Source organism: Grus americana, chromosome 2 (assembly GCF_028858705.1).
Source record: "Grus americana isolate bGruAme1 chromosome 2, bGruAme1.mat, whole genome shotgun sequence".
NCBI lineage: Eukaryota > Metazoa > Chordata > Aves > Gruiformes > Gruidae > Grus > Grus americana.
The window spans coordinates 112066178-112354535 of record NC_072853.1 but is presented as its reverse complement, the minus strand read 5'-3'; the positions used below and the strand labels follow the sequence as shown (position 1 = coordinate 112354535).

The window sequence follows — 288358 nt, the reverse complement described above, 5'->3', positions numbered from 1 at the left end:
TGTGGTGGGCTGCGGAATAGTCTAAATTTTGATCTGAGTTTCATTCTGGCCTTGAAAGCAAATCCTGTCTAAACCAGGCATGGATCCACACAGACATTTTCTCTTCAGCCCTTTCCCTCCATCATGCTGTGCCTGTCAGCATAATCCCAAACCTTGCCTAAATTAAAACATGACACTGTGCACACAGCTCTCCCCTAGGTAGCAGATGAGAGAAATGTCCTATAGCTTAAGCCACCTTTGGAAAGTCTAAAAGCGTTATACTGATGAAAAAAGGAAGTACCATGCTGAATGACAGTAGAGGCTTTTATTTATTCATTGGTTGGTGGAGATTTTGGTTCAAAAATTCTGTAGGCTCTGAATCTTTGGCACAAGTTTTAAGTCTCTGCTGAATCCATTAAAAGACAAGGCTGTAGCAAAGAGGCACGTCATTCCTTCTTTAGGCATTTAACTCCCATTTACATCAATGGAAATTAGATAATTCACACATCTGGTCCTCCGTCTAACATTTCCAACCGTGTCCTTGGGGTGCTGAACTTAAGACACTAAAAAGGGCATATTTTTAATGCTAAGCAAGCAAGTCACCTTCAGAAGTCTAGGTGCTGTTACAGTGAATAAAATTTGGTACTCCAAAGTGGAGGCACCTAAAGTCCTGAATTATTTTTAATCTATTTTGTATCTTCATTTACTTTTCAGTAAATGCAGGCCAAACTACATGCAGCTTCACTAGCTATATTTGTATCTTCCATCTTTAATTTCAGATTTAGGGTACATTGATAAATATTCCTTTTCTTAACTTTGGGGAAAGTTTCATTTCCTCCACTATGCCTTGATCCATCCTAAATGTCCCTTTTCATATTTGCTATTTCCACTTTTCAAATTTATTATAAAAATACATACGTGCACGTGTGCCCATACACATACATGTACACCCATAATTATTGTTTAGGTGATTACACATAAGGGCTGTGCATTTTACTTGATATGGTAAAAACACACATGCTAAAATACAATTTTATTATGTAGTATTTGTAATGTCCATTTAAGCATCATTCTGATTATGTAATATATGCATTTCAGAATTATGTTTAAATTCAGCACAACTTAAAAGGCAGACAATTACTTTTCTCTAAAGAACATATTCTTCTGTGGGTAGGTAAGACACTTTTAATTTCTCATCACAAATCATTCTTTTGAGTCTCTTGATAGTTTCATTGTTTTTTTGTCTAGAACACTTCCAGGCAGTTAACTGGTTTCAGAAATAAATACAATAATTCAGATGATGTCAAAACCAGCGTGAAGATCCACACACTGATCTTACAAGGCATTAAGTGGCCTGAGTGCAATCCAGAAAACACATTTATCTGTAGGCACACCCTTGTATCGTTTGTGGCCCGTGACTGAAACTCTGAATCCAGCAAAATTAAAGTCAGATCTTCCTTTGAGCTCTGTAATGCCAGGGCTTCACCCTGCCGATCTTTAATCAACGCATTGTGGGCACGTTGCCAGACAGCTTGTAAGAGGGATCTTATCTACAGTGACTTCCTGCTCTGTGACATTACACCCCATGGCAGTGCCCCAGCAGGGATCCTTCTCCTTGAGCGCAAAGTGCGTATTTGGGTCAGGTAGCCTGACTTTATTTTGTATCTTCCTGGACACATATCTAGACATCATCTAGGCAGCTTGCTGGCTTGGCTCTGCCTCAGAAATATGCTCGGTGGCCTTTCTAGGCAGTAACTGTAAGAAGCCACCATGATGCTAAATTAGGACTAGGTATGCTGATCATCTTCTAGGTACTGGCCTTTCCCAGGGACATTTCTTTTTACACAGAAGAGTGGAGACAAAAGGGCCAGGGGTTCCTGGTGGGGACACAGCGAAGGAGAGCAGCTGAACATGGGTGAGTCCTGCGTGAGAGTGTGGAAAACAAGGATGGGCTCATCCTAGCCCTTGCATTCACAGAAGGGGTGACTAAGCCAGGACTTTGCCCTTTTTCAGAAGTCTGATTTTCAATTCCTCTTAAGAGTACCATGTCTGTGGTTCAGACATTCTTCTGCTTAAACTTTGCTCCTTGCTTTCCCATCACGTTGTCCTGGTGAGGGGGCTAAACGGAGAGTGTGGAAATGCTCCCCTGAAGCCCCAGATGAGTTTCCCAGAAGTGTGTGTGAGCCCCAGGCAGCACGGGGGGGGCTGGCTGCCCTGCAGCGTTTCACCTCCCTGGAAAGGGGTTGGAGGAGCTCCGGGGCCACAGGGGGCACAAGGAGAGGCCATTTGCCTCAGAAATGGCTGGGTTGGAAACAGGTGGGAACCCATGGATTGAGCCCACTCACAGCAGACTGGTGACCTTACGTGATGGGACTGAGCCAGGTTGTGACAGATGGTATCCCTGGATCTGAGACTGGGTCCTGGCTCTTACTGTTTAGTTAATTAATTGGGAGGAACATACATATTAACTTGGTAAATTGTGAATACAGTATAAACCCCTCTGATTTTGTAGATAGCTTGAATCCTATGCTGGACTAAAATGACAAGTATAATCTAAATTGCTGGTAGATTTTAGTGTTTTTCTCCTGGCCCTTGTCAGTTGATTCGCAGAAGTAATTCTGGAAGGACACTGCTAGAAGACCTATGAGCTGATGAAGTTTATTGGATAGGCAAGGCTGATGGGATAGACATTCCTGGTGCTAATATGTACCTCAATAGGGTTTATCTCTAGCAAGTCCTCATAGTAAAACTGACTTGGTGGAGTGTATTTTTCCATAGCAAACATTATCCCTGAAGTGACATATCTTACATCAGGTGGGCTGGAAGTCTGATTTCTGAGGCTGCTTCCTGAGATGTTTTACATAGTTAAGAAGGAAGAAGAGACAGAAATACCCACCCTCTACTGACAGTGGCAGACATCCCAGTGCCGCTGGGAGAAATGGGTAGACTGGGTTTGTTGCTGGGCTTTGGGGTGCAGGCTGCCACTTGGGGAAGGGCTGTGCCTGTCAGATGTAAACCAGCATTTTGTGGATCCGCAATGGCACAGGGAACCAGGGACTGCAGGGCAAGGGTGAGCATTGGCCATGAAACCTTTTCTTATAGGCACACCTTCCATGCCAGCAGCTCTCTGGGAGTCAATTGTCCCAGCTAAACCTCCAGAGGAATGTCCTCCTCTTTGGTGAGCTTCCAGATACACACACTTTAAAGTGTTTTTCTATCCCAGCAGTGCAACAAAAGGATCTTCCAGTCTCAGGGCAAGAGCCCCATCCTATTCAGCCAGTTCTTTTGAGATGTGGGTGATGCCTCTGTGCCAAGATAGTCCATTTACCTCCACAGTGGCTTTTTCCAGCAGGTTTCCAGGAATGAGAAGAACAGCTGGAGAAACTGAATGTTATGCTTCATTGGTGGGGGAAATTCTCTGTACTGCAATATTAGTACTCACTGCCTGTTGTGGTCACCAAGCACTGTCATCAAGGAGGTTTCAAGGGGCTGGTAAGGAAGTGGGATGTACTGAAGCTCTCACGCTTGAGCAATTCAAGTCCAGAAGGGTAATGCAGGGAGTATGTTTATCATGTAAACAGTGAACTGTCTGTAAAAAGGGAAGTTTTATGCAGTGATGGGGATGTGGGAAATGAGAAACCACAAATTAATGAGAAACCCTACCGAGGTTAAAGTAATTTACTGATTAATTTCGATTTAACTTCGTTTGGTCAGAGTGGAAGGGAGAGAAGGCATAGCATTGCATGATAAACCTTTTATTGGCATGGGTTTGAGGTTATTCATAAGTGAGACTAACCCACATTAGTACCAATAGCTTATGCTGTACCATTCTACCAGGTATTTTGGATGGCCCACCTGGACAGTTGTTTCAGACAAATTTTTTGAAACTTTATTAGAAATCATCTCTTCTCTATTTACCTGTAAAGCTCCAGTAGGGTTCTCTGGTATTTATTCTTTAGGGGGATTTTGGAGAAATAAATAAGTCACTAAAAATACCACGGTAATGGTATTGTGACTAGAAGCAACCCAACTTTCCAGTCTGATTTTTTGGGACCTTCCAAGTATAGTTACAGATTTGTGTAGAAAAACAGGAATCTCCCCTTTCTATTCTGCCCACGCCTAGCCCTCGAGGTTGTGCAGAAAATGACTTCCCTCCAATATCAGGATTTAATCTGATTGCTCCTTTTTGCCAAGGCAACATTTTTGGGGACTATTTTTCCAATTTGAGGAAAAGCTGAGAATGGTGGGATGGTAGAGGATAGCTTCATTTTTAGGAACAGAGACAAGGCACAATTGTTAAAGGTTGGGTGGTTTTTTTTAGTGAACCTTCTGCAAATGTAGAGTTGATGCAATTTATGACAAAATGCCCATCACTGTATAGATATTAGAATAACAACTTGTAGTCCAGTGCTATTTGAGATGTGGGTGAGGGTATTTTACCAGGATTGGGACAAAGGTAGAAACTTATTTTGCAGTGGAGTTCTCAGTTGTTTATTAAACCTTTGTCTGCCTGGAAAGTGCTCAGAAGGTTAGCTGTGAGACTGGTGGTGGCAGAGAGAACAAGGCTCAGGTCAGTGTCTCAAAAGCACAAAGGTGTATTGGGCTCCAAAGCGTATTGCTTTGTCCTCCACCATATCATACCCCCCACATGTGGGAACACTTCCCACATTTCGGAGCTGGCAGCAGTTTTCAAATTGTTAAAAAAGAAAAAGAAAGAAAAAAGAGGAAACCTGCCACAAAATCATTTCCTTCTTACTTTCCAAATATGAAATTCTCAAATTAAAGTGGCATGTGCTGCAACAAAGGCTATGTTAAATGCTGGATTAGTTACAAGATGAAGATCATTATCTTATGAATCATCTAGCAAGAAATGGGTGCTATATACCAAAGAAGATAAACTAGGAACTTCCCCCCTGCAGTTTCCAATCAGAAACAGCATTGTGCTTTAATTCTGGCAGGTTGCGAGATGCCAGACTTGTCACCACACCAATGCTGTTTTACACTCCTTGTGCAAACTGACCTGCTAATCTGAAAGACCAGCCTTCATTCACTGTATTTTATTAGGAAGTGATTTAGAAAATTGCAAGCTTCACTCCTGAATTTGCCAAGAGAAATTGGTGGTTTTTTCTAGATACCTCAAGATATTTGAACAAACAATTTCAAATATTAGGGGCTAGAATCTCATAAACTATTGGATGTTGCATCTGCATTTGGTACACAATTTCATATAAGCCTACTTCCATCTGCTGTACCTGCCATGTTTTCTCATTTCTTTCTCATCTTGGCCCCTTTTTTGCTCACTATAAGAGCAGGATCTTTAAATAAAAGGTTTCTACTATATCGTCTATATAATTACATAAGCATACAATATTGAGCAATATGGTTCTGAAGCATGACTTGCATGGTCACAGCAGACTTCTGGAAAGATGAACTAGAAAGATTATCTGACAACTGGGTGCTCTAATACAAATTCAAACAGAAGATAAACTTCTGGCTATAGAGGATCTTGATGAGCTCTAGGACGAAGGAGAATTGGGAAAGAAACTTTCTTAGGAACACTTGCCTATCCTACCTTGGTGAGAGGTAGGAATGTTTGCACATGGAGAACAGGAAAAACGGGAAAGTGCAAAAACCAGCAACAGTCTCAACTCTTCCAGTCTTCCGTAGATGAAGAGAATAATAACCACCACACTATTGTAATAAGTGTAGAGTCATGATGACAGAGCACAATTTAACACCAGATTTGGCATACCACAGGCCATTTTAGGGCCTTCTGACTGCACTGTGTTTTAGGCAGCACTAATATGATGCTATAGTATCTATGCTAAGTTGAAAGTTAATCAGGCTGTTTCATCTTCCAAAGGCAAAATCTTCATTTAAATGCTTGGCCTTCAAGATGAGAGCAAGGCTAAGTCTTCACATGTGCTGGTACATTTATATACATATATTTTATCTCTTTATTCTAAAGCTGGCTGGACATGAAGAATTCAGGGCATATTTAACTCACACGTAATTGCCATGCATCCATTGCTTCTAGCATGCAGCTGACTTGCATTTGGCCAGCTCAACACATGGGAAAAAGAAAAGTTGTTTGTTGCATCTGTCCCTTTGGACTTGGCTCAGTTGCTTTTGCTTGTTGCAATGTAAGATAATTTATGCAGTATTATTGTAAAAATGAGGTTGAAAGAAATAAGAAAACTTGGAGTTGCTTCTGGAATTTTGTTCCTTTAGTGTGGTCATGTTACCCTTGTACTTTATGACCAAATTCTTAATTCCTTGAAGTTACGATATCAATATGATCTGAATGTAAATAGTTGATTTATTAACAAGGTAAAAGCATGTGAGAAAGAAACAATATTCCCCTCCAGATTACATCATATGAGAAAAAAATAGCCATTTGGGAAATAATTGTCTCCTACACACAAGAAATAACAGAGGGGAATTTTAAAACTGAAGTGTCTGCACGGATTGAAAGCAAAACTTTTGAAACTATTCAGAACTCTAACAGATGACACATGCCTACAATGTTGACAACGCCTATCAAACTCTACTTCCAAATATTTTTAACTTTCCAGGTGATACAGATGTGTGGCTCTATTTCAGAGCATCAGAGTTCACAGTGTTTCATGTCAAGCAGTACAGTTCTGACTTTCTATATATAAGCCAAGAGAATAATTTCTGGGTGTAAATCCAGCTTAGGTCAAGGTCAGGTCTGAGTTCAAAGACGTCTAAAGTTTCAGTTCAGATTTGTTTACTGTGAAATCTTGCCAGACCTCTATTGTCCATTATGTCCTCTATGTCTTTTAACACAACACTTCAGTGATGGTGATTAATTCACAGAAGCCCACAAGGAGCCTCTTGATCATGTTTTACCACCTAATTGAAAATAAAGTTGAGAGACTTCTTTTCTTCTCATGATGCTGATGGAGAAGTGGTATCCCTGGGACTCATAAAAATGTTCCTCTCTGTACCACATTTTATAACAATAAAACTTCTGATGGAGAATACCCATCTCCACGTTCCATCTCCTCCCCGCTAATGACACCTATTGTGCAATGCTCTCATTATAGTTATTGAGTCTTATTAACCTAAAAGCTCTGATAATCCCTGTATCTAGGCTGAGAAAGAGCTAGATACTTCTCAAGATTTCTGAAAAGAAGTTCAGAAGACAAAAGTGAAACATTTGGATCCATGAAAATATATAATCTTTTTTTCATAAGACGGGACTTTTGTAGGCCCCTTGATAAATGACTGACAGGTCAGCAATGTGATGGCTACAATACTAAAGCCACTCTTCTAGTGATATTTCTACCATTAGGTCAAAGCATCTCAATATTTCACCTGATAACAAACTGGAAGCAAACTCTGTTTCCATTAAGGGCTGTCTCAGAACTGAAAATCCACAGTGCCTGAATCCAGCAGCCCCACTCACCTTCAGCTTTTTGCGTGTGATTCCCTCACTACAGAGTGCTCATGGGTTTTGATTCAATTATCCCCTTGAGATCCACTGTGCAGAAATAGCTGGAGTGGTGCCGTATGGGTGGATGTGTCTTCAGTAGTACCATTCATATGGTAGTTCTCAGCCTGAGTAATCTGTCAGAGTGAGGGCCTTTCGCTCTAGTTCAAATGTTCCTGAAATGCAGAGGGGGTCTGATTTCATGGGTCTAGTAGAGGTTTCTCACAAAAATAGAGGTATTTTCAAGATATCGAGAACCACAAATCCAGCTCCCATTGAATTTCAGTTTCCCTTACAGGTCATTACTGTTTTCACCACTTTATGGCAGCACTGGCCAAAATCAATCTTTTACAACTCCACTTCCTACTCACACTAAAAGAAAAAGGTTGGGGCATTTAATTATAGCTATTTATATTTTCAAAATGAGGAAGACATTCTGAGAAAGAAATTGGTTTTGCAGCCAATTCGGGGACCTTCTGTCTACAAAATCTGCTCTAGACACTTTCCCACCACAACTTTCTTTCCATTATTAGGAACTTACACTACGTTGTATTTAGCTTGGTATTTTGCCAAAAAATGTTCTTTAGGTCTCTATAGTACAAAATCTGACAGAAAGCATAACACAAGGAAAAAAAGGTATTTTTAAGTCCCTACTTTTTTCCATTTTCCCATCAGAAAATTTTTTAAAAAAATATTAGTTATATAAATCCATCTCTGTTCCAGTTTTTGCTCTGGTTATTTATACCCTTTAAATATGATCCATGTAGAGAAGTCCAAAGTTATTAAATCTGTTCAGATAGTCCTTCAATCTAGTCAGGAGCTGAGTGTACCTGGCACAGGCACCAAGTATTTCCGTTTGGTTTCTGAGCTAGAAGTAAGACTTGAAGTAAATGATTTTCTGCTATGATAATGATGATACTACCAGACGTCCTGAGTGGAAAAGGCCAGGGAGGTTCCGATCCTGACTCACGTTCTGATATTGTCTCTTTCTTTTTTACCCTAGGAAAACTCAGCTCAGATTCTGTCTGTGGTTTTCAGTAAGAATAGTGCTTTTCCCTTCTTCCCGCACAATTTTCCAGCCAGATTGACTGAACTACAGAAAGGTCAAATGACTTACTTGGAGGGTAAGCCATGAGTCAGTAGCACAGCTAGCATTGAATAAAATCTTTTCCTGTCTTCCAGTCCAACCACTAGACAACACACAATTGCTTTCATTGACCAGAGAGCTTTAATGAAGTCAGCATTAGCTGTGGTATATGCTAGCATGAGTCTCTGAACAGCGTTAGTATACATTAGTATGAGTCTGTGAAAATCAGTCACCTTCTACGAGCAATTCGTTTGCTATGTGGCAGACAGCTGACCTTGGGTCCCTCTCTTTGCATACCTTGTGTCCTGTCTGTGCATATCGCTATTTGCACACTTAAGTCATGCAGCTGTGCTCCTATCTGCACTGGGAGTTGGTGTGTACAGTTCTATTCAGGGGCTGAACTACAGCCTTCGTTCTCAATCTTTGGGTCCTGGGACCTCCAACAGGATTTCAGCTGCCCTTCCTTTACAGTCAAGAAGAGGGAAAAGGGCCCATTATTCTGTTCTGTAGTAATATGAGATCATGGTTTGGAAAATGTTCAGAAACGCTGGACAAGATAAACTCAACAATCTATTTTGACCTTAGGCTTTACCGATGTTTGGATTTAGCTGACCTATATGCATCTGCACATATTTTGGCAGATAGATGTCTGGAAATTTTGCAGAGTCTGATGGAAGATACTGTAAAAAACCAGAAAATATGGCTGAAAAGGAGCTTGAGCAGGCATCTAATTTATCCTCATCTAAAGCAGGATGGGCTTTATCTACATCATTTCTAGCAGGCGACTCAACTTCTATCCTCTACCTTCCCAGGTAATCTGCGCTATCACTGCACAACTCATATTATTAGGTTAGACATTAAGGGAACCTTTATTGCCCTCCCTCATTGAAATGAGAGTGTGTCACTCATGTATATGATGTAAAGCAATCAAAAATTGAGGTCATGCAATATAGAATGATATGTATTACAAAGTCAATGGTACAGAAGTAAATGTGTCTTCGGCAAGCATTCCCTTTCTCTTATGGTACCTTTTGCAGTACAAAGAGCCTTTCCCTCACACCCCCCACCCCCCACCCCACCCCCCTGCTTTTTACTGAATAATGCCTGGTTCTGCATTTCTCCTAATAAGGCTCCATTTACAAAGATTTTCCAAATGTTATTCTACACAACTGCCTGTGTATGTGAAGAAAAGGTAATAGGAAAAAGAAATAGTTTTCAAATGACACTGAAGATTTGAGTTTTCAAAGCCAGGAAATTAATATTGAATCATCTGACTGAATTTGCTGTGCTGTGCTGCGATGTTTTAGCTCATACGGCACACAAGATAACCACTGTTCAGAGACCCTGCAGTAACTCAGCAAAATAGGCTGAATGGAGGATGGCGTTTCTGCTATAAATCATCAGGTCTATTGTGTATATGTGTAATAGACAGGACTTGTGAAGTAGGGAAATATGGGACTGTTACGGAATACCAAAAGGAACTTTTTAGCATGTTTCTTTTATTGATGACTGGTTGGCAGCTCAAAAAACCCCCCTCTAATATAAAGTCACCATATAAATTAGAAATGGAAAGAGCTACTATTAGATCATCTTTTCCATCCTCCTGTCACTGTGGAATTGTTTCCTACAGTGTGTTCTTGAGTGTTTTGTCCAGTCTTCTCTGAAATAACTTAAGCAACAGGGTTTCCATTGCTTCTCCTTGGAATCCTACCCCACACTGTAGTAGATCTTGTTAATAGGAAATGTTACTCTAAAGCATAAATTTTCCTGCTCTCAGTTTCATCCCATTAATTCCACTTATACTCCCTTCTCTGGTCCTAATCAATTCCTTTGCCTCTTAAGTGTTTATATCCTCCTAAGACTTATGGGGAATTATCATACCCCAGTTAGATATCATTCAGCCAAGATATGTGGAAAGCCCATTCCCTTCATTTTCCTTCAGCCCACATCTAAGCCTTGGATCATTTTTTTCCCTCTCTGAAGTCCCTTCAGTTTGTCATCAAGTCGCCCTCAATGTAAGTTGAAGAGAGTTCTGGTCCCTACACTGCAGCCGAAGACGCGGCGATCGGGTTTCCAGAACACCAGCAAACCCCGACTCACCACAAAGTCAGATGGAGAAGAGTGGCCATGGAGACCACTCAGGAAGAAGAAGAAAATAAAGGAGAGTGGCGATTTGCAGGGCAAGAGCAATGTAAAATGCCCACAAAACTGCATAAGCAGTGGTCCCGGGGGAAGAAGAAGAGCCACAGCAAACCCTTGCAGGAGTGCTGGGAGCTGCGCTGCCCCATGGCAGTGGGGTATGGCACCAATGGCTTACACCCTGGCTGGCAGCCCCGAGTCGTGCTGGTGGGGTAGAAATGCCCCCAAATCACTCTGCGCCCACACCGTGCCGGTGGCGCCAGGCAGGGCCGGCGTCACCACTTTGCCAGCACTGCTAACCATTTCGCAGTGTCCTGCGCCATGACCTCATGAGTGGCAGCAACCTGGGAGAGCGTGTGTTTTGCAGATGGACAAAGCCCACTCTGTGTACAGGTTTTTTCCTTGTGGCTGTAAAATTAAGGAGTGGGAGAGAAACCTGGGCTGTATCAGTCTCCCGGTGGTCCACCCCCTCTGCCCAGCCCTGCAGATTGTCCAAAACGTTGTCATTTTTACCCCAGAAGGCAAGCAGGCCTGGGGTAGATCCAGAACGGATTACAACATAATCCAATTCACAGGGAGGGGTATTTTTGAAAGAGGATTATTTTTTTTTTTCTGGCTGGCTGCCAAAAATAAGTAAATGCTGTAAGTATAATGTAATGTTTTTAGAGGGCATGGTGATGGAAAGAGAAGGCTCGTTTCCATATCCACATTAGAGAGCAGGAGGGGGTAATTTGTTTTTTGCAGTGGTGTGCAAAGCAGTCTGAGGGTATGTAAGGTATAAATGCTGCTATTTCACACTGGAATTTCAAACACAGTATTAGTCTGAAGAAAGCAGTGCTTTATTTCTAATCAGAACAATGTACTATGGGTGTTTGCTCTGCATTTCAGCATCAAAAAGCCTCCGCCTGAACCTTTTATGACCTTCAGAGAGTTTTGCATAATTAGCTTGATTAAAGACACAGCACAGTTTTAGCACCAGGGACCAAAACCCACAAATTACTGAGGATTGCATGTTTTGCAAAATAATACCATTCATGTGATTATTTGTTTTGCTCTAATCATTTTTGAAATATTACTCCATTGCTTCGACTTGAATTGCTGGTTGTAACAGATAGCCAGTTCCCAAATAAAATCTAAGTCTCTACAAAAATGTTTCCATTGCATGAGAAACTGTTATTGGATTTCTCTAATGTCATAGGGCTGAGTTTGATGTTTGTATTAGGGATATGACTGAAAAAGGCTTGTAGTACAAATACTTTTCAGCTATGTATGCTGTCATTTCACTGGGCCTTCCTTAGACTTTGCTTTTACCATTTTGATTTTAGTGTGTTAATCTCAAATTTTCGGCATGGCAAATCCAATAAAAAACAGACCCAAAAGGTATGACAATACGTAGCTAGACTTTTGCATCCAGGTAGCATCAGGTCATGTTACAGAGAGCAGTTTGGGGACTGCTTTCATCAAGGAATCCACGAGATAAATCTGGGGACTTGCAACAGAGGGAAGTACTGCCCTAATGCTCCTTGGACCATGCAGGGTAGAAACTGAGTACACAGCGCATCCCCAAAGCATTGCCAGAAAGGAGATACTTGTCTATTGATATAAATAAAAGGTATCTCTTCGGCAAGGCGACCCACCTACCTCCTACACACTAAAATGGAGACTGCCTAGCGGTTTTCTCTCCACTCACACAAGAGGTAGTAATTTCCCACTGCCTGAGGGTGGTGGAAAGAAAAATGCTCAGAATGTCCCAAGTGTCCCAGGCCCAGACGGAGAACTCTTTTATAGGATCCTCATCCTCTGCCAAACATCATTTTTCCGCACTGCTTTGGTATGGAGTGGCTGTGGAACCCTGCACATCCGCTCGCCTTTTCTAACAGGTTTCCTGACACACTCCCTGTCCCTCAAACAAAGAAAAAAAGGAATCAGGCAAGTGCTGTTGGGTTCACACAGTCTGTGTTCACGTGCCTATGTACTTGTGTATGCCCAAGCCTACATCCTGTTCCTCTGTCTGGTTTCCAGTAGCTTCTAGACTGAAGAAAATGGCCAGCTACATTACAGAGCTTGCAAGGTATTTAAAGTAACCCTGCCCTTGTCCACACTGTACCTACAGCCCTTACGGTCCACTGGCCTGCTGCACAGATTTATGCAACCCTCTGCTGTTAGCACACCCTCATTGCTGCAAAAGATCTCAGCTCAAGACCTTCATGTGTTAAAAGAAATTAAGGAAGTTGCAAAATCTGTTGGTACAATAATAACAGTGGGTGTTCTTACAGAAACCAGTATAAGCTGGTTGAGTGGCACATCTGGGATGGTTTTAAGAAGAAACTTGATTAATACCACAGATGACTGCTATTTAAAGCCACTCGTTTTGATGCGTAGTTTGGGGGAGGTTCAGTTTACCCCTAAGGAAAAAGCAGGAGTTAATACAGACTGTGAGCATACGTGCTCCAGTGGACACTATTGATCACTGGCAATTTAGATTTGATATTTTAAAAGTGGGGAACTTGATTAGAATAAATACGAGGAAATTCCAGTGGAGCAAAAAGTGCAAGGAAAACAGCAGCAAATCCCTCTCCCCCTTAGATCAGAAATTTAACCTGAAGATCAGGTGAGACGATCTCATTTGGAAAGTAAAGTGAAAAAGAAATAAACGGTCAGTTATTATGTGTGGTTAAAGAGGAATCTGCAGCAGCTCACTGTACAGGACTAACAAACAAACAAACAAACCACTTCACTCGAGGAAGGTGACATTTAAATGCGAAATGAACTGGGCCATGACAGTAGATAAAAGTATGACAGGACATGAGGATAAGTCCACAATGATAAATGCTGATTGTTGGATACCACGTATGACAGTTGAATGCCAGTGAAAGAGGATTTTGGAGCAGATAAATACATTTGTGTGTTGGCCCTTTGTTGTTCAAAGATTCCTGTTTCCAACACTCCACTTCCAGGGATGTAAGTTATGGTCAGGGTTGAAGAGTCTTGAGCTGGAGGAACTTGGAGGAAACTCATATTCAGTGAAGTAATGGGATACCAGAGTACTCATCCAAAGGAAGTGAAGTGTGAAATAATAGGTGGGGTACTGGCACAGATATATTTTCTAAGTAATTAGATATAGGTGTTATTAACCAGCACTAGAAGGTCCACACAGTGACTATTTGTAATGGATCAGAGAAAGAAGCTGGAAACCTTTTACTTCAAAAGGGTAAGCTTCACATGCATCCTTGGGAAGGTGAGGAGTGAGCTAGCAATGGAGTGAAGGACCATATTTGCAGTGTGCGGTTTACAAAGGGCCAAGGCCACATAGGCTCTGCTAAGGCAGTTCAGCTCTGCTCTTTGCCAGAGAGACTGATCTGAGTATCTGTGTTCAGAAGTAGGTGAGGATGAGTGGTGAATCCTCCATCGCACGCTGGAAATTTAAACAGCCCTGTGACAATGTCTGTGTCTTTGCAAGTTGGGAGGGGAGGTTCTTCTCTAGGTATAAGAGAGGCTAAGATCAATGCAGCTTTTGGGATGAACAGATTTTAGGCAGCACTCAGTTCAGCATATGGACTAGTTGTGGCACCATATGGAAGGCGATGATATTATAGCAATAGATGTAATGGATCTGATTGTGATCTGGCTTGCACCAGTTCTAAGCAGATGCAACTCCTTCAGCTTTAATGGACTTACCACAGCTTCACACTAAATGAAGTGAAATGAGTTTTGGGTACAATGTATCTACATTAAGCAATGAAAGACTTGAGATTTGTGTGATGTCTTTTTTAACTTCTCTCTTTTTGTTTTAGTTTTCTTTAACTAAAGTGCTAGCATGTTGTGTGGGGAGATATTTTTTATTCTTATTAACAGTTGCCATTCTGTAAGCTGTGCGGGGGTTTGTGCGCAATACAAAGGCATGGTACCGCTCTGGCTGGGGAGCTTTGTGCCAGCTCTTCACTGAGGAACTTCACAGCAGTTTTGGACACATTTTTCCTCATCGGGAGTGGAGGGAAGAAAACAGAGCATGTGTGCACAGCAAAGGCAAACTTTCCAAACCTGGTTAATCTCACCGTACTCTTGCTGTGCAAACCCCGGCTGCTGTAAATGAAATGGAGCTGAGGGAAGCAAAAGCACAAGGAATAGAAGAAAGAAAACAAAGGAGAGAAGCAATGGAGAAGATGGGGAGGTAACAAGCTAGGGAGAGAGCAGTACCGAGCAGCAGGCAGGCCGTGATAGCAGCACTGTTCCTAGAAAAGAAGAAAGCAGAGGGAAATATTTCTTTGCAGATAAAAAAGACCTAGAGATTTGGAGCTGGGCTGCCTTTCCTCTGTGTGAGAATTTGCTTCCTGACAATCCATTTCCCACCACTGGTCATCAGCGTTTCCTGAGAATGGGTGGCTGGAGTCAATGGGCAGATGTTCTTCTAAAAGAGAGCTACCAGCTTGGTTTAATAAGTGTACGCAATTCCCCCTCAGCTTCTGATCAGCACTCAGCTCTTCCCATAGCTGTATAAATTAATATTGAGCAGCAGGTCGCTTGCCCTCGGTGAGCAACCCTGCATTTGGAGGGACAGGGAGGAAAATGGGGGAAGGTGAAAGGGGTAGGGAAAATGGGAAGCAGAAGAGAAGGCCAGGGCTGAAGAAAATAGCAACAAACCCATTCCATGGCCCTCGTCCTCTTCTAGCCTCCTGCTTGGCTGTGGCTGGAGCACATTGGATGTGTAGGCAGCAGTCAGGGCCCAGGAATTTGTATGGGCTTGACATTTGCAGGACTATGCCTTTCCACAGTTGTTAGAGATGCTTTTGTCTTGTCAACATGGGAAACGGCCTGGGTAAGTCCAGGCCTGGGAGGCAGTCACAGATTAGGGAAATTGTCTTTGGAGTTCTCTGTATGGGCCAATGTAAATTTGAAAAGGATAGTATGTTATTGTTTTACTTTTTTTGGCCACAGATAAAAAAAGAAAATATGTTGCAAATAAAAGAGATATCTACTATCAGCTTTGCAGGCTTAAAAGTCTGATGATCTGGATAATAATCAAAGTTTGGGATTTCATTTTCCTATAGGCTGCTTTGATGAAACACGAAGAAAAATTGCCTTTTAAATGTTGTCCTTTGTGCAGAAAGACATTGCTGATTCTTTCACCTGATCTGCTACTTTTGCAATTGCTTGCTGGCTGTCAAGTAGAACTCAATAGAAGACTGCTCTGCGACAGCATGGTGGAGGGGCTGGAAAGGCAGCCTGCAGGATAACAGCATGTGATACCCACCTACCTCCACAACACCTCTCCATGCCATGGTAGTAACTCCACTGAACTGCACTAGTGTGAGACCAGGGCTTCAGCTGCACAGACGAGAAGTTTGAGGAGAGGTGTGATGCGACCACAGACAGCAGAGCAAGATGCACTGTGAGAGCGATTCCTCCACCGCTCCATCTCTTCCTCTTTGCATGCTCAGTCATTCTGCCCAAGTTCTCTGGGCCAGACTCAGGCCAGCCATCGGAAACAGCCCTGCGTCATTTCTCTTTCATGTGTAGCTGTTGGACCACATGACCTGTCAGAAAAGGCAGAAAAAGAGAAACTCAGTGACAGTGCATGAAAAGGGGAAAATGACAGTTGAATGTGTGAAGTCCCCATGGGTCTTGGGGAACTGATGAGGTGGAACTGCAGCACAAGGCACATCATGTGAGTGCATTAGCCATAGTTGCAGTCATTTGGGCTGCCACAGCAGCCGCGCAACGCCAAGGGCCGGGGCACGCACCTCTGCAGCGTTACAGAAGGGAAAATACAGCATTTGTTCTGCTCTTAACTACAGTTGATGTCAATAGAGTCACAATCAACCCATATGAAAGGAAAAGCAGTTTTGTTTTGGTTTTTGAATGTTTTAATCTCTTCTATAGTTCTGTCACCAATAACCTGCCTTTGAATGTAGCAACAATTCCCATTATACTTACCCCAGAGCAATCCTTAATGATATAATTTTTTCTAGTATGTCAGATGTTGCTAGGAAGCTACTCCTCAGTGAGGACTAGCTATGTGGAAGGTTTCTGCTCTTGGAGTTCAGCTGTTTTTAATTACCCACACAGATAAGTGTAGCCATTTATTTTCTTTGAACTGGAAAAGGTTGCTTTTCTATTTTTAACCCCTGAAGACAGCTCAGTAATTCAAATGAAAGTCCTCAGTCCAGAAATAACCTTTTTTTCCTTTTTGCCCTATGAGGACCAAACCCAGTTTCTCCAAGCTTTAACCCATACCTACTCAGTTCGGTTTAGTTATATTCGGGTCAAGTTTCCATAGCTTGGTAATAACCATAGTATCTGAGACTCATCCAGCAGTGCATTGAGCAACAGGGCTCACATTTGTCTTTTAAGAGAGAGTCCTTCTGCAATAACGCTCACACAGAGAGGCACTGCTTAGTAGGATTCTTCACTGAGTAAGATGCTACTCAACATGTATAAGGGTGACAAGATCTGGTCCAAAACAAACATGTATGACCAATTTTCCAAAAGAGCTCAGCATGTTGCCATTAATGTCACAATGGGGAGAGGCTGCGAGCTAAGCACTTAAAAAATCTGGCCCTTGTTTGGATGTGAATGGGGGCTTCAGCTCTTTACAAAATCTGGCTGCAATTGCGGGTGCTGAGTACTTAGGAAGCAGTGGTGGTCTTGCACCAGGGCTGCCATTACTCCCTGATTTACACCCTTGTCAGCCATTGATTTTTCAGTAGAGTTACACCCTTCTGGAATTGGAGCAGCACAGTCAGGCTGCCATCATTTATAAACCACAGAACATATAGATAGCTTATTTCATTATTTTATTTTAAATTTTTTTTAAAGAAAATGTTTTTGAAATATTACCCTGTTGCCTGAATCCGGGCTGCTCCTGACCGCCTGCCAGCTCCCAGATTAAATGTAAGTCATTACGGAATGTTTTCCTCACATGGGAAAGACTGAAGTGGCTCGGTGTTAGTTTTGCCCTCCAACATTAATTCTAATTACCTCAAAATGCAAACATGTTTGAGTTTCCAGCAGATGACATTATTTTCTCTTTGACATCAGACATCAAAGAAAGAAAAATAAACATGGGACAGTGACAGCATTAGGCCTCCAGTCATTTTTCAGACTTTTTTTCATGTTCTGTTCCAGACTGGTTCTTCTTTAAGTCTTGTTTCGGATGTTAGGGAGGGGAAAGGTTTACAGACTCAGAGGCTGATGGAGTCTTTTCCCTTCCAGTTCTCTTTAAATAAGAGGGGGGTGGGGGGAAGGAGAGAAACAGTCTGGTTTAGATCAGGGTTGGAGTCTTGGTTTTTAGAGACGCACACACCCCCCAATATTTGGGTTATTTTCTTAAATTTATTTTTAGCTTTTCTTCTGAACGTTTATGGATGATACTGCTGCATTTAAAAATTGCAGTAATTCAAAGAGAACAGAAATTTGACAAATGTGGGATATTTTGCCTGTGTCTAGCAAACACAAGAGCAGAACCTCAGAATTTTGCAGATGTTTAGTACTTTGAAGACATCATTGTTTGGTCAGGTGTCACTGCTGCTGAAAGCTGATGTTGCCAGGTATTACCTCTACAGAGCACTGACCTTTCAGACATTTCAAGTCCATAGGATTTGAAAATGAACCAACCAAAGGAGCTGCCTCTCCTACTTGTCAGGGTTTGGGATGTACTAGTTGTCACCCCCATGGCTTTCGTGAAGCCGTGGTGCGGGCAGCTCCAGGTGAACCTTCGTCCATCCTGACACAGTGCCAGGACCCTCTCGCCTGCACCCAGAGCCCGCTTCTTCCCAGTTCTGTCCAGGCTCCTGGGGTGACACTGGAGCTCATGCTGGAACCTCTCTCTGCATCTGTAAAATGGAAAGAATACCACTGCTCAAGCTGACAGACACCATGGAGACAAGTAAAGGCTCAATGATGAGAGACCCTGACTGTGCTTTGGTGAGGCAGGCTATAGAAAAGTCTATACAAGAAATCAAATCATGGGAAAAATTACAAAAGTCTCTTCCCAAGGACTGGGACAACAAGGTTATTGCAGGACATGGCTAAGATGCACTGTGCAGGGAAGCTTGGACAACACATCTGTGCTACTTGTTCCTCACTTTCTTGAGCACTCAAACTGACTTATGAGTTTTAAAAAAGGTCAGCTCGTGATGGACACAGCCTACAGGAGCTGGCGTTGTTGCTGTGCAGTGCCCCGGTTCAGCATGCTCCTTTCTTCCCCGATGGAAAAATAGCTCCTTCCACTGCACGAGGCAAGGAGTCATTTTTTATGACACACACTCACCCCCACCCCCCCCACCCCATTTAAAAAAAGTGTAGAAACAGATTCATTTTCAGTTAATAAATAACAATAAATAAATAAATAAATAAGCACTGTGCTCTGCAGTTGTTGCCTGCGGTGTGAGCGCTAGTGTTTTGAAGTGTTCTTGTTGGGATGCCACAAATGTTTGCAATAAAGCTGACTGGCAAAATCTTGGGCCAGAGCCCCTGGGCTGCTCAGCCGGCTTCACACCCATCCTCCCGACCCATTTTCCCTTGCTGTGTGCCCAGGGCAGGCAGCAGATCCCCAGGGGCCCTGCAAGGGCCATTGCCTGGGGTGGCAAGGCCGGTGGGCATCAGCCAGCCCACCTTGGGCTCCCTGGAGCATGTTTATCCTCACACTGAGGCAATTGAGGGTAGTGGAAAGACACACTAAAATAATTTTTGCATCTCCCTTCTGTTACTGCAGCGGACATAGCTGTAGCCTAGAGCCTGACGCTGCCAGACTGAAATTTTTCCAAGAGATTTTATTTTGTCATGCTGTGCAATACCTGGAACTTCACTGTGACACTTCTTCTGCCAGGAAGCATTGTAAGAAGGACCATGGATCCTTTCACAAAAGGTAGAGAGAAAATACATGATTGAGGAACATGCTTTACCTTTCCAAAACCGCCTACAGTGACTCTGGGAGAGGTCTAGCAGGAGACATCCTGAAGGGCTCTTTTGAAAAAGAGAGTACTGAAAACCTGCCCTGCAAAAGTCAGTGTTTCCATTTGGGCACTCAGAAATGAATGTACTTAAAATCGAGCTTTGTATGGAAATTTGAACCAGCCTGAATACTAACATTGGCAACAGCTCTGCATGTTGGTAGAGCGTACCAATCCTCTTTGGGCAGAGTGTATCGTTTGGCGATATGTTTTCAAAATTAGATAACCAAAATATTCTTACAAATGGATTTGATTACTTTCTGTCTGTACAAGACCAGGTTTTGTAAGGGAATAGACAACTGCCTGAGGAGAAATGGTGGTGGAGTACGTGAGTATCCTTTTTCGCACACATCAGTGCATATTTGGTATATGAGGTGGTGCTTACACAGTTTTCCTTTCACTGTTCAGGCAGCCAGTTTTTAAAATATGGCCTGTGGTGTTTCTGTTTCTTTGATGTTTTCAAATGAGATCTAGTTATTTTAGCATGTCCATTATATCTAATTTTCTGCTCAGGCCATCTCAAGGCTTCAGAGGAAATCTGGGTCAGGTTTTATTTTGTCCAAGCTATTTTATCCATCTCTAATTTAAAAGGAAGTTGTATCCTCTGGTAAAATGACGTTCACAACTTCGTATTTGTGATTTGAGAGATGTTCTTGCTTCAGAAATGCACAGTTCTTCGTTTCCAGTTAGCAGAGAGTCTGCTAATGAAGAGCACATGAGTTGTTCTTGTCTCTCCTGGATGCTGAGTGGTGGATAGTAGTCAGAGTTACATGCACACATTTAGAGTCAGCCTGGTGCTTCACCCAAGGTCATAAAATGAGACCAACAATACTGGAACAGGATTGCATCTTCAGTGAAGTCTGAACCAGACACTGCTGGGACTCCACCATGGGAACAAGCCTTACCCAAATCAGTTTGTGCTCAAGCCGTTGCTGTAAATCAGCTGCACGCTTTGCAGGGTGTAGGACAACTGTGTACAGCACAGACTTGCTCATGAGAGGTACCGGGCACCCCCAAACCTTTGCTGGGATCATTGCACGTACAGAGATGCGCAGTAATTCCTCAGGTCAAGTCCTCACTAAATTGTATCTCTAGTGACAACATAAATGTACAAAGCTGTACAAAATTATGTATGCGTGTGATAAGTAGTAATGTGTCCATTAATATTGCGTGACTTGGTGGAAGACGGATTTTTCTAGTGCAGCTTCAGAAGTGCTTAGGACAACAAGATATTCTCTGTGGGAGCCGTCTACTTTCCACGTGGAAAATGCATGATGGGTTTTTGGGTAGGATTGGATATATTTTGCTGCTTTGAATTACTGTCTGGATGAGTCAAGCTATTTTTTGTCATGTTTGATCTCTGCGGTACTGGCGAATGGTTATTTCTGCATGGACGGTGCATTAAAGTTCCTGTTAATGGTCAGGTTCTCTTCAGCTGCAGATATTCATCTTTTTAAATGAAAATAAGTATTTTAAAATAATTCCTCTGTTATCAATACCTATTTGGCAGTTTCACTCTTTGTGAAGCATATGTCTGGATAGGAGTCAGAGCTGGTTTTGGAAGAGATGGCCTATTGCCATACCCCCTTGCTGTTTCTTTAAAATCTGGCTGTAGTGGATCTTTAAGCTTTGTGGAGTTTTTTAGGGGTTTTTTTCTCTCTCTCTGTTTCATGCCCAGCAGTGGTGCTTTATGCATTCACTAAGAATGTCTAGAAATAAAGATCAGGAATTTGGGAAACTGTAAATGTCCTTATCTCTGTTGCTGGTGTAGGTAGAATGAGTACCCGGGAGAAGAATATTGTTTTGTATGAGCTAACAGCTGCCGTTGCTGTAGGTACTGAGTGAGGCTGTGCTGCAGTCATTAATCTTGTACTCCTCCCGTAGCCTTTCACTAATGAGAAATAAAAGCAAGAACATAGCTGTTTGGGGATTAGAAATGGAGACTGTGCCATTCAGGAGGGAAGACCCAAATCCACTACTGATAGTAGCTGAGCATCTTTCCAGATGAAGCTTGGTCTTCTGAGCTAACACCGCTTAACTAGTAGTGTCTCTTGCAGAGAAATAGTGTCTAGGTGCTTGCAGTAGCTGCTGCGTTTTGGACAGGAGGTGACCTTCACATGCATACTCTTATTAACTGGGGGGAGGGTGGGGGGTGTACAAATAACCATCTGTCGTGGTTTAACCTGACAGGTAGCTAAAACAACCACACAGTTGTTCGCTTCCTCTGTCCCCTCCCCAGTGGGATGGAGGACAGAATCAAAAAGAAAAAAGGTAAAACTCGTGGGTTGAGATAAAGACAGTTTAATAGGACAGAAGAGGATGTTAATAATAATAATATACAAAACAAGTGATCCACAGCACAATTGCTCACTACCCAAAGCCAAAGCTCAGCTAATTCCTGAGCCACGCCACCTCCCGGCCAACCCCTAGTTATATACGCAGCATGACATCATATGGTATGGAGTATCCCTTTGGCCAGTTTGGGTTAGCTGTCCTGGCTGTGTCCCCTCCCAGCTTCTTGGGTGCCCCCCACCTTCTCGTTGGCAGGGCAATGTGAGAAGCTGAAAAGTCTTTGACTGCTTGGCCACAACTAAAAAATTAGCGTGTTATCATCCTAAATCCAAAACATAGCATTATGCCAGATGCTAGAAAGAAAATTAACTCTCTCCCTGCCAAATCCAGGACACTATACCTTGCTGAACCTAGCAGCAGCCAGAGCCTGGTCAGAACTGTATGAATGCCAGTAGAGAGCTCCCATCACAAGCTAGTTTATTATCCTGTCCATTATCACCATGCAGCTAGTACACCAAGGAATGATTGCCACACAAAAAAAATCATTATGATTTAGATATTTGCAAACATGATATTTTATACTTGCTTGAAATTTTAAGATCTACTGGAAAGAAAAACATGCCTTCCAAAACCAAAAATATATGAGAAACATGAACAATGTACTCTGTGCTGCTCTGTACTACCAGTATTTGCATAGCAGTCACTTGCTCCTATCTGCCAGAGATTTAGCTGGCAATATATATATAGGGACACCTACAGAAGTTCTCCGTAGCATGTTCAGTTCCAGATTAGCTCTTTGGGAAATGCCATGTAAGAAAGACAACAGGCAGTCAGGATATTCTAGTGATTTACCATGTGCTCTGTGGGAGGAAAGTGAATGCCCCGGATGCCTAGCAAGTCACTGTGTGCACTGTGTGCACTGTGTGCAGTGATACACCATGCAACCAGGCAGCTGTTTCACCCTGAGGTTGTCAGGAGAAACTAGTTAAGGTATGTTGTGGTTCCTAGCCACTGGACCATGTCACATGTCATGTTAGATGCATAGTGCTCCAGTCGTCCTATGTGGCCTCTTGACAGCCCCACTTCATAAAATACCTTTTTCACATGGCTTTCTGAGCACATCTGTGAAATCATGAATGGGCTACAGGAAACACAGACCAACCTAGTGGCCTTCTATGATGGAGTGACTACATCAGTGGACAAGGGAAGCACTACAGATGTCATCTGTCTGGACTTCCGTAAGGCCTTTTGCATGGTCCCCCACAACATCATTCTCTCTAAATTGGAAAGATATGGATTTGATGGATGGACTATTTGGTAGATAAGGAATTGGCTAGATGGTCACATCCAGACAGTAGTGGTCAACAGCTCAATGTCTGGATGGAGGTCAGTAACAAGTGGGTATCCCTCAAGGATCCATACTGGGACAAGTACTGTTTAATATCTTCATCAATAACATAGTGGGATCGAATGCATCCTCAGCAAATTTGCAGATGACACCAAGCCGAGTGGTGCAGTTGACACACCTGAAGGGACAGGATGCCATTCAAAGTGACCTGGACAAGCTGGAGAAGTGACACCATATGAACCTCACAAGGTTCAACATGGTCAAGTGCAAGGTCCTGCACATGAATCAGGGCAACCCCTGGTATCATCAATACAGACTGGGGGATGAAGGGATTGAGAGCAGCCCTGCAGAGAAGGACTTGGGGACCTAACAGTGAGTGTTGGCAGCCCAGAAAGTCAACCGTATCCTGGCCTGCATCAAAAGAAGTGTGACCAGCAGGTTGAGGGAGGTGATTCTGCCCCTCTACTCTGCTCACATGACACCCCACCTGGAAAACTACATCCGGCCCTGGGGTCCCCAGTACAGGAAAGACATGGAGCTGTTGGAGTGGGTCCAGAGGAGGGCCACGAAGCTGATCAGAGGGCTGGAGCACCTCTCCTATGAGGACAGGCTGAGAGAGTTGGGGTTGTTCAGCCTGGAGAAGAGAAGGCTCCGGGGTCACCTTATTGCAGCCTTCCAGTACTTAAAGGGGCCTTATAAGAAAGATGGGGACAGAGTTTTTAGCAGAGCCTGTAGGTATAGGACAAGGGGTAATGGTTTTAAACTAAAAGAGGGTAGATTCAGACTAGATATAAGGAAGAAATTTTTTACAATGAGGGTGGTGAAACACTGGATCAGGTTGCCCATAGAGGTGGTAGATGCCCCATCCCTGGAAACATTCAGACATTTTGTTGTGGGAAGAAGATCTCTGACTGCCCATGTCCAGCTGATCAAATCCTCCTGGATCAGATACTGAGGACATACTGGAAAGGGATGCATGAGCTGTGCTTCTTCCTGGCTGAAAGAAGTCCCTGCAGGATGTGCAGCTGCTTGGTGAGCAAAACAGGGTAGTTTATCCTCCAACTTCTTACGTCACAGCCAAGAGGAAAGCAGCATGGTTAGCAGTTGTGGCAGCTGCTTAACTTCCACCTTTAAATTGGTATTTGGAGTGTAAAGAAGGTGAGGCCAAGGTTTGCTAAATTGGATAAAATAAGGCTTCTACAGCCATGCTATTAGGGGTTCTAATTCCTTTTGATTTCAAATGCTTGTGAAAGTCAGAGCCTACGTCCATATTGTGATACCAAAGCAGTCTGGTTTTCAAATGCAATGAGCCCTAAATAGCCGAGTCGAAACTGAGACCTCTCCGTCAGGCTGTTTATATAAAATATCAACAAAAAGCTTCCTTGGTACGTGTAAGGTTCCTGTTTGTTCGTAGTCCCAGTCCTTCCCGTAGCCTTTTCATGGCATACACATATTCCACCTGCATCTCAGTACAAAGTCTGTGCATGGACTAATGTTTCTAGCGGAGTCCCAACACCCACAGCTTAAAACACTGCTCATCTTTCAAAATGTCATTTAGTAAGAAACGAGAGACATATCGTCCTCTCAATATTACTGGGCTCAACCTTGAACCATGAGAAGAAACCCTTCTATACGTAAATACAAGGATTTGGGCTGAGCCTGAGCAGATGGGATGGAAGAAAAAGAAGGACCCGTCTGTATTTCTGGGACAGTAAAATGGTACCAGTGGGAAGCAGGGCGTACCGACTACCTGGTTGTTGGGAGAGGGGGCAGTGTTTCGCGGCAGAGGCATGTTATAATGAGAAGTTCAAGGAATCCACTGTGATTCAACAGCTAGTTCAATCAAACCAGCTGAAACTGCCTTCAATACCATCCTGGACCAGATTTTTCAGAAGAATTCAGCAGCTTGGTAGCTAAGCCCTTTTGCAAAACATCTTGCCACTTATTGTCACAATAGAAGCTGCTGGATGCTGACCACTTCAGAGAAGCTGGACCAAATGCAAGATGCCAAGCACTTGAAACTCTGGCATTGAGCTCTGTGGAGAATTTGATCCATTATGTGCTGCTCCACTTCAAAGTGGGTAGCAGCTTGTGACAACCGTACAGCATCACAGCAAATGTCACTTTTTGTGCAAACATTTAACCAACAGAAAGCGGCTTTTTAGCATGGTAGTAAATTTCACCCAAATTCCAATTTGCTTTGATTTTTTTTAGAATTTTCACTGAATGGAAAAGAAATACTGGGTTTGGGCCTTTCTGATAAAAATATTTACAAAATTTTTCAGGGTAGCTCGGGGTGCAGGAATGACAGAGGAGAGTAATGTTTCCTCACCAAGTCTTGTTTACTGTTTTCTGATACAACAAAAAGAACATTATTAGGACAAGTTTAAAACCAGAAACAGAGAAGAAACCTATTCTTCTGAGATTTTCTGTTGTTTTCTGCACAGATTCATGTTTTAACTTTGGGAGGAGAGAAAGGACGCACACCTTCTCAAAGGAAAGAGGAAGGCAGTTTAGCACAGACTTAAGAGCTGCAGTTCAACTCTGCAATCTGGGTTCAGACCCATCTCCAGCTTTCAGTGTAATCTTTCTTTGGATATTCTTTTTTTTTTTTTTAAATCAAAACCAGGAATTATACAGCTGTTGAGATAAGAATAATTAAGAACAATGCATTTCCTTTTAAAGCTCCTCAAAGGATAACCTCTAATAAGATGAATTGAGCGTCTCATTCAGGCCACACACAAATGATGGCTCATATTTAGTAACAACATTTTTTGGGGCAAAGATAAGCTAATTTTGCTCAAGAACAGAGGGTGGTCTTTAAGCCTTGCATTTGTCAAAGAAACAAGCACTTTTTTATCTATTGCGTATAATCTTCCACAGCTCAAGAGGAATAATGTAGGGGGAGGGAAATTCAGACAGTGTATTTATGTTGGAGCACAGGCCTGAGCATTTGAACAGAGCATAAAGTTAAAGTGACAATGGGCTAGACTGCAGAAACCTCACGTGCACTCCAGGACTTACATGTGCTGACGCTGTTGCTTCTGTAGGTACTCAGCCTTGCAAATAAGTGCTGGATGATCTGTGACTTGGGTGCAACAGAGCTCACCTGGATTTATAGGGAAACTGAAAATCAGTTTTTCATAGCTATCATCTCTGTTGCATTTCTTAATGCCCTTTACTTTCTATGGAAAAGACTCACTACTGATCTACATGGAGCCTCAGCAACATCATCACAGTGGAAGTGAGCCTGCAGGATGCCGGGACATCCCTGTGGTCCTCTGCCCCCTCCCCAAACCTGCTGGGATCTGTGCCCCGTGGGTCCTTAGCACTGGATGGTCCTGCTCTCGCAGGATCCAGAAAGGCACAGTCAGAAAAGGAATTAGGACTCACGTGGTCCCTCTTGTTCTGAATGCCCTCTAAGAGAGTGGCTCAATTTGCTCTCATGCACACTAGCGTGAGTCCAGAGAAACACAGTGAGGATGCTCCTTTGTGCAGGGTTTGGAGAGCAGAGCACAATCTAGTGCCGGTTCTACATGCTCGTGAAACCGGCCTCGTTTGGAAGAGTTCATGGGGGAAAGCCTTAATATGGCAAAAAGGCAAGACATAGTGCAAAACATGCCACTGACAGGTTCTCCTCCTCCCCTCGAGACATTTCACCTGAAAAAAGAGAAGTACCAGCTGGAGTTATAAATGATTCCAGCTCCTAATTGCCAAATGCTTCCCCTCTCCCCTTTGTATCTGTTACAGATGCATCATCCACATATGAATGTTTCCTGGAATTTGGTTCCAGAGATTTGAGCCTGTGAAGTTTTGAGGCCAGACTTACTCAAATGGAACTCCCAGGGAGCAGAAATTGCTTCTCTGTTTAAATCAAGAGGCTTATCAGGGAATGTTAAATGATTTTTTTACAGCTAAAAGTCAAAAGATCTGACCAATCTTCTCCTTGCTATTTGCTGCATAGCTTTTGAATTAAAAAAAAAAACCCAAACAAAAAACAACCTACCCAAAAAAACCTCTTTCCAGTCCCCCTGGTCCCCCAGACAGCCAAGTTTGTTCCTGTCACCACCCTTCTAATTACTGGAAAGACCCAACTTGGCTAGAGAGATCAATGCAGGATTGTTTTACACCAGCCCAGATATTTTGCCTGCTTAAGCAGAATCTAAAAGAGTAATAGAGCGATCCGTTAGCCAGTCAAAGAGCACTCAGTCAAGCAGTGCTCTGCATTTATCCAGCATTTTTCAGCAGCAACGATTAAGCATTCATTGATTACAAGCATTAATTAGGTCTAATCACGTGCCCGCAAATGAGGTGTTATGAAAACATGAAAATGAGTGCTCTGTTTTAAAATGGACTTTGGTGGTGAAGGAGATGATAGGCATCTCATAGGATTCTCAGGAGCCCCTCATGCACAAAATTCATAAAGACAAGGTACTCATCACCCCCCCCAAGAATCAGGCCCCACTGATCTGTCCCAGGCAGGGCTGTCAAACATTAAAGCCTCTGATTTTGTTTTTTGCTGAACTCCAACCACTGCTCCATATTACCCCATTATAATGAAAGAGAGCGCAACAGGGGAGAACGGGCAAGTGAGCCGGAGGCCTGGCAGCACTGAGATCTATGGCACGGCCACCCCGGCCAAGGACCACACACTGAATGGGCAACTGCCAGGCTCAGGAGTAACTCAAAGCAGTTGTAGAGTTTGCCGGACTCCGTAGTATTACCTGATATGATTTTGCTGTCATTTTTAATCTAAGGGTTGTGGTTTTTTCTTTTTTTCTTTTTTTCTTTTTTTTAAGGCAATTCAATTTATACATATGCCTATACGTGTTTAATAGATTTTAGCTAAAGGCGAGGTCACTCGGGTTGTGCCTTCGGCTGAGTAGTACCTTACAAAAGCTCTGTTAGCAACTGTATACCTGTCTGTGCTTTCTGTACCTACTGGGTTGGTATTTGATGCATACATAGCGCGGCTATAAGACAATGTCTAAATACATAAAGGGCTTTTCTTTCCCAAGCCTGGTCCTGCTTTTCACAACCTCAACCTTCTTGTTTTTCACACTCCTCCATTCCACCCTAATTTCCATTGTTTTATCTCACTCAGCTCTTTCTGTCCCTCCCCTCAGCAGGACACAAAAAAAACCCAACAGGCAAAGCCTTCATTTTGCAATGTTGCAAAATTGGGTGGGTTCGTCGGAAAATATCAAAAAAACAAAAAGGAAACCCAGTCCTTTCTCCCAGCACCCATGGCTTGATTCCAGCACCGAGAGAAGAAAAGACTGCAAGGCTGCATTTGCAAGGGCTGGCATGGACACCTGGCTGCATGGCTGCAGGGCTGCCAAATTGCTCCCAGGGAACAGCATGAATCATGAGTGAAGCCTGGATGCTCTGCACAGCATGCACACGCTTAGCTTTATGCACTTGGACGGTGCCATTCACACCCCTACGCCTACTCTTCCGCTAAAAGTTAATCAAGGGCAAGGAGGTGGGGAGACCCGACGTGGTTGCATGAGTAAAACCAGTAGGCATGTAAATCCCACAGTAGCATGATACAGATCGCATTCTCATCCCAGTCTAGCCTGCTCCACCCTTCCTCCATGGATAGGGGTGGAAAGTAGATGCTCAGACTGACACTTGCTCAAAGGCTGTTCCTGGTGTTCAACGTGGTTTGCACCCAGCGTAATTTACATGCCCAGCTTCTTTTGCATGATGCAGCAACCCTTTCAGCGGGCAGATGGGAAGGCTCATGGCCCTAACGTCACTGGTCCCTGCATATTCAGAAGAGACTACTTAAAAGCATGTTGCTTTGGCCCTGTCTTTTCTCTTGCCAGTGTAAATGGGGAGGAAGGTCAGGGGGCATAGTGCCACTGTAAACCACAACATACAGCCCAGTATGTGGTGGAAAGGCAGTCCCTCAACAGGGGTGATAATGATTACGATGGGGTATATTGCAATTAGGATACCGGAAGCGGAGTCTTTCAGCAGAGAGGGTGCTGCATTAGCTCCAGCATTAAAGTGGTTGCAGTATACGGGAGTAATTTAAGAGGGAAGGGAAATCTGGGCACCAAATGGTATGGCAAAGGACCCTTTAAAGCCTGTGAGCTGTGATGATGTGCGAATGGCAGAGCGCAGATGCTGACATCCTTGTAATACTGCAGGGAGGTCCAAACCAGAATGGCTCCAGATAAACTGCTGACCTCTTCCTCCTGGAGGTGGTCCCTCCTGGACTCATGGGCAAGGCAGTGGGCAAAGCAGATCACGGAAGACCTTGCCAGTGCTGCTGCTATTGCTCAATGGATGAAGTGTTTGGGAAATGCATGCTGTTTCTTGGCACGGCAAGTAGGGTGGCAGCATCTGAGCCTCCGCTTTCTTCTGTCAGTGTTTAATGACTCCACAGGTCTCAGTGGAGTTGCTTCCATGTAAAACTGGCACATCAGCAAGCCAAATCAGGCCTCAACATCTGTAAAGCTGGATAGGTTCACAAGGATTTAATTCCTTCTTAAGTATGTACAAATCACATGGGATGACACTGCCTAATTCCCCGCATTTCTACATAGCACGGTACTGTCACTATTCACTGGGAAAGAATTTCATATTTGCATTTTCCCAAATGCAGTAATACTGACATTTCTCATCTTCTCCTAACACTCAATAGCAATAACTTTTCTCTCTGTCTCTGGAGAAAAAGGCCCATATTTTCCATATTGCATCTTACTGTCTATGAGGGTCCTTGTCCTGGTTCTATATTACCTCTGCAGTAAAGTGGAGAGTAAGTGCATCTAACCATATATATTTAAAAATTAGAAACAAAAGCAAACACAGGTTTTTGCCTATGGCACTCATAAAGCTGCAGGCCAAGCTGAAGTTCTGCCTGCAGATACGTATTGGTAGATGTCACCAAGTAAAAAAGGCACTGGGGAGCAGATCAGCATCCTGCAATGGATGCCTCAGTTACTGACTCCACCACCAGCTCCAAAGCTGGGAGTACTACGTAGCCACCAGGGACCAGGACTTCTTGTCTCAGGTGCAGTACTAATAACCTGGCTTTTCTTTCAAGAGTCACAGTAGTGTCTGCACATGGATCCATGCTGAGAGATGTACCAGCACCACTAAGGGCGGTAGGTCTTGCTCTGAGGGTGCAAGTAGGGTTTTCCCCTTGAAGAGACATAATAAGTTTTAAGTTTTTTACTTAGAAAGGTTTGTGTCCAGGCAGCCTCAGGAAAGAAGGGGATGTGCATGAAGTATGATAGACTTTGTTCTTTACTTAGATGACAGTTTAGCTCAAATGCAAGAATAGAGTCATATTTTAAATGCCCTAGGGTGTCCTTCCAAGTTCCGGTAGAGGCCATGTCCCAGCCGCGAGCTGATGCCTGATGTCCTGCCAGGTACCCCAAAAGTGCCATATGCCCATGCTGAGGCAGCTAGATCTACTTACATAGATTTCACACTGCAAAAGCATTGCCTAGGTGTTGAAGAAACAAGTGGGTTACATGTGGTAGAATCAGATCATTTCAGGGCAGGTACATCTGTGATTTAAGGACCTGACCCTGCTCTATTGGTTTCTCTGTCAGTGCAAGAAACAGTCTCAAAGGCTAGCATTTGTCAATGAAGGGGTGACATTGGTACCCAGAAGAGACTTTCTGTAAAGGTTGTACCACTAGAGGGTGACCAGGAGCTGCACAGGTGTTAACGCATCCACCTGCACTCAAACTCGTCCTGTCCCCTAACCAGGCTTCTCACACCCAGGAGAGCCAGTCTCAGCATTTAACCTGAAGGAAATCTTAAAGTTTCTTCTCAGCTCGGAGACCCCGGTCTGTCAGTGCAGGCAGTGGCAGACTCATCTCCTCCTGTTTGGAAACCTGGTGAGGGGGCGTAGTGCCACGTGGAGGCAGAGGTGCATCAGCAGTGGGGACTGCTGTGCGATGCTGTCCACCCTGTGTAAAGGCTGCATCGCGCCTACAGCACAAAATTCTGTGCAAACATGTTTATGTAAGAAATCACACCTCCAGGCCCGTGTTTGCCACAGAATGCTGGGGCCGTGTTTCATTTCACCCTGGAGCAAAAGGCTGTGCTGGTCTGGAGCGGGGTCATTCCCAACTGTCAAGAGCAGTAGAGGAGGGAAAGTTGGCTGTGGTTTTTGCTCTGGGTCCAGCTGCCAGAGGCTGTGCAGATCCTGTACCATTAAACAAAGCTAAGCTCATGAGCTACACTTGTGTTGCTATTGTCTTTGCTGCTGTTTTTGTTGTTAATACCTTGGCTGCTGCTATTATGTCTGGTGTTTTTAGCGTGGCAGCCAAGAAAACAGCATTAACTGAACAACCTCAAGACAGCAGAGGTTGCCAGGTTGAGAAACCCTCTGATGCTGGGAAGCAAAGCGAGTGTCTCTCCTCACTTCAAGGCTGTGACCTGTGTTGGCTTTGGACCATGGAAACCCACACAGCCCTGTGGCTGAGTGACGACCGTGGTAAGTACAAGTATTAATGGTGGGCGCTTGGGTTTGATTATACTATTTCATAAACCACACCTGCTGAAGGTGAGAGCGTAGGCGTTGGACAAACAGGCTACTTGAAAATACATAGCCGCTAGAACAGGGGAAAAACAGTTGGTGTATTGGGGATTTTTTTTTTATTTGCTCTGAATTATTCGCAATATCAGTGGTTTCCTGTGACATCAAGCTTCTGAACATTGCCTGATTGCCATAAACTGCAGTCCATCCAATTTTCCATTCCCGCCTACGCCCAAGCCACAGCTCATCTGAAAAGCTGCTTCTGCAGAAGATGTGTACCGGCTGGCAGCCGAATAACTGATAGATGGGGGTGACACAGAGGCACCTGGTATGGGCCACTCAGCACTGGCATGGATGGATCCATGTGATTTCTTCCATCAAATTTCAAGAGAAATGATGGTAAAACAGCTAATGAGTCAAAGGGAGGAAGTGAGAGCAGAGGCTAACGAAGAGTGTGTGAAAGAGAGAGCTCTGTGGACTGCTCTGCCTGTGCCAAGAACCGGGGAGAGTTTCTGTCAGCTGGTTGGGAAAGTCGAGCAGCTGGAGAGTAAACTACTGTCTTGCCTGCGTGTCTGTGTGTCCGCAAGCACCACTGCCCTCTTTTGGATGGAATTAGACCTGTGTGTCTGCTTCCTCCACCAGCACAGGCTCCTGTGTTGCCTGGGTACAAGGAAGAGGGACTGCTCCTGCGGCAATGCTGACAGTGATCCTCCCGTGGGGAGAGCTGAGCAGTGGGATGCCCACGCAGGGAGGCTCTGCTCAGCAGGGGTGCTGGTTGACAGCACCATGGCCGTGGCATTACAGATGTGGCACATCAGTCTGCCGGCACGCTCTGAGCCAGCTGTGCCAGGCTCCTCAGGCTCCAGCTCCTTGGCGGAGCCGTGTCACCACAGCCACAGCTCCTTCAGGCAGTGCTTTTCCCCATCTCCAGCACTGCTCTGTCCTGTCATCTGCCGTGCAAGAGGAGCAGAAGAATGGCTGAGCAGTTTTTGGCTCCAGCCTTGCCACAGGCAGGTAATTATTTCAGGTGTCGCATGCTGGTGCCAAGTTCTGCTGAAAACAGTACATCTGAGACCTTCACCATGGAGGCGTCAAACCTCATTACATTGGGGCAAGGCAGACCTTGAGCTGAGCTCTCCTCCTTCATCCAGGTGCTTCGCTGGAGGGCTTCTCTGCAGCTGCAAGCGCTGTTGTTAGCAGAGGCATGGATTCAGGATACGGGTCAACCTACTGGCTCAACATATTTGGTGGCCTGTGTCCAGCAACATTCAGATCTTGGAGGAAATGTGTAGTGGTGCTATTTGTCTCAGACAAGAGAACACATCCCTTTGAGGGCCAGCTCATGCCCCCGGAAGTATCTGATTACACTTAATTCAGCTTCTGCAGCTACGAAATTTTATCATGCCCGGTCACAATCTGACAAAGACCTTACAGTGACCTAGCCATAAAATTTGACTTGATGAGTGACACTTTTTATAAGACCAACTGTTTCATTATGAAACTTTTGAGGTTGGAAAAAAAAAAAATCCCAAACAAGTAAGAACATGCCACTATTAATAAAGCCGTCGTGCATTTTTACATATCCTCCTTGTAGCAATTGTGGCTGCGTGTAAAAGGCAAGCATGCCTTATGATCGTGAGAGAGTGGCTAAAAAGCATGAGTCACACAGTCGAACCTTGTGACTTGGTAGAACTAAGGAGGTCTCCTTAAAGGCAATTTGTGGAAGAATTGGAGAGAAACGCAATTTCTCAAGGTCAGCCAAAGGCTAATGAGCGCTCTTTCATAGTGCGATTGTATTGCCTGAATTTCTGTATTTCAAAGCCAGTCTAACTACTTTATTGCTGAAGCACTGTAACTGAAGAGGCTGTAATAATATCGACGAGTAATCCTGCCAGAATCTGAGATGGTATTCAGCATAATATGAAACATTTTCTCCTTGCCTGGACGAGTACGGAACAAAGAGTTAAACAAATGTGTGGTTCCCCCGAGTACCACTTATCTTTCTTCCCAAAGGGCATGTGTACAGATGCTTTGTAAGTTGGGTTGTCAACAGCTGAGGCTTGTGGCCAGATTCACATGTTCTCCACCTTTTTGCTTGTGAGCTGCAGGAGACTCATCTCCAGAGGGACAGTTTTTCATAACTTAATTAGATTGGCGCCATTCACGCAGCTACAGTTTCAGGTTGGCTCGGCTTTACTTCTGCTCCAGCTCTCTAGTTCAGGGGATTACAGTAGCACTGAAATTGGTTCTGAACTAAACGTTTGGCAACCACCTCGGGTCAAGGAGGCAGTTCGTGTTACTGCTGTTGCTAAATTAGAAATAAATAAATAATCAATGTGCGGCCCTTAATGAGAGACTAAGAATGAGAGACAAAATGTTTTTGCAGCTCTCCACTTGGTGTGTACGTAGGAATACATTGCATTTTTTTCCCATGAATGAACCACTCTAGTCTAGTAAACCACTTTAGTTAAAAGAGAGCAAACTCCAGTTGCATCCTCTTAGCACGGATTTACACCATGCTTATTTCAGTGTAGCTTTAATCAGCTGGGAATCTGGTTGGGCTAACCAAAAATCAGCCAAAGAAGAAGTGTCCCCACTGGAGTTTTCAGTGGTTTAACTGAACCAGTTTAGAAATGGATCGGAGTAAAATCACTGAGATTTTTAGCATGGAGACAAAGCCCTTAGCCTTGACTAGCTATACGCTTCATGTTACTAAACTACAACTCAAAAAAAAAGGAGAGTTACAGCAGTGAGTGTAGACTGGAGGAAAAGAAAGAGCAGGGCCACCTTTCCAAGCTCTATGCTTAAAACAGGCACCTCCTGCCTGTGATGTGCAGATGTTCGCTACAGAGAAAAATCTATGACTATATGGGCTCACTTCCACTCCCTGTGAGCCACGGAGACCCACAGCCCACCTTGCCCCCCAAGCTCCTTGGCATGGCTCATACTGCACGTGGGCCCACTGAGGTTGTCAGGTTTTACCTGGGCAGCTGCTAGCCGGCAAACTGCATGCTTGTGACTTCTTCACCAACTTCAATGATGGATTGCAACCCATCCCTAGCAAGCAGTTTTGAAGAAGCCAGCTGATAAATAGCACTTTAACAGGAGCCAGATGGAATAAATTAAAAGGTATCTGGCAAACCCTCTGTAAAAGAAGAAATGTAGGTGTTTGCAAAGATGAAGAAAAATGACCACTCCTGGTAGAGAGCTAATAAGAGCAAAAAAAAAGTGTCTTTTCATATCACTTCTGAAAGCAAAACAAAACACAGACAAATCTACAGTCCAGATTTTCTTACCTGGATAAAAATAAATTCAGTTAGACCTTGCTCTGTCCAACTCAAGATATTTGGTGCAAAATTCTTCCTGCTACAGTATTCACAAGACTGGGTTTACCTATTTACTGTGGGTAATGATTGCTCTGTAGCTTTCCACTTTCTCTGCGATATAAGCCATTTGTGAGCTGGAAGCAAACTGTGGAAGTCAGTTAGTTGCCTGTCTGTAATACTGAAAAAATACTTTATAAATGGATTCAAGCCTGTGCTTTTTTGTGACCTGTTTTAGGCAAATGCTCTGTTCAGGTTCTGAATTTTTAGGTCATTGCTAGATCTGTGCAAATGGCCACATGCATCATTTGCACCAATGCCTGAATCCTGAACTTAGGAGAGAGCCTGTTGCACTGATTTGTCTGTAGAGGGTAAGGTAGGACATTTGTGTTACCCAAAGACAGGTAAATCACTTACCTGGCACACACCTGGTCTCCCTGGGATCCCTCGGAAATCATGGAGGGGAGAGAGACAGGGAGAGAGATGGGCCCCTCCGGAGGACAATTCAAAGCAGATGCTTAATTTAGGTACACTGAATCATCCCCTGCAGGAATTTTTGTCTTTCTCCATGGACCAGGCAGAGGCTAGAGAGACTGGCCGAGTGACTCAGCTGACCACAGTTGGTAGTGTGAAATGTCTCCCTGCCGAAGCCAATGAAAACATCAAGAAACAGAGCCACCCGCGACCTCTCTAATTTGTTCGCTCTCATTCTTAACACTTGGTGCCAACTCTCATTTGATCTGGTTTGAATTTTCTTCCCTGAGCTGTTGTGATGGCTTTCTCTGCTAGACAGAGCAAGATTTAGTAGGGACTGCTTCTGTCCTTCATGCGGAAATTGAGGTGCCTCTGAATCTTCTTTGTGATGACAGGAATAAACTCCTCTCTGAAAGTCTCTCACTCAGATGCAGTTTTGCCATTTATTGTGTGGGTTTTTGGCAGGTTTTTAACACTCCTTTGGCAGTCATGGCTTGCAGCCGCAGCCAGCACTCCAGGGCCAGAGAGCAAGGCTGCAGTGCCCTGATTCTCCTCCACCCCCCTTTCTCCTTCATCCCACCTCCCGCTCCTGGCCCAGGGCAGAGGGATATCGCCCCGGGGCTTTTCCGCTTACCTACAGCCCAAGCCTCTCCTACAGACTGGTTTTTCTAAACCCGAGCTTTTTGCAGGATGCCTCTGGAGACCACGTTCGCACAGCTCTCAGGCAGAAGACGACACTGATGAATTTTAAGTTATCCATTTCCTAATGGACTGGAAGATAACTTGCCTTCTCATATAAAATAAGTTCCTTGCCACTCCTTTCCAATACAGAAGTAATATGTAACTATTTCAGCCTTTTCTGCATTAAGGTTACCGGTTTTGCAATTTCTATCTACCTTTGCTAGGATTATTTTTTCTTCTTAATGTATTTTTTTTAAACTCCTTGTTCTTCCTAAATACGTTCCCCACTGAAGGACTGTTTCCATCAAGGCCCACAGTTTCCCTCACTGCTTTTCTGCATTTCACAATGTGATCAATATTCTTTACTCTTTTTCTCCCTTCTTTGTTACCTAATTAATTAGTAATTTCCAGTCGCTGCTGAATTTGGGTAAGTTTTTAGCTTAAGCTCCAAGCTTGATTGTGGAGGGTTGACTAACTATTTGATTTTTATTATGCCTCTACAATTTTCATTCAAATTTCTTCTATTTACATTTTTGCATCCTAGCTAATTTGGCTTGTAGTTCTCAGAAACTTGGGGAAACATCTTTGATACAACAGTTAGGTATTTTAATTGCTACTTGACAAACTCCTGCCTTTGCGCGTACAGAATGTAATCGGGCCACAATTAACAGTCCCGACGCAATTAGCCACTTCCAGCTCAGGAATCGATCAGCTGTTATCTGCCTTAACAAGGTCCATAGTAAAGTCATTTCCTTCTGTGTGCAATTGCTGTGTAGGTATTATCTGCTAGCTTTAGAAACTCTAGGCTGTTTCACCACTGGATCAATGGGACCTCACAAATATTTTTCTCAAACTAAAGTCACCTATAACAACCAACACACATTTGTCTTTCCTGTGTAAAAGACAGCTGCTGAAGGAATAAATCAACCTTTTCTTTTCCTTGGCCAAGCAATGTTGAGAGCTCCCCATATTTCCTCTTGGGTTTTCTCTATGAGAGCAGTCACCCAAATTCAAGAACCCCTGCTCTCTGTGAGTCCCCGGAAGGCGATGGCACCCACTACACGTTCCATTCCTGATGAGATTACAACATCCTGTTGTTGGAGGTTTTCCAGCCCAGCCAGGCTAATGCCACTTTCGAATCTCATTTTCCCTCACCAGTTACCCCAACTCCCAGAATTAATACGCAAACAGCTGGAAAAATAGTTCATTCTTTGAGTTCGTTATCAGATTGGCTTGATTCTTTTTTGCCATGCTGAATCTGAGATTCCTCTCTACTTGCCTTGAGCGGCTAATTTAAAAATCAGCCAGAAAGCACAGCCGGGAAAAGCCAAGCTCCTTGGTCTGAGATGTGAGACACCCCACTCTGTCACTGTTGCTTAGGTACTTTTCTTCTTCATCCCCACTTCTGGCATTCCTGCACACTTCTATACGCAGAGGATACCCTTAACACAAATAGTTACAATGCTTTGATTATACAAAAAAGTAAATAGCACGGATGAAACTTTTTGAAGCTTTTCTCCTGGTTTTTTGACTTGCCTAAAGAACCTAAAGAGCTTGGGTGCTGGCTGGCAATAGCTAAGTGGTTTATTAAAGTGTATTTCTGAATGAATAGCTTTGTACATCGAGCTTCTAAGCTGTTACGAAAGTCCCAGCCAGCATCACCTTTCAACATTTTAACATCTTTAAAAATCCAGCCTTACAGACTTGGGGTTTCAGACTAGGCTTCTTCCTAGCATGGTGATGCACATGCTGCCGCTGCCATACACATGATTTAACTAATCCAGCTGTGGAATAAGATTTTGCCTCGCATTTATTTTTTAACAAACTTTTCTAGCCAAATAGGACTTTAACTTAATTGCATGAGTTTATAAGTGAAAGAAAAACACGTACATGTGGGGGTTTTATTTACTAATTTTTAGATCTATGTAGACATTTCAATTGTTATTTGTAGTTTACAATCACAATTGAATTTGTTGTTGATTTTTTCTCTCACAACGAGCTCACAGTTCCCTGCAGTTGTTTCCATGCAAACTATGTTCGATGTGAATATGATAATCCAACTTCAAAACTATCTAGAAAGGGAAACAAGAAACTGCGTGTTTCTGGTGGATCTGGTTCTGTGTAAGCTTCACTGTTCATGTCTCAAAATTGCATGTTTCTAGTGAGGGCTTCATTTTTTGTAAGCAAGTAATGGTTTTTCGAGTCTCTATTTTGCGCACTCAGGTTTATGTATTATAAATAACTTGATTTTTCAGAAGGCATTAACCGTCTAACTTCTTCCACTCGGGTTGCTTTAAAGTGTTTCAAGTTGAGCCCCACAGAGCTGAACCAATCAATAACTATTGGTTGTTCCGTTGTTTGTTTGTTTTTAATCAAGACCCTCATTAGAAGTATGTGAACATTTTTGTTTTCCATTCTTTTTTGAAATGAAGCCAGATATCAAAATCTGGAAGCCTTTTGCAAGATAGAGCTTCCACTCTTTGTGCAGTTCTCTGGTTACTTTATTGTGAGTGCCCAAGATGAAGTCGTGAAAAGAAGAACAAAGTAGGAATGCTAGAAAATTAATTGTGCTTTTCATCATTCTCACGGTGGTTTAGCCATTGGTATGTTATGCCTACAGGTAGTGGATTTATGTGATTTACCTTTAGCCTGGCTTTGGACCCCTTCACCATAGTACCTGGCGAGTGTCTGAGCACCTGGGCTCTTGAATGAATCATCCGCACTGGCTTCGGAAGTAAACCTTCTCAGCGAAATAGCAGCAATATCCGGACCGGCCATCGGTTTCTATTCCGTTCAGCCTCAGCTGATATATTTCATATGTTTTTGTAGCTGAAGCTGGGCCAGGACTTCTCCAGCTTTGACAGGAGGGCTAAATGAGAGCAGGGAATTTTATGTGCCTCTTCCCACAGCATTCCAGTAACCGTGCAGGAAGTCATTGATCAATGGGATTTAGGCAACGTGCACAAGAAAGGTATGTGTGTGGCCCGGTGGCCTTTGCAGCATGTGCTATGACGACACCACCCTCTGATTCAATAAACGGAGGGGTAAGAGACTAGGTGGTAAGCCACACACACCACGTTTATGATGCATCTCTGTAGCCAAGCGAATGCAGTGTGGTCTGTTTTTAAAGCCCGTTCTATAAGGCTGCATGTTTCTTACTAACGCTATGGTTTAGATGTGGTCATAGCAGAGCGATTTTCCTGGAAAATTGCTTAATGCGCTGTCACAAACAGAGGGCAAGTTCCCTGACCCGGTGGCTCATCCTACCCCGGGAACAGGAATAGGATCTGACCTTTGGCAGATCACTTAGATTTGTTTTATTGTCCTCATTTGTACAGCTCCTCTGTGCCATAACGCAGGAGAAGATCTGAAAAGCCATGTCATCTCTTCATCAGGCTGCAATGCATTCAGGCCACGCAGCACAGGGGGAGTAAAAGAGCTGGTGCGCCTGCACGCTTGAGACAGAGCTGTTAGCAGTAATGGTTTTGCAGGGTAGCTTTGCCCCAAATGAAGTCAAATTCATTCGTGGAATAGGTTTACTGACCTTACCGGAGCTGCGTGGGAAGAATATTTATCCTGTTGTCATCTTGGGTATGCTGTGGATATAGACAGCGGGCCAAAAAAAAAAAGGCATTTATCAAATAAATGTATTTAATTTGTTTGTAATTGTTTTAGGGTGTTAAAATTGCCATGGAGAGGTCTTCCAGGCCTCTACCTGCCTACATTGTACCAGGAGCTGTTATACTGCAAAGGAAACCTCACCGCAGCAGTTCGCGTGCCTTAGCACGGGAGGTGACAGTTTGATTTTTCATTTTTCCCGTGCCTCAGTTTCCTCATTCGGCCGCATTATGTGGCTCAGGGTAGGATGCAGCTGTGGCGGGCGGACAGGGAGAAGGTTGGTGTCAGTTCAGCGGCTCTGCCATTGCATGACTCGGAGCATAAACTAATGAAGTAAATCTGTTTTCCTTCTCTTTCTTATCTGTGATTTTCCACATACAGAGGAAATGGAGAGGGGGAGGCAGTGAGAGGTTGTTATCATGCAGCGATGAGACAGTCTGTAGAGGAAAAAGATGCTACTCCTTCAGCGATCCCAAATGTGCTCCCAAATCTCAGAAGAGATGAATATTTCAGCTGAAAGAGTCAGCTATGAAATAATCTTTTCCCTGGACACCGAAATAGTTGTCATTATTGTACAGCATCAACAGTCCATTGAGCTGAATGGGGGCAGCCCGTGCAGAGCTAGTGTTTCAGTCTGTCCACCTGCAGCCCAGTAAATAATGGTGAGGATAGTTTACTGTTACAGAGGGATCGGAATTGCCTGGCTGAATGGTCAGAATCCAAGAAAATGTGTTTTAATTTAGCTAAATGAAAAGTAATACATCTGGGAACAAAGAGTTCAGGCAGTACCTACAGGACAGGAGACTCTGCCTTGGAAAACAGGATTATGGGGTCATTGTGGTAACTACCTCCACAATAGCTGCTGGTTCAATGGGGCTGAGAGGGCTCAGCTGACTCTGGGAACCTAGAAGCAAATAATGGGACTCAGGGATGGTAGAAGCATGGGCAGGACCATCCCCGGGCTGCAGCACCAGGTGGTGGTCTTCACCGGGTGTCCACATTATTAAGAACATGGAAACACAAGGGAGGACTGCTGACATGGCGGCTGGCAAAATAAAAGCCTTTTTGTTATGTAAGGGTTAAAGTGTGCAACCTGGTCACCTTTTCTAAGGCAAGGTTTGTTATGTCTTTGTGACACTTTAATTCAGCTGTGACATGAGACCTTACTTCCTAATGGTGGGTAATGCTTACCAGGCAGGAGATGGTAAAATCACCTGAGGGGGTTACCTTAACAGACATGCCTGAGTCCACCATAGGAGAGAAACTCTTCAGCATGGGTGTGTAAAGTTTGATTGGGATTATCATCTCTGAATTTTCATTCCTGTCCCTTTCTGTCATGGAGGTGGAAAAAAAAAAATTAATAATTGGCATTTCCCTCAATTTGCTCACTGCTGCAGCTCTGCACTGAGACAGTGACAGTGCCCAGCCTTCAGCTTTAAGGTTTTGGGCCACAACAGGCCAGAGACTTTTCTTCTGCAGTACAAAACAGGCATTTCTTCACCTTCTTCTGAAGCATTGGAAATAGATGGGGTAAATGCTTTGGAAGGTGTGAGCTGGTGCAGCGCAGGGGGTTGGACCAGGTGACCTGTAGAGATCCCTTCCAACCCAAACCATTCTGTGTGATTCTGTGACCTCTCTCCCCTTGGGACCTGCCTGTGGTCCTGCCTGTGACTGCCACCTCCCTGAGGACTTGCTGAGCTCAGGGGAGGTCTGCATTGCCCTGCCACGTGGCCTCTGAATCACCCGCCAAAATCACTCGGGCACATTGCATGAGCCAGTTCCTTGCGTTGGTCTCTGCTGGTCTTCGCCTGTGGCACGGAGCAGCTTCACTTCCAGGGGCCTGTGCTGCCTTACTCTAGCTGAAGCCTTCAGGCTCAGCACCGGCACTGCTGACCGGGCTGTGCAGCACGGGAGCTCCTAGCCGTTGGTTGTAACAGGCTTGTCGTCAACCCTGAGAGCTAGGAGCTCAACACATGACTTTGAAGGAAGCATCTAGTCATATCAAACAACAGGTCTAAAAATGTGCTTTTCTCTGCGACTAAAGGACATGAGATCTTAAAATATGCAGAGAGGGATCAAGGCCACATAGGCAATATTCCTGGGACGGAGTCCTACATTATTGCCATTAAGTTGGATCTCATCTACCTCTTCTGGAAGGCAAGGCAGCAGCTGGCTTTCCCAACCTTCCTTAATGACCTTCTTTCCCATCAAGGAGTGCGGAAAGATATTTCATGCTATGGCAGAATTTAAGTTTTTGCAAATTGCTTTGTCCCACCACAACCGCAGGCTGGCCTCACCTACAGAGTTTGTGCTACAACTTGTATTTCAACTTTTCCAGCTTTAGACCTTGGGTTTTGGATCCGTGCTTTAGCAAGAGGAAGGCCAGCTGAGATGAAGAAGTCTGACTCCTGCTCCAGACCTTCCCAAACCGTGGGAGTGCTCCTCTTGTGCAGCTCTGATCCGGGCCCATCTCTAAATATAACCATAATGCAATAAAATTAAAAAAAAAAAAAAAAAGAAAAAAGAAACCAAGAAATAACTGCAACCTTCCATCCAACAGTGGTTGAGTTATTACCGCAGTTACATCACAGCTGAAACAGGTGCAAGGAAATAAGCCTCCCAAAAGTTTCTATTCAGGAGGGAAATGACTGAAGAAAGCAGAGGGAAAGGAGGAAGGCGGAGGTAGGGGTAGGAGCCAGGGGACAGAGCGGAAGTTGTTTCTCTTGGGATGTGGCCAACTTAGTAGCTGTCCAAACCCAGGAGATGTCTTGGATGCTCCTTCTGTTACTGTCTTTGCTTTTTCCATTTTCAGGCTGCCCGCTAGCAGAGAGCGTGGTAACGCCAGTATTGTGTTGCCCTCTGAATGCCCTATTGCCTGGGACCTCCACAGCTTGCTGAACCGCGTTTAGGCCTGATGCAAGCAGACACACATCCTTCCGAGCAGATTTTGTGCAATTTTCAAAGAATCCTTCAAGGACTCATCAGCTCAAGTAATCCTCTCTGCCCCAAAACTATGGGGAAGGGAAGCGATTATGAGAAAGCTCATGTTCCTCCAGCAGCTGCAGTCACTTTGGGTGGGATTCATCTGACTAAACATAGATGTCTCCATCTGAGCTAGTCACGCTAGGCTCCCTTTATGGAGGGGAATATGGGGAAATACAGGCACAGCTATGAGTCATCCCCTCCCCAGGTCAGTGTCTAAAACAGGTCAGGCGAATCTTGCCCATTTCTCTTCTTTGCTTGTAAAAGGAGCTGCAACGAAGAGGCCAAGTCTAAGTCTGTAAAGTTAGATGAAGCCCATCCTTTATCTGGTGTCCAAACCAAATGATTTGATCTGGGACCAAAGGGCCAAGCTACGATGAGGGCATTGCCTGCAAATGCCGAGTAACCACAGCAGAGTGGGGTAAATTGGCTCAGCTGGAGCTTATTTCACTGTGGGACAGGAGGCAAGGAGCGCAATGCTGGAGAGGAAATGGCCTAAGAAAAGTGCCTGTAAAAGGCACCGTGGGATGTCACCCTAGTGCCAAGACTATGTTTGTTTTGAGCCAGAGCAGGTACCTCTGCTTTTCTGTTTGCAGGCTAGAGTTACTGCCTTCCTGACACAACTGCAACTCGCTGTGTGACCATTTACTTCCCCGCTTCCGGCCCCTCATTCCTCCTCACCTCTCCTTTCCAGACTTCAATACAGTGGGGCCATCTTCACATCCCCGTGGAGCATCGGGGTGCTGCTGAGTGCTCGCACCCCAAGGCAGGCCTGGAGCAAAAGACGTTCACCGTCTAGGGCTCTTCCAAGTGCTATGGACACCTGGGCGTCTTCCAGCGGGACACTGGCTGTCTGCGCCCTGTGCTGTAGTTCCTGATGGCTCAACTCTGTCCATGTCTTCTGCCCAGCCGCCTGGCCTAGCGCTGAGCTGCGTGTTGAAAGAGAGGAGCGTTTCCCATGCTACGTGTGTGTCAGGGACACGTGGGGAAAGGAAGTGCAGCAGTTGCCAGAAGCACCAAGTTACTCTATGTTGTTATCTGATGAGAAAAGTAATGAAGTAAAATCGCTTTCAGCATGCCATGAGCCAGCTCCTCTGTCGAGGGATTACTGCTGAAGACTCTCAAGACCTTATGTGCACCCATGACTGTAACCCATGAGTAAGAGCATGAAGTATGCACGCAAGGTAAATAAATGGTTAGAGGGAGCTGCTCCAGCTCAAATTCCTCCCCCTACTTTTCTCTTTTCCTTTCTCACCATTGAGAGACAAACAAAAGCTCAAGTGATGTCATGGGGCAATGCATTTGGCAAGTTTCTTGCTGCTGTGTCCCAGTACACGACAAGCCTGTGTGCTGACGCTGTCTTTGGATTTGCAGAGGTGGCATATGCAGAAATGACAGCCGAGCCCGGCAGTACAAAGCAGGGTGCAGAGGACAGATGAGGCTTTTCAGATCCGCTGCAACTGGTTCTACTCAGTGCTAACCTGAAGCTAACGCATGGGCCAAGTGCCGAATTTCCAACTCCCTGCTGTAGGTCATTGACTGACAGAGAGGGGCTGGGGCTGTAGGGGCCTTTAGTTTCTCTCCCAGGAAAATCAGAAAAGTGAGTTAATTTGCTTACAGACAAACAAACAAAAAAAACCCCATGTGTGTATACGTATGTGTTTGCACATACATGTACTGTAGAAAGACCTAAGGAGTGGAAGTCCTCAGAGACTGATGTGGGGGTTTAGGAGCTCTCCTGAACTCAGGACTTGGGTTCCTCAGCCTCAGCAGCACACTGATGGACAATTTTGTGTTGGGACTTTTCAGAGCTCCCCTTTCTCCAGCTGCTAGGCAGAACTAGGGTTGTGGTGCCTTTAAACCTGACAAATTATTTGTTATCAAGGCAGCTCCTTGCTCTGTGCTTGGATATTTCTGGGAAAGCCAACTGGGAGGTAAGGAGAGGTATGTTCATTAAGTGCCCTCACTTGGAGTTAAAGGGCAAGCACGTTCCTGCTCCTTCACCCTGCTGCAAGAAGCTCACTGGGACGAACAGAATGCTTAAAGGTGCGTGATGAGAAACAGCCTGGTAATTGCATTGCCCCCAGGGTGGGGTGGCTGCGGGTCACAGGTATGGAGGTACAGCCCTGGGTGAATGCCAGTTCTTGTTCCCTCCCTCCGGCCGGCCACTGGCCCCCTCTGGAAAATAACATCTTTGCTCCTCGTTTATTAACTGCCTGCCTGTGGGACTTGTGTGTTCGAGCCGAGCAGCACAATCTGACCTGCCCTGTGTGATCGAAACGAGCTGTCCCAGATAATCACCTCCCTCACCAGAGATGCAAGCGCATGGGGTGGGATACCCAGGGACCCCGCGTGCCTGCGCCCCGTGGCTGGATTGGTACCAATGCCTGTTAATAGAAATGGAGAAAGGGATTAGGAGGGGAGAAAAAATCACAGCTCTTTCCTGACAGTGCTTCGCTCTGCTTGGGCAGAAAGCCTGCCCCGTGCTGCTGGCTCTCTGCAGCGCATCACCCCAGTCAATGTACACCTTTCTTTCTATCTATCATCTATACTAGGATATGGGTTCTTTTGGCTGCAGAGAGCTGAGAGTCAACCCCCCCGCATCTCAGCCCTCTGTGCCACCCAAACGGTGTGTTTGCCTCACTCAGAGGTGACCAGCCCGTACGAATTTGCTTCAAGGTACATCCTCTAGTCCCGTGCTTTCAGCAGCTTGGCTAAGAAGCTTGCAGCTTTCGTGAAGGCAATGAGGGGCAACAGCTGAAACTGTGGATCTGCTTCCTCCACTGAGAAATACATCCAGAAATGTTTCTCTAGTTCAGTCTACTGAAAAAGAGAGCTGGACTGGACCCCATGCAGCTCTGGGCTTGCAGCGCTCCGAGAGCCAAGCAGGCATGTAGGCACTCTCGCTTTAAGAATTGATTTCCTAAGTGAACTGTCAACTCCCGGTGGCTAGAAAAATCTGCAAACAATTTCTAGTCACTGAACAAAGCAAATCTTTGTACTGTGCTGTAATAGTTCATTATTAAATAAAGGCTCCTTTGTTAGTCTATAAGAAATGGTGTGTACTCCGCCGCTCTTCACAATGTGCCTTGGTGTGACTTTGCAATGCATATAAAATCGTATTTCATCTCCCGTGAAAAGATGACATAGTGAGTTATTTTAATTTCAGTAGGAAAAGCACAGGGTAAAGCAAAGCACAGCTCTGATGATTGAACTTTATTATTGATGCATTTGATTCACGATCGTACGAGAGGACCTGGAGACTGGACTTTCTCTCATTTGCAACAGGGTGAATGAGGAACAACATGGGTGAAATTACTAGGGAGGAGAGTGAAGGAAAACTTTAGCAGCTGCAACTCCTACAAGTTGTGTTACTTACTGGGCTGTCTTTTTTACAGTTCCAGGCTTAAATGAGTCAAAACAGGAATCAAAGGGCGTCAGTGTTTTCCTATCCAGAAAAGCAAATGTGTTTCCAGCTCCCTCCCTTCTTTCTTTTGCTCTGCACCCAGTGAGCTCCCGGTAATCTGCCAGTTTTGGCCCTACAGCTGCAGAGCCACATCACCCAGCTCCACGTCTGCCTGTGTCGCATGTTGGTGTCGCTTTGCGGCAGACCCGGCCGCGGCACAGCATGGCAGCTGTAAGCCCTTTGCACGTGTCGGGGGGGCGGGGGGGGATAGACCTCATTTCACGTGTTCCTCATCCACATGGTCCAAAATGTTTCTCCTGTCACCAGTTTTGAAGCATGGGATCCCCCTCACGAGCCCTTAGGCTTCTACTCTACTAAACCCAGTGTTTTCCTTTGTGTTCATTCCAGCACATTTTGTCAGGCTGTGACCTTTTAACCAAACATGTCAGACCGTCATGTAAGCTTGCAGCCCCCCGTAGTTTTTTTCTCTTGCGATGTTTTGCATGGGGTTGGCAATGCGTGAAGAGAGCTGTAGTCTTCCTGCTCCTCCCTTCCCCTGTCAGCCCATCAGGGCCACGTGAAACCCCCAGCGCCAGTGCTTCCCGCTCAGCTGGAAGAGGCGGCAGCCAGGGCCAAAGCGGGCATAGGGCAGATGGTTTCTCCGAGCCCTGCTCACTTTCGTTTTTTGGCTGGGCTGTAAATGGGGCTTTTCCGATAAGCGTTCAGCCCAGCTCAGGCTGAGGCTTCTAACTCCTGTCGTGCGGGTGATTCATATGCCAGCTAATAATAGCAGCTCCCGGCCATGCCAGCACAATAACTGACCATGGAAAACTCCACGGTGCTTTGGGCCGCCGGCCCATCAGCGCTCCCAAGCTGAACAGCCCGCAGCTGGTGGTTTGTCTTCGAGGGCAGCGCTGCGCGGCTCAGCGAGAGGCTGCAAACCGTGCTGCAGGCATTGCTGCGAGTGGTGCCGATCCTCTGGCCGTGAGCCCTCCGGCCGTGAGCCCTCCATCCCAGCAGCAATGCCACCACTGGGCTGGTTTGGGAGCAGGTGGAAAGCAGACTGCTCCTGCTACTTTACATACAGCAGTCAGCTCTGGTAACTGCACTCAGCCTAACTACCACCCCTTGCCCTTCCAGGGCAAAACTGTGGTTTTCCTTATTTGCCATCCCCAAATGCCGTTTGGAGCATCTGCAAGAAGCTGCTGCATGGCTGCCAAATTCCTTTCGGTGGCAGAGCTGCTGCTGGCTCTGCTGCTGCGAGGCAGCGGGAGGTGTGCTGGGGATTCGCTTGTCTGGATGCTCCCAGGAGGAAGGAGTGATTGGCAGGGCAAAATAACACTTGTCTGCACCACTATATCCCTTGCTCCCGTGGGGTTTGCCCTGGCCGATGTCTGACCAGCTAAAAAGGAAGGCAGGAAGGTGGCGGTGGAGGCTGGAGAGGTCTCACCCCCTGGGAATGTGCAGCCGAAGCCTTGCCAGGTGATGGGTCTACGTTTTGGTTGCAGACCAGAAGTGGGGCTGGGGAGGGAGCGAGCGGCGCATCAGTACCCTGCATTACAGCCCCAGTCGGTTAATTAAGCATCTCACTTCACACGGGGACAGCCGTCCTGAGCAGAGCCCACGGAATGGGAGCGGGATGCCCGGGCTGGCGGGGAGCCTGTCGGCAGCCAGGACGGCACCGCACAGTGAGCCAGGACTCCCACGGCGTGGCAGCACTGAACTGCTGATACAGGCTCGGGACCTTCGTCTCAAAGATGGCTCTTTCCCGCTGCTTCGAACGCGTGAGCATCGCTCCGGCCCCGGGGGACAGCACAGAGCTAGGACAGATAGGTCACTGCTGAGCCCTCAGAGGTGAGCGTCAAATAGTGGAAGAGGATTAATTAAAAGCCAGAAAACCAACGTGTGATGGAGCTGAGGAGACGTGTGTGAGACAGAGCGAGACGCGGCAGCGCGGCAAGCAGTACCGCAGCACGAACCAGGCACCCGGCCCCGCTCCCCAGTGGAAGGACGGACACAAAGCAAACCCCTTCCCTCCTGCCATCAAACCCCGCGGCTGCGAGCGGGGCTGCCCACACAAAACCTCCCGCACATGTACCCTGGCCCTTCCCCGCTGACTTTAACTCGCGGCCGGGCTGGCCGGGCTGTGCAGGACGTGCGCTCCTCAGCCGGCACCGCTGCCGTGCCACGGCTCCCCAGCTGCCCGGCGGGGCCCGGCTTCCCAGCAGTCGTGGGGACAGGGCCACGTTGCCGTACCACCCACGCGGCAGCTGGGGGGATTTTCCTCACAGGCAGCTGGCTCATCGTTTCACTTTTGCCATTTGTTTGCCTTTCAGGAAGGTTTTCCTTTCATTCCTGCCCTGACCTAAGCTGGAGCCGGGGTTTTCCAGCCCCAAGAGCGGGGTGGCACAGGGCAGGTCCCTGCCCCAGCTGTGCTACGTGGGGAAGGACCCAAAAGCCAGGAGCCAAGGTCCAGCTATGCCGGCACCAGCAGTGGTGAGGCAGCTGAGGTACTCACCTCCCAAAGGTCTCAGACACGCGTTTTGGAGCCCTCCTGTATTGCAAAAGGCATGAAATGGTCCCTGGGTGGAGGGGAAAGAGCTGGCCCTGGAGGACAGCTGCAACAGCCCTCAGGACATCATACATGGCTGCAGCCTTCAAGGACGGCCCCGATCTGAAACTGGGTTGGCCCTGTTTTTGCTGAATGCATGTGGTGTCTCTTAAATGACTAAATACTATCTTTTTTATTTGTTTTTCTTCCTCTAAATCTGATGTTTTCATTGCAGTGGACCAGCATTTACCAGCAAAAAGACTTTGACCAAACACTTAACGCTCAGCAAACACACCACAGTGACACCAGCAAATCTAAGCAATGCCACTATCTAGAGCACACTGGGAACAGCATTTGGGTTTCTGAGGCTCTTTATTTTTGTTTAGTGCAAGAGTAGCTAGACACAAGCTGACTTTCATGTGCCCATATGTGTCTCTCTTAAAGCAAGGAAATTTGCATCCAAAACTGATGGAAACTGTAAAGTTTTCAGGACAATGGTGACAGAAAACTCATCACCTGGTACAGGAGCAGGGAGAAGAAAGCCTGTCACTCTGCAGCTTGCTTGAAGTAAAATACATTGTTTGAGAACATGCACAAAAAAGGAGGATTGAGTTCAGCAGTGCTCCTATTTAACTGGATAAATCAAAGCCTTTACTACTTGCTTCAGGACAGTAGATTTTTTTTTTGTGATTGGCAGCTCCTCCACAATGAAAAGTCCAAAGAGATTTTGTAATTTCCTGGGCTTTCTGCAAAATGGGGCCTTTTGCACCAGTGCTTCTAAGCGAAGCTTGGCAGAGGGGGTTTGCGCACAAGCTGCTGAAACTACGGGAGCTGCTAAAGGCAGAGCTGAGCCTGCAGCAGGCGACCCCAGACCCCAGCCGTGTTTCAAACAGAAGATGCAAAGGCTGCAATCACAGATCCCAGCCAAAGTGGACATCTCGCCTCTCAAAAGAGGCCCCGGCTTCAGCATCAGCGGAGAGGTTGCTGGGCAGAGGAGGATTCCCTATCGCGTTTTGCTGGCCAAGCTCCAGCCCTCTCTTTCTCTGCTGATGCTCCAGATAAACCGGAGCTGGGCACTTTCCGGCCGCTTGTGCCAAGTAGAGCTCAGGTGAAGAGCTAATTGAAACCCAGGCTGTTTCAGGGCATGAAAGTAAGTGCTATACTGGTTCAAGACTGCACTCCACAGAGCTAAGAAAGGCATTGCTGCCTCCCTAATTGTGTGGCTAGCCTTTGCACAGCTTCAAGCGTTTTCTGTAATTGGGAGAAAACAGCAGCAATCTCCAAGGGACCAGCCAAGGAGAGGAAAAAATAGCATGTAATATTTTTGTTTTTCCCCTACACCACAGCCCAGCCTGGAGAAGAGGAGGAAAGGGCAGGGAGAGGCATCCAAGGCAGGGAAAGGACCGGACACGGGGCAGGTGTAGGAGCTGTGCCACCAGGCTTGTTCACATTGTGCCAGCCTGCGGTGAGGCCACGTGGTGGGCATGGGTTGGGGACGCCGCACTGTGGACTTCAAAGTGACATAAATTCCTTGAATTTAGCAATAAAAGAAACAAGCGTGGCATGGTGTGTCCTCAGTAACAGTGCCCGACGGAGCTGGGTCAGTAGCAGCAGCTTGCCTGCTCCAAGGGTGATGTGAAGAGGAGAGAGCAGCCCTGAAGGGACTGGCCACGCTGCTGCTCCTCATGTGGCTGCAAAGGAGAGCCTGACCTTTACTATTGCTGGGAGGTACCAATCCCCAATCCCCACACGTGCTGCAGCGCACCCTGCCACGTACTGCAGCCATGCGGACCTCCGTCTTCTGCTGCCCCAGCAGGTTACCTCTGTAACCCTCTGGTGAGAGCTCAAGTTCAGCTCCTGCAGCAGGATGATGGGATGGGAATGGGGATGGGGATGCCTCTGCCCATGTTTTCTTTTCTTTGAAGCTTCAGCCCAAATGCAATATTCTGGCAATGCCATGGCCGTGGGTTCCCACAGCCAAACTCAAAGGAGTTTACTGAAATCAATGGAGACCAGATTGGCTGGGGGCTGAAGTGGTCAGCAATGCCAGGAATGAGACATATCTGCCCTTTCCCAGTAACAGCCGTTTAGGCAGATAAAGAATTTGGACAGTGAAAACATTGCCGTGACCCTTTGGCACTGCAGGATGTGCTGTAGGTCTTCAAAGCAAAACTGCCCCAAGGCAAGATAGGCAAATTGAGTTTTTCCTATGGCTTGGGAGGGCTGGCTGCTCATGAAAATAGGAAGTCTTCCAGCAACAAAGGTGCAGCGGGAGCGATGCTCAGGAGTGGGGAGGCACATGTTTCCCAAGGTCTCCCCTCAGGAGATGCTGCCTGGAGCCAAGACCCTTTCCCTGCCCAGCGCTATAGGTGCCTCTGCTTTGGGGTTTTCACCGAGGGTTGTTATAGGAACTTAAGTACTTCTGTGCATCCCGGTCTGAGCAGCTCCAGCTCCCCGTCACAGAGCACTGGGGCTCTGAGGACATTGGAGGATGCTCAGGTACAGCAGGAGTGGGGTCGTTCAGCTCGGCTAATTAGTGCTACTATTTCTGTCTCTGGCCTTTTCTTGGTTTGTATCCATCCATCTGGGGCTCTTTTCAGTCGTTATAGAGCTTTCCGCCCTCTTGATTTTTTTTTTTTTCTCTCCTCCTCTGTCTTCCAGATTTTTGCCACTGTTTCATGTTGCTGTCCAAGTTATTTGTCTTTTCTGTCTTGCTCTGGTCGTGGGAACATTAGTAATGTTTTTGTGTAGAGCAGGGTGGCTTAGAGACCGCCTCGCAGACCTGACAGCCATCCTAGCGCTGCTGGCAAAGGCTGGAGCAGCTCAGCCAGCCCCTGGGAAACGATCCTGTTTATGGTTCATCACCATCTGATCTACCCACGGCTTCTCGCTCCCGCCTGGGCTCAACCGTGCTGCCGCCATGCTCGGCCGTGCCGTGCTGAGCCGGGCGGGGAGATGCAGTCCAGTCCGCTCACTCCCCGCTCTCTTGCCGCAGCCGCCCCGTGTGTGGCTGCGAAGGGAAGCGTGACTCACATGGGCCTCCCACCCATGAGTAACAGTGTTGGTCTATCACGTCTCAGCCAGCCGGGGCAGCTCGGAGGGAGGGCGGCTGCTTCCCTGGCGAGGCATGAAACGGGTCACTCCGTCCCCGGGACACGGGTGAAACCAGGAACCAAGATTGCAAGACATGGCAGCTATAAGCAGCCTCGCATCAGATGCAGGGCTGTACCCCACGAGGGGGGCAGGCAAGGAGGTACACGTGCCGGCAGACACGGGCTGCAGGGATTCCTGTTAAACACCGATGTCAGTTCTTCCTTCTTCCCAGCCAAAACCTGCTCCTTTTTGCCTGGGAAATGCACGAGGCCAGTCTGAAGCCAGCAAGGGAAGATGGGCAGAGATGGTGGGAACACGAGGCGTGGAAACACAAAGCAGTTATGTGCTTCTCGGGGTGGAAAGAGGCCCAGGTTATTAAATAGCAGGCAATTTTAGCATGAGTTATTAATATTAGTTGTTTGTACTGGGAAGTGGTGCCTAGGGGCTCCCATTGCACTAATCATGTAACAAAGCCGTGTTCCTAACACAAATAGCTTGTGTTTCAGCCTGCAGAGAACAAGTTGTCTCCTTCCCATTACCTCCCCTTTGAAAAAACGATTGCACAGTTGAGCCCACAGAAATTGGGAAAGGAAAAAAATGACACTGAGCTGTCCTACGGTGCTGTCGCTTACCCCCAGCCAGCCCGGTAACTCCACCAGCACCTTGGGTCTGCACTGCCCCCGTGGCTCCCCTGCTTCATTCCCAACCGCAGCAGGTCGGGCCTCAGTGTTATTGGCGATTTTTGTGTTGCCCTTGTGTTTGGTTTTTGGGTGTAGTAACGTCACATCACCTGTTCAGGATAGTGGGTGGGCGGTGGGGTGGGTTTTTTTCCTGCCTCGCTGACCCGTGCTGTGTATTTCCATTGTATTTTTCAGGCTGCAAACTGCAGTTCTCAAGTATGTGCCCCTCTGAAGTAAGAAACCAATTTAATGTATTCAATTAATTAATTTACAGCCTTGGCACTAAAGCACAGACTAAAGGTCAACAGCATCCACTAATTTTGGACAATACAAACCATGACTGCCCTGCTATTTCTTGTTTTCCTGAGGACTTGGCATTATTTTATCACATGGAAACACAGGTCCTCCTGCCCCCGGCTGCAGCTTTGCACACACAGCTCTTTGTCATCCCGATCCCAAGTCAGGCTGGAGGCCAGAAGGAATGCCGTGCGGCCCCAGCCCTTCCCATAGCAGTGCTCAGCTCTGCAAATGCTGTGCCTGACCTCATACAGGCTGGCAGCTTCTTCATCTGCACCCTCAACACAGCAACCAACCATGGTGATGAACGGGGCCAGGGTCCCCATGGCATCTCCTGCCCTCTTGATATTCATCCTGATGTAGATCCAGCCGATGGAGGAGATACAACTAAGAAACGAGCATGCATCAGGATGGTTAAAGGTAGTGGCCTGATACCACGGTGCAAGGAGCACAGAGAAGGCTGGCAGTCCAGACGTGTGAGCAGGTGTGCAACGCTACCAACACTTGTTTAGCATGATGCTCTGCGAGCATGTACGTGTGCATGGCTTTACTGTGTTTGTGTTTAAGAGGTGGGAGTCTCTCATGTCCCACTAGACGCAGATGACTGGTAAGGCTTGGAAATGCCATGTTCACCTCTGAGCCCAATGGTCGTGCTCTGTGGTCAGCATGGATCCTGCTACTGACACCCCCAGCCCCACAGGCCCATTCGTTTCCCCACTGCTCCACCGTGCCCTCATCTGAGGTTTGTCCCATCCCCACCCCGACCTCCTGTTGGTGGAGGAAGCCGGGCAGAAGCCACTGTCACCCCTGCAGTGAGCTGATGCTGGAGCACTGCCAGACTCTGGCAGGAGTTTGGGTTGCAGCACATGAGATAAGGCAGCATGGCCACCATGCTCAAGCCCCCTGTCCCACTGCAGGGTCTCCTTCACCCCTACCAGACCACTCCCAGGCCTCTCCTCCTGCCTCACAGGCTTCTCAGCTGGGCATGCCACACCTCTCCCTCCCAAATCTTAATCCCTTAAACTGTGCTAGAATGACAAAAGCTTAATAAGGGCTGAAGAGTGACCACAGAAAAGCAAAACCAACAACAACAAAAAAAGTTACCATGAGCAAAAAAAAAAAAAAGTCAGGTTACCTGCCTTAGCCTTGGAAATGGCTCAACCACTCTCGCCAAAGCAGGGGTAAGACAGATGCTGAGCACTGACAGCTCAACAGAGCGGTCCAGGTCTTGCCGAGGTACAAGGAATTAAACCAACAGGTCTTGAAATGAGAACGGCTTAACATCTTAAAAGTAAGCAGTGCTACAACTTCTTCTATACTGTTTGCCACAACTAACTTGACATCACCCATGACTGCTATACTCAACAGCAACACTCACTAAGTGCGTCCAGCTTTGAAGAAGATTGCATCTAGTTCTTCTGCAGACCCACCAGAGTGGACACCTACAAACTGACCCAGCCAGAGGAGCTTCTCTTCCCCCTTCCCGTGCTTCTTTGTGGGTGGCCGAGCCTTTGCAAGGGACCCTCGGTGAGTGAGGTATGAAAATGCAGCGCCCATACGACAGCCCAGAATCCAGCGCAGCTTGGCTTTGACCTCTGGAACGACTGCTCTTGCAGCAGAGTTAACCAGGTCAGTCTCTCCCTTCCTTTCAAACATTTTATCTGCATGATGCCGCATTTGCATTTATTTCTCCACCCGGCACCCCTCTTTTTCTTTGAAGAGAAGGTAAACACCCTGTTTTGCTTCCCTGACAATTTTTAAAATGTGAATGAAGAGAAGCAATGGGCTGTGAGGCAGAAACAGAAAAGCGAGTGACCAAGAGTGGAAGCGATACATGTGCTGATTGCATCCAGGCTTTCTACCCAAATAAAAAATAACTCCCTCCCCCCAAGGAGATACTTTAAAAGCTGAAAGCTAAGAACTTAAGTACAAAGGCTTTTGTGTTTTTATTGACATTGTAAGAAACATTTTTTTTTTTTTTGCTTTGTTACAAAAGAGCTAAGTGGTTCTGAAAGCAGAAGTACAGTTTATATGTACACAGTGCTACAGACCCTTCAGATCAACCTAAGGCTCGAGAAACATCAGATCATAACTGCAGGTTTATCAAATGAAGACCACTAAGGCCCGTTACAGCCGAACACTATTCCTACCGTACGTAAATGTATTTACACGTTTTCTTTTTTTTTTTTTTAAAAAAAAAGGATTACAAGCTTTATTAAAAAAAACTAAAAAAGAAAGTGGAAAAAAAAAGAACACATTTTTATCTTACACATCTGCAGGACTGACAACAGTAACTGTTCCATAGGAGACATTCCACCAATCCAAGGACAACAACACGTGAATACCAGAGGTTTACAAGACGTTTCAGACACTATTAACAGCGGTATGTGCTATTAGCTGAATGGCGAGTACAGCCTCATCAGAAAAATTTGGCAACACATCTTGGTCCCTCTCTTTTACAGGATCAACACAAAATAAGGCACATACATTGCGAGAATATAAACACTGCTGTTCAGAAGGACAAGCCATTGCGCAACAGGCGTGGGCGAAGCTGATCGGCCATTTCATCAAGGGGCAGGGGGGAAGCAATGACTGGAAGCGAGCGAGCCAGCCAGCATCCTAATGCACGTACCATTTGCGGCCATTCTCCAAGGACAGAATAACATCATCTGCCATGAGGATGTACAAGGCCATCGTACGCACCAGCAAAGCCCCTCTGGGACCCCACTGACTTCTCTACAAAAATACCTTTCCTCCACCCGGGTGTACCTGACGGATGAACTCTCACTGGTGACTCCCACTTCGTGGAAAGTAAAACTGCCTGGAGAAACATGCGTGAGTGAGGTGGATGCGCCCAAGGCCAACAGCAATGGATCTGGAAGATCCCCAACAGAGCCATTAGAAGAAAAAGGGATTTAGACTCAGGCTATGTCCACTGCAATGCTTTAAAAACCAGGGAATTCACAATATTTTCTGCATTGTCTAGTAGTCTAGGGTGAGTGGTGTGCTTCCAAGTGCTATGGCAATGCCAAATGATGCACCAGATGCACAAAAGCAAGCTTTGGCTCTGTAACTGGAAGAGCAGGAGTAGAGGGGTGCCAGTAAAACCATAAGCAATGTTGGTGGGACTTTCCCCAGACTGCCAAGCACTGAGAAGGAAGTTGACAAGTGAAAGCTGGTGCCCAGTCTGACAGTGCCATGCCCAGAGAGTCCAGTCTACCCTACTAAACACAACCAAAACCCAAGACAGCTGGGCTACAATGCATTGATACCCTCACAGGTATCAAAACAGGCTCTTTAGCATAAACCAGAAAAGCACAAGAAGATACGAGAAGCTGAATAGTGGCATATGAACATAAGAGAAGAGGCACATACGCTTAATGGTGAAAATAATAAACGATTCGCACAAACTCGTTGGGGACGTGGTGGAGTCTCTGGTTCTTTGACTCTGCCAAATCAAAATGGGATGCCTTTCTGGAGCATGTGGTTTCGGCCAAGACACACTGTTGGCTCAAGACAGGGGTAAGTGAGTGACGAAGGTTTGTCAAATCCAGGAAGGCAAATTAGCTACTCAAACAGTCCCTTTTAGCCTTGAGCAATGTGACTGGCTCCTTCTAAGCTCTGATGGATCACATCTGTTAATAGCTTCCCAGCTTAAACTGGAGCAGCAAATACAATTATGAACTGGAAAATTGAGTTTAAAAAAATAGTTTTTGTTGGTTTTTTTTTTTTTTAATGTATTGGCTCTATAACAATAAAAGGCTCCTCTCCCAAGCCACCTACTCCCAAGCTGGTCATAAGTCTCCCTGTTGAAATTGTTTATAAACATGTAATTGATGGCTTAATAAACAGCCAGCAATTGGTTACCGAGAACCATCTGAAACACGTCCAGCACAGCCTTCCCTCATGCATACGCTGCCGTTTCTCAGCAGGGGTGTCAGCTGTATCATAGCACTGCAACGTACAGCGCAGACACCAAAGCATCCCTTATCCCCCCGTGACCTGCCCAGCCAGAGGCATCCCTCCTCGCCCCGGCAGCAAGGCAGGGGCACGGGCTGTGTACAGGCAGTGGGTCTCTACAGGGCTGCCTCTGGGCAATGAGGGTGTGATGGGGAGCAGCTTTGCCACGTTGCAACAGCAAACCAACCATTTGCCGTGGTGAGCAGCGCCCGACTCCCCATGCAGGCCAGGGACCACTGCAGGAGGACTGTGACAGCTGGTCATGGGCAGGGAGGTTGGGAGGGGAACCGGCAAAGGGCAACGAGCAGGACGGGGGAATAGACATCCATGTGACAGAGGAAGAAAGAAATGCTTGCTAAAGATACAGACAGGAGCTGGATGATGATAAAAGCTGTAGGATATTTACATTTGTCTTAATTTCTGACATTCCAGCTCACAGTGCAAATCACTTGGTACATGCTGTGATAAACCCAAATACGGCCCCAGCACCGGATTCCTATGATGTTTTCCTACTGATTTACAGCTTCTTCCTCTGATTCTAACAGCTGTTAATAGATCAGTGTTATCAGACAGCTTCACTTAGGTTGTATTCCTACACATTCCTCAAATGCCATGCCCTGAATCAGCTAGTATTTCACCTTTTTTTCTTAAACGTCAGTCTTGTAACTGTTCTCCATCCCAACCTGTTTACCCAGGCGCACTGTGTGTTCAGGGGTGCAGACATGGAGCCCAGCACAGCGAAAAACGTGCTAGAAGAGCCAGTGCTTATGGAGTAAATGCCATTCACCTCTACCAGTGAGTAGCTTCATGATCACAGTGCGTTAGTTCCAATTTTTGCTGGTGTAACTGAGCCTGGGCATTGACCCACTGGTTTGCCTTAAAATGAAATGCATGTTGGTGTCACCAAGTTGAGAAAGGTTGGGTTGGTCTTTTTGAGTTTTGGTTAGTTATGAGACATACTTGCTGTTCTGCTTGTTTCTTTGCTATTTTTAACAGCAGTTTAAAATCTATTAATTTTGTAAAGCCTGGATACAGTGGAAAAACATTTAAGATTATCAGATTGCTTGCAATTGCTTTGATTTATTTGGCTAGTCTGAGAACTGGGCCATTCTTTTTCTACTTGTTTTACATGCCATGACCATGATGCTTTTGAAGCTGTAACTGTGTGTTAAGTCAATGAGCATTTACTCATTTTAAAACATACAACCCATCCACAAAGATGTATGTGCTAAAAGGGATGTACAAGACAGTTGTTGTGGCAAAAGAATTGTTTATGCAAATAAGAACCAGTGGCTCAGCAAATTGTGTCTCAACAATTTGTATTTTTTTTTTAAAAAAGGGAGTCCCCAGTATGGAATACTGCAATTTTGTTATTTCATTGTATGAAATATTCCATAAGACCCTGATCGTCTCTCCACAAATGTGGTATGTAATGAAGGGATTATAGACTATCCAAATCACCAAACAGGCCCATAATTTTACTATCCAGTCATTTAAAAATGAAGGCTGAAAAACAGAATACCAAATACTGCAAAAGATGAGAGTTGGCCCAAGAATAGCTTTCTGGCCTCCTCCTTCCTCTGAAATGGATTAAACATGACACAGTGTCATTATGCAAGGCAGTGACATCTATCTGTGTGTGTGATTACAAAAACCTTAAACATTTGCTTGGGATCAAAGGGCTGATGGTTTTACATTTGTTATTTGCTTGAACTTCCTAATTTCTTGTGCTCCATGACTCTGAAACTACAGCCTAGGGTTACCATGTCTGTGCATTTCTAAACTGGTTGTCCACCTCAGTGCGATGTATCCAATGCATCCATTGAGTATTTTGTCACTGTACACTCACTTCACATTGTGCCTGGTTATTTTGTGCCTATATGTTTAGGGGGGAAAGTTACGACAGTTTTATGAGGTCTAGTTTCTTTTGAGTAACAGAAAATTGCAAAGTCATTTCATCAGACCTTTCTTTAAAAAAAAATCCCAAAACAAAACAAAAACATGCACTTCACACGTTTACATTGGTTTAGAATTAAAAAAAAAAAGAAAAAGGAAGCATACAGACATTCAAAAAGGGGGGGGGGAGAGAGAGAGAGAAAAGAGAGAGAAGGGGGAGGATGGGTGTAGCAATACTGATTCAAAACTGAAATGGAAGACAGTTTCTCCCTAGAACACTTTAGGGTTTTCAGAGTCCTTATTCCATAAAAGGAATATACTTGAAACACATCCCATTTAGGTGAGATGAGATTGCTAAAATACATACACAACTAAAAAATATGAGTCTTTTTTTTCATCTGTTATCTCCTAAGGGTTTGTTTTTATTTTCATTATGTCTATTGCATAACAGCAAGAAACTTGCTTTCTTCTGCAAGTGAGGTCAACAAAGAGCTCATGTCCCCAATAGCCATGTTGGTTGTGCTTACGGGCATAGCTGGGAATGTAAGAGACGCTCGGGGAGTGGTGAGGCGTGAGGAATTGCGGGAGAGATTCTGAATGATACTTGGGCTCAGGGCTCCTGAAATTAAGCTGACATGGTCCCCATCATCTATGATAGCATCAAAATCAATGTGCACACCCTCTAGGCTGTTGCTGTCAATGCTGTCAACTGTGCTCGACACTTGGTTAGCCCCCGGGGAAAGAAGCTCGGATGAGTTTGCAGTCGCAGTCCCCTGCAGCAGGCAGTTAGCTTCTGAACCAAAGAACGAACCTGTTTTCATAGCTTGGTGGCTAAAGCCCGTGGTTTGGTCATATAACTGACCAGAGTAATTCTGCACGTTAGAGCAGAACTGCTGTGATTGACCTTGCATCTCCATCTTAATGGTGTTTACCCTGTACATCTGGTTGCCATCACTTACATGTCCTTGCTGTTGTGCCAGGTTGTTTTTCAACACGTTTTGCCGTCTGTTACCGCTGTAATTAGAGCACGGCTGGTAACTTTTGGTTACCAACAAACCAGAAGGCTGGTTACCAATGGTGTGAGACACCGGTGGACAACTCTGTGGCCCTTGATACAGGCTGCTTCGTGAGGTAGGACTAACCTGCCCTAGCATCATTTGACTGGATTGATTGACTCCCTGGTAATGAACGCCGTCTCCGATCGGTTGGTTTTGCAAATATTCCTGTTCCATCATATTCCTGTTCTGCATCCCATTTGTCATACTGGTGGCCTGATCACTGGATGCCATGGGATGGCCGAAATTTTGCTGGTTCCCAGTCACTGGCACATTGCTGCTTCTCAGCTTCTGCCCTTGAACTGCCACGCCACAAGAATTGTCCATTGCCCCAGACATCATTGCCTGCCTGCCGATGCTTTCGCTGTAAGGCTTATTGGGCTGCACACCGAAAGAATTACCAGCTCCGCTGCCAAGAACCATATTTTGCTGTAAACCATAGGAACCGTTGTTCTCCACCAGGTTCTGATAGTCACTCTGCTGGGCCACGTTGCTTCTCTCCAGATTCTGCTGCTGAACCATCATATTGTTATACAGTCCGAAGGCCCGAGTCTGCTGCACTGCTGAGCGCTGGCCACATTTCAGTTTCGAAGGAGATAAGTCAGAACTTCCTGAGCTTACTTCGTTCCACTGAATGGGCAAATCGCTCTTGTTTGCCTCGGAACCTGCCTGCTGACTGCTTGGTGGAGGGGCTTGGTCAAAGTTGCTGGGGTTGTTGTTTCCTAACACTGAGCTGTGATGCATTTTGTTGCTGTCTAGGACATTGTTCAACAAGTGGTCATACATGCCCTGGTTCTGGGAATTCAGATACTGAACCACGTCATCTGGCAGGAGATCCTCATCATTCAGACTGCCACCCGCTTCCATCGTAGCAGCCTCCAGGGCGACGTTCTCGCTGATGCTCGGAGGACAGGGGGAGCTGAAGCCGCGGAAGACGCCACCCTCAGAACGGGTATAGTTCTGAAGAACAAGGTTGCGCTTTTCCATGGATGGAGGCAAAGCAGGAGGGTTAAAGCTATTAAGACTGTTGAAACGCTGGACTCTAGGGACAGAGAGGTTGTCAGAGGCCATTCTTACCGGATCGCTGGCTCTCCTCGTCCCGTTTCCTAGAGCATCGTGAGACAGAAAATGCCTCCTGCTGTAACCATTTGCCCCACCATCACTGCATCTTCGAGGGGCATTCACTGGAGGCAGTGGAGATACTCCGGACTCCCTGCAGTCACCCAAGAGTGCCATCCTTGTTTTGAGGCTCATCCTCTCCATGTTAGGCAGTGGAGTTGGTGGGGGTCCACCAGTAGCTGCTGCATATTTAGCTTTCAGCCTGTATTGCTGGGCCGGGGTGAGGCTGAGAAGACTTGGCAGGTCATCACACTGGCTCGCTTCACTGGAGCGCCGGGAGGCATCCGTCGAGATGGGGTCATAGGAATCTGCAACACTCACGTTCTGTGGTCTTCCCTCCACCTGGGAGGCGTCGCTGGACCTCCGGCTGGAGAAGCAAGGTGAGATGCCAGAGGACCTGCGGCTGCTCAAGTAGGCTGAACTGATTGTGCTAGTATTGCTGTCCCTCCTGTTCAGCATGTTCAACACAGTGATGTCCGTACTTGAAAGTTCGTTCCTGTTCGGCAGAATAGTCATGGATCCTCCTACGCTGCAGCTGCTGTTTGACTGGGTACCTGGAGGTAAAATTCACAGTTAAACAAATGGGAATCACCCAGAAGCTGGTACAGAAAACACCCAGTAAATAAGTAAGGGGAGTACAGAGGAAGAGCCGGCATCATCACAGCAAATCATAGCAGTGCTCTTTATTGAAAGAAGTAGGGATAAAAACTGTGTCCTTAGGTTAAAAGCTAATTCAGAGACTCAAGGGTAACATTTCAGTGCGAATCCCAGCACAAAATTTATAGGCTATAGCCACAAACTGTCATCAGCTGGTGTAGTCCTCTGGCCTGCAGTGCAGCTATGCTGACTGATGTGCCAGAAAGACACATTCGTAAGGGAGCTTTTTATAGGCAAAATATAATTGAACAAGCATTTGTGTGGAATGGCAAAATATACAAATTGGAGGCTATTCAAGGTCATTTTTAAAACTTCTTGAAATATTCTTGAAATAACTCCTAACAACTGCAAAACATCTTTGCTGGTTTCCTTGTTTTGTTTTGTTTTTAAGTAAACACAATACGTTTCTTAATTTTACATAGTTTCTTTCGATTGACTGGGTTTCAGAAAACCTGGGCTGTCACTGCTGGGTGGGGTGCAGAAACCTACGGGCATGTTGTAGGCAATGCAGAGGCAGAAGAGACGTTCATTTTGGCAAAAACAACTATGGATCTTCAGAGTTCAATCTTGCCCTGCTCCCATTCACGGATACCTGCCCTTTGTAGCAGTACTGTCTGTACGTATGATTACTTGTATGTGTGGAAACAGTTTATTTAAAGGGCAGCCCAACACATCTAAGCAAAGGGTGCCTTGTTAAGGCCTCACCTGAAAGATTTCCATACAATGAACTGGCAGGTATTTATTTCATCTGACTTGCCACAAAATAAGACAGGATTATGTTGATCTTGGGTCCAAACCTTTAACTGTAGGGAATATTTCAAACGTGATACATGGCTCCCCTGCTGGCCTCCCTTCTGTGAAACATGGGACTATCAGACTTCTCTCAGGGTGGGTAGTAGGACTTGTAATGAGGGGATAACCAGAAAGTGATCACTTTATGAACCATTCTCACGCTGCTGAATTTCATAAGCTGCGCTACTCTTTTGCAAGGGTTGCAACATTGAGCTAGCAAGCAATGAACGTTAAGGACAAAAAGTGTTACCACTCCTGTTACGTGTATCTTACCATTTCCTATGAGAGGTGGCAAGGTCGGGGCTTTGGAAGGTGGAACGGGGTTCAGTCTTGGAAGCATTCCATTAACTTGTTTCAACCTTTCTAATTTCACTTGCTCCATCCATTTGGTCCCTGTCATATTCCTCCTGGCCTGTAAGCCAAGTGCTGTGGTGGCTGTGGAAATGGTAGAGTCCATGATTGGGGTTTCATCGATGACACTGAGGTCTCCTACACTACCGCCACCAGTCAGAGTAAGCTCGATCCCATTGTTGGAATAGTTGCTGATGGGGGACTGTTCGCTGCTGCATGTAGACTGACCACCAGGGCTTGGCTGAGATGTCTGTTGGAGTGAAGTAGGAAACAAAAGAACGTGAGGATTAAGAAAACAATGTTAACAAAGAACTTGCAGCAGATGTAGGTCTAAATGGGGCCAAAGAAAACCAAATGTAAAGAGAAGTTTAGCATTAAAGGATGATGGTGATCATTCATTAAGAGGCTTTCTAGAATATTGATTGTAACTGCAATGAATGCTGTTGCAAAACTCAAGGTTAAAATCCACTTTAATATCCTGCTGATATTATACATTATATCTACATAAGACATTTATTTCAGTTATTCCCATAATTGTTTCTATCTATCACTTCATGTCATTTGTAAGCCTGTATGTACGGATGCTCTATTTTGAGTATGCACTGTTCCCAATTGAAACTGCAGGTCAATAAACCCAATCAGAACTCAGCGACATTACGAGGTCTAATTTACACTGCTACGCTTGCAGCAAGCAAGCAAACAAACAAGACTCCAACAACACTGGAATCTGGGTTTTTTTAATTAGACTTGTGGCTAAAGAATGCAAGTATTTTCCAAGCTTAAGGCTCATTGTTACAAGCAGCAGTTGGCCTGAAATGTTGGCACGTAATAAAACAGGAACAAAGCATCAGTGCAAAAATACTGTACCATATTATCAGCATCCTGTGACCCTAGCAGCACGCTCTAACTTATACCATCTCTGCCCTGAATTAAGGCAGCAATGATCTACTGAATCAAATCCTTCATTTCATTAGAATTTAAGAATTTGAATTTAAGAATTTAAATTTAAGAATTTAAGTACATGGTACAGCCTGCTAATCTACGGGGATATAAACCACCGCAATAGCTTCTTCTTTCTTAACAGACAGTGTTCCCTGCCGCTCTAGCAGAATTCTTGCTGTGGGGAAACACAGGCTTGATTTATTTTTTATACTCATAAAGTTCTTGTAAAAGAATGGGAAAATTTCTCTGACAAACTGAAACAGACAGATAGACCGACAGACAAAACAGACAGCAAGACAGACAGAAGTCTCTGGACGTAATATCTTACTGTAGGTTGTATCAGTGTGATCACAAATCTGTGAGGCATGCAGTATCATTTTGCTCCCAAGAACAGTTTCATGTAAGTATTTCACTTTGGGGTTTTTCTTGGTTGTTGTTTGTTGTTTGTTTGGGTTTTTTTTTTCCTGCAGCCTGTGAATTTTTTTGCACATTTAACTGACAAAAGCCAGCTAGAATTTCTGAGGTAGCAGTGACGGCTCTCACTCTTAACATCAGTGAATGAAGACACAGATTCATGGCAATATTGTAGCTTCATATGCCCCTGAGGAGTCCATTAAGATGCAATAACTATTTTATTATTTCTAAGTTGAATGATGATACTTAGAATTTATGAGGCCACACTGAGCACGTTCATTTCCAAACCCTGGCCATGGCATATTTGGTGACAAGAATAGAAACAACTGTTAATATGCAGAAGAGTTCGTGCTTCTGGACAACAGCTCCATGCCATATGGAAGATGAGTATTAATGGTCAGAAGCCTGTTCTTGTAGCCACGTGTCAAGATCACAGTGAGGTAGGTTACAGAAGTAAGAACTGTATTATGAGGAACATACATTTCTAGATGTGCAATACAGAACAAAATGGACGTCTCATCTAGAGGGGAAGGTACAAAGACATTTCCGAAGACATTTCACCAATATGAGCCAGATTTTTCACATGTCAAGTGTTGCAAAATGCTCACAGCACATTACATTTGGGAATGAGTTTGATGGATTGCACGTTACTAAATAAAGGAATGATTGGACAGCAGGCAGAAGGCTAAAATAAAGACATAAATAATGTTGCAATAAGAAAAACAGCAGAAAAGTTAAAATGCCCTCACCTTATTACCCACTGTCCTTAGGAAGTTAGAACAAGACATTTAAGAGCATTAGACAGAAAAGACATTGGATTAGTTAAAAAACAGAAAATATATCTTAATTCATACAAGCAATGAAAAGCAGGAAATACGGAATTGTTTTTAGAAGATATTTTTCAGTGAAAATACTATGTAAGCAATCAGCATTAATACCCCTCTCCTGCAAATTTTATTCATGTTAAAACCATCTATGCTCAACGTGCCTCAATAATGCTACAGATTTACCTAGCTAAGCAGGAGGGGAATGGGGTTTTTTCTCCTGTGTAATCTAAGGTAGTTATCACCAAAGACAGCAGAGGATCTCCTTTAGATTTCAGTGGGAGTTAACTCTGGGCCCCCGGAAGTTTCTGTATTCAGAATTAATACTCCACAGTTTGGGCATAAGCCGTAGGCACAATATAGCAGTAACTCATGTTTCAATGAGTAATCACTTTGAATTGCAGCATGATTAACAATATGAGCAGAATGTGGAGGGCTCATATTTATAGTCCCCAAGGGTTGTGTCCAGATGAGTTGTAGACCCAGATGGAGGATGGAGTGACTGCCTTTGCTTGTTTTAACCCTTGTGGAGACGATATATGGCACATGAAATGCAGGCAAATGAAAGAACAACTTTGTTACTTAAGGTAGCATGTCAAAAATGGAATAAGGTCCTTTCAATGTTCAAGGCTATACTGGTTTAATGCAATACATTAAGGTAATCCATTGAAAAGACCTGCAGAGACTCTTAATTCATCTCAATTTAGTTAAATTTAAATTAGGTTAACTTGGTCAAGTTAAATTAAGTATCAGATTAACTTAAGAGGTCACATCACAATAGAAATCAAATGTTATCAAAAGATCTCCTCCTGCTGTTTGAGAAAGTCAATTTATCCTGCTTCAGTTTGATCCATGACCCGACAACCTCAAGCCCCTAAAATCTGATTGTTTCCCCAAGTTCTCCAAAAATTATCATCATCAATATCATCATTTTAGTCTTTTGGACTTGGGTTTTTTTCACATTCTGGCTTTGAGCCTGCAGGATTCACATTCTCTAACTTTCTTCTGTAAACAGGACAGTGGGAAAAAAAAAGGCCTTTTAAAAAATGAAAGCTGTGATTTTTCTCATAATACACTGATTCCAAAAGATGGAGCTTTAAGAGAAACAATTATTGTGAGAGTTTCCAACACTGCACTTACTGCATATTGCACAGACTAGACGTAATCTTTTTATTTGCTATTTCTTAGGCTTTAAAAACATTTTACAATGTAAACAAAAAAAGAAAACCTCACAAAACCCAACCTTGTGAGCTAGAGATTATGGGCTTGAGCATTTCATAATGGGATTCTTAACTGGTTGCAAGAAGAAAAAGGACAAAGGGAGCAGCACGGTGTTTTGCATACCATTGGTTTTTCTGACTTGACCGCTTTCACTTGGAGGCATTCTTCACGCTTTGAGGTAGTGTTGCTGAGGTCCTTCTGCTCACCAATTGCACCCTGAGTCTGATGGCCTGGTGACCGGGTCTGAGAGTGGCTGCCTGGGTCTCTCGGTGGCGGAGGCCTTGGGTGGATATCTCCCCGCTGCTTCTTGGTGACGTGTGCCTCCGGGCCATGCACGGTCTTCACGTGTTTCCGAAGAGAACTGGGGTCTGTGTAGCGCTTTGTGCAGCCCGGTATCTTGCAAACATATGGTTTCTGCCAAGACAGAAAAAAACACTTAAATTAGATTCAATTCCACGTGGGACTCCTGAAGAGCTCCTTGGAACACAGCTGGTATTACTGTTATACGCTTTCACAGTGAATTTGTTATCTAATTTATGGTCTCTACAGTGACTGCATCTAGTCAAACCTATTAATTAGCCTTGGTTTTGAAGGTGTCCATTAATGCCGCATAGTTTACAAAGAGCAGAGCCTCTCATGATATGAACTGGCACAGTTTTGACTTACCGTAGCAGAAGAGCCAATGGAGCTATGGCAATTTATGAAGACTGTCCTAATTTTCTATCCTGTCCGTTGCCCTCAGCAGTTTGATACCCTGTTTGTAGTATGCCCAGTAACTACTCCTTGACATCCAGAGGCAAACAACCCCCTTCAAAACATGTTGGGACATTTGTTCAGGCAGGATTATCTGAGGAAGCGTTTTTCTCCTGGCTCCTTTAGATCACCAGTATAATATCAAAGCATAGGATACAGTCCTATAAGCATGGTCATGTTGCAGCAATATATGTGCTAGTACTATTAGTGCTACTAGCACAACTAATCACTCTTTTTTTTTAAAACCCATGTCATTTGTCTGTGAATTTCTCTAGTTCACTAAGCAATGTAGAATAAAGTAAATTTACTGTCTTACAATTTAACAAAGACTTTGTTCTTGTATTATGAGAGGATTAGAAAGAAGAGTCGAGCCCTTCCTAAACACTTCAATTGCCTCAGGAAACAAAGTATCATTCACTCACTTTTATTACTGAATTGTTTCCAAGGAACTACTATTTTAAAGTCTTATTTATACTAGCCCTCAAGAAAAGAAGAGACCATCATGCAGAGTTCCTCAAAGGGGTTCTCTGTTTGCTTACACACGGCACTGTGAGGCTTTGACAAACGTAGCTTCTTCATGGCAATCTAAGGCCTGAGCCTGCTTCCACTGACGTCAGCAGGAAAAAAACTCCCATTGACTTGAATATGAGCCAGCAGTGTGCCCAGGTGGCCAAGAAGGCCAACAGCATCCCGGCTTGTATCAGCAATATGTGGCCAGCAGGAGTAGGGAAATGATTGTCCCCCTGTACTCAGCACTGGTGAGGCCGCACCTTGAGTACTGTGTTCAGTTTTGGGCCCCTCACTACAAAGAGGACATTGAAGTGCTGGAGCATGTCCAGAGAAGGGCAACGAAGCTGGTGAAGGGTCTGGAGAACAAGTCTTATGAGGATCGGCTGAAGGAACTGGGGTTGTTCAGCCTGGAGAAAGGGAGGTTGAGGGGAGACCTTGTCCCTCTCTACAGCTCCCTGAAAGGAGGTTGTAGCCAGGTGGTGTTGGTCTCTTCTCCCAAGTAACAAGAGATAGGATGAGAGGAAATGGCCTCAAGTTGTGCCAGAAGAGGTTTAGGTTGGATATTAGGAAAAAATTCTTCACCAAAAGAGTTACCAAGCACCGGAACAGGCTGCCCAGGGAAGTGGTTGAGTCACCATTCCTGGATGTATTTAAAAGATGCGTAGACATGGTGCTTAGGGACATGGTTTAGTGGTTGGACTTGGCAGTGCTAGGTTAATGGTTGGACTTCATGATCTTAAAGGTCTTTTCCAACCAAAACGATTCTATGACTTTATGATTCTATATGGCAACTGCTTTTAAATCTGTCTATAGGTTACCTACTTACAATCAAAATGGCACTGCAAGGAAGCGCTGAATTGGGTCTGCGCTTTCCTCAGTATTCATGGCACTCCATCAGCACACATTGCCTAAGAATATTAGCCTGTTTCATTGTGAAATAATGATGAATGAATGAAATTTTTCATTGCCCTTGCTGCTGCACCTACCAGAAATGATGGGTAGCAGAAAATTTTTCTTGGTGACTTACTGGTAGACATGAAATCCTGATCATAAAACACAGGCAGTACAAGTTATGCTTTTAAGTTTGAGAGGATCTTACTCATCAATCAATCAAATGATTGGTTCAGACAGTGAATGAAAAAAAAGCTCAGTCAGCTATTGGCAAGACTTCAACATTGGTGACAATTCACAAAATTGCTGCTGGTCTTCAGTGCAGTTGTTAGTTGGGCTGCTAAGAGCACGCACTGCAGGGACGGGGCGAACTTGGAGATGTGCAACAGTCTCTGCTTCCCTTGTGACTTGAGATGCTGCAGACCAGGGGACAGGAAGCATCCCAGGAGACTCTGCCCAGCCCTAGTGAATGCCTGCGATAGACCTGACAGACAGCTAGAGAAAGATACAAGCCTTGTGGAAACGGATATAGCTACCATGGTTTCCACACCACACAGTCACCATGCTGGTATGTCCTGCCCTTCAGTACTTCCAGGGTTAAGCTAGAGGTGAAGGAGCATAGGGACAGGTCAAGGAGGAGAGAATGGGCTCCAGGATGCGAGACTGAGATGATGTGCCTCCCTGTGTAACCTGAAATGGGGCAATAAAACAGGGACGAGGCATGAAGATGGTGTGATTCCTGAAAGAGGGGGCAGCAGTAAGAGGAAACGCACAGTAATACAGAGGTGTCACACTGAGAGTTCCAGAGACGGCTGTTACTGCCATAGCATGTTTGCCTGAGAAAGATCAAATTCCCTCCACTGCATCCCTACTCTGTGAGGTCTGTTCAGGATGGAAAGAAAGAGTGAAATAGCCCAGAGAAGAAGGAAAAGGCATAACTCAGAACTTACAGGGCAAACCGTATTTTCCAAACCCTGGAGACTTCTCTATAGCTGTCGGCAGCAGCCAAAAAGGATGCTGCAAGCTGCCGCGGGAGCCGCCAGGTGTCACCACCGACCCAGGCAAGGGGACGCGCTCGGGCTGGACCAGCCCCTCTAGCTCCGGAGGGAAAAACAATCCCAGCTTTTCAGGGAAACCAGGATCTGTCCCTGGTCAACGCGCGTCTTTCCATTAGACTCTCTCCTTCAAACCCCTCTTACACTTACTAAAATGACCCGCAGCCTCTCTAGATCCACAGGACATGGGAATGATGGTGCTGGTGCTGAGGGTTTCTGTGCCTGTCCTCTGTAATAAATTGCCATGACCACATTGGAAGTCTGTTTGATGATGAATTTTATTATTTTTCTGAAGCTGTGCTTTACTTACCTCATTGGAATGAGTCCTGTTTTGGTGCTTGGCCCTGTCGGACGCGTTGGAGAAAGCTTTGTTGCAGCCTTCATGTTCACACACATATGGTTTCTCTCCAGTGTGAGATCTCAAGTGCGTTTTCAAGTTTTCTAGTCTGGAGTAGGCCTTTGTACAACCTTCAAACTGCAGACAAGAAGTAAGTATGGATTAATTTTAATCTTTGGACTTGCAGGAAATGGTAAAAGCTGACCTATAAAAGTTTAGAAACTTTCCAAGCCTTCATAACCTTGCCCAATGTAATTTTGTTCTGATTTGTTGGATTTTAATTTTACCCAGGCAAACGCCATCACAGCTCAAGTTAAAATGCTTCCAGCATTATGTAAATCTTCTCTTACAGGAGAGCGCAGAGTTTGTGTATTTTGTCTAAGACAGAAATCCATTGCCAAGTCATTAGGAGGCTGGTGGCCAGCAGTAATACCCAGCTCTGTAAGAGAAAGTGCTTTTAAATAATTAAGCAAACTGAGCCCTGTTTAATAATGCCTTTTGGGGCTTCTTTGCACTTTAAACTTGAGGAAGTGGGCCAAATTATCCAGCGAATCCCTTCTTCTGAAGCTCTTGTCATCTAGGCGAGCTGGATAAGGAAGCAGACATGCTAGTCTCTTCTCCAACAAATGTCCGACAGACAAGATCAGGGAATGCAGCATCTGCACCGCTCTGTTCCCTGCACAGCCCCAGCTCCCCTGTCCGAGCCTGGAGCTCAGCCGCCTTTACTCACAGTGCATTTGTGTGGCTTTTCCCCTGTATGTCTCCTCATATGGACCACCAGCATATACTGCGCTTTGAATGGTTTCTGCTCCCGGGAACAGTCCAGCCATCGGCACACAAACTCTTTCTTCTCACCGTGTATATGGTCATTGTTTATATGCTGTTGAGGTAGAAGAGAAATTACAGTTTAATAGAAATGTAACATCATCATCAGCCTTACTGAACTTTGAATTGGAACAGCACCAGAGGCTCAGGTGTGAACCAGGATCCTGCGGTACTAAAAGAGTAAAAAGATTGTCTGCACTCCAAAGCGATCACTGGGTTCATATTATAGATCTCACTGGACGTCCGCTAAGGCCCATGAATTTGTTTCTACTGACGTCAACAGGCTTTTGATCATTCCTCAGGGATATGGGTTGTTAAATGGATCCTGGATAATCTCATGCACGGCACCACTTGAATGATTCACATTGAGTAATGCTTTCCCGGACCAGGGAAGCCTTACTTAAATGCCACTCAACACAAACAAGGTTTACAAAATCAGGCCTTTAAAAACACGTGCTCCAACCTGAAAAACCAACAGAACTGCTAAATCCCATTTCCACCACAACTTTTACCTCACTGTATTTTCTTTCAGTAAATGCATTGGGTTAATGTGCATGTTGTGGCAGCAGAACCAAAACCCTACACACTGCAGCAACTAAAAACTCTGAGCACAGAAGCATCCATCAAGCCAGCTTTTGCCATTGCCAAGTACAGCTCTGCCTGAAAGTCTCTGGGAGCGACACCTGCCCCATGCCTGTTGACACACATACATGTCCCTTGCTCTGGTCAGTGTCATCTGCGTGACTGTATCCAGGGACAGGCCGGGACTATCTACCTTTTACTCTTCCAGAAAAGTAGCTTGCTCTGTTTCCTTCAGTAATATCCAGTTCAGCAGAGCATTTAAATATGGATTTAATTCTCACTGATTGTGCTTCTGAGCAGAAATGGGCAGATGAATCAGGGCCACCCTCAAGTTTGGGTTTGGGTTTTTTTTCAAGCTTTAACTGTTTGAATTTTTTACACAGCTTCAGAAAGCAACAAAAGCACCCTACACCTGGACTTTCAAAGGTTTATGAAGGCTGGAATTTCAGCTGGAGCTACCTGACTCCTCATCACGGACTCTTGGAGAAAGCCTGCCTCGGAGACGTCACCATTTCTGTACTTTCTATCACAGCTTGCTAGCTCTGCCACTAGATGGCTGCATTTCTCAGCAAATGCGATTATTTCCATTGAGGTATGAGACAAACTCCTTCCAGAGTTAATAGGGATGAAATCTGTATCTGCTCTGTAAGTAGCTCACAGAAAAAGCCAGCCATACAGAAACTCAGTAGTTCGTACTGGAACACAAAGAAGATAATCCTATCTTTTTTAAAGTCCTGAAAACAATCAGAAAACCAAATAAAATCACTTATGTTCACAATTATGCGGCATCACCATGGCAAACAGATGTGCGCTGCCCATAAAAGATGACTGATCTTTTTCTCTTTCTGAAACTTTATTGCCGTTTCTTAAAAGTTGTGATGGGGTGCAGAGCGCATGAACAGAGCAGATGTGCTGGACAACATACAACACATAATCTGCAGGATTTCATGTTTCCAGTGCAGATCTCTAGTCCATTCGTACAACACAGGCCTGTACCAAAAGTATACAGATGCCCTGCGCTGTGAAATGGCATCGGAAGAGTACAGTGAGGTTAATGTGCACTCTTCTTTCCTGAAAGAGAAAGAAGTAACAGGACCAAACTCAATGCGTTAAAGTAATTCTCGGCCAAGTCTTCCTGTAAACATTACGGACTATGAGTTATTTGGTTAAACCTACACAGTCAAGAGGGAAATGAAAATTGAGTGTGGCACAGGTTTTTCCATTTGATTCAAAAACTTCAAGGCTGGTTCAATCAGTTCACAACAGCACTTCCCTCTACCTCCTGCTGTGTGGACACTCAGGCACCATGGATGCTCCTTCAGAGAAATTCTCCATAGGACACTGTTTCTCTTTGTCCCTGCAAATGAGCTTGCTCCTTGCTCCAGACCTCTAGCCCTTATCAGCGTGAGCATCCTCTAAAACTGGCCTTTCTCATGGGCATAAAACTCCCTTCCTCACTCCCTCCCCAGCCCAGGCTCACTGCAGTGGCTGACAAAGCTTGCCCAGGAGGGTGACTTGATCATTCGCCTCTTTACGTCACTCCACTGGCTCATCTGTCAAGTACCTTGTGATCCCCTTCAGGTCACTGCACTACTGTGCCCCTCCACACTCATCTGCCCTGCTCTCTTATCCTGCCACTCCTTTCCTACTCCCTCTGCTCTTCCTACAATCAAACCTTTCTTTGCACTGTTTTCCCTCATTGCTCTGATGCTCCAAGTGGGCTCTGAGAGATCACCTACAAAGCCACCTCATTCTCATTCAACCCCTCTGAGGGCCCTCATCTTCAGGTAAAGCCTAGAAGAAATGAGCCCATGACATCATCTGCTAATCTGGGTAATTTCTTTAGCTCTCAGATGAGCCGCTCAATTGGTTTTCGGAGAGGGGTGATATTTTAGCAGACCTATAAATGCACCTGAATACTGGAAGGCTGGTCTGGAAGAAGACACTTGCTAGACATTAAATTAGCACAAGTCAGAGGCCAACAGCAGAAACCAGCAGTGCTCTCAGGTAAGGAGATTCACAGCATTTATAATCCTGACCACACAGGGTCAGATTCAAATGCCTTCACATGCTCAAGTTATGATTTGAAAACTGATCAGTCATCTGCTATGGACATGTATGCAGAACTATACGAATACAAAACACGAACTAAATCTGCACTGGGATTTTTTATCGTTATCATTTGGCAGAAACAATGTGCAATATTTACAACGTGTTGAAAGGAAGAGGGAGGTCTCACTGTGTAAACAATGGCAATTAGAAAAGTTCACAAGTTTGTCAACTCTGGCATTCAGGTTCTTTGACTCAGATAATTACCTTTGGATTTTGCATGGTGTTTTTGGCTCCCTGGTCTCTATTATGAGAGGGAATGAATAGTTTTGAGCTTGTAAAACAAAGAACAGTCAGGAATAAGAGTATTATGCAAAGCAGAAGCTTTGGTACAGTACAATAAGGATTTATAGGGTTTCAATTTATAATCTGTTTGTAACCTTATTACACCCATGAAATGTCACATTCCAGGGACTAGATCAGAAGGATTTTTTTTTTCCTTGTGAAATTGAATTTTGATGCAGTTTCAGGATGTGAAAAGGCTTTTCTGTTAATTTTGTAGGCCCAAACCTGCAAGTTTTACTTATGTTGGTAATCCTTATTACAGTAAATAGGCACATGAAAGCCAATGATATTACTCCCTAGCGTCAGGTTTGCTAACATAAGGCTCTGAAGCACCAGCTCTGTATTATTAAGAATTTCTGACCTGAAAAAAAAAAAGCCCCCATTAAAAGCTGGGATTCTACTAGCTATCTCCCATTGCACACAGCTCCCAAAAGCTGCTAAACAGGGGTCATTTGCAGAATACCAGTCACTTTCATGCCACTTCAATGCTCATTACCAAACCTCAGTCTGTGCTGGCTCATTTTCTTTTCTTTAAAAAATGTTGCTATTATCATTTGGCTCCAAAATACCCTAAAATGAACAGAGGGAGCTGACCTAAATACTGTTTTTGCTCTCAGAATGCCCTCGCTTTGAAGGAGGAAGCTCTGAGATGGATTTCAATACCAGAGCAAAAAAAGCCACCAAATTCATTGAAATCAAGGCTGAAGTTGGCCTGTCATCTCTCCTGGGGAAGCGCAAAAAACAGAGGTAACAGGGAGCACAACCTGAAGTGACCTGGAAGCATAAATGCTTACATGGTAAGAAATAGTATTGAAGAAGGGAACACCTTACATCATACATGTTCTCATATAATCAGCACACACCCTATGTGCAACTCCATCTTGTAGGAGATGATGCAAGGTAACACTGGAGGTAGGATCTGCAATAATCTTAGTGTACCATTTCCATCCTCCGCGTGTTTTTTTAGAAGAAAAGAGTATCTGTGCATATCCTAGCTGACTACTTGGTACCCATTAGCTATGCAATACATAAAGGCCAAATGTGCTCTCACAGTAGTCAAACAGCAGGAGGAAAGCCTCTTCATGCCAGTGGAATGAGTTAGAAGCAACAGGAACAAGAATGATTGTCACCTGCAACTGAGACTGCATCTGAAAGCAAAGTGTTATTTGGGGGATAAAGCAGAAAACATTTGGAAAATCTCCTGATTCTGCTTTCTAACCTAGCCACACTGCCCTAGCATACGCTAGGAGAAAACTGGGAAGAGACCATGTTCTATTGGTATAGTGTGTCAAGTTAGTGGCACAGCGGAAGGCATATCACCATTGCCAAAACCTGGTTTAATTTCAATTATATGATAACAGTTTCAGACTTTTATCTTATCACAGTTATTTCCCTATATTTTAAAAATTTAAAGAGTAGGTGCTAAATAACTTCTCACTAAATCTCACTACTGACATCAAGCAGAGGCAGCATTTAAGCCACCTTCTAGCACAAATCTCCCCCTGGACTGTGCTGCCATGGAAAGCCCCTCAAAACAGCAGAGCCGCTGCATTTGCTGTATAGGAGATGACGCATGAATGGCAAAGAGGCATCGCAGTGGAATGGCTAATAAACACAGCTCATCCCGCAGCTGCATGAGGGAGTCGTGGAGCCTACGGGCTGCAGAAAGGACACGTGCAGAGATTGTGTCCGGCAGTAACAGGCTGCATAGCTCTGAGGCTGGTTTGGAAGGGGATTAGCTGTCCCTGACCTGTAAGTCCTGCAGGGAACACTCCTATTTGCATAGGGGATGTAGATTTGCCCTTAAGCCCACATACAGTTAAGAAAGAGGAGCAGGGTTCCTGCTCATCAGGCCCATCCCTTGCTGTGGCAAGCCCTGCTACACATAATCCCAGTCACGAACGGAGCAAGCTTCATCTTCTAAATACATTGGTGATCTGCTCCCTCTGCTCCCAGTGGAATGCTCTTCTAGGAACTCACTCCTCTGCTGGTTAGCAACTAATTTCTAGCTTCGATTTATTCACAGCCAATTTATACTCATTTGTTCTTGTGCCAACACTATCCTTTAGCTTAAACAGCTCTGCGCCCCTGCACGGTGTTTCTTTCCCTCCCTCCCCCACCCCAACAAACTGACAGCACTCTCCTCTTTGCCTTCATTTGCTGGATTAAAGAGCTGGTTCCTTCTGGTCTTCTCTAGGATGACCAAGTCCTCATTCCCCCTCTTACCTTGCTTTGGCTTGAGGTGTGGAAGTCCCTGTGTCTTGCCTGTCATTTTGCTCCCAGGTTCCTCATTGCCACTTTCAGGACTGTGTTAGTCCATCTCTCCTCAGTGCTCCTCTCAGCCCTACTCTTCACTTGCTCTAGTATGACTTCAACCTTCTCAGCCAGAATAGTGTGAAGTACACCAGAGCTCACCAGACTTGGTGTAACAGAATTCAAACTTCTCTGACCTAGCTTAGCTGTAAGTACAGATCTCTCCTTCACTTTGGACTTGAGACCATTACCAAAGCATTCGAGTATCTCACAGCTTGTGAATGTACCCCTCCTAACAACAAACCTTGGGAAATAGTATCTACTGCTATGGCCACAGTAGAATCCAAGATTTAAGGACCAGGAAAGCTAAAGCCTGCATACACAGAAGTATTTAGGTCTCTGATTCCCACTGAAAGTAGTCACTTGTTCATGAATGATGTGCATACTTTTGAGGTTCTTGACCCACACGGCTTCCTGAGGCATCTGAGTGACTGTATAAAGAGCATCAGCATTCAGCAAAGTGACAGGACAGCACTTAAGCAAGTAGCCTTGCCTGCCTGCTCCCCAGGGATGCAATCCACGGCTCATCACTGCTCCTCACTACCATTTTAGGTAGTCAGGCAACTAAGAGATGACATCAGGCAAGCCTCCCTACCATCTCATTAACATCTTGATAAAGATTAACTCCATGATCCACGACAAGATGGACAGACAAAAGCTTTGTAGAGAAGACAGGGTATAAAGGAGGCCCTGGTGAGGCAGGAAATGTCCTGTGACAATAGAAATCCTGTTGTGAGGAGGAAAACCCTGCATCTCCATGGAGGGAAATCTCCAGCAGACTTTTCGGACACTTTCCCATCCCTGCAATCGAGTCTCTCTCTAACCTCTGTGACTCTCTGTTAGAACAATGCATGCATTTTAATTTCCTCTTATCTGTGGGAAAATAGGTATGGGTCCCTTCTGTCCTTTCCCTACTGAAGATCATTTGCAGGCACAACAGGCTAAACAACCACAAGAGACGAATGTCTCCTCCCTGCTGCATAAGTCAAGAGTACGCTTTTGACCTCGTGTCCTTAGGGTGGCATAAGTACTTAAGCCATTTTTAGTTCCTGAGACGGAAGAAGCACTTAAGCTGCTTTAAACCTTTATGGTGGCATAAATGCTTAAGCCGCTTGCAGTTCCTAAAGCCAAGTCAAAGTTATAGCTATACATGAAGAACTCTGCATTTCTGCATAGGCACATGCCTGTGGAGAAGCTCAGATAACTATCATCTCCACTCCTGCTTCCTTTCCTTTGGATGCATTTATTGTTATTCTATTACAGTTCTGGAGGCTGTCTTGCATACTTTATGGAAGATTTAAGAAATGCTGTTGTGACAGATCTCTGCTAACGCTGATTAGCAACACGACAATTTATACAATCCGCTGATCTGGCCCAAAGCAGGTCAGCACCTCGACAGTCTTGACACCTTTGCTGAAATGGAATACCCAGAGTTAAAATCAGCTGGATCTTAAAAGCGCTGCACAGCAATTTCCTCTGTGTATAATGAATGCACTAAATACTCTGTCTGCACACTGCACTCCTCACCCTGCAGTGTTTGATCTTGTCATTCAGTCACAATACTTAATTTTCAAAGTTTTCCACTATCAACAAATGAAGCCCCCCCACTCCCCCTAGATTTGGTCATGATTGTAAACCTAAATGAGGACTAGTGGCATACAACATTTCAGTCATCAGATATTCTGGGGTTACATATGAGAAAGAGGAGTGTGACTTTTTTAACAGTATTAAAAAAAATATGTACCACAAATGTTTATAACTCCCGTGTGACTAAAGAGGTTTTACTCATTAAGAAAAAAAACAAATCACCAAATAAAGAAAGTTTCAGTCAAAAACATGGTTATTTCAGAAAGGACTGAAGTATGTGGAAAATAGGAAATATAACTTATGCTATTTTACAAACAATATATGAACTCTGTGTACATGACTGTTAATACTTAATTGTAAGAAAAAAGAATTAGACCTCAGTCAGCATTTCAGCTGAATGCATGCTTGAAGCTCATTTATTACTGTGCCGGTCTGGATTACCATCTCTGTCCCTTGACAACTGGCAATAGCAGTCAATGAAAAAAGGGAGGGATCAAAATTAGAAGCCCAAGTCAACTGAAAAATAATGATGATTTATAACTTGAGACAGGCCACGGAAGTAGATGGACGGGGATGACAGGCACAGGAGAAGGGCAGCATGGAAACCAATGCTGGAAGAGAGGATGGAAACAGTAAGAAAGGAGGAAAGTGGCAGGAGGGGGTGGGAATCACATCATGTTCTGGCCGCGCTGACACTGCGTGGTTCTGCCCCGTAACAGCTCATCACCTTTTCTTAGCAAGATGTTGCTGTACTTGCAACACCACTGCCTCAGTAGCTCATAAACTGCTTATTCACCTGCCTCGGTCCAAAGGGCTTGGGTTAATCTGGCTGTTTTGACTCCAGTGTCTGAGGGAGCGTTCCCATGGGAAGGTCAGACTGAGTGGAACCTCAGAGATGTTGCAGCAAATGATTGGGACCAACAGCTGTCTTGGGCCAGCACAGCTGCCACTGGAAGAAGACTGGGTTTACAGCCATATTTAAAAATGTATTAAAGATCTGGGGTCAGTGGAATGCATGGAAAGAGACTGTTCTTGTCTCATGGGGCATACGAGTTCGGAAGCAGGGAATGCAAAAAGACCAAGAGCAGTCAATCTAATAATAATTAATGAACATTTGCATTTTGTGGAGTTTACTAGAAGCCTGAGCAGGAGTCATCTTTTTGACCCAAAAGCTGTTTAACCAAGCCATGGTGAATCAAATTATTTTTTTACGTATGGGCTTGGAGAAGTCTTGTTCTCTAAATGTGCAACTGTATTACTAATAAATAGCAATATGCTAATTCAAAGGACACAACCCAGCAAGACTGTTTTCTTCTCACCTCCCCGTTTCAGCTGAAAATATAGGTCTGATTATTTTTTTTTCATCTCTCTGCACTAACAGCAGCAATAAAAGTTCTCAATCCCCAAGTTAAAAAAAAAAGGTGTTTTCTTTCTGCTTCTCCTTTTGTTCTCTTGCAATAAATTCTGTAGTTGTCTTCGTTGCCTATCAATAGGTTAAACATATCCAACTTGTATGTTTAAATGCTAAAGACAGAGAAGTCCCCAAGGATACGTCAATCGTTGGCTCTTGTACAAAGAAAATACTGTATTTTGCTCAGAAGAGCTTTCTGCGGCAATTTAAACACAGTGAGACAGACACAATATCCTGGAGAGAGGAAAACCTGCCTTATTACATTCCTGACCCAAGAGAAAGGATCTGCCCTTAGGACATAAAGAGAATCAGTGGGGGAAAAAAAGAGAAAAGTTATCTAATCCTAAAAATAAAGACAGCGGTTCATAATACAGCATGACCTTCTTTTAATCTCTGATATAGTAGTTATACAGTATGGATATGATATAATACCAACAGGGCAAACACAGCTTGCTCGTCAGGCTAGGAACCGACTCCCTCAGCTTGTATCTATGATTCTAGGCTTTGGACAGCTTTTTGGTAGGCTTTGGGATATTCTGTAAGGGAATGAAACTTAGGGGATATTGCAGGGATTCTTTCCCAATAAGATCACATCTTGTTCTTGTTTCATTTAATATACATATATTCACGTATACAGTACAGTTAAGTCTGTTAGCAGCAAAATGCAGCTCCATCAAGGGCAATGTTTTACAGCTCTCCCTTGATTTCCTGTGTAAGAGCATGCAGCTATAAAGCAATGGGCAGAAATTGCATCTTTATTTCCTAAACCTAAAAATTTAATAAATGACATTCTGCCAGAACATCAACATAAATGTTGTGGACATTAATAATTTCACTTTTACAATGGTAGGAAAGATGCTCTGATGACTCTCAGCTTTGTTTCTTCTCTGATGTTCCCCTCCATAACTGTCTAAAATCAAGTGCCATCTCTTTCCTGAAGGTTGCATTCTTGTATTACTAGCTGAGCTGGGAGGTTAATAAGTAAAGCTGGTATGTTACAGGAATTCTAGCTTTCTTTACTCTTTTTTTTTCCAAATGTATGGAAATAATTTTTCAGTGAGTGTTTCTGTGATAACTGGGCTTTGCCAGTTCCTCCAGCACTGATGCTCTGTATTGCATTTGCCTTTGTTCAAGCAAGGTATCACTGCTTCCATATTTTGTGATGCTACCAAAAAAAGAAAGCTCAACCTCTCTCTGCAACCACCTGAACCTGTGACCTGCCCAAGGACAGGGCTAATTGCATTTGTGTGAGGGACCAGCAGCAGCAAAGTGAAGGAAATGAAAGTGGAAACCACAAACCAGGTGCTCAAGTCAACTGTTCTCAAACGGGGATGTTTTGGTTGTCTCTGCCCTCCAAGGGTATGCTCTGCTCTCCTGAGAACTGCTGAAGCAGGGAAAGATGCAACAGGGTGACCGTGAGGATGACTAAGTTCTTGGGGCACTGGATGAAGTAGCCTGTAGGGAAGAAGTGCCCCCTCACCGCTCCTGAAAGAGTACAAGGGGCCAACTGCAAGCTGACCAGTCCTGGCATTTCTCCCAACCACTTTCTCCTACCTGTCTGCTGTCTGCATTACTTCCCTGCTCTGGCCGCCCTCTCGCTTGCCTCTGCCGCAGTGCACTCCTTGCACAACTCCTGCAGTTTGTATTACATGCTCCACACCACTGCATGGACGCTGGTAAACTCTCCTCCAATTTCCACTCACTCCAGCAGCTTTCTTGGTGCAAACCGTGCATGTTTGGATGCACAGTTTGAGAACTGTGCTGACCATGTAACTGCTACGCTAACAGCAAGAAAGCCTTTTGCTGGAGGGTAATCCCTTTTGGAAAAGGCAACCTCACAGGAAGGACCCTATTACACCTTTCACCTTCACCAAGACTTCAGCAATGCACAGAAATCACTTTAAGAAAAATAATGTTACATATCCATGTTTGGCTTACTTTTGTGTTTTTCATGTTCTTCACATTTAGGTCCCCAAATTACACCTACATTTTACCTGTCTTCTGTGTAAAGGTCACATGAGAAAAATCTGGGGTAATTTTGTGCCTGCAGCATAAACCAAGAGATCGAAGACAGACTAGCAAGGAGAAAAGCAGAGGGAGAAAGAAGCCAGGCAAAGTGTACTCCAGTGATGGAGAATTCAAACTTGGCGCTAAAGGCCAGGGCTGGAAGAAGAGACTGAACAAAGGCCGCTTGCTGAAGGGTTTAAGACCCACTGCTGACTCATGAAACTGTGATGTTGGCCTTTACGATGCAATAGTGACTGAAGGTGGTCCTCTCCCAAATCGTATACCCTAGCCCTGCACTGATGATCGTCAGCCTGTTTGGCCTGCTCTCCTTCCTTCTTTCTCCATCACGCATGCACACAACCTCTCCCTGCAGGCCATCTGAGAGCTGGCTACAGGCAGGAGTGCTACAGCTTGGGATGCAGGAAGGATTCCTGCCTTCAGGAGACAGCTCTACGGCATGACTGCAAGGAGGTGCAATGCCTGTTCCTGCCATAAGCTCACAAGAGAGGCGATCCTCATTGCAAAGAGCTCCACATTCCCTGCAAATCTGTTACACATTCCTCTCTCAACCTAGTCAAAACAGTAGTGTGCAAACAAGGGCAGAGGTTTTCCTACAGTTGGACGGGGAAGAGGGTAAAGACTGGCCCGAAACCAAACATCTGCCCTTCACTAGGTCTGAGATTACCAGTGCATGTTGCCTAGAAAATGCACTGTCTGACACCTTCTAGGAGTGACCGAATATGGAAGGAGAGAAAACCACCTGAGGCTCAACTGCAGAATTTTCTGCTTCATGATCTTTGCATGTAGGGATAAAAATTGATTTTACATGCAACTGCTACAGAATTTCTAGGAAAACCAAATTTAAACCCATTAAAACTCCCCCACAGGCAGTACCCAATGTGAGCAATGGCTGACTTCCACCTTTACAAATCCGAACTCACACACAGCTGTGTACAATCTTTAACAAAAACATACGTGAAAAACAGGCCTTACCTTAAAAAAAACCCCAAAACCCGAACATCCTGACACATAGCACTGCTACAGATGTTAGCGTAACACACTTAAAAGCATATATTCTATTTCTGGATTCTTCTCACTGGCAAAAAAAGACCACAAAAGACTCCTGCCAGCACACTTGAGAAGGAAGTCATCATAAAGAGGCATTACAATAAGGTATTTCATCTTATTTGCAAATAGTATCAAGAATGAAAATACCGTCCTGGTTTTGTAAGAAGCACACACGAGGCAGAAGAACTAAATACTTTGGATGTTTTCCCACATTGCTGCAGAAGACAAAAATCTATAGGCCTCCTTCCTGCCACCATAACTCATCCGACTTCAATGGAAATCAGACCTGGTGTATATATTAAACCTGAAATTAACTATTCTCCCCCCATATTGTTTGGCTTTGATAAATTCCAGCCATTGCTCCTAGATGAGATGCACAGATCTTGATTCTGCTCACTGGTCTGCTTGCACGGGCTCTTGTGGCAGCCCGGAGCCCATTAAATTCGACTGGGTCCAAACGCATGGAGCTCTCTGCAGGAGTGGGGCTTTAGCAGCTCTTATAGTTAGTTATTGAGCTGTGGGTACAAACCATGCTCAAAGTAATAATATTTTCCTTTAAAACAGGACATGTTCACAAGAAAATAAAATGGGAAGAGATTTCTCATCTTCATATTCCACAACATAGACCAGACTGGTGGAGCCAAGAAATAAATGCTCAACAGTAAACACGCCTTGAGCCAAAAAAAAAAGGAAGTAAAAAGGTACCCACCAAAATATCCCAACAACTGTGGTGCACCAAATGAATATATAAAGCCAGAGCTGTTTTATAAAAATTGTATGGTTTTAATGACAAAAATCTGTCAAAATTTACACGGCCTTTCAGTGCATGCGTTTGGAAGTAGACTGCAAGCAGGTTAGTACCAACAGGCTCTTTGAGTTAAAATGTAACCATATATTACAGCAGCTTTATATCATTTTATATTAGCAGAGACAAACCACTTAATCCCATGAGCCAATTTATAAACATATGAAAGGCTATAGCAAGGTAGAAAAGGAAAAACTAAAAAATACTCTTTTAATAAGATTTTCAAGTCTTCCAAACTCACAGACCAATACAATGGGCCATCTATCTAAACAGAAGGATTAGCAAAGTACTTGATCCCCTACAAAAAAGTTAAACCATTGCCTTCTTTTACTGAAAATCCTATGCTCCTAATGAGGCGAAATAGCAAGGTAAAGGTCAGACAATTAAACGGGATCTGCTCTCTGGAGTGTATTAAACATACGGACAGTAACACCAAGTATGTAGACAGGACTTGCTGAACAATATGCACTTCGTTTAGTTCAACCTTGGACCAGATTTTGTAAAACTGTGCACTTTCTTCTGGTTTTAGTACTTTTTAAATGATTACAGCACAGCTAACTTTGATACACTTAAAATGAAAGAAAAGATATTCCCTCAGCAGGATCTTCCTGTGCAAATCAATCAGTAAGTCTTTTTAATTTTTTTAAAGAGAGTCCTATGCTTACCACATGAACACATACAAATTGTCCGGATCATAAAAATACCAGTGCTTTATCTGCAGAAAGAGACTGTTGAATAAAAGGATTTTTTTCAATAAATGCACTTAGTGTCTCCTCATACATAATCTACGAAAGCTGCAGTTCAGATTAGGAGATAATGTCCGATCCACTTCTTAGAATGAAACGCACAGAAAACCCTAAGAAAGTCAGGACTGTAGTGACTTAACAACACACAACACTTTTCACAGAAACAAAGAAAAATGATGGCAGTGATAAGCATTACCAAAATCTTTACTAGATGATGTATACTCTAACATTTGTTTAATCACAGAGGAGATCCTGGTAGAATTAATACAACATTGGTAGGTGACAGAAGCAGTGGTGTGTTGAAGCCATGACATCACGACTGAACTGGGGAAGATATTTCGGGCACTTCCTTCCTAACATCTCTAAGACACATTTCTAACAAGCTTCAGCACGTGCAACAGTTTATTGCTCCTCTGAGACCTCCCTCGGCTTTTTTCCGCTGGACATGCATTTAGAATTTATGTTTCACATCTGCGCTAGGCTTGGTCATCCCAACCACATCCTAGAGCAAAGTCGGGGTTAGCAAAAGCTTGTCACATGTTAGAAGTTAGGCACTCTTGTTGCTCCAGGGAGCAGCAGCAGAGATACCTTCTTTCATCTCTCTCTTGCCACGGGTTAACATTTTCTGTTCTCTCGTATATACCACAGACAGTCTTGTGTTGTAGCTAGACTACAGACTTGTTTGAGCTTTTGGAATGAAAACTGTACAGGATCTCTTAGTAGTACATGAGGGTATCACCTAACGTGCTTAGAAAAGAGCCAAGGCCAATTTCTTTTCTGCCCTGCATTCTGCACACTAACTTTAATTGACTTGCAGTGAACTTCCAGGTGATTCTGGTAACTACAAAACAATCCTAAATAGTCTGGTTTAACTCAAAGATTCATCTGTTCTCCTATATACCATTGTGGCACTATCTGAATGGCCCAGACTTGCGCTGTCGGTCAGCCCCAGAAGTCTGCAGGAGTAAACCAAAGGGCAGTCCTGTATCTCTCTAACTCTCCCTCATCCAGAAACTATCAGAGCTGGAGCCTGGCGCCTACAGAGTGTGATATAAAACACGCTTCTTTGTTCAGGCTTTTTCACTAACCGTAAGTGTCGGAATCCCCTTGGCAATTAATTTCCTGGCTGGTAATCCCTTGGCTCTGATCCACGCGGAGAAAGTGGCAGCACTGGAGGGAGGTGTGCAAGGCACATGCTCCAGCTTTACAAAATGAAGTAGTCTCTTGATTTAAATGACAGTGGCCAAGCCTGAAAACTTCTATTTGCCCCACATAATGAAGTAAGCTACACTCACCGTTAAACACTCTTTAAGCCTAATTTATTGTGGCAAATGGTCAAATACTGCAGGTAGGGTTTTCTTGATTATCTGTGATAAAATTGGAAATGGTTTAGGAACAAGAAAGATATGCAAAAACTACTCCAACGGTAGCAAGATAAAGAAATATACATCGTATGATAATTAGCACTGATAACACTTTAAAGGATAAAGCCTTAATTTTACTAACTTTAAGAAAAATTACACTAACAAAAAAAAAATCACATACCCACAGTGTATTAATTTTCTATATTCTCAGCTCTTGTACAGGGGTACAAAACTCTTTTAGTAATCCTGCCTAGGGCTAGTAACTGGCAAAACAACCTACAGTGCACAGCCCAGAGCTACAGGAATGCCCCTCCCTAGCAGCCAGGCCAGGTGGGCTTGATCAGTCTTGACATATATATTGTTTAAATCTTCTCAGACAAAAGGACAGAGAAGCTGTGTGGGCATAATTCCTATAAGTGGCCAAACTCTGGAAGACATTTTGACTAAGTTTCCTTTAGTTTTAGACGAAGGCTCTCCCAGGAGAAAGAAAGTTGGTACCGTGCTCACATGTGCTGTGAAGAGAACAGTGAGATACTATCTTTTTAATTAACTCAGCCTAAAGTGATGCAGTCTTAACTGAAGCACTCCAATCCTGGATGCCTCAAATTAGGAAGAATTAGAACTAAATAAATACAGAAAACCCAATTGTCCTTCACACTCTGGAATGCTAAAAATACCCTACAAAACCGTATTGGATCTTCCAGGATGCATCCCCTTTCCACATCATCCTGACATGGAGGGCCTATCCATAGGCATACCTTAAACAATGATCATAAATAAAACCAGAGGCAAGGGAAGAACGGAAGGAAAAAAGGACAGTAGTAATTTTAGGTACGAATACTTGTGGAGCAAGCTCTTGCCCTCACTGAAAACACTCTGAGAAAGGTTCCTGAATTCAAGGGGTGTTGCCCTCATCTGGCAGAAATCACTGCAGGGGTAAGGTGCTAACTAGAAGCAAAGCTATGCTGTGCTTCCCTCTGAAAATTTAGTGAGTTCCTACCTGCCACTGTGCTGCTGCTGTTCTTTCTTTTAGTGCTTTCTTGACACATGTAGGAGAGGATAAAAGCCTAATGGGTGCGAGTGTCAGCACAATATAAATTACTGCAAGGAAAAACTTGATGCATGGCTTGGGATCTGAAAGAGGAATGTCCACCATTGTTTGTGATTATGGATCACATCACAATCTAATAGCAATTTTTATTTAATCAATAATTTCCATGCTGAACAGACAGCCCTGTTACAGAGAATCGACAAGCAGGTACTGATAGCGACAAGGCTTGTTATTAATCTTTACCCTGCCAAGATATCAACCAAACTACTGTAAAAAAGCACCACCAAGATGGATTTAGCGTAGATCTTTCTTCTTCCTTCTTTTATTTTCCTTTCTCCTTCTCTTTTTCTCTCTCTCTTTCTTTCTCCCTTCCTTTGCCTTTCCTCTCTTTTTAGCTACACAGCCCCATTACTGTTTTTCCTTTCCAGGTATGTAATGTTTCATACACTTTATATTCTAAGTTTATTTGAAAAACCTGGGGCTTGAATTGCACAAAAAGGCAATTCATATTAAGCAATTTCACAAATCAGTGGGACCTAGCCCAGTGCTCAGTGTTAGCCATTATAGGCTAATAAATCATACTTTCTCTTTGAGATGTCAATCGCCAAAGTGCTTTGTAAAAATGTTGGCATCTGTAATTCAGCGAAGCCTTTTCATCTTGAAATAAGATGCTCCAGACTGATAACAAGAATAATCCTCTCTTGATCAAAAAAAAAATCTGCATTTTACCAATTAAAGCTGCTGCCAGAAGCCAAACGGAGCAGCGCTGAGACTCAACTGTAGTTTATCTCTGCTAAACACAAGGAGGGATACAGTTAGAGCTTTGTTTCATTTTCAGCTTGACTACTTTATCTCATGGAGAACTGCAGCATCTCAGCCCTGCGATACACGTAAGAATGGTATATGCAGACCTCATACCTACAGTGCAAGCCACCAGAGGACCCACTCCTGACAAAACCACCACCCATTCATTTTATAGATTAGGCACCCGACACCTTGAAGAAAAGTCATGCTCACACAAAAGTTTAAGCACTGGAAAACACTAAATTTGTTTCACTACGATTAAAAGGCTCATCTGCTTCTTTTTTTTCTTTCTTTCTATTAAGAGGCTACACAAAAAAAAGAGACTGCAAAAATGAATCCACGCAGCCCAGCCCTCTCAAAACCAAATGCAGAAGCTGCACTCGTGCCTGTATTTAGCTTGCCTGTCCCTGCCTCTGTTCGTGCATGCTGATCTGCCACTTCTGTCTGAGAAAAAGCACTTCCACACGCAATAGCTGGGCCAGCACTCATAGATTTCTATTCTTCCAGGCATCGTGTTTCTATGGGCAAACCTTTTGAGTACAATATGGGCGGCTACAAGGGAGAAGTTGGCACTTGTGACAAAGATATGAAGGTGGGCTGCACTATGGATAAAATCCTCTTCACTGGGAGGCAACAAAAGCAGTGCAGACACGCCACAGCGAGCAGGGGACTCCAGGAGGTTCGAGGTAGATCTTCCCCTGGTTCACCGTAATAACACAGGCTACATAACAGCAAATCACTTAGTCAGCAGTAGCAAGGCAGGAAAAAAGCTTCACAGAAACCGCAGCTCTGTCCAGGCAAATCCGCTTTGTCCTGGCAAAAGCAGCAAGCAGGGAGTTCCCTCTTCTCTCTTCTCCACGATGTGCCTACAAGAGTCAGGAGCCAAAGAGCCAACTCAGTCTGCAGCTTTACTCTTGCCTACTCGTTCGTCACCCAGTCAGCATGGGTTCCCCTAGGACTTGGCTGGCAGCTTCTTATCCTACACTTCTCCCCAAAACTGGAAGTCACCTGTGAAATATCACTAACCTGGAAGAGTCCAGTAGCTGAACTTTCAGGCAAAATAAACATTTCAAATAAGTACGTATATCCACAAACCACCTCACCAGTGCTTTGTGATCAAAAGCATGGCCAGAGGCCAAACCTTGCTCCCTGCCACACACAGCCCTTTCCACTCAAGTGCTCACTTGTTCCAATTTCAGTCTAAATGGCTAGAGTAACTTCTCAGGGCATAGGAGGAACACTGTTCATCCCTACCCACAGCAGTGAGAAAGAAGTGCTATTGAAATGGCATGTCATAGTTTAGCAACCTCTTTCAGGGACACCAATTCAAAGACAATGACTTTGGCAACTCATATGAACAGCAGCCATAGGAGCATCAGACTAACAACAAGTTTTCCTAATGCTGTGAAAGAAATGCTAATTACAGAGGAATTAAAATTAAAAAATGATTACATTTCTCTCTCTAAATCCCCTCTTAATACTTCACAGATTAGGGTGGATTTATTTTTTTGTAAACCTTTCTCTATCAAAAAAGAAATCCCCACTTTTTTTTTTTTTCCCCTCCCCTTCTCCTTTGTGATTCATCAAAAGCCAGACTCTAGGTAGGGGAACTGCCGATGCGCTTGTGCAGAGGAGTGCTTAAGAGGACTTGAGCCAAAGCACAGCTGGCCTTTGGGTCGAGCCCAGAGTGAATGAGATCTCTTCGCAAGGCAGCACCGCTGACTTTTAGCACTGCTGGAAGGCAGAGGGCATCAGGGTGGCTGGCGCTGAACAAGGATGTGCTGGGAAGGCAAACAGGGGCCATGCCAGACCCCGAGGGCTACTGAGGCTACAGAACAGCAGTGAGGTCCGTCTGTGGTTACTTAACCTTAAAACCCGACAGCACTTACATGGTTACCTTTGATGGGGGGTTAAAGACATGCTTCATTTAAACAAGTCTGCGTTGGGTACCCATATGGAAACAAACAGAAAACGAACATGCGCTTAGGGGCATGGATCTGCTCACTAGCTTTCCTATGCCATGTAATGAATTGCTGGCCTATAAATGATGCTACCATTCTGGCACGGTTTAAAACTATGGGCTCAGCAGCCTATAATCCAGCACGATAAGGTGGTGCCATAATCATAACTCAGCCTTTAAACAGACAGCGAGGAGAAGATTTCAAAATCTAAAAACTTCTGGACAGACATTTGTTATGACTACTTGCTATAATCTGTCCTCCCTCTCTCTCCTCCCCCTTGTTCTGTCACAGCTATGAAGATCAAATATAGTGAGGGGATGCACAAACTGGGAAAAAACCTTTCCATGGCACTTGCTTGCCTCTAAAACAGCTCCCTGCCTTCTCCATGTTGTCCCAAGCCCTGGGCTTGTCTCACATGAAGAATGGTTTCTTTTGTCCACAGCGTTGCTTCTCCAAATATGTATTAGGGTCCAGACACCACCGAGTAAAAAATAAAATAAGATGAAATAGAATAAAGCCACCAACAAAACCCCCTTTGCTGTTGTACGTAAAACGTTCTCCTATTGTCAGGAAAAAAATGATTACTATAATGGATTTCATGTTCTTATCTATTCCTTACTCTTTTCAATTTAAAGGAAACATTTCTGAACCTTTCAGGGCAGCGGCTGTCACTGCCACGCACAATGAGCCTGCGAACAGGCTGAAGCTTCTCTGTGTTACTGCACTAGAGCCAAATAAAACTATAATGAAAATGCACTGAAAACTGCCTCTGCAAAGAAGAATTAAAACTTAAATAAATCCCTGCACATATGTGGAGACACATGCAAACTGGGATGTGTAATTACATGGCTTTGGGATTGTGAAGGGACTTGCTTCACATAGCTGGGACTTCACCTGCGTCATGACCAGTTGCAAGACCGCCTCCAGTGCTCAGAGAAAAGAAATCACTAATGCACAGTATAATTTGCCTTTTGGGGCAGCTGTGTGTAATTTCCTCCTTTCAGGCACAGATGCCTACCCACACAGCTGCAAGTAGCACCCTGTCAGCTTTGGCAGCTCAGGGCTCTTTGCTCATGGGGCCGTTTCTCCTCCTGCAAGTGGTGGGCAATGCATGACTCTCGTGGTCATTTACAGTTCTACCACTGCAGCAACTACTTGGGGAAACTGCTCTAATCTGGCTTATTCTCCTATTGCAGTTGGATCTTTTTTTAGAGAAGAGAGGTGCAGCTCTCTCCAGTCCTTACCTACCGCTCTCCTATGGGACAGAAGCTGAGGGAGAAGCCACAGGCCAAGGGCAGCATGGTAGCAGAGGGAATGAGACTTTCAAAAGACTATTGACTTTGAGTGTCCTTACTTTTGGGCATCCAAAATGACCTACTCCAAAGAGGTCTAGTCCTTCAGAGAGCGGTGTGCTCCTCACCTCCGGATCAGACATCTTCTTAAGTGTTTTGAGGTGCACAGCATTGATAAAGGCACCCCACATCACTATAGATGCTGCAAAACCTGAGGCAGGGCAGGCTGTAGACACAGCCCAGGTTTTATGTAGGCCTCCATGGATCGCTGGCCAACTTCTTCCAATCAGGGCTGACTCTTAAGAAACTCAACTCAGGGAACTTCATGTAATGGTTCTTCTGGGTATCCTCAGTGCACTGCAATTACCTTGGGAACATGTGGGTACCTGAGAAACACAAGAAACTTTGCTTTCGGCTCGGGTGCGATAAGGGAGCCTGGTGGAGCATTACAGCAGCTGCCCCAGGGATTGCTGTCAGAGCGCTCCAGTCGCTGAGGCTCTGCAAATAGGCAGGAAGACCTCTGCAAGTGAAATCCTGAATGTAAGCCATTGCTGTCAGTTTAGGGCTTTTTGATCTCATCTAATCACATGTAACAACAATGAGGGAATTTTATTGCTGTACAATTAAGGAGAAAACACTAACAAAAAATAGCTCTACAGTTCTTCAAGCATGTTTTTGAATAAAAAATAATTATCATCAAGGCTACACAGCAAGGGGGATGAGAAATAGGCAGCACTGTGTTTTTCTGATTGCCATTGTATTAATATTTAACAATAACTTCAGTCATTTCCTTGAAGGATAATTTTCTTAAACAAACTTTTATCTTTCGTGTCTAACCCCTTTGCAATATTTTATTCTTAAACTGATTTCTGGGGGAAAAAAAAGACAAACTGCAACAAAAAGCAGATTTATAAAAATATACAATATCTTATTAGCTTCTGGGCGCTCAAGTGCATTTATCACATATTTAAAACAAACTCAAGCTCAGCTAAGCCCAATTATAATATCTCACTGGGCAGAGAAATTAATTAAACAGCTGAATGATAAAGACCCCAGCAGCAAACTGAGGCTTTAAAATAAATACGATCTTTTTTTTTCTTCTTCTTTCTTAAGAAGTGAAAGAAAGAAACCTATAATACACATGTTCAAACAGTAATGTAAGCAATCTTTTCAGGAGTGCAACGCACTCTAAATAAGACTACCTGGCAGGCGAACACAGTGGCGGCTCTAACGCAGCTCTCCAACTTTGTGATTTGCTAATGTGCAACACACGCACCCTTTTTGTACCAAGTTCAAATAACCCTGGGATCCCAGCAGTGCAGCTCAGCGACTGAACCAGAACAAGGGCAGAACTTGTCAGGATTTAAGAGCTTTCAGCAAAACCCTTCAATTGCAGCCGGTACCCTATTCCATAGAAGGATATCAATTATAGATAGTGACTTGCTTTAGCAGGGCAGTCAGTACTGTCAGACGCTAGATAGACAACCATGAAGAATCATGAATCTTTCTATTAACTGTAAGAGAGGGGGGGGGAAAAGGATGGATAGGTGCTATAAATAAGGCAGAGTGTCTGAATGGTTTAACACCTTGCCTTTTGGTGTATGTATCATGAAAATTTAACCATGCTGAATTCTAAGTGGCTCGTATCGCTTGAAAATAAGAGCTCCCGCACCAAAATCACTGCAGTGTCAAACCCTTCTGGGTGGGTCAATAACGATTCTTTTATGTAGCTTTTTAGTTATTTATTCATAGCATCCCAGGTTCTGTTCATAAATTCAGACAGAGAACACTGTCTCTTGGGGCCTAAGAACACTTTCACTAGCGCCCACATTTTAAACTAATAACAAGAGGACTTTGCTACACAAAGCAATGCAGAAAAATGCCATCAAATGCCGACTATTGTGCCCAAAAATCGCAATTTCTGCTCTAAAGCTATATCACATATTCAGACACAGGTGTGTTTGTATTTGCTGTTTCATATATGCTGTATCACCCATATAATGCAGATATTGCTAGAATCTGATTCACTTACTGTTGATTTCAAAGTAAATCAGGTCCCATCATTCCTAAAAAGATAATAAAGCTATCCTCATGTGACACAAAGACCAGAATATACACAAATTCATATTTACCTCTTTTGAAACACATGCATACATGCTTGCGTATACACCCTATACATGATGGGAGTAATGACATCTATAACGTGAACTGTGTGCATTGTGTGTTGTGGAAAAGCTCTTCTGAGCTCTGCTCAACCTGGTGCGACTAAAATTCATGCTGAGGTACCTAACCCTTTAGGAAATGAAACAAACAGCTAGAAACATGCTTCAATCTTTTGCCTAAACACTGCAGTTCCTCTAAAATTCCAGTGCTTTGTGATGCAAGGCTTGGATAACAATCTGTTCTGTGCCATCAGATGTTTTGAGTCTGGTCTCTTACTTTGTATAGCTACAAACAGTAGCTTTATTCCCCTGAAATAAACCCTACATTCATTAAAAGACTTACTGCTAGCCTGCATAGATCCTGAAAATTTAGCCGCCTTCTGCATTCTTTAGATGTACCAGAATGCTTTTTAGGTCTTTTTTCTGAAACTCTGCATTTTAGAAATTTCTCTTCCCAGCTGAACTTCCAAACCCCAAGGAACCAGTTTAGAGAGTTGTACAGGTGAAAGAATACCCTAAATACTTCCAAGTCAAATATACAAATGCATTTTCCCTTCTACTGAATATATGCTACATACCACATACTGAATGAAGTGGGTGACAGAGAAGGGGTTTCTTGCAATCCTTTGTCAATGTCTACATAGCTCACTCTTAGTTTCACTACACAGTTCACTTGACTACCCTTAGTATGGGCAAGCAGGTGTATGTACAAAATACAATGTAGTGCCATATCACATGTAGATATCCACCCTACTTCTGAACACATGACTGTAGCTCTCTGCTCATGCTAATCATCCCTGCTGAGTGTCAGGCAATACAGGGATGCTGACACGTTATCTGGATGAGTCTTGCTTGGGCAATTTAAGCCTTTATTGCCTTTATCTATGCCAGTTGCCCCTGCCTTGGTGATTAGTAGAGTCAACAAAACAGGATGGTTATCTATACTTTTGATGTCCCAGGTGGGAGCCCAGCACCTTACTTCAAACCCCGCTTCAATTTTGGCTGGAGCAACTGAGGCTCTGCTGAGTCTGCCAACAGGCTGGGATCACCCGCAGAGCAGCAGCGTGTGCAGGCAGGAGAGGCAACGTGGAAGAGCTCTGCTGCAAGATTTGAAGGATAGTATCTATTATCCTGCAAAGCCCTGACACTTCTGGGAAGCATAGCATGATCCTAACTACATGCCTACCTGCACACCAGCTAGCTCAGGTACCTCCAGACAGCACCAAATGGCCTCAGAGTGACAGGGTGAAGACCTCATGCCCATATCAGGACCATTCCTCCTCTTGGGTTTGAGCAGCATTTAGCATCACGGGACTCTAGGCTTGATGAGGCCTCCAGCTGCTACTGCAGCGTAAATATTACTGAGTAAAGGATGTACTCACAGCGCCAAGACACATGCTTTCTCTGTGCCTAGTAGATGCGCACACGCCAAGTCAGGAACTCATCCAGTGCAAAGACACTGAGGTAAGCGCAATTATGGCAATTTGTACCTACTTGGATTTACCCATGAAAATTTGGGTAGGAGGCATACACGAGCCACATCAGTGGGGAGATTTTCAAGGGCCAAACTGCTGCTCATGGACTTAACACTTTCTGCTGGAATCACACAGAATCAGGACTGCCCTACTGTGAAGCCCTACCGAGATCTGGACGTCATTTCCCTAGTTGCTGCAGGTATACATCAGATGGCTGTGGCAATCAAGGGCAGACAAAATGTGGGACAGACAGACCGGGATGAAGGGCCAGACTTTCAGACAGAGTTAGATGCCTAAAGCCCTTTGCAATTCTAGATAGAAATAACTTGCTCAAGTCCCCACAGCAGGGCTCTGTCAGAGCAGGAAAAGAAATCACAAACCAGGGCCCCATGAATGAGTCACGCTGATTCTCACAGTGTGATTTGCGCTACTTGAATATGATGGTTGCGATGATGATGATGATGGTTTTATTGTCTTTGGGGTATTGAGTCAGGACTTGCACCTCGTAATCTTAAATACCATCATAACATATCTGAATCCTGAGCCCTGCCAAAAAGAACTCCTTGTATCACAGAAACATTTTAATCTCTCTTTTTTATGTCTAGAGAAACCCAATTCAGATGTTGCCATCATGCAGAAACATAAAAAATACATGTTTTTCAGAGAATTCTGCTGTTGACCCTTATAACACAGTCAGATTCGCAATAAAAATCACACTAGAAAAAACAAATGCATTTAAAAAACCCCAAAACAACCAAACTATCACACTGTCAATTTAATTCACCTTAAACTACAAAACATTAGCTATTAGCTAACAGGTACAGTGGAATTCAATTAAATTTTATGTCTAAAACTTAAAAAAAACCTCTTCTGGTTTTTCATTACTAAGGGCACCTTTATTCTGAATTTCTCTTTTAGTTCATATATTTTGGTGTAAATTATTTATTGTCGTCACTGGGACAATTTCTGAATATTGAGAAAGGTTTGCCAGGCATCATAAAGCCTCGGCCTTACAATTATTAGCAGATACAAAGACTGTGCCTGTGCAGAGTCCCAGATTATTATTAAACCCCAGATTATTATTTTCTTCCCTCTCTGGAATGAAATGGGATATGGAGAAGGCTGAGGTACTCAACAACTTTTTTGCCTCAGTCTTCACCAGCAAGGGCTCTAGCCACACCACCCAAGTCTCAGAAGGCAAAGGCAGGAACTGGGAGAATGCAGAACCGCCCACTGTAGGAGACGATCAGGTTCAAGAATATCTAAGGCACCTGAAGGTGCACAAGTCCACGGGACCTGATGAGATTCATCCGTGGGTCCTGAGGGAACTGGCGGATGAAGTGGCCAGGCTGCTCTCCATCATATTTGAGAAGTCCTGGCAGTCTGGCGAAGTTCCCGCTGACTGGAAAAGGAGAAACATAACCCCCATTTTTAAGAAGGGAAGAAAAGGAAGACCCAGGGAACTACAGGCCGGTCAGTCTCACCTCCGTGCCTGGCAAGATTATGGAGCAGACCCTCCTGGAGACTATGCTCAGGCATATGGAAAACAAGGAGGCGATTGGTGATAGCCAGCACGGCTTCACTAAGGGCAAATTGTGCCTAACAGATTTGTTGGCATTCTATGATGGGGTTACAGCATTGGTGGATAAGTGAAGAGAAACTGACATCATCTGCCTGGACTTGTGCAAGGCATTTGACACTGTCCCACGACCTCCTTGTCTCTAAATTGGAGAGATGTAGATTTGATGGATGGGTGACTCAGTGGATAAGGAATTGGCTGGATGGTCACACGCAAAGAGTTGCAGTCAACGGCTCGATGTCCAAGTTGGAGACCAGTGACGAGTGGCGTTCCTCAGGGGTCGGTATTGGGACCGGCACTCTTTAACATCTTTGTCAGTGACATGGACAGCGGGATCGAGTGCACCCTCAGCAAGTTTGCTGATGACACCAAGCTGTGTGGTACAGTCAACACGCTGGAGGGAAAGGATACCATCCAGAGGGACAAGCTTGCGAACTGGGCCCATGAGAACCTCACAAAGTTCAGCAAGGCCAAATGCAAGGTCCTGCACATGGGTCGGGGCAGTCCCCAGCATAAATACAGGCTGGATGGAGAATGGATTGAGAGCAGCCCTGAGGAGAAGGACTTGGGGGTGTTGGTTGATGAGAAGCTCAATATGAGCCGGCAATGTGCACCTGCAGCCCAGAAAGCCAACTGTGTCCTGGGCTGCATCAAAAGAAGCGTGACCAGCAGGTTAAGAGAGGTGATTCTACCCCTCTACTCGGCTCTAGTGAGACCCCACCTGCAGTACTGTGTCCAGTTCTGGGGCCCCCAACATAAGAAGGACATGGACCTGTTCAACCAAGTGCAGAGGAGGGCCATGAAGATAATCAGAGGGCTGAAGTACCTCTCCTCTGAAGACGGGCTGAGAGAGTTGGGGTTGTTCAGCCTGGAGAAGAGAAGGCTCCGGGGAGACCTTATAGCAGCCTTCCAGTAACTGAAGGGGCCTACAAGAAAGCTGGAGAGGGACTGTTTACAAGGGCATGTAGTGATAGGACAAGGGATAATGACCTTAAGTTGAAAGAAGGTAGATTTAGATTAGATATAAGGAAAAAATTCTTCACTGTGAGGGCAGTGAGACACTGGAACAGGCTGCCCGGAGAAGTTGTGGATGTCCCCTCCCTGGAAGTGTTTAAGGCCAGGTTGGATGGGGCTTTGGGCAACGTGGTCTAGTGGAAGGTGTCCCTGCCCATGACAGGGGGGTTGGAACTAGATGGTCTTTAAGGTCCCTTCCAACCCAAACCATTCTGTGATTCTATGATTATGTCAGTTGGTTTGTTTGCATGGAATCAATTGCAAGACCAACACTTGATCTTTTAAATGTGTCCAAACCTTTGCAGTGGCCGTTCATACAGCATTTCTTCCCAAAAAGACAATATGACACTGAAAAAGTCTCTCCTCACATTTCATCTTGGCCTGTTAAAATGTTAGGGTATTTTTTGTGCAAAATGAGTCCAAAGGATTCTTAAAAAATGTCACATTTTTGTCATTATTTTAGTTTGTGATAGTCTTTCATCTATTATTATTGTTATTGTTACTGTTACTACTACTACCTAATAATAACAAGAAACTGAAAATACATCTTGGTGTATAACTGCAAGAGGCTCTGACACTCCAGGAAGTAAAAAGTGGCATTGCTTTACTAAAGCCATCCTTGCAGCACCAGTTTATGGGTTTGCGTAGTGTTTGGAAATATATGGTGGGGTTTTTTTATTTATTTTGGATGGAAAAGTACATTTTTTAACAAGCTATTTTAGTAGTATTGGCCACATTATGCAATAGATTTTGCATGATCTTCAGGAAAGTTTTAAACAGTTTTCTACAATAAATACGATTCTGACACAGTGATCATTTGCTGAAGATGTTCATCTCTAATCTGTACTAGGAATTCCTTTTTTCCAGAGTATTTAGATATGTTCTATGATGCTCGTAATTAAGAGAGGTACTGCTAGCTAAGGAGGATGGAAATGGATGGGGGAGGGGGGTGTGTTGTACTTGCCAGGTTATATTCTAGATCTTGTTCATTTGTTTTCTAGCTTACAATACTACAAAATAGTAAAAATCATTTCTCTTGGAGAAGTGGCAGAGAGGAAGAAAAAAACAAGGCAGATACAACTAATATTTGGTGTAGCATAAATAAGACCATACAGTTGGCTTTTGCTAAAAAGACTGAAATAACTCAGTCTCCATGTATTTAGCCAAATAATCCACTTCAGTTTACACACAACAGTAAATTGATATCTAAAACCTCCTTAGGGAAGGGGAAGAATTTCCCTTGCCCATTTCTATTGTTACCGTCCCTTTTGGGAGAAAAAAATCAAACTTGGCTAAAGGTTAGTAATAATTCATGTCCAGCTTACTATTACTCAATAACTATCAAAGTCTCTAACTCAAAATAGCGTTTGCTGGCTTACAGGATCAGAGCCATTACAATCTCTATTGAAGACTTTATTGAATTTTACACTAAGCTTTAGCTGACTGAACAGGTCAAGCACTGTGGCTCTGCGTTTTCTTTATTCTCAGAAACTCATAAACCCCTCTCCAGTTTGCAGCGCTGTTAGCTAAGAAACTTGACTCGGCACAGGGTCAGAGAACCCGACCCCCATGAAAAAGGTCACGTAGTTTTAAAACCCAGTTCCTGAATACCATTAACTTACATGCACTAGCTGTTCCTGCGTGTCAAACTCCCGGGAACAGCCTTCCCAGTGGCAGTTTGTCTCGTAGACCACTTCAGGCTCCTGTTTGCTTTCATCTTTGTCCCCTTCCTCTTTCACCAGGGTCATTCCTTCTGGCTGTTCCTGGAGAGAGGAAAAAAACAGGGGTGAGGAGAGGAAAGAGAAAATTCTGAAAACGAGGAGGAAGAAAAGTGAATTACTTCAGCATTAAAAGAAAAATGATGGGGGTGTTGAGAGGGGATCATTTTACTCTCAGTTCACTATGTTACTCTGTTCTACAAAATACAGAAGCCTAAAACAGGCCTGGTAAGCCAGAAGCCATTTGCAGACTACATGTGTAAAATAAATTTGTCCTCCCCAGAAGTACTTACTGCAGAGAATTTCTAAAAATAATAATAATAATAAAAAAAAAATCCCTCAATTAAAAGCAAATCATAAAGGCTTCCCTGTCCCCATATTTAAGCAGCTCTTTATTTGTACACTTGCTCCTTATTATTCAGTGGCACCAGAAGTGAAACAGGCACTATTAATATAGCTGAATTAATTAGAATTTTATTTTAGTACAATGGTTAGACACAAACTGATCACTAATAATCCAAAGAGTGTTTTCATTGTTAATCCAATGACAGTTTTGCACAGAAAAACCTTTCCAAAAGCATACTGGTAATTTTCAGGGTGCTTGTCAGTCTGTTCTTGCTCATAATATGTGCATGGAATGGGTGAACAAGGGAAGAGAGTATTTCATTTTGGTTTTTGACTTTCTGTCTTCAGTTCCTCAAGGTGCCTCATTCTCCCCAGCTTGCTATGGGCTCAGCGTAGGAGTCAGATGTTAGCATAAAAATTTAAGTCAGATTATGCAGTCGCGCTATTTTTCCATTTCAAACCTGCTGAAGGATTTAGACGGACTTCTGCTTTGCTTTCATGGATTCACTCACAAGATCAAGGCTTTGATTCTGATCTCCCCCAAGTCACTGTAAATCAGGAGTCACTCTACTAAAACCAGTGGCATTAACAGGTATAGAGAGTATAGCAAACAAGACTGGAGCCTGACACTGAGGCCTCAATGCAGTACAGTGCTAAGACCTGGTAAAAGGCAATGTGGCATAAGTATTTTTGCTGAACAGAGAACGCATCCTGAATAAAGACGTGAATGTTTTTGGTTTGCTTTTCCATAGCGAACAGAGGGTTGAGCGCTCTCTGACTGATCAGAGGCACCTCTCCATCGGCCTCCTTCCTCTCTACCCTCATTCTGCAACAGACCCTGTACCCCAACAGCCCCTCGCTGCTCATGTTTAACCCTTGGTACCGTGAGCTGAGGCTGCCCGCGTGTGCACGAGATGAAAGGCTTATGACTGTAACCTGACCGCCATACCTGCACGCTTCCTGCACCCGGGCTGGGGAGGTCCTCATCGGGCTTTATCTTGGAGCGCTTGTTGTGCATTGGATCTCCAGTGCTGCTCACTGCAGATTCGCTTGTGGGTTTATTCTGCTGCAGGCAAGGTTGTTGTGGTTTTTTTTTTTCCCCCAAAAGAAGACAAAATTAGACTGTGATAAATATGTAGCTCCAAACAAAAATATGCAGCATCTGCTCAGCAACTTTATTTGGAGAAGCTACACTGTTAATTATATTGGATATGCAATTACATTGTGCTTCAATTACATAGCATTAACTTGTGGAAGAGCTGCATTACTCAACCTTGTAATGGAGCAGGAAGGGAACAGGAAGGAGGGCATTTGGTATAATTCCTTATTACAAACCAATGCTGTTTTTGTCAGGCCAGGGAAGGGTAGGAAGAACTCAATTTTCCACATAACGATGACTTCAGAAAGGCAATTTTGAAAAACAAAATCACTGTGCAGTAGTTTGAATCAACACAAGAAAAAGATGTATTTTTTCACACTCGGAGGAAAGGTTTTGCACTTTACATCTGCACCCAAGATCTCAGCTTTTTTACTACGTTTCCCATTATAATGGTGGATACAAGAAAAAACGAACACTGGTGTGAGACTCTCAGCTGAAAAATCCTAGATGAAGCCCTGGATTCTCCCAAGTCAATAGCAAAACTACTGCTGACATAAACAGGCCAGAATCTTGTTTTTCTCTTGCTGTGCTAGACTGAACACCATTATCTACACTGCAAATGGATCTTGTAGGAATCCTGAGATCTTTTAGAGATATCTGAACTTGCATGGACCCCACAAAAAATCAATATGCTTCCTACAGCAGTATGTCCTGCTTCTACATTTGTAAAAGCTAGCCAGGAGATAAACAGCTCCCAGACTGATAAATAACCTATCCCAGGTCATCTGGAAACAAACAGCACTAGTTAATAACAGGCAAACCGCAAACTGTGATAAACTCCACATTATGGGCCCGATTCACTGCTGCCACATCTCCAGTTTTGAGAACACACCTTGTTTTATTGAAATGATTAATTCAAACTCAGTAAGTCAAATTTTGCACATATCAGAGAAAAAAAACTGCAGACCTCTGCATTATCTTTGAGTTCCTCTGTTGCTCGCAGACTGACTCACTTTGAGTTACTCACACCTGTGTCAGGAGGGCAGAATACGACCCTGTGTATATTACGGTCAGCCTGATTTGGAGGTGAAGCTGCTAATCTTTAAAATGTTAGTGTTTTGATGTGGTTTTCTCCTTTTTCTTACTCCTCACCTCTATTAAGTTCCTGTGTGAGAACCAGGAGAGACAGTTTGGAATGAGAAGCTGCTGCAGCACACTGAAATATTTATGAGGACTAAAAAGCACGCTACCAATCAGGAACCACACATACACTCCTGTGATTTATAATAAAGGGACTGCAAACGCTGTAGCTGCAAGAAAACTGTTATCGAAGGGTCCTTGTGACAGTGGTGATTAATTGCCATCGAGACAATGTCATTTGTTTCATTTATTTCATTTTTAAATTAATGGGGCGCAAAGGTTTCTTTTGCTGTCTCTCACCTGTGTGGACTCAGAAGGTCCAGAGCTGACCTGGACAGGGTTCAGGACACTGGGGATGCCGGGGATAGGTCTCTGGGTAGGAAAAGTTGGAGCAGGATGGATGAGTGGAGGGCTGTGTCCAAAGGCTGAACCTAGGGTTTGCTGACGACTTATAATTTGCTGATGCATTTGCTGGAGGGATACTGGTGTAGGAGGGTATGTGAAACTCAGAGCAGGGCTGAATTTTGGAGAAAACAGAGGGAAGAGGAAGGAAAAAGATGAGGGTCATTACAGTGTGGAACCTTTAAAATATACTTGATATATTTACATTAATTGAAGTCAGGTCCGTCCCTCCCTCCCCCTCGCATCTTTCTTCATGCCCCAAAGGATGATAAATCCTGGTTTTAAATCCAGAGTTGGCCTGGATTTACTAGTGAGTGCAAAAATGATACCATAACAAAACATAACATTTTTTCCTAACATTTACCAGGAAACCACAGAAAGCTGACCGAAATAAAATTCAGAAAAACTGAAATAAAAGACAAGCAGTTCAATAACAGCTATTTATTGCAATAACAAACTTTATATAAAGAAAAAGAATGGGTGCCTGCATGCTTTATAGTACTTTTATTGATAATGCAGTTCCCCTATGTTCGCGTGTATGAAGCAGTTCCTTTAATCTTGGCTCATGCTACGCTCTTTCATATGTCTCTAGATCTTATTACAAGAGGAGAGAAAATCAATTGGTTAAATGTGTTCTGAACACCATGCTTGTCATATCACTCATTTGTTTGCAAAGATGGAAAGCTCAGTTCATCCAGAATGTCACCTAAAGAATTTCCATCAGTGCCGTTTGGTTACAGAAACTGATGGATTAACCTTTCCCCTCTGAAATTGGTGATCAATGAGTTTCAATGTAGAAATATTCCAATGGGAAAGCACTTCTCCTTCTTCCAGTTAAACAACATTAAATGTCTATTAAAGCCCATTATGCATGTTAATACCTGTCATCACTTCATTACTTCACCGTATTTCCCAGACTACAGTGACTTTGGAGGAAATTACACTGCCATCTAAGGACCTATTTTGTGGGTAGTGCCAAAGCATTCTTTGTGTCACACTCGAGAAATAAATGGTGTGGAACTAAATCTTCACACACAGGAATATGAGATTCTCCTGTAAACATTTGCCAATAACATACAATCATATAAGGAAAAAAAAAAAGAAAAAAATGTAGCATTTTTTCCTTAAAATACCACCAACCAACCACAGTTCGAAAGAGTCATACAAATTTAAAACATTAGGTCTTAAAAGAAAGAGGTGCAAGCATAATACCTTTTAAGAAGCGAGGCTTCTTCTAATGTCAAAAGGGTATATTTAATCCAAATTTACAGTCTGGAGTCTTAATTGCTGTTGCTGTTAAGTGCATTAACTGAAAATACTGCGATACAAAAGGAACTAAAATCATTTCAACCATTTTAAGTAATAATTCTACAGAAATTCTGTGTTCATTAATCTGACTATACATTTTGTCTGTTTGACTACAATCCGTAAAGAGACAGCTTCAATGTGATTACATTACTATTATTCCTGGTGAGAACTCTGCATTACAATAGTTTGCCCATTTAGGACAGAATATCATTAAGAATACCCTGGGAGAATTTTACTGGTCTTTGAGGAACTCTCTTTTCATTTTGCATTGTATTCTTTTTAATAAAGGGAAGCAGAAACATAGTGAAAACAGTAATTGTTCACAGCAAGAGTTAGGGAGAAATCAGTAATAATATTCAGTTATTGCAGCTCTATAGTCCCTGCTAGTGTTCCTGTAAGCAACCATGAATGATTACAGCACGACTTAGCTAAGGTAGCCACTATGGATGATTGATAGGACATTAATCAAAAGATGCATATCAGGCTCAGAATTTGTTCACAAGCTTTCTTCTAATAGCTGATTTCATGTTCACTGAGCTCTATGCCAGTTTGTTCAATTTATTCTTCAGTGTACAAGCCATTCATCAAAGAACACAATGATTTAACACCCCTTTTCCTTTTTAGTGAACAAACATTACTAAGTGTATCTACTCTGGTCTGTTCATTAAAAAACATACAATTACAATGTCATACGTGAGGCTAAAACAATGCCTCCTTACTATACCTGGGTATTTTTTGCTTCTATATATACACTGTGAGTTCATCTCCTGTACTTCAAACACTAGACGGCACCATCCTGAAGATGCTATCAAATTCACCAAGATCAACAAATGCAACATACAAACAATTTGGATGAAGTATTTTATTTCTCTGGTTAATGCCTATGACATCTTCACCCACCAGCTGAATCAGTTTAAAAGAAAAAAAAAAAATAAGTGGACTGATTGCATTGGGAGCTCCAAGTACCTAGCACCCTTGGAAATACAGCATGGTTAAATTTTTTTTTTCCTTTCCAGGTGTTTATGCATGTACAACAATACCTAGCTTTGCAAATCCAGGTTCAAGACTTTGGCAACATTCTTCAGATCCCCTACATGGTAAAAAGACAAACTTACGATTCAGTCACAAGACATGACTGACTTAAGACCTCAGCTCAGAGATGTAGATCCTGCCCATCACTGCTCTGTGACTACAGTTACATGAGCACCTACATCTAACATTAATTTTTTAACCTATCCAAAGTAAAAATGCAGCAGATGCCTTCCAAACAGTGCAGGAGGGGGAGGAGGGAACTGCTGTGATCGGAATATATTTTTACCTCAGTAGGAGGCTGTTAAGGTGCCAGTGACTAGAGACTCAGGAAGCTGGATGCTGAAGAGGAATCTCTGGCCTCAAGCAGGAAACAGACTGTAGAAGCCCCAAGACATATATGTACAACCTGCACTTAATACAGCTCACTTATATTTACTGGAGTTTGGCAATATTCTTCACTCAGACCCTCCGAAGATGGAAAAAGACTGCTGTGTCAATGGGGTATTTTTGGTAAGCATCTCTCCTTCACATTCTTTACTCCATTTAGAGCAACACAAAAAGTGATGATACCTCCCCAATGGCAAAATGCCTTTCTAACTAAAGGACAAAAGCAGCTCTGCTTTAACAAATACAGAAGCTAGTTTCTCTGGCCTGCAGTGACACACCTTACACCAGTACAGTGCAAGTGCTTAAACGTTAAATAAGTATATTTGCTATTCTCCTCCCTATGTAAATAAAAATGGCTTCCATCAAAAGGACAGATTTTATCTCATAGAGATGTCCTCTTTACCTACATCTGCTTTAATGCCATACGAGCCTCCAGAGGAGGAGGCTAAGCCAGGCATTGCCAACTTTTGTCCAACTTGCAAGTGACCAAATTTGTAGGATACAGCTGAGGAGACGCACATCATCTTAGCTAGTGGCTCCTACTGGAGAACAACAACACCAGCAGCAGATGCATTAAGAAAAAGCTGGACAGATGTGCTAAGGAAAGGAGGAATCCTTATTTCTTTAGTATCTTTCTTTTGCCTTGTGCTCAGCAGCAAGCGTTGAGTCTGAGGTACTAGGATTTTCCTATGGAGCCTGGCAACCTGCACTTCATTCCCTCCAAACTTCAAACATCTCAGGCTGAAATGAAAAGGAGATGGTGAGGGAACAGAGGAATAGCTAGCACAGCTAAGGGGAGTACTCAGAAATGGTGACAACAGTTCAGCCACCACGGTGATTTCTTAAATAGTTCAAATAGCTGCCTTCAAATAATTCTCTCCAGCTGTTTCTACAGAGCTCTTCATAAGGCAAGATGACCTGGCTGGGTTTAACGTCACTCGCATGCAAGATGCTGTCACAGGGCAGCCTAGATGATTTTTCTGATCTGAAAAGATCAGAAGGATCTGAAGAGAACAGCAGGTGGCAGGCCTTTCTCTGCCTTTCAGAAACCATTCAGGCTGCTCAACAATAAAGTTGATGTTGTGGGCCAAAAAGAAGAAAAAGAAATCAAAGCTCGCAACGTTGCTAACATGGAACACTCTGTTGGGAAGGGGAGACCTGGATTCCTGCCCTCCTTCCCAAAGTTTTTAACATACTTTGTTCAATAACTCTTGAATATAGGATGTGTGAAGAATCCCCGTAGCCCAGAGTCCCCTCAGATTCCTCTGCCTTGACCAGCAGCTGTATGCCTTCTTGCTGGCCCCACCAAACTCGCATTGCTTTCTAGCCAGGAGGCCAGCATCAGCAGGAAGGGTGGGCAGCCAATCCAGCCATGTCTGCTTAGAAATGTGCATCAAGATGGCACTGCTGTCACTCAGTAGCTGGCTAAAATTCATGCCCAGAGGTGGTCAACAAGACCTGAAAGTAATCATTTTGAGAATCCAGAACCACTAAAACCAACAACCACGTTTTCCAAAAGTGATGAGTGGTTTCAGAGGCCTCGATTTGTATCATGTTTCTTTTGAGATACCTTAAAGGGGCTGCATTTCACACAAAGGGTACTCAACACTTCCAAAATCCAGATGCCAGAAGAACGCAAGATGCCTGCCCCAAACGTTCACATTTTCCAAAACACCAGTCACTTCCAAAAAATCTTGGATTCACAGAAGTCTAAGTGAGTTATGAATATCTTTTTTCCATCTACCTACTAAGAAATGAAAATCTACGCCACTGGAGGGAATCTGATTTGTATTTCTGTTACAGACTTTTTTTTTTAAACAAAGTAGAAAAGGCAAAAAAGAAAAAGATGAATGCATATAAGACCACTAATAAACTACATGCAGGTTACCTTTTTAGTTTTTCAGTTTTATGGGGGATAAAGGTTAGAAAAAACATGTAATACTTCTGTTTAAGCATTCAATAACTCATATACACTGACAGAAAAGCCCATCAGTGATATCATTTATTTTTCCATACTGTGGGCTTCTGTGTCTGTCAGTCTGTCTCTCTCTCTTTCTCTTCTCCTCCTCTGCGAAGTCTCAAGCTCCCTTCATCGGAGGTAAAGCAGGGCAGTGAACTACATTGCAATTACATGAGCACATCAAATTTTAAGGAACAGACTTCAAGAAGAAGAAAAACAGACATTATAATCAAAACCAAACTTTGTGGCTACTTTGTGGCTGTCCTACTAACAAGGTCATCCAGTTTCTGGTCACAGCTGCGGAATTTACCGCAAAACAGCTGTGAATTCAAGTCAGGAAAAATTCCTTCTTTCCTATACATTGCATAGGTGCGCCTAAGGAGACAGGCTGACACAAAAATACTGAGGAAATCCCAATTTTGTGAATACTGTGAGGATAGTTTCATTATATCACGATAGTTTTCTTTTCTTCACAAAAACTCTGAAGATACTTTCCTTGTATCACAAAACCTATGCAGTTTTGCAAGATCCGATGCGTGTAAGTCTTGGAACAGTAACCAAGTGTTTTTCCCCTTTCTGGTTCTGCTTTGCAAGATTTTAGGAAAAGAGCTTTTCAAGCGTGTAAACCAGGGGACATTCAATGAAAACCATAGGTGAACAACTTAAAAGACATTGAAAAAAGCATTGGTGGACTTCTGCAACAGCTGCCATAGAAGGCAGACAGAGCCAGCAGGTTCATGTGGGACTAGACAAGTCCAAAGACAACAGGTCCATAAGGAAATACTAAAAGGAACAAGCGAGGGCATATGCTTTGGGATTGCTCATCTAATGATCATTGATCACCTTTCCCTTCACAGTCTCTTCCTTTCTTTCCTCTTTTGCATATTTGAAATTATTACTGTACCCTCTTCCTGTCCAGTCTTCTCATCTTTAATCTGGACAAACTAGGTCAAGTCTATTTTAACTCATCAGTATAATTTTTCAGACCTCTGATCATTTTCCCTGTCTTTCCTTGTAGTCCTCCCCCAACTGTCTAACATCTTTCTTGAAACAAAACGTACGGAACTGGTCACAGCACAGGAACATCTGTCATGGTGAGGCACACTGGCTCCATCTACACTACTATGCAGGACAAGGCTTCAGGCCCTTTGGCTTGAAGGGTGTGCATTCACAGCCCATGTTCGCTCCGTGAAGGAGGGTGCACCTTGCACTGCAAGGGGGCACACGGGCCCTTCCCAACTTTTGGAAAAGCCTTGGCACTCCCAGATCACTCTGTAGCTTCCATCATTTGTTCTTGCCATCAGTGACTGACACTAGGCAGACCAAAGTCCCTCCAAAACAGACCCCAGGTCATGAAGGGACAGGTAATTTGTAGGTGGTCTGGCTTTACGTTCAATAAAGCTGATCATCAGGTATTAGGATAACACCATGGCTTCTTTTAGCTCATGCTCAAGTAGGTACAGATGTCATACTTTGTTTTACTTTCCCTTAAGAGTTGCATGAAGCCTGTGGGCAAGTGAAACTGAGAAACCAGGGTGCAGAAACCCACTAACAATCGTTGAATGAATACCTGGATGCACTGAATTCAATGGAGTTTCTATCCTTTCCTTATACCGAGCCAGGATTTCACCTTTAGTTTTTGATTTGGATTTTCAAAGTCCTTATTTATTGTTTAGGAATGTTGATAAGGAGCAAACAAGCACCTTTCCCATTTTCCAAATGTACCCAGCTACTCTTCAGGAAAGCAACCCTAAGAACTCTTAAATACTTCTGAAGAGAGATTGACTTCAGCAAGTCCTTAAGTGCTATCCTAAAACCTGGGTCCTACAGACATTGCAATCTTAACTGAAGTAAGTCATAATACATGTCATAATTAACAGTGACCAAACACTGCTTTTCACATGCTCCGATGCTCTTTTTTTATTACAGTGATGTAAGAAACCACTTCAGTTATCCCATGGTAAATGACACATAGGAGCCACTGTCCAAAACATGGAACACGTAAGTAAGGGTGGCTGGGAGTTGAGCAATGGGTGCTGAGGGGGGTCTGCATAAGCTGACTTCATACACAGAAGTTTACATATAGATTTTGATGGAACTATGCATATATGTAATATACAGCCAGGAACATTGCACAGTCAGATGTAGAAAACTGTGGACAATCAGCAGGAAAGACTCGTAGTCTGACCCCAACAGAGATGTAGAAGAGAGAAAGCCAATGAGTTCTCCTTGGACAGGACCTGGAAGAGAAGCAGCAGCCAGCAACAACATGAAGAACACTGTCTCCTGTTGTTTGAGTTGGCAGAATCAGGAATTTGTGTACATTCTTTGTAAACAAACAGGAGTGAATGAGAAGAAGTTTCCAACTCTGTCTTCTATTTCTCCTCCTGATGGAAACAACCTGCAAGAGTGACTGTTGACAAATTGCTCAGGTCACAGGAGTGACAATGCACTCAGCAACCTCGCAGCCCTGAAGAGATTTGTGACATTCTCACTGCTTCGAGTATCTTAGATGCAAAATGAAAACCAAATGGCATTACAGGAAGGGAGACTATAAAAATGCACTTCTGATTGGAGCATTTTACCCACAATATATGTAACATTTTTAGTAATATGAAAGAAGAGTTTTGCTTTAAATCCTGTTCTTTTCCCTCTACTTCCTAACTGACAACTGAGCTTTGAGTAGACAATGCAGACAAGTCATCGGCTGCTTTTATGGCTTGTCACTTAAGTACAGGGGAAAACAATATCAAACTGTGACTATGAAACCAGACATGTGGTCTGATCTTAAAGGCAGGTATGAGACTTGAAATCCTTTGAAATAATTTTTCAAGACTGACTAGGTTTCACAAATATCCCTCTGCATTTGTAATGTTGACACATTTCATTAAAAATCACTAACTTAGAGACAAGTCATCTAACCGAATTTGTAAAAAGACGTATCCTGCATCTAATACAGGATAGCATATATTATACTATTTTTTTTTTTAGTTTTCATCAGATAATAGTCATCGTTTTACAATTGTATTTAACTCACATGCATCATTGCCTCTTTTTTCACTTTTCTATTACCAGTTTAAAATTAACAGAGTGGTTTGTACTTTCTCTTCAGCTTACCATATTATCTATTCTGTTTTATCTACTAGGCTAGGTGAAATTTTTCTTCATGAATACATTGCCATATGCTGGAGTAAAATGGAATAGTTTCACTGAGAGGAACAGAGCCACACTGATTAACCTTATGTGCTCAGACAGCACTGACAGCTTTGTCCTTCTCACTGGGATATTCGTCTTCAGGTATCCTTAGTATCCTAACTGGACTTTGTATTAACAGTGCCTTGTGGAATTCATCTGTGCTCCCTCCATGCAAGCTCATGGCACTTCTGATAAACATCATTTTGAATTAAATTCACGGCTAAGTATTTTTGGGTTTCTAAAACTGGTAGCATTAATTACATTGAAAGTGCTAATTCATACTTGCTTTTAGGACCTGAAAATGATGTAATGAAGTGTTAAACTCCAGCACACTTCTCTTAGCTCCAGAACTTTCCTGGAATTAATAATGCACTGGGTCCAATAACTTTAAACTCTTTGAGTAACACTGAACCAGTCTGGAGCAAGTTGCTTCAAATTGACTTTTAATCACAAGATCTGTGACATACACGTTTACATACATACATACATAATCACACTTGTATATATGCGTATCTGTACATGTAAATGTGCATGCAACATGCGCCCGCATAGTATACATTCTTTATGTTGCTTGACTTCTTACATGATACACTTTCTGAAGGCAGAAATCTTGCCATTTGTATGTATTTGTGGTGAAAAACATCCACCACTTTCTAATGCAAGATGCAGGTGATCTGCAAAATAATCTCCCTGAATGTGACCATCCTATAAGCTATGTGAGCTTTCTATATGAGGCTAGCTGCAGAATTACATTTCAACAGAGCCTGAATTAGATGCAACTTTCTGTAATACTGACAAATTTCATTTTTATTCACTTTGTAGTACTTCTCAGCCATTCACGCTTCCTGAAAGAGAGTGTAAAATGAAGCTATTATGGCACGATAGAGCATTATATTCCCTTCTTTAGATTAACCATACACAGTACAAGACCATGGAGAATAAAGCCCTGTGCTGCACGTATGTGACATGTCCAGTTATAACAGGACCTGTTTCAGTGGGGTTTACACCTGGTCTGAATTTGACTCAGTCTGAACTGCAATTAAGCCTTCATTTACAACATATTACATGCAATTAACTAGAGACCTTTTAATGCAAGAAAAGCTTTCACTCAAAGTTAGCTTTGCATCTCACTTTGGCAGATCCCAGTAAGAGTGATAATAAAACAGCAAAGCACCTGTAATGCTCACATAATTAACACACTTTTTATACTGTACATCCTATCATAAGGAGCTTCTTGCAAAACATCGCTGAATATATTGCATTCTTCCTGTTCTACTCTAAACATGTCCTTTTTCAGAGTCATTTCATTAAGCAGCATTTGATTGTGTCCTTTTACACAAATTACATAAATATATAAACTTAAAGCTCAAGGTAAGAATTAAGCAATTGTATTTTAGTAAAAGTTAGATACAAATTCTCAGATAGTGTCTTCTGGTTTTCAGTGCAATTGTCAGCAATCTGGGCATGGAGTCAGCCAATGAAAAAATGAATTCTGCATATATGACAAAATTATTTTGAGTAGCATGGTGAAGAGCTAAGAGGTTATCTTTAGAGCCATGTATGCTAGTTGAATGAGCAATACTGATAGTAAGATGTATATCAATACTGAAGGGGAGTCTGAACTACTCATACGCTGGTTCTAAATTAGCTGACCCAACTCACGAGAAGCGCTTGCTTGTGTCAATGCAGAATTCAATGGAGGAATGAAAATTTGATCAACGTGAAGCTATGGCAAAAACATGTTAAGACAAATGGAAACACAACACACCAGCATTTGAATTGCTGGTCCTCTTCTGGAATATTATTGCATGTAGTAGAGGAAGACTGTTTCAGACAGTATCGGCAGAAATGACAATGCAAGAACTCTCTAAAGAGCAGACTGAAAACAACCACTTGCCTCAGAAAGATGAATAAGAGGAGACATAATAAGAATATATAAAATATTGAATAAAGAAGGAAGACTGAGAACATGAGGGCTCCCTGTCTTATAACTATGAGACATTCTGTTAAATTCAAAACCTGGATAATTTAAACCTGATAAAAGGATACTCTTTGCTTTTTTCATACAGTGCATAATTAGACTGTTGAGGTCTCTGCTAGAGATACTTTCACTTTTCTCTGTGATAACCTTATACCTTCATTTGTATATCTTGACTCTGTTTTTATTTTTCTCTTTGCTTTTCTCTGTGTGTTTGCCAAGGGAAACTGGAGAAATTAATACATGGTCACTTGTCTCTAGATATAAAGCACTTCAGAGAGGAGGGCACTGACTAATTATACAACAAACGCTCTATACAAGGAGCTTATATGAGAATAGGAAGTCATTGAGAATCCAATACCTGCTTGCAGAAGCACTGACTCTTGTCTTCCTCACTGATGTTAATCCACTGCTGCCTAAACTCACCCTACAAACCTGGCTATCTTTTTCTAGCACTCTTTGTGAAAGTATCCTCACCCCCATTCCCTGATGCTCAGCTTCAGATCAGCCCAAAGCAAACTGATGTGAGCCAGAACAGCCAGGATCTGGCTGTAATTAACCACACTATGTTAATTGCTCCTTTCTGTTCTGATGACATCAGGGAAGCAGGGGCAGAGCTTGGGGTGGGGCGAAAAAAATGCTGCTGTGCTTTCTCAGTTTCTTTTAAACCTTGGAAGAGTGCCCAAAGGGCTCCTGTGCTCACATGAAACTGAATTTTAACATGTTATAAGATGGCTAAGGTGTATTCTCAGTTACATCTGCCAACCAAAGAAAGTCTCTTCTAGTAGGTGGAACTACTCCTGATTTAAACACCTTGTAGCTGACAGGGAATTCGGCTCGTTTTCTGAAAACTGACTTTGAAAATTTGGTATTGTAGGGCTGCTAAGGGACTAGAAAAATACAGAGGCTCTGAATTTCAGATCACATAGAACATGAAGTCCCAACCTCCTGTGTTTATTAAAGACCAGCTAATCTTTTGTAAAGGTTTGGAATCGGTACTCTTAATATCATGGGAAGTGATTACCCCCTCTATACTCTCTCTAGGCCATGCTGCCTCTCAAAAAGAAGTGCTAGTGAAGTGCAAAGTCTAATAATTGTCACAGGTAGAAGATATAACATTAAGTACATCCTGACAAAAGATTAATAGCAGGGGTGCTGCACTGCAGGACTGAGGCAGGTAACCAAATGAGTAAATGTCAAATGAAGGATTATCCTCATTTGATGCTATTTCATATGCCTCCTTGCTGCATAATCTCTCCCAGCTGAAACCTAAACCAGGTGTTTTCAAATGCACAAAGTAGAAGCTCTACCTGGTGCGCTAAAGGAGATCCACTATTAGCTGTCAGCAGGAGCAACATCTTCTTTTCAAGTATTCAGCCAGTACTCAGGATACAGCATTACGCTGCCAGCTGACAATGACAAAGTGCCCGCCAAGTCAAGTCCTATCTGGATTGTGCTAAACTACTATTATTTATTATTCAAACTGCAGTAGTATCCATGTCAAGGACCAGAGCCCTTCTGTGCTTGGCTCTGTAAAAACAGAGCCCAAAACGTGGCTCCTTTCATTTGATTTAATCCTCAACATCCCACAGTGCTCATACAGAGGGTCCTATACTGAAAAGCTGTGTGAAGCACAGGATGTAATCTTTCAGCCAGAGGATGTACTTTTGTTAGTCAATGCAAAGACCACTCAGGTCCTGGAGACACTTTCTTAACACAAGTAGCACCTTTGCAAAAATAGGTTAAAAGAGCTTTGAGCCGACAAAATCAAACATGCCAGAACTAAAACTGCCCATACTCTCATGTGCTCACTCATTAGCCTTTAATTATATGACCATGCACCCCTTTTCTTCCCTGTAGGGTTCATACCTCATTCAGTGCACAAGATGCACAATAGTTTTCAGTAAGAGAATCTCTGGTATTTTTCTTCTTCTTGCCAAGAATATTGCTCATGGGCCTTCTTTCCACTGTATTTAAACCTTTGGTGAATACATAATTACTGATACCCTCCTGAGCTTCTCTACTGCACTCATCACTGTACAGTCTAAGTGCTTCACAAAACATTAATGCTTTCAACCTCCCTCTGAGGTGAAGGGGAAGGACTCTTGTTTTGCATAGGCATGTGAATCAAAGAAAGACAAAGGTAAAAAGTGCCACTCATTGCGGTTGCCCAATTTCAGACTTGAAGACCTGATCCCCTGGGTTAGTTAACATGGCACAGCACATGAAACGTTCAAAACAGCTGTCAGTAGCTTCAGGCCATGGCTGTGCAGAATTAAGAGTGGTAGGCTGGGCTTCCAGAAGAGAAACTGTATGAGCCTCGTGGTCACTTCTGTCTAGTTCAGTTTGCCCACCATCAGGCTGGGACTGTGGAGCAAGGTCCGCTTTCCAGGCAGCAACCGACCAGGTAAGAGGTTCCCTCCTCCTGTACAGCTGTGTGGGACAGGTGAGGCAGGGTTCTGTGGCTCTGATCCAAAGAGGATGTGCAGCCTGTGCACTGAAGCAAGCAGGGGCCCTGTGAAAAAATACTGAGCAACCCTGCAATTAAAGATGGTATCAAAGCACAATCACAAGGGGGCAGTACCTTCATTCTCCTTAATGACCAGCTTCTGCATGCTTGATTTTGCAGGTTTTTTCTCTCTTCTAGTGAAATCTTATGTGGTGTTCTATGTAAGTATTTTGTCTCAGCTTGCTGAACCTGGACAGTTCCTGGTCTGACTCCTGTCTCCTCTGAAGACTGCTTTCTTTTTTCACAAGGCTGTTATGGCTGGGCAGACAGCTTAGCCTCCACAAGCTTCCCAAGGAGGTACCAGATTAACCAGAGCTGCAGCTGCAGGGAAAGGTCTTCCTTCCTCTCTGTGGGCCCTGGACTAGAACAAGCTGAATGCTTAGTCTATGTAACACATGCTAATAGAAACTTCTTAAGGGCTTATCACTTGGCTGAATGGGACAATTTCTCAAGAACAGCAAAAATCTTATCTATAGCATCTAAGCAACACCCCTGGCAAATTTTAGCTTCTCAGTGAAAAGGTAGCAAGAGGGCTTTTAGTTTGCACAGGAAAGTCTCTTCTTCCCTAACTTCATTCTGACAAATGAATAACTTTGCTGACCCTTTTTGGAAATACCCACTGTTAGATAGGTATCTGCCATGAAAAATGCTGCCCAGTGTAAACTATTTGGGCTAAGTTAAAAGTGACTGGAAACAAGATGTAAAAGTAGAAGGATTGTGTAATGTTAATGCGACTGATATTGCCTAAAATACAAATCCTTCCTGTCTCGCAATTCCATCTAGTGGCCTGCTGAACTGTAGCGTTTTCTTGCAGGAACTCCTAGGAGATTTACCTGCAAGATTCCAGAAGCTGGGTTTTTACACTAGGAAAAGTTTTTTCTATGCTTTGATCACTGTTGCACACAGGATATTAAACAGGATGAACCTACAGTTTGATTCAGTACAGCAGTTCTTGTGTTGAATTCATTATTTACAAGACAGTGAGTTGGAATAAATTAAGTTTTACTGATAGTCTCGTTGCTGTTTAGTCTTGGAATTTATTAAAGCAATGAAATATGGCTCAGGTTTAATACCTAACATCACTGTTTATTTTGGTGCAACTCTTCTATAGACAGGTTCAGACGGGGGAACGTAAAGGGCACCAACAAAGGTGAGTTGCAAAGCTGGAAAAAGAGCCAGCTCTCTCCCTTTCCCTCCTTTCCACCAGGAAGAATGGAGAGGTACGTTTCCAACTTTTCATATTGAACAGGCATACTCTTATCAAAAAGAAAAAGATTATTAATTCAAAATGGTGTGAAATTTTGGACTATGCATGCCTGGAAGGTATGACCAGGAAGTGCTGAAAGCTTTGGTCAGCCATAGGCTCAGTCACACAAGCCTCGCTCTCTTCAGTGACATCAGTTCACAAGACTCACTGTTCTACTCCTTAGCATTCTTACTCAGTCTCTGCCCATAACACACCAGTTCCACAACTGTCTTCAACAAAACTATTGCCCTGACTCCAGCTTTGCAGGGACGGCCCTTAGGTTTGTGATTCTATCTGTCAAAAACACACACCAACCATTTCCAGCTGTGGAAGAAGAGGAAAAGGAGGGAAGACTTACTCCACTGGAGAGACTACGCCAACTTTCATGCGCTATTTGCTTTGCCTAAGTTACAAGCAATAGAAAAGGAGATTAGTAACTGAAGTGCCATCCCATCTTAATGACAGTGGGGATAGTACACCTCCACATAGTACATGTATTTAACAGATGTGGTCCAAGACTGCTGCCAGCTATTGACATAAATCATATTCCACATTATGGAGCTTCGTAATTGGGTCTGTGGTTGCACAGATTGCAGACTTGTATTGCAGAGCTATGATATCATACCTGTGAAACACTGTACAGCTATTCAAGTATATCAGAGCTACAGCACAACTATTTAAAATAAATGCTTAAAAAAACCCAACGGCACTTACACTAATACCAAATATTTACAGTTCTGTCACTTTCAAAGTTTGGCAGGCTTATGGTTTCTAACACACCAGTTGCATGCCCCATTTTCTCCAATAGTGCATATCCCTATAGCCAGCTTTTGAAGTTCTAAGTGTGTCATTTTTGCTGGAGAGGCATGTTTGAGCCTCGCCAAACATGGGTCTTTTAGATCTCAAGAAATTGCTGTAGGGACTTGCTCCTTTGCCTCATTGAAAATTGAAGGTGGAGGCTGCTTTTAAGCCAGAGACCAGTAGCATTCTTTGTTTGAGTGCCATAATGCAAACCCAGTATTTTCTGAGACTTTGGAGGGGTGGGGGATTTTTTTTTTAATACTGAAGGAGCTTCTCCCAGTTAACATATAGCAACATCACAAATACAAGAATGTTCTTCAGTTGCATTTCCATTTTTTCCTGCTGCTTCTCTTCATTTTCTTCCACTCCCTTTTTCTGATGTTCTTGGTTTTGCTCCCCCTCCCTGTGCTCAGTTTGCTACCCTTTCCTGTACAACTTCTGCCCACTTCTTCCCTTGCTACTCTGGTCTTCTGCCACCAGAACAACCATTTCTGGCTGTTTTCTTGCATGTGTAAGTGAAGTGACCAAGTGAAAATCACAACATTTCTAATGATACTGGATGACAACAGTACTTTCTTGGTATAAAAAAAAAAAAAAGAAAGATAATTTAGCCACAAAAAGTCTAATCTTTCAATATACCTTGGAGATGAATACCAAGAAGTTCTAGCCAAACATTTTAATTGAACAGTACCACATGTCTGTGATTTATTCTCTGATGATTGTAATGTAGGAACATTTCACTGTCCATTATATCTATAGCCAGAAGAACCTGAGTGAGTTAAGTCACAATCCTATCCTACAGCTTCCTCCCTTAAAGCAGATTCCTGAGCACACATACACACACCGTTACTGCTGGTCAGATGGAGTATTACCTGCACTGAACAATAATACACCAAAAAGTCCCTTGTGGTTACCTTTCTGAGCAACAACAACAAAGTATTTTGAACTTTAAATTACGCTGCAGTGAACATACATTACAGAAACTGCAAAATACACATATTCACAAAACAAAACAGTTACTTAAACATGTGAGCATACATTCACATTTGCGTGTGTGTGTATGACACATAAATGAGAATATACAATACAGGTAGAAAATGCTATTCTTACCTTATTGCACTTGCAGATAAGTGGCCATAAGAACCACTGGCTGAGGAACTGCTACGAGAATTATTGAGAATTGTGACCAAGGAATTTGGAGATGTCCGTATCATGGTCTGAAGGTCAAAGCTGTGATCAGATAGGGGGGAAATGGACAACGTACGCTTTCGGCTTGGTCTAGCTGACAACCTCGGACTCGGAAACCTGGCGCCTGTTATGTAAACACAAATAATTATCCACCAGGGTACATAATAGCATTTATTTGTTATCAGTGATGGGTAGAGGGAGTCTCAAGACACCAACAAACTGTGACAAGCCCACTCTCTCCACTTGTGATCTACTGGCTATGATTGAGGAAAATTAGGAAGAAAAATCTATCTTCCTGTGGCTTACCTCAGGGGAGCTCTGTTTATTAATGTGCAAGCAAAATGATAAATTGCTAAACAAAAGGAAAAGACTTTTATGAGTTATCCCTCTCATTTCTGGTGATTTATGAATCTGATGGCTTCTTAGACATTCACATCATTAATTCAACCATGAGCAATGAGACAGTGGTTCAGATCTGGGCTACCAGCAAACCCAAACTCGCATCACTTTAATACACACAGTCAAAGCTAAACTTGTAAAATACAGTGTAGAAATAAAGAGGCAGTTTTTCCTTTATTGACTGTAATTCTGCCTCATTGATACCTGATGCAAAAGTAAAAATCAGGACCAAAAAAACACTATAAAGGCCAGCTCTATCAGCAGACGTCAAATTGACATTCACAGCATTAGACTGAGAAACAGTAGGCTTTATTTGAATTTGTCCAGGATCCCATGACATTCTTGTGCTGGGGTGTACAGGGGCCTACAATTGCTAAATTTCTTTTAAAATAGAGATTAAGCTTTTCAAAGCAGCAAAGAGAAGGCAACCATACAGATACCATTTAAATAAATACATATTACAATTCTAAATTTTCTGTGCTGCTCTGAAAATCACTACCTCTGGTTTATTTTACCATGTCATCCCAACTCTCTGCAGTCCTGATGAAAGATATATCACCTTAAATTTCCTCCCTTTATTTAATTATTTTCAATCTCAGTTGAGATCGAGGAGAGAATTAGCTAACTCACTGTGTACTGAACTATTTCCTTTATCAGTACTGCCTCTTTTACCTCTTTAATCCCTTGAACCTGCAATAAAGGTCTAAATCCTAACAATCCTGACAGCCAGGGTCTTGGGTTTGATGCCTACTTTACAGCTACTTCTCCCAGAGTCCCTGACATTCTCTATAGCTTGCTAATAATTCACAGTCGGCCTCAAGCCTCTATTATAGGTCTGCCTTTCTTAATTCTTGCTCACATCTTGGTGCCCAGGACCATTTTTCAGCAGGGTATTTAAACTTACATACCTAGCATTAACCAGGAGAAAAGCCCAACTGACTCCACTTGGACTGAAGGACAGAACTGGATTAGAATCTGCCATTACATTTTCCTTACACACCTGAGTTGGTTGCCCTTCTTTCTGTGCATGCTTTCCAAGATTTTCATCTGGTATTAAAAGCTGCCATTTTATTGCTACTGTGTCTGTGATCAGATCTCCATCTACAGTCCATCTCCTTATCTGTGCTAAGATTTGCCTCAACTAGCCAACGTGTGTCAATTCTTTTTGGCATCTGGCTAATACAGAGTTTTTTCCTTCATGCTCTGTCTCCACAAATAGGCCTTAGCTCATACTGCTTCAGTCTTTCAATGAACATTTATGCTCTTGATTCATCATTTAAAACTTAGGCATAGCCATTTATTTCTTCCTAAAAGCTACTACACATTATTTTATGTAATCTGTTTTATCTCCTTTTTATGAGCTTTCTATTGTATTGTGTCTGCTTGATAATTTTTTAGTGCTGTGCTTCATGTCTTTCAAAGGCAGAGATCTTTTATTTGTGCTAAAGTAAAAACCAACAATGATCAGCAGCTATAAGAAACTGCAACATATTTAATAAGGAAATACAAAATACATGTAATGGTAAAACGAAAACAGTAATACTTGGCACTTACATCTCTCATCCACAACTCTCCTCTGCTGACTGTTCAGCCAGCATGAATGAGAACGCCTCTGAAGTCAGTAGTGGTAACGTAATTTGCCTCAGCTGAGGATACAATTCAAATACTTTATTGGTGAATAAACTCTGTTATCATGGTTTTACAAGAGGGTAGCTATGTATAGGTGTTCCTGGTTAAACAGTAAGTAAAGAGGACAAGCAAGACCTGCTAGACATTGGCTGACCAGCAAAATGAGATGTTACTCGAACACTGCTGCCACAGTATCATACGTTACTACCAGCCATCCTAGTGGTGTGCTATATATGACAGCAACCACTTGCAGTCATGTGAACATAATTATGAACCCTCTGTTTTCCTCAGACTGATGGGCACACACCTTATAGTGCCAGCAAGAAGGCAGCAGAGGTGCTCAGTGGGAACAAGCACAGCTCCCTCTCTTTTGATAAGCAAGACCTAGTTAAATTTCTGTATTTACAATTGAAAGTCACTGTGTGCTACTGATGGCCATGTGTGAACAGTTTCAAATGTGATTTCCAAGAGAAACACTTTCGAAAAATTACCTCTTATGGATCTGAAGTCCAGTTTCGAATCTGTAGAACTACAAAGGGATTGCCACTTACTTGAGAAATTCATTACAACCCTGCTAAACATGGACTGATGGCTACTGATGCTAACTAGAGAGGGGGTACATAGGTTTGATCAAAAAAGTGGAGCAGTTCTTAAGAATACTAGCACCTGAGCATCTCTGAATCTAGACTGGGCAATAAAAGCAGGAGATAACAGTTGTGTTTTGCTGCTTCTGTGATCAGACACCATTTATTTTATGTGCCACAACCACCCAAGCGGACTCGTTGGTACTCCAGCCTGCATCTCACAGAGCACTGAACAAGCATTACCGACAACAGTTCGAAGCTCTTACAATCTTGGAGAGAAGTATGGTCACCCTCGACAGATCACATAGGAAGGCAATTTATACTCCCTGCAGTGCTCTGCAGATTCTCAACAACTGCAATGACTGACTTCCTCCTCTTCCCTGCCCTTTCTGGACTGAGCCCGTCTCCTTTACCCCTTGTCTAAGTCATACTACGGCTCTTGTAAGAGCGCCCTCTCAACGCACTACTGCTCATTAAACCTCCCCCTTGCCTGCCAGCTGCTGCCAGGGCACCCCTGTCCATCGCTCTGCAGGGGACGCACCAGATCTGCAACCAGTGATGGAGAAAGATGCTCCTTCCAACTGCGAGGGGCAGAGCCTGGGCTTCGGCCACACCGCACAGCAGTCTTGGGCTTCCTCTTCTCCTCCAGGCAGTGCCCGTTTCTGGCCTCACCTAGATCTGGGAATTCGGCAGTCCCCTCCATCTACCTGGGACAGGACCAGCTTCCTAAGGGCCAACAGTCCCCTGCTAAAGGGAGTATTTCTGCTTCACAGCGGGAGCCAACGGCTGAGGCCGGGCAAGAGCTCTACAGAGTCCGACCACAGGAGAGGGGGATTCGCTTCAAGGGAGGCCACGACTTTCAAAACTGAAAATACAATTAAATGGAATTACTGTTTTTTCAGATCTTCGTGGTTTAATTAGGTTCCACATGCCTAAAGTCTTAAGCATGAGCAGACCACTCATTACGCTGCAGGATGTTTGCTAAACCGTTCATTTAGCATAACACCGGTCTTAGTTAGTATGTTACTATAAAAAGGAATAGGTCACAGTTTGTCAGTGCCTTTGACTACTAAACCAAATTTTTCAGCCTTGCCCAGGCGTTTATTTAAAACACACTTTAATTCTTTTTTTTAGCAATTTGAGATGTTCATTAGCTCACAGTATTCTCCCACCATTCACTACATTCCCCACCTGATAATGCTTTAAAACCAAAAAGTGCAGGAGCACTGACTCACTAAAAATCCATTTACCTCTGTGCAAGTGCTGAAAAAACCCCATCAGCTCTGGCAAAGCATGCAAATGGAAGCTGACAGTGAAGATTTGTTTAGGAATGTCACCTTTTTGGAGTACACATTATAGTAATAAAAAGTCAGTAGTTGATAGTGAAGACTTGAGTGTGCCGATAAAAAATCCAGCAGGTGTCAGAAGAAAAGATCTTGTTCATGGGGTGGAGATCAATTCTAAAATAACAGATATCTATCTCCATCATAAATTTCAAAAATGGAATATGCCATCCAGCAAATTTGCCCATGAATTTGATTTCTGAGTTGAAGTTTTTAGCATTGCTTAATCATTTATAAGGCAATCTTCAGACATGTATCATTTATTCCATCCCTTTAAATCAAACTTCATCAAACCTTTTTTATTCCATGCCTTTAAATCAAATTTCTTTGAACCTGTCTCAGGCACTAGATTTTTCTGAAGGCTGTGAACATGGGAAGTTTGATTTTTTTTTAAAATTAAAACTTGCTTTCTTTCTCTTCCTTCTGTTTTCTGCTCACAGATGGGTAAACTTTGTTTTCACTTCATGAAAGCTTGTCATAAATTTTGTCTTAGTTTTCAAAGTGGTAAATATGTCAACAGTGTGAGAGGAAAAGGAATGTCTTTGCTATTCCTCCCTCATTCTCCAACTGTGCCTGAAAATCAGCAATCAAACCCAGTCCAAAGCTTCTCACATTGGGTTAACTCTTCAGGCTGGCCGAATTCTTTACAACAACTGGGTCGCTATCAGTATCTCTAATGCCAAAAGTGGTAGGTCGATGATGAATACCTTTGAAAAATAACAATCTCCCATTCTGAGCAAGCATAGGCAAAAGTTAGAGTGAGGGCATTAATACTTTCAGGGTAAATCTAGAAACCTCAGGGAACATGTTTGCCTTCCACTGAACACCATTTAACAGAGTAAAACATATTCTCCAAGTGAAAAATGCAGGTATATTGTCAATACCTTCCCCATCTACTCCCCTCCTAGTTATTTTGATGCTATACTTAAAGGTAGCACACCTGACCCTTTGAGATCAAGCAAGAAGATGAGAAGACTTGGTCAGGGTTTCTGGCCATCAAAACTGTAGAAGAACTTTATAGCAGCAAAGAAAATTCTGGTTCACTTTTCATGCCACACAGGACAGGATGAGGAAAAATGACAATCAAGCATACACAATCTTGGCCTTCTTCCACAATATATTAGACAATTCATAGTGAAGTTCAGAGCTTCAAGAAGTCTACTGCTCTTTAGGCAAGATTTAACTTCTTGATCAATGCTTCTCCCACTCATATCATCCCCATTTTGAAATCAGTTTTCCAGCACCACAGAGCAAAAAAAAAAGGCCCCAAAGTGCATAAACTGTATGCAACGTTCTTTTGTGCTTACTGGACACTGGTGTTGGAATTATTATTTGTACTACAGGAGAGGGCAGAGATGCCAAATTACTGTGCTAGAAGCTGTATAAACACACAATTAGGAGACAGACTTGCTTCACAAAAGAAAAACAATGTCTTGCTTGTATCTATTTGGTTGTTGTGTGGAACAAATGAGCAGCAGCCTTTGAGTGAATTGAGTCAACTTGCTCAGAATTTGATAGCAGATAATGAGGGAAACTACCAATCTCTATTCTGTTTCCTTTGACAAGACTGGGTAAAGGCGAAAGAGTACTTTTAAGATCACCATACAAACCCTTAAGAAGAAAGATCCAAACAAATGGCATTGCTTTGCATTGATCACTGTACTTTGTTATTAAATGCAAACATGGGCATTCTTATTGTTTTGGGTTTTTTTAAAAAGTCTTAATATCAGCTTCCTGTTAATTGTTTTGTTCTTGTTTCTAATCTAAAATTCTGACAAAGAAGAAAGGGGTTTTCTTTAGCATGATGAATGATAGGACATTCAGATTCCTACTTAATGACAATTAATTTACTGTATACCCATGCAAGTTAAGATAGTTTTAATTAGTTTTTACAAAGTAAAAGGGTAACTTCATACTCTATTTAGATAAAAGCAGCTATTGCCTGACTAAACACATTCTCATCAAATACATAAGGTGAGCTGAGTGACCTTACTAGGATTCACTCTTATTTTAATTCTCTATTTACTGTTTAAAAATAACCCATTTGCATAATACTGCTACACATTTTTTGTCTTTAACTCTGAAATAATCCCTAATTGAAAAGTTGCTGCTATAATGAATCTCAAATGTGTGATCTTAATTTTTAAAAACAAACACAAAACAAATTAAAGAGTGCATTTCAAATATATCGTAGCTAAAGCTGGTGACAGCAAATATCCTTATTAGAGATAGTGTTTTGCTACCTTTTATGAATGGGCTGAAGTTATGGGCAAAGGTCAAAATATTTTCCCTTAAGTAAGAAGTGATAACATTCTTGGGATGCAAAAGCTGTAACTCTATGTAGATTACAGCATACACAATCTCTACTCACGCATGAAGGTCCTTTGTGCAAATGCCATTATTTGTACGAGTATTGCAATGTCTTCTGTTTTCCTTACGTTTTCTAGCATATATCTTGGTACCTTCCTATAGACTAGATAGACCCATTCAGTCAAGACTGCATCCAAAAATGTGGCTTGGAACTGCAACCTACACACATTCAGAAGTTCTCTCCTAATAGGAACCAAAACCATTGAAAGTATAAAATATCCCTTTACTTCAATGATGTCATGTCCACTCATACAAGCTGGGGATTTGTCCTTGCAACTGGAACACAGCAACAGATTTACATTATCTGAACCATGCATAACAGATTTTCCATTCTGCAAGGTATTATTAATATGCATCAAATGCATTAGCAGCGTATCTCGTCTCTCCCTATCCCTCCCAAAATCCAAATCAGGAAGTATAATATTCGTAAGCTTTCAAGCACTGAAGCCTGCCCATTAATTTCTGGTTTAAGTCCAGACTACTTGTGTGGGTTTATGATGTTTCTCAAGTGGATTCAAGGTATGTTACATTACTGTAAAATCACTATGCACACTACTAGTGCAGTAGGAGACTGATAACAGAAATTGAATTAAAAAATCCTTCACTATCAAGTAAGAGAATGAAAAGAGTTTCCCTGCCCAGTTCCACAACGATCTGTCTTGCCTGATTCTTGTAAAAATTGTTGGTCAATCAACTACTTCACACTCCCATGCATGTGTTCCACAGGGGTAGCTATCTATATTCCCACACGTTCCAGAGGTGAACCTCCCAACTCCCACACTCCTTGGGATCAGCAGCTATAGCATGCAGCCAACACCGGGCAAGAAGAAACTGCATGCTAACAAAGATTTTTAAAAGCTGTGGGACAACAAGGTGGTCTAATGCTATTGTATTGCTCCGTACTACCAAGCAAAAGTCAACAGTCACCACCTTTTCTTGTCACCAGCTTTTATTTCCCTTGTTGGAAGGAGCTGAGTACATCCCAAAAAGCATCTTATGAGCAGAGGGGAGTGCTCTGCATAATCCCTTTTGGCTGATCAAAAGCAGCAGCAGTGAGCAGTATGGAATGGGGTGCTCTCTCTTCCTCCTTCACCAGAGAAAGGGAGACAGATTAGAAGTCTGAAAGATGCTGAAGTGTGTAAAGAAGGCTCTTAATATTAGGGAAAACTAAGTCAGGATCCCTGAGAATTCAGCAAACTTCACCTTAGAAGTGGTCTCAAAGTCTACTGGTCTATGATACACAACTTGTAAGCATGGCTATCACTCTCTAAAAAGGAGGGGAGCATGCTCTCCTAACGGAAAAACAGATGTAAACCTTTAATTAACAGAGAGCTCATCAGGGGAATACTCACCCTAACAATGAAAGTGAGTTACTGATTGTAAATAGAAAAGGACATTTTCAAAAGTACTCAAGCCCTGCTGGAAATAAAATTTATAACCTGTGTTCAGGAGCAGTCCTGTTCCTCTCCCTACTTACTTTCAAAGTTTACTTTCAGACTTGACGTAACCCTTGTACATTTGGCAACCAATGCTTTAGCCCTCCAGCCTCATGAGGAGGTTTACGTTGACTCCCACTTCTCTATCTGTGTGGAGACCTTTTGGGTCTGCCCAGGAACAACCCACATGGTTCCTTTTGCAGGACTGTCTATATTTCTAGAAAACATCACTTACTATCCATGGCGTGAAGATATTCCATATGAAGAGCACCGGCTCCAGCAGTGGCAGCTGAAGGAATGATGTCTGCATACGGGCTGCGCTGGCCTGCCAACAGAGCCATCTGATGATAATATTCAGCTGGACTGACGCCAGCATGTGGAGCTAAAAACACAACATAAAAAGGACCATTAATGATGTAAGATAAATGAGAAGGAAAGTTTTATCACATTGCTGGTTCCTCTGGCTATTAAAACAGCTTGTTTATTTTTTAATGTAATGCAACATCTGCAGTATGCCCCCACCGGTCAATATATTTCAACCAATGATACTGCAAAGACACCATTCAAAAAACAGCAAGACATAAAATATTAATAAGCTCAGTGATCTCATTTTTTTTATATTTATTAGTAAGTGACTCAAAAAGTGACAGGCTGACAGCAGTGGAAACCGGTATGATTTATTTAGTGACATAAAAAAGCAGGAAAACCTTCCTGGAGCTTTATTCCCATTTACCTCATCCCTGGCCCAAAGAACTCCGTCTCTGAGGTAACAACACAGCTGAACTTCCATAAGCATTCAAGTTTCTGGAGTCTCTGCTTAGAGGCCCAGAAGATTTTCACTCACAGTGGCAGTTTATTTATAAGTTTAGGAGTAAACAAGGGCAAAGCATGTTTTCAGGACAAATACCGGTTGTCCATAAACACCGCAGGGGCAGTTTTTTTGGAGGACAGACTGAGGTCAATGAATACAGCTGTCCCATCTTTCAAAGTTCATATCTAAGTGTACTTGACATACAAGTATGTTTGCAGAGTCAAAACCACAGACCGGATAGGCTCTACATCCTAAGTCGGTGAGCGTATGAGTGATGTAGTCCTCTGATAATGACATACATTAGCCTTTCTGTCCTGTAAAAATAACGTACAGGCTTTCTCTTCCCCTGCAGTTTTCAAGCATGCTATCAACTAATGGGCAACTCTGGACAAACACAAGAATCCACATAATTTTAGTATCATCTCATCTCAGCAGACTTCAGTTTCTACAGTAAGTAGAGGGTCATTACATGGGCTTGTGTGAGAAGTACTCATAAAATAAGCTGGGCTCCATCTCCTTGACCCTGACTCCAACTTGCTATGTGACCTGAGGCGAGCAGCCTTCCTCTCTGCTCTCTACTTGTCCCACTTGCAAAACAGTTAAAATTTCCTTACACTCTGCTCACCAGAAGATGGTACATACGTTTGGATAAAACACTTCAAGTTCCTTAGGTTAATAAGCTACACTCCAACAAATTATTTTTATATTCTTTCATATTATTTAATGAGATTTTTCTTTGGTCCCAGCAACTGAATCTTGAATGGAAACAAAATTTTAAGCTGAAATTCTTTGAATTACCAACTGAACATGAATATTATTACTTACACAATATTACTAGAAAGGATTATTTATGTTTACATTAGAGAATCCAAGCCTAAATGCAAACCTTAGAAGCAAAGAATCAACATTTACACTAAATGGCATTGGAGTTTGGAGAAAAGTTTATTCATCAACAGCATTTCCAAAGTGTATAATCTGTCTTTATTTTTACCAAAGAAAATGGAAGAATGTGCTTTTGATGTTACAATGTTAAATATAACCAATTTCAGGAAAGGTTCAGAAAAACGAAAGTACTTCAAAAAAAGAACAGGAATGGCATAAAAACTGAGCTAAGTTAAAAGTTGTTGGTATTTTTTCCAAATTACAAATTGATTTCTCAATTAAATATAATCTACTTCAGCCTCTACCACTTTCTGTGAAATGGCAAGAAAAATATTCAGACTAAATTTTAAAAGAGGAGTAACTCACCCTGAATCACCGATTTTCAAAGTTTTACAGTGGTAGGCAACCACCATATCTTTCCAGACACACTTAAAATACTTCCTGAGCTTTCTGACATAAGTGTCTGGGTTAACTAACAATAACATTGGCTGCAAAGTTTAAAATGAACTGCTGCAGAAAACATAGTGAGCACATAATTGCATTACTAAATGTTCCATATGCTGAGAAATGCTCTGGTGCTCTTTAAAGATCATTCCTTACTACCTTCTTCAAACATAAAAAATTAGCCTACTAAATGATGTATTGCATGAAGGGTAAATGAAGGGTAAACGGGAAGGCCCGCAGCCCTGAATTTTCTCCTGTTTATTCCTGGGTAGCTTCAGCTTTGCTCCTGCTTTTTTTGCCAAGGGGAGGCATTTGCTTCTGCATTGCGAGCATTGCCGGGCTACGTTTGAGCGCTCTGTTCTGCACACACCACCCACTCAGTCCTTACCCCTGCCCTGAGCCCTCTGTGTTACTCAGACGAGTCCTCGGCCACCCCCGGCCCGCTGGTTCTGCTGGGTAAGGTGAAGTGACAGGACAGAAGACACTCTACCATTACTGCTGCTGTGGCAGTCATTAATTGCAGCTGGCAAGACTTGTAGTGAACATGTAACTGCTCTTCGTTATGTTCCAGATTGTTTTGGCTCCTGGCCATCCCCAGATCTGCGAGTCGACAGACTGAGCCCAATAGTACACTGACCTAATTATCTAAATGGCCTAAAGCAATTAGTGTAGCAAGAGAAATCTCTCTGACTTTCAGAAGAACAGTAACAACTTACAAGTTTTCATAGTTCAAATGCTATACGACTTAAGCCACAGTGTCCATTATGTTATTAGTACATTATGTGCATGTACCCCTTTAAATCACAGAGGTTTTTTTATTTACATTCTAGTAGTGCCCAAGCTGTGACTTGGACTATCTGATCCCAGGAACCTACACCCGAAAAAAAGCATTTCATTGTATACCTGACTGATCACATACAAACTATGGATTCCAGAGAACAAATTTAACAGCTTTTCAATAAGCATGTTGTTTTCCTGAAATACCTCCAATACTTCAAACAAGTTACTGTATTTTCACGAGGTGCTGCACAACACCTGGACTGCGGTAACTCATCAAAGATGAGCTATGAGCCTAGAGGAAACATAAACTAAGACATATTTGTTTAAAACCCAAAGAAAGAAGCTTAAGCTAGTAAGTTTATCTTGTACTTAGAAAAGGCTAAGGTTGTGTATACAGTCAGTGATCAAAGCTCAGAGGATGGGCATTAAGACAGAGCTTACTCAACTGTGTTGCCCACACTAGAGCGTCTCGTGCCATCTGAAAGCCCATGGGTATCTGAGGCACCTACATGAGACTGGCAGGTATGAGACAGGCCTTAGAGCAGAAAACTGCCTTTCTGAGGTGGCAGCTGGAGTTGAGGCAAGGTATTTCACAGACCCGAACTGACACCAAACACCTATGTTGCAGACAGATGAATCTCAGCACTGCCATAGTTATGACAGAGCTCCAGGCTCAGCTGGTAACATGCAAGTGTCCATATTTGGGTGAAATGAATACTTCTCCAAGGCTCCACTGACTGCACTACCTAGAACTCACTGGACTATAATGGCAAAACAGCACACCAAAATGTCAGACAGATTTCTGTACTCTAGAGACCTAAATTTAGGTGCCAGAATCTGGAACTAAATTCTACCCTGAGACATCCTAGAGTTTCAGAGACATTCCACCGGCCTTGTGAATATGGCAAAGCACCTCTAAGAGATCTCTGCCCCTCTTCTGGAGTGTCATCTGGGTGCTGGGTAAGATACTCCAGAGTATCTCAGATAGCACTATGTGCCTACATCTGCGCCAACGAATTCAGCATTGTGTACCTGAGACCAAGAACATACACAGGTTAATGTCAGACAGTTGTGTGATAGGTGGCTTCTTTCCCCCCTTTCTTTCTATGTGTACCTGGGGCATACCATAAGCATAAATGTAATTCTGCAGGAATGTGATCTGAAGATTTTTGAAGGAAAGATAGTACAGCGTTCTGCATATTAGCTTTTGTGAAAAGCACAAATACGCATTTGCAAGAGTCTTCCCAATTTATGCCATTATATTACAGCTATATCATTTTTATCCTACATCAAAAGCTCCAAGCTCCCTGAGTCAAAATATGTATTTCTGAGCATCCAAATTGTTCCTTCAAAATATATATATATATTTTTAATATTTGGCAAAAATAAAAAGGGTAGAATCAGCAAGGATTCATACAACGTCCAAAGTGCTGCTAGGAAAGCCCTATGTGCATGCCATACACCTTGACTGACAATAGGTCATTAAAATTTATTCTCATAAGAATATGTGCCCATAACTAATGGATTAACTGTAAAGGTATATGTTCTTATAAGCGAAGATTAATTAGTTATCCGTTTGGATAGGGTGCACCACTCATTTTTCAAATTCAGCTAAAGGCAGTTTAACTCTGTTTGGTAAGTTTCTGCATACACTAGGAAGATCTTTCCCATAGTTAAAATAATAGTTCAGTTATCTTCACTACATATTTGTTTGTGAGTATGTTATATTTTAGCTCTTTTCAGCAAATGCTACAATTTTGAAATGTCAAACTACTTTATTACTGAAAAACCTACTGCTAACAAGACTGAGCCTTTTTGCAACTCTATTCATTGCTCACTTCAGCAAAATTTCCAATGAAATGAATAGGAAATGTGCCAGGGTAATGACAAGAGTGATCGCGGGACATCACTTCAACCCAGATAATGTGGTGACCATGGTCACACCAAGACCTAAAGCATCGATATTTCAACTATACGGCCCACTATTTAAACTAAAGGGGCCAGTCCTGATCATCAGCCACCTCTTCTACATCAGCATAATTTCATTTGGCCATATTGCTGGCTAGGGTAAACTGAGATAATTCTTCATAACTTTAACAGAACTATTGACTAAATATAACAAATCAGTGCATGCTTTACATGACTGAAAAATACTATTTTCATTAACAAGCCTTTCGCACCTAAAGAACTCCATGGTAATACACTGATGTACGCTCACAAAGAATCTGGCTCGATTCAGTGTAGATACAGCGGATTTTTTGGGAGATCAGAATCACACAGTGGGTCAGCTCCACAATCAAAAGATATCACAAGACATACACCACCCTTCCAGCTTAAATTTTGAATGAGGCAGGGCTTTTTTTTTTTTTTCCCTTCTCCCTGAAGTTTCAACATTTGTGAGATGTACAAATGAGCCGTGATCGGCTGATGAAGTATTGAAACATTTATGACATAATGAATATGTCTGACAAACCTGCTGAAGCTGCTTTGTACGAGGGGGAAAAAAATGTTGACAAGATTAATATAACTTAAGTTGCTACAATGACAGAAAACAGGAAGCCTGTCTTAACCCACCGTCTGTTGGGCTGAGTCCGCGGGCTGCTGAGATCATGGAGAGGGACGGGCTGCTGTGCAGGGACCTGATGTAGTCCATGTAGGGGTTAATGTATGGGTGAGGGGTGCTGAAGGGAGACTCCGATGTTGCAGCTGGATTTCGGTGTGGGGAAATTCTAAGGAACGGAAGCTCAGAGTATGTCGGGCTACTAGATAAGGCAGAAGGCCTGGAAATAGAAAGAAAGAAAAACAAACAAAAACCAGCCAGGTTATCTATATGATAAAGAAAAATACTGTAAAGGTAACACATTCATTTCTTGAAGAATAGCAACTGGGTTGCACATGTAATAACTTCCACTAAAGTCAACTGCCTGGAAAGAAAAAGGATAGGAAATGAATTCTTCTCTCTATCCATTATTAGCAACGTTTCTCTGACCAATTTTAACATGAGTTTATATTTGGTTTAATCTTACATCCCTCAATACTCTTTCCCCAAGGAGTTCAGCAGAAAATCACTTTAATTAGTGTGAAATATGCACTCTGTATACCACATATTAATTACTGCTGCAATATGGAAAACATACTGCGATGCTGAATCCTTTACATCTTCAAAACCATGTGGCTATTGGAAAAAGAGTTTTGAGAGCTGCACTGTGCCCACTCCCTTTATTTGCGAACTTGCTCCCTCTGAAAGTGCAAGATTACACAAGTCATTTCAGAAGACCTAAACTTTGTAAGCCATTACGACAGCTGTGTCCTTTGGAGCGTTTTTTTTGTTGATTTCCCTTCCCATGAAAGATGCAGAAAACTTGGTGGCAAAGGAAGAAAGATAGCTGCATATGTTTGTTTTCAGCATGGCACCAGAGGCTGATTCCTTTAACAAGACCACATTAATTAGCTACCTCACTCTTGTGAAGGGAGAGCTGTGGTGCCTTCTCAAGCTATATGTATGAAGCTGTGATGAGCCAAGGCTGAAAGCTGAGTTCACAGTTGACAAAAGATAAATAACCTCCCGTCACACACCCCATCATCCCACCCTGTTGATAAGACAGTGTCCGGGCTCTGCGTGGAGACCCTTCTCTCACAGCATCCCGCCTCCAAAGGCACTGGAAAAAGTCCAAATTTCATCAGAAGGGGTTGGAGTGCCTGCCCTTGCCAACCTGCTCTTTAGCAAAAGACAATGATTAAGCCTGTCATGTATTTGCTGTAGTCCAACTGGTTGACCCGAACTAAATGCCTTTTTGTCCCTGTTTTTCCAATTAATTTAGCGTATATACAGCACAGACACAGGCAGCAGCTGTGAGAGCAGTGAGGGCAGCCTGTTCCTTTGATGCTGCTGGCTTACAAAGAATAATAAAACAAGAAATGTATTTTCTTTCCTTTAACATACACATACTGCGATCAATGGAGATAGTTGTCATCACCTAAAAGGCCAACAGAACATAATCTTACATAGGAACCAATTTTGCCCTGCCATTGGCTCAGAAATGCTGGTGTTTTAGTGGGCAAAGATCAAAGTTATGCATTCCAAACACGACGTTGTCTTCCCTGCCACAAAATCCACGAGGTCTCATAAAATCTGAGGAATAAAGATTTTTCCTGTTGTACCTTCCTCCCTCTTTTCCCTTCCTTTCCCCTCCTCCTTATTTGGCTTTTGTGTGTTTCTTGCCCTCCTACGGCTTTCTGCAAGGTAAACCTGTTTAGCCTTCCCGTATGAAACTACCTCCTAGCTCCAAAGTTTGTTAAGAGAGCTGCACTCCTGTGCTAGCAGCAGGTACCGGCAGCGTGCTCACTCCTTTGGCACCCGAGCAAGTGACCCACATGAAGCCCAGCCACTCTCTGGTACGCTTTCATCATATTTAAAATGAGAACCTGAAACCCAAAGCCGTTTTCCACCACTGTGCAAAACAGGCATCTCTTTTCCTCAGAGCACTCTTTCTCTGCGTGGTTTTGAAGCACCTTTGTTATATGGTGGAAACACAGCTTTACTCTTGCTAGTCCTGTGAAACCTGACCAGCCATGAAGCGTTTGCTGTCTTGCAGTTGCCGGTCAGGCTGAGTGCGGAAGGCAGGAGCCTTAAAACTCACGGTGGTGTACAAAGCAAAATTACCACAGCTGGATATCACATTACAGAGTGAATTTCCCATTCGGCAGTAAGGAAAATACAGTAGTATAACAAATTTAATACAAGAGTAACAAAGGAACTAAGTTTGGATGTCATTTTACAACTCATTTTTTCTAATGTGATCTCAACTCAGAAAGCGTTAGAAACCCAAAGAGCATGCAAGCAAGCAGAAGCCCTGGCCTTATCTGGTGCATATTGAACAGAAAACTGTTTAAAAGCTTTTGCAAGAAGGCTAAAAGTCTGTATCAGCTTCAGCGATTCACTCTCCAGCTGGCCAACAGCCAAACGCTGCCGCAGGAGCAAGATTAAGAGCCAGGCTGTCAGCTTCTCCCTCCAGATCCAATGGGAGCCATTCAAGGACACTGGGACTCAACCGCTTCTCCTCCTCCTCAGCCCTGCCTCTTCCTCTCTCCACTCCTCTGAGCTCCTCAGTTTTCCAAGGATGTTAGGGAAAGGGTGCTGACCTGGGTAACATCAATCTACAGCAGGCATATAAGCTGTATTATCAGAGGCAGAAATAAGGAGTCATCAGATTCCACATAAAATTCTCAGCTCTGGACTCTTAACTTTTACTAATCTCTCTCTAACATCTGATTTTCATGTGCTGCTGCTAACTTCTCCGCTCACTTCCAGCCTGTACTTTTCTCACTCTTTTGTGTTTCTGGACTCACCTTTCCCTACCAGTCCCATTTTCCCTCCTGCCTCCGTCTGCTCTCAGCTCCCACTGTCTGAGCCCTCCTGATTTATTCCAACAGATGTCACATATTCTTCCCTTCCTTCCCCTCCATGCTAAACTTCAATATCTCCTCCTTCAATTAAAATATGACTTTTAGAAAGGGTGCAGCCAAACACACTTACTATTAGCTACTACTTTCCAGCACTGCATCTCATCTTAGGCTGCAACTTCTTTGTGTACCAATAAAAAATGACTTTTGTCCCATGTACCTAACAAACAGCACAGCCCAGGAGCGGCTCTGAGACGCTCATTCAGTGACAAGCAAATCAAATCTCTGGATGCGGGTGGCAGTCTCCCCATCATCTTTATTTCACATGTACTTTGTCCCCAGCCTTGGCAAATGGTGCTCTGCCCTGGGTGTGAGGCTACTTCATGGGACACAATGAGGCTTCAGCATGAGAAAAGGCAGGGACGTTTTTAGTGATACTGCTTGAAACTTCATGCCTTGTTCTGTATCCTCTGCTACACAGGGGTTTTCCTGTTCAATGACATACTCAGAGCACTAAGGCTTCCTTCAGAGACAACGAACAGAGCAGATGCATGCTCTTTTCTGAATCAGGATCTTCATGTCTACTCCCAGAGATCCTGCAAACTCAACTCAAATTTAATACAAAGCCTACATACTTTCAATACTTATTTGAAAGTTAGAGGTTTCCAGGTTTGGGAGTAAAACAGATCCTATGGCTGTGTGTCATCACTGCAATTTTTATCCTGGCACAGTAGGCTGATTTTATTATTTTCTCAGTAACATTGATTACATCTACACTCCTGATGTAAAAGAGAAACAGCAGAGAATGGGACTGGCTACGAAGACTTCTCCTCCTTTCTGTCCAGACTGCCTTCATGCTCACTGCTAAGGTGCTGAAATACCATGACTGCCACACAGCTTCCAGGTCTTCCCACTCCCCACCCATCTCCAGCCTGCCAACTTCTGCCTGTCCGTTGCTCTGGAGAATCTCAACTACTCAGCAGGAGAACGGCACACACATGCCAAGGCAGTGAGATCAGTGTAAGGGCAAGCAGGTGTATTTTTTCCTATTAGTCATGACACTTTTTTTTGACGAATGTTGCTGAGGTGTCTGCACAGTCTTAAAAACTTACGTGGTCACACCAGTTCAGCAGCTGCAAACAGCATCAGATGTACAGCAAATCACAAAACGTGTGAAGCCACTTTTTTTTTAATGCTTTTTCTGACCACTGCTGAACCACAGGTGAGCTGTATGTAAGATTTCAGTTATTACTCATGAAAACAGTGTGTCATTTTGTTTTGTTGCTTACAGCTGCAACAGATGAACTCTGCACAAGACAACTGGTCAGGAGCAGGTTTAGATTTTAGCCTCCACAAAACCTGCACAAAGTGCAATTCCCTTTTCAGCGCATGCAGCTCTTTTTTTAACTGGGGAAAGAAGATTATGGGAATCTGAGAGTTGATGTGGCAAGCATGAGCGAGTTACACATATTTCAAAATGATCTGCATGCACAGATCATTACCTAGTATTATCCTGAAAGGATCACACATTTTTTCCCAGCGGCAGAGAGAAGGGGGGTAGGGAGGTTCATACCACATACTTTACGTTGGTTTTTGTACCTAACCATTAGCCAGTTTTTCAATGAAGAAGATCAGATGCTCCAAATCCAAGTGGAAATCCTATCTGTTTCTTCGGTAGTAACGGAGTGGCTAACTCGTGCAGGCGAAGTACTGCTGTGTGGCTATGACTAGAGGCAAAAAGCCCCAGGTAGGTAAGCAAGCACAGAGCTTGTCAACAACCTGGCCCTTCAGCCACCCTCTCAGTGCCATCTGACAGGGCTCAGGAGCTCAATTTCCAGTCTCTACCCACATCCCTGGTGCAGTGGGGTGAGGTGCGGCAGGTGCCGGATTAGCTCTGGCTATTAGGCTAGACAAGGCACGGAGTATTCCCTACCTTACCGCATTTTTCCCTTGAACTCGCGCCTTTCCTCCAGCCTACGTTCCTGAACTGCTCCTGTCGCACGAGGTGGAAGGAAACTGCAGGTGGGAAGATACAACTTCCTTGAATTCTGTACATTCAATAAACTATGTGGCAATTTTGAGCCTCTAAAAAATTAAGACTGACAAAAACATTAATGAGTTTCTATTTTCCCAGCTAACAGACCTGTAACTGTTCAGAGATTTCATATCAAAACAAGAACACTGAACTCCAATTTCCCATTCTTTTTTCACTCCCTTCCCAATTACATCACACAGTTTTATCATTCATGTAGACCTAGTAAAGAGCCAGGCAGAGAACCAGCCCAAAGTACCATGAAACCACCTTACCTGGGTTTACACTTGTAACTGAGTAAGGGTGGTTAGCCCAGGAACTGAAGGAGGAGAGGAGAAGAAGAGACCCAGTTCAGGGTGCTGGGGAGAAGCAAAGGCCAGCTGCTCTCTTAGGGAAGGCAAGCCAGGAGCCAAGGTTAACCCCAGTGCAGGGAATGCACCCCATGCCATCAGATCTAAGCTGAGTGACCAGAGCCAGGTGCTGGTAACAGGGTCCATCAGCAGTCTGAGACAAGCCAAAGTGACAAACCAGGTCCAGGGGGACCAGTCAAGTGCAGAAGGAGATAGGACCAAAGACAGGACAGCAGACAAGCTACACCGTAGCTCTGAGAGGTCCATCAAGGAGAACAGCTACCTAGAACACAGGTCCCAAGCTCAACCAGGAACAGGACCAGAGATGGGTGCTACCGGCAGCACAGCTCAGGCAGGGACTAAAGGCCCCAGGCTGAGTTTAAAAGGGGCTCCTGGGTGCATGGGGTGCAGGTGGAGGTCCCAGGTGAGGCTGTTCAAGACCAGTATGGCTTATTAGTGGCCTCAGGGTCTTCACACTGGGTTTCTTTGCTTTGGAGTCCTTGAATATGAATAGACATGCCAGAATATTGACACAGCACACATTGTCCCTGTTCTTGCATCACTTGCAACTGTGAAAAGTACAGTGGGTCCTGGGGAGCACCATGACCCCCATACTTGTAAGAGGGTGCTCTTCAATAGCAATGTTTCCTGGAAGCAGATGTAAAGCCACTCAGGACAGCCACAAAATTCTGCATCACAGGAAAATCTGGATGAAATTTTGAAGTTGGTTTGGTGTTAGAGAGGTGATCTGTCACTTTTTGAAATGGTTTCCAAATAGTTTTAAGCTGTACTTGGGCAAAAACCTCTTCTATGCACAACCTATTAGAAAAAAAAAACAAAATCAAAAACATGGCGTTTTAAGCATTTCCTGATTTTAAAGGAAACTATAACTCCAGGACGGGAAATTTTAATGCCAAGTTTTGTCCTGATAAATTTTTAAATGGCTCTTTTATGAATCTGTTGAAAAATACATTTATATTGAAAACAGCAAGTGATCCTTAACTATAACATTGTAAATATGACACTGAGCTGAGGTTACAGATGGAACAATAATCTATCTCACAGAACAAAGCTTGTCAACGAAGTGGGATGAAATATTGTAACATAACCTAATTTATTATTGCCTTTTCATCCATCTTGTTATATTATGAAAGTGTCAAAGTTCAAACCTCGATATTTAATCATTTAACAGTATGTTATTCAATGCTGGAGCCAGCATTGATGGCATAACTCTCATACGAATGATATCTACACTGTTTCTCTGATACCTGTTCAATTCAGCCCTGCCTGGAGAACTGAAAAAATGTTAAACTCATTAAACAGCCTATGATGCTTTTCTTTTTTCCTTACTTTCTTTCTATTTTTCTTCCCCCCCCCCTTTCCTGGAATAATCTTCTGATGGCTGCCCCCAAAACATTCATGCTTTTATTTCTAGTAGATCCTGGAAAATGAACTAATGATAAGGACTTTCTTGTTATGTAGTGACTCCTATTTTAAAGCACATGGCTCAATTCCTTTGGTAATACCTTCAAGGTTAAATGAGTATTGTTTGTTTAATGCCATAGTTGCTTGTACAAACTGACCCGTTGGCACCAGCAGTGAACAACTGGCTAATAAAAGGCTTTTATATTAAGAAAGCTGAGCTGTAAGAAAGTAAGGCTTGATCCTGAAAATACAAGTGAGAACTATTCTAATTAGCCAAATTATTAGCCCAAATGATCAAGTTACTCCTCACTGCTACAAGCACATACGTGGTTGTAGGTGCTTGATAAATCAGGCTCAGGCAGCTAACTATATGCCTAAATGACATGGAAAAATTAAGAGCCAAATAATCATCCTGCTTCTCAAAATCTTTAGTTGCTATTGTAGGGTTCAAACCTATACAAACTACAGTCAATGGGAAACTGTCCACTGATTTAATTGATAAAATTCTTAAGCGATCATGGACATGATCTTCATAAGAACAAAGTGCTGACCCAATTCTGCTCCCCTGAGAGCCACCAGTAAAGCTTCCAATGACTTCAATGCAAGGAGAATGAGGCCAGCACTGAGTATTTTTAAAATGCAATTCCACGGTCCCTTTTGTCTTTGCACTTCTGATTGAATTTGTAAACAATCAAACCTATGTAGTATGGGAAGTCAATAATATAATCTTTTAACACTTTTTTTTCTCAGAAATTGTGTCTTAAAATAGGCAGTCCATTCCCCTAAAATCACTCACTGCCTTTAAGCTGCTATATTTCATTCTTGTACTAAGCAAAACTAAGCAAATGGTTTAGAACATTTAAATAATTAGAATTAATTGAATGCATAGAAATGTCAGAACACACTTCATGTAAAGGAGCTCAAGTGCAAGTACAAAAAGGTAAGCACTGTTAACTGTATTTTCTTAGTCGTGCAAATGAAGAGGGAAAATGAGAATGTGGTTAAATCCTAGTATGAGAAAGAACCTTGATTTCCTATACTCCTTTCCATGTTCCAACATCTAGTCAATATTTTGCTCACTTTTCCTTCAAAATTCTCACTGGAACTGTAGTCAGTATGGAGAAGTCAGTCACAGAATCATGTTTGGTAGCAATCTTCCATTCTGTAGATATCTGTACAAATAAATCATGAGTGGGTCAGTCCCTATGTAGTTTACACATAAGAGGAGCTAGATCAGGGTTTAAGGTACACAGGGTCTGGTTTGGTTTCCATCACATATTGCTGTGCCGCCTTGGACAAGTTTGTTGACTTCCTCATCCGCTGTTTCCTCATCTGTAAAACTGTGGTAAAGCGCTCAGAAAGCGCTTGGTATCTGCAGTGGAAAGGTCAGACCAAGAGATGCTATGTTATTAATATTTTCTCATTGAGGCAAGGACAATGCCTTACAAAATGTGTACAGTTCTGGAATGCAAATTCCTAAAATATACTAAGAACCTCAGTTTGGGTTAGAACGAAATGTTTCTCCTTCATAAAGTTAAAAGGTATCGTTGCAGAAAAAAAAAAAAGACACAAGTGACTGGAAGTTCATGGTGCTGGAAATCATGCACAACAATTAGCCAATGACCTACAGCAAAAGAATATTACTTTGGTTCCCCTTTCCTTCTTTGGGAACTGTTAACATTATGTAGTTACAGTTAAAAATTGGCTGCATTAATCAAGGCACTAAATCCCTAGTCAGTGACTGTATTCCTATTTTTCAGCTGACGGACTGCCTGAATGCAGATCCAGCTTTTTTACATACATCCTCTGCTACTGGTAGTACTTCATAAACAACCCAACCATCAGCTTGTGGATTCCCTCAAGAAGAGTTTATGCTGTAAAAAGTAATGAATATTCATTGCATTATTTAACATTTTGTTTACATAAGGTCAGCTGTAACACTGGTGACCTTCAGCCCACAGTAACACCTGTATTGACTACAGTAAGCACCTGCTGCTTCAGATGCCACTGAGTCAAGGTACATTCATTTCATTACATGAGTCTTGACATGCATTCCTTAAATGTCGATGAAGACACAGTTTTGACTGATTTATTTTTTTCTTCTTTTTTTTGCAAAATGGAAATAAACCCTCGTACTGTCTCCCAGTGTTTCTCCAAGTCAAGCCCAGGCTTCTTGTTCTCCTCCTCACATAATGGCAATCTCCCCACAACAACCTGCCTCTCCTTTTCCTCTTCCTTGCATCCTGTCACCAACCGCTGTCACTGCCTCGTGGCACTCCTCTGAAACACTGTCCACTTGGCCTTGGCATACAGGCATCCCAGCTTGCCTCTCCTTCCTCCAAATCCTTCTCAGGACTGCTGCAAAGAAATCGGTGACGAGGGAGAGGATTATGTGGATTTACTTGGCAATTTCTTTGCTTGTACAAACAAAGGGTGCAAACATACAAAAACGTGACCGACTATAACTACTCCCTCCAAATGCCGCTTGCCTTTTAGGCTTCCAGTGGAGGTCCTCTTGCAAATTTTGTGGCAGCTGAGTAACCTTTTACTGTCCCCAACTACGCAGCTGCACCCCCCGCCACTCCCCCCCCCCCCCCAGCAATTACAACCACACACCCCCCACCAGCACAGGCAGCACATCTCTGCCACTAACCACTTCAGTGCCCGGTTTCAGTGAGCCAGAGCAAAGCTGCCAGACTGTAAACGGGGCAAAGGCACGCTGTCTGACCCCGCTGAGGGACAAGGGATAATCTTCAGGGTGAGGAAAACAGCTGGGCTGGTAACCCCTGGGGCCATCAGAGCCGACTCACCAGAGTTCATTTGCCAAAGCGGTCGGACCGCGAGCTCTTCCTGGCAGAGCTCGTTGTATCTGCACAACACTCAGCAGAGCTCTGATCCTGCTCAGAGCTGTTGGATGTTGCAGCAATGTAAACAGTAAATAAAAGTAGTACTAACAAGATACATTGTGATTTCCATCGCTTGCTTCTGGTAGAGCCTTACCGAGGCACTGCCTTACTTGCTCAGTTCACACTGACTTGTATGAACCAACCGTAAGTAGGATAAGGACCCAACACCTGCATAGCACCCCCAAGCTCAGTGCTGGTAAATTTTTCTTCCCCTGTCTTCAACTGGTTCCAAGTTTATTGACTTGAGGTCATTAATATACCAAAGATAACATATTAATGCTGCATTTGATGCTGAACTCACGATCACGAATATAAAACAGATGCACATGACAAGCAAATGTTATTTGAAAAGTGTTATTGGAAAAGTGTTTCTAAATATTAGAGAAGAGGCTGCCATGGACCTCCACATACCATCCCCTCTCAAAACTATGCTGTAGCACGAAGTGCAGCAGGAAAATCTAAAAGGTCTACAGCATACTCATGATCTGTTGTTATTATTAATAACAGACTGAACAGTGAAATTACCAACTGCATTCCTACAGCAAACTTTGCTGCTCTGCAATTCTCTTTTGATGCTCTAGAGGTGGTCTCATTTGCTATTCAAATGTTAGCCTCCTCTCGGTTACAGGCAGGGCCTGCCATCTCTTGAAGTGTTTAACCACAGCGGCACCATCATAGGAATATGTGGGCATACATAAATCCTGACGGCATTCATGTACCCCTTGCTTCCTTCCTTTCCTCTTACTCTCATTCGGCTAAAGAGTGGGTCAAAGGAGTGTCAGAAGCTTTCTCACACTTAATGCTGTTAAGTCAGCTAATTGAATAAACATTTGTTTAACATTTGCTCCTATTTCACTAATGCATTGTGAGAATGAGAAGAATTTTATTCCCCTTCTCCCCCATCCTCCCCCTTCCTCAGGAGTGCCACTAGCTGTTATCGCAGTGACTAATGTGCTGTATGTGGCCATTATAGTCTTCAACTTTGAAATTACACCCAGGATGAACGATAGGCTCTGCCTGTATGCTGATTGGAGTTGGATGATGATTGATTAGAAGAAAGTCAGACTACGTAGCCATGCAAAAAGAACTGCACTAAGCCACAAGCTTAAACACTAAAAGGCATTTCACCAGTGGCTTCAGAGCTATTAGATGTTTTCATACGAACAACATTTCTCACATCCAGGTTTGCGCATTTTATCTTTATTCTTTCAAATCCTGAAATTGCTTGGATAAGAGGGTTTTATATATATATTTATACACATTTCTAAGAGGAGCCTGAACTTTTAGGGGAAATTGAAGAGGCTTTGTGTCAAGTACAGCTAAATCCAGCCTTTCTATATCAAACCCCTGCTAGAAAATTACTGTGCAGATGATAAGGCTGAAAGATATAATAAAAAGTGACTCTACTCAATTTACACTGCAATATTGGTATGACTGAATATTTTTCATTCAGGTGACTGATAAAATCACTAAACTGTATTGCAGATAAATAAAGGAGGCTTCTGTCAAGAATAAACACCATTAATCATGAAGTCTCGCCCTCTGAGTGGCTGTGCTATGCAACTGCACAAATGCACCATCACAAGTGGCATGTGACCCAGTGACTCCTTTCTTCCCCCAGCTCCCTGGTGACTCTGTCTTCTTAGGAAACTTTTATTATTACTTTTTTTACTGCCTTTACAACATTTGGAAGTCCTTTAATATCTTTTCCATTCGAGTTTACGTGCGATTGCAACTGAAATCTAAATTTCAGTGACGATACGTTCAGCTAAAAATTGATCCCCTGAGACAAATGAACCAATGCAGACTCTGGCCGCATTGCTGTAAATCCAGCGTTACAGTAAGAAGTCTGTATTTAAAATGGTGAAGATGAGATTGTTGTAATTCTACAGCTGAAACAAGTAGGAAAATTTTATCAGCTCCCCCAAGCCACCTGCTTCCCCTTTTCTCCCAAAGCCACATTTTCTTACCAGTTTCATTACTTAGATTTGCTGTTTCCAAATAGGTGCTGTGTTTCTTTTTGAACATTCAAATATGAAATTTCTCAGCATTGCAAATCTACCTGAGCAGAACCGATGGGTTTCCTTTCAAAAAGCAACTTAGATGCTAACAGTGGACATGCACTGAAAGAAACTGTTATCCCGCAAAAGCACAGTCATACAAAAAGAAAACCAGACAACTTAGGTAACCTTTTTGTAACCTGTTTTAGAGTAAGTGATGATTCAATAGTGGCCATGTTATTAAGCCGGAATGAAGCAGTGCCCTACACACTAATGAGGTTAAAAAATGTAGTTAGGTCTTCATGTTAAAGGCACTTAGCAAGCAGTTTGCTTGGCAAAGACCAACTGTGTGTTGGAGCAGAGGACTAATCACACAGGCAGGAATCAAATCGACTGGAAGAATTAGGAGACTTGCGGCCCCGAGGAATGTAATTCATGCAGAAAAGCAGTTGTCAGAGTGAGGCCAGGGAACTGTGTGGGAAGAAAGCAAAATAAACAGCTCAACAAAGAAAACAAAGACACTCAAATAGTGGCTTTTCTAATGCTTGAGTACACTGAAACTTCAGTGGGTGCGTATGACAAAAACCTCATCAAAGACGACCTCTATACAAGCAATACACCGGTGAATGGTGCACTGGTTCAAAAACACTCAGAAAACATCTGACGGTTTTTAAAAAATAACCTTGAAGTCGTTAGGCACAACAGAGAAGGTGCACATATGTACATGTATGCATGACTGGGAGAAGAAGAAAAACATTCAAATGGTACAAACCTAAGAAGAGAGTTGAAATGGTTTCTACAATTACTCCTGATTTCTCTCTCTGTCGTTCACAGATCAGAAGAGGATGCAGCCTGCATGCAAAGAGCGCTCCTGCCTATGTGCAGCAATACTCTCGGTGGAAAAACAGCATTGCTAATTTGGATCCACTCTCGCAGCGCGAGGACCAGATAACTGCATCCACCAGGGGGATTACCTGCCCAAAAAGTAGAGCTTGAGGCTGGTCCTAAATCTCAACAAAACTCATGTGGTATTCACGGAAAGTTCTTCTTGTGGTGGGTATGACCCGCGACAGTAAAATCAAACTTTGAAATAAACTGATATATGAATTTCATAAATACTCTGTTCTCTCAAAAAACAGTATGTTAAACTAATGGGTTATTAGTCCTATAATTTAATGTTTTGAAATTTTTAGAGCCTCTGTCACTGATGTTTTTCCTAAGCCCTCCCTGTCCCCCACTGGAGAATGCCATGCTCGCTATTGTTTCAGCAAATTTCAGCCACTCTCCTTCCCTTAACTCCTTCCTCCCACTAAGGCAGTGGTAAGGCAGGCGTTCCTTCTCCTGGCAAAGTACCCAAAGAGCCTCCCATGTTACCTAAAAAGAACACTGTCCGCAATGTCTGTTCTGTGATGCCAAGAAACATTCTTTTTCCACATTCAAAACCAAAGCAAACCAAACCCCTCAGCTTTCTATAAGTCACATCCACAATATTACAAAACTGAGATTTGGGAGGAGAAAGAAAGCTTTTCTTCAATTCTAATTTTATATGCTAAAATAAGATCTTAAATATTTAAACAAAAGCAAGTTAGCAATAGCAAAAGACAAATTCAGTGACTGTCTCTCCTATTGCACTTGCTACCTCAATTTGGTTGTGAAGGGAACATTCAACCAAAATTCTAACTTTAAAGGACTAAAATCCTGACAGAAACAGTGATGTGAAAGTTCAGCATTAATCATTTCTGTTGAGGTATGGCTGGACTTGCTTCGCATCTCTGTCCTAACATTAGCAGACAGCCCAAAATTGATATGCATAAGGATTAGTGACTGTTACTGAACAGAGGGAGTACCAGCTAGAATTTCTCACCTAACACTACTTGCAGCAGGAAAAAAAATCACACAGAAATTTCTGTAAAAATTTTCTGTACATGCATTTCATACACAAATTATTTTCTGAAATGCCTCCTTCCCCCACCCCAAGACAAATTCATGATTTGGGGAACAAAAGCCATTTTGAGAGTGCACCTCAATGACAGTACCAGATGTACAGTACACGTGTATGCTGGACCCAGGACTGGTACAAGGAGTGACCTTATGAAAACACAACTGCTTCTGAGCTCCTCCCATCCTCCCAGCACCACCACAAATAGCAAGAGAGCCATGGATCAGAACCAACATCCATGAGGTGAGCAGGATTCACAGCTATATGAAGCAGAACTTATATCAAAGGTGAATGCTGCTAAAACTAAGTTGGGAGGAGGAAGAAAGATACTCTGCTAACAGTCACTTCTTGTATTTTCTCTGCCAGTTTCAAAGGTCCAGGTGTGGGAGCTGGCTGGGGTGCAAGCAAATCAGAGTGGGAAAACACTCAGCTCTCATGTTGGGCTAAGAAGTTTTGTCTCAGCCAGCCCAGCTGCTTTATTTGATCCTGCAGGCACTGAAAGCCATTGTGGTGCTACGTAATCCGCACTGCAAGTTGGTTCTCACAAATGGTGAACGTATAATGGCTGGAACACCATAGCCAACAGAAGAAACAAGAGATAAAGGCTTCATACTGCTGTTCTTGCTCTATTTGTGTGCAAAACTGGAGTTAAAAAAGCATTTCTTAGGCGAAGCTGTAACTTTGAACCTCAAGAACCAGAAATGGGTGGGAACACCACTTCTAATGTGGCTATGGCGGGGGCGGGGGGAATAAGTGAAAAACTAGCACTAAGTGTAAAGCAAATGAATGTTCTGGCTGCACATTTTTTAGAGAAATAGTAAATTTGACTTTGAAGCTTTTGAAGTAAATGCAGTATCTAAATTCTGGAAGCATTATTAGTTCTCTAAACAAAATAAGCAGCTAGGCATGCAGATGAAAACCGCAAACGGGAACAAGCTGGCCACCTTTGGACATACCTGCACCAGCAGGATGACCTACGCATTTGCTACCTCAGCACCTTTGCAATTCAGTCTAATCACAGGAGTAGAAACACAGTTCCCACAAAAGACGTCAGGGTGGAAGCCTGACGTCCAAGGCACGAGTACAGCAAACCAAGACAGAGGCAGCTACGCAAGCCCTCTTGGTACTGTCTTGATGATGTACGCTGACAGTGATCTTCCAGGGTGAAGCAGAGAACACCTGATTGCCCCTGGTCATTCAGCTCCTGCTCTCCCCATGAAATCTGTCTACAATATTGTTAAATGGGGCTATTTGCGTTGGTGGCCTCTATAAAGTGGACTAGACTATCAATCTTTTCTTCCACAGGCCAGTGGAAAAGGCATGATAAATCTAGGCTGAATTTCAACAGGAGATACAGGACTGAAAGATGTGTATCTTTAAAGAGATAGCCACTTAAATCCGATATGTTTAGAAATTCTCCCTCATGCGAGATACTCCCTAATTTTCTGTTGATCCTTAACACCAATGGTCACAGCACCTCATAAATAACGCTTTCAAGAAGACGACAGGTCCTTTGGAAGCTTTGTATTCCTGGATCATGGCCTTCAGGATGTTTTGCCTCTCTGTCTATCCTCTGTGGGGTCTCCCTAAGATTACCGACCCCTATACAGTTAACTACAAATGCAGTCATAATCTGTTGTAGGATCAGACCTACACAGTCAGTTGTGGAAGGGACTAAGCAATACATTATTGCCTGGTCTTTAATAGCAACTTCATAGAGCCTCAATAAAAAGCTTCTTCTAAGATAAGGTCCAAAGTCCTTCTTTGGTCATGTACAGCATCCTAAGAGCAAAAATCAAACAGCATAACATTTTTCTTTAAACTGTTTCCTCTATTAATCAATAACATCAGTCACAAATGTTGGCCCAGCCTACCCTGAGGCACACAGATAAAACACCCATTGAGCGCATTCCTTTGGGTGGTATTAGTCTTGTCTTTTTTTCTTTTTTTTTTCCTAGCATCATATAATAGAGAATATGCGAGGGGCATATTCTCCCGCATCTCAGTAGCACAGCTCACACCAGCTCAAGAGCCAGCTTTCTGTTACAACTATGCAAACAAATATAGACATATACATACACACATATATATAAAAAAACATAGTGGGTTGAGTAAGGGGTGGCAAAAAGGGAAACAAGGTGTTATTTAGCTTCTGGTTTTGATTCCTTTGGGAAAAAAGTCTGAACTAAATTCAATCCATACTCCAAGGACATGATGCCTTCGTTGGGGGAGGAGAGAGTCTAAGTTGGGGAGAGATTGTGTGAGAGTGTGATGAAGATGCTCTGTGCTCCTACACTGCAGATGCACTCACTGCTCACATTTCATCCAGTTTATACCTACTCTCACTTTACGGACTTCCAATTCACAACACAGAAATCTCACCAGTACTCACTTTAAAAAAAGAACGCAAAAAAAGAAAAAGAAAGAAAGAACGCTAAGACTGTAACATTTCAGTTCTCTTTGAAGCAAGATTTAACATGAGTGGAAGAATTGTACTGAAAAAAAAGGAGTCTGTCACAGTCCAGTACCTCACAGGCCACTGCAACAAGTTTGACAGCAGCCTCTATAGAGTTGGCTTGCTTCTGGTTCACTGCACGTGAATACCACAGTCAATATCTGCTCACTCGACTAATACTGCTGACTACAGCACAAAGAACACAGGAATTCTGTCCAAGAAACCACAGGCTCAGAGCCTCTGAATGTGCACTATATTTAGAGCGTGCATTCTTTGCAGCTGATAACAGAATGAGATAATAGAAATTTCAAGCAGCAGAACTCTAGCATTGCAGCTATTCTATGTATTTTTTGGTTAAATGTTAAATTAAGGTAATGATCCACATGTTCTCAATGTTTTTGCACATGAATTTTTCATACTTGTTCACATTTTCCCTCTGATTTTTCCTCTTTCTCAGACTCTGCGTAGATCCTTACATTAGTTTTAACTGTAAAGGTCTAGAATTACTCAGTCCATGATAAATGCAAGCAAAGATATTCACCCTGTTATATAAAGAGGATGCATGCACACACACACAAATACGCACATTGGTACACTCATCCACACACAGGGAGCACCCCAAAAGCTCAAAGTCATGCCTAGTTATTTCTCAGTCTACAGAAAAATGTTACACACAAGAAGGTTTCCCAAGGCAGGACTTAGCCGGCCATTCATTTTGCTTCCATCATCTCTTAATTCATGCTGGTTTTAAAGCCCGCCGTAGGGAACCACTTCTCACTGGCAGCCAAGAATTCATCTAAGCATGGTTAACTGCCCAGATGGGGTAAATCAGCTAAGTGGCAGTGCTGACCAGTAGCGATACCTTACTGCTGATAAATCTAGGACCTGTTTCTCTGCAACAACATAAGCCAAACCTCTTCGAGAATCCCTTGACGAGGTCTAGCCCCACCAGACTGACCTGTGTCACCCTGCTTCTCAGGTGGGGCTCAGGAAACCGACTCCCTTTACACCGGCAGAGGAGTGTTCCTGAGGACCACTGAGGGCTTTTCCCCTCTTTTTCCTCACCCTGTGTCGCCCCGGGAAGTTGCCCTGCGAGTTGCTGCTGCTACCGAGTGACCGTATCACGAGAGGCGGTCAGCCAGCAGCCCGCCAGTCAAAGCACGCCTTTCTCATTAAGGCTGGGGGCTGCTGCCTCTCGAGCACTTTTCTTGACATAAAAAAAAATGAACGGAAGATTTGGAGGAAGTTTCTACCAAAGGATTTCTAAGAAAACAAGCCATTGCTTTTTCCAAGCTTTTCCTTCTACATTAAAACCCACACCAAAATTTTCCTCTTATTTCAATTGCTGTAACTCCTCCAACCACCCCAAAATCAAGTTGGCTGTATGAGAAGAACAAAGAGCCTCTGTTAACGCAATATTTATCTGCTGCTATTGTTTCTCCTTTATAAATCTGTAGTTCCTTGGCATTACAATTAGCTACTCCAGAGAAAATGATTATGTCACAAAGTATTATCCGCCACAGAAACAGATGAATGATGTGAACCAAATGTAATCTGGTGCGCTTAGAGGCAATTCTGTTGACTTTCATGTAAATGTGCTTGCTAAGAACAGGGATGGTTTTTAGCAGGGAATCCTTATTTGATCTAGAATTTATTTGCCAGCAGAAATGAACTTTTAAATAAGATACTATTTTCTCAGTACCGTCTGATTTTTTCTAGTAGGAAGACAGCAAATCTGTGAGAAATATAAGAGAGTTTAATTGAGTGTGCAGAAACTTTAGACTACAGCTTATCTAAACAAATCAATGTAACTAAACTAATGTAAAACAGCTACATTCAAAAATATTTACCTGGTTTTTACCTACATTTTTACCAAGTCTTTTTTTCTTTTGAGTGTCTCAATCAAATGTGTAAGAGAATCATATATCCTCTTTTTCCTGCAATTTGATATATGCCACCAATAGTTTGCTTTCCAAACTTTTCCAAGTTTCAGACAGTTTTCAAAAACACAGCCTGTTTCTGAAGCTACTCTGCAAGCGTGCTTGCAATGGAGAATTTACGATCTACAGGTCTTAAGGTAAATATTACTAAACAAGTATCAACAGCTAAACAAAACACTGATTCACTATTTTAAATGATGCAACACTATATACTGAGTGGGAGATTGCAGTTCTGGTCTAGACTCAGGCTTCCTCTTCCCCGCTTTGTAAAAGGCCTGGCACTGAATGAAAACTATCTGCTGAAGTTTATGTGCGGCATTTGGCCCTGCTATTTTACTTCTGTGAATTACCATCACCACAACTGCTCTGCCACTAAGAGGGGCATACATGTTGCTTGCAGAGCCTACAATACACATATCCGTGGTGTATAACAAACTGAACAACCTTAATGAGTCACCAGACCATGCTGCCTCCTTCTCAGAGACTTGCTATAAAAATTCTCCAGGCTATTAGCAGCTGCTTATTCTCAATGCTGCATGTCTCCACTTCCAGGGACAGGTTTCTCGGGGTACTTTCCATTCAATACAAGATTTCTCCCTGCTTACAGAAAATACTTTCATGGATGATTTTGGAAAGCTGTAACTACAGTCATCTTTTCATGTCCCAAGAGCTTCCCAGTCTTTTCTTCTTCGATGGCTCCTGGCTAAACCATAAAACCCGTTCCAAGTCTTAAAGTAATTATAAAGCCAATTCAACGAGTGATGTTTTTCACACTGGGTGGGGCTCTCCTTCCCACTGTGAGAGGATCAATGAATGCTCTGACAAGCTGAGGGGCTCCTTGCCAAGTCTCCAGCTTAGAAGTAAAGCAGCAGGTAAAAGATTTAAGGGGTTTAAACACTAAGATTTTTAAAAGAAATAAGAGCTTAGGAATGAAAGTGCAAAGGAAAAATCAAAATGTCAGTGATGGGGCTGGGAAAACCTAAACGTCCTATCAAACGTATGGCAAGCAGTTTCTCTCATAATCAAGGATATGTTGCGGAGCCAACGCTTTAATCTTCTTGCATTTGGACATCCCCCATTGTACTGCGTGGTCCAAAACCAGAGGCTGATGAAAGCTGAGCGTCTGGGCCTGACTTTCCTTTCCTTTTCACCCGTGTGTAACTGATGTCTGTATAAATTACATACGAAATAACATATCTGAGAATCAGACTCTCTTTTTATCAACTCAAAACTGACTGCAAGCAAAACACATGCTTTGCCTTAGTACCAGTGCACTCACACAGTTCAAAATTTCCGTTCAAGCCATTCGTGTTAGGCACATGCACAATTATCTGCACGTGCATCTCTTCAGGGCATAAGACTGCCAAACTTGGATGCTGCTAGCCTCCATCAGCAGTTACAAAAAAAGGAGCCTGGAGTATCATTGATCCTAGGAAGCTACAAGACAGCAGCTTTACCTTGCAGCTTCCTCCTTGTAAGGGTAGCCTCCCCTGGCCATAAGCGTATGGGTAACATCAGTGCACCTTCCCTTAGGTTTACCTGCTCACGTTCCCTTACTCACAGTCCAGGGCTAACATAAAATGGGATGGCAACAGAAGGAGAGATGGAGACTAAACGGATGAATGCTGTATCTTGTAGTACATTCACCCCTGAAACATTAACTTTCTGCTAGCCTCCTACAACACGTCCATTAACCGCTCTGAGATGTACACAGACCACCACCCTGGAGCCATTCCTGATATTGCCACCTGGCAGTTGTCCCCTGCCCCACCTCTGCAGGAGTCTACTTCCTTGCCGGTCATGTTAATAGCACCTGGTAATACCAGGTTAGGTCACCTTCAAAGGCTGTCCAACCCAACTTTGAAATGAAGCAGGTTGGGAGCGACCTATTAACGTAACTCAGTAAAGGTGTGGGAATGAATAAATGACCAAGAATGGTAGCTTCCTAAATCACTGTGGTTAAATCCATCAGCAGAAGTTTGCCTCCGCCTTAGGAGCTTTTTTTTTTAATTAATAAATAAAAATTCTCAACCTGGCTAAGTCAGATTTTAAAAATTGTGGGACTATAAAGTTATTTGCACTTGCATTGTCATAAAAATAGTCAAGACACCCTTATTCCTCCACTGCTTACTGCTAATAACTCTCATTCCAACAGAGCCAATGTCAACAAAGGCATGAGGCAACTGGAAGAGTTAGCTGATAATAAAATTTGATTTGGTTCTTGAGGTGTAAAAAAAAAATAGCATGCTCAAAGTATTAATTTATGTTCAAATAAATACCCTCAGCAGCAGCATGATTTTGAATCATGGCACACCGACCAGAGAAGGCATCACACTATTGGACGGCCTAGCAAATGTCACGGACCAAAACACACTTTAGTTTCAGTTTCTTCTTTAGTACCTTACTTTAGAAATCAATTTTGAAAATTAAGAAAGAGCTAGACAAACACAACAACAAAGAAAAACAAAGCAAGAAGTGGCATTATTAAAGCCATGGGTTGGGTATGTTTTAATCATATGATGTTTAACATGTAATTTAACTTGTTAGTTCAATGAAAAGTAGCAAAACTGAACTATAGTTTACTGGAATATTTTTTCAAACTAAGACTCAGGTCTTGAATTTGAAAAGAAAAAAAAGGAAAAAACAAGCTCCAGCTCCAATTACACAGTTCATATGTTGCCGCTAAGGAACAACTTCAGTTTCATACATCTTCCCTGAAGTATAAACCAAAGATGTACTGTAGAAATTCCAGGATAACTATAGAGTCCTAACAAACAGGTTGTGGTAACAAAAAGTGACACATTTCAGTACATATTCATAAGGGTTGGGGGTTATTATTGGGCTGTAATTGCAGTTGTTCTAACACCTAATAAGCCATGGCTAGAAAAACAAAGGCAGGTTAATTTGTGATTTCCTCTACTCATTCAGAGGCAAATTAAGTGTCAAACAGCTAATACAGAACATATTTCATTTTATGAGATTTTAATTTAATTCTGCACCATATCATTGATGCCTTAATGTAGGGTGGTTTATCTAAGAGGAAGAGCAATTTATAAACCTCTTTCAATTGAAATCTTTAATGATAGAATACGATAGCATAATTACAGCAATGCCTGCTAGTTCTACTATACATAAGTATCTGTCAAGCAATTCCATCATAAATATAAACCCTTATTTTAGGGGTTTATAACTCAAGTTACAAAATTTGGCTCCAGGGTGAAATTTAGGATACAACAGTTGTGCCCATCAACAATTAAACTATGACAATTATACATGTGAATACATACACATCTTTAAAGCTGCAAGTAAGAGCACCGTAACACCTTCAAAATGCCTTTTTCTTTTTTTTTTTTTTTCCAGTTGGCCATTGTTTAAGAATTTGTGCACATGTTGTAGGTATCATGTGGACATTGCCCTCTCCACATTTTTTCTGCACTTGTATTATACCTAAACTAATTCCACTAAGACTTGACAGGTTCTGGAACACATTTCCAGGAGCGTGGATAATGGAAATGATGCCATTTTTTTACCCTTTTTTTATTTAGATTCCCCCCCTCACATTTGAGAGTGTTATGAAGCTAAGGAGAAAACCACTCATACAATGAAGTCATTGATGAAGCTGAGGGTACACATTTGTATCCTGGCTGGTGTTCTTGCTGTTTTCTCTCAGAACTCTCAAATAACTTCTCAGATTCAGTTCTTTCTTTTTTCCTTTTTTTTTTTTTTTTAAAATGGGTGTTAGGACAGCAGTTCAAGTAATGGCTCTAAAGAATCCCAAATCTAACATTCCTAAGTGATACTCACACCAGGCACTGTAAAACTTGCAAGAAAACTGCTGGGTGTCTACCTCATACATACATTAAAACGTATTCCTGAAAACTGCAAAAGCATGACAAACCTTAACATCTACAAAGCAGCTGCTGGAGCCCGACAGATTATTTTAAGTTGTTTAATGGTGTATTTACATTTAATTACACTGACCACAATGGCTCCAAGGCTCCACTACCTCTCATCATTCCAATGGCGACACAAACCAAATGAGAGGAAGAATCGGCAGTTGTTAATGGAAAAATAAACAGCCGGTATCAAGGAAATTTTGAGTTTAAAGCTTGGGCTGATATCAGAGTGTATTGCTAAAACAGCTGCCTGAGTCATATCACATCACGCTAAGATCTCCTCATCTCTAACGAGCCTCTGCAGGGCCCGACTGAATCACCGCTGCACCGCGGGGTATGACGGGGAGCGGGAGCACGCTGCACCTTTCCCTAGAAGGGGCATTGTCAGAGGGGAGTACTACTCAGTGTCAGAGGGGACTACCGCTGAACGCCAAATGAGGCATAAAGCAGACATTTTCAACATCTTTTGGGGGTCTTACAGAAATCCTGGCACTTTTAGCAGTGTGGGCTGCTAGTCCCGATTTCCTGCTGTCACCCAAAAGCTCTGCCCGTGGGTGCAAGGTGCCATGCTATGGGCCGGGTTCATGGGGCTCAGGCTCCGGAGAGGGCTCAACACAGCAAGCGCAGCCAGGCAGGGTGGTCCCACATGGCACGAGATCCAGAAGCCTCCGTGAAAGCTCATGCGTGATACCCAAGTTTTGGACGACAGTCCTCTGCTGATATGGGTTAAAATATTTGCTGAGGCTCCCTACCCCATCTACCTCGCACTGAAGACAAATGCTAATTCTGCATTAGCTTCAGAAGGAGCAGGATCCCACCTTGCAAAACATCCATTCGGATTATTCACTGCACTGGAAAATCTAGGATGTCCATGTAATGACTCTGTCTGAGCCTGCCACCTTCAGCTTACAATGGTTTTTAGCAGCAAATTCAAGCATGTATTTGAGTATATTTTATGATGTGGTTGACTGTGGTGTAAATACTGATGCATCAGAGGAACTCTGAGGAATAAATCACAAGTTTCTGTACTCTCTCTTTCTATAAATACCCACTTTTCTTCTAATGCCCAAGACGACTGCAACACAGATTTATTACTTACCTCCAGGCAAATTTGCTCTGAAATTACAATTCAGTAATAGAAGACTGACCCAAAAAAACTGTTAGTAAAATATTGTGTGTGTACTTGGGCATGTAGTTAGGATTGTTAATATCAATTAATTCTGCTCACAGAGGAGGACTTGTTTTAAAACAACTTCATTTTTCTTCTGCATATATGTAATTACACAGCTGTAACTAATAGCCATAGCAAAGCAATCTGCCATCTAAACAACTAGCATTACTCTTCAAAGTATTACTTGTGCTTTTCTTCTTGTATTTTCTCAGTATGAGAGGTGATTAGTAGATATGATTAAATGTATATATCAAACCTTTTAGCGAAGTATCAAGCCCTGCTTTTGGGTTCCATTTTTAATGGTATATAGCAGTTTTCAGGACACAACGACTGTTTTATTCTGCAATGCTGATATCAGTCTCCCCATATAGAATAAGATAATATTTATTTCTACAGGATTTCACCATTACCACCCTTTTCTAATGCATGTTATCACTGTTATTCATTTCTTTTATCTTTGTGTAAACCATGTGCTCTATCACATTTGCCATTTTGTTTGGGTGACATTCCCATCAATCAAGCGATTGCCTCTGTGTGCATACATCAGCGACTATGAAAATTTACCAAAAATTTCATTATGCTTCATAGCAGTCACTGGGGGGGAGCGGGGGAAAAACCAAAACCAAACCTTTGGCACGAGAGGAAACTTTTGCTATGAAGAATCCCAAGCCTAATACAGACAAAATGCATGTTCTGTCTGGCTGTATTTCAGAGAGTTCAGCACTTTTTCATTTAGTATTTACAGAATGACAGCACACAGAATAAATGTCAGCAAAACATATAGGTAACACTTGCCAGCCACCTATTGTAACAGGAATTCCTCAGGCACCAGCCTGGGTTTTGCTTCACAAACAGATAACCTTGATGCTTTCCAAAAGTAAATCTTACTCTGCAGCAAGACTGGCAAAGCGCTCCAGGTGCATGGCTTTAAGCACTGCAAAGGTCTGTATACTTGCCCATTCTTCCAGGCAGCTGAAGCAAGGGGAAATACTTAATACTCACACATGCAGAGGAGGAATGGGAGATGGTTCGTAATGGTAGCGTCCCTCATGATGTCTTGCATCAATTGGTACAGGAGGGTGGAATGCTGGAAAGAGGTGAGGCGGATCTGAAAAAACAAGCGAGGTTCCCAGATCTGAGTATCTCCAATGACTCTTTAAAAACATTCATAAAGACGGAACAGATATCGAAAAGCCTGTGTCAACAACGCTATGACTTACGAGTCTCGTTCTCCTTCCCTGCTGTAGTCAGTCAGGTCTGCCTGAGAGGAGAGTTTGGCCCACAGTGTTTGCATGAATATGTATTTACTAATTTTAATATTCTCTTTTTATAGCTTAAATGGAAAGGGACGTAAAGAAGTCTTTAATAAATAATTACATGCCCATATGTGAAGTGTCAGATCAAAAGGACTATCAAGCCTTTCATAAGCATTCCTGATTTATTTATTTTTTATTAAAACAAGAAAAAAAATCATCCCAGGACAAAAAGCCTAAGCAGAGAATACAACACAATAAAAAAGTATATCCTCAGAGATGTAAACACAGTCCTACAATGGAAAGCAAAACTGAAGCAGCGTGGTGAGAAATGACTCTCTGGAATAAATCAGATAACGGAGTTAAAAGGGAGATGCAATTGGGAAGGGCCGTACTGGAGATGCTTCACTGCATCACACCGATGGCCACATCCGGAGGAATGTGCCTGAGGACAAGGGGACTCATTTCATACACTGCTCTTAAAAAGGAAGGGTGTTTTCTTTGTCCCCACAGCCGGAGACCCGAGGACCCACGGCTGCAGTACACTCCCTGCCCTATCTCCTCCAAGGCTTTTGCAGGACAGGAGGTTTGCAGCTGCTAGGGCTCCCATTCCCCGCTGTCTCCAGAAAGCCTCGACGACGAGGCTGACAAAAGGGGGAATGCGCCTCCGCCGCCCCCGCGGGCTCTGCACCAAGGGGCCAAGTGCAAGCCCACCCCGCAGCCCCCCACCGCTTCTGCAGCGGGATCGCCTCCCAGCTTTGGAGGACACAATGTACACGGACCACAGCTCTCCGCAGCGGCACACCAGTGCAATTTGTGTGCCTAAAGGAGGTTACACTGACCGTGCTGCTCACCGCTGCCTCCCAAATGCTCAAAATTCAAACGAGATGCTGAGCATCTCCAGCGGCATGAAACAAACCAATCCTGCCAGATTATTACCCTTTTACCACTTTGGATGAAGTCATGTGTTTATCTGACACCAAAAGCTGGAGAGTACAGACATTAGGTCATGTCATGGATTTACTGAAATGTTTCTAGGAAGGAAAAAAAAAACACCAAACCAACTTTAATTATGCACTGGCAGTAAAACTAAGCTTATTTTGGTTTTGCCTGCTGACTCATGAAGGTATCTTCTCTTTGTATTTCCTGCCTTTCCTATTCAGCAAAATGTAATCCTCCTCTTAGATTTTGTTATCTGTGAAAGCAGTTCCCTCATGCCAACTAGAAATGGTTTAAAAAAAGAAAAAAAGAGAAAGATTTTTCCCCTCAGTGTTTGTCAAAAGTTGGGTTGGTTTATTATTATGTTTTGAAGTGGGAGAAAGAACTAGAGGAACAAACCTCATGGCCCTGAGGGAGTAAACAGAGGGGATGAAGGGGAAATCGCGTAAATTCTGAGCAAATATTCCCAGTATTTCAGGAAAATCTGGAAACGTCTGACACAGCCTGTCCAGTTTCATGGCTTGTTTTTATGAAACATCACCAGCATGTGATCAGCCACAGCAAATTTCTGCCATTTAGTGACTCAGGGCTTAGGCACCGTAAATGAAAAATAACTGTGGCTTACTACTGTGAGCCCAAACTCGCAGTAGCTTTAATCCCGGTTCTGCTGCACCAACGGGACCTCAGCATGCAACCTGTTACAAGCTTTACCCCAAGCACTCCTGGGCTTCAGCAGGAGTAAAGGTGGATCACAGATGACCAGGTACCCCCATGAGCACATGGTCACCATCCAAGTGGAGGACGCTTGCTGCCACCTCCTGAAACACATTCCTCACCAGCTGCCGAAGTGGAGAAGGGTGTTTCAGCACATCTTCCCGCCTGCCCTGTTCCCCACTTCGCTGGTATTTGACTACAGCAGCATAAGCCAAAGGGAGGAAGTTTTAAAGCAGATGTCTGGCATTTTACCATAAAAACACTGCCACCATTTTTTCAGGGAAGGAGCAAGTCACTCATGCCCTTGTAGATGCACAGGCAAGTCCTTCTGTGCCCTACGCATCTCTGAAGAGCAGGTGTGGGGACCACATGTGAGACCACAGAGATTTTGCCACCCTTACTCATCTCAGACAGGGTGGGCTCCACCTGGCCAAGGTAAGCAATCCCAGTCAGGACACCAAGCCTCCTCACTATCCCAGCCTGAGCACCTACCCCCGAAAGGCAGTCCCAGTATTTACCCAGTGAAACAGCATTTAACCCTCCTTAATGCAATCATCTACCTTCCCCTATCTGGGAAATGGAAAATTAGTATTAAACGACCCAAAAAAGGTATTTCCTTTTGTGGGGCCTATGCAGCATAGAGCGCGCCAACAAGTTGTATTTAACACATGGGATAAAAATCTCCAAGAACACCTTTCTTGAGTCCTCTCACATTGAGCTCCTTTGTATATCTTGGTTGCATCTTGTTTGCAGTTTCCATCTGGGAAACAGCCATACTCCATCAGGGCACAGGGAGCTGTCTCCGTCAGCCCCGCGCCGACTGGAGCAGAGCTGCATATCAAAACCCAACATAATTATCCATCTCACAGTTTATTATTTACACATGAGCAATACAGCTGGTGAACATCGTAACTCAAGCATATGTGTAATAAGTTACTACACTGTAGCCATCTCCTGTTGCAACCCTTAAGAAAAACCACATGATGACTTTTCCAAAGTCAGGCTAAAACTGCTGAAGCAGAATAAAGTGCCACTAAACCTGGCTACCTCCTATTTATCATATAATTTCCTGACTGATGGTTCCACAAACCAGCTGCTAAGTGCTGTGTACTCTACTGTCAGCAGACTAACATGCTAAATGGCAGACAGGGAGAATAATGTGCAGAACTAGTGGAGTCAATTTTACGGAGGGAATTAAAATTCTGCCGTGTTTGGGTCAGCCCTCAGCGCAGAGGTAAGCAGTAAATTCTGCGTGCTTGGGGGTTCAAAACACTCCACTTTGAAGAGTGTTGAATATTTATATGGAAAGAGTCTTAGATCAAACAGAAACCTGCCAAAGCACCCATCGTCCAGGGCTTCATTCGGAATTTACTTGAAACTCCATAAAAATGTAAGCAGTTGACATGTATTTATATGGAAATACATAGTAAGAGGTTTGTGAAGCAGTAACTCAGGCCGTAGCCAGGTTCCCATTGCTTTTTCATATCCCACCCAACAACTCTTTCATTAAAGGCACCATCAGAATATTATGGGCACATTCTGCCAATACTATCTATGTTGTAGCTGAGTAAAGAACAAGTGAGAATACTCACAGGCTAGAACTGAATCTGGACCTACCCAACTCTTGGCTGGTTGTGAGATGCTCTACCCATCTGAAAAAACAGGAGGCAACTTCTTGTAAATGACAGGACAGTTGCTCTGACTGTAACGACATTTTCACATTTCCCACTTAAAGTGTGAGGAAAAAACTCTTAGCAAACAGTAACAGCTCTCACCAAAACAAATAGACAAAATCTAACTTCCTAGGGAAATTATTTATTACCATTTGCAACTTCTTAAAAATTCTGGCTGAGATGCAAACTACCACAGCGTATGCCAGGCAATTTTCTTACAGACGTCCAAAGGCAACCGTGAATTCCTGGACCAATCCTTTAACAAACCCTTACGTCCTTGCAGAGACTCCCTGACATAAGAGGGACAGATGCTGCCTGTGTATTTGGAAGCCCTCATCTCCATTTCAGCAGAAGTATCTGATTCTCTGCTTAAATCTCACTATTTTCAAGAACCCATAAGGACATGGCCAGGGCACTGGAAACATGCTTAAACACATTCCTTGCACATTGCTGAACTTGGTAGCTGTTGCCTTCTCCTGAATTTTCTGCTGCCTACTACTATAAGCTTCCGTTGGATGCTCTCCTGTCTCCTGTATAGCTAACAGGGTCTCCTCAAAACAAAATGGGAGTTACACCTGTCTGAAATGCTACAAACTCATCAATTTTAGCACTGTGAGATTTTCTGGAAAATATGTCAATTTATGCTGACTTTTTGTTGTGTAAAACGTGCAATTTTATTTCTTCTTCAAGAATCTTTCTTGCCTTCTTAAAGAAAGTGAATAGGATCATCTCTCTCAAATTACAATCACTCCCATACAGGAAAAAAAAAAAAAAAGAGACCCACACTTGTTCTCTGAAAAGTCAGAAACCTAGGGCTCCTCTACAGCATCAAGGGAAAGAAACTGGGAGAAATGACAGGCATGTTCCTTGCTGCTGAACAGCAAAACCTGAACTGAAGTCTGATGAGACGTAGCCAGCCAGCAGCGATTCACTGTAAGACTTTGTGGAAAGGTAGATGGTGACAAGTGGCTCAAAGGCGCTGTGCAACACCTTGAGACAACGGCAAAGAGTTAGGCTGCTCCAAAGTGCACTGAGGCTACTTTCTGTAGACTCTGTAGTCCCCCAAATAAGCCCTACTCAGCTAGGGGATCACTACTTTTGGAAAGTTCAGCTTTAGTGGTAAGGCTAGTAAAACACTTTGCCCTTAGCTAAGTGACTCACTCGAGCACCTTGTGATTCCTGCCAAACCCTTGAGGAAGACGGCTGATGAAATGACAGGCTGCATTTTTCAGCATGTCAAGAAAACATTTGCTACTGTAGAAAACGCCTGCATCGGCTTGAATGTGCCCAGTGCGGCCCTGATGCCTGCACCTGTGTCATGAGATCAGGGCCAAGCAGAGACAGGACTCAAGCCCAACACAGGAAGCCCTCATTATGTTTTAGCAGATTTGTCCTCAGGACAATCAGCTCACCAAATTAAATATCAGAACTGAGCCAGGTGGAAAACTCTATCTCAGATATAACCTCATTTGAGGTGAAATCTCCTTCCCACTTAAATTCATTACAGTCTTGATGCTGAACTCTGTGGTACCAAGCTTTCACACCAGATGTAACAGAAACAATATCAGGCAAAATATAGCCTCCCCGCTAATGTCTTTTCAATACGCACAACAGTTTTGAAGAGTTTGCCAACAAATTTCTACACTTCCTTTGGTTCATAAGCTGATCACCAGATGGGAATTTTCTAATATTCAGGTTTGCAGAGTCCCTATGGGCACCACTGTTTCTTCATGTACATTCGCTTCCACTGATCTGAACTTAATGGTATTGCCAGGTTTTATGGCAAGAATTAGGTTCTTTTTTGCCAAGCAAAGATCTTATTTGGGATTTTTGTTTAATTACAGCTTGCATTAGGGCTCAATAAGAGCACATGTTGTCTTTGGGGGTTTTTTTAGTCCTCTTTCAAAAGGGGTGAGTTATGTTCTCTATGTATGCTTATACAGAGGCTTTAATCAGGAAGAAAAATGACTGAGCCACAGCCACACGTTAATGCATGCACTTAACTTTGTGCACTTTGAAGAGTCTCCCTATGGTGACTGAGGTTGCTGCTTCAGCGTGGCTGGTTGCCATCTGAAGCACTGCTTATTTGCAGGCTGATCCACAGATGTGCTGCAGCCAGTTATCTCAGGAGGCTTTTGCATGTGTGTGTGTTGGTGCGCGCATGCGCATGCTTCCAATGTGGGTTGTCACGTGGATGGCACTACTCACTATCTATCTGACTCATGGATGGCAATGTCATGTTGACATGGATGGCACTACTCACTATCTGACTCTAAAGAGAAAGAGGTTTTTTTTTTTTTTGGGGGGGGGGGAGAAAAAGACATGTCAAAACAAAAAAAAAAGCAAATAAATGGATAAAGCCAAGAAATGGACAGAGGGAGAGGGAGAGAAAGGATTTTTCATTGGTAAGTCCTCTCCAGTTCAGGAACACTAAATGTTAATTGTGATCACATGCAGTAGATATAACACTTCCAGAGAAAAAAAACCACAGTTTTCAATCAGATCATGTCCCTTCTGTGTGTCTGTGTTTATTAACGATGATCAACTTCCCTCCTTACCCTCTGCTTGTGCTTGCAGTGCCTGTGCACTGATCTTAAAAATAAACCACAGGAGTTCCAGCCCAAACCCCACAAACTAGAGCACAGCTCCAGCTCTGCACCTCTTGTTATGGCTGAAAAATAATTTCTGCTTTTGCAAAGCTGAAAATTAAGACTTCAAGGCAACTTAGATCCCTGCCATACATTTTACCACTTTTTAGTTTGTAAACTTAAACACTTTGTGGGAACACGTTTTATTGTTTTTAGTAGTTCCACAACAACCATCCTGCCAAACACATGAAGGAGGAGCAGCTATCGGTGTGCTGGAAGAAAAGTGGCTGGAAATTATTTCATCAGCTGGCACTGAGAGGTCTTTAATATGCCAAATTTGCTGCAGGTATTGGCTAAATAACTGCTGGATTGATTTCAGTTTGAATGCTTTATTATTCCTCCCAGTCACTGCAACTCTGCTGTCTGAGGAGCAGGACTGCCTTCTGGAATACTAAGTAAACTTCCTCAAGTCCATTCAACTGACTCCCTGCCATGTGCCCATCCAAAAAAGTAGTACAAGACAGACTTGTATGGTAATAAATAGATCGCATGTACAAAACACCTTGGACTCAAGATTCTCAAATTCTTTAAGAACGTAATTTGTGATTCATCACAGACCAGTGACTTAAAAATCACTGTCTCTATTGGGACAGACTCAGCAAGTAAGTGAAGGAAGGACTCTGTGCTGCCCTGATCATGCAGTTGTGAACCTGGTGAGCAGGGTGGGCACAGTACTGCCACCCCACAGCTCCTCCCCCCGGACACACATTTTTAGAGGAGGAAAGCCAAGGCACCCCAGCAGCACAGTTTCCCCAAGAACAAACTGTAAATTGGTGGAAATACACCAGGAATATCCCACCTCAGTAGCTTCTTCCACCCAAACAACACTGGCTGCTTCATCCTGTAAGCAACCTTAGAAAACCCTCATGAACATGAGCAACAGTTGCATATAGCCAGCACCTGTACATTAGCCCATGCTTTCAGGAAAAGACAATGCCAACGAGACATCTTGGTGACATCACCATGTTACTTGGAGGGAAAATAATTTCATCTAATGCAGCTGGCTCTTGGTATAGCACAGCTCATCTTTTTCATAACCTCTGGATCCCATGCAGCATTTCTTAACAAACTTAATGTGGTCTCCACAAGAAAAAGACAAATTGTCCTCTGCTGGGAAACTGACAAAAGAAATCCCTCCCTCCGATGGATTCTCTGCAGAAAAAAAAAAAATTCAGCTTCTGCCTTGCAACATGCTTGCTGTTTTGCTGTTGCTCCTCCTAACTTCTTGTGCCACTGCACCTCAGCGCACCCTCCATCGCTTAAAAATCCACTCCCAGGAATTACGGAAAACAAAACAAGCATCCATGTTTAACTCTCACCAACCCCAGACAAGTGGTTTCACCCAGCTGTTCTGGAATGCTTCCCACCTTTGATTACACATGCGTACGAAGGATCACATCCTCAGCATCTCCTCCTCTACAAGCAGCAAATAACTGGATGCATAATCACAATATATACACAAATAATTTGCACCTATGTACGTGTGCATACCCATTTCTGTAACACACAGGAAATTCCAGTGGTTGAAGGTGAGCTACAAAGTGGAAACTGAGGAAATGAAAAGATCATAAAAGAAATAAATCCTGATCCACACTGGAGGGACTAAATGAGAAATCTCACAGCAAGGCTCTCAACTCCAAACTACTCCTAAGCAGAAGTTTAACATGGGCTTCCTGTCCAGTGGGAACGAGGAGCTGCCACACATCAGATGATTGGCTATTCCCTATGGCTCAATACAGCTCAAGGAAAGCATTCGAGTACCCTGCTATCAGCTGCACGCATTAACTCAGCAATGACAAATATCTGTAAGATGCAGAGGTAAATATGGCTACGGCGAGAGAAGAAATCTAGAAACTAGAAAAAATCTAGAAATATCCTTGTATTGCTGCTGATTTGATGTGAGAACAAATAAAGACAAGCTGGGTAATTCAACAAGCTTTGGTGACACTCTTAGAAGTTTGTAAAGCAGCAGCATGAGTCAGTCTGCAAATGTTATTTGTTTAAATGACACTTTAGAGACTCGTGCGCTCTTCTGTGTACCAGAATCACATTTAAAAGCTATTTGAAAGGCCAAACCTTGAACAGTTGGGTATCAGTATAGCACGATGAAAATCACTGTAGCTAAACAGATTTCCAGCAGCTGAAGGTCTGGACCACAGGGTGAAAGACTTGGAAATAGTTTATACTTAGCTGCTTTGATGAGTAATTTATGGCATGATAGGAATTAGAGAGGGAAAAGTATAATTAGATCAATTATGTCTATTTTTAGATATTAAGACAGTTCAGATTCTATGGGATGCACAATCAGATGAACACTTGGAGAGATTTCTTTTTCCCTGCTGTTCAACCTGATTTTTTAAAATTTAATCCAAATATTCATAATTATTTAGCTTCTCTCTGTACCATCCTTAGCAATTACTCTCCTTCTGTGGTGTTTACACTCTTCAAGCTGTTGCAGATGAGCAGATAGTTATCACATGTGCTGTCAGGCCACTCGATAATATACATTTATTGCATTCTTTAATCTCTTTGTCTATATTCTAAATTAATCACAGTGACTTGTTTTTGCTCCCTGGGTTTCTTCCAGCTTGGGAGAGATATACAGTTGTCACCCCTGCACTCTTGGGCATCAGGTTTTCACGTAGGCTGACATGACACTGCTTAGGAAGAGGCAGCCTTACAAATTTATAATACAAATAACCTATTTCTGGAAATTTCTCTTTCCAGGAGGGGTATGTGTTTCTTATACACAACCCCAAATACCATTACCTTTCATTTTCCCCACTATGAGACAGTGCCTTCGTCATGTGGCAGTGACCTAACCTACAATTTCTAGGGGACTGCTGGTGAAATGGGCACTGCTCAAGTCAAGTAAGGGCAACACAAACTGGCTTTTGGTTATTTCTTCTTGACACTTCTCAATACTTGAAGCTAGTTTCTTCCTCCTTGTTCCCTGGTCCTCCCCTAGCTTCTTAGAGAGTTTCATTTTTATGTTGCGTACTTTTTGCTTCATATCATTACTGAAGATGGAAAGTACAGCAAGTTCCCTTGATTTGCCATACTGACATTTATCCTAAGTGCTCAATCAGCCTATTTTTGAGAATGTCATATTGTCGATATTCCAGTCAATCTGAGTTAGTTTTTTCAAGCCAAGCTTTGAAGCAAATATTTTTAATGAAAAGGGCCATAGTCAAATTACATCACTTCCCTGTGCCTCAGTCTGGTCACTGTTAACACAGAGACAGCCTTTCTGAGGCACGCTGACCCACTTCAGTGAAAAGTCCCAATGAAGAGCTAGAATAACAGTATTTTATCCACTACCCATTACCTATTTAATTCCTTAAAAAGGGTGGTTCAATTGCCTAAAACTGCTCATTCTTTATGAATCTCTCTTGGGTTTTGCTCATGATCTTTTATTAAGTTTGTATTTCTTCACAGACAACTTCTTTGTTTCCTGTTACTCAGAGGGTAAGAGTATCTGCGTTAGAAATAAACATGCTTTCGGTTGGATTTTTAGTATTATTAAGATCCCCCCATTTCCTCTTACCCACCAAAGGGCTCTTCTCTCTATAGCATATGGGAAGTTCCTAACAAAGTCATATGAACATCTTCACCTTCGTCCCCTCTCTTGTTCTCTGCTGACATAGGGGCAGGATCCAGCCTACACTTCTCTTGCTTTGGGAACTTGCTTACCAAAAGTGGCCAAGCCTCTACATCACCCATTTACAGCTAGCACTACCACTGAGAAATGGGATGAAGGGCACATATGTCTGAGCGTACTTGTTTCAAAACACAATCAGAATCGGCAACCTTAGCTCAATTAATGCTCATGGTCCTTACACCCTGTGAGGAAAGCCCCAAGTTAGCAGCATGATGTGTCAAACACAGATGCTGCACCTGGTCGCATCAAGCTGCCTCACTGCTAGGACTCAAGTGTCATGGACTACATGGGTAGGTCCAGCCTCACCAGGGAGAAAAAACACTCCTGTTCAAGAGAGAAAAGGAAAACTGGAAGAATGGAGACATGAACAGGAAGCATACAAATACAGCAGCAGGCAAAGCAGTCCACGGCATTAGCAAAGATTTTTCTGCATAGCAACAGCACAAAAGCAAACTCTTCAGGACAATTTCCATTTTTACATCACCTGCCTACGGTGCTTGCCGCAATAGGGTCCCAGCCTCTGACTGAGCTTTTTGGCACTACCATAGATGATTATATAACAGCACCACTTCCTCCAGCCTCCAGTCCAGGTGGACCAGAGAAAAGTTACATTACCTGCCTATGCACAGCTATGTTCTTCAGCTTGGTGATTAAGGGAGAAGATGGGAGAAAATGTAGAATTAGATGGAGCACAACCCCACAAATATGGGAGAAGTGGGAAAGGACCGTTCTTCTGCACCCCAAGTGGGTAAGGGAGCACTAAAGAGGAGGCCACTGCTTTTCATTCCTCTACATCCTAGAGGAGAAGCCAAGGGTGCTACAAGGAGACAAGAGGGGCCAGAAGAGGGGAAAGATGGCCAAATGAGGATGAGGCGCCTAGACCACCATCCCCTGCCACATGGCCAACTGCCACAGGAGGCTACGGACACCAAAATGGCTTCAGGGAGAAAGTCACAGAAGAGAAATGCAGTAAGGGTCCAAATGTGTAGGAACCACTTAAGGACTGGGAAATTCCTAGCTGCAAATTTTTGGAAGCTGGGGGCAAAAGGAGAGGAGAATCACCTGCCATGTTCTTACATCAACTCCTGGGCATCTGCTTTTGGTGATTGCTTAGAAAGGATACCAGGCTAGACGGACCTGTGGGGTGGGCCAGTATGGCCTCTCATGCTCTGTGCAGTCCCGGCATGCTCCCCAAGGCCAAGATGGCTGCAAATCCCGTCCCCCGACGCTCAACCAGCACATCACCAAGAGCAGTGCCCAAGCTGCAGGACTTTAGCCCATAGAGCTCTGCAGCACAAGCAGGAAGATTTCCCAAGCCACTACAAGCCCATCTTTTGCTTGTACATTTGCACAACATGCCGCACAAAAGAGGGCTTTGGACTACAGCTAACGTCAAGCACATGGTGGTTAATAAAAATAACTTAAGATGTCTGTCCCCTGCTCACCGAGACGCAATCCTCCCTTCTGCATTTCTGCACAGAGTTCAGATGTAATCTGGCTATAGGAAAATGGGGGACTTCACAGGGGACTTAATTTACCCTCCAGCAGCAGTAAGAGGGGACAGCTCTCCTCAGTCCCACCCTCTGACAATCTTGGAGCTTTTCCAACGCACTAAGCGCCAGTTTCCTGCCAGTGAAGTGTTTGATGGTCTACTAAATGCAATGGCACTCGGAGAGGTATAGTAACCCTCCATATGGAAAAGCCATTCGACACAAAGGTTGGAGGTCAAAAGTTTAAATGTTCATGACAGAGATGACAGCAGTCCTTTTCTGGTCAATAACATCAAAGGATTTGCCAGCTCTTAATGCTACTATTGTCACTTGTTTGGATCCTATTGAAATTCTAGCATATTTATTGCACTCTGGGAGCATAAAGACTTTTTGTTTGTTTTAATCTCTATGCTGAACCCAAGGAGTCTGAAGTGTTGTGACTCCCCTTGCTCCCAAGGAGAATGCGCAGGGAAACAATGCCAGAGGATGCGGCATTGTAGTCCCAACCAACTTGGCGCTTTCTTCCCCACCAAAAAATATAAATGATGGATGGAAACATATGGTCTGGATTGGACAGGGCTGGAAATCTCTGCTCCTGAACTCCCCACATGACCGGTTTTAATTGTTTTGTGCTATGGCAGGGGGTGAAAAGCGCTCCCTGCCCTCAAGATCTCCTTTTTGCCAAGCATTGTTGAGAAACGTTGTGCTGCAGCCGACTAACGTTCCCATTAGGCACAACTGCGGCGGAGCCGGGAACAGCAGCGAGGTTCTCCAAGATGAACTGTAGTGCCATAACCACAAAGAGTATCACTTCACCCAGCCCTCCTTCACTCTCTGAACTTCTGCTTGTGGTTAGGCAGAAACTTATTACCAGAGCTCTGCAGTGCATGTTCCCAGCATTGTATCAGCCATCGATACCTCGTGCCTTGCCAGGAGCAGGATCCAAGTTCATTTGTTACTACCTTCCTCAGATTCCTGTTCCCCTCTCCACAATGAGGATTAGCAGTTTAAGTTATGTTGCTGACCTCCATCTGGCTAGGCAGAAACAGATGTCTGCGCGCTTGGGCATGATCTTATTTCAAAGTGGGGACTCTGGGTTACTAATGACGTTATAAAGGCAATAGCATATGTTGGCTCTCAACAGTCCATTGTCTAATTGGGATGGTTTTAATCAAATATGAATGTACCCAAGTTTTCGCAGCTAATGAATAAATCCCCTTTTTAAATAACAACAGTAATTTTGAGCTCTCCATCGAGGCAGCATCCCGAGGAATGCCTACACGAGCAGCAGCCATCACGGAAGGCCCACAAGAGACTGCAGCGACATCCGCCGCAGCCCAGTTCGTTTTTTAAACAGCTCCTAACTGCCCTTCCCAGAGGTAAGCTGCAGCCAAATTGTTTTCCTTCGCTTCACAAACCAGATATGCATGGCTTATTTGAACAGCCCGAAAGTTTACTTTAGTCTCTGTTTAAATACCTTCTACCACATATTTCAAACAAACAGTTCACTTCATTAGAAAGGCAAACAGCGTAGCCGCAGAATACGAGCACTTGAGGAGAACCACGCCGGGCAGAGAAATCCTCTGCCCCTGTGTAAACACCACCTACTCTGCAGCTCCAGGCAGCATCCGCCTGCAACGCCACTTCAAAAGCCTTTTCATAAATACTTCACACGTCTGTTTGTAAGTAAATGATAACCCTGAAGAGATTATCTGCGGGGCTGAGAGCCCCGATGACTATCATCACCACCGCGGCACAGCAAAGAAAGAAAAACCAAAACCTTCGCTGCCAGCCCTGGGTGAGTTATGAAACTCTAATAAACTCGGTGGCAATCCAGTAACATCAGCTAAACCTGTTAAACTGGAAAAGCAGTGCTGCTTTGGTAGCCTGCTTTGGCGTATTCAGCTCCACAAAGGGAAGCAAGCTTTACCCTTAGCCATAGAAAGGTTAGTTTGCCTCCATCGTTATTTAAACGAGTCATTAAATTGGCTCATGGCACAGAGTTGTACAAAAGAGCGAGAAAACTGCACAGTCAAAAAATCACTAGATAAAGCACTAAGCTATTTCTTTCTGGATAAAATACACATGGTGGCTTGAATGCCTCAAGAGTGCAAGACTTACTCTTGAATCTCAGAAACAAGTATGAAAGAAGGAAATATAATAAAAGACAAGTGGACACAGAGAGAAGGAGAGGCGACAGAAGGCAGCAGTGCTAGGAGGCTCCTGTTCCCTGCCTCCCCCTCCCACCCATGCGGCTCCTGGGGACACTCGCCTCTGAGCAGGGAATACACCTTCGAGAAAGCCAAGCAGCTCAGAAACAGAGTTTGCTGTCCCTCCCTGCTGTTTTTACTGCTTTGTGCCAACTGAAAAGGTTTAATCAAAATACTGGCATTTGCAGGTTTGAGGGAAAGGACACAAGATAGCTCACAACAAGTAAGGGCACTCTCACCACGTCCATCACTACTGTCGTCAGAGCGATCACAGCAAGCTATTAGGACAGCATCTTTTGGCATCATTCATAAAGCACAGACCCAAGTATGCCCAGAAATTTAGCATAACCTTAAAAAATGAATTATCAGCTATCTATATGCTCTTAAATCCATTCTCAGGCAAAAAGAAACAACCAAAAATCTAAAAATCCTTCAGAAAGTTCGTAAGCAGAGACTGACTGCACCTGGCTGTAGGGTGAGGGTTCACAAGCCATGAAAGCGCTGAAGTTATTCCAACTATCACGTAAAAAGAAGAGGAACAGGTAACATTATTATTAGGGGAAATCAAGTATTGTCAAGTACGGACATGAAGGTTAGGACATCTCAGGAACTATAATGTTAACCTTGCAGCAGCTCAAAACACAATTTTCAGTTATTTTCATTCTTAGGGTGAAATTAAGTCCCACTAAATCAATGACTGTTTTATCATTAATTTCAATGGAGTCAATGTAGCCAGCTCCTGTGATTTTATCAGGAGTCTTTTTTTTCTTTTCAGGGGGTTTTTTCTTTTTTTTTTTTTTTTAAAAAAAACTTCCAGTCTATTCAGTCATGTCACTAAGTAAGAATCTCAGCTTTCATTTTAAAAAAAAACCCCCGACCAAAAAACCCACACATATGTTTCCAGCTGTTATGGTTGCAGAGAAAAGCTGGAAAATGAGAAAACCCCAGGTTTCATAACCTGTGAACAAATAAAAAGATCCAACAAAACCACACATGAGCAGGTACAGGATCTTTCAATAGGCACTGAAGCATTTTGCATGCTTACATACACAGTATTATTATCTGAACACCTAGGTACTTAGGGATGGCAGGACAGTACATCTGTGTTACGAATGGTATCTGTTGGTGTTAAAATCTCTGGGTTTTAACTGTGATCACCTTTAAAGTTGTTTGCACAGGTTTTGGTCCAAACCAGAATTGCACATCACATATCAATGATTTTCGTACTACATAGATGCTTCCTGTACAAAGGGTATTTTTCTGTCCTCTCTATTAAGAGTTGAGGATTCTTCTACATTCTGCTTTAAGACTATAATCTGGGTTTATGAGGATTGTTTACTAAAAAGATGTGAGGTAGAAAGAGACTTTCTGAGCATTTCAGTGGAAAGGCTGAATTTAGGTTTAAAGTGGAAATAAAAAAAATCTTATGTTTCAGCATGACCTAGAGAAAAGAACAGTCTTATCCAGCTATTTGAGGGGCTACGGTAATGCAAGTAATAAATTTACTATTATTATTACAACTGATAACACAAGCTGAGCTAATGGAACTAAAATATCTTTGAAACCAATTCTTGGAGAGCTGATAATATTAACATTTAGGTGCCAGGAGTTGGGGATTTCCCAGCGTACCAAGTTGGTTGACTTACTGATACTAAAAATAGGGATCTAAACCCTGCTGCTCTTGTGGGTTATGTACAAACAATATGATTTTTTTCAAGTAACTCTGATCCATTCAGAAGGGTAAAAAAAAAATATAATCCATTTCGTTCAAGATGTTTATGGCCTGAGGCTTTTCTAATACAAAAAGGGGAAAAACAATTTATTTTTCATTATGCCATTCCCCAATCTTCGACTTGAAACAGACCACTTCTGTAGAAGTTTTTTTAGAACATTCCAGCCAGTTCTCCGCTGCAGTTTTTGTTCCCTGGCACATTCAGCTACTAGCTGAAATTTGCCTGGCCATTCTCCTTAAAGCATCTTCAGCAGGAGTAACTTTAAGTTTTACAAGACTTAACGGACAACAGCATCATTTATTCCTTTATTGCACACATTTATTTCATGTTATTAATAGCAAAATAAGAATAGTTTGCATGTGCAAGTCCCAGTTCTACCTTCTGTTTGATGACCCAAATCAAGGAGGAGATGCACCAGCCTGACCTGGTATTTAAAAGACACCTCCTAAATTTTATTTCTCAGAGTGATCTGGCTCAGCTTTTGCAAGAAGTTATACCTACCCAAACAGCACATCACTTTGTTGGGTCAAGGTGCCAGAGTTAATCTAAGCTCCATCCCATGCACCAGCCAACAGACTACAGCTTGCCTTCCAAATCCGGTACACCCTCTTGCCAGAAATGGACAAGGTCCATGGAAGAGTCAGTTCTGAGGTAAGGAAATCATGCATCCTCTGACCCACAAACACAGGAAAAGCATCATCTCATCTTTCTCTGCAAGTGTTATTTCTGCTCCTTTCTTTACTTGAGCAGTCTGCAATTAGTTTCATTTCACCTACTCATACTGCAGCAATAAAAACCTCAAATGAGCTAAAGAGAACAACTCGTGTAAGCATCTTATGAACATACTTTAAAGAGTGAAATACATAACAAGCATTCACTGAAGAAATCCAGGTCTCTCTTAGCTCCACGAGAGATCACCATGGCTTGTCTTTTCCAAGTGTTTAACTTGGGGTGACATCTCTTTGGAAAAAATGACCTCTCACTTGATGCCCAGCCCAGGGTCATCCTCGAGAGACTCTCAATCACGCTTGAGTTCAGCAGCCTTCTTGATAGAGGAATGTGAACAAGCGGCATCAACAATAGCCTGTGCTCCTAGATTCCTCTTGGTGACATATTCTCATTAGTCAAAATGAGATGGCAACACTTCACTGATGTTTACAATAATGGTGGCACAAGCTGCCTTTCAGTACAGATGAAGAGCAAATAAGAGGGGCTTGTCCCTTTCTCATGTGCAAACACAATCAAGGCTATGAAGCAGCAACAAATATATTTAGCATTTTTTTCAGTTCACCAAAATGGATCTCCAAAACTTACTGAACAGTCCCAAACGGTTAAAGCAGGTGGGAGCTGGTAACTTGTTTTGTATGGGCCTGCAGATTCATTAGTATATCATGGGTAGATCTTTGGGGGTACCAATGACAGAGACAATCACTAACAACAAACCTTAAACTGGGACGCAGTGAACAATCCTGTGGTGAGGTACAGTAGAAGATGAGACCAACAGAAGATGTTTCAAAAGGACTAGCAAATGCCACCTTCTCTTCCATGCACAAGGCCGGTCTGTTCTGGCAGAAATCTAAAAAGCTGCTTCCTAAAGCACCCAGGCTATAAGCTCCGTGCCATGCAGACGTGGCATGTAAATCCTCAGGACAAGAGGGACATGCCTTTCCTCTGCTCTCACCTGAAAGATTCTGGGAAGGTCAAAATGAGGCAGTAACAACCAGGACTCAACAGAGTTGAGAGTCAACACTTAAGCACCAGGCAGGTCACGGGCGACTCAGGGAGGGGAGGGCTGACCCATCATGCCAGGCACATGCAGGGACTTCTTAGCCAGGTGGGAAAGTGGTTTTCAAGATGAAAAGCTCCCTTTGGCTGCCTTTGCTTCTGGCGTTCGTTCCTATTTGTATCTGATTACAGATTTGGCGTAGAATTTGCTTTTTGAAAAAAAATTCAAGAGAGTCTCCTTTTCAGACACAGGCTTAGAGAGAAAACAAGAATGCTCCCTCCTCTTCCCCCTCCCGAGCACCATGTAACAGGGTGGGGGGCAGGGGGCAGCAAACCCTCTGTAAGTAATCCCCAATTAAGTTCATTCTTAACTGAAGCACTTGGCTCACGGGCGGATGGTGTTTCTCCTGCACACGTGTGCTCAGCAGAGAGAAATCCTTGGCTCGAAGCTGTGTGCCTTGAGCAGAGGGAAACTCCTTATTCCCTGGTGCTGAGCTGGTGGGTGAGAAGGAGCACGAAGACCATGCTGAAATGAGAGCTACATTAAGGGACAAGCATAAGTCCTGATTTGCACCGATGGGCAGTTGTATGCACAATAAGACTGAAATAAGTCTGATTAGGAACCCAGTTCACTCACCTCACTTACACAAACCCAGCAAACCACACAGGAGACTCCGAACTCGACGACTTTTTGGGAGCCTGACGGAGGTCTGGCAGAAGAAGGAACCTGACCAACTCAAAGTAGCCTTGTCATTACTGCGTTGTATATTCAGTTCCTTAAGGAAAGTATTTCTGCTAGGACCAGGGACATTTGGTACACATACAGAGCAGCCCACTGAGGTTTTGCCTGCATGCACGAGATGTGACCAGCACATGCAGACATCAGAAAATGGCGAAGCCTTCCTGAGGGCTGGGAGCTGCGTCTCCCATGTGTGAGCCACACAATGATCTGGTATGCTCCCACAGCCCAGAAATGGCAAGGACAACTAAGCTGTCTCAGGAACTACCCCCTACAGCCACAGAAAAAGGCCACAGCCTCTCTCCTCTGCCCTGGCAACCCTCCTCTCCCAATCCCATTGCTAGTATAGTGGGGACAGTGGAGCAGGACAAGAAGCCTGGAGCTGCTGATCCCCATGAGTGAAGCCATGCTCGCACTGTACCCGCTCAGTCTGGTTCACAAGGTCACAACAAGAGCAGAGCTGTGGTAATACAAACCCTGGCATTGCAGCTATTGTCCTGGCCTGTTTATTCAGGCAGCAAGCCCAGACCCAGGGTAGCCTGCATGGTGCCCACCACGCTCAGCATCAGCACCTGAGCTGGTGGGATACCGGCGGGCACCGGCACCAGCACCAGCCACACCTCTGACTGCGATGGACTCGTGGGCTCTGTGCTAACCCCCTGGCCTAAGGGTAAGCAGGAACAAGCCCAGCTGCAGCCGGCAGGATGCTAAACTAATGCTCTTATTATGCTCTCAGGGCAGCAGTGAGCAGAGCCAGCGCCTCGAGCGGGGCACGGCTGTACTAGGCACTCTTCGACATATACGGACACATTCACCCTCCTATAGAGGCTCGTACCTTAGCAGCCCTTAGCAGACTGAAGGCTAAAGCTGGCCAGGGAGTTTCCAGCCCATCAAATAAAATATAGAGGTGTCTGCTGGGAAGAGCTTTTCCAGCCAATGTTCTCTATTTAATATCCCAGTGCCTCTTCATATGGTGTTAACCCCACCATGGAAAAGAGGAGTAAAAAAAAAAAAAAAAAAGTTTTTTTTTTTTTTAAAAAATCAGACTTTGGACATGATCCAAAACCCACATTCCCAAAGCAGCTGAGAATCACTATGGGGACAATTCAGTGCACACTGTTTTTCATTTGACAGCTTCAGACTCAAACCCCCAGGCACTGGCATGTTGAACTGCGCGTTTAAATCCTGCCACACTGCTCCAGCCATGGCATCTGGAGTGGTTACAGCAGCCGCTGCCGCCATAACAGGTATTACTTTTGCTGCCAAACCAGCTGGAGAAGAGGTATTGGCAAAGATCTGGCGTACGGATGTACGCAAGGGCTTTTGAACTTTTTTTTTCCCCTCACTTGCTGGCAGCAGCCTATGCCAGTACAGACACTTTGAAACGACAGACAAGAACCCAGAGAACGTTGAAGGAGAATCAGGAAATAAAGTAAAAGCTAAAAAGAAAAAAAAAAAAATCCCCAACAAGCCAAAGTCCAGCATAAACACCAGTTTTAGGAAGCACAGGGAAGAAGATCTGTGCGGATAATGAGCAATACTAGGGGACCTCTGTAAGAAGGCCTCAGAGCTCATTTGTTGCTGAATTAGGTACAAATCTGGCAGGCAGCAACCGCAAAGAGGAGTAAGAAAGGAGAAAGGGAAAAGAGACCAGAGCCTGGCTCAGGGATGAGGAGAGAGGGAAGCTGGCCTCCTGCCAGGATTTTTGTGAATGGGTGGGTGTGTAGTATCCATTTCCTCCCAGTTCCAGAGGGGAAAAAACAACAAGAGTGTAGGGAAATGCTTAGAGGGATATGCTATTTGGTCATGCTTCAAAAATGTGCAACTACTGTCACATAATTTGATATTTTCCTAGTATTACAGGTATTTTCTAGCAGCCCGACTTCTTCTTTCTTAACAAAGGTATTTTTCATTTTGTGCTGAATGTATTCGACTTTTACACACTAAGTGTCTATTCATAAAAAATGCAAGTCCTTTAAGTGAAAAATTCTGAATTTATGAGTATAAAAGACTTTAATGTACCTTAACTGTCTTAAATTATCATACTGATTTCTGCCAAGCTAACATTTTCTTCTCCCAGCATAAAGGGACAGCAAGGGATGTTGCAAGAGATCTAAGAGGCAATTTCACAGGTGTTGCAAAAATCAGTTTCTCCAAAGTATGTTCAAAGTATAAATATTTTACTGCATTGCTGGCAAGACAAAGAAGGAAAGAAGAACATCTGATGATGAAAACAATGAACTAAACACTGGAAAAAATTAAAGCTCTAATATGGTGAGGTTTGGGGTGTTGCTGTTTTTTCCTCTAGCTGTATGATCAAGTCTTGTCCTTGTCTTTCATTGTTTGGATCTAGTTTTTCATTATGAACGTTTCTTAATTATAAAGCACGTGAATTGTGTGGTGGAGATATTCTAAGCCGAAATAATCATGTAACCCAGAACAGATTACAGCAATTTGAAGGTTAGCTGCAAAACAAAGCAAGCAAAACTGTTCAGAATACATCGGAGAACTCAAAGGAGGGACCAAATCTAAGAGAAAGGAGTATACAATAATTAGAGCCAAGACTAAAAGAGAAGGGCCTAAAATTAGGCTCCTCAGCAGAGTTTAAAGTACACAAGTGATAGGTTTCCTAAAGTTATAGTTCCTTTAAGTCAACATACTTAAGGGCTGGGGCGGGGGGCGGGGGGAAGGGCTGCCTTTGACTTCAAGAGGGGTAAATTTTCACCTCCAATTTTCAAATGTATTTATGACTCAGATACTATCAAACCCAAACTTCACCGTTACTGACAGTTAATGTTCCAAACATTCTAATACAGGTTTTTAGAAAGCATGCTGTTTTCAGTGCTCAGTAAGAACTGTAAAGCTCCCAATAAAAGATTAGAATAGGAGAATGGCATTTATGCAGGGTGAACACCAAAAATGAAATATAGCTTAGCCCTGGCCCCCCGGAATGAAGGAGTTTTAGGTTTCCCCTAACCAGCAGGAAAGTTGCAGGATTGCCTTGTGGGGACCCCAGGAGCTCTTTGTTTAGTTTGTATGCCAACAGCTTCATAAAAAAGCTTCTAAATGAGCAGTCCTGAGTAACCACAGGTAAAAGGGGACTTCTGCTCGCCAGCCACAACTCTCAGAGTAAGCCAACCTATTTGAGACTGTTTCTGTGCCATGAAGAGCAAGCAGGGATCAGTGAAAGCAGAAGCTCTGTTTCTAACTCCTCTCCCCAGCCCAGCCTCACTGCAGGATTTAAGCAAGACCTCGAGGTCTGCCTGTAAAGAAGGGCAGCCCCCAGCCTTGCAAACTAGCGCGTGCTTGAAAAGTGGTTTGAAGATGCAAAGAAGAGGCTGTCACTTAATAGATCATAAGTATTAAATAATGATAACCATTTAACATTCCTGCAGAGCCTTCTGAGTCAACAACTTGTCACCTTGGGCTTGGCTGACAGAAGTGTAGAATAGCCAGGCAGAGCAAAGTTCTCCTTGCATCTCTTCAATCTCTCTCTCTCAGGGTCTGAATTTCTTACAAATAATTTATTTTTCTTCCAATATCTTACATTCAGAACAGGTTATGTATTTTAGTGCTGCCCTGCCACCTTGCATGAATTCAATTTTTATTCCAGTACAGACATAGAAAGTAAAAGAGAAGAAATTCCTTTTGGCGGGATTATTTTAAAAATATATATATATTCAGTCCCTGATGGCCACTGATGTTTCTGTCAGACCCCATTTTGTTTGGAGATTTTTTTTTATATATATATATATTCATTACCATTATTACAGATGGATCTGGTAAACTGTGTATACTTAACTAGGGCATAGCGAACAGGTTGTCCATCATTCACCAATAAAAAGATTCTTATTTTCAGTTCAGCATAAGTTCATTCAACCAGTGGGATGTGATTTTCCATGCTGAACAGATGTAACGTGGTATATTCTAAAAGGTGACATCAGTTAGTGTGAGAAGGTTCTCAAGTTAAATGGATGTTTTATTGAGAAAGATATCAGTGAAGTAGCTGGGACTACAGACACACCCATCACTTGACGCATGTCCCCACAGACTGGTACCTCAGTGTGTCCACCAAGCTGTTTCTTACCAAACCAAAACCTCTGCTCCCACCTTCAAGTGCAGTAACGGTTTAACAGGGGGTTTTTTGTTGTTTGGTTGGGGGGTTTTAAATCAATTCCTTATTCCTATATCTTTTCCACAAAATTTGTTGACCTATTAGGACTGGCATGCAATATGCTTTTTACCACATTCCTATCACGTCCTCTTAGTCTTCCCACCTCTTTGTCTGTGTTAATACCTTTAGTTGATGTTACCACTCTGTGGCCATCTTCACTACTTCACATTATTCACGTGTATTGCTGATATATCTAAGTTCTTCTGATCTTCCTAAAATAGGAGGGCCAATTGCTGAGCCTTCTGCTTAGACCTCTTTCTCCTTTGTGTCAAGATGTGGTCAGCCTTCTACAAAGCTAATTTCCTCTTTGCCTGTTAATTACAACCCTACAGCTTCTTCATATGAATTGTGTCTTGCTCCTGCTTATGTCAGGCCATTCCCTTTCCTATTCTCTTTTGTCACTTATTTGTCTGCTGGACATAGACAAACATTTAGTGACATCAAGAAGTCCTTGGGATCCTCAATGCAGAGGACTGGTTGTAACCTTGTTTTTTCACACCCGCTTCTTTTGTTCTGTCCATCGTTTCTCCCAACACTGTAGCACCACAATCCTTGATGGAAGCAAAGGCCAGATTCTCCAAACTAACGCATGGATCAGCGATCCTCTCTGTTCTCTAGAGTCTATTGAGCAGGCATCACTTCTGCCTATTCTGCCTTTGCTGCCAGGTGGGTTTTTTTCCAAACATCCTTCCCGACAATTCCTGTTGCTCCAAAAGCATCCTTGAGAATATTCACTGTGTTCAAATTCCCAAGTGCAAACATTTTACCTGAATTCTGCATCATGACAATGACTCATTTCCTAAGCATTGACTAGGAGGCATGCTGCAGGCACCAACACATATCTTTCTGACTGAAGTTCACTATTGCTGGTCAGAAGAATTGTGTTTGTTTCATAGTTGACAGTTGCATGAAGAAGTGCAAGTACACAACTGCGCTACAGAAACGTAAACACTATTGAAACAAACTTCTGAGAGATACCACTTATTATAAAAGCTTCCTAAGGGGGAAAGCTTTAAATTAATTTCTTACTTTTTTGAGAAAGATGAGTTAAACATGCAGGTTTGAAGGTCCTGGCGAATATTTAATTTGAGCTCAGGTAACAGCAAGGATCAGAAGGTTCAAAAACACCCTATGATTAATATTTACAAAAAACACTGAGAATTTGCCATTCTGCCTGCATACTAGACCAGGCCAGATTCGAATTCAAGTTCTAGAGGGAAAACAAACCAATCATGAAGTACGAAGGGTACCAACCCTCAGATCTGTTGGGGAGAGCAGAAGCAATCCTCCAAGAAGGAGCTTGCAAAATGCCAGTGTGACCCTGCAAGAGGCAGCAGGAATCACGGCTGTATGAACAGTGGAAGCAAACACAGCCATAGGAAGTGTCCAACCTGTGGACAGAAATGATGAGGTTCTTACATTTTGGTAAAAGTTACAGAAAAAGGACTAAAAAGAGTATGTGTCCAAAATAATGCAGAAGAATTGCTTTGTAAGAAGAGTTTAAAGGATACTTAGTGAAATAAAGCCCTGAACACAGCTGAATCCCTTTTTACTTACATGTAAACTGTAAACAAAAAGAATTCCACAAGAAAACTCAGTCATGTAAAATGTGAGCCACAGAGTGGGAGAACAGTTGTGGTTTTATATGTATATGCACACACACACGCATACATAGTGAGCACCTGAGAGGTGGTAACCAGATTGCCATCCGGAGCGCTGACACATTTTCATCCCTAGGATGAGTATTCTGTTTCTCGAATGCTGTTTACATCCACTTTTACACGTGTCTTAGACTAGGCACTTGCATGAGTGAGAAGACTGACAGCTAAGTTGTCCCGTCCAAAAGTTTAGTGTTCAGTCTAAGGTGTTTATTCTATGCTGCCAGAAAAGTCAAAGACCCAAGTACCTGCAGGACCAATTCACTCCATCTTAATGAAGGTGTCTATGTGCCACGGGCTGCTCTGGACATTTCCAACTCTCACCACTGGTAACTACCTTATACCAGTCACCAACCTTTATCTCCCCTCATTATGTTCACCTTAATTCTTAGCCTTCATCTTTCAACCGTTCCTTTCTCAATAAGGACAAACCAAAGGAAAAAAGGAACAACCAGAACACAGGCTATGTAATGAAAGCTCTGCAATACAAGACATGTACATACATGTACAGAGCAACAGAAACATGGACCGCAGAGGTATTCCCATGCCAGGAAGCTGGTTCTGAGTTCCACGTGGAAATGACTAACCACAGGCAGTGCCACAGAAAATACATCGAACACCTTCAGCTACTTTCATAAAAAAAGAAGGGAGTTACATATGGATTCTGGAGCATGGAAAGTAAAGACAAAACAAAGCAACACATTAAATAAAATCGGTGAGGCACTACAGAGACCCAAGGTGAAAGCAACTGACAACACATATGTTAACAGCTGCATATGCAGTTTTCCCCTACATGGTGGGGTCTGAACATAAGAGATTGCTGTTTAAACTTGAGCACCAGAATGAAGTACATCAGCTCTTTGCCCTAAAGTTTGCTGGCTTATCCACTGTTAAATGAAAGATTCACTGTAGCCAGGTGTTCTGAGTCAGGGTTCCCATTAATCACTATCCAAGTATGCTGCAGAGACACTGTATGAAAAGAGAAGGAAAAAGGTCTGACAGAAATAAAGTACAAAGTGAGCAGAAGCCAAGAAAAAACAAATAGGAACAGGAGCAATCCAAATCATAGTTGGAAGTCATAGTCCAGAAGCAATAGTTGGAAACTGGAATGGACATTGCTCACTCCTGCTATCAGACGTTTTCAGTTCTGCTGAGAGGCTTTGTATCCTCTTCCCCTGCTTCTAGCTGGTAACACAACTCAGCTAGGCAACATGGTGCAAGTGGTGGGAACCCCAAGCATGCTATAAATCCCAGGTCACATCAGCATGGTTCTACTATATTTTCTGTTTGTTTTTTTTCTCAGTTACTTAAAAGCTTACACACACACGCATAGGTATTTAAAGAATTACTATTATTAAGACAAATTCCTCTCCTCTGACTTCTTGGGCACCTGATCCTGCTTCCAAAAATATGGGTCTAGAGAGCTCATCAGAATAGACCCAGAAGACACAGTGAGGTTAATCCACACAGATATAGTGAAAGCCATCAACTGCTGTACTGATGACTTGCAGACCAACACTGACTTCTGTGAAAGATTTCAGTGGGTCATCAACCCATTTGTTGAATCAGGCTGTACTTTTTAAGGGAAAGACATTTGTACTAGAACAGATTTTACTTCCCTTGCAACTAGAATTCTTTCTATTTCAGTTTAGTAATACTTAATGCCTTCTTCAACATTAGAAAAACAACAGAACTCATGAAGGATCTATGTTTACATATATTAATAGATTTAAAAAATATATATATACATGCATATCTAGTATATCTGGTTATTTTTAGCTGATATAATAGGTTAATTCAGTGCAATAAAACCTATCAACTAGTGGATGACTACAAAATCACTTGCTTAGTGAAGGTAAAAGATCTGTACTGAATGCATTCCAGTAATTTTTTTTCTATGAAGATATGACTGCTACCATGGGGTTTTTTATCTTAAAGTTGAATTACATTAGATTTATTAGATTTAACTATGAGAACATAAGGAAAAAACCTTGCTTGAAAATACGCAAGTCCAGAGCTTTTGAATGTCTCTTACTTATTAGCGGAGCATACACAATTAAGCAGAGCAGTCAGACACAGGATAAACTTAAAAGTTTATCATCTGCCTTGTTTAGCAGAAACCTTAAGACTATATAAATAAAGCAACCCAAGGTGCAGTGAAGCAGCCCATTCTTTCTCCAGCTTGCCCCACTATGTTGTGAGCTCAAGTGAGAGCTCTGAACTGAGACAGATCGGACATCGCAGCTCACACAACAGACAAACTGCATGGAAATGCTGCTTTACTTTCCCCCAGATAGATACACACACCTTTTTTAGGTTGCATGAATGCGTTTTTCCTATAGCTTTCCCTCCCCCCTTCATTGCTCTAGTTTAAGATGGTCAAAACTGGGTTACACTGGTTTCCCCTTACAGAGGAGAAACATAGCATGTCAAGTTTCCTCTTCCCTATTCCACTCCAAAACTGAGCAACAAGTCACTTCATTTCCTGTTGACAACGTATGGTTGTAACCAAGTCATTCACCAGCCCAGCCTCAGTGGTGCTTCTGCCATAAATAGCATGTATTTTTCCACAAAGTCAACAGAAATGGTTAATTCAAAGAAAACCTTTATATTTATGAGCTTACTTTGGCACCTGGTTTTCATGTCAGCATTATATGAATGTCAGTAGGGATGCAAAAGACTACAACAGAATCATCCAGGCAACAGGCAACCGTACGTGTAACAGCATCCGTGAACATCAAGCAGCTAATGTACTGGTTTTGAGAAGAAAGCTTCCTTACTGACAACAAGTCACTCATGCTAATTGAAGTCCCACACTTGGTTACAGTAAATGACAAACATCTCAGGATCTTACATGAGAAAGCTTTCCTTTGATACATCTGCAGGCTTGTCGTGCTTTTTTTTGACTCATTGTAAAATAAAGACATGGGACAGGAGGCTTTTGAGACTCCAAAAACATGAAGAAAAATAATGGAACTCATTACTGAGCACAGTTTTGACTTGTTTGAGGTCTGCTTTTGCTGGTGAATGGAACAAATGATGTTACGGGGTGAAAGCTGCCAAGTTTCATTAGAGTACTTCTGTGAAACTGTATGATCTCAGAGGCTATACATGTTAATTTACAGTAGAGTTTAGATTAAAGTGATGAATGTGTATCTAGTGTACATTTAAATGCAATTTTAAAAGACAACCAAGCTGGGGCCTTCCTGTTCAACATGCCACTGCAGATTCTCCAGCGTAAAAGCAGAGCACCTCAAGAAGTTGTTACAGTATTGGCAGAATGACACTGCATTTAATTAAATGTCCACTATAACTGTAAAGTTCATTTCCTAACCCTGGGTTCAGCTATCAGAATACAAGTAGTTTGAACAGTGTTTCATATCTGCTTGATGAGTAAAAGCTGTCAGAAGGTCCTGTCAAACATGAAACAGAGTAAAAGATAAGATGAATTTGCCAGTAAATTCAGTTGTGTCTTTTTTTCTCTTTAGCTCGAGATGCTGGTTACTATTTCGCTGTTTCCCTTCACAGTAAGCAGGCCTAGCACTCGTCCCTCCTGAAACCATTTTAGTATTTTTCTACTCTTTTTACACACAAGGTCATACACAGCCCCATGTTCATGAAGTAAAGAAGGTGAGCATGGGTGCTTGTCCTGGTTTTCAGCTGGAATAGAGTTAATTTTCACAAGATGGCGGGAGGGGGCACAGCTAGAACAGTTGACCCAAACTAGCCAAAGGGGTATGCCATACCATGACGTCATGCTCAGTATATAAAGGGGAAAGCTGGCTGGGAGGAGTTGCCGCTGCTTGGGGACAGGCTGGGCATTGGGTTCCGGGCAGTGAGCAAACTCCATTGTGTATCACCCACTTTGTATATTCTTTTGTAAGTATTGGGTTTGTTATTTTCCTCTTCCTTTTCTGTCCTATTAAACTCTCCTTATCCCAACCCACGAGTTTTACCTTTTTCTTCCGATTCTCCTCCCCATCCCACCAGGGAGGAAGAGGAGCGAGCAAGCAGCCGCGTGGTGCTTGGCAGCTGGTCGCGGCTAAACCACGACAGTGCTACGTGGTTACGTAGAAGTGTGGCAAATCCATTCTTCAGTGAGCATGTATTTATATTTTTTTATCTCTCCATTTATAACATGCACCCAAACCACAGCTAAACCTACACAACTAGAAATTCCAATTCTGTCATTAATTTCATGGAGTACAGGAGCAGGCTTCCTGCTTATGTCTCACATATTTCCTTTGAAAGAGATAGGTGGTGCCCTGCCAGCTGGGCCTGCATGAGGAACTACATGTTACCCACAAAGGGTAAATGCTGCAGAGAGCCTCCAAGTGAAAACCTCTCAGACGGATAACTTCTTGCCATTGGTGCAGAGCAGAGGACAGATGATATGGTGGGGGAGAACACCAAGCATGCCGCAGGCTCAGCCTGAGCTTTGCAGGAGCAGCTCCCCAGGCTGCACAGACACCTTTGGTCTCAGAGCTGGTCCAGGCAGCAGCCGGCTGTGTACTGCTTGAGCTGCACTGGTTTAGAAAGCAGCACAACTTTATAGCAAGTAGCTGCATGCATTTTGAGGAAAGTTCACTTTTTTTTTTTGTAAATTAAGTCTGTTTAAACTGAAATTGAACATTGCACTTGTAGAAACAGGACCTACCAGCATCTGCTGACAGCTGTGCCGATACAAGCACAGCTCCTCTTCAGTGCATGACATCAGAAACTGGGGAATGGATTCTGCTTTCTGTTACATGACTGCAAGTCTGCTGACTTCAGCTCTGGTATCCGGACATAGCAGACCACGGACCAGAGCCAGAGGTGCAGGCAGACACCAGCCTAAGGAGCAGGAATGATGCTTCATGGAAAGGGTGGTCTAAAAATGTCTACTGTTCTCCACAAACTGTAGTAATATCCTTGCACACTTAGGTGAGAGCAGGACTTCGAACTGTCTAATTAGCTGAAGAATGAAGTAATCGGTGGCAAGCTAACGTGTAGAAAATAGCTATGTATTTTTCAATGTCAGGGGAGATTTTGGAGGATAAGAGCATAGGTCACAGATAGGCAGTAAGGCATCAGAACCATACTCAAATGATATTTTCTTTTACACTGAAACCCTGAAGTTAAAAACAAAGGCCAGTAAAATAAGAAGTTGTGTTTACTGGGTCCCTAGACTTGCCATCTAATACAGCTATTCATCAAAATACCGCATGCTTTTTGCATGACACGTGTGTCTTGTTCAATCAATGGAAAGCTGCTAAAAATCTCCTAAATATCCTATTCTAAACAACGTTTAGCAGCTACAACCAGAGCCTGATTTTGATTTATTGAATAATTTGACCAGAGAACACCTTAAGTCACAACAACATTAAGTGCAATAACTTTTCATTCCTTTGCTGAACACCATATGAAATTAAACAAAATAAAAATTGACAGCACCAACTTATCCTGAATCTGTTCCAGATGGATTAAGTTCGCTGTATGTATTAAATGGAGATTTTAGCTCGGGTTTGACATTGCATTTCACTGGCTCCCAAAAACAAATCAAAAATAACTCAGGATGTGTTACCAATTCCATTTTAAATCTAAATATTTCTGATACTAATTATGGAGCAAAGGGAAAATGTTGAAGACATTTCAACTTTAACAGCCCTGCCATTCTGATTAAAAAATATCAGCTTTACATCTGCAAGAAATTTATAAAGTGGACTCTTTACAAATTGTTATGGAGCAATTTGTGCACAGTTAGTTCTTTGTTTAATCGAGAAATCTGCCCAAACCCTGATTGTGTGCTTATTTCCCTAAGGCTGGGAGTGAAGGTTATTTCATTATGCCTTTTGGGAGCAGCAATCTATCTAATACGTTTCTGAATTATTCCAGACTGAGCCGAAGCTGAACATGAGAACAAAGCCCTGCTTCCAGAGCAGAAAGACCAGCCTAACTCCCAGCTGGGAAGATTTAGGCAGAGATTTATAAGTACAAACACTGAAGAAATTTGCAAGTAATTGCATGTATTTGCTCTCTGTTGTGGTATGCAGTAAACTAATACTTATTAAAACATATCAGCACAGTACTGCTCATTACACCCTTTCCCAGTCTCTTCTTGCAAGGTTGTAATGAAGGTTTGTTTTGGTTTTTTTTCCTTTATTCTTTCAGAGCAAGAGTGCTAATGAAAGAGGGCAAGAAAATCATGATCGTTGGTTCATGCCCGCTGTTTATGGAGGTTATAATGTACACAAACCCTATCTCTGTAATTAAATATAATATTGTAATCGCTGCCAATAAGCAGACAGGAAATACACTACTCCCACCTGCTCTATTTATCAAGAGAATACATCTCCCAGAGAGTATCCATCTTCACTAACCATCACCTTTGGAAAGTAACTGCGAGATGCTCAACCTTACCATTACCCACCTTTCTTGCTACATACAGAAATACCCACATATTTCATCAGTGCTTCAACACTCTGCAGGTACACGTTTTACAACAACATTTAGTTTAATTACTGCTGCGGTCTGAAGTGTTGGTTTCACCAGCACCAGTAAAGCCTTAGTGGGCTGGAGTAGCGGTTACTTTGGAGATGACTTCATTCAGTGCACGGGAACGTGGCACTGAAGATGAACACATTTAGCTGCCGTGGTGGGACCCCCATTTAACTGCAACATAGGTGACGTTTTTGGAAGAGCGGGATCTTCCATCATGGTATTTACTTCTCCAAAAGTTTTGCCAAAGCTCATGTTTGAGCTGAACTTAAGTCCACTTGGAAGCCATTCACTTTCCAAAGATTTCCCAACAAAGGGGGTATCTGGAGAAGTCATAGCAATATCTGATTTTGGAGAATCCCAGGGATACCCAGATTTATTCCATCCAATGATGGCCCAAAACTGCCTATTCCAAATACAAGTTGTTTCAAAAGTCTGTTTAATGTTGCTAGATGACAGAAGTGCACCTAACACATCAGTTCCAAAACACTAGCAATTTAAAAGCAAAGAAAGGAGTGGCTGTGGACATAAATTTTATTCTGTCCTTGTGTATTGGGTTTGTATCCTCACCAGGTAAGGGAACATACATTCCCCATGTACATGAACCTGGGAACATTGTGGCCTAAACTGATGAGATTTCACAATTGTATTACACCACATTATCAAACTGTTTTAAGAGGACACATTCTCCATTTCGTAAGTTTATTTGAAAGCAAATATTCCTGTTTAGCACTTAGGATATCCAGAAGAGATTTTCCTGTACAATGATGTACAGAGGGTTCAAAAGGAAATGTTTGTAACACAGACTTTTCGGTAAAAATGTAATGTATAGCTAGTGACTTGTAGTTGGGGTTTTAAGGTATGTATCATTAATAAGTACTTAGCATAATAAAACAGTTTTATTACACTTTCATACAAGATTTTTGTGAAGTTCTTAGTATTTTGACATACAGCTACGAGAGCAGCGCTTGGGGTTTTCAAACCAATAGTCAGAATTTAACCTGTCTCCTTCTACTCCAAAATGAGAATTTCAACCAGTATTTACTTGGGGTTGAGTTAATGTAGTTTAAAGTTGGTAAGAATAATATGCTTATTTACTGTGTGGGTAGTGTAAGATTTATGACAGCCTTAACTATTAATTCTCACATTTATAAGCACTGGTATTGTATAAACTATGAAACAGGTTAACTCCGCTATTGTCACTTAGCAACTGTTACTGGCTATTAAAGTGAGTGTTTTCTTTTGGGAATTTCCCCATGAGGTCCCTGCGCTACCTTCTCTGTCCAAGTTCCCTTTTTTTTTTCTTCTGTGGGTGTACTCAAAGTTTCAGCCTTGTTGCATGAAAGCACTTTATTAGGGACAACAATTAAGCAGATGCTCAACTTCAAGAGACTTTGTGTAACAATCTGCAGTTTGTGGAATACAAGGACACAAGTAAACACTACGGTATGACAATAAGCTTAAGAGTATTTGGTTGTGGGTTTTGGTTTTTTGTTTTGTTTTGTTTTTTTTAAAAAAACCCACAAACTCTTTCAGTAAGTGGGGAAAAAATGGGCCCATCATGTAAAAATCTAGGTGTGAGTAGAGCTGCCCAGGCTGAGAATTGCTCCTCTGAGACCTGCCACATTCACTGCACTCATGACAACACCTGCATTTTCGTTATGAAGCAATATTAACTACATGCATTACAGCACAGCATATTTTCACCTTGGTTACTAGCAAAATACACACAAAGAAGATATCCAAATTCAAAACTAGAAGTTAGGGCCAAGATTTTCAGAAATCAGAACTCTAACTTAGGCTTTTAGACTGGGATCTTCAAAAATATCCACCTTACAAGGAATTCAGAGTGTAAATCCGATTAATCTAAGACCTGGTTAAGTTAGAGAAAACCCTCTTCATTTTCAAATTACCAAGCACCCAAGAGCTTCCAAAAAAACTTGTCAATGCTCAGCACTTCTGAAAAAACAGCCTTTTAGTTACATTGCGACATCAAGCTGAAGCTTGACTCCACATGGTTCTTGAAGCAATGTTTACACCTTAACCCATAATTAAATATGAAATTACTGACCCAATCTCAGTTCTTAAACAGCTTCATGTGAAAAAATTGTGGCCAATAAAAAACACTTTAAAAGACTGTCTATAAAATGAAGGGTTAAAAAAATTACTCAAATTGAAAACCAGGCTAGGAACAGAGATTTGAATCCACTTTGAAAGTTAATTAGTAAGGCATGGGCTTAGCACATTAGACAAAATTTTTATTTGTGGCTTTGCCACAAACTTCCTTGGAGATCTCCAACAAATCTCAGCCTCTCTGCCTGTCAGTTGCTACAAATGGGAAACTGGTCTGTGCCTACTGCTTTGAGAGAAAAATAGCTCTTCGTACAGAACACATGACATGAGGCCTCTCCTAATCAACCCCTGGAGTTCTGTTTCATTTTTTGAAAAAATAATGTGGGTCAATGATTAAAACATTCTCCACTACTAGCTGTTCTATATTGACTTTATTTATGAGGAATCATGTTTAACAAGTCCTTTAGTATCTTAGAAGACTGCTTTTCTTGAGCAGATGGCAAAATTTACTTTCCTTTTTCTCCAAAAAACTTACACCTTGTAAAAAATAAAGGATGAAGATTTAGAAGATTATAAGATCAAATCCTGAACATACTTGCAAGCCTTCAGCTGGTTTGAGTGGGGAGGGGTTTCATCCCTAACCAAGTCCAAAATCAGTTTTGTGTGCTTTACAGGATGAGACCCGCAGTTGCTGAATAAGCTTTGCCTATCCATAGAGCCAAGGCCAGACCCCACTGTTTCATACTGTGCCACGCAAACCAAAGAAAACCCCTGTTTGCCTCCTTATATCCAAGACCTGTATGTTCTTCCAAAGCTGCAGCCAGTGCTCCGATAGATACTGGGGAATTGACTTGACACCTACTGAGTGCCCAAACCCTGTCAGAGCTGCTGGAACAACATTTTGATTCTGCTCTGCCACCCAGTATTCAGGTCCTTGCTGTATCTTATAGGCTACACCTATACTGCTGTTCCCAAGACGGAAGGCTTTGCAGAACACGCAAGCTCAGGCCAGGATCTAACAGGACAGAGTGCACCGAAATAACCAAAGTTTTGAAGATTTTTCTCTTCTTACAGCATGAACAGAAGACAGATAAGTAAATCCCATGTGGCTCTAGCTTTGGGAGACAGGGGTCAGGAAGAAAGCATACAGAGAGGTCAGGAAAATGGATGGCCCTGTGGATACTCAAGCATGGATGAAACTAAGTCTGCAAGGTAAGGGACTGTGCACAAGAGAAAATAAGGAGAACAGTTCGGATGATCCTGAAAGAGAAGACCAAAGAAAGAGTTGTGCACAAGGAGACCCTAAAAGGCTCTGAAGGAAGACATTTGGAAATACATCCAGCTTTTTTTTTCCTAATAAAACTCCTTGTTAAAAAATATGATTTGAACCTATACGAAGTGTTTAACACAACAGTTGGCATCTAAAAATCACTGAAACAATTTAACTAAGGTGAATTCCCACAGTTCTCAGATCGCAGTGCATTTAATGGACTTTTTGAGGATACATTTTTCTTGCAGGGCTGGCACCTATAATTGCTATGGCCACTTCCAAAAGAAATTTATGCATGCTAACAACAGCATTCAGCAGCTGCATGGCATGTATGTATGTAAATACTTAATACACACACACACACACTTCTATTGTATTTTTTGTTTGTTTTCAGATTGCTAAGTATTTTCCAAATGCAAATAAAGACAATCTGGTGTAACCATCGGAACAACTATTCCATTCCACACTTGTTAGCCTGAGATCAGTTTTGATTACAATTTTGTTCCTTCCTGATAAAAAAGGTAAGATTCTGCTGCTACTCATGCAAAACACAGAATTTACTACCATTGAAAAATTTTAGATCGAGAGGTATAAAGCCCCAAAGCTGCAAAGAAATTTTTAATATAATACAAATATATTTACGCACACATCTATATATTTATACACATATAGAGAGAAGTTTGAGTAGCACCTGCTGTAGTAGATTTATATGAGAACTTACAAGACCCTATTTTCAGTCAATTATAACTTTCTGGAAACTTCTTTTTCAGGAGTTATGTTTTCCATGCTTGTTCTCCTATTGAGCAAAATCAAGTACCATATTTTTGGTTTATGTCACAGCAGAAAAAAAAAAAGAAAAACAAACAGGTTTTCATTTTCATATATTGTTTTCCTCTCACAATGAAAGAATGGCTGAACTTTACAGTTTGAACTCCCAGGATGGCTGACCCCCGCTGATTGCTAGGTACTTTTGTTATTTAGAAAACACTAATACTAATATTAGTAAATGTTACCATGGTATATGGACAAACACAGTGCAAGAGCTGGCCATTTTACTTCCCTGTCTCCAAGAGACATTATTTCCTAGACCCTGGGTGAAGACAAGCCAAGGAGTCAGCCCCAGGGACCAGAAGGCAACTCTATACGTTTCTTGCCTCACTGCAGACTGTGCAGCTGAATCCTTGGACCACAGCATCACATTCCCATCAAGCTGTCCAAAATCAGCACCTCCCCTTTGTCCCATCCAGCCCACTTGCATTGAGGATGAAAAAGGCAAGGAGCCAGAGCTGTTTACAGCACAGGTCACAGTATGGCATGGTGTAGGCGAGCACATTTTCCCACCTGAAACAAACTCAACAACCATGTGCTGTACTATGAACCATTGTTCAGCTGCGGTGTTGACTTCCGGTTTGAAAAGATGCTTCATAATGGCACCTTACATTGAAATTACACAAACAGTCATTAGATTCAATTAAATACTTAGCATTGGCAATTTTCATGCATTTGTCATCAGGTGGAAGAAAAAAATCTCACATTCCCTGTATTTTATGAAGTCAGAAATGTAACAGCAACCTTCAGAATCATTCTATAGAAGTCTAAATTACTGACAACTAGCTCTAACATGAAATTAAAGAAGGGGACATACATTTAACATCGCATTATTCAAAGTATTTGTATCTTAGAGACAGTAAGTATAGATTATTCTATTTATATACATATTCAATAAATGCATCAAGGCTATGGCTAGAACACTTGATTGCATGTGTGTATATAAATCAAATAGGTGTGTCTGTGTGTATAAAGTTAGGCTGCCAAGAATTTGGCAGTATTTCTTCAGAAGACAAGTCTTTTTGAAGGGATATACAGCACCTCACATCATGACATATTTTATTACCTCTATTTTAGTTAATCTTTTTTTCCCTTAGTTTCTGCTTCCCCCATCCTCCCACTCTCTTAGAACTAGCTATTAGGGAAAAAATTCATATGGGCAGAATTTAATGATCTTCACAAATACAGTAAAAATTAAATACATTACTCTTAAATTATGTGCAGTTTGGAAATGTAAGAGTGTATGAAGGTCACAGGCATATTTATGGTAATAATGGCACCATACAGTTTTACATAACCAGCATTAGCTATAGGGTTTCCTATAATACTTTTATATGTAAAGAAAACTAATCTCCTATACATGCATTACGAGCACTTTTCAACATACCACATAACTTCCAAACAGAACACTCTAAAAACAACCCAGAAGGCTTGTGAAGGCACTCTTTTGCTTGCTTTTTCTTCATGAAGTAAAATAACTATATAACTAATGACCAGGTACTCTGTAGGGCAACGACACACAACTTATTACCCCAAAAAGATTCAACTTACAGCTATTGCCAAGTTTTCTAGGTAGAAATATATTATTTTTTTAAAAAAATAAAACACACTATCACCTTTCAGAATAATTTGAATTAGGGCCATCAAGCTTCTTAATATGGGTTCAGAAGATCTAAACTTAAGGACTTCTAATGCACGATAGAGATGAGTCCCTTAAGCTATTTACTACCCTCAGAACACAAAGTTTACTTTTACCTGTCAGAGTCGCTGATACTATTTTCACTTATCCAACATGAACCTTTGTCTTACTTTTACCTCAATCACCATCTTAAAGTTATAGTATCAAAATTACTCTGTAAACACTTTGTTCAGGTAGTGAAATTATGAATAACACCAAAGAAAAAAAATCCAGTTCAGAGTAATGTTCCTTTCTTTGGAATCAAGGCTGCATGTCTTTTTTCCATCTCCAAGATGTAGATCTATAACAGAGTTACACAGAAACAGCACCAATAACAGAATATATCAAGGAGCTAGAAGGCACTTGCTTTCCATTGTATCACCAAACCCAGGGTATGATTCCCGCGTGCATCATTGCTGCACTCTGCCTGCTGCTATTTCACTGAGAGCAGGCTTTGCCCCTTGAATAAAATGGTGTTTTTCATAAGCAAACCCTTATAAGTGCAGATTAATCTTTTTAATAAATTAATGCTGATAATTTACGACATTCCTGTATCCTGAACTCTCTTCCCTGCGCAGAATGGCACGAATGCAAAATCCACTAGCGCAGGCACAGGAATAAACCAGCGGCGGGATGATTTCTGATTCTGAAGCCAAACATCATCACTCCCCTCCTTTAAAACGGAGAAAGGGGGGTGGGCACAGAAGAAGAAAAAGAAAGACTGCCAAAACCAGCAGGCTAAGTAGAGTAACCGGAAGCGTACAATTTACTGCTAATGGTTCAGTGTCTGCAAAGGACTGCTCAAGCTGTGCTCAACAAAAACTCAGTAATAGCCAAAGAGGGAAGCAAAAAAAGGCGAGATGTTTGGTTTTACTTTCTGTCAAATACTGTTAAATATGAGCCACTTAAAAAAAATAGAATGAAAGAATGCAATAATGCTTTGTACAGGTGGTACCAAGGTCCCTGGCTGGGCCTTCAGACAAAACCATTCCCATGTAAACCTTAAAGAGGATTAATCCTCAAGGACCACTGTAATGAGACCTTAAAAGGCTGAACAACAGCAGCCTATCACGGAGGGAAGCAGTAGCCTGCTCCCAGAAGTCTTCTCTAGCAGAGTTACATCAAAGCAAACTGGGACCAGATAGCAGGATTCTGCAAGAATCCCTTATCTCAGCGCTAGCGGATGCTTCTACTCTGATTGTCTTGAACTGCCACCTGTCCCAGGCATCTTTGAAGGCAATGCTAAGCCTGTGATGGATCTGACCTCCTTGAGCTGAGATTCTTTTATGTCTGTCTTCATTTTCTGCTCTGTTACATTCTTTCCCTGCAACGCACACTACATGAAACAAAGGGAGTTCTCACTCCTTGACTTACTGTCCCCAGCTATTTGAAAGCAAAAAAACAATGTTAAGGATTACACTCCACCCGCAATATGGAGCTGTCCTCAGGAGACAAGCCTCTTATTTTTGAGAGTTATAACTAGATGGCTTTTACACGAAGGGACTTTACAATGAGGTTCAACATTGCTGGGAGCCAAGATATGAAAGCTGCGTATCAGAGATAGCTTAAAAAACAAAAAGATTCATAATACAGAAGTATATGAAAAATCACATTACAAAAATAAGCAGGAAAATAACCAGGAAGCAACAAGCCTCAGAGAAAACACCAAATTACTGTAGTGTATGCATGCATCCCATATTACACACAAATATCCTATAATACCAGTGTCCAGCATACTGTAACAGTGCCGAATTCATCCTAGATTAAAACAAAAAGAGTTAGCCGGTTTGCATAAAAAAGCAGCTCTGCTACCTGAGATACACGCATACACTGACATAAAGTATACATACAGCTCACACATAGGCTTTACCCAATGTCACACATTGGGGTTTCAGATTGTAAACAGCAATACACTGGCAACCATGCTCCCATCGTCCTGGTGACATGTACTTTCAGAAGGCATCAGCCAGAGTTAGAGAGAGCGGATGGGTACAGGGAGTTGTGCTGATAGCTACAAGCTACAATATACAAGTTACCAGGGTCCTAAACAGGCTAGGCTGAGGAGGAGTGCTGCTACAGCTTCCACCTTTGGTTTCCCACTACTGCACTCATTCAGATCGAGACCAGTTTTTAAGTCCTTTTCTTCTAAGCACATAACACTGTCAGAAGAACAAGAAGCAAACTATAGCTGGGCTGAAAAGGATGTTACCTGCCAGCAGCACCTCTCAGTTCCCTGCACTGACAAAATAAAAAGGTGTCATTAGTTGCAGTTAGGTGGGGCTCATGGAAGTATTACGCAGCAGGATGGAAGCAGTAAAGAGAAAGCATCTTCTGTTTTTGAAGCTTCCTGGGAAATCACAGCGGGGAGAATTCAACCAACCATGTAAATGGCAAGGTTCTGTATCAAACAGCTAAGCTGGACATTTGATCTTTCATCATTACACACAGATAAGCAAAGACTGCAGTAAACAAGGAGCAGATATATAGTGTCTGAATGTTAATTAAGAGACATTACATGGAAAACACTGAGCAGACCACAGCATTTTCTGGAGCCAAGACCTATTGGCACATGTTGCCAAATTAACCTGGCCTAGAGGCACACTGCACTGCGTGCTCAGAAGGAATGCAAAGTTGAAGACTACCTCTTCCCATCTATATGATAATTCCCACAACAGGGTATCATGCTCCGGGACCACAAAGCAGTGTCAGGCTTGCACCACCCTCCCTAAGAAAATAGAAGTCACTTCTCAGCAGCCAGCAGAGCACACCATTTCAGATGACTGTCTTCCTCAGAGAGTTGTTTCAGCACCTTGTGTAGCCTTCACAAGCAGTATCCACACCTACATCATTTCTTAGAGGCAGCCCAGAGGCCACCCACTTAAGATAAGGCATGTCAACCTTGTGGTTTGCCAGCCTTCAAGCATGGCCTCAGCAGCAATTGGACTACACCCCTCTGGTCCAGCAGGACCCTGCACGCCCAGGCAAGCCCCACGCGTTAGCACAACACGGGCAACACTCCTACAGGCTGCCCTGCAAAAAATCCCAGAGAGGGACACTGGTCAGGATGCAGAAGCATGGCATGCTTTAACCTCCCTGTACAGACCACCTTTTCAGAGCAGTGTACACACAAAACTAGGAACTACAGAAGGAATCACTACAGCACCCCATATCCTCAACCTGCCTTTCTGGTTTATAATGCACAGAGGATGAAAAGCACTACTAAACATAGGATGTGTGTTAATCTGACATACACAATAAATAACTACCATCTGTGAAGAGATGTGCAATTTCCCAACAAGAACCCAGAAACACTTCCACAGGCCAGCATTTTTGGTTTCGTTCAGGTTTTGTAATGTTTTCCAAGAGAGCAAAGTCAGATCAGGCCTTTGGTCTTTATTTATAAGGGGTTTCTTCCAGTTGGCTTTATGAGCCTATAGGCTTGTTTAAATTTTCTGTACTCAAGTTGACAAATCAAGAAAAGCTGAAAACATGAAAATAAGCCTAAGACCATGGTCACTGCCAGTTTCAGGCAAAGTAGGGGCATATATGAGCTGGCCATACATCAGACTCTCCAAATCAAACATCCCAAGTACTAGGCAGCTCAATGATTAGCCAGTGATACATGACTAGTGCTCCTCTTCTCCCTTCTGCTTAAAAGAAGAAAAAAATTCCACTCCTGTCATAGCAGCAATTAATGGTTTTGATGTCTGGCACCAATTTTATTGTTAAAAGCACTGGTGTTGATGCCAACTCAAATATTGTCCAGCATCAAACATGGTTTTGGTGCCAACAGCTTCCTATCATTGTACCATGCTGGTCCATCCCGGTAAAGTGAGCAACCGCTGTTTATACATAACACAGGCCTTGATCCAACAAACCTTATTCACCCAAGTAACCCAATTTCATTTCAACAGTGCTGTCTAACAGAAGTCAAGGCCAAAGTTGGAGGCTTTCAACAGTTATACCTGTAGGCAGGTTGTAAAAAAATACACAAATCAAATGCAGTACCTTTTTACGCTACGGAGTGTGACATGGTGGAATGAAATTTATTTCACATTCTACCTCATTAGTTATTTGCTTCAACACTTGGTATGGTGTTACACTCAGCTGTTACCATAATCAGCCATTTATCTGAAAGTATGTCATACGCCATTACTTTTGGCTTGTTACCATAAGCTACTTCAACAGGGGACTGTAGATAGAAGAATAACAATGTTCAGCTCTTCATTTGCTAAATGGTAACATGGATCCTTGGGAATTATGATTTTAAATTACAACTAGCATGAGGAGCAGGTAGGATGAAAGGGTAGAATATAAAGCAACTGGGGATTAGTACAGAGTTCGCTGAAGCCAGCAGCTGTTGATTCATTGAATTCTTTGGGTTCTGGATCAGCACCGTTCGGCTGTTTGGGAAAAATGATGGCTCAGGGCAGCACTGAAACGTGAAAGGGAAACCAGAACGAACAATGGGGGATCCACTCTGCTACCTTATTCAGTGTGAAGCAGGAAACAAGCGTAATTTAGATTAGAAAGCGATTCTGTTATCTGTGGAGGTATCTGTGCTGAACTCCAAAAACTCAGCAAGACAAATTCTGAAAGACAATACAAAACATTCTTTTGCCTTTTTTTAAGTGATTATTATTATTTTTAAAAGGAAGTACAAAGATGATGTACAAACCTGTACATACAAACACTTCGGTGCACGTACTGCCTTTCTTGCTGCTATGTACTGACCAGGACCACGCATGCCAATGACCACACAGCAACACAGCAGCTATAGCCCTTAAAACACAGCTACCAATACATCAATATTTCGTACAGTACTGGTTCCCCACACTGGTGGTTGCTGCCTCAGCTGTAAGCTGTATGATCACAAATGAAAGAAGGTAGCCAGTGTAACTCTGACTGAAGGGGGAAGTGTTCTTGAAATGATCTCCAAACTCAGATGTGACCCACGGAACAGGCTCAAGAGCCCCAGTTGTAAGTAATTTGAGCAGTGTTTTAATAAGAGGTTAGAGAGTACTGTGTAAACTACCCAAGAGCCAGGCTAAGAGGAAGCTAATTGGGTTGCTAGGTGTGAATAAAAGGAAGCAGAGGCTATGGCTAAGAGGCTCTCCTCCTAAGTACTGAGCTCAATCAATAGGAATAAAGCTGTATCCGCTAGTGATCCTGAAAATGGTTCAGCAACCAAAGCATTTAAGCTGTCTTAAAAGTAAAGGCTGGACTCCAACAGGAGGCCGAAGCTGGTGCTGAGAGATTTTCATGGGACAATCTTGAAATCGTACCTTGTCAACAGGAACCACGCTGCCTTTCAAAACCTCCCTGGATGAGTCCATGCCACAGGGGGAGCGGACCCACGGTGCCCCCATGCTGCCATTACCCCCACTGCCTGGCCTGAGGCATCCTCTGGGACACAGCACCCTCCTTCAGCGCTCACACATCTGGGCTTCCTCCCAGCCCCAAGGGCAGCAGCAAGGAAGGATAGCGCACATCCAGATCTCAGTGACAAGCACCCAGGATGCAACAAAATTAACACAAGGGAACCATGAAAGAGGAGCACCCTATAGACATTAGCTACTCTGCAATCTATTACCACAGATTTCTTCACAAGAGCTGAACAATGGCAGTGGAGACAGGGATAAAAAAGAACTGAACTTAAATGTTTATCTTCTACATTTGGACACACTGATTTAAATGCCCAATTACAACACTGATGAGAGTACAGCTGCCTAAACACAGATACATAGTGCCATCTTACACCCCTAAGGCATCTGAGATGTTCATACGGAGTTAAGAGATATGACACAGAATGTACTGGAGACCGGTCTTTCCAAGGTGGCAGACACAGACTAACTAGGATCCTCCCAGGCATGAAAATGGCACTTGAAACTGCAGCTTAGGCAACTGAATTCCCTCTATCACATTAACCAGATGGAAGACCACCAATGGAAAAGAATCATCTCTCTGGCAGTGTAAAGCACTGCACAGTGGTTAAGTACATGGCTTGTACCCACCAGCTCAAGAGAATCTGCTTCAATTCTTGGTGGAAGTCATGATCACTGAACCAGCACCCGGTTCGCATGTTCCCCATGCTCTGCCGCAAAGACTTGAGTTGTTGCAGCCACAAAGCTCCTCTCAGATACAGGTAACACACCTGACACCAAAAGCCATGTGAGGCTGAGTTCTGGCTAACCTTTTTTAAAGCCCTAAGCAGCCAAGTCAAAGAGGGTGCTTTGCAACAGCAACCTGAGGCTTTATGGGATGCTTCAAAATTTGCAACAAACAATGCTTATCTTCCTTAGGCCACTAGTTCTCTACATACCTGTCATACTTTGCTAACCCCTTGCACCACGCAGCCTCACCAACAGCAGAAGGATCACTCTGATAACTAATAAAAAGAGAAAACTAATTATCTTGCCTGTTGAAGTGGCAGTAATGAGCACAACAGTTATGTGTAGGCTGTGGGGTTCTTTGGGAGGGTTTTGGTGGTTGGTTTTAATATTTTAATTTTTTTTCAGAGAACACAGCAATGGGAAGTACCATATCTCCTGCATGCTAGTGGATCTCTAGGAGCGAAGAGGAAACTATAAAAATTTTCAAGTCAGATTTTTATGGCTTCTAAATTTCTTTCCCCCACCTTCCAGCTGCTGATGCTATAATAGTTACCATGTAGGGACACAAGATCAGTCCCAATCCACTACAGATCTTGTCATAAGGCTCTTAAAAGACAGAAATGTCCAGAAATATCAAGGGACAGAGCAACTTTGAAGAAGCTTTTCATTCTCTCCTGATTTAGGGACAGCTGATCTGCCTTGAGGCTAAAGAGATGGATTACATTACTTCTTGGCTTTTTTTTTTTTTCCCCCAGAGTTCTTAACTATGATTCTATGGCTGTGAGCAATGTATTCTGTCTCCTTCCATGAAGGCAGCATACAACAAATACATACTGTAAAGCACCTAAAAAAGCTTTAGCTGACAAACCAAATCAGATCTGTGAAAAAGGTGTATGTGCATTTGTCCTGTCTTTATCTTCCCTATTCCTTAAAAAAAAAAAAAAAAAAAGAACAAAACCCAAAAATAAAACCAAAAACCTCACCCCACAGTTTACATGCCCTTGAACAACCAAAAAAGGAGAGATTAACAGAACCCATCTGCTACTCAGAAGGCTCCATACCTGGTAGTGCCTGGCAGGTATGTTCTTTTAGGTGCCGAAGAGGGATAATGTTTTGGTTTTTTTTTTAATGTGATCCTCAGGACATTTTTAAAATTTTGAAGTCCAACAGAATTATAGGGCCATAAGACATCTCAAATATCCTATTTTACCTTCCACAAACAGGATTGCTTCTTTCCATATCATTGCCTATAGCTTCCAGCTGAAATTAATACTACTGGTAATGACAAGGGAAAAAAGTCAGTATTCTAAGATATGTATTCACCTAAACTTAAAGAAAAAAACCCCTAAAAGATCACCTTTCAGCTTCTCACCCACATTACATTTCAAGGCCTTTCAGGTATTGGTAGTTCTGCAGTCTGTCTCATGCTGAGGAAAGATAAAATCCAGTAGAAGAAAGGACGTCTATGTGCCACTTCTAGCTTTAAATCTATGGGTGCAATTGTAACATCCAAACAAGAGCATTGCGCAGGGGCAGAACTCCAGGGCTCTCAAGAGAGCCTACTTATTCCACAAAAGGACTCCAGAGAAATGGGCAGGAGTATTTGTAGCAAGCAGCACTTCCCAAACATGACCAGAGAGGTTTGGAAGGCAACTTGGAGAAGAAATTTCCATTTATAAGATGCTGTTAAACTTAAGAGGTCTGCAGCACCTTCCAAAATTTCAAAGTGAAGTTGCTTCTGACCCTAAGTTTGATTGACAGCAGTAATATTTTTCTGTTGGAGGCTACTGAAAAACATATTACATTTTAGATTTTTATGCAAAAAAATGTATTTTTGCAAACATGCTGATTTTCTTAAAGACCAACATTTCAGTTGCTCAGCTGACACCAGTAAACTGATATTCACTTTTGTACTAGAGGCTTTTTTTCCTGTGAGTTTTATTAAAAGCTTTAGATTTTACTTTTTTCAACTACTCCTCCCTGACAACATTTGGAAACCACCCCATAAATCACTGTCAGTGGAGAGTTTTCTTACTAAAGCGCTTAAGCCCCTCCCCTGCAAAATGCTGTGGAAAGAGCTGAAGAAGTAGGACTCAGATTTTCAGAGGTATTTAAGAGGCCAAACTCACTCTGAAATTAAAGAGCCCCTAAATGTCTTTAAAGACCCCAGACCTAAATCTCTACAAGGATTCCTCACTGACACTCTCCTACCACTCTCCAACAAGGCTGGGGGGAAACCCTCTGTAAAAACCTGTCCTGGGTTCCTGCCACCTGGTAACAGTGGGAAGCTAGAGATGAGCTAAGAAAAGTACCCGCTTTGGGGCTATCCAAAAGCATCTCGGTTGTCCCTCCAGAGTCCCAACATGTGCCATGAAGAGGACAAGGGAGGCCACTGGTTCCCCTCTCTACAAAGCAAATGGAAACCCCCTTCCATGAGCTTAATTGCACGTGGCGACCTGGACTGCTCTTGCTGTCCTAAGCGCTGCCCACAGCTGGCCATGGTGGTTCAAGCCACGTTGCCTTGAAAAGCCATTTCTTTCTAATTACTGCATTTCGAGGCAATGTTTCCAGTTACCAGCTTGCATTTGCAGAAACAGAATCTAATTTCCTTCCCCCCCCCCTTTTTCCTTTTCTATGGGGAGATGAAGGAAGGGGAATTCTTGTCAACAGAAATTAAAACGCAGTAAATGAACAAGTACACCTAGTGAACCAGCACTGTATTTTTCTTGCTGTGGTCTTTTGTTCATGTTCCAAATTGATTTTGAGATGACACTAACACTGGGTAATCTAACCTGGGCAGTTGTGTGGGGCCCGATCCTTACAAAGCACGAATTCAGGCACAGTCAGTGGGAGCTGAGGGCAATCAATACCTTTGGAGGGTTAATCCTATGAAATGTGCAATAAGCAGTTCCCACTTCCCCAGATAGATACAGAAGCTTCAAACCCATCAGAATAAATCCCCAGTAAGGAGGAAAAAAAGAAAAGAAAAAAAGAAGGAGTGAAGGAGTGAGTTCCTGCTTTCAGCTACAGTACAACCTGTTTGAGATGAAGGTATGTACCAGAAAGAATCCTGCCAGGGCCATTCCTGTATATAAAAATTTTTAGATCAGAGCCAACTGAACTGTCACTGCTTTTTTACTTAAGATAATTCTTCAGGCTTTACTAATTAGGTACTAACAATTCTTTCAAATGAGCTGTGAAACCCAGGGAAGAATACCAGCAGTATGTTTTAAATCAAAGTGTTTACATCAGGAATGATTCATTTTTTCCATGAGGAATGACTTTGAGACAGGCAGTCTTAGCACTGCCATAAATCTGCGTGGGAATTAAAATTGGGGAAAAGAATAACAAAGGGAAGTTGCTATCCCCACCTTCCCTGCCTCAGCCCCACCTCTAGAGACAGAATTTACATTAACAAGGGGCTCCAACTACCACCGCAATCAGTGTTTGAGAAAGACAGGGTTTTAAATCCATTTAAGAAACACTGATTAAGCCCAGTAACCCTGCTCTCCTCAGTAAAGAAAAGGTACAACACACAAAGGGGAACTCCAGCATTTTTGTAATCTTCCCTAAAGCTTTTAAAGAGAAAAAAGTTTTTAAAAAGTTTTAAAAAACAAAAGCAAAGCCCCCACACTTTGTGAGCAGTGTTTAAACAGCGCTTAAGAAATCCCTAACACACACACAAAGAAAAGAAAACAAAAATTTCTGGTTTAGGGCTGTATGTTTTCCCTTTTATCTCCTGGAGGATAGAGGGCTGTGAGCTGAGCACGAGGCTGCTCTCTCGTTCTCAGTTGCTAAATGGTTGAGGAGCTCTCTGGTTGTGCAGAAGGGCCGCCAGCTCCATAGCATGTTTCATCTCAGCTGTTTGAAAAGCTGGTCCACTTGAAACACAACTATTATCCCCACCCACACTCTGCAGGAGAGCAAACTCCCCCTCAATGAGGTATTTATTCCACGTATATGGTAACTATTATTTCCAACATTTACAACATCAGTCATTTTAATTAGGAAAAAAATTATAACAACAAAAAAATCCTGCAATGCACATACACAGAGACACGCATATTTACATGTAGAAATGCAAAGCATTCAAGTTGTTTCTAATAACTGCAGCTCCTGGAGGGGACATGCTTTCCACACACAATTGACTTAAATGCTCTTTTTCTTTTCTTGCCATAAAAATATACAGATGTCCTTCAAAAAAATTATTTTCCCTTTTCCTGTGTTACAGGAAGCCTGCCCAAACTTTTAAATACAAAGTGGGTATAAATAGAAGCACAAATTAGGCATCTTAAAAAGTCTATATTTTCCAACCACAGGGAAACTAAGGAATTACTGTGAGCGTTTACATATCCAACTATGTTGAATTAAAACAGTATTTTCTATCCATATGCCCAGCAAAAGTGGCAAGAAACCAAAGGAGGGAAAGACAGCCTTGCTGGTTCTTCACCTGTTGTCACACCAGGACGAGGGTATGTTTATATTATTCAGCCTTCTTCATATGGACCACTATAAGTGTCAGCCTGAATACAGTCACCTCTTTGATGAAAGCATGTCTTACATATATAAGTGATACAACTACTATGAAAATTTCAGTAAGCCTGTCTGCTTTCCCATAAATCTAACTAGACATTTTTCTCTTTAGTTGTCCTTCTGTATCACATCTATTAAAGGTAAATAAAAGCATGATGTCTTTTTATATGACATTAATAGCTTGAGGGATTTTATAAATCAGTGAGTACAAATGTACAACTCGCTACAGCAGCGGTGAAGCAGGTCTGCCCATCTGATGTTTTCTGACTTAGACTTCTGCTTTAAGATCATGTTGCTCATTTAAAATTAACTCATCTCCTGTTTCTTTACTGTTACATGCTGAATAACTTCTACTGTTCTCTCAACTTCTGACATCAATGTTTTTCTAGTAGCCCACACATCCTAACTACCTAGCACTATCAGTCACAATACAGACATAGTGGCTTCGTTAAATCTTGAGAACTCTCGGCAAAAGGTGAATTCAATAAAATAAAATAAAATAAAATAAAATAAAATAAAATAAAATAAAATAAAATAAAAATAAATGCAAACCACTCAGACTCGTTCTGACCGGCCAGCCCTTGTTCTTCAGTAGCATCAATACCACATTGAACTAGGTTTAAGGGGTGAGCTGGCAGCTGGTTAGATGGTCAAAATGGCAATCATCACTGCTAAATTCAGCATAAGGTTAGTTGTTTGTTTGGGGGGTTCTTTTTGTCACACATTTTGTCTCTCCCCAGTTGTACTGCCTACAAATAGAGAAGCTATTTTGCTTCCCCAATGAGATTTATTTATTTTTAAGTGAGATTTGGGGGTCGCATTAACAAACCGTAAGCTACAAATGGTGTCTCCAACCCGCGAGCTAGTGTTTCTACGCACTGCTGCTCGTGAGTGGCCGTTTGCTCTGCACATTGACACCGCTCTGGCAGGCGGGTCTGTGGCTGGTGTGCTGCGGCACATCCTCCTCAGCAGAAGGATGAGTAACTCCCCCAGAGGGTTTGAGCAGAGCTGCGCGAGAGAGGAGGAGGAGGAGGAGGGTGTACAGAAATCGACTGCCTACACTGGAAGAAAGCCCAAAAGCTTAACTGCAAACTTTTCCCCTAAATACTGATATAAACTATAAAGACAACAAGTGTTCACTTTCTCATAATACCTCCATCCTTATTAACAATCAGGCTCTTTTTTTTTTTTTAAAAAAGGAGGGTTGTGAGACTTAAGGTTGTGCGAGACATACTTTGATCTGCACCCTGATGAGTGAACATTCCCCTTTGCTGCTAGCCCAACTAATGAAGGGATAAAATTAGCTTTTATCCCTGGCACTTTCTTTAGCAAAAAAACATGCACTAATCAGCTGTCCTCACTAATCAGTCGTCTGGCTAATGACCTTTTGCCTTAAAACACTAAAATTTCTGAATGATGGGGAAAAAAAAACCCAACGCAGACTGGCCCCTCTTTGTGGGTCTTAAGCCTATCATCTGGAACTAGAGACTGGAAGGTTAAATGGCAAATCTGTATCCTGACTGGGTGATAAATCTATAATCAAAAGGCACAAGCCTTGACACCTCAAGATGTACTTCATTACTACACAACTAAATGATTTTTTTTCCCCCTCTCTTTTTTTGTAAACTAAAAGCAGATGAAAAAAATTGCTTAACTCCCTCATATTTTGCCTGTGGAGAAATCCATTCCACATCTGTGTTCAAGTGTCAGTTAATTTCTTACTTTTTTTATTAATGCCTGAGCAGGAATTCAGAAGTTGAAACCATTTGCCTTTTCTTCCCTCCCCCCCCGCCCCCCAAATTCAGGCAACTGTAGCTGGGGAAGAAAATTGCAAAACCACTCCATGAGCCCGCATACTCAAATACATACACGAATCCCTAAAAAACCCTCCAAAACAAAAATCCCCAAAACACAGCAATAAATCTTTCAATCCCACACCCCCCAAATTCTCATTGTACGAGGCACGGTCCTTCCTCTTAATACCATACTTTAACATTGTTTTAAAAGAGGGATTTTAAGGCCTGTTTCATTTTCCTTCTGTGCCTTCTTTAATGAGGCTTTTTCTCTTCATGCATTAAGGAGGTGGAGCAAATGCAGCCCTGGATGGCTGAGGAGGATTAGCAACAGATGAGATGTCCTGTGGAAGTTGCTTTGCAGAGGCCTGTGATAATTTCAAGCTGCAGTGCAACTGCACCCTGGTTTTTAACTTCAGAAAGAAAGATCGTATTTACCTTAACCCTCCCTCAGACAAAGCAGCTCTCCCTGGGGATGCCGCAAGGTGACAAATAAAATTACATTAAATTTGACAGCCTTCCAACTTTGCATCCCCAAACAAACCAGCGATCGATACTCACGGTAATGAGGGTCCATGTAACCATTTCGGGGGTCCATGGTAAAGAGCGTCCCACGGTAAGGTACGGAAGGTTCAGGAAGGTGCGATATAGATCCATGGATCTCCTTCTTGATTAATGAGGCCCTTTCCTCGCTCGACGTGGAAGGCTCTTCACTGATCTTGCCGAGGCCTTGCCCACCCTGCGGCTGCATTGTGATCGCGTTCCTTCTCTCTCTGTGATAGGTCTGCCCAGGACTTTCATCCTCTGCAAAAAAACGAGGGAGAAGAAAGAGAGAAGGGAAGGAGAAAGAAAGGGAGACACACACTTTTAGCCCATTTTATAGCAAATACAATAAAGAAAAGTTCTCACACACACACACGCACTCCTCCTCGCTACCCCCGCCTCACGGTGTAAGTTTGTGACAGTCGGTGCACGTGTGGCTATGAGAGATGGACTGGGGAAGCCCGCCCGCTCAGAGCGGGCAGCTGCTGAGCAGTAGATCATCGTCACCCATGCGCCGATGCTCCTACCAGCGGGGCTATCAATCGCGAGAGAACAGACACAGGCTTGCTGTTTTCTTGCCTCTGGGACAAGGAGTCTGGGAGTTTGGGCTGCCTGACGGAGAGGCAAAAAACAATTTGTCATGAAGAGGAGAAGATGAACCCCGCCGGCTGGGCCTAAATCAAACCCAGCCACCCACTGCTGCTCTGCAGCCGGGCTCTAGTCCCTGGAGGTTTGCTTATGTGAGAGGCCGGAGCCTTGCAGGAAGGTCATTAGCAAGCAGAAGCAAGGTGGGCAACAACAACAAAATGAGTAAAATTGCTCAAGATACAGCACCAGCAGCATCAGGCAGGCGCAAGCGAGGCCACCTGCTCTAAGTGTCACCACAAGGATGCATGTGGAGGGCAGTGGAGCGTGGTGCTCCCCCCTCCTTTTTCCCTACATCCACACATACAAATCCACAAATTCTTAATGACCAAGGAGAAAAAGGAAAAAAATAAAAAATTAGGAGGATCAAACCCAAGCCCTAGTCTGGAGTAAACCTCTAGGCCTGTGGACCAGGAGTTGAACCAACCCTCTGCTCCCACATGAATTTTAACCCCTGGGGACCACGTGGACCCTTCAAAAACCAGACCAAGGGGTTCTATTCTTCAAAAGCCAGATGCACATTCCCGGATACGTTTCATGCATGCCATGTGGTGGAGAAGTTTTGTTAACTACACAAGTCTCTACTGTAAATGCTCTCCTAAAGTTGCATTATTGCTTTAAAATACTGAGACTTTTCTATAAACAAGCTCGACCGCTGGCTGTAATCCTGGCCCATTCCCATGCTCCAGGTACAGCCTTGTTCAGTCAGCCACTCTGCACGTAAAGGCAAACATCAATACATCTTGAAGAAGTACTGATAAATATGCTTAGCTTCAAAAGTTGCTCAGTGGTTCTGTAAGTGCATGAGGAACTCCATATTATTAAACACCGGGCACAAAAAAGGTAATTAGAAAGGAAATGAAAACACCCCTAGGAAACAAAACTAAGGTACAACCCACACACAAGGAAGTATCATTGACAACAGTGCCAAGATTGCACTTCAGTGGTCAGAGATCTGAGGTCAGGGCTAAATGTTTACTTGTACCTTGCCCTGGTCTACTCATTCACACAGCAAAAGCACCAGTGAGCAATTCACCAGGACGCTGCTTTCACCAAGGCTGACATCAGCGTAACTCAACCTATTCGCCTTCATATGAATTAGATTAGAAACAGACTCCGTACATATAGATACCTGGAGCTGAATTTTGGCCATTATATCCCTAAACTAGCTACACCATTGCTTTGAACGCGATGCTCGCTAGGCTTCTCCCTCCCCCCTCTCCTCCCAAGTAGCAACAACAAGAAAACCCAGCAGCATAACCTATTGAGCACTTAATTATTTTTTCTATCTCCAAGTATTACAGCAACCGGAGTCTGCTGACTTATCAGCATCTTCCAGGGACTGAATTCTTTTTACAGCCAGCAGTAATTCTCCATACAGAGCATTTCCAGGGTTGGGTCTGAGGAGAAAGAGTTAATGGAAATGGACAACAACACTGCAGAGTTTAAACCCTTTGCCCTTTTCTACTTTTTATTAATATGCACAGGCACCGGTCCCTGCTCTGGATTAGCAGGGTTTAAGGTTTCAACTTTTTACACTGAAGCTGGTTTTAGTTAGAGAACTGCAAAAGGGAGTCTAAAACTTTAAAACTTATATGAGGTTTTTAGAAGGCTGCTTGTATAACTAAAAAATAAAAAATAAATCAACCCAAAGTCATATTTTCCATCAGGTTCCTCTCTATCTGGAGTCTTTTATGTTAAACTTCAACCTAGAGTGAACTTTCACTGATGAGATGTAAACTCTTGTAAAAATAGGGGATTACACTCCATTTGAAATCCTGAGAGACCCTTAAGCAGAGCAAGCTAACCTGTGCTACCACAGCACAGAAAGAAGCAAGCTGGAGTGATTTGTGGGGCTGTATAATCAATCCAAGGATCAGATAGGATTTCAGTTGTTTTACTCTTCCATATAAAGATAATATTTGTTAAAACTGCCATCCTGGGATACAACAAGAAGCTGACGTCTGTCTGCAGGCTCCACTTTCATTCTTTCCTTCTCAAAACATGCATGTGTCATGAATCAAGGTACTAGTGACTGCCGTGGAATAAGCTGATTTTCCAAACTGCTGAATGAAATTCAAAACCTACTTTCAGTAACTTTGAAACTAAAGGAAAAATGTGTTTTGTTTTAATAAGCTTTCCCTTTTTTTTATTCCTCAACGAAAAAAAAAGGAAACAAAAAAAAAAGCAGTATTTTTCCCTCTGAATCAAACCATCTCTCTCCCCATTATGAAATTACTGTCCCATGCTGTTAGAAGTCAAACATTTCTGTATGCTGTCTGCCATGTAAAAATTCCCCTAGAAGTATTTTTTTTAAGTAAACATGACAGCATTTTTGCAATAATAAGGAACATTCAACAGCCAAACATCTTGCTAAGCATTTACTTCACACTCCGCACCACTGAGCTGCTTTTGATAGGGAGGCAGATGGGAAGCTTGACAGGACCCGAGCTCCAGGACACGAACAGGCAAGAGGTTTGCAGGAGCTCCCCGGGCACCGAGCGGGGAAACTCCTCTTGCAGTAAGTAATGCTGCCGACTCACAACGGCAGGCGAGCCACTCCAGCGCGCCAGAAGGCGAAAGCTGTCTAATCTTGTTCTGTTTCAGCTGAATCGTTCAATAAAGTTTTAAGAGTAAGTGCGGGCAAGCCGTGCCAGGCCAAATTATTGACGGAAACATACTGCCCACCATGGCAACAAGTGGGGCTCTATAGCAAAAATGTAAGCAAACAGCCCACTTCTCCGGCAGCATCTGCCAAAGGGGTTTACAGCCAAATGCACGACAACTGTTACTGCTCTGCTCACGTTTTAGAAGTGACCAGCTTAAGGGTCAAAAGAAACATCCGATTTACTAAAATCTTGCAGAGACACCAATGCCAAAGTCAAAAGGACTGATTCTCCCTCAACTCCATCTGCTTCCCGCTGGTGGGACCCCACTGAGTCCAGCACAGTTCAATGGGCCTTTTGCAGGTGTAGGAGAGGGGTTAAAGAAGAAAAAAAAAAAGAAAAAAAGGAAGAGTAATCAGGCCCCAAAAGCAGTCTGCATAAGCTTCTCTTTCTTCATGTATGCCCTACTCTGTTTTAGCAAGCCAGTAGCCAGAGACACATAAGTGCCCAGCCTGGAATGATCACATTAATCTAAGGTTCTCCCATCCACTGAGAAACATCTGATTTACTCCTGCTATTCTGATCAGAAGCATTTTTTATTAAAAGCATTGAGCACCAAGGAACACGTCATTTAATCAACAAGCTTGCCTAAACAAATGCCTAAGCAAATGTACTTTTAATTGTTCAGCTAATTTGCCCCCAAAAAATAAGAATCGGGACAACAAAACCTAATGCAAAAATCCATTAAACTTTCTCTCCCTCTTGAACTTTTTTTGCTCTTTTTTTTGTTGTAGACCGAGACACAAAGTAGAAGCTTTTTTATTTTAAACCTCTTGAAGTCAGCAACAAAAATAAAAAGTTGAAATCTAGTGATACACCACTCTAAAAATCTATCTCAACACACTTCAGAGAGACCCCCGCTTAAACGAGACACCACCAGCCCATAAATCTGTTTATGTATTAAGTTTCATCACAGCATTTCTGCATGCAACTTGTGGAGAGAGTTACTGTCTCACGAGCAATCTGCCAACGCACTTTGGCCGGGTAAGAGAAGAGACAGGGTACTTACAACTCAGTCCAAGAGACCCTGGCTGATGCTCCCTCCAAGCTCTTCTCTTGACCAAAAAAATCTGGCTACCGGGACGTGGGCATTCCTCCCTCTTTTCCTCTCTCTCCCTTTCCCCCCCACTCCCCATCTCCCTCCCTCTCTCTCAGAGGCAGTGCTTCTCCCATTAGAGGAATTAAAAGTGGTTGGTGCCATGCTAAATTTAACAAGCTCATTAGTATTCTTCCTGTGTGCTTCCTAGTGAACTCTCCCTATTCAAGCAGCTCTCTCTAGCTGAGGGGTCAGGCGGCTAATCATTAAATCAAACTAATGTCACCCTATCACAATCGGCCTAAGAGAAGGAGGGTTTATTATTTCAGTTTATGCTAAATAAACGGTTTTACAAATGGTCTCCAAGCAAGGTCAACAGCAGCTTCAATTACAAGACAAACTTAACAAGAGTTGCTATAAACCAAGTGCTCCATATTGACCTAAGCACAAGCTCGGCTCTGCATATTGCCACTAGCAGGATTGTACAGGAATGCATATTGTAAAATAAAGGAAAGGGTAATCTTTTCTTTGCCAGAATTTGTGACTGCACAGAGACTGCTCATTCACCTCTCCCCAACCAGCTTGCTGCTCAGCTCAATTCACCCCACACAAAGGCTGAAGACCAGACCTCAATGGACCGAGTGAAACATGTTCAAAACTAGGCTCTCTATTGTGACTGAATTTCTTAACATCTTTTCAAAAAGCGGAGAATGCCTTGAGGCTAAAGGAAGAAACAGGCTAATGGTGAATTGGGAATACTGAGCAAATTTCAGAGCCCTTTCCTCCTAGCTTTTGAGGTTGAAAGCAAGCTCTTTCCTTTCAAGTTTCAAAGTCCTTTTTCCTCCCGCAGTGTCACAGAAGGATTTGAAAAGAAGGTAATTGTGCTCACAGTCCCCCTGATCAGAGCTTACGTCCTATTTCTGGTATTTCGGAATACTTCTTGCAATAATGGTGCATATAGCTCAATCCCTTAACCGTCCTGCACTCTGCAATTGCTCATTAAATGAACAATTGCTGGTATAAAATGCCTTTTATGTTCAAGGTCTGGATATAAGATAAGCATTCTAGTACTCTAAATTTGGTTTACTAAGGAAACTCTCCATCATTAAATTACAAAACTGAAGTCAGAATATCAGTCTTTCCCAGAAAAGTAGCATTTTAGGTTGCTGTGAGCCAGAAGGAAGGGGCGAGGGGATGTAAAAAAGATTGACTACTTAGATTCTTAATAGAATAGACACCTAAGTAAGAAAGCAATTTCCCTCACATTTCAGAAGGTTTAAGTTTTGAGACTTGATATTTTCTTCCTTGAAATGATGCAACAGAGCAATTGCCAGGCTCATTAGGACATGTGTATCTGTGCCTTCTCGCATACACATGCTGATCACTACCCTCTGGCCACCTTAAGAGCAAAGCAGAAGAAAATACATCTGTAGGATTGTGCCTGCCATTGAAAACAGCGCGTGTTGTAACCAAAGTTTTGTGTTGGGTGGGTACAGTAGTTTAAATTGGGCACTCGTGGTCCCAAGTTTGTTGTTTTCCTGCATTTGGAGCAACTGCACATGAAATACGCGCTCTGGAAACACTAACACAGATATGAAGCACAATGCTTGTAGTTGGTTTTAAAAATAGACTCCAACCATACGAGAGGCTACAAAATCTGTTATCTAACAAGTACGGTACTCACTTTATTTGCAATGCTTAAGCATACCTTATACAAGACTTCTGTGCTTATAAATAGCATACATTATCTGAGCTCACCACTGAAAACGTATAGATTTATATTCCCATTTGTAATAGATTTTCAGCTTAGTTATTTTCCCATTACCATATGTATAGTATTTTCCACGAACTGATTTGTGACCTTTGGAATATGGATACACAGCTCTTTTCTCCATTTGTTTGTTTTGACAAATCTGTTATATTCTTTTGTTTGTCACCTTTAACTTTCACTGGAAGAAAAAGGATTTATCAATGAGGCAGAAAGTGGACCCAATCCCAACAATACCTATGTAATACTCCAACTCCCCAATTATTTTCCACAAATGAGATGTACGTTCATTTCCACTGCACCTACAGCACAATTCAATTCAGTCCTTTTTTTCTGGAAGCACAGAGGAAGCCAGAACACAGTGCATCAATACAGTTTCTAGGACATTCAAAACAGAGCCCAATCCTGTGCTCCTCTGGGTTAATGGCAGGGCTCCCACCGACCTGGAGGAGACAAAACCGGGCCTGCACAGAGCTCACGCTGCTCCAACGCTAAGTCAGCCACGCATTGCTATCAGCAGAACATGGCTCACAGCTTTTTCCAGCTGTGCATGTTACTTTTCCCCAAGACTGCCAGGGAACCTGCTAATGCTATGAAGCAGCTTAAAATTCAGGTAAACTTTTTCAGACATCTAGATCAGAGCGCCTTGTTAGCAGCAGTGTCTTTATCTCAATTTCATGATTATCCAGATGAATATAAAATGCTTGGTGCCTCCCTAACTGCTCCCAACTAAAACGAAGCAGCCTATGTTAAACAGACAAATATGAAATTATGTCAAATAAAACCACCTTTAGAGTTTCGTACAAGCAAAAATCTACCAGATTTAACTGGGAGTCTGCATCTACAAACCCCAACATCAGACCTATACAGAGATGCTAAAAATCTCTTTAAAAAAAAAAAAAAGTCCTACTTAGGGAACACAAGAGGTAGCTGTGTCAACAGCTACCTACACACAAAGGCACAGGATGCTGTGGAAACCTCCTTGTTGGTCCTCGGACTCTTGTTCTCAGAAAGCGGACAAGGAGGGCAGGAGGCTGGGCTGCCTTGCACCTGTTCATGCAGGACATGGCGGGGGCAAGGAATAAGATTGGGGTATATGCCTGAAGTTACTGACCTGACACTCGAGCCATCCCACTGACTTCAATGACTTTGGATCAAGCTGCGGAAGTTGCTTGCTGCGAACCAGATTCCCGCGGTATCCTGTTGGCCAAGCTTGCCTAGAGCTGCCCAGCTGAAGGGCCAACCAGCCGATATGTGAAGCCTGAGCCCCCGCAGTGCCCGGCCCCAGCCCCAGCCTGCGGGGCTGCGAGTCTCAGGGAACCTAACGGAGGCACTAATTCTCAGCAACTTGCAAGGTCAGACTCCAAATAAGTGGGAACCTCGCTTGTGAACTAGCCCTCTCCCGGCCTGTTTCCACACAGGCTTTAAAATAACAAAAACAAACAATTTAAATCAAAACAGCTGAAAACCATTTTCTCCCTTCCCAAGTTCAGGGCTACGTGTTTCTCCCATGGCAGACAGTGGATTATTGCAGTGATACTTAACACCGCTCATGAGCGCAGCCCCCAGCACTCTGGTTTAGGTGTTAGTGACGACATTGACTGCTGCAGGAGAAACACTAAACCCTGCACCCAGGTACTGAGCAGGTGGTGAGCTTTTAAGTTTACCTTCATGGGGCCTACAATTCCCAAATCCTGCTTGCTTTACTCACACCATAATCCTGGGGATTCAGTGAAACTACTCATGCAAGTAGAGCAAGAAGGATTCACGTCCAGCATCAGAAACGCTCCGGCCACTGGGTGAAAATGGTCTGTGCCTGGAAAATGTACTGAGATGTTTGTTAGCATGTGGAAATGCTGTATCATTAGCTTGATGACAAAGGGACTCTTCATAGTTAAAGTGCTTTGTAGTTCCACTGGACAAGAAAAAAACCCCAACGCCTTAATGCAAAAGACATATGAAGGTAGAGTTAATTGACAAAATTAAAACATAGCATGTGGTTTCTCCTTTTATATTTGCAGAACTAGAAGGCAGGCAAAAACATCTCCCTTTCTTGGTATAGTAAATTTTATGGTTTGATTTTGCTACTTCAGGATCAGGAAACTTGCACGAGAGAAAAAATATCTCTTGCAAAAACAATCTTACTTTTTCATTTCCCCTTTTAAAAAGTGTTCCACCTTACAAAATTCATCAAAGACTGCATGTTACTGCGCAACAGCCCCAGTAAACGAGAACATTTGCTCCAAGTCTGCTGATCAGGGCTAAAACTCAAGCTTTGCACTTTCAGAATGTCTCCCGGATTATTGCTCTTCAACATCTAGCCTCTTCAGAGAGCCAGGAGACTCAAATATAACTTAGAGAAAGATGACTGCGGACCTCAGGATCTGACTGTTGGCAACCATTTCTCAGAAGGGAAATGCTCCTCAGTCTTTTGCAAGAAAGACACTCAAAAGGATCCTGATTTGAAAACATTATGAAGTTCCTTCCATTAGCCAGTTATTAGACTGTTAGTCACTGCTTACTTTGAGCGGGCTAATTAGTTACATCAAAGGCGCTACAATAAACTCCCAGGAGGATTTTAGGGGGGAAAAATGTATTTCTCAACCATCTAATAGCGCATTTATGCCTATCTGAGGGTAACTGCCTCATTTCGCTCAGACACTGGGGGACATATTCTGTGGTGCTGTCACTTTCTACCAAGCCAGCAGCAACACTGGGCCTTAAAGCTGTTTTACAAAGCTGTTTGTAGCCTGATATAAATTTGATTAGCCAGGCTTAGAAGCCACAAAAGAGTCAAACAGGAGTTATAAACCCTTTGGTGCACCATTTCCCTTTGTAACATCTACAGCCCAGACACCTTGGCCTTGACAGAATAAAAAAAGTTACTTTAATTAGTGTCGCATGCAGAGTTGATATGTCTTCCCTTTTTCCTTCGGTGGGTTCAGACTGCTAAATGCAATCATTACCCAATAGCTAAAAGTGGTTTGCAACAACCCAGAGCTATGGCAACCCTTCAGTTTATGACAGATATCACCTATTCCATTGCAAAATTTATTTATTGCTGCATCCTTTTGCACAGTTGCAGTAAGCATCAGTGTTTCCATTATATCCCTGTACTTCTGGCCTCTGAAGCGTAGCAGCCGTTTAAAAATATGTTATGGGTTACTCTGCCCTGATTTACAGTAGTCAATCTCAATTGCAAACAATGATTTTATCAAGGTCTCAGGGCAAAATCTGAATGCCATTAATTTTTGTGTGTAGATATGTATACACATGTATGGTCATATGCACTCACAAATTCAGCTCCACCTTACGTTCCATAAAATCCATCCAATTGCAGATGAGGCTCTGCATGATACATGGATGTCTGCACATAAGTGTCCACACATGCTTGCTGGATACCTTAACACAGAAATGAGACTTTTCACATTCCTCATCGGTAGCCTAAATAATTCAGGAGAAGAATGCTGCAAAAGAAGTGCAAGCCTTACAGCGAAGGATGTTTTCAAGCAGAGAAAAAAATGTCCCCAGAAGACTCTCGAGTCCTGTACACCAAATGATTTGATGCTTTGAATGATCTTCTGGACATTAGTGCATTAAAAACTGCAGAGCTACTAACCCACAGATATCGTCAAATGTTCCTTTTATCAACACTGCTTCTCCTCAAGAATTTGGTATTCCAAGAACCCCAAACCTGACACCACCTCTTTACCTGTCAAGTAGATGCACTAAGTGTTAAAGTTCAGAGCCTGTCTTCCCTGCCTGGAGACACATCCTTAGAAAAGAAAAAAATCTCTCCTTAGGTCTTTAGAAGTGCCTGACGTTCCCAAAGGCCAACCTGTTTTTCCCCCCTCCGCTCACTTTCTTTTCAGTTTTCTCCACTAAGGAGGATGCACGAGCTCTGGCAGAGATGCGCGCTGCCATACTACCTCGCATAGTTACCGTCTTCGCATTCCAGTCATCAAAAATACTACTGCCAGCCACAAGCGAGCATCAGGCTGGCTCCAAGGACAGGTACATGTGAGTGGGCAGAGAGGGATAGAGAGTGGAGAGCCTGGAAGGAAAGGAAGGAGCTAATTCTTCATACCACCATCTTCGCTCCCCTCACCTAGGGGAACGAATACTGTTAAAAAGCTTTGGTGAGAAGGCTTGTGACACATGGAGTTGGAGAATTAAGCTAACTGACTACAGCCCGCTAGCCTCCAGGGTGGCCTTCCCAGGATGGTGGGTTCTTCCTTGCCAGTGCCTCTCTCTTCCCTTCTTCACTCCCTTCACACTTCTGGCTAGGTCCACCAGCCTTGCCCGCTACATTTGAAAACAAGCCAGAAAGCGTGAGACACACCAGGTTTTTCCGGCTTCTCCATCCAACCCCACAGCAGGAGGAACCGCACGCCAAGCAGATATTTTATGGATTAAAACAAGTTAATGCTTAATGTTTTCTGTTGCGTTCTAGAGATGAGCGAAACTGGTTTTGAGACTTCACTTTTTTGACTACTTCTGCATTTGTCTTTCTAATGCTGTGTAACAGATTTTAAAAGACACTGGACTATTGCCGCAAGCTTTTAACAATCCAACTGCATGCAGGTATTTAAGTGCTTATAAGTGTCTTAAGCAATATTATATATTTCCATTTATCATTACGCAATGGACACCTGAGATCAGAAAGACAGCCAAGTTTTAGAAAAACACTCATATGCTCAGAAAGCATCATAACTATTTTATTAAAACAGCACCCTCTCTTCCTACTACACTAGCCATGGCAGCTCAAAAAGAGCATTCTTAACTTGTTAATCATGTTTTGGTGACTTCATCCATGCACAATTTGGCAAAAGGAGATTTCAATGTTTCCTTATTATTTTTGCCAACCTATATTGTCAGGCAACATTCATTTCATAGAAAAATAAACTAAGTTTCATCCTCCAAAAAGTTAAGTAAGCATGATTTGTATGGAAAGGAGGTTTGGGGAAGGAAAAGGGAACCACCTGGAAAGTTCACTTGGCTATATACAAACAAGCAAAATAAAAAAATAAATATATCGCTGCACACTGCCCAGGAGTATAATCACTTCTGTGTGCTGAGAAAGAATGCAAAACTGTAGCCAGTAAAAAAGGATCCATTCCAATCCAGAAAGTATTCCAACAACAAAAAGAGAATTACCAAATTTTACTGAAAGGAGCCTATTTTTAAAAAACAAAATAGGACTGCCTCTTAAATGTACCACTAAGAATTCTAACTATTTCTAAACGTGCCACAGCTTTTTCCCCATCATGGCAGAAGCAAAACTAAAAACCTTTTTCCTCCATTTCTGTTAGTAAGTTTTGTATGATAAAAAGGTGCAGCACTGTTGCATTGAACTAAAGTGAGGCAAAAAATCAAAACTAATGTCAGAAAGGGTCCTTCCTCTGGAAAAAAAACAAAGAAAAAGAAACAGAACATTTTTTAAAGGAAATGCAACCTCCGCAAGCATTTCACACGCAACTGTCATGAGGGACTGAACCTCCAAGTTCTTGCACAAGTTAAATTGTTATGGGAGAATTCACAGTGGATTCTAGACTTGAAGATCTTTCTGCTCCTCAAATCTCACCCTGGTTTTCCATAAGCCACTTCTCACAACTTCGTCTTCTTCACTCACCAAATGGGTAATACACTGATAACTGATTTAATAAGAGAAAAAGTATTTTTATATAGCAAATAAGCGCAGTAATGATGGAAGAATTCAAGGTCCATTTGATTTATTTGCAGAAACATCCAGTTAGATCTGAAAGCAGAATATGCTGAACAGTCAGCCCAAAGCTGCCCTACAAGTCACCTTGTATATTAAATGTTCCAATTCTGCAAAATGCAGTGTGCCTCCCATTTCTGTTATGTAAAATGGCTGTCCACAACTTGCACAACTTGTCCACAAATACATAACTATTGACTAATAACTATTTACCACGGCCCTCCGCAGGGAAGGAAAAAAAAAATCATAAAACCAGCAGAAAACAAACAAATCAACCTTTAAAGTGTTAGTGCCCTGAATTCATGATGCCTATCCCATCCAGCCCTCCTGCCTACTGTATCATTAGCAGAGAAATCTCACCCAAAACATGCCACTTCCCCCTCTTCATATCTATACTACCTTAAGTTCTGAATGATGGCTTTTAATAATCTTCCTGAAAAAAACAAATAGCAGCAGTGGACTTGATTTACCAGTGTCCTCTACATACTGCTAAATATTTGAAGAAGCTTTTTTCCAAATAGTGGCCATGTTCTTTCTTCCTCAGCACAGGATAGAAGGTCCATATTGCCAGCACCAACAACAATTCTTTTTTTTTCTTTATAGAGAAACCATAGACTTTTGGAGCTATAGTACTGCCAAACCTTTCAGATTAAGAATAATAATTTTATGCTAATCTCATTGTTTGGACCAGTTTTACCACAAGTCTTCTAAACGTGAAAAATAGCAGAAGATAACCTGTAGCCTGAACACCTTAAGGTACCTTCTACCGTTATGCATGACAATGTTGCCAACTGTGCCACAGCCATTTGTTGTGTTAACATATCCTCCTTGGAGAGAATATGAGATTTAACACATTTGTCGTATAAAATTCAATTAGCCTTTTTAGATGCACCAGAATTGTAACATCAAAACTGGCTAGCTGTAAAGAAGAAATTCCCATTAGAAAATGCTGGTTTTTCATGCCAAAAAGACTGACAGTCCACAGCCTTCTCACAGCAGAATACATATTGGGCTTGCTTGTTGCAACTCCTTTCTAAAGACTAAAAAAAAAAAAATTCTTTTCCAGAGCAGTAAGGTTACCACTGTCAGCTGCACTGAACTACGTACTTCCCTCTCTTTCGGGTCTTATCTTCAAAAATCACGGAAACAAAGATGTAAACTTGGACATTAAAGAGTGTTAACATCAAAGTACATGCACTACTTTTGATATTAACCAAAGCCTTGAGCCAGCAATCTAACTGGCACAAATCAGGGGTGTCTATGTAATTTCAGAAACAGCTGAACCGAGCTCTCTGCTGTGGCCTGCATTTGCTCACCGACTTTTCAAAGCACAGTATCACTGTATGTTTTTAATATTAGCTGCCAATCAAGCAAGCAGCAGGAATCCAAATTCACTTCTTGGCATCTTCACAATTGATCTGTCCACATTTCTGAACACGTGAAGCCTTCTATTTGTTTCTTTTCTTTTAATACATTTTAAAAATTTTAACCTCTCCATCGAGAGCAACTCCCTTGCACTGGGGCAAACCATGGCCCACATCACATCACATCACGTCACTGCCCTTTGGTTTACATAAAGATTACTGTATACCTCAAGTTAAAGGGAAAAAAAGAATATACAAGTGCATAAAGAAATTATGTAAACAGATGCCAATAATACATGTGACACATGCCACTCTTATGTCTGAGTCTGAACATCCCAACAGAGCTTCAAATTCTCCCATCAAAAAAGTTAAGATAGAAAGAATATTCATTTTCTCCTAATCTTCACCATTTCCCAGGAAAGCATGGGTTTTCATCAGCATTCACACACACTCCCCCTTGCTCTTTGAGACAGTTCCAATGCCATCTTCATAACTTGGATTCAGATTTGTCAGGGCCTGAATTCAAAGGCATGACCTTGCAAAAGGGCTAGCTAACACACTCAAGCTAACGTGACTCCTGCAGAAAAGGCAGTGCAAAACATGCAGGTAGGTGGCTGGACAACACTTTGATTTTTAACTTTCCCTTACGCTTTAACTTACCAGCTTAGTTCATACTGAAGTCTACTCAGACTCCCAGAACATGTTACCTCATGTCATACAACTTTAGCCAGGACAACACATTAGGGCTTCAACTAGTGTAGCTTATGTACCTCAAGTTACAAGTATAAACGTCAGGGTAAACGAGAAGAAAGAAGACACACTCAAATCTGGATTCCTAGCATTTTTGATACCCTATTAATGTTTTATATTAATAGGGCAAAACCCAGGCTGCATGCTGTGATGCAGTAGTAAAACACTGAGCACCACACTGTATTACATAACTGTACTCAGAGGGACTGCTCTCCTCCTATGCCACATACTACTTTTGCCTCATTTCTGAAGGAAACAAGGCTAAATAATAACTATCAAAGGAAGGCAGAAAGGAGTTTGGTATCTATTCTCCATAGCTTTAAAACCCACTAATCAGATTAAGCCATTTTTGTCTGAGGCAGGGGTTTCCATACTAGTTCTCACCAAAAAGAACAGCCAGGTAGAGGAGAGGCTGGTGCCTCTCTAACACCAAGGTTGCAGAGTGATTTCTCTTTATCATACAGGAAAGTATTTAAGGACCAAGGTGCAATAAGCATCCCACCAGAAAAAAAAAAAAATTGATCAGAGCCAGCATCTTATTAGACACCAGAGAATCAAGACAGAAAGCCATGCCCTAGAGGAAATTTGCAGGATGGTCCATTCCTACTGCAAGCAGCTTTGTGTTTCGAGCAGAGCTGCCAATTAGGGATGTGACTCAGAGGAATTTTTCAGGAAAAATCTTACAACTTAGAGCACCAGAATGCAGCAGATTCACATGTGGTTCAGTGCATTACAGCAGTAACTGGATGATTAAGATGTCCATAGTGTTTGCAAGTTGAGTATTCTTCTGAGGACCAGGCAGTTGTCTTACACAGTCCCCCTCAACCACTGAGGAAGATAATACACAGGAATGCTTTCATATACCCAACGGGCTTGTCAGCCATTCACAAAACTATATGAAGACGGAGACCAACTGTAGAGTCTGTTTTGCCAAGCTGACCATAAAATCTGACACAAACTGGAAGTAAGGAAAACTATACATGCACAGTCTTAATGAAGGCGAGCAATTAAAAGCATGGCCCAGGAGCGATCATAGTCATCATCATAGAATAGGAGCATTGCTGTAGACATGCTAGACTTGTATATCAGAAGCTGGGTTTACTGGCAAAAGGGCCTTCTCCTCAACTCCTCCACAAGACAAGACCACTATTCACTTCAGTGGCAGTTACAAGCAGGAAACAATGGCAGGAGTGGGCCCAAAGGAAGCTGGGAACAAAATGCACCTTAAACCCATAAATACCTATGGCCCAGCAAGTTGTCTCATTACTGAGGAAAAGTCAGTAATTAAAATTTTAATGGAATGCCTAATGATTTAGAAACCTGCTCGCAACAGAACACAAGAGTGCCAACAATATGGCTGAATGGGGGGATAGAGAAAAATCAACCAGCGCTGCTTAATCACCTAAGATTCTGTCCTGCAGCTACTCATCTGAGGAGCACCAGGCAGGAAAGTCTCTTGCATGATTGCAACTACCTACTCTGTGGCAGTAGGTCATTAATTTATCCTCCCTCTTCCCAAATTGTAACATTTTACTTGTAAGGACTTGAGAGTAGGTATGCATTTTTGCCACAAGTGTAAAACAAAACTATCATATACTGTTTATGAAGCATTACACATTTATGCACACACAGAGCTATTAGAACATAAATAATACATACAACAAGGAAGAGGATAATTTGAATGTAACATCAAGCCCGCAAAAGAAAGCCATGGCAAAATTAAGGTTGTCTGTGCACCATCGGTTATGACCTCACATGCGTAACTACCATCTGCAACTACCATCTGCTTCAAGATGCATACAAAGTAACATGCTATTTTTGTTTTCCAGGACCCCAGCTTCATCCAATGCCCGGGGTGGACAGCGTGTGTTTAATGAGCAGCTTGTCACTACCTGGTTCTCCTCTTGGAGTTCAACGTGTGGCCCCTCTGCGCTACGTGGTGCGCTTCATTGAAGCCCAGCTCTCCAGATAGAATTATTAATTTCCTCCTGGGCTTTCTCTGGCGCTCATCACAATAATATCTGAGCGCTTCATGAATATTAACAAAATGTATTTTACAACAGTTCTGTGAGGTGAAGAGACGGTGTTATCCACTACCTACAGAGACTACTCATTTTGTATCCCTCGTTCTAGGTGCCCAGTTTAAAGAGCCTGAGAACCCAAGATTTTTGAGTATTTAGCATTAGAACTTCTTTATACAGTTTGCATTTTCAAGAGTTATCTATGACTGCATTTGTTAGCATGCATGAGTGCCTGCCTTTTGGAAAATCAGCTGCAACTCACATACCAAGAAAACAAGAAACACCATATATTGGTGATGTTGACTTGCCCCAAGTAATCAGAGTTCTAGGTGTGCTGTAATTAATGACACCACAAAAGCTTCTACATATTTGCACTTTTGTGGTTAATGTGTTTAAAAATGCGAGAGCTGAGACTGAAGATTTCCTTGCTTTCAGGATACTTATAAAAAGTCTCTCTCATGAGCAGATATTTTATTATCTAAAAAGTGATTTCAGTCTGTAACATCTCCTCCTATGGCAGCAGAGAGATACTCTGTCTTCTACTTGGTTATATATTTTAATGAAAATACAGGAATTTATATCACTGAGACCTCTACCCACCTCACTGTCAATGCAGCAAAAGTTGGCCAAATGGGTAAACAGGCTATTATAAGAGGAGTGGGGAGGGAGAGAAATATTACAGTCACTTGTCCTGTTTCTTCAGGCCACCACACTAGGAAGGGATAAATGCATGTGATCATACAAATAAAGACTGCATTATAATGCCCACGCACAGAGAATTCCATGTTGACATTCCTAATTTTGTGATATAAATAATATTCCTTGAATTTAATGACTTGCATGTAGCCTCATATAGTATAAAAAAGAAACAAAGAAAAAAGCAGAATAGAAAGGTCAATATGGCAGCAGCCATATGAAACGGGTGCTTTTGATTCAACCCACTGATTCCTTTGAAACTTCAAGCAAACAAAACACCTTATAAGCTTAGTGAGTTATCATCCCCCAAGACATCCAGGGCAGAAGATGATGGACAGCTTGTCAAGGGTTCCCAGACTGTTGCTGGTAACAGCAAATTTTGCGTGTTGAATCTCACCCCAGACTTTGAAGAGGAAGGTTGCTCTAGTGAGAACAAACTTGCTGCTTCTTCCACTGAAATGTACTTCCACTATTCCATCTTCAACCTTGTTATTTTTAAAATGCTGCATCCTTCCCGCAAGTATCTTTTCCTCCTCCTCCCTATGTGCTATAACAATCCTGCTCTCCACAAACCCCTCATCTCAGACCCATTCTCTTCAGCCAATGCATGTTAGCCATGAAATCTAAGCTCTTTGTCCTATTCCTTGTGGGAGGAATCTCCTTGCTCAGCTGTTCCCATCTTCTCTCTCAATCTGCCTTTTAATCTTCTATCATGCATGCCAGTGAGTGTGCCCCACTCCCAATGATCTCCCGTCTCTCCCCCCAGGTGCCCAGTCCAATCTCAGCACACTGAGCTTGGGCTCCTTTCTTCAGCTTCTTTTTATGGGATCTTTTCTCTCTTGCCCCTTTCTCCCTTCTGACACAACTCCCACTCTCCAACCCACATTCAATTAAGCAGAACCTTTCCCCCATCGTTCTCAGGATCAAACCCTGAACTACCACAGGAAAACAGAGGTGGGGGTGTCTTTCACATGATATTGTGAACAGTGGGGATCCTGTAGGATCTTCTTCAGTTTCCTCTCACTTTTCTTTTACATTGTTAGCATTGCCTTTTCTTTGATGCAGCTGGCTCATAATAGTGACAGATAAAAACCACAGACCTAAGGTCCACTTGCACACTTTGCAGGAGGAAGATAATAACCAAGCAGTAATTTTCCCTGTAACTTTCACAGTTGCGATTAAGTCTATGGAAGCTGAGAAATGCCAGTTGATACAATCAGAGCAATGAAGTCAGATCCATCTCATGTAACTCTAATGTAATCTAGTTGTCTAGGCTTCTTCTATAATTAGCTGAGAAAAGACACCTCCAGACAGTGATTCAGCCTATCTCAAAATGGAAGGACTCATCCTTTGGATGTACATCACTGACTATAGATCACCCAGATGATTAACGCCAGTTAGACATCTACCTTTGAGAGAGATAAAGGCAGGTGAGGTGAATCCACTTCCCAACTTTTAGAAATATGGGGAACGCAAAGTGGTTTTTCATAGTTTTCTGTAGAAGGTACTGTTATTGCCATCCAGTAATAATAATACATGCATCCAATCTTCAATTTACTTCTGCAACTGTTTGATCTGATTTAATCTTTCAGTAACATAAGCAGCCAAACTAAAGCTAACATTTAATTCTCTATTTTCGTTACAGCAACCAAATATTGCAGGGAATTTGAAGAGCAGTGAATAATTATCACTTTCAAATGATTCATATAATCTTTACCGGAAAAACTCGAGTCCCCGTGATACATGCAGTTGCTTGGGACAGACCAGATCACCGTCTCCCTGGCTAGATAAGGAAGCTAGGCCAAACAGTACCAAAACAGGAACAGCAACACTGAAACAGCAATCAAACAATATCACTCCTACAAGTGAATAAGATGCCTTCTTATCTTGATTGCTTATTTTAATCAAATATGATCTACTATGTTTTAATAAGGGGCTATCAGCTATAATCGCAAAGGTAAGATAACAGCCAAATCAATATAGCCATGTTTTTCTAAAGTCTAAGGAGAACACCCAACACTTTCAGCCTTATAACCAGTAAGACTATGATAGGCATTTTATAACATTGGTAGATGGCCCCATTCCCAAAAACATTTTCTGGATCAGATGTTTCACTTCAGAGACACCTCACCATTGACATGTGGGTGTCTGAGATGCAAAAGTACTGAGCGCTGACAAGACCATTTACACCAGTGAATCATTCAGAAACTTTCAGAGTCTCCTCAAGTTGGGCATCTGAAAGTCAAAGGCCTAAAACAATATGGACTATAGCATCACTAAGTTATTGCAGTCACAATTTACTGTTCTACACTGTCTTTAGCAAATGAATTTCAAAACCCTGTGTGTCCTAGGGAACAACTGGTATTAGTCTGAGCCTGCACAGAAGACTGGAGATGCAAGAGACCAAGATGTCCGTGAGTTTTGTGCAGCCAGTTAGTTCTCTGACACTTTCTCCATCTGCTTGCCTGTATTGTGGGTGTCAGTCTCTTCTCCCAAGTAACAAGCAATAGGACAAGAGGAAATGGTCTGAAGTTGCAGCACGGGAGGTTTAGATTTGATATTAGAAAAAAATTTCTTCACCAAAAGGTTTGTCAATCACTGGAACAGGCTGCCCAGGGAAGTGGTTGAGTCACTGTCCCTGGAGGTATTTGAAAGACATGTAAATGTGGTGCTTAGGGACATGGTTTAGTGGTTGGACTGGCAGTGTTAGGTTAATGGTTGGACTTGATGATCTTAAAGGTCTTTTCCAACCAAAACGATTCTATGATTCTATCTGTTTTGACTGTTTGTACTATAAACTCTCCACAGCAGGAACTGTCTGTTATCAGATATATATCAACAACTGAGCAAAGCGAAGCCTCTCAGAATGGGTCCTTCACAGACACCACAGAAATGTTTTCAGGCTGCACAATTTGAGTCGCTCAGAGGTCTACTGGAAAGTCTATATTTAAACATCAGTTACCCAATGTGTTACCTTTGCAAAAAATGGCATGCTGCCCATTAAGTGTAAACATGGTGAGGTCTCAATCATGGTTCAGTCTCACAAAGGAAGTGCAAGAAATTTTCCCTTTGTTGTCATGTTTAACTAGCATCACTAATGTTTAAACAAACTAATCTCTTGAATGCAAAACTCAGAATATTCACCCTCCCCTTCTGATTTTCATTTGAATGTGCCTTCCCTCACTGCTGCAGAGGTAGTTTGCCTGGACAGCAAAAGGTTGTAAACTTTTCAGTATTTCCCTCTACCTCCATCACTGCTACCTCCAACGACTGGGGAACATCACCAGAGATGGGGCTTGTCTGGTACCACTGGTCTCCTGACCACATGGAGAAGGAAAAGCACATGTACCCTATCTTGCTGAGAACACCTTTCTTTTTTTAAATCCAGGATCCAGTGAAGATTGATGAACTGTACAGTACAATTAATTGTCACTGTTCCCAGATGAGTTATTAAAGCTGTGGAGTAATTAAATCACATCTCGTCTTTCTTACACAGTCAGGACAATCGCCACATTAGAGAAACATGGGTAGAAATAAGAAGCAGGAAAAAACCTCTAAATTTCTTTACTTGCAGAGCTCACTTAAGATGGCTTTGAAACAGCCCATTGCTGGGAGACAAAATTGTGGAAGAACTGTTGTGAGTGAGTAAGTGTGGGTGTTTGTAAATAAGGCAAAGGGTAACCTTAGTAATTCATGAAAAATTCTCAAGCATTTGCGCATAGCTGGTATACATTTAGATTTCATCTTTTGAATTTTAACTTGCTTTGCCAAAATGTTTCATTTCAAACTTGGGGGAGGCTGTATTTACCATTGAGGGATAATAGGTTTTAAAACATTGTTACCATCTCCAAACAGCTAACAAATCTGGAGAGAAAATCAACCACAGAACAAAATTGGGACAAGGGAATTGTTAACAAAAAAAATACTTCTCCCTTCACCTCTACAAAGAGATCACAGAACAGTTCTTTACTCAAACCAGATTTTAGATGCTTCCTTCCGTGCACAGTACATATGGCTTGCATCTATTTTTTCTTTAAAACAGAGTTACATTTCTTCCTGTTAGTAAACATATCAAGGCTTCTATGAGCACTAACAACAAAATTTTTCCTGCTTTTAATGTAGATTGAACATGGGTATTTTAAATAGAAAGTCATTTCTCTGACCATATGCATAAATGGGATGGCTTCATAAGAGCTAGCAGGTAAAAATACAGCCACAAACCCATGAAAATTCATTCATTTTTACACAACCAGCATTTGAGGAACTCTGTCTCTAGCACAAAAGTACTTTGTCAAAAAGACTGAATTTAGTTTGACAAGAACACCTGTGTTACCTTTTCCCCCTCCAAGCTTACTTTCCCACCTTTCTCCTTATTCTACTTTTTTCTTTTATTCACCACCTCTTTCTTACTTGCCTTTTTTCCTTATCAAAAAGTCACTGCTGAGTAAAATATAAAATGCTAGCATGCGAGCAAATAATACCTTCCCACTGCCCTATCACCCCTTCCTCTGCCATCCTGAAGGCAAGAAGAGAAGTTGGTAGCGATCTTAAGCAAAGCTAAGAAATGAAATATCACAGGTTTTCACGCTTCACACTTCCAAAATAACAGGACACTGTCCACCTGCTCCGACAACTGGCTCTGAAGGATTTAATTTCCTTCCCAACCTCCTCAGCTTGGTTTCAAATACAATAGTGAATTTGACCACACATGTAAGCTGCTATGCAAAAGTGGTATGGAACATCCCTTTGGCCAGTTGGGGTCAGCTGTCCTGGCTGTGTCCCCTCCCAGCTTCTTGTGCACCCTCAGCCTCCTTGCTGGTGTAAAGATTGCCTAGCAACAACCGAAACATCAGTGTGTTATTAACTTTATTCTCATCCTAAATCCAAAACACAGCACTATACCCACTGCTAGGAAGAAAGTTAACTCTATCCCATCCGAAACCAGGATACAAGTCTATAAAGAGGCTGATGTTGAAATGCTCTACAAATAAACTACAAAAATTATGCACACAAGAAATCTATGCCACAGCAGTGGCATCCAGCGTTATCTTGGTGACAACTACATACAGTGCAACGAGTATGGAAACAGCCAAAACAACAACTACAAGCCAGTAATTTTGAACAAAAAGGTCTGATGTATCCACCCAACTCTGACAGACTAGTTATTTGATACTAATTGGGCTCTGCTAACAGCATGGCAAGAAGAGGCTGTACTGTGGGACTACAGACAGCAGTCGTTTATCTAATCTTAACGTAAACCTTTGTTATCGCAGCTTGGCATCAATATTGTACTGTGCTCTGCAAGCCTCCCACTCTGGTATTTCCACAGTTGCTACTACACCAATCACAATGACTGTCTCTGAAGCATCCAATTTTCCCAGTAAAACGCACGTACTAAATAACGACAAGCCTGAAGCGCTCTCATTAACAACCTTTTTCATCAGTCCATCCATCCAAAATAAAAGCATACAGCACATTGTTCCAACCTTTGCCCATACCTCCTCTTCCCATGACCAATCTGCCCAGACATCACTGCACACAAAAGCATCACAACAGCATCCTTGTTTTCATGAGTACCGTACATCTCTTGGCAGACTACAAACCAAACGATGTTTCTTCCCTCTCAGAATAGATACAAATAAACAAGGTCGCTGTATTAACAGGCTTGCGCGCAACTGTGTACCACAGATATTATCATCATTGATATTTTACTTCCAGCCTTTAAGTCAGTGGTCTTGTCCATATAATAAGCACATTTCTTTCAAAATAGATGACCACCAGCATACCTCTGATGGTAACGAAAGCAACTGAGCTGTGTCCACAAACAAGCTGGCTAAACAGCTTGTGCTTTTCTTTAATTCATTTCTAGAAATATCTGGCCAGCTACCCTTCTTTAGCAGAAGACAGAGTGCAAGCAGACCAGGGACAACAGGCACTGGAATGTCTCACTGCAAGAAAACTGGGTGAGAGAAGAACTGCCCAAGCCAGACGTAGGGTGGTTAGAGCAGCCCATTGAAATAAAGGCACAGCCATCCAGTAACATAAAACAGATCTGTGGAGTTCCTAGGCTGCTGGCCTTCATTAGCTCTCAGGATCCAAACCACATCATTGCTTATAAACTCTTCTAAGAAGTTGTAACTTAGATGGCAAGAGAGGAGGGAGGCAGGGTTCAACAGAGGACTCCTTTAAAGCCCCTGACAGCTATCCCTCATTAGCAGAGATGATCATTTCTCAAAATCAAAAAGACAAAATCTGAGGCTAAAGGAAGAGCAAGTTTGGTGTCACAGTATCCGTAAGGACATCACTTTGAAGTGTGGCTTCTTTGAAGTATGAGTAGTAACTGCAAAAATGTGAAATTCTTGTGAATGAAACCGAGCAACAAGAAAAAAAGTCAAAATACTCCTAGCATTCCTGAAACATGCCAATAAGCAAGAAACCACAGCTAGGCTAGAATAAGTATACTCCCACTCATGATACTGCAGTACCTGGACCAACATGAGAACAGGACTTAGAGGAAGAGTTTTAACTGGTACTACCCCATAAACTCCCCCTTTTTACTTCCCCTTCTTTCTCCTTTATGTCCTTTCACTTTCCAGCATAAAAAGAAGGAAAACAAACCACAAAACCAGAGAATACGATTTTAGTCTGTCGTGTCAGCTGCCAGGACCAGCTTCCCAGGACAATAAATCATCTGGATACAGTAAGTTCACAAATTATTAAAGCTCACTTTAATGGTGAGGGAAAAAGATCCATCCTTTCTACAGCGAAGTCTCAGCACCGAAGATCCCTCAACAACAGCACCACATTCTGCAAGACCTCTAGGTTTTCCTAGTAAGACAGTGACAGTCAGCTCCAAGGATGCCTTTGAAGGACATCAGCAACATCAGCCAGGCCACAGAGCCCAGGGTTTGGAGTAGTCCACACCGAGGCAGAGAGGTTACACAGTCAATGGCAGAGCTGGAATCACGCCCTGGCAGTTCCAGTTTGTTAGAACCCCACTCAAAACACTCAACATCATCGCTGAACTACTAGAGCCCTTGTGGTCAAAAAAAAAAAAAATCTTGCTCTCCGTTGTAGCAGTAAAAATTGTTATTGAACTAAGTCCCACACCTTTTGGCAGGCTAAAAAGCAAAAGAAACCTTGGTCCAAATGCAATGCTTTTAAGATCAGTGTTTACTCTGGGTGACCTTGTGTTTTTGACTCTCTGACACATACTAGCTTGATATACTGGGTCAATATTAGTTCAGAACAGTCTACATTTTATGGCAATTGCTCTTGCATCAATTTTTATCAAGTCAGATGGAGTTGCTGTATCCAAAATTCAAATGTTTTGTTTTATACCTTTCCTGTACAAATTGTTAAAGGCTTTGCACTGTTAAGCATCTGGCAAAAGTTGATTATGCACCATTAAATCTCTTCTTGCACAGGAGTATAAGTGGGTTCAGGGCAGCTATTAACATATGCCAAGGTAAAACAGCATCATCCAGTCAGATCTCCATTTGAAAGAACATCTTAAACATTGAAAAACAAAAAGAAAACACATATCTTTTTCTGTTCAATATTATACCTCTTCATTTAACATCTGTGCTGTTATTCTTCCACTTACAGAACATTCCCACCTTCTTGGGTGAAGACAAAATGTGCAGCCTTATCCTCTAAAAGAGAAAGTTTTCAGCAAGTCTTGTGCTTGACACAGTAAGCACCATCTAGACAACAGCCAAAGAACATATATTTGATTTATACAGGCCAAAGAGTTGCCTCAATAGTGTTAAAAAACACAAAAGTACTCACATCCCCAGAAATCATTTATGTCAAAGGGAAATACAGCAGGGTGCCTCAAACTTCTTATGAGGTTGCTCAGAACTTAGTCATTAGATTGGCTTAGAATCTAACATTCTTAATAATTACATAAAATACCATGACAGCAACTACAAAAATTACCTGTCCAGAAAGAATAACTACTTGTATCTTCTATCTGTGTTTAATGCATTTTAGCAGCTTCAAGCAGGAAAGAAGCTGTCATTATGTGACCAGTGAGCAGAGCAGCAGTGAGGACAAAGCTGGTCAGCAATGGTGCACCAGTTTTTCCTCAGAATAATGTGGTGTGGACTAACAAAATATTTATGGACCTGTCTCTTTAAATACAGATGACTAGTCACACTCAAGTTGCCACATACACACAGGTACCACCTTCACCACACCATTAGAGGTTTGTAGAGGACAGTCTACATCTTTAAAAGACTTCAGCATGAAGAAATCACTAGTGTCTGTATTATAATGTTATGAGTACAGATAGGCAGCACACACAATGCAAACTATAAATATGATTCTGTCTACAGAAGTTAATGAAACATTATGAAATATGAAGTTAAAGGTTTTCAATGGATTTCACAGAAGTCATGTCTTCACCTTCCTTGCCTCCCAAAGGCATGCTAACAAGCACAAGTGGCCAAATATCAAATCCTCACTAGTAACTCGGTGTTACAGATATGTCATTACTCCCTTTTTTGCACTGAAAACCAAAGGCTGTTCTTCACCACACTCGCCTCAGCCAGGGTGCAGAGGGTAGCTGTGGGAAGAACTTGGAATTTAAAAGTAAAGGGAACTGGTTTCTCTTATTACTTCAATTTTCGATCAGTCTGAGCAAGCTGAAAAATGAAGAACTGTTCTGTCTCTGAGACTACTCCAAACACTACAGCGTGACCTCTCGAAAAATACTCCAATTTCAGTTTGGAGAAACTGTCTCCATGTTTTGTTTGGTATGTCAGAGTACGGGCTGGCCTTTTACTGCGGAGTTGTATCATTCCTAGAAACGTGAGAACGCAGAAATGAGAGAACTTTCTCTTGCAGCTTTACACCACAGAGTAAAACACATTTAGACTCATGTACATTTTAGTTAATTATATCGTGTTCATCATCATGTTCAAGGAATCTGGCGGTAACAGTTTATGAACTCTGACACATTTGTTCTTATATCACTTATGTTTATAAAACACACAGACCCTGTCATAGCTACCGGTCCTACACAGAAGGCGCTCAGCATCACCAGCCCTGTTCAGCAGCGTACAGTTCAGTCATTTTGGCTTTCACGTAGCTCTTTGCTGTGCCCCTCACCATTGCTGTATCTGCAGACCACGCCTGCTGCACTGGCACGTCAATAAGATCACCTATTCAACACGTCCTATTCCTATCTGACAATCTCCAAGTGGAGATTGGTGACAAGTGGCGCTCCTCAGAGGTTGGTATTGGGACCAGCACTGTTTAACATCTTTGTCGGCGACATGGACAGCAGGATCAAGTGCACCCTCAGCAAGATTGCTGAAGACACCAAGCTCTTTGGTGCAGCCAACACGCTGGAGGGAAGGGATGCCATCCAGAGGGATCCTGACAGGCTTGAGAGATGGGCCCATGCAAACTGCATGAAGCTCAACAAGGCCAAGTGCAAGATCCTGCACATGGGTCGGGGCAATCCCAAGCACAACTACAGGCTGGGCAGAGAATCAATTGAGAACAGCCCTGAGAAGGACTTGGGGGTGTTGGTTGATAAGCTCAATATGAGCTGGTAATGTGCACCTGCAGCCCAGAAAGCCAACTGTGTCCTGGGCTGCATCAAAAGCAGCGTAACGAGCAGGTCAAGGGAGGTTATTCTGCCCCTCTACTCCGCTCTTGCGAGACCCCACCTGCAGTACTGTGTCCAGTTCTGGGGCCCCCAACATAAGAAAGACATGGACCTGTTGGGCTACGAAGATGATCCGAGGGCTGAAGCACCTCTCCTATGAGGACAGGCTGAGAGAGTTGGGGTTGTTCAGCCTGGAGAAGAGAAGGCTCCGGGGAGACCTTATTGCAGCCTTCCAGTACCTGAAGGGGGCCTACAACAAAGCTGGAGAGGGACTGTTTACAAGGGCATGGAGTGATAGGACAAGGGGTAATGGCCTTAAGCTGAAGGAAGGTAGATTTAGATTAGATATAAGGAAGAAATTCTTCACTGTGAGGGTGGTGAGGCACTAGAACAGGTAGCCCAGAGAAGCTGTGGATGCCCCCTCCCTGGAAGTGTTCAAGGCCAGGTTGGATAGAGCTTTGGGCAACCTGATCTAGTGGAGGGTGTCCCTACCCACAGCAGGGGGGTTGGAACTAGATGGTCTTTAAGGTCCCTTCCAACCCAAACCATTCTATGGTTCTATGACTAATCAAAGTTTAACAAGCCTTGGCAGAACATCATTTAAGAAATCCATTTATCTTAATATCAACATTTGGCATCGAAGTAAATGTTTATGAAAGAGAAACAGTTTTATTTGGGTATACACACTATCAATAAATGAACACAAGATACCAACACATACCATTTGTTTACTGCAAACCTTGCAACAATAAACTCTATATCACATTAATTTCTAAACCAAGTTTGAAGTAGCACAATGCCTACAGCTTGTAAACATCACCATCATGTGTCCATGAAGAAGTGCAGTGCCAGTATCTGCAACCATTTATGCGATGTGATTCACAGGTTTTTGTGTTTTGTGTATGTTGGCATATCTTGAGGGCATGCTCAGTCTAGTGTGGTGCCTGTTTTTCATTAAATGGGAAGACTTTTTAAAAAATAAATATAGCTTTTCATCAGAGCCCTGAGGCATCCATTCATCACCTTATCTTGTCCCAACCAATTTTTGAACGGAGACATATAAATAAAGGAGTTCTCATTTTGCCAATTGCATAAAGGATTTAGGGATGGTGAATGAACAGAGGGAAAATCTGATATACATACTTCCACCTTTTTTTTTTTTAATGTGCTAACAATTTCACCCATTTCATTCTCTCCATCTGTACAGTGACTGGAGTCACTTCCTTAATTGAGTGCTCCAGATTCACACTGGACACTAAAATATCATTATATTGGTAGCAGAAAAAGGGAATCTTTAATCAATCTCTAACCCACCTGAAGAAAACTGGAATTGCCATTTCCCTAAATAAGACTGAGCTGAAGAACAGCTCTAGAAAGCTCTAGGAACACAGAAGGTAGTAAATTCTGCTCCAACTGTATCAAGCAGTGAATAAAGGATCAGAGACAGGTACTGCTGAAACCAAGTGAGGTTATGCTGCAAAGCAGCAACCCAACATAAGCAACCAGGCTGAGAGATGTAAGGAAAATCATACAGGAGCACTCCACAAGAAAGAACAGTGAGGAGGGCTATAGTGAAGACAGGGAAGGAGGAAAAGCAGACACCGGCATCAGAAGTGCAGAGCAGTCTTAAATGGGGTAAACTGAAGAAATGGAAAAATCACAATGAACATATAGGAACACCAAAAAAAAAAAAAGAGAATGAACAAGAGGTGGGAACAGGAACATGGCAAAGAGAAATACTTAGCTAGGAGATCAGAAGATGATGAACAAAAGGGTAACTTGAGAAAACCGAGAAAGGAAGGGAAGAAAACTGAAGAGGAGGTGAAGGCAGGAGAAGAAATAGAGAAGGCCAGTCTTGCCACAGCAAGTCTAAAAAATTACACTAAAAAAGCAGGAAGAGCAGCACATTATCTTCAGCACTGGGTCCACATTATGCCCCTCAGTAAGTCAGGGTTCCAAATTCTGGCAAATTCAGCAACTCCTCATGTTGTTTTTCTCTTCTCTCCCACTTACACAGCTTTATCTCCCTCCCTGCAGCAGGGCATCGTCCTGCAGTAGTAACAGCTCCTGTCATCCTCTGCTGGGCAACTCCACTGGGAAGTCTGCCACCAAAAAGCCAAGGCCACTTGATTTATGCTGGTTTTGTAAATCCTGCTGTACTTCCATGTTTACCACTACACACTACACCACTCATCACTTGTAGACTCAGGATAATGAGAATCCTAGTGACTCTCAAAATACTTGCAAACTGAGGTTTCCTGTCGCGAGAGTCATCACTTGGGGCCTGCCTGAAGATTGCCATAAAAAAAAATATCCATGGGAGCAGTTATTTTTGTTTCAGGTTTGTTTGGCTTCCTTAAGAAAAATAAATTTCTACAGGCCACTTCTTATGCATGAGGTTACTTCAGCAGAATGTCTCTGTTTCAGCTCAAGCTGTGATCTCACCATCTCCTCCAACTTAAAAACACTAATACAGACTATTTTTGTAACTCTCACCATCCTAACCAAAACACATGACATCACTCTTTCTATAGGTGTAAAAATGCTGTCTCTCTTTTCCACACACAGTATTGAATTACTGCATTAATCAGACAGAAAGAAACTTTTTTGTTTGAGAGGCAGGAAGAGTAGGGCTAGAAGCTGGGGTTCAATATGTTAAACCAACAATACGTTGGTTTGCCATTAAATTGCCTCCTCACAGGTGTCTCTCAAATGTCTTTACTTAGTTGGGGATTTTCTGTTTATTTCTCTCTAACCTCCGCTCTGTTAGTCTATTCTATTTTCTATTTTGCTTGTGATTCACCACAGATGTTCTCTTTCCCCCCAAAATGCTCATGTGCTCATCTTTCCTTCTTTCTCTTTCCTTGTAAGCTTATGTCTGTCTTACCCCACCTATTTGCTCTCTTTCTCTTAGGTATCTCATCTATCACTTACTTTTAGCTTGCTTTCAGTTGTTTTACCTTCTATGCGTCACCATTTTCCAACATTTCCCCCCCCTCACTTTTTTCCATCCAGCTGTCACTTCCCTTATCCTACAGGGAAGTCTTGTTTCTTCATCCACCATCTTCCACCACTCTCCATTTCATTTTCCAACGTCCTACAGTCCAGTCCCCTCCGTCCAGGACTGAGCCGTGCCTCTAGCAGGGACTGCAAAGTGCAGGGAGGGGAAGATGAACCAAAGTAGGCAGTGAGTACAGCCCCAACCTGAATCCCTCAGATCAGAACTGGGCTGGTGCCATCACTAGCTGGTGAGAGTCCGCTCCCTCTTCTGAAACAGGGGAGCAGCTGCCTGGCTGCAAAGGTACCTGAGCTTGGGAACCCTTACTACCTTTGCTGTCTTAGGAGAGCAAAGGATCTACTTCCTGAACCTCTCTTACCACACAGTAGGTTGCCTCTCATTTCTCCTCCCTTGCCCTAGCAGAAGGAATATCTACAGCATATCCCTGCTCTGAGCAAGGCCAGTTTGATCTATGCTGCTGCCTCTGCCAACATCCCCTGCTATAATATCTGCTGCTTTGTTACCAGAGACAACATACCATGGAGGCAAAAGGCCTGGGAGGGGAGAGCAGCAGGAGCTCAAAGAGGTCTTTCATGGGGACGCAGCCTGCACACCACGCTGCGCTTCCTGCTCCTCCACTTCCAGGTAGGGGGGAGCAAGAGCCTATAGAGATCCTCCCTCCTGTAGGCAGCTAGTAGAAACCGCTGCAAATTGGTTTATTGTCCTGACTCTTCTCCTCCCTTTGCAAGGGTGGGTAAGGAGAGGAAAAAGTTCTCGAATTTTTCTGGTGAAGTGAAGCAGTGTGATACCCGGCTTCAGAGTAAAAGCAAAGTCCTCCAGGAAGCAGGACAACAGGCCACACGCACATCAAGGTACCATCTTAAACAGGTACATCAAACCACCTTCTATGTGTCAAACTTCCTAAGCAAAAGATTAAGTGTGGAGGCTGCTAGATATATAATCCTCCCTTTACAGATGAAAGTAACATGCCCTGAAAGAATAAAGACCAGAGTCACGTAGCAAGTTGATCAACCTCAGATTGCAACCGGTTTGGTCCCCAGCTCTTGCTCCCTACAAAACAAGGCTGCCTCATTTAAACCATAAGAGACAGTTTAATATTTAACAGTGATTTTTTTTTAAAGAAGATCTGGCTAGTGTAAGAGTTCCTTTTATTGCTCAGAAGCAATTAAGGAACAGTATTTACAGGCTCTGTAAAGCTGTGGTCAGTGACTGAAAGGCCGCGTGGAACTGATTACAGCCAGAACAAATCACAATTGCTTTTAAAAAAATTTAAGGATCCCAACTTGTGCTCAAATAGTCCTGGTGAAGGTCTCAAAGTACTTCCAAAAGACACACCACTCAAAGTGCTATAGGCTAAACATTGAAAACTTGTTTTCACTCTCACTCAAAACCAGCATAAACCAAGAGAAGCCATTTACTGAAGCAACACCGAGATAAAGCTGATCCAAGCGTCTGAAGGAACACAGTCCTGGGAGAGGAGTTTCCCCCTCGTCTGGGCTGGCTTACCATCAATTAGTGTCATTGTTCTTGCTGCTGACTTGTGACTTCAGTGACTCTTTTCTCATGAAGTTTTACGAGCAAAAATTACCCTCGGTATAATAAAGCCTTGCTAGGGCATACTATCATTCATTTAGATGCTAAGCCAATCTTAGCTAGTCTGCCAATGCCAGTAGCTCCCTACCAGCATCCAAGCTGACCTTTCCTGTGGTCCAGCACAATGGCTCTTACCGTACCTCGATATAAGAGCACTGCCTGCTTAATTTCAACTTGCACAGGTTACTGCTCATTGTTTTGTTTTCAGGTCTGGAGACCAAGACTCCTTGTTATAAAACTAAGAAAATATTGTTAAAAATGCTTTGTCACTGACAAATGGAGCTGTAGCTGCACTGTAAAAAACCAGATGGAAGAAGTTCAGTCCAGGCTTCCCAGTGAAATTCTCAGTGAAATGGAGCATGTGTATTGGGTTTGTGTGGCAAGGTTTTGGTAGCAGGGGGGCTACAGGGCTGGCTTCTGCAAGAAGCTGCTAGAAGCTTCCCCTGTGTCCAACAGAGCCAATACCAGCCAGCTCCAAGACGGACCCGCCACTGGCCAAGGCTGAGCCCGTGAGTGATGGTGGTAGCACCTCTGGGATAATGTATTTAAGGAGAGAGGGAAACTGTGCAACACTAAAAACAGCAGTGAAGAGAGGAGTGAGAAGATGTGAGATGAACAACTCTGCAGACACCAAGGTCAGTGAAAAAGTGCTCCAGAGCAGAGATTCCCCTGCAGCCTGCATGGGGGACCATGGTGAGGCAGGCTGTCTCCCTGCAGCCCATGGAGGTTAATGGTGGAGCGGATATCCACCTGCAGCCCGTGGGGGACCCCACACCAGAGCACGTGGAGGCACTGAAGGAGGCTGTGACCCCATGGGAAGCCCACACTGGAGCAGGCTCCTGGCAGGACTTGTGGCCCCATGGAGAGAGGATCCCACACTGGAGCAGGCTCCTGGCAGGACTTGTGGCCCCATGGAGAGAGGATCCCACACTGGAGCAGGTTTGCTGGCAGGACTTGTGACCCCGTGGTGGACCCACGCTGGAGCAGTCTGTTCCTGAAGGTCTGCACCCTGTGGAACAGACCCACGTTGGTGCAGTTCATGAAGGACTGTAGCCCGTGGGAAGGACTCACATTGGAGAATTTGGTGGAGGACTGTCTCCCTTGGGAGGGACCCCACACTGGAGCAGGGGAAGAGTGTGAGGAGTCCTCCCCCTGAGGAGGAAGGAAAAGCAGAGACAATGTGTGATGAACTACCACAACCTCCATTCCCTATCCCCCTGTGCTGCTCAGGGGGAGAAGAGAGAGAAATCAGGAGTAAAGTTAAGCCAGGGAAGAAGGAAGCGGTGGGGGGAGGTGTTTTAAAATCTAGTTTCATTTTCTTATTATCCTACTCTGATTTGATTGGTAATAAATTAAATTAATTTTCCACAAGTTAAGTCTTTTTTTTGCCTGTGACGGTAATTGGTGAGTGATCTCTCCCTGCCCTGATCTTGATCCATGAGCCTTTCCTTATATTTTATCTCCCCTGTCCAGTTGAGGAGGGGAGTGATAGAGCCGCTTTGGTGGGCACTGCCTCCTCCTCACAGAGCTGCAGAGCACAGATTCTTCCAAAATCTCAGGACTCATCAGGACAAAATAAAATAAAATCTGAAGCCTACACAGCAATGGGCTGTTCAGCCTGCTCATTCCGTACAAAAGTGATTCTTTTGGGGTACAAATAGTCCACATATATAACAGCCAGGGACTTGTTTTACCTGGTGCTCTGGTGATTCCTGCAGAACTGGAAGAGATTGGCAAAAAAAATTTCAGAAAATATTTATACTAGCTTCCTGCTAAATACAAAACTGAAACACCCGGCAATATTTTGATTTTAACTTGCTGGTGTAATTTAGTGATACTGTGAGATTAACTGAACATGGCTGGCATGGTTGTCCAAAATGGAACATTTTAATACCACCATCCCCACAGGGGGTATCCTTGTGTGTTTCGAGGTGTGTTACACACCAAGTATAATGATGCAATCTGCCTTTTGATTTCAAATGTTCAGCTTGGTTTGCATTTGCACAGTACCATCTGCCTGCAGCAAATAGTTTGGGGCAGTTGGGAAGACAGCATTGTGTTCAGGATAAGAGCGTAACAGATAAAGTTTGAGAAGGTGTCAAAGTGTTCACTATCAAGTCCTCGTGCGTTTTGGTGGGGGTTTTTCTCCCTGTGTTAAAAAGGAGATAAAAATAAACACATGATGAGTATTTCCAGTGCGGTGGCCACTGCCAAGTTTGAAGAGAAGGCTCATCAGGCTGTGTGCACTAACGCAGCTCTGTGCTGCAGAAAACTCTCACTGATTTCTGTGGAAGCAGAGTTTAGACAACACGAAGAATAATCCCACACTAAATGCCTGCCAACACATGAATACTGGGCAATCTTCCTTGATTCTCTCATCCTCACAGTCCAAATCTCTGTTCTGGACTTCACTGAACGCAGACCCCTATGCCCTTAATCCCACATTGCCATTCTGTGACAGACTGACTCCAGACCTCTTTTAATACCACATTCCTTTAAAAAATGAAAATGATACACAAGAGACACAGCTGAAGTAAAGCCTTACATCAAGGAAGATCATTCCTGTATTGCAAAGTCTAAGGTTTTGTGGAAATCTCAGTTTAACTCAGTTTAATGTTACAATATCCCTATCATTATGGCTTTTATCAAGCCGCACAAAATCAAAGTGGTCAAAAAAAATCCAAAAAGATCAAGAAGTCAACAAGAAAGATCTGACAAAAATTAACAATCATACTTTAAATGAAATATGACTTCTGTGAAACAAGTATTAATCTTGGACCAAACTCTGACCCATTACAGCAGAGGAAATCCTCTTAGGCTTATTATGCTGGGACATTAGTAAGAACAACATTTACTTTCTATGCTTCTTATTCAAAATATACTAAATCTCCTTTTTCAAAGTTTGTAAGTAACTAAATTGATTATTTAAACCCTCAACCTGTGAGCAATCTAAGCATACACTTAGGCTTACACACTTAAATACCCCAATTCCTAGTAGCAGGTGTGTGTTTCAGGATAGACACATTACCTTGAGTGTTAGAGTATATTACAAACCAAAACCCAAGGAATCTCTGTGACTGTAACATGCAGCTCTATCTACTGGTTGAGAATTTCTATAATCAATGGAAATAGAAGGCCAGATCTCCAATAATATCACAAATTTGCTCACAGAATCTTACCTAGAGATACCTAAATTGTTTTCTATTCAGAAACACTGGACAAATGGGGAAGGGACCAATCCTGGATGTTAATTACATTCAGTCACCCAAATACTACACTTTTATATTAGCAATCTGCTAGAAATGTTACCAAGTTAGGTTATCAGTAATGGAAAGCACAGATCAGCTCTTCAAATATTAACTAAAATATTTCCTTACAACTCTGATCGGGGAAAAGAAAAAAAAAAAAAGAGGAAGAGGGGGAAAGGGAGATGGGGAAGAGAGCCTGTGTGTGTAAGGAATGTGAGCTCAATATACAACAGCACTAAATATTTTATCTTCCAACCAAGTTGCTACAAAAAAGAGTCCTGATTAACATTTCATCGCAAAAGATGCACCACTATACTAAAGGCTTTAAAATCTACATTTAAATGGAATAAAAAAAAAGAAGTGTTATACAAAAGCATCCTCTAGGCATTCCTTTTTAAAAGCAGTAGGTTAAAGGTTTGATTTATATAGAATTTAAAGAGGTTATACATTGCCTTTGTCACATCACAGTTTAACTATGTAGTTTCACCTCAGCTTCACATTTATGAACTGGATGAAGACAATACCATTTCTGAAGTGCAAATCCAGATTTTTTTTATTTATTTTTTTGTCTGTTAAAAATTCTCTTTGGTAGATATAAATGCTAACATCTGGCCTTTGAGGTGTTTTGTTTTTTTTTTACCTATTTCCCTGAAAAACTAATACATGCTACAGGTTTTAATTTTATTTTACAGTAAAGAGCACATGAAAGTGCTTGCCAGAATATTTATTAGATTCAACTGTTACCATTTTGTTACATGATCTGCAAAGAAAAAAAACCCCCATACTCAAACACGGTTATGCAAAAGAGCATAGATGGTGCACCATGACTGCAATATTGACTGGCTGATCTTTACTGGACCCTATGCTACAAATGAAAAATCCTTGGGTTTACTGCATTTTGGTGTGTTAAGTGTTTGCACAAGTCATATTGGTTGAATTACCTATGCTCTCTGCTGTGCATCACCTATAGACTAATAATTCGCACTCCATGCAAAATCCAACTAAGCCAAATGCAAGCACTAAAGATAAAATTCAACACTTTCTAATCAGTTGTTCCATAGCAAAACATGGCACAGAAGGGCCTCGCACAGCAGCCAGCCTCCGTGGGATGCTGAAACATTGAAACTGGGGGCCCATCTTCCCATCTAACCCCCAGTGTTTATGCAAGAAACTGGTGAGAGATACTAAGCAAAGACACCAAGCCACAGGAGAGCAGCCAACACTTAACAAATGCAAAACACATCACAACCTAAATATGTTAGCCTATATGTTGAATGACTCCTAATTATTTATAATCAGCAGTCATTAAGAGTCATACTTTTCCCCACTGACTCCTTCAGTGGAGAGGAAGCAAGCGTGAAAAATGGGTTAGCATCCTTTCTGTGGGCCAACTGCTCCTGTTCTCCTAGAGACTCAGCCAAAGCCCACTGGAAAGGTACTGACCTCAATACACTGTGGATCAGGCCCCAAGCTCCACAGAAGTCTCCAGCTTCCAAGGAGTTTACGCTCCACCTGGCTTTATAGGCAGAGGGAGAAGACATAGGCAGCCTCACATTACAGCCTCTTTCCCAGAAGACTTTTAAGCTTCCCACAAAGTGCAGTCAGAGGCTAAATACTGCATAACTCCCAGCTTACCTCCCACAGACTTGCAAAGTGGTAGCCACATTCTGCAGTAAGCAAGAGAGGGAGGAGTAATGCATATATGCAGAAACACAAACACACGGCAGGTGTGTGCAGCACCGATGTGCCACCGCGGCCCACATTTACACCTGCAGATTGCCTACACCTACCCTTGAGAGAGAACCTGTCTGCGTAAGTGCTGCACAGGTGGATCCCCTGGGAAGGTAATGGTGACCTGATACAAAAAAAGAGTGGTTTTGAAGCATTCTTCAGCATTCAGACAAAAACGTATTGCAACCATCTTAAACATCCTACCTCATGTCAGACCTTTGTTATCTTCAGTGAAGGCCACTGCTTTTCTGCTGGGAGAGAGTCCTACCCAGACCAAATGTAGTCTATATGTAAAGGCTACTAATTAAAACAGCTCCAGAAGTCGTCAACCAAATTCTCTCCCCCATTATCCTCCCCCAACAAATAAAACTTATAACCAAAAGTTCAGTGATGCCAACTGGCATATACCTTCCTTGATGGTGGTGAAGACCCTAAAGGAGAAACACTTAACAAGCTGTTTGTAAAACATGAGAGCGCCACTGTGCAAAATTTTGTAAATATATGATCTGCAAAGTTGTACAGAGTTGCTGAAAAACACCTTTTGTTTTTCCAGCTACTTACCAGAAACTCATAATCACAACACTTCTAAAACTCCAGGAATCTGCACCGTAGGATGCTTGATGACATAGCAAATAACTCTTTCATCGATGGAGCAGTAGCAGCTCTTAGACACAACTCTGGCATTTACTCCCTGTGAAGTAAATATTGACTTAACAGCAACTCCCAGAGCATATGCAAAAGCCATATGAACAATCGCTTCCACCAGTGCAGACTCACACGTTCAAAATTACACCTGCCACTTTATTCTAGCTCATTCAACCTTGTAAATTGTGAGAGAGAAATCTCCTCTTACATCTGCGATGAGAAGAAGCCAGAAGATTCTCCTCTAATTTCATCCAACTTTTAACTCTGTTCTTAAATGGGCATTTTACATACAACATCCCAGTCCTGCCAACAGACATCCACATAAATGATTCCAGGATAGTGGCCTGTGTAAGTAACACCCATCTTCATCCAAAGACCATTTTATATTATGTGGATCTGGGATTTTTAGGTCAGGCCCTTATCTTCAAGCAATCACTGTTTCAAGTTAATTTTACAGTAAAAGTCTGGATTAGTGAGAGTTTGGAAAGTGCAACACAATGAAATTTCCTCTACGCAGCTTAGTGGGTTTCAGGCAAGGAACAAAAGGGACTTCTCAAGGAAGAGGAATGGACCCTCCCTGTTAGGGAGACAGCAAGGAATTAAGACAATATAAGCGATTGTGATACAAGCCCATAAGGTGATCACAGTCATTACCCAACTCATTTAACAGCCTCCTCTTCACACTGCCCTCACCAGATCCCTTCCACTGTAGGTCTCACTTATTCTGTCAGAAGAGCTTCTCTCGTTGCTCTGCATGGGAGAACCTTTATGCTAAGTGTCTCTATGGATCATAAATACCCTAACAAATTATTTTTTACTCTGAAATCTGCCATAAGATGTATTGTCCTTGTCACTCCAAGCCTCACAGGAGTCCTCAGAGCATTCCAACCCTGAACAAGCACTATAAAATGCAAATAACTAGCATCATCAGACTTAGGACCCAATTGCAAGGGTTTATTGCCAAGCTGACACCAATTCCTGATGTAAAATCAGGCCCGCAGATAATGAAGCTAGATTGCTACCTTCCAGTACACACTTTTGAGAGCATGACTTCATGGTTCTGCGTTAAGTAACCCAAGCAGAAGGATGCAGTGGTAAACTGGAGCACATGTAGATGCACCCAACACATGCTCATTTGCAGGTTCCAGTGAGGAATTTGCATGTGCATTCATAAAAGAAAGGGTATGCCTCCACAAACAGATGTTTCCCAGTGCTACCACCAGGACAAAGACAAGAATGTCCAGTCTGCAGTGCTTACAGATTCACAGCCATCTCATCAGTGAATTTACAGTACTCGTCTCAAAAGTGTGAAACTCTCAGGCATTTCCTTCTGACATGAACAGCTATCTAACAAAGGTAAGGAAGGACAAGACCTCAAATCCCATCTTAACTGTAGCACAGCCAAGAGCTGAACATACATATGCAGAGATAAAATAGCAGCATATAAACAAGCTGTGATGGCTTGTTTCTTGAAACCCAGCAAGGCAGCAGTCTTAATAAGGGAGTCACTTACAGATCCTTAATTATGTTGGCTCCACACAAAGTTTAACTATCATTTAGGCAATTCCAAAAACATGGCAATTGCAAAATCATTTATAACTCAACCATAACTGGTTATCGTGAGTAATGTACATTGCATGTTATTTTCAGATGATAGCAAAGTACAGAGGGGTAGCACCCTGATTTGGCAAAGGTCCCTAATGACTGTCTTTCATTAACCCCAGAAAGGGGAGAGAGAGAGAGAGTCATCATCACCACCACTCATCTACTTCTGGCATCCCAGAGCTAAAGGGAACATGGGGATACTCATCCTGATATAACATGTTACAAAATAATATTCCCCAGAGGATACAGACAAGTTTATATAAGCAGCAGAGAAACTGGGCAACTTTCCAGCATATTTATCCAACTGCCTCCAGTCTCCCATTTCAAGGTAGCTGAAATGCTGAGTGCTGAATAAAGTCATTTGATCCACATCCCATGCATTTTAATAAAGAATGGGAAAGAACAGACACCTATTAGTGTTTGCTAATTTTTATTCTGTAAAACACTGAAATGTAAAACATCCTCCTCCCTTCCCCTGACTACATGGTCCTTTTTAGTTTTAAGCCATTCACAGGCATCTCCAGTACTGAAACAAAAGCAAACATGTTTATGAATAGAAGCCTTCTGAGTGGTTTAAAAAAAAACAAAAATGTTGTACCAAAACTCTTTTTTTTTAAAAAAAAAGGTAAAACAAAACCAAGTTTAATGAAAGCACTGTATACTCTAAGAGGAATTTCCTTTTCCCTCTCCAGCTCCTTCCATCTCTCCCTTTCAATTCCATTTCACAAAATAAACTGGTATCACTGGGATCATGTGGTAGTAGTCAGACAAGACAATGTAAGCACTCTTTGCTCATCTCTTAAGAGGAGTAGACTGGATGAACCTATCTAGAAGGGAACAGATGAAGGCACAATGTTACCATGTTGTCCGCAACATCTGCACATTTTTATTTTTACTTTTCATTTTTTCTCAGGTTGGAAACTGATTCTGCCTGACCTCCAGAATGAGCGAAAGAAAAGCCTACAACAGAAAGCTGGGAAACAGATTTTCTGCGAGATCATTTCATACCTCTTCATGGCTTGTGTTTACTGTAGTTAACGTCCACCTAACTTCAAGGACTCTTTACATTTTGAAGAATTAACTGTTGCTGAGTTCTGAACACTCTCCCTTTCAATTACAGCTTGATAGCCTGAGATATATACACTGCTGCCCTCTGTAACTCCTCCAGCAGAACCAAGGAAAAGCAATTTCGCTGCTCTCTCTATTGCTAAAACAAAATATAAGCCCAGCAAAATAAAGGATTTTCCTTAGATTCCTCTACATTTCTTATTGTTTAGGTACATTCCACATTAAAATAAGTTTAATCCTGCAAGACAGGGGGCTCTCACAACCAGACTGCCAAGGATTTGATTTCCACAGCAGCCAAGATTCCTGGAAATCCAGAAGCATCTGTACAGGGCAATATTGCAGACAGCCAGACCACGCCTGAGACCTGCAGATACGAGGGATCCTCGTCACATCCCTGCCGGGCACATGCTCAAGGCAACCCTACTTACAGAGTCCTAGCCAGTAAGTCTGACTTACCTGGGACTGCAAAAAGCCAGTAGTCAATACTGTGCCCATGTGGATCCTGCTCTGTTCTTGCGTTGGGTTGAGGTTCTGCTTTAACTTCTCAAAGAGCCTACACACCTTGGAGGGTAAGCGATGTAAATCCAACATAGTACGCTGGGCCGAATGCAAACACAAAAGCAGCTGCCTAAATCATGTTCATGCACTGAAACAAAAAAATGCTGTTGCTTTTTCTTCGTGTCTAACATTTACCTCTACAGGTAGCATTTTTCCCCATAGTTAAGTAGTTTGAAATACAATTTTTTTCTGAAATACATTTTTTTCCTGAGATTCATCTACTACAAAAACTCATGTGAAGTTATTCTGTATCAACTACTCTACGCCTACGTACAAGCTCTTATACCTCCGCAGTTAAAGTACTGGTCCCATGAATGACGACTTCTGTCTAACAATGCTAAATATTGAACTTTGACAGGTTCTCAGTCTAACTGTGACAGCCAAAACATTCACCTAAAATCTGTTTAAATGAGAGCAACATAGAGGAGCTCAGAGCTTGCTCTTTCTTTCCTTTCTTCCTTTTCTCCTTTCTTTCCTTCCTTTTCCTTTAGTTCCTGCCTGCCTTCCTTTCTTTCACTCTCTCTCCCTCTTTTATAATACCTGATGAAATTTTTGCCCTCTTTGCCCAGGTTTCTTGTACATTTATAAATACAATATCTGGATTTTTTTTTAAAGAGTAGGCTTCCTTTTAGCATCTGTTTTGAGCTTTGAAGATAAATGTAGCAATAAACCACAGTGCCTAGAAATATTTTTATTATTTGAGATGTTTGGTATTCTTCATACTGAGGTTATTTCTCAGAGCAAAACAACAACAAAAAAGTTTTTTGTGGTGCCAAAGGAAATGTATACAATGCTTTAATTCTGATTTAAGTTAGTTAACTGGAGAAAACAGTCTTTGGAAATTTAAATAGCAAAACCTTCCTACCTCCCCCTATCCTCTGAACAATCAAAATAAAGTGTTCAAAGCTGAGAAAAGGACTTTTAAATTGTTCCCACTCTTATATATGCAACATGAACCTCCATCATGTCAGCAAACAAAATGGTTTCTTAGAACAGACATTTTAAGCTCAGGGAGACTGTCAGAAGAAGATACCGATGCACATCAATTTGAAAATATTAAAGAAGTATTTTTCCTTTACCAGTACTTATAAAACATGGCTCTGACTTAGATTGGGATGAATGTTGGGAATGAAGCTGGGAGAAATCCCTTGAAGGATTCCAGATACATGATTTTTTGGCAGAGGCACTGTGATCCTGTACCCGTGCTGGTGTTTGGAAGATGCTAATGTCCATTCGCTCTACCTCTTCAGCCAAAAGCCTCTGAAAGTAAGAAATAATTCATCACACACACATTCAGAAAAGGAGATTTAAAAGAATGTTCAGGTAACAGCTTAGAAGTTTGGGATCTCTCTAAGCAAAAGGATGCTGCTTTCAGTTTTGCTTTCCAGTGAGAGGTATGGTCTGTTACAAAGGCACTGGAAGTGCCTGTGAAAAACACAAGAGTTTTATGGCAGCTTGTGACTGAATATTTAAATATCAATTAAAAAAAATAAGGATTCCCATGCTGCTCCCATGCAAGTCAATGGCAGTTATGCCACTGGCTTCATGACAGAAGCAAAGCTTGTATCTTACCAAATCCCTGAAACCTGGGGTCGTTCAAACTACAAGGAGTCACTCTAATTATTACAGCTGTAAGGGAATGAAGTCATAATGATTTTTTTCTTTTTTTTCTGATCATACAGAAGAACCTTCAAATAGGATGTCTGCAAAAGAAAGCACGTTTCCAGGATCGGGTCCTGAGATAGCTTCATGAGAAGTTATCTCAAGTTTGAGAGGTGAAGGTTATAATTCAGTGATCAAGGGTGTCGGGAGCCCAGACATCCCACTGAAGGGAACCAACTAAAAGACAATGGCTTGAGTACCGAGACTGGAAAGCGACACATAAGATTAGATATTTAAAGCATGGACTAGTTAAAGCTGCTAAAAATCCTTTCAGTATTTCAGCGGGTTGTGAACTGGTGCCTTAAATGAAATAAAGCTCAGTCTTACCACTAAAGAACAATATGAAATTATGACTGCGAACGCATCTTACTGTGCCTTTTACGGGGTCTTGCTGTGGATCCTGCAAATCATGCTCCTGGTTTAAGCCCTAACCCCACGAAGGGATGGATGTCCCCTGACCTGCAGGGAGCAGGCGGCTCTGCCTCCCTGGTGCAGCCCAGCAAAGGCCCAGGGGTAAGGAAGGAGCAGGCCCTCCGTGTGGGGACACCCCCGTAACACACAGAAGCAGCAGGCCCGACAACCGGCAAGCTGGGCGAACAGTTGAGGTGGGGAAGCCAAGCCTCCTCTCTTCCGTCTGGCAGCCACCATCCCTGCCGAGGTCCCCTCCCAGCTGTGAGAAGCAGTGGCTTCCCGGCCACTTCCAACGGGAAAATGCACAGAGCTGAGAGGGAAAGGTGCCAAGCCGTGCAGCCGCCTCCTCGGCCCGCTCCGCAGGGCTTCACCTTGGGGTCAGCACTGCAATCGGCCCAGGGGTACAGGAATCGTCGGAGGTGCTGAGCACCCCGGGGAGCCTCCAACAACTCACCGGGTCCAGCCGCCTCCTCCCCGGCAGAAATACAAACTCGAAAATAAAAGCAGGAAGACAGTTTACAAGGAGGATTTTATCTGAGTTAAAGTTGGAGCGGGCTGTAAACTCCCACAGGACATCTAGGTTTACACACTTCAGATGAAACTGTAAATTGAATATTAAACACACATTTTTATCAAATCATATTTCTCCCAGAGAAGGCTGAGGACTGCCTGTTTATTTTTTTAATCTGATTCGCTATGTTTACAAGTGGTAGGAAAGCTGGATATATCATCTGCTCCATCTTTTTAGCTCTATTCGAACGACTTTGATTTTGTTTTTCTAACACCGCTAAGAAAACTATAATGCAAAAAAAAAAAAATCTATAATCTGTAAAAAGGCTCTCTGAAATCCATCAACCAAGTTGTATCCATAATTGCTTCCCTGGCTTATCAAAAAAGGCTCATTTGCATTATCTGTTATCTTTAGATACCCATCCTGGTCTATAAACAGAGTTATCAATCCCGTTCAGAGGCCAGTCCACAAATTGAAGTTTTCTATAGAGGGAATTAGCTATAAACAAGCCCGAGGCAATTTTCTTTGACAGCCAATGGTAAACCATAGGAAGTAACTTTAATAGTGATTTACAGTTCTTCTCTGGTTTCCATCCAACTTTTCCTTCTTGTGCTTCTGTTCCATCCAAAAAGGAATTTTTCAGATGTTCTAATTTCCCATTCAAGATGCAATCAATCCCAACTCTAGGTGTGTCTAATCCAATTTTTACGGTATGTTCATGGGCCAGCACCAGAGAAAAAGAACTCTCTTTTTATTTTCTTTCAATTGCCTCTGCTGCAATCACAAGACTTGTCATCTCCTGGTGTGAAATGCACAACAGTAGAAGAGAGAGCGAAGGAGATTTGAGAGAGAGAGAGAGAAATGAGCCAACCTCCGAAAAGAAAGGGGAAAAGAGATACACGAAAATAACTTTAACATTTTTGAATCATCCTACATACTGAAAGCTCCCATTTACCAGAATAATTAATTAACTCAAGATTTTTAAAGCCTATGCAGAGTTTTTAAGTTCCTCATTTAAATCACAATATGCTGTTGGAAGTGGGATATTTAGGAATGGACTCCAGCTTCACACCACCCATCTTCCTCATCTGTAGCACAGCGAAGTCAGATTCAAGCCCTGTACCGCTTGCTTATGTGCACCACCCTTACGTACACAAGTAAACCCCATCACCCAACCCCCTGCGCCACTGAGAGTCAGAGGACTGCTCCTCCTTTACGAACGAAAGATTTCTTCTTTTAACAGCTTAACGTACATTCTGGCTAACTCTGAACTTCCAAGAGATGTACATTTAAAATATTTATTTTTCAATCTCTAATTAAAAAAATATCTCTAAGCCACTGACACACACAGTGGATCTTAATGTGCATCACAGGCACAGCAAAGAAATAACAAGCAGGGGCATGGTTCCTCTCTGAGTAAACTACAGCAAATGAAGGTACAGCAGCTAAAAACCCACTGACAACACAGACTTACGTGGATTTAAATCTGTGAGACCAGCTACAGAAGGACAGAGGAGCAGTACACCCAAGAGTTTAGCAATTACTAAATATCCCCTGTGTCAACACAGACCAATAAAAATTGTTTCCTTTTACAATAAAGAAAAATACATTTATAACTCAGACCATGCAGCCTGTACTCTCTCCTATTCCTTTCCTCTGAATATCTATATACATGGAGGTCATATATATATACACACATACGTATATATGTGCATGGGTTATTTTTCCCCTGATTGAAAGCTACCCTAATGGGTATGCACTAATGGATTTGAAGTGATAAGGAAAAGGCGGACATGCAAAATGCTCCAGAACTTCTGTTCCTAATCAATCACCAGAGATCAGTGACATCATTCAAGCCTTTGATCAGAGCTCCCCTTTCAAGCTTAAAAAGGGGGATAGATTGACCCACACCAGCGGAGGGACTGAAGAAACACCTAGGTTACAATTCACAGTGAAATATGAGAAGTCACCGGCATCCCTCTTCAGAAAAACTATCCCTTCCCACCTTCCTCAAGGAATACAGTGCGCATTCCAGAGCAACCAAGCACAAACAACAGATTTATCTCTTTCCCCAATAATCAGAAAACAGCCAGGGAAACAACACATCACAAAATCCTTTCAGGTTTTATTTTCAAAGCCTGTGCACGTGTTTTATCCTAAGCAGGCAGTTTATTACGTTTGCTCACGTTTAAAAATCTTCTTGAATCCATTAGTACAAAAAAAAAAAAAGAAAAAAAACCCCTAATTTTTCGAAAATGCCCAAGCATCTTTAATGACTGAAGGCTGATGCCCGTTTTTAAAGAAGAAATAATTTGCAGAAGAACCAGCATCACGGCAAGCGTTCGCTACACTTAGCACCGGCCTTTGTCCATATCAGGGCATTCAGAGAGTTCGGATCACTAATCCCACTTCAGCTAAAATTGAGCTCCATTGTTTCTCAGTTCATCTGAGTTTCCATGGCACTTACTAGGACTTAAGTGTTATTTACTTAGTGCGGTTTGTTAAAAATAAAAAACAATAACTAAGTCTTAACGCGAGTGTCAGGTTTGCTTTTTTTTTTCCCCCTCTCTCTCTTTTTACTTTCAATAAGTTCAAGATGCAGCCAGCATTTTACAGTCTCAGAGACTTCTTCTGTCTAAAAATCTTCAAGAAAAGCAAAGTTGAAAATAGACCTGAAAATGTTCACTTCATTGTTTTGGCTTGGTTTTCCCCCATCTGTATTTTTAAAAAATCTAATTGAGCTTCCTGAACAGCCGCAAAAATGTAGTTTATTATCTCCCTCATCAGGTGATCAATGATTTCATTAATAAGACAGATAACAAAACTGTCATATCATCGACACAGTTATGAAAGATGATCCTGGCTTCTTGCTCCATTTTCCAAGGTCTGGGATTCTCTGTGGCAGCTCTGAGTCCATTCAATATTTTCCACAGACAGAGAAAAGTGAAAATCCATTTTGAAACCAATTTCAATTAGGATCCAGAAGCTGTTATCACAGGTGTCGCAGAATGGGCCCGTAAGTGGAAATGTCGCCTATCCATTCTGAAATGAAACCTTATCAGGGGCTACGAAGATGGCTGAGGACAGCCTATCTGTAAATTACTTTTCGTCCTGTGTTAACTCAACCCTAGTTCTGTCATATGGAATTCTTTCCAGCCCCTTGTAATAATCTAATGACTAACTAGGCGCTGCACCAAAACGGCTTTTATTCTGCTTGGGCTTCCCCCGCCGAACGGGGCTGCAAATGCAAATAACCGGAGGCGGCCAGGCGAGCCGGCGTATTTAGTAATATCATTTAAAAGCTCTCATAGTTTATTATGGGGAAGTAACGGGCTTGCATTCTGAAGCCTGTCTCCACCCATTGCATTCCTGGTGATTTTTCAATTGCAAACTCCAAGGCCGAGTTATTTCATTAATTCAGCACCCAAGTAGTGAGGCTTTTCTCTCACATCTTTCAGTCTCCTTTTAGCAAATTATCCCATGACGGAGGATTTATTCAGTCAAAGACCTCGGACTTTGAGAGGCAACAAAAGAATCAAGAGACTTTCTGGTCCACCTGCCTGGCGAATGATGAGGCAGGGTAAAGCCTCCCCTAGAGAAACCAATCAAACCATTGTGTGGCACAGTCAGACCTTTTCAACTGTCAAGCCAGGAGAGCAGGAAAAGAGATGAAAGAACTCAGGATGAAGCTACCATTTACAGAACCATGTGGGAATGGTCTCCGAAGATTTAATAATTGGGATGGAACTCAACTTTCTGAAAACTAAAAGAAAAAAAAAAAGAAAAAAAAAGAAAGAAAAGAAAGGAAAAGAGAAGAGAAAGGAGAGAAAGAAGGAAAGAAAAGAGAGAGACCAGGAGGAGGGAAAACACAACCAGTCAGGCCAAGAGGGAAACTTTTCTACAAAATCCTCTGTTGTTATGTATGAACCCCTACGCTGGAAAAGAAGAGAAAAGCAAGCACACGACAGGGACAGAGAGAGAGCAAGAGAGAGCGCACATCTTGTAACACTAACTTAAGTTTCAGCAATTTATCATCTCATCTTAGGAGAAACCACCAAAAAAACCCACAAATCTGTTCTGTTAAGCAGAACAAAAAAAGAAATCCCCTTAGTTTGGGATATCTGGGTGCATTTTCAAGCTATTGCATATGTGGGACTTAAGTTTTTGCATTTCCACTTGACTGCATGTGGAACATGCATGAAAAGTCGTACCAAATGAATGGAAACCAGCATATTTTAAGCAGTTGGCATGTGTAAAGAATGTGCACACACAGCTCCTGTGTAGCAAGACTCCAGCTGATTGCAGGCACAAGATTAGGAACTGCTTTTTTTGATAATCTGACCCATAAAGCCTTACAAGCCAAATTTTAAAATCGTCTGAACAAAACCCAGCACTTCCTGTGGACTTTTTTTTCTCAAAGTGCCTCTGCGCACTTGAAATATACATTCATCAGTAGGTCCGGATCACATTTACAAGTAAATCAACATTTTTTCTCAATTGCCAGCCCTACAACAAAAATAGAATCTGCAAATTAAATTGTGACCACTTGCAGTATACATCAAAGGCAAAGACTTTTAATGGGAAATAAGATAATAATACAGTAACAAAATCCATCTCATTCCCTCTCAGTTGGGATGCCAAAAGAATGCATCTCCCTCATCTCCCACCCTCACCCCAAAATAATGAGATAGGGCTTGGAAAGAATACAGAGAATGTAGTTTTAATACAGTACCTTATTTACATAATCACATACCAGACCCTAAGCACACTTATCCCACTTATTGGCATATGTATTTAGTAACAATTTCTATGTAAGCAGAAGCTGAGGCTTTCTATCTTCTGGAAAAGAAAAACGGGGGAGAAAAAAAAAAAAGGAAAAACTAAATAGAAACATACAGAGCAGGGATATAATCAAATGCAACACTGACACCTGATTATTTCCTTTTAACTGGAGACAGATATAAAATAGAAAACATCTAGAACAGAAAAGATGAATGCCATTTGAAAACCTGTTAAGTAATTTAATTACTTCAACTGCCTTAATTTACACAGCTCAAATCCTAAAGCCAAATACTGTGCCTGCCAGAGGGGTTGCCTGGTTTTAAGTCAATTAGAAGGATTTCTAAAAATTTTCTTTATTTACTTTATGAAGAAGATTTACTCCATGCAGCTCCTTCACTTGCAGATTCCCAAGTCCGGTCTCTTTTCAGGACCCAGGAAAACTCTCAGGATGCGAGAGTTTTCTGCCTTTATTTGTTTCAGCGCCTTTCCAATCCTCCCCAGCCGCCGGGCACCCATGTGCTTGCTGACGCCCGTTTCCAGCGGCTGGGAGGAAGGTGCCGTCACCGGGAGCAGCAGCGCCGCTGCAGAGCCTTGCCACCCTGCCGGGCAGCCTCCCCGCTTTGGTCGCATGGGCTGGCACAGCCCTGCAAGGTCATGAGGAGGCACTTACTCTTTTCGGGTATCTTCCCCAGAGACCAGCACTTAACGGCAGTGGGTGAACCCTTTTCTGGAAGGCTAACAATATCGCTGAAGCATCAGCTGCCTGCAGGCTTTTTCCTACTAAAAATCAAACCTCTGAGTTGCTTCCCCCCTCCCCAGTGCTGTGGGCTGTAATGCCTGAATTTTTTGAGGTCTGATTGATACTGGACTCCTGCAAAGCACAAGCTACAGAGCATGGTACCATTGCCATATGTCAGAGACCCATTTTAAACCTTTTTTTTATTATCACTTCTTGCTCTCTTTCAAAACCCAGGTACAATTATAATATGGTTGCTTGGGTGTTTTGGGTTTTTTTTGTTTTTCAGGAAAAAAACCTCCCCAGTGTATAATTCCCTAAATTTAACCTCCACCTTGTCCAGGTGGCAAGCTTCTGCTGCTAACTAATGTTTTCTCCCGATTCCACCTCGTGTTATCCAGCAGGATGTTAAGTCATTACTTACTGATTACAGTGATTGCAGGGATAAGCCACTCAATCATCTCTTTCTGGAACTTGCAAAGGGATACAGCAGGATTGACATTTAATATCCCTTATGCTATTAACCACTGCAGGGAGGGGAGAGAAGGGGGGAAAAAAGGAGGGAAATCTCAGCAGAATTAATGAAGCAATACTGTATTGCACTTGCAGATCTCTGGCTTTAGAGCAGGGTAAGGATAGGGCTGGCTCACTGAGGAACAACATTAGAAAATAGTATCAGGCAGAATGAGTTATTACGGTCTTCAATAAGCTCTAACTTGATGACTGAAATTTTATTAGTAAGCATAAAGGACCACGGGTGCATTACTTCGAATGAACATGTATTTAATCAGCTACTCACATCAGATTACAATATACCAAGACATGCAGTCCCCACTTAATTACAACCTCCAGTCCTTTTGCTTCCAGTACTTCCAAGCATCAGGAGAGCTTATCCACCCCAAGGATGGCTACCTTCTTTTAGTTTATCCTCTTAGGACCTGGCCACAATTGTTAGGACAGAATGGTACACAAAATCTCACAAGTTCAGGTCTTTGCTGTTACTTTTCTGCACTGCTGCATGCGATCATCCTACTCTAAAACTTTTCATGTTGCTGTATGCCACCATTACAGATAGGAATTACTTGCAACATTTGTCTTGCTGGAAAACAAAACCCTCAGAAAAACCTATACATTGAAGTTATCACTTCCAGTATCTAATACTACAGGATGTTTTTTCCTTCTTGACCTGGAAACGAGAAGTAAAGAGGGCCCCTCCATCCCCTTTCGTTTCAGGAGAGGAGAAGGGCATGTCCTGATCACTTTGTAGAATCAGGTCTCATATAATCAATTCAGGACTCAATTTGCAGGCCACTAAAATAGTACAGGCAATGTTTCTTGATACTTAACAACCTCTTCTGAACCCTGACCTCTCAACAGGACCCTGAGCACATCAGTCCAATGAGGGGGCCAAGAATGGGTATTATGATTAACACCTATTTTATGGTGAGCTTAAAAGCCAGCAGCAGGACAAGTAACCAACTGAAAGTTTAAACAGGAAATGTGATTCTTATGGGGTCGCAGACTGCTGAATACTTCCCTCATTCCAGCCTGAAAGAACTACTAGGAAGAAAAAGAAAAAAAAAAAAAAAAAGACCCAGATGAAGCTGGCTCTTCTTCTGAAAGAATCAAAGTAGACGCATGAACTTCCTCTCATTTATTCATCTATCAAGCTTGGTTTTAAGTTACATCATCATTAAGATAATAATTTCTGCTTTCTATCACTTTAAAGTATGTTCTCAATAACTATCTGATTCTGATAAAGGTAGTCAAGTCCACAACCTACATACGTTTATAATTAGCTTTTTTTTTAAGGCAGAGTAATAGGTTAATAAGAAATATCAGATTACACTGGAACGAGCTCATGGGTCAAAAACTAGACAAAACACATCAAACTGAAAATAAGTGCTTGCCTGTCAGACACTGAAGGAGTCTCTATACAATATCTGCATTGTTTTAATGCAACATTAAAAACATCACTTTAGAGCTAAAATGTGCAAAAGAGGAAAGAATTTTAGTCACGACAAAATTTCACAAGCCAAACAGTAAATAAAACAGGGTTGAACACAGTATTACAATCTCCTAATTTTCTCCAAGCAATGCTGCAAAGTGCAGCTTTGCCTTGTAAAAGTATTAATTCAGCCCTCACAGAAATTCCCTGTACTTTTTAGAAAATAAAGCAAAAAATTAATTACATCCATACTACAGATACAGTGAAAAAAATAAATTGCGTATAGCTGAGGGCTGTGTTAGGTTAGTGTGGAGGTTTTCGGTCAATGCCGCTTAGGAAGTACTCTAACAACAAATCTGATTCACCTACAAAGCAGAGCGTAGAGTCGAAGCAGCCAGACTGGCAAAGCATTAAAGCGACTGCCTAATTGTAAGCATGCAAATACCCACGTTAGGGCCAACAGAGCTATTCCTGTGCCTAAAGCGAGGCGTTCGCTCGAGTACTTGCTGGACTGGAGCTTGAGACTTTACTGCGACTTTACTGCAGGAGGTACTGCACCAGCGCGGGCAGCACGGCTGCGCAGGCAGGGGAGCGATCCCTATGTTTTCTGCCGCGGCACTGCAGTGCTCAGCCTGACATATCAACTTAGCGTGCTGCTGATGTCAGCAGCAGCTCATATGCCAAGCTGCGAGGAGCAGGCACACCGCTTGGCCTGCCAGCCCTGGTGCTCGCTGGGCAGAGCAGCATGGAGGAGTAGCCAAGAACAAGCCTCTGTGTTGGCATTCATCACACTTCAGCAACGCAGGTCACTGTATAGGTTCCTGCAATGCTTAACATGTTCACCTGAAGAGTCCTTTTTAATCCTGAGATTACTAGAAAGTACATGAGGTACCATATTATCCAACAGACTTCTAGCAAGTCAGGTTTCATGCCCTGCAATACCAGGCTCTCCAAAGGGAGCACAGAACTAGGAGTTTATCAATGGATAAAGCTGTTCTGTGCACAACTTGATAGAAACCTGTGTGTGCATGCAGCAGCTTTCAGGATGATGACCTAAACCCATGCACAGACATGGTAGGGAATGGGGTCTTACTGCTTTGTCTCCAGAAAAGTGGCAGGGATGTAAGGATGTGAGAAGACAAGGCTTGACAACATAGCACTATGGTAGCAAGGTGGTCCGGGATGCTGGCCTCATTACTCCAATGTAATACCAGTGACATGGTCATGACATAAACACTGTATTTATTTATTATTGTTATTACTTTGCCAAAGCAGATCAGTCTGAGGCTATCAAATCACACGATACACAAAAGTAAGCTTACTTTATACCCTACCATAACCTTTTTATTCATACAGACTTTTGTGACTGGGCATCTCCATCAGCAGTTTTCTTTAGCAGCTTTTACCCCCTTGGATATTAGCCTAGCAGTAAATATAGCAGTCAAACAAAACAGGAGTAAAAGGAACAATTTGCAAAGAAATGTATCCTAGTAAACTGTGTGCAGTTTGGTTGAGATACACAAAGGAGAAAAGATCAAAAGCTTGCAAAAATAAATCCAAAACAAAGCAAGAGCGGTCCCAAATTACAAAGTCCCACTGGGGATCAAAGTGCACCAAAGATTTTTGTTAGTTATTACAAATTACGATTTTTTTTAATTTTTTTTTTACTTTTTTGATCACATGTATTTTAAAAGAAGTTTTAATTTGCTCCAGCACTAAGACCTTCCCCACATGTTTCAGCCTGGAGCACTTTTTAATGGCTTAGTTATAAATCCCCAGAATTAGGTGTTTATAATGGAAACGCTGGCAGGCCCTTATCTAACACAGTGCAAGCATCTTAGCAATATAGTCAGAGTTTGTAGTTAGGTGAGTGCAGCAGAAATCATTTTTGCATTAAGTAATGACAGGAACTCAGCAGAAGTGGCTAACGTGTAAACTACAGCCCACGCTGGCTTATTGTTTGAGTCTACAGTGCAGCTGGTACCTTCCAAGGGGCACTCACAAGTCTGGGCCTCTTAACTTGCATTGTGTGGTTAGGGTGAACACGAGCTGCCCTTCCACGTCATCTTTCCCACTTCCTTTCCCTCGCACCTAGGTTTTACACCAGGCTCTTCAATAAACAGTTTGCACATCATATGATTTGAGTTTACCACACTCCATATTCATTTTAACATAGATTCTGCTACTGGGTGTGTTACTCACTTTCAGGAGCTGTTGAAATAATGGCATTTTCTTTGCTGCTTCATCATTGTAAGCTTTGCAAAAACCCCGTAACTAACAGCTTTCAATCTATTTACGATCCAAGTTCTGATTCCTTCAGAAGACAGCAGAGCTACTGAGAAAATACTAGTTTCTACATCACACCTCAGACAGCTGTCACTCAAGTATGTTACCCTGCAAACTTTGCTAATTAATGTGCTGTCCAGAAGAAGAGAAGAGCTGATATTAGACATGCTTACAAGGTGACATTGGTATGATAGGCAGATGTTGCTCTGCAATGACAGCAGAGTCTTCTGACAAAACCAGCAAGGATCATTCTGCCTTTTTGTTATTTTTAAGGGTACCTTACCTTGTTTAACAGAGCATTCAAATGCAAATCACAACCATTTAACATTACCACAGCCCTCTGCAAAAAAAGAGGCACTGAATCAACAAAAGCTGCATGTTTGTAGAAGTGGTGTCTTATATCAACTGATGATGTTCCTGTAGTAATACTCCTTCCAGCATTAAAGAACAAAAGATGCAAATGGTATGCAAGCTCCAGCTTTCATGCAAATTGGTGCTTGTAACCAAAATTCATTATCATGACAATCACATCTGCAAGAAGCAAAACTTTAAAACATTGCAACAGTAAAACTCATGTTTAAGTTGCTAAAGTATTTATTGTATTAGTATTTGTTTTGGTACATGCTCCATGTAGTCTCTACACCAAGAGGAAAGTTTTCATATCCAGGAAGGAATGAAATTTTTTATCCCTTTGAAGCCCAACCCTGTATCTCTGGAAAGTCCTTTGCTTGGTTTGGAAAGTCCTTTGCTTGGTTATACATGAAGGTAGATTAGAAACCCAAACCTTGGAGATCCTCTTGACTTCCCTAAATACACAGGCTAACAAGACCAAGGCTTACCCATTGAAAACAAAGGTAACTGTCATTACTTTAACCAAAGGCAGCCTCAGGCCCCAGGATGTGTAGTACATTAGCATCTCATTCCCTTAATAGGGGACAATTCCAGTGACAAAAATTTCTAGTCATTCATTAGACTTAGAATCATTCCAACTCTTGGGATTTTGACACCCCTGCCATGCAGTAATGCACCACCTAGATGAAGCAGGTAGTTAAGAACTATTATTACCATTAAAGCTTATAGGTAGACTAGAGAGAGAAAAATATTTGATCACAGGGTAAATCAGTGTCAGAATTCAGCAAAAACATCTTGAAGGTTTTATTTTTAGCCCTCTAAATCTAAATGTTTAACGACAACATTAGAGCTAGCCCAAACAGTAAGAGGTATGTGCAAATATCGAGTTTGAGTACAAACCTCTGACACATCAAAGAATATGCATATGTGTTTAAGTGTGCATCTGTTTGAAAAGTTGGGCCAATGTGGAAAATCCTATTATCAAAAAAAAAATACAATGGGGAGCTCTTCAGCTAATGTGAACCACTGTAATTCTATTGACAGCAACGGATCTGTGCTGACTTACACCAGCTGAGGATCTAATTTCATATGCCTTAGAAAACTGATGCAACTTTTTCCATAGCTGCTCAAGAGTTTCTATACTCTCGTGGGGATCAACTCCAACTAGGAGGTCAGCAGGTGCTCAGTTTGCTTTGAATCTGAAGTCCAGTCACACAGAAGGATACTGGGACATGTGCCATCTCATTTTTACTGATCCACAGAGATCCCCCTCTAGTATGGCTGTAGGACTCATGTATTTTCTGCTTTAGTCTGGTGGGAGATACCTGTTTCTTTGAGAGACCAGAAACCTTTCTTCAAGATACCAAAGTGAGAACCTGACCTGGAACACAAGCCCAGATGAATGAGCATGATGGATGCAGAAATGGTGATCCAAAAATGTTTTGCCAGGAATACACCAGGACTCCAAAATATGCAGAAAGACATCTTCTGGTTTTAACCATTATTAAACCGATTTGCAAAAACCAACAGTTTCTCTGCAGCTATTCAAAATCCACAGGTTGAAACTCTGCCCGCACCTTTTCACACAATTTTCATTCCTAATGCAAAAGGAGTTTTGCGTTCATAGGACCAATAAACGCAGCCCTCTTACACTGAACAATGAAAGGGCCAGGGCTGGGATTACACACTCTTCAGCGAGGCAGAGAATATGTAAAATTGTCAAGTGAGGTAATCTCTGGGGAGAATTAAGCAAACTACTCCAGTTTTGCAAATCTGCAAGCTGTACATTCACAACTTTGAAATTAATTCATGGGAGGATACACTCATAGCTTTATGTTTTGTCCCTGGCCATTAAAGAACTTTGGGGAGATGGGGGCAGCCCTTTGTGAGGAGCAAGTTTATTTGTAAAAGAAGAGAGGAAAAAAAAAACTTTGCCATTAATTTTGACAGGGCTACTTCTGTCTCTTTTGTAATAACTAATTATCTAACTAGTGTAAGAGATTTCAATGGCCAAATGCAAAGCACTCACAAGCCCTGCCAGGCTAATCAAGACAATTTCCAAAACGCCAAAAACAGGAACTTCCTATAATAAATAACTTAGCACATTTACATCTCAAATTAGAACATCTGGAAGAAAAAGCCTATGCCTGATGCCAAAACAGGCCTTATTGTATCCTACCACTTTCCACCACCACCACCCCCCCTTGTTCATTTTCTTTAGCCTTTCCTTAGAACAAACACTGATCCAGGTGCAAATGCTCAATTCACAAGGAATGCAGTGAACATAAAATTACTGTAGGTTTGGCTGCTAGTAAATCCCTGCTGTTACTCACCATTGGAAGTTGTGCTGGAGGCAACAGCTTTCTCACTGACATCTGTTCGACTGGAGCATTTCACGATGGAATTCTCCACTTTTTTCTTCTCCGTCGTGGTAGAGCTATGGGACTGCGCCTCCATGATGACTTCTCATTACTTCAGCTCTCCTTGTACTAATACCTGAATGAAACAGGAGAATCATAAACTTTAAATACTATTCAAAAGTTTAGCCCAAAACCTCTCACATCTCTCACCTGAAGAAGAGCCTGCGGCACAACTGAACTAGCAGTCCACAGGCCATTTCTGGATGCCCATCAAATCATGCTTGCATGCATGAATTCCTGAGGAATTTAAGGAAACACTAACACCAAAAATAGGTATGTTTGCCTTTAAAGAGAATCATCATCACAAACCACTATGCTGCTTGATGGGCAGGTCCACTTTTTCCAAGCCCGTAGAGTTTTAATGGACCCAGGGGAAAAAAGCCAGTATTTTTCTCGTATGTTCGGAGCACTTTGGAACAATGCAAAAGAAATCAAGACAGACTTTCATGTTGACTATAGAAGCCAAATATTTAAATTTCAACATTCACGCTATCCGAACACACTGCAGCGAGAATTACCCTGTCTATCTCTACACCTTGTCCGACTCGTGTAAACATCTCTTACTTTGTTTGTTCAGAAATCTAACTCAAACAAAAGTGCATTGGAGCAACACCTTGAAAACCACAGGGAAAGGCAAATATTATTACTAGTGGCAGATAATGAGATCACTTTCTTTTGCATGAAAACACTGAAAATGGAAAACTCTGCAGAGGTATGCGTCTGGTTATTCTGCCTTTCCTCGCTGTTCTCGGTGTCATCTCCAGTGACACATTCATTTTATACCCCGCAGATCACTTCTCCTCATTCTCAGAGCTTTTACATTCCTGACATAAACCCAAGAAGCCCACAAGCTTCCAAAAAGGTAACGCTGCTTGTGCAGGAGTGTATCCACGCCAGGCCCCAAGACTGCAGGGATCTTGGGCAGTGAAGAACACAAGCATTTCCAAGCGCTGGTCTGCAGCTTAACTTGACGCACGCCAGTCTGTCCAAGTAAGCTTTGCACAAATCAACATTCAGCACACACCACGCTTAGCACCGAAGTACCTGGGTACTAAGGTAGTTTGAATGTGATCCTATGCAACAACAACAACAAAGAATACTAAATAAAGTGTTTTCAGCTCTGAGCAGCACTGCAGTCATTAGCTAAAGGGGTCTGAAACAGAAGGAAGTCGCACTGTTCTAGAACAACATTTAAATTAATTAAAAACCCAAAAGCTTCAAAACAAGCCACAAAGTAAACTATAATGAAGTGTAATTACATTAGCAACCTGTTTCCCCAATTCTGACAGGCCAAAAAAAAAAAAACCCCAACCCAAAACCAAAAAAAAAAGGGCTACAAAGCCAATTCATCACAAACACAGCTGTCTAGTAAACCTTCCCCTTGCACCTCCCTAGTAGGAGTTCTTTTTAATAGCACAATAAAACACTCCAAAGCCTCATTGTTATACAGTTGGGATCAAAGAAGAGCCCAATCACTAAATGAATCATTATTTAGCTAGGCAGCACAGCCAGAGAATTGGACTAGATATCAGAGACTCTCTGCCATTGACCTACTAGTCTAAACATCGGCTAGGCATTTTTCTTCCCTTGAGATTCTTCCTTGCTAAAAACAGGAATAACAAAGCTCCGCCCGCCATGGCAGAGTACTTATAAGAGTACTTTCAAGATCTACCTGTGAAAGTGCTATAAGTATTATTGTGATCTGCGAAACAGAACACAAAGGGGAATGTCAGGTGTCTTCAAATATGAAGGAGAGATCTAACAATACTCAACTTGCAACAGCCCTCGCTTGTACCCAGCAATGCACAAATCTCCTCGAGGCGAGATCTCACATGAGGTTTGTAAACGGCACCTTTCCAAATTTCTCATATGCTTTCTCCCCTTGCACACCTCACACAAGAACACCCACAGCTTTGGTCAGTTACCATATATGTTACCACATATATATCAGGTTTTTCAGTCCCTTGTGTTGGCAGAAATTGGGAGGACAGTGGCACTGCTGCCAAGCTGCTCACCCCACACCAAGCAAATGATGCTTGTTTTCTCTGTACAGCCCTGGCCACATAAATACCAAAATCTGCCCCTATCCAGCCTCCGGCCACTGCGTGAGCGAGTCCTTGATGTACCCTCTTGTGCTCTGACTACCCTCCTTTGAGTTATTTAATAATCTCTAAAAAGAGTAATTTTTTTCTGCTGTCTCTGAAGGAATTTTAAAAGCTATACATTTTCAGTTGTGGTTATTTTTCTTGTTTCGCCTTTTAAGGATCAAGTCTGCTATTCAGGCAGCATTTTCATTTACATCAAAGAGTTTGACCATGTGAGAGCTTGGAGGGGGAAGCTGCAGAATTTGTCCCCCGTTTTCTTCTGTCCTCGGTTCACAAGCCTGTTTCTTTTGGCTACAAGTCATGAAAGGAAACAATTATGCTCCCTACTCAACTAGAAAGGAAAAAGCCACATACTTTGCCCCCATTTCACAAGGCCAGCAGAGTGGCATGAAACATTTGGGCAAAGGTCACCAAAAATGATGACAGGTATCTACAGTGGTTCCACCGTCTCCTGCCATGCAGACGTCTGTGCAGATATGAGCGAGGAGCCCTCAGTTATCTGCACCTCCTTCCCCTCCGCACCACGGCAGGACAGTGCCTCCGTTACAATCTGATCCTACCACTGCTCAGAAAACAAAGGAGACGAAGGTACCGTAAGGAGTTAACACAGCTTTAATCTCCCAAGAAAGCATCTTTGGATAACGTGCAATTCCAGAGCAACACGTGGCTGCTCAGACTGGCATCCATCCATTCTCTTGGCTATTTTTTTCTTTCCTACCAATGACATTTTTCTGATGTTTTGGGGTTGTTGTTTTTTTTTTTTTAATGGAGGGAAGACTAGGAGACGTAATTCCACATTTCTCACCATGTTCTATCACTTTCCTGTTTTATGCTACCTAGTGTGGGTAATGGTAGAGAACAGACTCCTGAAGTAGCAGCTTCAAGTGAATTTTTGGTCAGAAAATTGCAGAATTGGCCATGAGCTAATATAAACATCTGCTCTTGGTACCTGTTCTGGTTCATGTCCGCTTAACTTACATCCAGAAGGCTGCTTTTATTCATGTCAGCATGGAAGAGGGAACACCACAAAAGTAAACTTTCTGCCTCGGCTCTACACCCTGCACCACGAGCCGATGGCCCCGGCGCTGCGGACGTTTCCTCCGGTGTCTTCCTTCCTCTGCTCCCAACCTACGCACGCGTGGCAAGGGCATCCACAAGAATTCCAGCAGCTCCAGTTACACTCCGGTGCCAGATCAACTACATGGTGATACGTGTGGCTGGGAGAGTAAGGAAAGCCAGGAGAGATGGCAGGACTAATAATTAGAGGTATGTGTTTTGGTAGGTTTTGTCAAGCATGTCTGAGAGGGAAGCAGTCAATTGGACATCGATATGGTGCCCTCAAAATCTTTTTTTTTCCTTAAGACAAACTTAAGCCCAAGTTGAAAACACAAACCAGACACACATGCCCTCTAGAATCATTCTCCTTAATTTTGGCTGTGATTTTTATTTTCTCTCAGAAATTGAAGTATGAGAATTGCTGTCTACCAAAAAAACCCCCAAAACAAACAAAAAACCATCCAGGACGATGTGAAGATTTCTTTCCACTGGCTGCTAATCCCTATCAAAAAGCATTCTGAAAATCAGCCTGCCTGACATCGTCTTCACATTACCATACGAAGTGGTTTATATTATGGTGTACAAGGCTCTCCCCATCGTGTGGGTCAGTGACTTCCCTGTTCCTGCCCCCAGGCCTGAGACAATATGTATCTATTCTGCAGCAAGGAGCTCTGCTTTCAAAAAAACCCAGAAAGCTAGTTTCTGTCGGCTATCCAGCATCTCCATGTGCATGTGAATGGCAAGACAATACTATAACACTATATGGGCAAAAGCCTGAACTTTCATAGGTAAATAGAGGGATAAACATTCCTTCCTGAAAGCAAACATTCATGGCTTTTTCCCATTCAACCATGCTTGAACCTTTTGTAATTTCCCTAAAGCCTGAACCCACTGCACAATTAATTCCAGATCCCCATTTTAAACCTAATCCCTCTCAAAACAGCAACCTGCCTGCAGGTGTGTCTCTTCTTTTTAAATCATAAATGTAAACTTTCACCAATTGCATACTACACTGGAGGAATTTTAGGAACAAGCTACTGAGATGAACTAGTTAAATGAGGAAAACTGTGTCTTTTAAAAGGAGTATCAACAAATAGCAATATGTTGGAAATGTATTTTGAACAAAAAAATTCTTTCAAGCAATTTGAAATTATATAATTTCCAGTCCTTATGTATGCTGGTCATAAAACTGTACCTCTCAGTAGTAAAAATAATCGTATTAATATACTGGGAAGAAAAAAATCTTTTTATTCCTTTACTCACGGTACCAACTATCCGAAACCAGTGGAGCAGCCCTCTGTTTGGAAGAGCAGGAAGCCTGACCCTTTCTGAACATACACATCGATTTTCCCAGAAATCTTCAGCTCTGTGCTCCTTTTCCTCTCTGAACTACTTTTAGAATCATTGCATTTATATTGAATAAGTTAGTGTTAAAGACCAGATCATGCAAATCTTTATTCATAGGAATAGGGTCAGTGACTTCAGGAAGACTACTTGTTCAGTAGAAGTGCCTGGGCAGGAATCAGCATCTAAAATTCTCAATTTGCATGTTAGACTGGTTTATGTTTCTTGGGAACTTAAACCTTCTTCTGCCTTTATTTGTAACATTTTTGAGGAGGTATCTTTTAATGTGTTGGCTTTAAAAAAAAAAAAAAGTCCTTTCCCTGTTTTATTCAATGCTGCTGTAGTTGTATTCAATTCATTAACAAGTGGTTTGCATCCGCTGAGAAGAGCTGTCTGAAATAGCAGTGTCACAGCATTCATCATCATTACATCAGCAGTAGGGAAGTTCATACTGATTGCTATCAGCAACCAGAGTGCCCCAATCAGCGTGCAAGCAAACATAGCATGTTTAATTTTTCAGAAATGACTCTGGGTATTTAGGGTGTTCATAGGTATGACTTTGATCCACACTACTGGAAGCAGTCTTTGGGGATACAATACATCTTGAACAGCACAACTGTATGAAAGTGAAAAACACAAGGGGAGGCATGAAGAACAATCAGGAAATTACAGTCTCTCTCAACCATAAAGGACCCTTTATCAATTTTATCAAAACTGGTTACACTGTTCCTTGGGATTATTTAAGGATAAAAAAAAAAAAATCTGTCTTGTTCAGATACATTCAAATGCAAAATTTACATGAGACAATCTTACGCTATTATATGGGAGCTATTTCACACTGATTTATACAGGCTTCATTCAGGTACATTTAACGTCCAAAACCCTCCTAGATTTCAGCATCGCATTGCATTAAACCTGCTGGCAAAGCTGCACTGACAAAGTAACCCCTGACAGTACTTGCTGAAACATACACAAGCGCTCAGGTATTTTAAGAACTATCTTCCACTTGTAACATTAACCTCTGGTACCCCTCATCATTTTTATAACAGCTGTAGGAACTAATCTGAACACTATACATTTTTTGAATAATTTTATCTTTTCTCACTTCTTTGCAAACTAAACCAGAATTCTGCAACCCCCATTAACTACTCCTGGGCAAATTTTGTTCAGATTCTTCGCTGTTGAGCCAGCTGGTCACAGTAAGACTAAGACCGATATAAACAGCACAAATGATAGTCTTACATCAGCTATATATAAAACCAAAACAAACCATTAATAAGTTGGGGAAAAAAGTTACCTTACACTTCACAATACTTATCTCTATTTAAATCACATGCATGATCTATAAATGTACTAGTTGCAAACTGCATGCTTCTCCTAAATCTGTTTTGAAATGCAAAATAAAATTAAAAAAAAAAATAAAAACCAACAAACCTCCCCCCCTCCAATAGAATTAGATAGGCAGATTTGTTGCTTGAAATTAAAAATACCCCAAAAGTTACAGGGCACCACATGTATTAATACAATCTTTCCAAATTCACTACTATCTGCTGTCGTTTCCTGTGTTACATTCCTTTGATTTCCTCCCCCCCCCACAGACTGAAAAACAACTAGACCTAAAGCCTGGTTAATGATGATCTGATCTGTTCCTGATAGGTTAAATAGCTTGTGGCAACAATAATGCAGGATCACAAACACAAAGGCAATCAGCTAGGCAAAGCAGTGCTATTAGCATCCTCGTGATTAAGATCCTAAGTGAGAAACTATTCTATGGTGTACACTGAACTACTGATCAAGCGTAGTATTTGCTCCACCCCAGAGGAATTACATTTGCTTACATCTTTCTGCTATAGATAAACTGGATTGCCAAAAGTTCTGAAAATATTTTAAAAGTACGCACACAGTAGGAACTATAAGTGGCACTTTCTATTGAGGCAGCACCTCAGTTGCTTTTAATACACATCACTCACATACTCTGACAAGTAGGTCATCTCTACTTTTGTTATGGGATTTAGAAAGCTATTAAGTATAACCCCAATTAAATGTTTTTACTATTACTTCAACAGATTAAATTCTGTATGTAAATAAAACAGCTTTCCACCAGGAAAGAAGTGATTCATAGTTTCTTACCCAGCAAACAGAATTTAATGGATAAAAACGCTGAAGGATTCGGATCAAACTGTCTGTATCCGAACAGCCCATCCCTCGCAGAAGTTGTTGTTTGGGGACATGCAACACAAAGCTGAGGGATACAGAGCCAGAACTTAAAACACATCTTAGTGGCTTTACATTTCAGATAAAATATATCCTCTGAGGTAAAAATTTATAATCCATTCGTTATTCAAGTGTCTTTAAGGTAACAACTTGAAAATGAAAAAAAACCCCAAACCACAACAAACCCAACCCCACAACCAAACCCAACCAAACAAAACAGGTCATTAACTCTGCATCTAAGCATTTCCTATTTTAATCACGTGGTCTTGGGTTTCTTTATTCCTCATTTTAACTTTGACTCTCTTACCAACTATCTAAATACAGACAATTGAAAGAACAAAGGTTATTTTTCAAAAAAATAGTGCCGCATATTTTTTTTTCCAAGTCTCCAAATCTGTAAATATATTTGGGGAGGGGCATGGGTTTAAAAACAGTAATGCACTTACCCTTAAAAATCAGAACTCCTGCCAATTAAACTGCCTAATATTGCTAGAAAATTCAGAGTAAGCTGAGTTACTGCTTGTTTTGCAATCCTATGTGTCCTAGAAAAAACTCTAATAATTATGTCAAAGTAAGATTAACTGTAAAAGAATTAGCACGGGGCAAATCTCCTGTGGACTTTACTGTTTGTAGCAATAGGTTAAAATGAGCAGTGACACTTCAAACTTCCCTACCAAGTCTGCACTCAGTTTTTGCCCCTATCTTTCTTCAGGAATTCAGCAGCATTAAATCCAAAACAAAACTTCAGTAACAGCACTGTGAGTTCCTTCCGTAGAAGACTTGGTTTATGGAACCTGAATTAGAGTGCTCATATGCTCAAGATGTGAAAGGCCAGAGAGGAGGACAACCAGCAAGACCTGGTGCATTGATAAGAAACCCTATGACTTCCTCAGCTGATACTGTTATTAGCACTAGCAACACTTATGGTGAAGATACAGGATGTTTTCTCCTTTCCATTGCTGGTTTGTCGACAAACAGCTTGGTAAAGCAAATTACAAACATCTGTAATGGGTGTGCTTTGCATCAAGATTTATTTAGTTCATCAAATCAGAAGTCACTACAACTGCCACAGAAAAATGGCAGAAATATTCTAATTTACAGCACCAGAGCTAAACGTGAATTCCATTGGCATGACCGCTTTCTTCACACTTTTTGCTTTATCTCATCAATCCCAACAGATGAAAGTTTCCTTAAAATCAAAACTAGATCTATGTATCAATGTCAATCTATACAGGAACTGAGCTCAAGGAAGAATATATTTAATATACATCTATTGCAAAGATGTGCCTTCTGTTTCCAACTTATGATATGCAAATGAAAGAAGAAAAGACTGTATTCCATACTTCACAATTAGCATTTTAAAACAAGATTAAAGGAATCAAGTAGAATGTTTTTGAAAGTGCCATGTTTTGATCACCAGTCCCTCTCCTGGAAGCCTGTTTATCTCCTCAGCGTACTTTCAGGTTAAGGGATCCCTTCATCCAGAATTTCATGTTCTAACCCAACACAGATGTTTTAACACGTAAAAGAGCTAGGAAAGCTCCGTATATCCACGAAGAACTTCCAAGTGTGAAAGGTACTTTATAAAACTTTATCTTCAGCTTTTACAGTTTACTTTAGGTTTTACACCTGTCTCATAGTAGCAGTAAAACTGCATCGCGATTCCTTCACGTTTTTGTAACCTGACAAAATACAACAGCACAACTCTGAACTGCTGCAGTATAAATTACTTTGCAATCCACTATCCCTGTTCAAATAGTGTAATCATAAAATTATACAGCTGTCTTATTTTCCCAGAAAAAAACATCCATAGTGAATGGAAGAGCCAAGCAAAACCATACCAAACCACATGTCCTGTTAGTTAAGAATCAGTAGTGCTAGGATTTCATTTTAATATACGCCGTTCGGAGCAGCAGACATTGTACTGAAGTGACACTAACTTGATCTGTGTTTCTGACTATTCGGTTTCAGGTATTCATACATCTCATTTAATGAAGGCTCCATTCTCTTGGCAGCTGGATGAAGTACTCTTTACAAGCAGTTGATTTTCTTGACATTAACAGATTTGCACGTAAGGAAAACAGAGTATCATACAAAGCAGCAAACATATCTGGTGGAGGTTCAGCTCTAAACCACCAAAAGGTTAGCTGGGTCCTTTAGCCCTGACCTAAACATCAGATACCAAAAAAATACAGCAGCATTTTGAGCATCATTAAAAAAAAAAGTTAATTGTCTTGGTAATCAGTGCAAAAAAATAACTTGACATTAGAGTGGGAACTTCAGCTAAGAAAATTATTCAGTCAGATCTCTTGGTAGTGGATTCTGATATTATCACTTCTGACACTCAGCAACTATTTAGAGACAAATGCATTCTGCCCCAATTAGTTCACCCCTTGTTGTAATCTAAATAATCTTGCAGGCATTTTTAAGATCAATGTATTGTCTTGTTTCTTGTTTTGTTCTTAAAAAGAGAGAAACCAACTCTTCAGATCAGCAGCCAATTTAATACACTTTCAAGGTTAATGCAGGTACAATTTATACGTACAGCATATACCACAACAAAACCACAGCATGATGCCAGCGCAATCTTTAAGAAAGTTTTCCCCTAAATCTCTGCAGAAAGTGGGCTTAAAAGAAAGCAGGGATTAGAGTGAGCTGGAAGGTAGGGAGGGGACTTACCTCAAACCCAGCCAAGCGGAAATCAGAGCAGTAATTCTACAAGTCGGCAGAGTACACTTTTAGAGCTATAATGGTGTGAAGAAGTGCTGGGCAGCATTGCCTGAAGGCAGCACTAATACACTGATGACTAATGACTGGGCCATGCAGACAATGAATTTGGGGGTTGAAAACTAACAGAAACCGTGCAGTACCTTGACAAATGGGCTTTCAAAATTTCATTCATTGAATAACCTTTAAGCACAAAATTGGCTCAAGTTCTCTCGGGAATAACGTGACACATGTTGTTGGACAATAAGTATTTTCCTTTTTAATTAAAACTATTACATCAAATACATAAACATGATTACAGTGAATAAAACATAAGAGTTAACTATTTAGCAGCTAGAAAAGAAGAACGGACCCAGAATTTGAGGTGCAACACCATTCGTTCTGAAGGGTCAACAAATCCCACGGTTAACTACCTGATTCACTGAAACTCACCCTTGGCAGAATACATTTTCCCTTCTTTGACACTTAGAGGAGAATGAGAACTTCAAAGGTATGTTTAATGAGCTGCTACAAATACAATTGGTTAAAAGAGGCACAAAAATTATGTACTAAAAGCTGCATTGTGCTTAGAATTACAACTGAAAAAGTCTCCCTTTAAAGAGCCCAGTCAAAGTCAAGCCCCCATAAAACAAATCAAGCCTCATATAAACTTTGTAACCTTGTGTACTGACAAACACATTAAAACAACACAATCCCCCTTTAAAGGGGCTCTTTTTTTCAGTGTAACTCGACTTCCAATTTGAAAATAGCAATTTTGGCTATTTTTACAGACAGAATGAAATATCTAAAGTGTCTCTGAATTAACAAGTACCACTTGCCATAGACAGCATTGCCTTTAGCAGCTCCTAAAAACTTCAGAACAGGATCTTAAAACAGGAAGCTTAGTGAGCTCATAAAACTGTTGTTGGAGCCAGGAACACATAGCATATTTAATCTGCAAACTGTGAGAGTCTACAATGATTTCAGCAAGATCTGAGGCATGCCCTCAAGGTTTGCTGGGATCTGGGATTAGGGAGTTGATAAGAACCCTCTACTGCCCATGGACATGTTTTTCTTCTGCAGTTAAACACAAATGCATAGAGACGTTTGACTGCTGCTTGGCGTTACTGCTCAAGTTATATAAAAGCTTTGCAGCTCCTTTTGCTGTCAATATATCAAAGTTAAAAAAAAAATCATCAAAGTGTGAAATTTCATTTAAAGTCTTTGCCAGTCTACAGCTCTATTTCACAGACCTATCAAATAAAAGTAAAGATGAAAAATGCACTGAAAGAACTTGAAAAGTTTGCAGCAGCACCCATGCCCTATTTTTGTTTATTCTGTCTCATTTTATTTGATTTTAAAGTATAACAAATCAATTCCCTTATAAAAATGACAAAGTCTAAAGGGAGGATGTCTATAAAACCTGTGGTTAAAAGACAACTTGAAATCATTATTACAGCTGAACCTTTTGTTGAATAAAAAGCTTCTTCTGTAGCCATTTTAGCATTTTAATTGCCTAACTGCAAGTTGGCAGAAAATTTCTTGAATCTTCCAAAACAATCAGAATGACTACAGAATATGAGTGCCAGAAAAACTAAAGCCTTCTTCAAAGTATTCTTTAGCTAGGGATTTACAACAATTGCATAAAGAAGAAAAGTCTGACTTTTAAGATAATCTACTATAGTCTAAAAGCATTAACATTCCATTACTAAGGTTTTCCTGAGGATTTCATGACTCATTGATTCGCTTTTCCTTCAAGTCTGCTTTTTCTTTGTACATTACTGTCTCCATATAGTTGAGTGCATGCAACACTGATCATTAAACTGCTTCCTTCCATAACTCCAAATAAATCCTGCTTTAATAACCATCAGATTCCTTATTTATCAGGAAAAGATGACTAACTTTTCACTAACACTCTGCAACACAAAAACATGCCATTCCTCCCTTGAATGTGCAGGATGAAATTCAAACATGCTACGGAGAGCAGGTAATGGAATAGCTTTCCCAAAAACGAGGCAGGAAGTGTAACTGAAACTTTCAGGGGTCGGCATCAAATGCACACATTTATCTTCTTAAAAAAATTAAGTAATCTGCGAGATGAACAAATTATAATGATATCTCAAAACTCGAGTATTTTGCTTTCTCTAACACCAATTCCAAAATACACAGAAATTATTTATAACCATCGATTACTTTTAATTTCTTAGTTACAAAATGGTTTTGATTTGAAAATGCACAAGGTATCTTTCACAACTGAAGATTACTTAGAGCAGTAAACGCTGCCTTGGCCACTGCATGCCTTCTCAGCCAAAAACATTACTCCACTTCAGCAGGAAAATGCAGGTGATGTCTTTGTTTTGTAGTACTTCCGCAGAAATGCTTTGTTAAACAGCATGTCCTACTGAAAACCATCTGCAATTATCGGAATGCAAGAGTGCATTCATTTAGGCACCTTAAGCCATAGTTTTGCTTCCACTGCTGCTCAAAAGAATATATATACACTGAGGGAGTCCTTTTCTTACTCATTCTTCTTACTCATTCAAAATCACATAATCCTGCTTTTAAAGAAATAATCCTCCCCCTTAAAATAGCCTTCCCTCATAGTTACTATTATTTATGTTTTTAGAATTGGGCTATACACCAAACTGAAAGTATTTACATACTAGCTAGTTAAACCCAAACCTTCATTATATAAACAAACTCTCAGGAGGCTGCCTACAGTTTACATTGCTAAACTCATTCACCATTACTTTTAATATAAATTTCCTCAACTGAAATACAGTGGTGTGGACACGGCAATTTTCACATTTTAAGGTTACTTTACTTTTAAAACACTGCATTCGTCTTCCTTCAAAATAATCATGACATATGTAATTAAGAAACTGTCAGATCATTATTAATTTTTAATAAAGGACCTAAATGAAATAATTATAGGAATCAATCAGTGAGGCACCTTTCCAAATTACAATGCAATTGCACAAATATTCAAACTACTTAAGGTCAGTTCTTGCAGGCTGCAATCCATAATCTTGCTGAACACCACATCAAAAACAGTTTTGTAACACAGAGAAACTTTGTGATTCCACACTATTCCACCGACTTAAACGGTTTCAAAACAGATACCTACATCACGCACAGAAAGAGGGGCAGCAGTGCCCTCTTAAAAATGTTTGTTAATTTCCTCAGCCACATCTCTCAAGGCCTCTGAAAAATTTCGCTTCCAAGTTTTTCTGTAGCACACACAAAAGAAATGAAGTCTGCACGCTGAAGCTTAAAAAATCATGTTTATTGAGCCTTGAAAATCAAGCGGGAAGTAGCAGGGGCGCGATGGCGATGAGTATTTTGCTGTGGGTTGCTACCTAATACTCCTTTAGTGAAGCAGCCTCTAAAACGTGACACTGTATATCAGGCGGACAGCTATCCGTACCTTTGACTAAAAGGCTCTTTGAGATCCGTACAGTCCATCATTTCAAACTGAAGTGGCAGCTGGAAAATGTGGAACAGCTGGCAAGGAGCTGAGAGAAAATGTTTTACATAAATATATCTACATACAAACTGGCAGAAGGCCACGGACACCGTACCCACAGGACTGGATCAAAACTACGCACCACAGGGTTAAAAAGAAAATTTGGGGAGTGAGGTTGGGGGGGTGGGGGGGTGTCCTTTTACCTTTTCTCTTCACGTGGTGCGAGGATTTGGGAGTGGGCACCGGCGGCTGAGCGCCGGCCAGCCCGTCCGGAGGCGCAGGAGTTGTGTCAGCACCCCGACTTTACGGGCTAATTAAAATCGCAGAGGATCCGCTCTCCTCGGACCCTTCAAAGTTGCTCGATGCGAGGACGGGCCGCGGTGCCGGCCCGGGGCGACTCCGAGGAGCTCCCCCGGAGCGCGGGCTCCCCCGCCCCCGCCGCGGGCAGCCGCCCCCGCTCCTCCCGCCTCGGCCCGGCCCGCCGCCGGCCGCCCAGCTCCCCAACTTGACCCGGTGCCAACGGCGGCGGCAGCGAGGAGCGGAGCCCCACGCCGCGCCGCACACGCCCCCCACACAAAAAGGCGCACGCACCCCCTCACACCCACACCCGGCCGGGACCCAACTTTCCCCTTCCCCTCAGGGAGCCGCCGGCGGGGAACAACGGCCGCCCCTACGGCCGGCCCCCCCCGGGGCGCCCCTCCACCCCGCCAGATGTGACAGCGCCTTCTCCCCCGCTCCTCTCGCCTTTCCCCCTGCAAAGTTCGCGGCCGGCCTCCTGCCTCACGGGCGTGAAAATGCCCGGGAGTTGCTCGGGGAGGGGGGGGCGAAGAGAAGGAGGGAAGCGGGGGGGAGAGAATAAAAAAGCAGCTGCCGCTCGCAAATCGGCAGCTCCGCCGCGGGACGTGACCGGCCGAGCCCGGGCGGCACGGCCCGGCCCCGGCCCGGAGCGGGGAATGTCTCCGCCTCTCCCCCCCGCACCCCGCGTCCTCAACTCCCGCGCTCCGTGACAGCCATTTTGGGGGTTAGACCCCCTCGCTCCCCCCTACTCCCGCCTCCAAGTTAGGGAAGCGGGAAGGGGGCCGGGAGCGGGGAAGGAGCACTGGGACACGAGAAGAAAGTGACCCGGAGCAGAGCCCGGGGAACAAAGAACTTCTCGCCCAAGTGGGTACGTACCTGCCGCCGCCGTCGCTGCCGCCGAGCCCCCGCGCTGCCCATGGGCGAGGGCCGGGGCCGCCGCGGCTCGCCCCCGCGCCGCTCCCCCGCCGCCGCGGCTAGCGGGGCCGGCCCCCGCCGCGGCCGGCGGGCATTCTCCGGGGGAGGGGAGAGGTGGGGGGTATACGGGAACCACACGGGACAGGGGTGGCAGAGGAGGGCCGGCGGGTGTTGGTGGTTATTTTATCCCTGCCCGCCTCCCGCGGGGAGCAGCCCGCGCCTCTGCCTCAGTGTGTGCGTGTGTGTGTGTGCGCGGATCCGACATCAGTTTCAGTGATCTTGTAATCTGATCCCTTCTGACTCACTCGCACTGACTGACATTTCTGATTTGGTTCAACAAAAAGAGCGGGGGGAGGAGAAAAAAGAAGTGGGGGAACAAAAAAAAAAAAAAACCAAAAAAACCAACCCAACAAATCCACCGCCTGATATCAAACAGTTTTCGGAGGGAAGTGGGGACCCCTCTGTCCCGTCCCGTCCGTCTCCCCCAGCCCCGCCGCCGCCGCCCGGCATTGTTTTGGCTCGGCGCAGCCACCGCAGGAGGGGAATAAACACATCGCGCCGAGATACTCACGTGTCGGAAAAGTTGTCCCTTTTGCTTTCCTCCCTCTCGCACACTCCTTTCCGCCGCCTCCTTCAAGTTTTACAGATGTTGCAGAGCTCCTCGCCGCCGCCGCCCCCTCTTCCCAGCGCTGCCCTCTGGATCAGAGCAGGGGAAAGGCTCTTTAGGGATAACTCCTAATTCAAACACCCTCCGCTAAACTTTCCCCCCTCCCTCCCCTTCCTTTAAGCGGCGGAGAGGGCTCCCCTCTCCTTCCCCCCTTCCCTCCGCCCGTTTTGGGACGCGGCTGGCTGCTGCCCGGGGCGCGGATGCCCCGGGCCCGGCGGGAAGCGGGGCCGCCTGCCTGGGGGAGCGGCGGAGGGCGGAGGGCTGCGCCCCGGGGTGCGGGTCGGGCCGCGGCCTGGCGGGCTGCGACGCGCGCTCTCGGCATGACACCCCCCGCTCCCCCCTTCCTCCTCCTCCTCCTCCCCCCGCCATCCCCCCGGCCCGGCCCGGCCCGCCCCGGCGACGGCCCGAAGGCGGCGACACCCCGCCCACAGCCGGGAGGCAGCGTGGGGCGACGGCGGGCCCCCTCCGGAGCGGCCCCCCGCCGCCTTGGGTCGCGCTTCCTCCCTCTCCTCCTCCTCCTCCCCTCCCGCTCCATCCTTCAGCTCAGCCCGCATCTGCAGCCCCGTTTCCCCGCGCACCGGTGCGTTGGACCCCTCCTTTCTCCCGCCCTAAGGGGTCGGGGCCTTCCCCACCCCAAAAATATCAGGGCTTTTTTGGGGGGAAACGTGCCCCCCGGCTGGGCGGTCTGTGTGTGCTGCCGCTTCTGGGTTCACGTTTGCTCTGGCGCCGCAGGCTGACTCGACTGACGGACTTCAAGGAAAGTTTCACCTAAGCCATATGACACTGAAAAATAGCGCTTTCGGGGAAAAATGCGAGCACTTGGGCGAGGGGAAGGGTGTCAGTGGTGCCTTCTCCTGCTCCTCCTGTCACAGCCCGCCCGCCAGTCTCCCCTGCGCCCTGCGCCCGCCCTTCACCGTGCAAAACGGGGCTCCTCGCTGCCTCCATCCTCGCCCCTCATCCCCGTCCTCCCCACCCGGGCTCCGTCCGAGCAGGTCTCCCACAGCAAAGCACGCTGCAGTTCAGAAATAGCAAGAACTAGGATGCCAAAACTTATTTGTTCCAATATGTTCACCCTTCGGGAAATGATACATCCTGACACGACACCTTGCCTTTTTCTAGTCCCGCAGATTGCTCCCCTGATACTAAAAAAGTCTGAGAAACCATAAATGAACGTTATCACAAGCATTTTCCATCAAGTCCAAAGGTGGGGCTGGCTCTCAGGAAAAGCGTATATATTTAAGTTGTTGCCGTCACAATGTCAAATACTTCGTATGCACCTTCATTCTTAACCTGGCTCACAACAGAGCCAAGTGAAGATTTGTTACCGATGTAGATGATTTAGCAAGGTACCTAAGCTCGGGCTACCCTATGCATTTGAGAAGTCCCACAAAAAACAATGGTTCTTGAAGAAAGGCACATTTGCTGATGGAACTGAAAGCCTGGCCTTTGATGCTGTGCATTTCATAAAGCTTCCCTTAGTCTCACCATTGAAAATGTTCATTTTATTACAAAACAAAGCTGCAGGTATTTGTGGTTTGGAGTGACTTGGTTCATGAGGTTTTTTTAGAAACAAAGAGAAGGCAATCTTATCTGACCCAAAGGTCACTTCAAACCAAATTTCTTCAGACTCTCTGTTGTTTTTTTCACCTTGAAATCTTCTCTGGGTGCAAAGAGGAGAGATGCCTGTAATTTATGGATGTCCCAGGCACGGTCAGACCAGTCGCACTGGCAATCGCAGGGACGCTCATTTGTGCACACAGTTTACATCACCAGGTCAGTACGCCCTGACTTACAGCACAGACACAGCAGTCAGATGCTTTCACGGTGAGTGAGAGGCGCACATCATCCAACCTGCCACGCACGCCCGGGCTAGCAGATCCCCATCGCCTGACTCCCGCACGCTGCCCGAGTTAAAGGCGAGCTCTGGGATGCAGTGGAAAGGATGACAGCCTGTGACTGGGTGCCACAACTCCGTAGCCAGCGATTTCGCCGCATACCAACAGGCAAATCTGCCCCTGCTCAGAATGAGCAGCCCTTGGTTGCCCAACCGATACTGCTGACAGGCATAGCGCTATGTGGGGAGGAGGCATGTGCAACAGCAGGATCTGAATACAGATATCAAGAGCTGATATTCTTCCACCTTTTTTCATCTTGTATGACTTCCTTTTCCAGTCCCATTTTCCTAGGAAAATGTTCACTGTTTCATGATATTACGATACTAGTGATACGGTACTGCAGATGTTTTGTTTTAGAGATATGTATATATACCATGGGGGTGGTGGTGTACAGACTGTCTAGGCAAAACTCTGGTCCCTTTAAAGATCAGTTTAAGAGCTGTATGATTCCTTCAGCCTATAGTTCCCTTCTCTCTTTTTCTGCCTCTTGCCTATTCATTTGTATTTTTGCAATCAATTTTTTTCTTAAACTTTTTTTTTCCTCTGCATAATGAAAGCCCTTAAAAGTAACAGGGGAAATTAACCAACATACAAAATGTTACTTTATAAAAGAAACAAATTAATGTGGAAAATCCTGTTTGTCTAACCATTTATAATTCAGTATTGATGATCTTAAGATACTACTTTTAACAATAGGTAGAAAAGATGTTCAAACAGGGGCATGATTTTAAGTAGAAGGTGGCCCTTCAAATCAGTATTCCTCTTGGACTTTTCTAAAAAGAAATTCCTATTTCATGAGAGTTTGGACATCTTGTCATGTCACAAAATTATATTTCATCTTTTTTTGGTTGCTTTTTTTTTAATTCTGATTCACACCAGCTCTGTTCAAGGCCCACATTTCTAATTTAAGATAAAACCCCCCAAACATTTCATTACACTCAACTTGCATCAAAATTAAGACAGACAAATCTTAAAAACTAAACAACAGATAGAATGCTTTGAGCTCTGCTTATGAAAAATTAAAAAAAGACTCCTGATGTATTTCTGAGCAGTGAAAGTCTTGAGAGAAAGGAAACACAGAAACAACAACCAAGGTTTCTGCCTCTGCCTGTCTGAATGGTCAGGCCAAGCAGAAAATATAAAATGACGGAGAGTGGGTGACATTTGCCATTTGAAACGTATTGTAAATGTTTCAACACCTTGACAATGAAGCACATAACAGAAGCTTAGAGCATCCAAGACCCTTCAGCTAAACAAAATGAAAATGGGCAGCTCTGTTTAGGGAGGTGCCTTTCTTAACACCTTTCATGTCTGCTTCAGAGGAATCATACTTGAAAGACTCAATAGCAAGAGAAAAACTATATATTAATAAAATGTAATGATTTTTCCACACATCTGGATTGCCCCTCCAAGAGAAACTGACCTCTGAGACTTGTCTATGATGTTTCCCTGCAAATAGGAATTGGCTCTTGCAGAAGACCTGTTGGCCAGTGCCCAAACCCATTTCTCTGACAGAAGATACCACAACCACAGGATGATTCTGCTGTAAGTTATATCATGCACAATACTTCTGCATTTCTTCAGCCTGCCTTATGTCCCCATTTCTCCGCCTGTGCCTTGAAAATTACAGGCCTCCAGGCTGTGTGCTTATATTCCTTTTTTGCTGCACCCATTGTTCCAGGAAAGCACAATCAGAAAGAGCAGGTGCTCTGCTGACATAAACTGCAATGCAAAAGACCTGCTATTAAGTCACACCAAGAGCCGGTCTTCTCACCACTCCCAGTTGCGCCACCATCCACTTTCTCTCCAGTCCCAGTGAATACTCCTCTGGACACATTCAAGGACCTTAACTGTTGCTGGTTATCCAGGTGTCACCCCCTAGCAGACTAAGCTATCAAAATGGTCACGTTTTTGCCAATAGGCAAATACCTTACTGGAATAAATTCTATGAAATGGGCACATTTGCTGGGCTTTCCCAGGGGCAACCTCAGGTGGAGCGTTAGAATATGGAGCAATAGCACCTATTTCTGGTTGTTTATACAATATCCATCATGAGAGAACATGGCCAGTGCATCTTGTTCCCACCCACGCAACCCTCTTGTTGCACGGCTGCCTAGTACAGTAGAGAGGTCTCAAGAGGTAGCTGGTGGAAGAAAAAGAGGGGTATGAGGTGGTGCCATGTCAAAATCCTCAAAGTCTGCAGGAGGAGCAGCTGGGGGTACAGGGAAAGGTGCATGGCCTAAGGTGGGATGCAGAACTGAGGTGTGAAGGTGACCACATTTGGGAGGGATATCAAGGTCAGGGCAAAGTCCTTATCTGCAGTGCTGACACGGAACTGATGTAGGGAAGGCAAATGGGATGGGGCCTGAGTTGGGAAAGAACTAATTAGTTGGAATCTCGTAGTTTTGAAAGAAGTTATAAACTGATGTACCACTGCACACTGGTCTAATTTAGGTCTTCAGTGGAAGCCAAATCTCTTTTAGTTTTCTGTGAGAAAGGTAGTATAGTACCTGCTATATTCCTGGGGGAAGACTGGGAGATGGACTACTGAACTCTAATAAAAAAATTGAAGCCAATATCATTATTTTTATTGCGGTCTGCTTGCAATTTTTTACCCTTCTAGATTAATGGCAATATAATGTAACATTGTCATGTTGTGGAAGATACTTAAACTTACATAAATATTGCAGACCTGAATTATTAGTCAGGTAAGTTTGTCATTTACTTATTCGTAATTCTTTGCATTTCATTTATGTCATAAGCGTAAACTGGTCTTATGAATTTCACTATCAATTTCCCTTTCAGAATTTCTTTTGCTGACATATTTCAGTTTCCAGCCTCACAGAGAATTTTTGTTTTGCTTTAGATTCTTTGATTCTTTGGATTTTTGATTGTTATTAGTGCCATTGAAAAAAACGGAAAACTGTCAGCAAATATCCAGATTTTTCAAAATAACAACTCTCATTCAAGAATCTGAATTTTCTAAGGATGCTTGCTGTAGCCCTTCACAGACTTTGACATACATCATGCCTTCTGGTGGTCCTTAACAAGGAGCCTCTGTGTCTTTCTACTTCTGCTAACATTGGGGATCTTGCTAGATTTCAGTGGAAGAAGGACTGATCCCTAGTGTTCAGGATTATCTTTCTACTCTAGCAGATCATCTCTTATCCACCATCCTCTTTCTCTGAATGTCTGATCTAACTAATCTAGCTATCTGCTTATACCATATTCATCACTGGGGTTTTTGAATGCCATACAATAAAATCAAATGGGTCAAGGCCCAGTGATTTTTTTCTTTTTATCCTGTTCCATCTTAAATATGTAAGGAATATTTTTTTATTATTATTATTATTATTTTTAACTCTGTTGTGATTGCTGAAGGAAAACTAAGGCAAAGAGATGGAGTTTACACATGGAAAAAAAGAGCATTAGTTTCTACAGGAATTTCTGTACTTTTGGGCTGGCTACATAGAAAGCCTGAGCTCTCCAACTCTTAAAGATAAACTTTTGTTCAAGGTAGATACTTTTACCCTCTTTGACTTCAGATACATGGTTGCATTAAAACGCTTTATTATTACGAACATAATTTTCATAAGAAGAATGTTTTCTTTTTCCAGGAAATTTAAATTGCTGCTGTTTTGTGAGAGATATTTTGGTATGTGACCATAAACATACCAAACAAACAAGCAGAGTGAGTTTCCTTTGTTTCCTAGTTAAAAGCACCTCAATACATGTTAATTATCAGGCAGGGAGCATACAGGGAAAAGCACGCTCTCTCTAACAGGCTACATCCAATAAAGACACCAAAATCATAACAGTCCATGCAGAACAAGCATAAATAATCTGTTTATCTCCTTTTTGCCATGCTGTAATAAGAAATGAAATTGCTAACGGTGCTGATATTTAGGTTGTTATAATTAGATAGATCATCATTAACATCCTCTTTAAATGATCTGGTATACTTTCAACCTCTCTCTAGGGAATTGTCTCAGCTTCTCTCCCAACTAAGCTGTCAAACTACACGTGAAAGGATTTAGCAGTATTTTGCAGGGTGTAGTCACAAGCCCTACTCCAGGAGATGGAGTTTATGTAGACTCTTCTGGCAGAATTTAAACCAGTTCCTTGAATGAAATAATCTTTATCAGAAAAAAGACAGGTTTTCCTAGCATATCCAATCCTACTTTAACATTGCCTAGTATAGCTGTGTCAGTCATGGGTGGGAAATATCACATATATAAAGGATCCGTCAAAATGTCTTTTTTTTTTTTTAGTTGTTGATGCAGTGAATTGGAAATACACATTCTGAGGTGAAACACGGCGTTCAGACACTCCCCTAGGAAATTACTAGGTTTTTCCCTAAGCCTTAAATCTACTAGCCAACATTTTGAAGTTATAGCATTCTCAAATACCATGGAAAGCTTGCAGTGTTCAGACTTTTCATCAGCCTTTTCAATAATTTTTTCAGTAGGTGGTGGATGCCCATTGTCATAGTTCAAATGCACGTACAAGGGCTTTGTTTGCTTTCTTTAATGGCAACAAGAAAAATAGGTAAGCGGCATCTAAGTAGTTTCATCTTGGCCTTACATATCTATAGTGAGACTGCTTAGCGAGCATTTGCCAATATCTTTTTCATAAAGTGTTAATGTTCTACTATTACACTACTAGCAGAGCATCCCCAGTTAAAGTTGTCCTGGGTAAAGTGCGACATAACGTCTGTAAATCAGGTAGCGTTCCATGGACATTAAGGAGCCCCTGAGAAGTGCTAGGTTATCCTCTCCGCCACCTGGGTGCAAACTCCAATCTAGTCAGGAATCTAGCCAGTTTACGGGCCTTAATCTGCCCTTGGTGGACATTTGTCCTTACAGAAAGATACAGTGCAACATATTTGATGATATCTAGACAGGAAACATCTGAAATTAGTGAATTTAAATCATGAATTTCTCATCCGGCAAGACCTCATGTGATGTATCTATCTATATCTACCTCTCCCAGTCTCTCAATATCACATCTATCTGTCTACACCAGTTGCTGGCTTAGTCTCATTGTGAATGGGACACTGAGCTGCGCACCCACCAAACGGATCAAATAAAATACATATATTGCACCAGATGATACTTTGATGGGACTGTCGGTGACTGTTCTCCCACCCTTACTCCTGGCATCATGCCCCATATCAGGCTACAATTCAGAAAGACACTAAATCTCACTTTATAGCTTCTACTACCAGATCAAAACCAGCATATCACTTCAATATAAAGCTATTCTGTTGGTAGAAAGTCAGGACATCAAAAAATACTAACGAGCTTGAACAGTCAGGATTTATACCAGATGAGATATTTTCTGTTCCCCTGCAGCCATGTGGTGGGTTGACCCTGGCTGGGGGCCAGGTGCCCACCAGAGCCGTTCTATCACTCCCCCTCCTTCACTAGACAGGGGAGAAAAAGTACAACGAAAAGCTTGTGGGTTGAGATAAGGACAGGGAGAGATCATTCACTAATTATCGTCATGAGCAAAACAGACCGAACTTAGAGAGGGAATTCATCTAATTTATTACTAAGCAAAACAGAGTAGAGGAATGAGAAATAAAATTAAATCTTAAAACACCTCCCCCCACCCCTCCCATCTTCCCAGGCTCAACTTCACTCCCGGCTTCAACCTCCGCCACCCCCTCAGCGGCACAGGGGGACGGGGAATGGGGGTTACGGTCAGTTCATCTCACGGTGTTTCTGCTGCTGCTTCTTCCTCAGGGGGAGGACTCCTCTCATCGTTCCCCTGCTCCAGCATGGAGTCCCTCTCATGGGAGACAGTCCTTCACGAACTTCTCCAACGTGAGTCTCTCCCACGGGCTACAGTCCTTCACAAACTGCTCCAGCGTGGGCCTCTTCCACAGGGTGCAGACCTTCAGGAGCAAACTGCTCCTGCGTGGGGTCCCCCACGGGGTCAGCAGTCCTGCCAGCAAACCTGCTCTGGTGTGGGATCCTCTCTCCACAGGTCCACAGGTCCTGCCAGGAACTTGCTCCAACGTGGGCTTCCCACAGGCCACAGCCTCCTTCAGGTGCCTCCACCTGCTCCGGCGTGGGGTCCTCCACGGGCTGCAGGTGGAATCTCTACACCCCCTCATCCTTCCTCCATGGGCTGCAGGGGGACAGCCTGCTTCACCATGGTCTTCACCACGGGCTGCAGGGGGATCTCTGCTCCGGCGCCTGGAGCACCTCCTCCCCCTCCTTCTGCACTGACCTTGGTGTCTGCAGAGTTTCTCACATCTTCTCACTCCTCTCTCCGGCTGCAAAAGCTCTCTCTAACTGTTTTTTCCTTCTTAAATATGTTATCACAGAGGTGCTGATGGGCTTGGCCTTGGCCAGCGGTGGGTCCGTCTTAGAGCCGGCTGGCATTGGCTTCTAGCAGCTTCTCACAGAAGCCACCCCTGTGGCCCCCCCCCGCTACCAAAACCTTGCCACACAAACCCAGCACAAGCCAGCATAAAAGCAGCACAAGCGCCATCTGGTTAATTTAGCAGAAATGTGGTCAGGTACTCATTGGCAGATCAAGTTATTGCTGGTGTGTGACCCAGCAGCATGCACAGCTCTCATTAATGACAGAGGACAACAGTCCCATGCATGCGCACATATACAAAAATGCTGTTACAGCCTTTCAGTTTCCCTATAGTTATTTTTTCCTTGCATGTCATTTACGTCAGACTATTTGAGTTCTCCCTTTTCCTCTTCTGTAATGAAGAACACTCACAAGAGCCTGGGAAGAACCAATTAGCAGGAGACTTGCACTGTTTCACAAGGGAGTAACCTGAATTGCACCTCTCTGTTCCCCAGATAGATTGGAGGTTTGGGTAACGCCTCATTTGGAGACAAGAAGAAATCTGCAGCTTAAGTTCGTGCAGTGTTGTTCAAAGGGAAGCAAAGACCTGGTACTTCAGAAACAAAAAAATATATACACTGATGTGCCCTGTTCCTTTTACCAGGGCTTAATGCTACATACACCCTTGCCTAAGTACCTTTAGCAAAGCAAGCTGACCAAACACTGGATCCAAGGATCACAACTGATCCAGCAACCCCCTTTTTGGAAACTATCCTTATATTTAGTTCTTTGGTACTACTTTTTAAATCTCTCAGTTGCAAAACTGAGAAACATAAAATACAGTAAAGTTGAGCTCCCTCCATCCAGATTCGAGGTCCTGGACTGAAATACTAAGCAGATGATATAGTTCTCAAAATTGCACCTAGTTACTTACACAAAGTGGAAGTTCAGAGAGGAGCCCTGTGCAAAACCAGCCGTCCCCAGCACTGGTCTGGCTGTAACCCCCACCGCAAGCAGTCTGAAGTCAAACACAGTGCCAGGTGGTAGCTAACAGTAACTGAACTTTCTGGCTATTTTCAATGTCCTTCAGCAACTGAGGCATCCAGGGACCTACACGTCTTAAGTGAAAGCAGATGTCACATTTTGACTCGGCAATTATTTTTATCATTCAAGTCAAATAAGAATCTTGCCTCCCAATTCAGTATCAAGGCTCCCGGGTTTTACAGAGGTTGGTGGAATTTTTGCTGTAGACTTTGATGGGCATAAGGGATGTAATTTCAACAGTGAGTTCTGGAGTTACCCCCACACTTGAAGTAAATGGTAATTTTTTGTATGTTTGCAGGATTTCATCCTGTTATTTGGATGGAAGGAAGCTATTTGGAAAATAAGGAATAAAAGAACGTTTTCCTTACAAAATTATGATACTTTGTCAATACATCTCAAATTTGTCAACAGTTGGCAGGAATATTTAATGAATACTTCACAAATTGGAAGAGGTGTATGTTATTTTGCTTGAACCTAAAAGGTTTCAGTCCTGCAGTGCTCAGGCAAACAAAATGTCTGTGAAATTTTACTTGAATAAACATTGCAGGCTGGTGCTAACTTGTTTTTGGTACTGACGCAGCCCAGCAATTGGCCAACCAAGAAAACACCAGACAAGGAAAACAATGTGAGAGGTGCTATAATATATAGTCCTGCCTTTCAAGCCAGGAAGACAAAACCAAACACAAGTTTTGAAAAAAATCACAAGAGTTTTTAGGCAGGAAATATCACTTCACGATCTGTACATTTACCCAGCACAGTAAGACCAATGCTCCATCAAAGGCACTAGAACATTTTACAATGGAGACCAACCATGGTTTTATGATTATCGTCATCAGTTCAAGTAACCACCACAAATAGCTACAGAGAAAAAGCAAGCTTGCAGAATATCTCAAAGTGAAAAAAATAAGCTATTCAAAATAAGACAAACAAACTAGAAAAAATCCCAGCCCACGCAGAATTGTTCTAGGTAATCATTTTACATGCATTTAGGGTGAAGTACAATCCAAAGGACAAAAGCCAAAGACCATAAATGTGCATCTATCCTATGCTCATTGTAAGCATTCCACTTTTCCCTTTCCAAAAGCATAGCCATGGTGCAGATGGATGAGTCCTTTCTTTTTTTCTTGATTTATTATTTTACCCTCTCAATTTTATTCTGTTTTTTTGTTGTTGTTTAGTTTGTTGAACTGTTACACTAGATTTGAAAATCAGATTCTTCCTACCTTTCAAAACATTAGTTAATAAGAGCACAAAAGGATTCTAAACCACTTTCATATAGCTTTCTGAATATATTGTGTGAATGATGCACATGATACCACACAGTACATAATCACAATAGAGACGTCAAAGTGGTTCAGAACCAATGAATTTGTCTCTCATACATTGTGAGGTGTGCTTAAAAAAGAAGATTCAAATACAACTGAAATACTACTGAAATTTCCTTAGTTCCTTCTGGTTATTCAGTTAGTGAAGAGTATGCTTTAAAAATTGAAACTGCACTAGACTTGCAAGTTTTGCTTTGCAACTGCAAGGGCAGGGGAGATGCAGTTAAAGCAGAATGATAGCTGATGCTTGCATGATTCTGGGATCTGGAGTTTGAAGAGAGAGAAGGAAGTACAAGGCTGACAGGAATCAAGGGAAGGTACTTTTCATTCTCCTAAGTAGATAAAACAGAGGAAATTCATAAGCAGAAGACAGTAACATGATCAAAAGGTGAGAGAGAACTCTACTCATCCTTCACCATATACAACTTCATGACTACTCATACCATGGCCCAGACTTAGATAAGATCAGGTAATGGGTGGAAAACTGTAAAGAAAAGAAACAAGACAGAAATCTGGTGAGCAGATGAGCGCTTTACAGAGAACTTGTGGCCACAATACTGTCTCCTTCACCTAAATGTATATAAAAGCCATTTGGTCAGTGCACTCCACTGTTCACAAGAGCTTCTTCCTCACTCACACTTGTGAGCAGACATCATGTCAACTCCACTTTAATGGGCTAAAAGCTCATCCTCCAGTTTGAACTTCTCATCTGGACATCCTTGACAGTCCTTCCATTGCAATTCACCCCTCCTAAAACAGGTGACTAAGGGTGGATGAATCGATCTCTGGAAATCCAGGGCCGATTAATCTTGCCGACTGCAAGGAAGTCACGGGAGGAGGTTAGGCACAGTCATCTGGCTGCCCCAGCACTGCCTGGTGAGACAAATCCCACCTGGGCTCTGACCTCCCAGCTCCCTGAGCAGTGCGTTCTTCCATCTGTGGTTCCTTCCTGGCAGCCACTGACCTCGTCTCCGACTTCTGCATTTGCCCTCTTCACCTTTGCCTGATAAAAGTGCCCCAGACAATACTTCTACTATAATAACATAAAAAGAACCCTGTTCACAAAGCCTCCTCAACAGCATGGACTACTGCAAGCAAATCAAGCCTGTCCTCTGTCCTCTATACTGGCTTCCCAAAGAATCCCAAAGATTATGAGATTCCTCGGCTTACTGTAGCTAAAAAACATGCCTAATGCTTCGAGGTGATAACCACAATAATAACATCATTCCTCAGACACACTGGAGCCTACCAGAGTGAACCTTGTTTGTATAGGAAACTGGTGTAAGGCAATGCTTAGAAACAATCTTTACTGTCTTTAGTTCCAACCGCAAAGCTGCGAGCTTCTACCTGCCATCTCCATACAGGGAGAAGCACAAGCAATTAAAAACAAACAGAAAACTTCCAGCCATCAAGGCAGACCTACAAAGTCTGTGTGCAGTAAGACAATGAACAGGGTTTACTCATCTCTGTGGAGCTTGGAAAAGGTATGACTTACAAGCAACATGGAGGAGGAATCGTTCTGAGGTGGAATACAGGAAAGCTTAATTCATAGTTATGTCCCCCAAATCCCATTTAGCAGGCTAAAGCGTGATTAATTTGTTCTGCTGTGTTGGGTTGTGTAAGAGGATGTGCTGAGCCCTAAGATAAGAGCAGCCTAATATCACTCACTATATCAAACCATTAAAAGCTCCTTCTTCCAGAGCCCAGCCTACTCGAGGAGGTTACAGACAGCTAGCAATCTACCTTTGGTGTATGATCTTAGATGAAATTGTATCACTCCTTATATCTATTCATAAAGAACAGAAGCAATGGCCAGAGAACACACACTTTATTAAAAAATTCTTGGATCATACATAAATTCTTTTGGTATTGATATTCTTTATATACCACACAAAGAGCAGCATATCTTTATGGTCTAACCCAGGCAATTTCCATGGAGGAGGGAGAAAATGTGTTGGCTTCAGAGTCACAGATGCATTATACATTTATACGTACTATTCCGTTAAGCTTTTTATAAGCCCAGGTATCAAACTGTGATTGATTGGTGTGCTCTGCTCCTTCTGCCTGGGCTAAGGTCAGTGGGCCATATTCTGCAGTCCTTATCCAGTTGCCTCTCGGGTTTTTTTTTACTGCCTGAGTCTGGGAGACATCAGTGAGAAAGCTGCCTTCAGCAAGAACAGCTGAATAAAAACTTCAAAAACTCTTCCTGTATTTGGTCTGCTATCTTTTGAAAAATCTGTTGAGACTTGTGGTAACAAAATGAGGCTTCTCCAGACCCTGAGTTTTGAACAGCACAGACTTAAACACAGAGCCAAATCAGCAGCAACTCTTTCCGCACCCCAGACAGCAAAAAACCCATAAAGGAGCCTATTCTGCAGAGAAGGTCAAGGACTCCTCGCCTCTTTCCAAGCATGCAAAGAGATGAACTTTGCAATGTGGCCTGCAAGCTGCAAACGTAAGCCCCTCGGGGCTGGAAGGAGCTCAGGGACTTACTGAGGTGCCCTCCTCCCCAGGGCTCTGCCGGAGGCTCCCTCTCCTACGGGGAGGGAGTGGAGTGTCAGCAGGAATGCTGATCCTGATGCTGAGCAGCCTCTTGGCAGAGGATAAGAGCCGTCCTTGCAGGTAGGCCAGCCTCAGGATGTTGTGGGGCTTTACAAATCCAGGCCAATGCCAGCACCACATGCTCAGAGCACGGCAGCCCAGCCGCAAGTGTTTCGAGCCAGCTTCCAAAAATGCCTGCGACGGGGTCTTGGTGGGGATGGGTGAGGCAGTGGTGAGTCTGCAGGTGGTAGAGGCATGAATCACAGGAATGAGGTCTGCTTTGGAGAAAAGGTAACCAGAGATAAATGTGAGGAAAAATGTCCTTCTCAATTAGTCTTGGATTCCAGTTATCCAGCAAGAAATGGAAAGCTAACCAGAACGGGAACATGAGTAATAAGTGGCAGGTACACACCCTCCCAAAGGGGTAGATATTATCCCTACCATAACTCCTGATTGTTTTCCCCGCGTCAGTAACAGCAACGTGCTCTTATCTGGATGGCACCGCAGCCAGCTGGCCCTGCCCCATGCCCCAACCTCACATGCCAGGGGAGACAACCAACCCTTCTAACCAAATCAGTAAAGGCAAAAACAGAGCTGTGTTTTATCTGCAAAACCAAAGATGCACAGCAATCCACACGTCCTCACTACCTGCCCGATCCACACGTAAAACAACCTGCTCCTTAAAGTGGGTCTGGCAGCTCCAAAAGTGAAGGAGAAACCCTCTTGAGTTTAGGGTCAGACAGATAAAGGACATCAAGGTCCTGCCCACAGAGAAGGTTGTAGTGAGATGAAGGGCACACGCGTGGACTGCTCTGCCTTCAGCAGGTTCCGCTGCACTTATTCCCAGATGAGTTGTGAAGATGCTTCTACTTAAGACTCCATTTCATGGGCTGAGAAACCTGTCCTTTCTATAGGGGATAATGATGCCTCTTCTTTTCCTTTTTTTTTTTTTCTTTTTTTCTCTTTTTCCCCCAGGACAACAGACCCATAGTGATTTTCATTATCATGGATAAAATATATTAAATACCAATGTTTTCCTGATAAAGGATGTAGAATTATGGGATTCATACAACAAAATCTCAATCTCTGTTAGTTCTGGAGTTATTTCTTTAGTGTACAACTGAGACCAGAGTACCACTCTGCTAAACATAATATTCACGAGGCTGAAGCTTGTACCATTTAGCCTATTTCAATGCCAACCTTACTTTGCCTCACCTTTCAAAAAGCTGAAGATTTCACAATTTGTTTCTCTTAACTAAAAGAAAAAAAAAATATTTCCACCAAGGCAACCCTGATGACAACCAATGGGCTGCCAAGAAAAATAACATAAATATGTATTTCTCTGAAACAATGTTATCCTTCCCCACAATACTGACCTCTGAGACAAGGATTGCTTTGGAAGCATCATCTCCCTCTTGCTATTTAAAGATGGGGGTAGGGAAAAGCTTTTCAAACAGTGTCAGACCGGACATAGTCCACCTTTCATCATATTTCAAATGGATTGCCTTTGAAATGAAGGTAGAGTAAACCACCTGACTGACACCGACCTTCTCACATCATTTGCTAAGGTTTTTCTTATCATATAGAAATGTTATATCTGTTACTGAAATTTCAAACACTCAACGGTATACAGACTCACATTTGTGCACACACAGATACACTATTTCTAGTCTAATACTAGGAAGATTCCAGATATATTTGTGCCTAGGCCAGACTCCAAACTGGGGGGGGGGGGACTGCTTTAAAAGTTAAAATTTTCAGATATAGAGTATTTAGACAAACAAATGTTGTTAATTTTAGTGCAAGGTGAGTATCTCAATACTCAAGATGGCTTTGAGAATGTCAGCCTTAATCTCTTTGTGAAGAAGTTTCTAGATTGCCTTTCTCACCTGACTGAAAAAGCCTAAACTCTCCTTTATAGCGCTCAGTTTTCCTTGCTGTAATTGTGTTACTGCATACAAACCAGGAGAACCTCAGTATAAAGCGGTTGCTCTCTTTTGGCTTTCCAACGTGAATGACATAAAAAAAGAACATCTCTAATTCTCTAACATGTTGGCGTTGGGAAGGGATTCTTTAAAAACAAGTGCGCTTGGTTTTCATCATACTAGAGCAAATTCAGAGCAATTCTGCTGAACTGATTGAAATTATCTCCATGTAAATCTGGTTTCAATGAGACAGACGAACTAAAATAAATAGATTTTTTTGACCAGTCATTGTCAAGTTAATGTTTTTCATGAGCAAACTCAGAGGGCCAGACTCGCAACCAGTTTTGATGTCATTGCATCTGCTTACATTAGCGATACATTTGGCTCAGAATCTTTTCAAGTCATGTATTGGCCAGACAGTAGATCAATAAACAACAGAGATAAACAAGTATCTTCTTTGTAAGTGTGCGAGCATTTCTACAGATGAAGGAATATGACCATTAGGATGTTCTTTAAACTGTAAACACATCATTATCCAGATGTTTAACTCCCCTCTTAGACTGCACAAAAATAAATACAAATAAATACTTTTAAAAAAATCTGGTTAGCATTCTTCAGAGCAACTTATCAAACTATTGCTTTTTCAAGGCAAGGAAATTCTGTTTGCATTCCCACTTCTTCATTACCATGCACTTGATATTTTTTGGTCAAAAGACCATCAAAGCTGAGAATCGTCAGGACCCACTGGAGACAGGGAGCACCTTGGAGGGCTGATGCCCAAGCTGGCCACTCGTTTAGTATCCTCAGCTATTTGCAGATTCAGCCAACGTTTATGCAGTTAACCTGTCCAATGGATGGGTTGTACACAATTAGACGTAAATTGTCCAAGTCACTCTTTTTACATCTTTAAAAGATGTCTTTTGAAAAGATTTTTGCTTATTTACGAATATTTTAATAGGCATAATGCAATTCTGCCCAAAATATCCACACAGCGCACTGAGTAGGAATCTGTTCAGTGTTTCTAGGAAACCCACTTCCATTAAGCAACTGATCTTTGTCAGTCCCATGAGTGGTCACCATAAACAAGTTCACTGTACCTGTTCACGCTGCCTGTCTCTTTCCTTCCTCCTGCAATCTGCAGCAGGTATACCTGGAGCTTCTGAATCCATTTATTTTC

At 42.7% G+C, this 288358-nt stretch overlaps 1 protein-coding gene across 4 annotated transcripts; it reads right to left on the bottom strand.

The window, feature by feature from the left end:
* Positions 1-56070: 56070 nt before the first annotated feature.
* GLI3 (GLI family zinc finger 3) lies at positions 56071-272190 on the bottom strand. Of its 4 annotated transcripts, none has more exons than XM_054814362.1 (15): positions 272044-272190; positions 257283-257445; positions 202527-202769; positions 153586-153691; positions 129641-129846; positions 124385-124531; positions 116311-116512; positions 100683-100899; positions 99093-99209; positions 97703-97843; positions 70371-70520; positions 69614-69778; positions 66218-66508; positions 62616-62943; positions 56071-61447 (listed from the first exon to the last, which is right to left on the bottom strand). In XM_054814362.1, exons 2-15 carry the CDS (start codon positions 257404-257406, stop codon positions 59157-59159), a joined length of 4728 nt encoding a protein of 1575 aa, XP_054670337.1. In that variant the 5' UTR covers positions 257407-257445; positions 272044-272190; the 3' UTR covers positions 56071-59156. The 4 variants fall into 4 exon arrangements, with proteins under 4 accessions (XP_054670337.1, XP_054670339.1, XP_054670338.1 ...); XM_054814364.1 differs by having other exon boundaries at positions 99093-99206; XM_054814363.1 differs by lacking the exon at positions 272044-272190 and adding an exon at positions 271434-271994.
* Positions 272191-288358: the final 16168 nt, after the last annotated feature.

Excerpts from the sequence above, each read along its gene's own strand:
- GLI3 (XM_054814362.1), bottom strand. The coding sequence starts at position 257,406 with ATGGAGGCGCAGTCCCATAGCTCTACCACGACGGAGAAGAAAAAAGTG. Across the intron at positions 124,532-129,640 it reads CGGACTCAGCCCAACAGACG|CTCCACATGCTGGCGTCAGT; the intron begins GTGGGTTAAGAC and ends TTGTGTTTTTAG. Across the intron at positions 116,513-124,384 it reads ATATCTTCACGCCATGGATA|GCGCCAGGTTTCCGAGTCCG; the intron begins GTAAGTGATGTT and ends TTTACATAACAG.